The sequence below is a fragment of the Budorcas taxicolor genome, chromosome 7 (genome assembly GCF_023091745.1).
Source record: "Budorcas taxicolor isolate Tak-1 chromosome 7, Takin1.1, whole genome shotgun sequence".
Taxonomy (NCBI): Eukaryota; Metazoa; Chordata; class Mammalia; order Artiodactyla; family Bovidae; genus Budorcas; species Budorcas taxicolor.
The window spans coordinates 73,052,480-73,340,837 of NC_068916.1; the positions used below are offsets into that span (position 1 = coordinate 73,052,480).

The window sequence follows — 288,358 nt, forward strand, 5'->3', positions numbered from 1 at the left end:
AAGGGGATATAAAACATATTGAGAAATAAATGATGTGGGTTCTTTCCAAGTGACCCACTTTAATAAACAGTGATGCTGAAATGCCTAATTCTAGAGATGATAGGTAGTTGATTGATATCTGTGTGCCTGTGTGTGCTCAGTCGTGTCCAGCTCTTTGCAACTCCATGGACTGTAGCCCCCCAGGCACCACTGTTCATGGGATTTTCCAGGCAAGAATACTGGAGTGGGTTGTCATTTCCTTCTTAAGAGGATCTTCCTGACCCTGGGGTCAAACTCATGCCTCCTGTGTCTCCTGCATTGGAAGGCAGATTCTTTACCACTGGGTCCCCTGGGAAGCCACGATTGATAGATAGATAGATATCAATAAAGATACAGATTAATAGCAGTGTGTTATTTACAGCTAGCAAAAGAAAATTTCAAATATATTCATCGACCAAGCAGGCACTGGGGAAGAAAGATTTTACTGTAAAGTGAAGGGCTACCTTCAGAAACAGCTTAATCCCTGTCCAAACAATATCATGTGGTCTTTTCTCTCTTCTTGTTTTTTATCTATCCATTTTCCAGCCAGTTTTGCTTTACTCTTTAGATATACTTTCTTTCAAACTCTGTCCACTAGGTGGCTCCAGTCCAAAGTGACATCCTCAGGACTTCAAGGACAAGGTGTGAGATAAACACTCTTGTATCATCTCAAAAAAAGCCCAGGGCTACCTCATCTATATCACTAGTTCTGGTTTGGGTGTTGCCCACCCCTGAACTTGTCACTTTCCATGAATGAAGGAGGTGAGAGGAAGAGGGTTGCAATGTTTTAAATTGGGTCCAGTCTGAGTCATACAACACCTCCTAAAGCTGGAGGTGAATTTGATATCACCAGAACCAAATCAAATGGATTGTTTTTATGGAAGACTTTACTCTCCAATGGAAAAAAAAATCAACATGCTATCACTTGAAGTTTGTAAGGAAGCCTGGAACATTCCAAAATAGATGCCCATTCACTGCCATTCTTTCATTAGTTCTTACTATGAAAACTCCAGCGCTGTACCGACAATTCCTGTCGAATCTTATTCAGCAATACCTATGTAACGAGAAAGCTCTAAATTGCTTTTTATTGTGCTTTCAAATAATTTGAAACACTTTTTTTGCATATCAACCTTGTAAGGTAAATATTATCATTTTCATATTGCAAGTGAGGAAACTGAAGCTGATTTGGGATTTGTGCTGGACCACAGGACAGGTAAAGATCAGATGTTCAGAACCATGTTTGCCTAATCTAAGTACCTTACAATTTTAGGGACATCAGCCTGCATTCTCTAGACTTAAGTCATGAGACATAAATTTTGCCACTTATAGAAGCAAGACAGGCAATATAAATTCATGAAGTGAGCAAGGTAGATGAACAAAGCCCAAGTATTCATGTCTTCTCCAGAGGGGACAGCTTCTATTAGTGTCAGATAATTGCTGCAGTGCAAACATGTAGGCCATATATGCTAGACCTTCCAAATTTTAAAGCGAGCCTGAGTATCTGAATGTTGCTTAAATCTTAGCATCCAATCTATTAAAGAAAACAGCCGTGTGGGCCACACACATATTTCTTATGGTGTCCATGTATGCTCTGCTTCTCACTGCCCTGGCTCCTACTCAGTGTCAACACTGCAGAATGGAGTGAGTTCACTCCACCTTTTTCAACCTGCTGTTCCTAGAATGAATAAATTCACAGGAGCTTTGGGCTATTCATTAGATAAATGAGCTGCTTACTTTAATCTTGCTTTTCATCATTTCTCCTTGCACTCTGCTTTCTCTGTTGTGTTGTTAATCCACTTCCATACACTGTGAAAATAGAAGAAGAGGCAAATGGTATAGAAAAAAAATCAGAGGGATATCAGAATGAAGGAGAGAGGTAATTTAAGAAATGTTTCAGAGATAGAAAAGTCCTTTGGATAGATGAGAGAAAGGATTGTCAAGATTCTCCAGATTGTTACTAAATGAAGAAATTGAGATCAAGGGGGCTTGTTCTCATCTGCAATTAATGTCAGAGATAGACCTAAAACAACCCAGATGTTGTGACTTCCATCTGTCAGTTACTTATCTCTTGAAAACTTCTAATAGGTTCTTTCTTTCTCTCTCTCTCTCAGACTCTGTGTGTGTGTGTGTGTGTTTTCGTGTTACACAGTGAGGTGACAAAATGATAGGCTCCTTATTTTTATGCATGTTCATATGGGGATCTGTATATGGACATGGAGAATGACGTTGGGCATGAAAAAATAAGTAAAACAATAAAAACAAACAGAATATCCATTTAAAACTTCTTTCAGTAATGAAACTCCTTGTTATTGTAAACTTTCAAATTTCACTTTGAGAAATGATCTAAATTAACCTCCCTGTGCTCACCTAAAAAAAAAAAAAATAGCATGTCTCTGATATTTTTATCAAATGATGTTTCTTGCATTACTTTTCTTTTTAATATTTTTTTGTTGTGGGCTATTTTAAAGTCTTTATTGAATTTATTACAATATTGTTCATGTTTTATTTATTTATTTATTTTGGCTGCAAGACATGTGGTATCTTAACTCCCCAACTAGGGGTCAAACTTGCACCCCCTGCATTGGAAGGCAAAGTCTTAACCACTGGACAGCCAAAGACATCCCAAGTGTGTCTTGCATTATTTTAACTTTAACAGATATGTTCTACTTATCACTTTATTCTAATATCCCTACATTTCCCCACCTATCACTTTCTCCAGTCATGTTACGTTTTTTTCACCTATTCCTTGACCATGCTAAGGTCTTTTTGACTTGCTCTTCCTATTATGATATGTTTTTTCCCCACATTTTCACTTACTTGCCTACTTCTCTCTATTCAGACCCAGTTCGTACATCCACTACTACTCAGTTGAAGTAACCTCCCTCAGGTAGTTACTCTGTCTCATAAGATGATTATGAAACAATTATCTTAGAGATGTGTTTATTCCTTTTGATGTTATGTCTCTTCCACTAGACTATAAGCTCCATTGGAAAAGTCTTTCTCGGCCCATGTCACCACTGCAAGCCAGATCTAGCTGAGTAGCTGACACACTGAAGATGTCACAGTCTCTGAGAGGCCACGTCTTTTCCATATGTGCTCCAGAAAAAGAGAGAGAGAGAGAGAATGAACAAGAATGGTAGATGAGGGTAAAAGCATGAATGAACAAGAATGAACAAGAATGGTAGGTGAGGGTAAAAGCATTGCCTACATTACTGGCTGTAAGCAATTACAAGAACCACGTGGGTCAACTCACTGGAGAATTGGCTGACTCGTTCTGTATCTCAGGCAACACCAGACTAGCCTGATGAAAACAATATGACAAGTGAAAGTGTTAGTCATTCAGTCATGTCTGACTCCTTGGCGACTCCATGGACTGTGGCCCACTAGGCTCCTCTGTCCATGGAATTCTCCAGGCCAGGATACTGGAGTGGGTAGCCATTCCCTTCTCCATGGGACCTTCTTGACCCAAAGATCAAACCTGGGTCTCCTGCATTGCAGGCAGATTCTTGACCGTCTGAGCCACCAAGGAAGGTCATAAAAGAATGTACCCCTGGAAAATCAGGCCAGATTCCTTGGAAGGAGCTAAACTAAGGCTGGCCAGTTTATTCTCTTCAATTATTCTAATCAAATAAGGTCACTATCCTCCCAGCAGATCAGTATGTAGAGAAGCAGAAAGAAGCCAATAGGTACATGAATTGACTTCTTTTCATATGAAAGCAAATACCTAGAGTGAGAGTTCACTACTCCCTAAATACTAATCAATAATATTCTTGGAATGAATTAATTTTATTTAGTTTTCATTATAGATGGCAAAAAGAAGACATTGTAAGGTTAAAAAGGAGTTTTCCTGTTTGTTGCTTTTTTTTAAGGCAGGTGTCCTGTTTTCTAGACCAGTTTTTTTTTTTTTTTTTCATTCAACATCATAAAGTATTTCCAGGTTAGGAGCTACTTGGTGACTTACAGGAACTGATGAATTGTGAACAAAAGAAGACAAACATGCCCCAAAATTTCAACAGAGAAAATGAGACCAGTGTTTATATTCTGGGCGCCCATCAGACTGGGCCCTGAGAGCTGGTTTCCTCTGCTCATCGGCTGCTCATTTTCAGCAAGTCTCCATTACTAAAAGGAGACAAACCATCGGCGGAAACTAATCTATCCTCATTCAATTAAACTGCAAAGCAATTACTTTTTTTTTCCCCCTAAGAAAGTGCAATTAGTCCCCTTTGAAAATTTATTCCAGCTCCAGGAGAAAAGCAGAACCTCGAAAACGTATGTTGAAAGCAAAAAACGTTTTGAAGCAATTCTCGTCACCCTTTCTTATCCATCTGCAGCTTTAGTTTCCATCTTTTGGCCCAGCCGCCATTTGTTTGGTTTTTGGTGCCTTCCTAAGATAATTTTCTGAATGATTGCCTTTTCCAACAGAGACTTTTTCTCACAGTTCTGAGGCATTTGGGTTAAGATCCGAGAATGCATAGAAGCGGCGTGGTAGCCGAGAAGGCAGTCTGCGCGTGGGGGATGCAGCTCTGATTCATGGCTCCTTGCCTTGTGGCTCTGGGCAACCTAGCTTGCCTCTCTGGGTTTCAGCTTCCTTATTTTAATTTTTTTTATTTATTTTTGGATGTCCTGGGTCTTCGTTGCTGAGCAGGCTTTTCTCTAGTTGCAGTGAGGTGAGCAGGGGCTATTCTCTAGTTGCAGTACGTGAGCTTCTCATTGCAGTGGCTTCTCTTGTTGCAGAGCATGGGCTCTCGGGTGCATGGGCTCAGTAGCTGTGGTTTCTGGGCTCTAGAGCACAGGCTCAGTAGATGTGGCACGTGGGCATAGTTGCTCCATGGTGTGTGGGGTCTTCCTACACCAGGGATTGAACCCCGGTCTCCTGCATTGGCAGGTGGATTATTTACCACTGAGCCACCAGGGAAGCCCTCTGTTTTCAATTTGAGGTATTTGGTTTCATATGGGTGTTTTCATAGAACATTTTTAAAAATTCCCATCGAACTCCTAAATGAAAACTCACAATAACTTACAACTTCTCTGTTAAAGTAGAAACGGGAAGTGGTATCAGGGAAGAGCCAAAGCCAAGCCTCTCATTATCCTCATGGTCCCTCTCAGGCCCTTAGGTATATAAGGGACAAGGCACTGAACTAGACAATCTCTAAGTTTCTCTTCACACCTAGTGACTGACTGCTTCTGGCCCAGGAGTGTTGTATGAACACGCCGCTCAAGGTGGCTGTTCTCTTGCTGTCTGTACATCCCCTTCGCAGTCAGTCCCTGCTTCACCTACACCTGCTCACATGACTGTTCTTCCTACATACTTGCCCCTGCCCCAGCTGGCGACTGTTGTAACCTTTAGATTAGAACATTTCCACGTGCTGGCTTATCAAAGAGGAACAGGGGCATGGCCTCCCGCTCATATCCCTGGCCATGGATGAGCCCACCTGACAGCAATTCCCCCATAACTGATAACCTTCCACTCCTCTCTGCAGTGAAAACTGGGAGTGAAGACTGAGGCTGTGTCCTGCCTGCGAGTGTTGCTCCAGGACCTTGCATCAGACATGTAAGTTACTCCATCTTTTGAACCACGGATGTCTCTGTCACTGACTCTGGGCTGTTTCTTGGGTCTTGAGTTTAGCCAAGAATAGGGCTTAGGGCTTGTAGGACTCATGATGCAGCCCAGCAGTTGGCAGAGCACCCAAGAGACCAAGGGGCCTCCAATGAGTGCCAAGATGTCAGAAAGTAAAAATAGGGGATGGAAATTTGTGGGGCCGTCCTCTAACATGTGGGACCTGAAAATGGCAGGCAATAATCCCATGGCAATGATAAGCCGTGGATGAATGTAGCACCTGAAAGTTGCAGGTTTAATCCTGGGGTGGCTGTCCACCAACAGATGGGGCCAGAGGCTATCCCCAAAGCTTCAGGGGAATCTCGGGATAGTCTGCACTAGTCTGTGGGGCTCTGTGGTGGCTGTTCTTGATGAACAGGGGCTACCAAGGGAGTACAGAGAAATATCAGACACCCCTAAGGCTGCTGGGGAGATATTGGCAGCCTTTTCAGTGGTAGGGTAGGGTGGTGGGGCGAAGAGGTGGAGAAGGGGCCACAGCTGTTGTTTTTTGTATTAGGAAAGGCCACAGAGGCTGAGCTGATAGTCCAGGTGAAGTAAGCTAACTTGAATGCTTATTCTGGTTCCTCTAAAAGTGGAGCATGTGAGTGAATAATTTGTATTATTATCTATTACTGTTATTTGTTGAAATTGAATCCACTATTTAGAAATTGAAAAAAAACATCCCTGGATATTGACAAGATGGGGCTCTTTTGACACTATAAAACTGTTTGTCTGTTTTTGCATATGCCCTTAGCTTTTTAGAAGGAACTGGTGTTTCTCTTTTTGCGACTTTGAGTTATAAATGATCCACGTGGGCTCTCTGTCCCAAATGAATTTCGGGTTGATCTGGGAAATATCAGTACTGAATTGATACCTGGTATTGAAGCTACATGGGGCTTCCCTGGTGGCCCAGAGGTAAAGAATCTGCCTGACAAATCAGGAGACCCTGTTTCGATCCCTGGACCGGGAAGATCCCATTGAGAAGGAAGTGGCAACTCACTCTAGTATTCTTGTATGGGAAATTCCATGGACAGAGGAATCTGGCAGGCTACAGTCTATGGGGTCACAAAGAATGGGACAGGACTGAGCTTGAGCATGAAGATGTTTAAGGGTTCCGATTATATTTAATCATAATTCTTGTTATTGTAACCAAGTTGCTTTATTGATTACATTGTAATCAGGTGTTTAACTGTGCTTTTTAGCCTTTTGTCATTTATAGACAGTTGTTATAGCACCCTGAAACTTTTGCAAAGGTGTTTCATCTTTAAGAAGATTCATAGGAAGCGACTTTTGATAAGTACAGGTCTGTGATAAATTTCAGATTATACCACTGAACTGGGTAAAAAATCAGAGAATACTAAGGGAAAACTGGGTGACTTCATGAAAAGTTAAACGGGTTGTTTACTGGGTTAACAGATGGATATGGCTATAATTTTGGGTTTGTCTGGGATATTACTGGTTTTGATCTGTGTTTGCTAGATACAAAGAAATCTTTCCTTTCAAGTTAGCTATGACTTACAACAATTTGGTAAACATACTTGTGGGTAGAATTGAAAGGTTTTTCTTTTGTCTCTGGCTGGTCCCTCCAGAAACTGGAGACTCTTGGGTTCCTAAAAGCCTTATCAGGTGAACGGGAAACACTGTCTCCTGACAAGAGTAAGGTCTGTAGTATGGCCTGCTGTAGTGTGGTCTGTAGTAAGGTCTACAGGTACCAGATAAAGCTAGGTTTGTATTCAAGGATCTGAATGACCCTTGGAAGGTTGTTTAATCTCTCTGTGCAGCTAGTTTCGTCTTCTGCAAAATGAAATAAAAATTTCTCTGTGCTTTTGAATATTAGCACACTTTATTTGAGACATTTTTGTCTCCACAGTGTCTTATAATTCTCTCTGGAAAAATAGATACAAATCTCTCTTATCTCTGTAACTACTACATATGACTACTCCAGAGAATAGATATTACCATTCGCCTTACTGTTGAACTTTAGGGCATAACTTATTTTGTGTGCTGAAAATAATATTGAAATAAATATTCTTCTCTGTGTCTCCTTCCACATGTGCAAATGAATATCTGGGTTGTGAATCTAAAGTAGAATCATACTCAATATTTTCCATTTTAGTAGATAATCCACAATTACTGTTCAAAGTTAATTTGCTAATTTATAATCCCAGCAATCCATTACCGTATTTGCTACAACTCTGCCACTGTTTAAATTCATTATGCTTTTTAAATTTGGGAAGTTTGTAAATTTTATCCTAATTTTCACCTTTTTTTCTAAACTAGTTAGAACCTAAGACATACTAGTTGCTTAATAAACAGTTATTAACTGAACAAATATGTTATTTTGCTTATATCAGGGAAGAATTAATAAAGTATAATATAACTAGTATTTTTTTCTTGCTATATTAAGCAATTACTTAAAGTTAAGACTTTACAATTATGGATAAGGTAGGAGTTAATGTTGATAATACTCAAGTTTAGAAGTCAGGTCTAATATGAGATTTAGTTTCATACTGAGATGAACAATTAATTTGAAGTTGGACAGATCTGAGTTTGAATCTCCATTCTTCCCCTACTAGCCATTTGCCATGGGGATTTTACTTTATCACACTATGCATTAGTTTCTAATTTCTAGAGTAAACTTTGCATATTTTTTGGACTTAGAAAAACATGTGATTCATATACAGTTAAAATAAGGTGGCTAATTTATCCCATTATAGCTACTAGGTATTACTGGGCAGGCATATATATACAACATGCCCATCTGGTGATATAGCCTACAAAGTTTATCTTTTTATTTCTTTCCAAAGCTCTATAAGACAGATATCTATATATCTATTTGTATTTGGCAGAATTTGGACTCAAAATCAGCTTTCTTTTTTGTTGTAAATTATACAAATTAAAAATGGATACATTTCTAAGAATGAAGTAATTGTATTTTCACTCTGTCACTTCTCCAGCAATAATGGAAAAGGCCAGATCTATGACAGCTGCTTAATAACTTTTTGGCAAACTTAGCCTCAAATTCTGACTGCAGGATGAATTGTGGTCTACAGTTTAAATAAGGAAATGAAAAAGTTTAGCATGTGCTTATATATCTATTGTCTGGAAAAAAGACCTAGATAGACTTGTGGGTTGGAGATGGAGCAAAACAATTAGAGTGTGATTTACTTAATTATTTTTAATTCCACAAATAAGACACCAGACATCTGGCATTTGGCAAGGCAGAATTTCATTCACTTAACTTTTGGGAAATGGGAGGGGCTTGATGAACCTTTAAAAAGATGAAGACAATATTCTGCATAAATAAAATAATGCACTCACTAACTCAAACCAGCATCCAACACTGAGTCTCACTAGCCAAAATACTGCAGTCACTTTTCAAGTGGTTTCATCAAAGAGTATTAAATTAAAACAAATAAAAACAAAATCGCCCAAGACAGCCAAACTTGGTTCTAGTGCATGACTGACCTTTCTTGACTCTTCAAGTTTTCCAAATCACATGTACCTGCAGGCCCCTAAGCCTTTTTCGTCATCTCTCTGGACACCTGGGGTGTTTGACCGTGGCTGGCACTGCCTCCTCCTCATCGTGATTTTCTGAATACTAGCCGTGTGTGACTATGCTTGCCCTGGCTGCTATCACTTACCTCTCTGACACCTTCCCCTGCTATATCCATCTCAACTGGGGATGCTGCTTCAGGTTTTTATAAATGTTATGATCCCAAATCACCTTAAATAGTACTATGGTTTATATTTCTCCCTCTTGTAATTCTATGTTGTGCATGAATGCTCAGTTCAGTCGCTCAGTCGTGTCTGACTCTTTGTGACCCCATGAACCACAGCACACCAGGCCTCCCTGTCCATCACCAACTCCCAGAGTTCACCCAAACCCATGTCCATCGAGTCAGTGATGCCATCCAACCATCTCATCCTCTGTCGTCGCCTTCTCCTCCTGCATCTAATCTTTCCCAGCATCAAGATCTTTTCAAATGAGTCAGCTCTCCTCATCAGGTGGCCAAAGTATTGGAGTTTCAGCTTCAACATCCCTCCAATGAACACCCAGGACTAATCTCCTTTAGGATAGACTGGTTGGATCTCCTTGCGGTCGAAGGGACTCTCAAGAGTCTTCTCCAACACCACAGTTCAAAAGCATCAATTCTTCTGTGCTCAGCTTTCTTTATAGTCCAACTGTCACACCCATACATGACTACTGGAAAAACAATAGCCTTGACTAGACAGACCTTTGTTGGCAAGGTAATGTCTCTGCTTTTGAATATGCTATCTAGGTTGGTCATAACTTTCCTTCCAAGGAGCAAGCATCTGTAAATTTCATGGCTGCAGTCATCTTCCGCAGTGATTTTAGAGCCCAGAAAAATAAAGTCAGCCTCTGTTTCCCCATCTATTTGCCATGAAGTGATGGGATCAGATGTCATGATCTTAGTTTTTGGAATGTTGAGCTTCAAGCCAACTTTTTCACTCTCCTATTTAACTCTCATCAAAGTGCTCTTTAGTTCTTCTTCACTTTCTGCCATAAGTGTGGTGTTATCGGCATATCTGAGGTTATTGATATTTCTCCCAGCAATCTTGATTCCAGCTTGGGCTTCCTCCAGCCCAGCGTTTCTCATGATGTACTCTGCATATAAGTTAAATAAGCAGGGTGGCAATATACAGCCTTGACGTACTCCTTTTCCTATTTGGAACCAGTCTGTTGTTCCATGTCCAGTTCTAACTGTTGCTTCCTGACCTGTATACAGGTTTCTTAAGGGGCAGGTCAGGTGGTCTGGTATTCCCATCTCTTTCAGAATTGGGTCTAACTCTGAGCAACCTGACAGACTGTAGCCCGCCAGGCTTCTTTGTCCATGGGATTTTCCACAGAAGAATACTGGAGTGGGTTGCCATTTCCTCCTCCAGTGGATCTTCCTGGTGCAGAGATCGAACCCATATCTCCTGAGTCTCCTGCATTGGCAAAAGGATTCATCAGCACCATACCACCTGGGAACCCTGGCCTTATTTTACTACCTATTATTTTATTACATTCATACTCTGAAATAAAGAAGAGAAATCTTAACGTTAACTATTTATCTAGCTTAGATCACATTGCATCATTTTCTATGTGTGCAGTGTTACTTTGCCTCATCTGTTCATTCCTTTTTATTTTGTGTACCATTCTTTAGGGTATTGCTATCTCAGGACTACTCACTATAATTGCTTGTTCAACTTATTATTTCTAGTCTTTTCTTTCCTTACGATATTCTAAACATCTTGAAATTCCTAAAGTAAGTCCTCAGATGTATTTTGTGAAAAAATTTCCATCCTGCCAAATGTAGGCAACAGTCCTGTTTATCTTCAAGGTCCTTTATTCTCAGGCCTTATTAACGATCATTGTTCCCGTATAAACCCTGAAAGCTAGTCTAGCTGTCCTTTCTTCACTCCCACAGCACTCTTTTTATCCCCACCTTTGCAAATCCTCATGCCCTCATATGGAATTTTAAAAAAAGAAGCAACCCACAAACTATATATTGAGGAATCCAAAGGAAGAAAGTACACAAGGATGTAAAGAACAGATTATCTGGAGGAAATGGACTTATAGGTGATGTTTTATCTTTTTTTCTACATTTCTCTACTATCCACACAGTCTTTAATGAGAAAGCATCAGTTTTATAATTCAGAGAAGCAAAGACATTCATTTTCCTACCTCAGTTTTTATTCACTTCTTCCTTTTCAGTATTATAATTTTTTTAAAAAAAACTATGAACAAACATTTGCTGCACAGAACAAATGAGTGTATCTCCCTGTCAGTCTTACATTTATGCATGGTCGTATGACTTAGCTATTGCCAAGGAAGTATAAGGGAAAGCATTGTATGCCATTTTCAGAAAGCTCTTTAGGTGTTAACTTCAGCTGGGAAAAATGCAGCTGTTTTTTCCCCATGTTCCTTTGTCAAGCAATGAATTTCTAGACTCCCAACCCCCATCTTGGAATGTGAGGTGAGCTTAAATAAACTAGAAGCTGTGTGCTAGAATGTTGAAACAGAGCCATCAGAACCTGGAGTTCTGAATCACAGTGTAGAGTTTTCTTACTTGTCCTGGCTTGTCTTCCTCCAGAGTTCTTTTATGTGTGAGAGAGAAAAAGTCCATCTTGCTAACATGGTTGGTGCTGTAATTTTCTTGTTGCTTGTTGTTTATGCAGATAAACCTAAACTTAAGTCCAGAAGTAGAAAATATACCAAAGTGTTGTTAATAATTTAAAATAATAAATGATCTCATAAATACACTCAAATTATTCCAATAAATTGTTTTTGAAAGAGAAATAACTAATTACATGGTCTTAAGAGTCCTGGGTTCAACTATCAGATCCCTTTTTTATAGTGATATGATTTATTGAACCTTACTGAATTCTCAGCATCATGATCAATAAAATGGGTTGTGCCAGAATACTGGAGTGGGTAGCCTTTCCCTTCTCCAGGGGATCTTCCCAACCCAGGGATGGAACCCAGGTCTCCAGCATTACAGACAGATTCTTTACCAACTGAGCCACCAAGGAAGCCCATAGTGATATGATTTATTGAACCTTACTGAATTCTCAGCATTGTGATCAATAAAATGGGTTGTGCTATCTCCTCAGTGATCTATACTTCCTGGTCTTTTTGTCCTTGGGTATTCTGCTTTTTGAGTTTGAGCTAAAATTATTGCTTCTCTTCTCTTCTAATGACTAGCAGAATGCAGAAGTGATATAATGTATAATTTCTGATACTAGGTTACAGAAGACTATGGTTTCTATCTCTCCCCCTCACCCCTCTTCCTTTCCCTCTCTTTGCTCCTTGGCTCACTTCTGTGGAGAAAACCAACCATCCTGTTGTGAGCTACAGTACAGACAAACCCATTTTGTGTGACTAGGAGTTATGGCTATCAGTTCAACATACAGTAAGAAATTAAAGCCTGAAAATCATGTGAATGACCTTAGAAGTGGATCCTTAGCACCAGCTAAGTTTGCAGCCCTGTCTGACTGCTTGCTTGAAACCTCCTGTGAGAAGTTAAGTCAGAAAAACACAAGCTAAACTACCCCCAGATTTCTGACTTAGAGAAACTGTGAGAAAATGAATCTCTGTTTTCACTCATTAAGTTTTAATATTAGTTATTATTCAGAAAAAATACCTTTATTGTAATATACACAGGTACTTCTTCATAGGTATTTTGTATTTTCATAAAAGGAAATAGTATGCTGGTTGTTTCTTTTATTAAGAATTTAAAGAAAACATCTTAAGAGTTTTCTCTCCCACTTACAGAGAATACTTTTCTGCTTATCCTTAATATCTAGACACAGATAAATAAGATTTCCTAGGTATCCTCCAGTAGGTTATGGTCTAACAGAGTAGGCATAACAAAATCTTGTTTAACTAGGTCATATTGTAGAGCATGGTTTCTCAAACTTAGCACTATTGACATTTTAGACCAAATAAGTGAATAATTCTTTCCTGTGAAGGGCTTTTCTGTGCATTGTAGAATATTTAGCGACATTGCTGGGCAGTCTACCCACTGGATGCCAACAGTACATCCCCCTTGCAAAGGTGTGACAATCACAAATGTCTCTAGATGTGGTCAGATGTTTCCAGAAGGAAAGGACAAAACTGTCCTGGTTAAGAACCACTAATACAGGAAGAGATTTCATGCAATTCCTTATAGTCCCATATATGTGTACAATCTGGGGGTTTCTACTTTCAAACTACCACCTGCCCTCTAGGCATCTCAAGTTCCCCTCCTTATTTTATCATAACTTTTTTTGGCCTCCTTTGTTTGCACTGATGTTTCTAGCAAACTGCATCCTTGACAAAAGGAAGAGCCTCAAAAAAAAAAAGAAAAGAAAAAGAACGACCTTTTTTGCGAGGAGTAATTTGAAAAGGGCATGACAGATGTATATTCTTACTGCTAATGAGGACTGCTGCTGCTAAGTGGCTTCAGTTGTGTTCGACTCTGTGCGACCCCATAGATGGCAGCCCACCAGGCTCCCCCATCACTGGGATTCTCCAGGCAAGAACGCTGGAGTGGATTGCCATTTCCTTCTCCAATGCATGAAAGTGAAAAGTGAAAGTGAAGTCGCTCAGTCATATCCAACTCTTAGTGATCCCATGGACTGCAACCCACCAGGCTCCTCTGTCCATGGGATTTTCCAGGCAAGAGTACTGGAGTGGGGTGCCATTGCCTTCTCCGCTAATGAGGACTAGGAGCTCTTATATGGGCTGTGACCTCCATATGAACATTTGATGGTGCTCACTGATGTCTGTGGGTGTGCCACAGATACTCACTGGCTCCTGGGACAGCCAATCATTCCATGTCCCTGCACAATCTGTGTTATCTTTGTATAGGGTTCCACAAAACTCTTTAACCTTATTGAGTGCCATTTCTATGCTTTAAGGGTGAGACCAGATTTGGTTGTCTTTATTTTATTTCAACTATATTTTTATGGTATAGTCTCCTTTCAAAGCCTAGCCTTTTGAATTCTAAATTAGCAAGCTCATATAAACGAAATTTTATTTTCAAGGTAAAATTCTCTCCAAAAAGTTTCAAGAGTTGGTTTTATTGTTTGTTTTACTCTTTCTTCCTGTGCCTTTGACTCATCACTGTGATCTATTTTAATGTGACAAGCTACGTAAAAAGACTAGGGTGGGGAGAGTTGATAGGGAAACATATCTCTGACAGTTACTATATCAAAATTTTGCTCCACTATAGTGTAACTGTTGGACATAATCTTTCCCTATCAACTCCCACAGCCCCTTTTTACATACCTCCCATGGACAGAGGAGCCTGATGGGCTATAGTCTATGGGGTCACAAAAGAGTCGGACACGACTTAGCAACTTAACAACAACAAAAACAAACTTAAATTATTTCAGTGTATTGTGACAAGTAGAATGGTTATGCTACATGCCCATGAAGCCATGGATCTGGGCTTCTAGAGGCCATTACAGATGGTCTGATTCATAACTGCCTAGAAAATTTGTTAATATATCTTTTTAATATCTACGCATAGAGATAGACAATCCCTCTTGAACTTGGTCCAAGACCTCTGGTCTTTCTCCCATCCTCCTTTGCTCTAGATTCTTCAAGACAAAACCACTTACCCCCTAGCCACCCACCCAAAGAAAGCAGGCAACATTTTCCTGCCCATTGTGTAAAACTAACAAACCAGCTTTGGTGAAGTTGTAATCCTCTTTATGTACAGGCTGCAGGGGAAGGCTCAGAACATAAAGGTCTTACCAGTCTGTGCTAAGTGCTGTGAGAACGTGGAGAAGGATGATTTCCATCTGTCTGTGGATGTGGGGAGGGCCAAGGGCAGGTCAGAAAATTATATACGGATGAAGTCACAATAAGTGAAATCGTGAAAAGTGGTTTCCTGAAGGAGAGAAAATGAATTGCAAAAATGTGATTTTTTTTTTCTTTTCCCTTAACTGTTTGAGTCCATACTTTATTCCCTTTACTCTATTACTTCATACAATTTGTGGTTCTGTGTAGTTGTCTGTACATTGTCTTATATTTTCTTGAGGGTAAAACCAGGTATTACGCATGAATCATAACAGAACTGTTAACTGTGGATACTTAATAAAGACTATTTATTATTATTATTATTTTACTATTGATAAAAAGGTGATAAAAGTCCTGTCATCCCTCTGTCTCCCTTCCCCTCCATGAACCTATCCTATTATGCTAAATTCAGATCTTGCTTGGCTAAATGGAGGCCTTCAAAATCTTCAGCTCCTAGAAGGGAAGTGTGGTAACTAACTCATAAGGCACTTCTTTGCTTCCGTGGAGCTTGGAATAGAAGTCCGGGGGAGGGAAATTCCACAAATGATCACAGAAGTATTATTTGCAGATTAGCTAACATATGGCATGTTTAATTGCAGTTCTAAAACAACAGTGAGATGAAAATTGATGGTTCATTTTTAAAGTTTCAAGTTAGAGAGTCTTTTAATCATCATTTGAAAATGTCAGTGTTTTGGTGGACTACCCAAACTACCTAAAGCATTTTTCATAGTTTAAAGATTGAATTGGAAATTCTAAAATTGTTGAAGGTTTAAGGGAAAAAGGATTGTTAAAAAATGTGTTGGACATTTAGGTTGTCTCCATGGCCTGTAAATAGTGCTGCAGTGAACATTGGTATACATGTGTCCTTTTGAATTATCACTGAGTGATTTCACTTTCACTTTTCACTTTCATGCATTGGAGAAGGAAATGGCAACCCACTCCAGTGTTCTTGCCTGGGGAATCCCAGGGATGAGGGAGCCTGGTGGGCTGCCATCTATAGGGTCGCACAGAAGCAGACACGACTGAAGTGACTTAGCAGCAGCAGCAGGATTTATGTCCAGTAGTGGGATTGCTGGATCATGTGACATTTCAATTGTCAGCTTTTTAAGGAACCTTTCTCCACAGTGGCTGTATCAATTTACAATCCCATCAACAGTCTAGGATACCCACTCCATACCATCTCCAGCATTTATTGTTTGTAGACTTTTGGTGATGGCCATTCTTACTAGTATGAGGTAAAACCTCATCGTAGTTTTGATTTGCATTTCTCTAATAACTGTCAATGTTTAGCATTTTTTCATGTTCCTCTTGGCCATCTGTGTCTTCTTTAGGAGAGAGATCTGAGACTAACACAACATTGTGACTTTACCATGTGAAAAGTGAATACTTTTTTTTATTGGTGTATAATTGCTTTACAATCATCTTCTCCACTTTTCCCTCCTTCACTTTAAGCAAAAACAGCATGAAATTGATAATTTTCCTTTCTATTCATCTTGAACAATGCAAAGAAGAATGGAAATTGAAAAAAAAAAAAGATGAACACTAGAAATTTAGAAAAGTATTATTCAGAATCCACTTTCATATTGTGGTGTTTGAACAGGGAAGAGAAGTCCATGCTGTAAGATAGACCTTACTCCGATTCATTATAATTAAAGTGAGGCTGGCATTTCAGGACTTTATACACAGAGTGAAAAAAAGTTTCACATGATCTCTATGCCTCAGTTCAGTTCAGTTCAGTCACTCAGTCATGTCCAACTCTTTGCGACCCCATGAATTCGTAGCACGCCAGGCCTCCCTGTCCATCACCAACTCCCGGAGTTCACCCAAACTCATGTCCATCGAGTTGGTGATGCCATCCAGCCATCTCATCCTCTGTCGTCCCTTTCTCCTCCTGCCCCCAATCCCTCCCAGCATCAGGGTCTTTTCAAATGAGTCAACTCTTCGCATCAGGTGGCCAAAGTACTGGAGATTCAGCTTTAGCATCATTCCTTCCAATGAACACTCAGGACTGATCTCCTTTAGGATGGACTGGTTGGATCTCTTTGCAGTCCAAGGGACTCTTAGGAGTCTTCCCCAACACCACAGTTCAAAAGCATCAATTCTTCGGCGCTCAGCTTTCTTCACAGTCCAACTCTCATATCTATACATGACCACTGGAAAAACCATAGCCTTGACTAGACAGACCTTAGTCGACAAAGTAATGTCTCTGCTTTTGAATATACTATCTAGGTTGGTCATAACTTTCCTTCCCAGGAGTAGGCGTCTTTTAATTTCATGGCTGTAATCACAATCTGCAGTGATTTTGGAGCCCCCAAAAATAAAGTCTGACACTGTTTCCACTGTTTCCCCATCTATTTCCCATGAAGTGATGGGACCAGATGCCATGATCTTCGTTTTCTGAATGTTGAACTTTAAGCCAACTTTTTCACTCTCCTCTTTCACTTTCATCAAGAGGCTCTTTAGTTCCTCTTCACTTTCTGCCAGAAGTTTGGTGTCATCTGCATATCTGAGGTTATTGATGTTTCTCCTGGCAATCTTGATTCCAGCTTGTGTTTCTTCCAGTCCAGCGTTTCTCATGATGTACTCTGCATAGAAGTTAAATAAGCAGGGTGACAATGTACAGCCTTGATGTTCTCCTTTTCCTACTTGGAACCAGTCTGTTGTTCTATGTCCAGTTCATTGCCCACTTTATTTCTTCATATTACTCTTCTAGTTTTTAAGTCTCTACTTGGAAGTGAATATCATCAATTTTCTGGAAGTTCAAGGACCTCATAGCTGCCAATGCGTTTGCTTATAAGAAGGAAATAACTGCCAAATCCACATACCCAAGACTCTGGCCGGTTCTATACACTGCAAGTCCATTGTTTAGACTGAGTCATAATGAGATCCAATGACAGCCTCTTTTTTATAGTAGTGTAAATTCACATGAAACAAGTTTCCCTCAATATATTTATAGAGATATGCTAATAAAAAGCAAGAGAGTGAGTACTCTTAATCAGTAGTAAACTTTAACCAAAAGAAGTGTGACTATCAAATATCTTCCCTCAGGATAGATTTGCAACCAATCCTTCATAAAATGTAAACAGATACTTTGGCTTAAGGACTTTATCCTTATTTATCAGTATATTTATATTTATAAAAGGGGAAAATATCTATGTCTTGCTGTTACAGCCTGAATGTTGGTGCACCTTCCACATTCGTACATTGAAAGCCTAACCTACAGTGTGGCCACAGTTGGTAATGAGACCTCTAAGAAGGTAGTTAAGGTTAAATGAGGTCATAAGGGTGGAGTCCAGATATGGTAGGATTAGTGTCTTTAATAGAAGAGATACCAGAAACCTCACTTTCTGTCTCCCAGCTCACTTGTAAAGGAAAGGCTACATGAGGACAAAGTGGCCATCTGCAAGCCAGCAAGAGAGTTCTCCCTACTGCTGAACCTAGATCTGGGACTTCCAGCCTCCAGAACCATAGAAAACAGATCCAGGCTATGGTGTTTTATAATGCCAACTCAAGCAGACTAAAAGATGTACCAATACCAAGTAACTTTAGACTACTGACAAAAGTTAAGGTGAGATTGATGACAATGAGAGATACTGTTTTTTTCTGAATAATTATATTTATTTTGCTAATTTATGACTAAATGATCTTACAATATTGTTCCTAGTCTCTTTTTATTGGAAAGTTATTATGGAGGATAAAGAACAGAATATTGCAAAACTACAAGCCAACTGAAATATTTCAATTTTTATCTGTGAAACTGAAAGAATCCTCATGAATTTTCTAACATTTTATGTTACTTACCTATAAATTATCTAAGATTGTTATGTGGTTGACTTGAGGTTGGTTGTATTTTCTGATTGTTATTGTAACCTGTTATTTATTTAAAATATACCTTTTACTGACATTTTTACCACGTAAAAATGTGTCGATATTCATATTTAATTATTCATAATTCATATTTAAGTAAAAGCTGAAAAACTTATCAAGCTACTATCAAAAACATATTCAAGGTTTCTTAGAAGAGCCCTGATGCCCTCCCTGCTTCACTCAAAGCATCCTTCCATTCCTGGAGGTAATCACTGCACTGAGTTCTGTAATTCCTGTTCTGAGTATGTGCCACTCACTCCCATCCCCACTGGCTTTTTATTGGGAGCTTGAGACTCGGTGTCTCTTTGGCACTAATAGAATCCAGGAAGGCTTCCCTGTTGGTTCAGTGGTTAAGAATCTGCCTGCAATGCAGAAGACACTGGTTCTTATCCCTGATCTGGGAAGATCTCATATGCCACAGAACAATGAAGCCCATGCGCTTAGCTGTTGAGCCTGTGCTCCAGAGCCTGGGAGTGGCAACTACTGATTCCACAAGTGGCAGCTACTGACGCCTGCACACTTTAGGGTCTGTGCTCCACAGCAAGAGAAGCCATGGCAAGGAGAAGCCCGCCTTCTCACTGCAACTAGAGAAAAGCCTGCCCAGCAATAAAGACCTAGCACAGCCAAAAATAGATAAATGAATAACGTTATAATAAAGGAAAAATGAATCCAGGATATTCCATTTAGCTCTTTTGAGCTTTTGAGCCTAGTTTTTTAGCTTCTTGTCCTAGAAAGCTTCAACATTTGGCAGATATCTTGCTGCTGCTGCTGCTAAGTCACTTCAGTCGTGTCCGGCTCTTTGTGACCCCATAGACGGCAGCCCACCAGGCTCCCCCGTCCCTGGGATTCTCCAGGCAAGAACACTGGAGTGGGTTGCCATGTCCTTCTCCAATGCATTGAAAGTGAAAAATGAAGTCACTCAGTCGTGTCCGACTCTTAGCAACCCCATGGACTGCAGCCAACCAGGCTCCTCTGTCCCTGGGATTTTCCAGGTAAGAGTGCTGGAGTGGGCTGCCATAGATATCTTGAGACTGAGACAAATTGGGAGTCTGAGGCAGACCTCCATTAGTTCTTTGTCTTCTAAGCAAAGTGAAAATTCCAGAGGTTCCACTCTGCTTTGGTCCTAGATCCTTTGAATCCCATGCAGTCTTCAAATGCAGAAAAGGTCTCCTGGGGAAGCTTAGCCATGAATATCAGACCCTACAGTATTTCCAGTTTGTTATCATAGCCCCATACTCTCACTAAAACTTTCATAGTTTCCAACATCAGCCATCTGCCTGGGATAAACCAGAGCCTCAACCTAATCCCAGAATTAGCAATATCTCCCAAGGGAGAAAAACAACAATAACAGTGAGAGAAACAACTGGCCAGCTGGAAATTATACCCTCACTTCAGAAAGATGCTCCCCTCTCTGAGATGTTATTTGCCCTCACTGTTTCACCGTCTTCTTTGCACTGCTTTGTCCTCTGGTATCTTTAAAAACATAATTTTTATAGTACATTTGGCTTCATCTTGATGATTCAGTAAAAGCTTTGACCTATGACAATTATGTATTCTACTTAGAAGTATAAATCTGTTAGAAATTTATCAGGGCTTTTCTATTAATAGCTTGGCTACTACAGTGAATTTTATCAAACTTAAAAATATCTATTAACATCAGCGGATTTTCTACTTTCATTTCTTAATTAATACACTAATTTTTCTAAAGTTAAATTATCTTCTTCACCCTTTGTGGTGCCTATAACTTTATTATTCATTTTAAGTTGTTGGTTTTAGGTTGCTAAAATTTTTTTAGAGTATTGCTGTATTTATAAACTTGGAATAGATAATATAAATAAATGAACATAGATTAATATAAGTGGTCAAATGCTATTTAAATTATTTCTTTGTGAAGTAATTTATTTTTCTGTAGGAAATCTTTCAAAAGTCATATGCCATACTTCATCATCTTACTATAAAAATGCCAATTATTAATATATTTAGGAATACGTGTGGTCACCCATATTGAAACTCCATTTCATATTTTAAGATGTATGTAATTTTTAATCCAATTTATGAACATGGTTAGAATGTTAGGAAAAGTATTCTGTAATCCACTGTTTTTTAGTCCAGAAAATATTAGGAAGACCATTGGGTATAAAGTAAGTAGTCACATGAAATAACTGTTCAAAATGTGAACTTTGGATTTTGCAGTCACTTTACTGTTCTCAAAAGGACATGATGCATTCTTACCCACTGACATGTGTACTCACACCTACCAGATGGTACCTTGTTCCTAGCTTTTACTCAAGAGAAAGAAAAATTCACTTGGGCTGTCATTGTGCCATCTTCAAAGGGAAGACTCTAATTTTAGTAGTCATCTATCAGTATGGGTGGTCAACTGTCAGTGCCTCAGGGTTCAGTAGGCTTGAGACTTTCCTCAAGGGCTTAAAGGAATTTGTGTAAAAATCCTTTCAGGTCTTTTATTTTGCCCAAAGCTAAAGGGAAGTGTATCTGCTAATTTGTAAATGTAATGCTCTGTTTCTGGGTGCCATTTCTTGTTTCCTGAAATTTGCTTGTGACACTGATCAAGTCAAGAGTTTTCTAAAGAAAGCATCATCTCACAGTCTATCTTTGTTTGCTTTTAATAACATCTTTTGGTTTGTATGTATGTTTCAAATTTTAGAGAGTAGTACATGCTCATTGCAGAAAGCTTAGGAAACAGAAGATAGGGAAATTTATTTAAAAAAATTATTCACCACTCACAGGGAATAATTTTTAGCATCTTGATGCTTTTACTCCCAGATGTATGCGTATGTACAAGTCACATATGCACAGTATATATGCATTCAACTATAGATTAGACCTATGAGCTATTTTTAATTTAGACTGTTACAAGGGAAAATAAACCTGCTTGAACATAATGTATGTATCTTTCAGTGGACCCAAGAACCTTTTTTTGTTGAATTTATAATTTATACTTAGTTGTGCTGGGTATAGAGTATTCCCAGCTATATATATATATACACACACACACATATGTATACATGTATAAAAAGTTAAACCTATGTTTAACATACGTTTAACTTTTTCTTAGAAACTGCCATATAGTTTTCTAAGTGGCAACACTGTTTACTGGCAACTGTAACATGCAGCACGTTGGCAACAATGGTATTGTCAATCTTATTATTCGTCATTTTTCTTGGATGCATATTTGTATTGCATTATGTTCATGATTAATATTTCTCTGATGATTAATATCATTGCTCAATTTTGTTTGCTAATCAGTTGATAACCTTGAGAAGTGCCCATTTGACGCTTTGGCTAATTGAAAAAAGAAATCTTTTTTGTTACTTAGTAGATTTCACTATTTTTTAATTTTTCTTGACTACAAATGGCTTGCCATTTTGCTTTCTTGATTTTTTGGTTCTACTCTGTTGCTGCTGCTGCTGCTGCTGCTAAGTCGCTTCAGTTGTGTCCGATTCTGTGCGACCCCATAGACGGCAGCCCACCAGACTCCCCCATCCCTGGGATTCTCCAGGCGAGAACACTGGAGTGGGTTGCCATTTCCTTCTCCAATGCATGAAAGTGAGAAGTGAAAGGGAAGTCACTCAGTCGTGTCTGACTCTTCGCAACCCCATGGACTGCAGCCTACCAGGCTCCTCTGTCCATGGGATTTTCCAGGCAAGAGTACTGGAGTAGGGTGCCATTGCCTTCTACTCTGTTACACTCTACAAATGAGTAGTATTTCAATGTATGGTTGCACCATAGTTTGACTATCTACTCGCCTACAAAAGACAACATTTTGGGATCTAGTTTTGAAAATTATAAATATATAAACATTCACATGCAGGTTGCATGTTTTCAGATCAGTTGGGTATTTACATGTATGATTATTGAAACACATGGTAAGACTTACATCATCATTCTAAGAAGCTAGCAGACTGTCATCCAAAGTTACTGTACCACTTTGTACTCAAATGAGCAATGAATGAGAGATCACAGCACTCTCTTCATCAACCATTGGTACTGGGTTGGGTTTAGTCATTCTATACGTGTTGTGGTGACTTCATTTAACTGTTATTTCCCTGTTGATGAGTGATATTGAACATCCTTTCAAATATTTATTTACCATCTTTATATCCTCTTTGAGATGTCTGATCAAATGTTTTTCTTCCTGTTTTTAAGCTCTGGATGTTTATGCTCTTATTTTTGAGTTTTTAGACTTCTTAGTGTATTTTGTGTATGAGTTCTTTATTGAATATATTTTGTAAATATTTTGTCATGAGTATGTGACTATTCATCTCATTAACAATCTTCTTTAATAGAGCAGAAAGTTTTAGGTTTATAAGGTCAAACTTATGTTTTTTCTTTCATGAAATTTGCTTTTGGGTTTATACACAAAAACTCATCACCATACCTAGGTTCTTGTAAATTTTTTCATGTTTTCATTCAGAATTTTTAATGTTTTGCATTCCATGTGTGCATGCTCAATCATGTCCAGCTCTTTGCAACTGTAGCCTGCCAGGCTTCTCTGTCCATGGGATTCTCCAGGCAAGAATACTGGAGGGGTTGCCATTTTTTCCTCCAGGGATCTTTCCAACCCAGGGGTAGAACCTGTGTCTCCTGCAACTCCTGCATTGACACATGGATTCTTTACCTCTGAGCCACCTGGGAATCCTATTTTGCATTCCATTTTGAGATAAATTTTAGGGAAGGTATAAGGTTAATCTGGGCTTTAGTTTTGTTGTTGTTGTCGTTTTACATTAACAATTATAGACACCATTTGTTGAAAACAATCCTCTTGCCATTGAATTGTCTTGTGCCTTTATCAAAGGTCAGTTGACAATATTTATATAGATCCGTTGTGAGTAGATTCTGTTCCATTGATCTGTATATCTATCGTTTTGCTTAAGTCTTGAAATAAGAATGTGAGCTCTTCAGTGTTCTTCAATATGATGTGGGTTATTCTAGTTTCTTTGTTTTTCTTATGAAATACAGAATTAATTTCTAACTCCTGAAATTCTGATTGAGATTGTGTTTAGGATTGTGTTTAATCTACAGATTAATTTGGGATAAATTCATACTTTAATAATACTGATGTGTAACCCATGAATAACTTTCCATTTATTTAGATCTTTGATTTCTTTTAAATGTTTTATTATATATAGATTATATATACTGTTTGATTTATACCTTAGTACTGCTTTTTTGTTGTTGCTATTATAAATGGTATTGAATTTTTAATTTTGAAATTGCATTGTTCATTGCTGGCTTGCAGGAAAGCAGCTGACTTTTGTATATGAGACTTGTATCCTTTAATCTTATACTGGCTCATTACTTCCCAGTGGTTTTGTTTTGTTTTTGTAGATTCTTTGTGATTTTCTATACAAATACACTGTCATCTTTGAATAAAGACAGCTTTATTTCTTCTTTTTATGTCTAATATATACTTTTTATGTTTTTGATCTTGTGTTGTATTAGATAAGACTTCTACAATTATGTTGAATTTAAAAGGACATTTTTGCTTTGTTTCTGATTAAGGTAAAAGCATTTAATCTGTCATTAAATGTGTTAGGTATGCCTTCTCTCTGCTTCTGTTTTCTGAAAGAGATGATAGAGAATTAGTATTATTTTTACTCCTTAAATTTTTGCTAAAATTCACCAGTGAAACCATTTGGGTCTGATGTGGGTTTTTTTGGGGGGTGTGTGTTTTAATTTTTGATTCAGTTCTATTATTTACTTTTTAATTCTTTTTTCTATCCTTTTTCAGATTCTTTTCCCACTTAGATTATTACAGATTATTCAGCAGAATTCCCTGTGCTCCACTGTGGGTCCTTGTTGGCTATCTGTTTTAAATATAGCAGTGGCCATTGAGTTGTTGATAATATTGCTTTATTATCTTTTTAATGTTCATGAGGTTGAGGTAAGAGATAGATGTGCCTCTGGGCTGGACAGCTGGTGTTCGTCAAGTGGAGTAAAACTCAAGCTTTGTTCTCACCCAGACACTCCAAGGACAAAGCTAGTGGCAAAAACTGAGCTCTGCCAAAGAGGAAAGTGCTTACTCCTGAGGTCAAGGAAGACTTCCCTGTCCGCACATGCACAGGAAGGCTTCTTGGGGGTCAAAAGAGAGGGGGCTCTACTCTATAATAGGGTGAAGATGCATCCGTAGACCTCTGCAGTAGGATACATCTTAGAAAAGAATTGCTCATGCATCTTAGGGAGGGTCCATTCACCAGTCACATGTGAAAAAGGAAACAAGATAAAGGTAAACAAAGTCCCGGATGGACTATCTTATATAAGCGGTTTTAATCTCTTTTTAACTGCCCTACTCCTCAGTCAGAATGCCCACACTCCTCTCTGGGGGTGTATCTCTGCCTGGCTTCTGCCTCACAGTGCTCCTTCCTCATTAGAGAAGATGTCTGTACCCTTTGTCTCTGGGTGTGTATTTCTGCCTTGCTTCTGCCTTAAATTTTCTCTGTGTGCTCTCCCATATGGGCTGTGTCTCTATTAATAAACTTTGTACCTGTTTTTACCATTTTTGCCTTCTTGAAATGTTCTTGCTTTCCAATGAGGGAAGGAGCTAGGGCCTTTTCTTCTAGCCTCTAGCCCATGGTGGTCTAGTAGCTAGGATTCCTGGTTTTCATCCAGGTTACCCCAGGGTCTGTTCCTGGTCAGGGAGCTAAGATCTTTCTTTACGATTGCTCACTGCTGTGCCTCTGAGATCAGGGTCAGTAATAAGAACTCCGCTTTCATTTCTGATACAGAAAGTATATTTTATTTCTTTTTGTCTTTGTTAGCCTGGCTAGAGATTTATTAATTTCATGAATTAAAGTACTAGCCTTTGGTTTTATTTATTTTCTCTATTGTGTTATTTTTCATTTCATTGATTGTAACATAAATTTTAAATATCCCTTTTCTTCTGCTTGCTTTAAGGTTAAATTATTCTTTTTTCCCCTAATTTTATAATGTAAAAGCTTTAATTATTGACTTCAGATCTTCCATCTTTAATATATGCCTTTAAAGCTATACATTTTCCTCTAAGAATTCTTTTCATTGCACCCTACAAATTTTCATTAGTTATATTTTCATTTTCATTTAATTTAAAATGATTTTTAGATTTTTCTGGGGAGTTTCCTTTGACCCATGTGTTACTTAGTTTGTTGTTTATTTTCCAAATATTTGGGAGTTTTCTAGCCATTAAAAAATAATAATTTCTATTTTAGCTGCAATTTTTGTCTGAGAGCCTACTTTGTATGATTCCTATCATTATTTGTTAATGTGTGCTGTAGAGTCTAGCATCTAATATCTTAGTGAGTATTCCACATGAGCCAGAGAAGAATGTGTATCTTACTGTGTGAACTGTATTATATAGATGGCAATTAGATTGGTTGGTAGTATAGTATTGGATTGGCTTCCCAGGCGGCTCAGTAGTAAAGAGTCTGGCTGCCAAGGAGGAGACTTGGGTTTGATCCCTGGGTTGGGAAGATGCCCTGGAGAAGAAAATGGCAACCACTCCAGTATTCTTGTCTGGGAAATCCCATAGACAGAGGAGCCTGGCAGACTGCAGTGCATGAGGTCACAAAAGGCAGATACAACTTAGCAACTAAACAACAACAATATAGTATTAGGTTGGTTGCTGCTGCTGCTGCTGCTAAGTAGCTTCAGTCGTGTCCGACTCTGTGTGACTCCATAGACGGCAGCCCACCAGGCTCCTCTGTCCCTGAGATTCTCCAGGCAAGAACACTGGAGTGGGTTGCCATGTCCTTCTCCAATGCATGAAAGTGAAGAGTGAAAATGAAGTCGGTCATGTCCGACTCTTAGTGACCCCATGGACTACAGCCTACCAGGGTCCTCCGTCCATGGGATTTTCCCGGCAAGAGTACTGGAGTGGGTCGCCATTGCCTTCTCCATTAGGTTGGTTAGTAGTATAGTATTTGATCCTTACTAATTTTCTGCCTGCTGGATCCATCAGCTACTAACAGAGTAGATGCTGTAGTCCATATCTCTATTAGTGGATTTGTCTTTTTCTTTTTTCATTTTTTTTGCCTCATGTACTTTAACATCTGTTGCTAGGTGCATGCACATTTAAGATTGTTACGTTTTCTTAGAGAATTTACTTCTCTATTATATGCATTGCTCCTCTTGATCTCAGATAATTTTCCTTGTTCTGAAGTCTCCATTGCCTGAAATTAACATACTTTACTCTCTTTGATTCGGAGAAGGCAATGGTACCCCACTCCAGTACTCTTGCCTGGAAAATCCTATGGACAGAGGAGCCTGGTCCTCCATGGGGTCCATAGCGTTCATGGGGTCGCTATGAGTCGGAACGACTGGGCGACTTCACTTTGACTTTTCACTTTCATGCACTGGAGAAGGAAATGGCAACCCACTCCAGTGTTCGTGCCTAGAGAATCCCAGGGACGGGGGAGCCTGGTGGCCGTCTATGGCGTCGCACAGAGTCGGACTCAGGCTGAAGCAACTTAGCAGCAGCCGCAGCTCTCTTTGATTACAATTAGCATGGTTTGTCTTCCTCTCTTTTTACTCTTAACTTAGCTAAATCCTTATGTTAAAAGATGACTTTCTGTAAGACCATGTATAATTGGATCCTTTTTTTACTCAAACATCTCTTGCTTTTAGACCATTTGCATTTAAAGTGATTATTTTCTAATTAACATCTACCATGTTTGAAACTGTTCTCTATTTTTTATAACTTCTTTCCTTTTTAAACACTTTTTGTACCTTCTGTTTTTAATAAAAAAATTTCAGATGGTTCCAATTATCTCCTCTTTTAGCACATCAATTATACTTTAAAATCAATGATCCTTATAATTTACAATATATAATTGAGTAGAAACTGAAAGACCACTACTGTGTACAACATGATAATTGACATAGTTGCACTTAAGTTTACTGTTTTTTTTTCTGTGTTTCCCATAAGTTGTATTCCATTTATATTTTTTGTTACATGTTTTTGGATTAATTTAGTATTTTAAATGTTACATTTTATGTTTTTGTTAGCTTTTTACCAACACTTTCTTTGGTTATTCATTTTATTCTTTTAGTGCTTACTAAATAGATGAAAATATACATCCTATATTTTGTAATATTGATTGAATTAGAAATATTTCATTACCACTTCCCAAAGAATTAAAAAAAGCATTTTATCTTTTATTAACTGCCTCTTATTCTATGTCCTATATATGATTTTAATACATTATAAATTTCACAAGATATTATTTTTCTTTTATTAAATAGCTAATATTCATTTGCATTTACTATCGTGTTTACCTTTCTAGTTTTTTTTCTTCATTTCTTCAAATTCTATGCTTCCATTTGAGATCATTTTCCTTTAACCTGAAGACATCTCTTTCTTTTCAAATTTCTGGAGATTAGCACTGCTGCCAATAAGCTATCCAAACATATCAGTTTTTTTATCTTAAAAAAACCACCTTTTTTTTTTAAACTATATTCTGAGTTGGCAGTACTTTTCTTTTCTTTTAGTCCTATAAAAGATTTACTTTCTACTTTCACAGATTTTGTTAAAAGTTTACCATCAGTCATATTTTTCCTCCCTTTGGTTTATGTATTTTTCACCTGCTGTATTTATTTAAGATGTCTGGTTTTTGGTTATCATATGCTTAGATGTGGTTTCTTAGTATGCTATATAGGATTTGCTGAGCTTCTTGAAGCTGTTAATTGATTTTTTCCATCATATTAGGAAAACTTTTAAACAGTATTTCTTCAAATATCATTTATGCTCTAGTGTTACTTTTTTTCTAAGAAACTCTGATTTTAAGTATGTTTAAAATTTTGACTATGCTTCACATGCTTCTTAGATTCTGGCAATTTATTTAACTTCTCCAAATGCATCTTTTCATATAATTAGTTTCTTAATTCACAAATACTGCCTTCTTTTTTTCTCCCGTCTGCTCTTAAAAACCACTAAAAGAGCTCTTAAGTCCAAATATTAAGTTTTGTAATCCTAGAATGTACATTTGATGTTTTCAAATAAAATGCTGTATTTTGAAATTCTCTATTTTTCTTCATTTGCCCATGTTTTTCTCAGTGGTCTTTAACATATAATTATAGTTATGCTGATGGCTTTATCTACAATCATTATCTTGGTCATCTCTGGTTATGCTGTAGCTGAACCCTTTTCTTTTTTGTTTTCCTGTTACTTTTCCTTTCTCAATAGTTTTATTTAATATGCATTGGGCATCATGAAAGAAATGTGCTCGTTTATACAGACTGTTTTTTGAAGTTTTTTTAATAGTGGTAAAAGTCACATAATATAAAACATACTATTTTAACCATATTTAACTGTACAGTTCAGTTCCATTAAGTACATTCACATTGTTGCGTGACTCTTACCATCATCCATCTCCTGAACTTTTCACTTTCCTAAACTGAAACTGTCCCCATCTGCCCTCCCTACCCTTCTCCTTGGCATCTACCAATGTACTTTCTGACTTTACGAATTTGACTAGTATAGGTACCTCATATAAGGGGAATCAAACAGTATCTGTCTGCACACACCATGTATTGATTAGGTAGCATCACCAACTCAATGGACATGAATTTAAGCAAACTTTGGGAGATAGTGAATGACAGGAAGGCTGGCGTGCAGCAGTCCATGTGGTCACAAGGAGTTGGACGTGACTTAATGACAACAGAACTATATATTGGAATGTATTTTTAAGGTTAACAGATTGTACCTTTTTTCCCTCTGTGCTGTTCACTAGGTCCTCATCGCTTATCTATTTTACACATAGTAGTGTATATATTGGAGAAGACATTGGCACCCCACTCCAGTACTCTTGCCTGGAAAATCCCATGGATAGAGGAGCCTGGTAGGCTGCAGTCCATGGGGTTGCTAAGAGTCGGACATGACTGAGCGACTTCACTTTCACTTTTTACTTTCCTGCATTGGAGAAGGAAATGGCAACCCACTCCAGTGTTCTTGCCTGGAGAATCCCAGGGACAGGGGAGCCTGGTGGGCTGCTGTCTATGGGGTTGTACAGAGTCGGACACAACTGAAGTGACTTAGCAGCAGCAGCAGTGTATATATCAATCCTAAACCCGCAGTTTATCTCCACCTTTCCCACTTAATGCATTTGTTCTTTATGTCTGTGTCTCTATTCCTGCTTTGCAAGTAGGTTAATCTATACTATTTTTTCTAGATCCCACATATATACACTAATATATGATATTTGTCGTTCTCTTTCTGACTTACTTCACTCTGTATGACAGTCTCTAGGTCCATCCACTTCTCTGCAAATGACACGATTTCATCCCTTTTCATGGCTAAGTAATATTCCATTGTATATGGACCACATCTCCTTTGTCCATTCCTCTGTTGATTGACATTTGGGTTACTTCCATGTCCTGGCTGTTGTAGATAGTGCTTCAGTGAACCCTGGAGCACATGTAACAGTTTCACTTCATCTTTTACAATTCGGATTCCTTTTATTTCTTCTCTGATTTGCTGTGGCTAGGACTTACAAAACTATGCTGAATAATACTGGTGAAAGTGTACATATTGTCTTGTTCCTGACCTTTCAGATGTGCTGTGAGTTGTTATATATAGGTTTTATTATGTTGAAATAAGCCTAGGTGGCTCAGTGGTAAAGAATCTACCTGTTAATTCAGGAGACACAGGCGACATGGGTTCGGTCCCTGTGTTAGGAAGATTCCCTAGAGGAAGAAATGGCAACCCATTCCAGTATTCTTTCCTGGAAAATATCATGGGCAGAGGAGCCAGGTGGGCTATAGTCTATGGGGTCACAAAGAGTTGGGCAAAACTGTGACTGAGTACAAAGTTCCTTCTATACCCACGCTTCTGGAGAGGTTTTTTTTTTTTTTTTTTTAATCATAAACAGGTGTTGAATTTTGTCAAAAGCTTTCTCTTCATCTACTTTGATGATAATATGGCTTTTATTCTCCAATTTGTCAATAAGGTGTATCATAATGATTTGTATATACTGAAGAATCCTTGCCTCCTTGGGATAAATCCCACTTGATCATTATGTATGACCCTTTTAATGTGTTGTTGGATTCTATTTGCTAGTATTTGTTGATGATTTTTGTGTCTATGTTCATCAGTGATATTGGTCTGTAATTTTCTTTTTTGTGGTATCTGTGTCTGGTTTTGATATCAAGGTGATGGCAGCCTCAGAGAATGAGCTTTGGAGTGTTCCTTCTTCTGGAATTTTCTGAAAGTGTTTGAGAAGAATTGATGTTAGCTATTCTCTAAATGTTTGATAGCATTTAAAAAGCAGAGACATTACTTTGCCAACAAAGTCCGTCTAGTCAAGGCTATGATTTTTCCATTGGTCATGTATGGATGTGAGAGTTGGACTGTGAAGAAAGCTGAGTGCCGAAGAATTGATGCTTTTGAACTGTGGTGTGGAGAAGACTATTGAGAGTCCCTTTGACTGCGAGGAGATCCAACCAGTCCATCCTAAAGGAGATCAGTCCTGGGTGTTCATTGGAAGGAATGATGCTGAAGCTGAAACTCCAATACTTTGGCCACCTCATGAGAAGAGTTGACTCATTGGAAAAGATTCTGATGCTAGGAGGGATTGGGGGCAGGAGGAGAAGGGGACGACAGAGGATGAGATGGCTGGATGGCATCACCAACTCGATGGACATGAGTTTGAGTAAACTCCGGGAGTTGGTGATGGACAGGGAGGCCTGGCATGCTGTGATTCATGGGGTCGCAAAGAGTCGGACACGACTGAGTGAACTGAACTGAAATGTTTGATAGAATTCACCTGTGAAGCCATTTGGTCCTGGATCTTGGCTCACTGGAATATTTTTAACCATAGTTGCCATTTCATCACTTACAATTGGTCTGTTCATATTTTCTATTTCTTCCTGATTCAGTCTTGGAAGATTGTACTTTTCTAAGAATTTGTCCATTTCTTCCAGGTTATCCATTTTATTGGCATATAGTTGCCTGTAGTAGTCTCTTATGATCCTTTGTATTTCTGCCTTGTCATTTGTAATTTTTCCTTTTGCCTGTCTAATTTCACTGATTTGAGTCCTCTCTCTCTTTTTCTGGCTAAAGATTTCCCAATTTTGTTTATCTTCTCAAAGAACCAGCTCTTAGTTTCATTGACCTCTGCTCTTGCTGTCTTCATTTCTATTTCATTTATTTCTGCTATGATTTATTTCCCTCTACTCACTTTGGGTTTTGTTTGTTCTTCCTCTAATTTCTTTAGGTGCAAGGTTAGGTTGTTTATTTGAGATTTCCCTTGTTTCTTAAGGTAGTATTGTATTGTTATAAACTTCTCTCTTGGAACTGGTTTTGCTGCATCCCTTCGGTTTTGGGTTATCACCTGTTCATTGTCAATTGTTTCTATGTATTTTTTTTACTTATTTGATTTCTTCATTTATCTCTTGGTTATTTAGTAGCATATTGTTTAGCCTACATGTATTTGTGTTTTTTTAAGTTTTTTTCCCTGTAATTGATTTCTAATTTCATAATGTTATGGTCAGAAAAGATGCTTGATATGATTTCAACTTTCTTAAATTTACCCAGACTTGATTTGTGACCCAAGATAGGATCTATCTTGGATAATTTTCCATATGTACTTGAGAGGAGAGTGTATTCTGCTGCTTTTGGATGGAATGCCCTACAAATATCAATTAACTATCTAGTGTGACATGTCATTTAAATCTTGTGTTTCCTTGTTTTCTGTCTGAACGATCTATTAATGTAAGTAGAGTGTTAAAGTGCTCCACTTTTATTGTGTTTCTGACAATTTCCCACTTTATGGCTATTAGAATTTGCCTATATGTTGAGTTGCTCCTATGTTGGGTAGATAAATATTTGTAAGCGCTACATCTTCTTCTTGGATTGATCCCTTATCATTATGTACATCCTTGTCTCTTATAACAATCTTTATTTTAAATTCTGTTTTGTCTGATATGGGAATTGTTACTCTGGCTTTCTTTTGATATCTATTTTCATGGAATATCTTTTTCCACTCCCTTACCTTTCCATCACCTCACAGTCTGTATGTTTCTCTAGGTCTGAAGTGTGTCACTTGTAGACAGCATATATTTGGGTCTTCTTTTTGTATCCATTCAGCCAGTCTGTGTCTTTTGCTTGGAGCATTTCATCTATTTACATTTAAGGTAATTATCAATATATATTACCATTACTATTTTTTAAATTGCTTTAGGTTTGATTTTGTAGGTATTTTTCTTCTCTTGTGTTTATCTCCTAGAGAAGTTCCTTTATATCTGTTGTAAAACTTGTTTGTTGGTAGTGAACTCTCTTGATTTTTGCTTACCTGTACAGCTTTTGATTTCTCTGTTGAGTCTGAATGATATCCTTGCTGGGTAGATTAATCTTGGTTGTAGGTTTTTTTATTTCATCACTTTAAGTATATCCTGCACTCTCTTCAGGACTGCAGAGTTTCTGCTGAAAAATCGACTGATAAACTTATGGTGTTTTCCTTGTATATTATGTGTTGTTTTTCCCTTGTTAATATTTTTGTTTGCATTTAATTTATTTTGGTTTGATTAATATGCATCTCAGTGTATTTCTCATTGGGTTTATCCTGTGTGGGACTGTCTGCACTTCCTGGACTTGAATGGCTTCCCAAGTTAGAGACATTTTCAACTATCGGTTCAGTTCAGTCACTCAGTCATGTCTGACTCTTTGGTACCTCACGGACTGCAGCACGCCAGGCTTCCATGTCCATCACCAACTCCCGGAGCTTGCTCAAACTAATGTCCATTGAGTCAATGATGTCATTCAACCATCTCATCCTCTGTTGTCCCCTTCTCCTCTTCCCTTCAATCTTTCCAGCATCAGGATCTTTTCCAATGAGTTAGTTCTTCACATCAGGTGGCCAAAGTATTGGAGCTTCAGCTTTAGCATCAGTCTTTCTAATGAATATTCAGGGTTGATTTCCTTTAGGATTGATTGGTTTGATGATCTTGCAGTCCAAGAGACTCCAACACCACATTTTCAGCTATAACCTCTTCAACTATTTTCTCAGATTCTTTTTTCTTTCTCTTCATCTTCTAGGACCCCTATAATTAGAATGTTGGTGCATTTAATATTGTCCCAGAAGTCTCCAGAACTGTCCCACTTCTTTTCATTCTCTTTTGTTCATTCTGCTCCTCAGTAGGTATTTCCAACATTTTGTCTTCCAACTAACTTATCTGTTCTTCTGCTTCACTTATTCTGCTATTGATTCCTTCTAGTGTAGTTTTCATTTCAGTTATTGGGTTGTTCATGCTTTTTTGTTCTTTAGTTTTTCTAGGTCCTTATTAAACATTTCTTGTATTTTCTCCATCTGTACCTTCATTCTGTTTCCAAAACTTTGTATTATCTATACTGGCATTATGTGAATTCTTTTCCAAGTACATTACCTGCTTCCTCTTCACTTTTTGGTCTTTGCAGCCCCTCTTTGCTTCCTTCTCTCTCTGGTCACTTTTCCCAAATCCCAGCTGTCTGGACAGTCCTCAATTTCAACTTTATGCTCTATGCCTGACTGACCTCTGCTCTCTGCTTAAAACCTGTTTCCCTGAACCATATTTTAGAACAGGAATTGATAAAAATTTTCATTTTTTTTTTTGGTGTGTGTGGTTTACTGATCCCTGTTTTTCAACATGCTCTCAAGGTAAAAGCTGAAGTATAGATGGAGTCCAACTCCAATGCATCCATTCTGTCAGTAATTTTACCTGTAATAGTGCATCCCTTCTCTCAGTAATTTTACCTGTCATTGAGAACATATAAAACAGCAAACAACTGACTTAAAAAAAATCCTATACAACATTTATAGTCTCTTTTTAACAAACATATGAAAAAATGCTCAACATCACTCATTATCAGAGAAATGCAAATCAAAAGCACAATGAGGTACCATTTCACACCAGTCAGAATGGCTGCGATCCAAAAGTCTACAAACAATAAATGCTGGAGAGGGTGTGGAGAAAAGGGAACCCTCTTATACTGTTGGTGGGAATGCAAACTAGTACAGCCACTATGGAGAACAGTGCAGAGATTCATTAAAAAACTGGAAATAGAACTGCCTTATGATCCAGAAATCCCACTGCTGGGCATACACACCAAGGAAACCAGAATTGAAAGAGATACATGTACCCCAGAGTACATCACAGCACTGTTTATAATAGCCAGGACATGGAAGCAACCTAGATTTCCATCAGCAGACGAATGGATAAGAAAGCTGTGGTACATATACACAATGGAGTATTACTCAGCCATTAAAAAGAATACATTTGAATCAGGTCTAATGAGGTAGATGAAACTGGAGCCTATTACACGGAGTGAAGTAAGCCAGAAAGAAAAGCACCAATACAGTATACTAACGTATATATATGGAATTTAGAAAGATGGTAACGATAACCCTGTATGCGAGATAGCAAAAGAGACACAGATGTATAGAACAGTCTTTTGGACTCTGAGGGAGAGGGTGGGATGATTTGGGAGAATGGCATTGAAACATGTATAATATCATATATGAAATGAATCACCAGTCCAGGTTTGATTCATGATACAGGATGCTCGGGGCTGGTGCACTGGAACGACCCAGAGGGATGGTATGGGGAGGGAGGTGGGCGGGGGGTTCAGGATGGGGAACGCGTGTATACCTGTGGCAGATTCATGTTGATGTATGGCAAAACGAATACAATATTGTAAAGTAATTAGCCTCCAATTAAAATAAATAAATTTATGTTAAAAAAAAATCAGGGCAATGGTCTAATGACAACTACTCCATCTTTGTGAGAATCAATAGTTATCTCTTATTCTTATTTTTACTTCTGAAATTATAAAAAAAGTAAATACCACCTATATTGTAATGCTAAATTTCTTCTGCTAAACATAAAGGCAGATAGGAGGCATAAAGTTTAGAGAGTGAGGGAGTGGGACACTTGGACTGAAGATAAATAAAAAGAAGAGTGGGGAGAATCTTTACTGTTGTGCTTCAAAATTCATAAAATATGTGTATTTATATATATGAGACCATGTTACATTGTCTCTAAGAGTGAACATTCAACTAAATCACAAGTGTTTTTGCTTAAGCTTTTAAATTTGGTTTGAGTCATTCCCCATTTGATTAACATATATCTTAGATGTACTCTGATCAGGGACACATATAAATAATTTGAAGCTTGCTTGAAGTTTGAAATTCTTGGAACTATTCCCCATTTCCTTAACATGCATAATTAAGAGGTACTCATTTGGTTGTGTCTGTTACTATCTGTATTTAAGATACATAAAAAAGATTTCTTCTGAGAGTACAGTTCTTTGGGACTTAAATAATAATGTTACTTGACAAAAAAAGTTACATAAGGCAGTTTTTTTAAAGATAGAACTTATTCTCCTTCAAAAATGTGTTTTCCAAACTCAAAGAAAAGAAAATAAGTGGTATTTTTCCTAAGTAGCAAGCAGGCAAGCAAAAAAAAACTAAAACAAAAACAAAAACCCCACAGCTTAATTAGAGACAGTACTTATGTCTCAAGGTCATATAGACATTCAAATTCTAACTTAATTCAACTCACATCCTTCTCTCCACTCTGAAGTGATGTTTGTGGATGTTAAAAATAAAGCCAAGTCATTTGTATTTACCAGAATTACATTTGTAAAATCACAAACCTACTGCCAGTAAATGTCCTTGATATTCCATTTACCTCCAGTGAGCTCAATCCAATATGAAATAAAGAATACTAAATTTGCACAGAGACATTCCTTGCTGTAACAGCCTGAGGTATATTCATGCTTTGAAATATTTCCAAAATACAGGTGGTTAAATTGCCTCTTAGAAAAATGTGTTTAAAATCTCCCTAAGTATAGTGTCAACTCCTTACGTGTCATATAACTTGATGTTCCCAATCTAAATATAAACTCTGACATCTAGAATTAAAGATTAAAGGACATTGAGGAAGATTTTATTTGACATTTGTTGCCCTTGATGACCTGTGAACAAACTTGCTTGATGCAAAGGAGCCCCACAGATTCCTAATAGAAACCTTGAGAACTACCACTTACTGAGTACTCAATACACTGTCAAACACTTTACGCAGGTTATCTGTAGTAACTATCCCAATACTTTACAAAGTATTTTCCCCATTGTGTAGTAAATAAAAGTGTGACCGCAGATGGTTAAGTAAGTTGTCACAATTGTGAGAGCTAGTCAGTGTCAAAGCCACATTTATGCTATGTCTTCCTGGATCCAGAACTAGAGATACTCAATGCCTTTGCCATTTTGCCTTTGAGCTAATATGAAGTTATGCAAATTTAACTCAAGTTTTTCACTAGACAACTGAATAACAAGTTCAGAGAGAGTAAGGCCACCTCTAATCTACCTCCACCTCTATGGGGTATTCATTTTAATTATTTTGCTCACTCATTTGTTAACTCATTTAACAAATATTTATTAAATGCAGTCCCCCTGAGCAGTAGACTGGCCTGGAGAATTCCATGGACTGTATAGTCCATGGGGTCATAAAGAGTCAGACACGACTGAGTGACTTTTCACTTTCACTTGAGCAGTAGAAATTTAAAACAAATCAGACAAAATCCTGCTTCATGGAAATCACATTCTGGTAAGGAAGAGTGACAGTAAGCATAATAAGAAAAAGAAATAAGAACTTCTAATAGTGATAAATTCTATGAATATTATGAAATATAATAAATAGAAATGGAATGTAACTTAGCATGGTCAGGGTGCCCTTTTCCTGTGGAAGTAACATTGGATTTAATAAAATACACAATTCAGCTGCAACATTTTGAAGCCTGAATTTCATACATGTCAAGCCTTGAGTTTGGTTAATTCAAGTTCAGATTTGCTCTCCATTTCTTTAATATTGCTTCAGAGGAAGAGTCATAGAGCTCCTCAGATGGAGATGCATCCTTCTATTGCTAATATTCTTTTTAATCATAGATATTGCTTTATAGTAAGGACATTTTCTTAAAAGAATAATTGGCTCCTGTGGTAGGATAACTTCGAAAAAAAGGGAGATTATTTTTTCTAATTCTTGTTCCTTACAATTTCAAAAGGCCTTTTTGCCATTGTTAGACTTGTTGTACATGGTTCTAATAGTGAGAGGAGAGTGATCTGCCTTAGTGGAAGGGGCATGACAATCTATAAGTTGGTAATCACTTTCTTTCTTCCTGAAAATGTTAGAAATAGCAGTAATCAACCAGGCTGCTGCTGCTGCTAAGTCACTTCAGACGTGTCCAACTCTGTGTGACCCCATAGACAGCAGCCCACCAGGCTCCCCCATCCCTAGGATTCTCCAGGCAAGAACACTGGAGTGGGTTGCCATTTCCTTCTCCAATGCATGAAAGTGAAAAGTGAAAGTGAAGTCACTCAGTCGTGTCCAACCCTCAGCGACCGCATGGACTGCAGCCTACCAGGCTCCTCCATCCATGGGATTTTCCAGGCAAGAGTAGTGGAGTGGGGTGCCATTGCCTTCTCCAATCAACCAGGCAAATGGGAGAAATGTAGTCAGAATACCCTACAGCTATTTGAGCACTACCCTATAGTTGGTTTTCCTGAATTGAATAACTGTTCACAGCTTGTATGAACCAAACTGGTATGACTTCCCTGGTGGTTCAGATGGTAAAGCATCTGTCTACAATGCAGGAGACCCGGGTTCGATCCCTGGGTTGGGAAGATCTGCTGGAGAAGGAAATGGCAATCCACTGCAGTACTATTGCCTGGAAAATCCCATGGACAGAGGAGCATAGTAGGCTACAGTCCATGGGTCCACAAAGAGTCGGACACGACTGGTTCCTTCCTGTGAACCAAACACTTTCTTGTTTATAACGTAATGGAAAACAATTCAGGCTAAAAAAATTTAAGTGAATTAATGACCACAAAATTCTTAGCACCATGGTAATACACTGTTATGTTTATTGACCACTAACTTGAAAGTGACAGAGGAGAGTGAAAAATTTGGCTTAAAACTCAACATTCAGAAAACTAAGATCATGGCATCTGGTCCCATCATTTCATGGCAAATAGATGGGGAAACAATGGAAACAGTGAGAGACTTTATTTTTGGGGCCTCCAAAATCACTGCAGATGGTGACTGCAGCCATGAAATTAAATGATGTGTACTCCTTGGAAGAAAAGCTATGACCAACATAGACAGCATATTAAAAAGCAGAGACAAAGGTCCATCTAGTCAAGGCTATGATTTTTCCAGTGGTCATGTATGGATGTGAGAGTTGGACTATAAAGAAATCTGAGTGCCGAAGAATTGTTGTTTTTGAACTGTGGTGTTGGAGAAGACTCTTGAGAGTCCCTTTGACTGCAAGGGATCCAACCATTCCATCCTAAAGGAGATCAGTCCTGGGTGTTCATTGGAAGGACTGATGTTGAAGCTGAAACTCCAATACTTTGACCACCTGATGCAAAGAACTGACTCATTTGAAAAGACCGTAATGCTGGGAAAGATTGAGGGCAGGAAGAGAAGGAAACAACAGAGAATAAGATGGTTGGCTGGCATCACAACTCAATGGACATGAGTTTGAGCAGGCTCCAGGAGTTGGTAATGGACAGGGAAACCTGGCATGCAGCAGTCCATGGGGTCACAAAAAGTCGGACCTGACTGAGTAACTGAACTGAACCGTCCTTTACTAGGGTTACCTCTAAGTTAAATTTTCATTCGTAGATTTTCATTCCTGATTAGCATCAAATAAAAACTCTCTATGCCAAGGCTGGTAGAAATTTGCCTTACAAGGGGGAAAAATGTACCACTGACTTTGGGCAGTAAGAATATTCTTTGTTTGGAGGACAAATGAAGGCAAACCAGGTAGCGTGTATTAAACTCAGAAATAGCATTGTAAATTGTAAATTACATATTGCTTTTTACTATGGCCAAATAATGATTAAAATAATATTTATATTCTTATCACCAAAAAAGATATGGCATATTTTTTGGCCTCTATTAATTGAAATGATAGAATCTCTAAAGGTGAAAGTAGAGCCATCTGCTCTCTTTGCTTCCTTTAATTATTTTGTGTTAGCTTTGACAAGGTGTTACTGAAGATTTATTGCAAAGAATTTCACTTCACTAGAGCTTAAGTCTTATTGTATAAGCACAGGCAAATCTGAATTCTCTGTGACTTGTGTGCATGGTTTTGAAATATCTGTGTTTCTGAAACAAAGGTCAAAATGTATAAAGGATACAAGATGTGACAGGCGCCGTATACAAAGAACCTTTGCTGAAGGCAAGATGTGGTAAGCAGAATTCCTGTTTTGTGAATTCCTTTGTACCTTGTCCCAACAATCATCATGTCCTCCTGAATTTTTCTTCCATGGATGTTCAGTCCTCTGTTTCTCTAGCACCCTTTTTTATAAGGTCCATGAGGGATGGCTATTTGAGGAATGGATATTTGTTTTTCCCCACTTGCTGTCTCTTTGTAATGGTGATAAATAGCGCTCCTTTCTTTTCTAAGAATCTTCTGAGAATTGAGTGTGACTTTATTTGCCTACTAAGTAATGTCTGTTAATTTATTCCATTACATGAAATCCCAAGAATTAACTCAGTATTTTATCGTAATTCACATGAAAACGCACCTCTTTGTATCCTCTCCCTCAACTCTCACAACATGTATGAGCACTGGAGTATTTGCAGTGGGGCATAGGCAAGCCAGGGAGCTTGATACATGTGAAATTTAGCAGCTCAGCCAAAATCGTCTGTTTACATCCCTGAACTTTTATTCCCCCACCTCTCAAGAAACAAGAAAATTTTGCACACATTCACAAATGATGTTGGAGAAAAAACACTGCTGTGAATCTCAGTCCTGTAAATATAGTAGGGAATTGAGGCGGTCCCCTGGAGAAGGGAATGGCAACCCGCTCCAGTATTCTTGGGGCTTCCCTAGTGGCTCAGATGGTAAAGAATCTGCCTGCAATGAGGGAGACTTGGATTTGATTCCTGGGTTAGGAAGATCCCCTGGAGAAGCAAATGGCAACCCACTCCAGTATTTTTGTCTAGAGAATTCCACGGACAGGGGAGCCAGGCAGGCTACAGTCCATGGAATCACAAAGAGTTGGACATGGCTGAGCAACTAACAGTTGCACCTGAGGTGTTTATTTAAATATAATTTAAATATTTTTATTATTATGGGAGAGCACCTTTTTTTCTGTGACCTCTGTTTATGAGAAATTTTCTTTTATTTAAATAAAACACTGTCTGTTAACATCCAGCTCCAAGTAGCCTCATACTGTATCTCAAACACTATCAATGGTTATGTAAATTATTGCAACATTTTCTGGATAATTGTAAGCAAATAAATTTAAATATTTTTAAAAGTATACCTCTTTTGACCTAGCTACTCACACCAAGGATCTATTTTATGGAAATAAAGTATAAAATCATATATATATATATATATATATATATATATATATATATATATATGTATATATATTGTTACAATAAGTGTTACAAATAAAGTTACAATAAATACTAAGTTAGCAAAGAGACATTCATTGCTATAACTGCTTCAGGTATATCCATGCAGAAGAAAGCTTTGAAATGTTTCCAAAATATATGTGGAATACAGGAGTATTCTTACCTGGAGTATTCTTGTCATCCCAGTATTCTTGCCTGGAGAATTCCAGCTGTTTCCATAGTAAACACAATCCATGTTTTCTAGTGGTAAAGAATCTGCCTGCCAAGGCAGGAGACATAAGACACGACTTCCATCCTTGGGTTAGGAAGATCCCCTGGAGGAAGGCATGGCATCCCACTCCAGTATTCTTGTCTGGAGACTCCCACGGACAGAGGAGCCTGGTGGGCTATGGTCCAGAGGGACACAGAGTCGGACATGACTGAAAGGGAATTAGCATGCACACACTCATATTTGTACATGCATGCCAGGGATTTAATATATTATATACTTAACCCAGGGATTGAACCTGCATCTCTTAACGTCTCCTCCATTGGTAGATGGGTTCTTCACCACTAGCACCACCTGGGAAGCCCCAAAACATAATGTTTATTCATAATGAATGTACATTTTAAGTGTAAAACTTCCAACCCATATAAAATTGACACTAAAGAAATGTAGTGCTTTCTGCCCAGTGACAGCTGAAAGACTTTGAGTGATGGGAGGTGTGCAAGTGGCTTTTTATACAACCATACTTAAAGATAAATTTTATCTATACTTATTTATCTGTGCTTTTGAATAAACAAATTACAAGTGTGGTTTTACAAAGTTTAAACCATATCATAGTAAGTTAGCTTCATTGTGCTCTCAGCTATTTATATATGAATCTTTTCCGAGGAATGTGTGCTGATGAATGTAAATGTTTTCTAAATGAGAGGATAAGGGCTCTGTGTTTGATCACTGATTAGCAACTGTAAGGTTTATGTACCTAATTACTGTTTAGAGACTGTGAAGTGGTAATCTTAATAACTCTTAAAAATCATGAATAGATAATATCAACTATTAGTGACAGTTTGAGCTGTTGGAATATATTGCTGGTGGGAGGATAAATTGATATAATGAATTTAAAAAATAATTTAGCATTGCCTGATAAAACTGAACATACTTGAGTTGCACCAATTCCATTCCTAAGTATATGCTTCATATTTTCTACCCTTGTATATGTGCACCAGAAGAAATAATCAGGAATGCTTATAAAAGAATAGTTTGTAACCCAAAAGTAATAATCCAAATAACCATAAATATCAACATCAATATTAGAACAGGTAAATAATTTGTAAGATATTAATTCAATAAACTATCCCACATCAGAGACAAAATTACTATATTATAGCTACATTAAACAACATGGATGAATCAAGATTGAACTGATTAAAAATAGTGAAGACTATATAATATCATTAAGATATATTCCAAATGAAACAGGGTATTTTTAGCGATATAAATGTGTGCAGCTAAAGAAAAGCAAAGGAACAATAAAGAAATTCAACACAGTGGCCTCTCTAAGGATGTAAAGGAGATGGGGAAAGGATTGAGTACATAAAGAACTTCAGGAAAAAGATAATAATCTTTTAATTAAACTGAAGGTTGTCCCCATAGGGAATCACCATATCTTTATTCTTTACATTTATTTTATAAGTAATCTTTTGTATATAATTTAAAGATCATTTAATGGGAATAAGATATTTTATATATGTATTTAATATAGGTATTGTTTAGATTAAATAAAAACTAAAACCCCAAACAAAATTTTAAAAGAGATGGAACAAAGTAGTATTACTTTAGATTCCTGACATTAGCCACTATCATTACCTATTTGTCACCTGTGGTGTGATTAAATTGACAACTCAGGCTTTGCATCTTATTTTTAGCATAAGTAAGTAAGTATTAGTTGCTCAGTCTTGCCCGACGCTTTGCAACCCCATGGACTGCAGCCCACCAGGCTCCTCTGTCCATGAGATTTTCCAGGCAAGAATACTGGAGTGGGTTGCCATCTCCTCCTCCAGGGGATCTTCTTAACCCAGGGATCGAACCCGGGTCTCCTGCACTGCAGGCTGATTCTTTACCAACTGGGCTACAAGTTAGCATATACTACATTAAAAAAGAAAACTGATAAGAGCTGTATCATTTTGACTCTCAGAGAAGCCAGTTCTTAGCCAAGTTTTTAGTATGCATTTTATTGGAGGTAGGTGTTCATGTGTGTGTATGTGTTTGTGAGTGTGCGTATGTGTGTGCACAGCAAGACACTAAATCCAGGTCAACACTTCATGCATTTGAGATACCTTTTTTTCTTTTCAGGAACTATGAAGTATGTCTGATTAAATAGAATCAGTTGTAGAAGGATATATCACTATTATCCCATTGTGAATTGTCCATCACAAGGGAAATCAAGCTATAAGATTTCAAAAAAGAGTTGTGAAATTTAGACAGTATTAAAATCAGCTTAGACAGGTTTCATCTTCCTGTGTTACATGTCAGATGCCCAAGGTCCACCTCAGTCCTTCTCCAACACCTCATGTCTAGCCACAGCTGCAGGTTTCACCAGGGCTCAGATCTTTAAACGCCATAACATTAATTCCACCTAATACAAAGTTCTGCAAAATGTTTCCACTAGCAAGTATGTTTGGGAAATACATTGACAAAGGTAATAGGTTTCTTAAGAACATTTTAGAGGATGTTAAATCTCTAAACTGCTTTTTTGATTCTCCTCTAAATGGGAGACATTGCCACATTGTTCCTCAAATTCATTTGATTATAATACTTTTTTTTTCTCTTGGAGTATCATCTCATGGGATTTTGGATTTGTATAATAGACTTTGAAAAATATTGCTAAGATTTATTCTGTTCTATGCTTTACCCTTTCCAAAAAAGAAATAGTATCTGGAGAATTTAGGCTATAGAATTAGACTATTAGAATCTATTATGGGGTGGCAGAATCCTGTTGTAGCTTTCTTTCCCAATGATCGGGACCCTAAAATATTAATCTGGCCTCCAGAGTTATTTTTTTAATGAGTCTTTGAAAAGGTTCACCTTCTCTTTAATCAGGCCAAAGATTTTTCACTTTGAATATAGAAGCATGTCTCACTGAAGTTTCTCTACAAATATCATGTGACCCACATCCTACTTGGTTGTTTTTAGATTCCTAGTCCTCATAAAAGAATAAGACCAAAAAGTGAGAAAAGTCAGGAATGCTCTGAATGAAATGGAATAAAGAAATTATTTAACACTCCATATGGAGTTTTATTTAAGTGTGAATTGGGGAAAAAATAACCTATCACACTATTATTAATGCCTTGTGGATTTTCAAAATTTTCTGAGTAACTTTGAAAAGTCCTTCAAACTTTCCAGTGTCCTTCACAACTTTTTCAAGGTTGTGAATATATAGGATTATTATTTTTGTCTTTATGTGATGATTAGTGATGTGCAAGACACAGCAAATTTAGACAACCTACATAGTCACAGGATATAGTGTGACTTTCTTAAAATGAGAGGGTTGGATTAAGTGTTAGTTGCTCATTCGTGCCCAACTCTTTGCAACCCCATGGACTGCAGCTCACCAGGCTCCTCTGTCCATGAGATTTTCCATGCAATGATACTGGAGTGGGTTGCCATTTTCTTTTCCAGGGCATCTTCCCAACCCAGGATGGAACCCAGGTCTCCTGCATTGCAGGCAGATTCTTTACCGAGTGAGCTACAAGGGAAGCCGAGGGTTGGATTAAACAGGCATTAATTTAACTCTGTTGAATTCTCTCCTGTGATAATGTTCTTTCTACTCACAACTTTCATCCAGTAACATCAGGGAATAATGGTAACGGAATACGACAAAGATCGTATCTCAAGAATAGTCTTGACACTAATCACATTTACCACCTTGATCAATATCTAAATCAACCATGCATCTTCGATTTGAATGTGGTTGTATGTGCAGACTGACCAGGAGGCCACTGCTTGTTCCCATTTGCTTGGGCATGGGGTGAGGGGTATTATAGCCCATTGATCTACAACAGAGGATGGTGGAACTATGCCTACTAGGACACAATATGGCATGCAGAAGCTGGATAGATAAAGGAAACAAATATAAAAATAAGGCAGATGATAGACTGTTTGATTCCATAATTCCTGGTCTGTTGATTGGCTGACGTTTATAATTGTGTCAAATTGGAAAGCTATCACTCAGCATAACCCCTCTGTGTTCCATTCAGCATCAACCCAAGCTTGTGCTGTGAAGCCTTCAGAAAATGAAATTTGGTGGTAATGTTGGCTGCTGGCTAAACTTCAGTTGGCAATTATATTTAATAACGACTCTTGCAACTTCCACATGAGTTGTTTGTACACATGAGCATAGGATAGTCAAGTGTTAAGATCAAAGTGTCTGCCAATGTGTAGAAAAATGTCAGGGAATGATACCTCTCCATTCTTTATCTTGTGCTGCGCACTGCTCTGCAGACTGAGAACTAGAAATCTCTGACATAAAGTATACCTCTTAGAAAGATTAGGGGAGCTTTTGGCACTGCACAATTGTAGGATGGTAAATTCTAATATTTTTCATATGTTAATGTGCTTCTTAAGCCTCTGAAATAATTCTTAGACTATTCTGGTTATTTCCATTATATAAAGCAAGAAGTCATTTTTCAGATTGAGTAAACTGAGGAAGGCTGAAAAACTAGTAATGACAAGTTCAGAATTTCAGTTTAAATGTTTCTGACTCCAGCACTTAATGTTGTAAGCGCTAAGGCATATTGTCCCTAAAGAAACTAGCAGCATCACTTAATGTAGAAGAGGACTTTCCTGAAACTCTGAAATAATATTGTGGTGATCTCCCCTGTACATAGGCTAGTTTGAGACAATGATCATCAGGGACAAATGTATCCATTTATAGATATAAAATTCAGGATGCTGGGATTATTTTCTGTCTGTGAGATCTGAGGACACCCCCTTTCAGAACTCAGTTGGCCTTTTCATATAATAGGAAGGTTAGAGTAGATGATCTTTAAGATGGTTAAAAACTATTCAAAATTCCATTATAGGTTTCCCTTTCTGCTTAAGGATATAATTTTAAACTTTGTCTAATACATGATTATTTCGTAAAATGGGATCTTACAATAAATAAATGAATGAATATCAGATAGTAAAGAATCTGCCTGCAATGCAGAAGACCTGGGTTCAATTCCTGAGTCAGGAAGATCCTCTGGAGAAGGAAATGGCAACCCACTCCAGCATACTTGCCTGGAGAATCCCATGGACAGAGGTACCTGGTGGGCTACAGTTCATGACGTTTCAAAGATACACAACTGAGTGACTAACCCACATAGATAAGTAGGTAGATAAATAACTTGCACTAACATTAACACTTCCCAACCTGAGTATTATAGATCTACTTTTTACATTTTAAAGTCTTATAAGTACTTCCATAAAACTCAATGATACTCCATAATGTACCACATTTTCTTAGTCATATGTCTATGGAAGGGCCTTTCTATTATTTCCAAGTGTTTTATTTTGTTTTGGAGTATAGCTTATCATCAATGTTGAGATAGTTTCAGATAGATAGCAAAAGAACTCAGCCATATATGCATCCATTTCCCCCCAATCCCCTTCCCTTACAGGCTGCATTAAATATTGAGCAGAGTTCTCTGTGCTATACAGCAGGACCTTGTTGGTTATCCATTTTAAATATAACAGTGGGTACATGTCAACCCCAAACTCCTTAAATATCCCTTCCCCCCATTCTTTTTCCCTGGCAACCATAAGTTTGTTCTCTAAGTCTGTCTGTTTCTGTTTTGTAAAAAAGTTCATTTGTATCATTTATTTTTAGATTATCCATGTAAGGGATGCCATATGTTATTTCTCCTCCCTCCGTCTGACTTATTTCACCCAGTATGACACACTCTAAGTCCATCCATGTTGCTGCAACTGGCATTGTTTCATTCTTTTTCATGGCTGAGTAATATTCCATTGTATATAGGCACCGCATCTTCTTTATCCATTCCTCTGTTGATGGACATTTACATTGCTTTCATGTCTTGGCTTTTGTACATAGTGATGCAGTGAACATTGAAGTGTGTGTATCCTTTCAAACCATGCTTTTCTCTGGGTCTATGCCAAGGAGTGGGATTGCAGAATCATATAGTAGCTCTCCTTTTAGTTTTATTTAAGGAACCTGTATACTGTTCTCCATAGTGGCTGTACCAATTTACATTCACATCAGTAGTGCTGGAGGGGTTCCTTCTTTCCACACCCTCTCCAGCATTAATAAATACTGGATTTTTTGATGATAGCCATTTTCACTGGTGTGAGGTGATATCTCATAGTTTTGATTTGCATTTCTCTAGTAATTAGTGGGGCTTCCCAGGTAGCTCAGCTGGTAAAGAATCTTCCTGGGATGCAGGAGACCCCAGTTTGATCCCTGGGTCTGGAAGTTCCCCTCGAGAAGGGATAGGCTACCCACTCTAGCATTCTTGGGCTTTCCTGGTGGCTTAAACAGTAAAGAATCGTCCTGCAATGCAGGAGACCTGAGTTCAACTGCTGGATTGGGGATGATCCCCTGAAGGAGTGCATGGCAACTCACTCCACTAGTCTTGCCTGGAGAATCCCTGTGGACAGAGGATGAAAGGTGAAAGTGAAGTCGCTCAGTCATGTCCAACACTTTGTGACCCCATGGACTGTAGCCTACCAGGCTCCTCTGTCCATGGGATTTTCCAGGCAATAGTACTGGAGTGGATTGCCATTTCCTTCTCCAGGGGATCTTCCCAAACCAGGGATTGAATCCAGGTCTCCTGCATTGTAGACAGACACTTTACCATCTGAGCCACCAGGGAAGCCACATCTTTTCATGTTTGTTGGCCATCTGAATGTATTTGGAGAAATGTCTATTTAGGTCTTCTGCCCATTTATTATTTGGGTTGTTTGTTTTGATTATATTAAGCTTCATGAGCTGTTTGTAGATTTTGGAGACTAATCCCTTGTCAGTCGCATCATTTGCAAATATTTTCTCCCAATCTGTGGGTTTTCTTTTCATTTGTTTTATATGTATCCTTTGCTGTGCAAAGGCTTTTGGGTTTTTTGGCTTTGTCTGTATCATTTTGCTTTTAAAATTAAGGTTAAAAGATATATGCTATATTTAAATTGGACATATTCCTTAGAGTTTCTAGTATTGATAGCTAGAACAGCAAGAGGTGAACATTTCAACTTATTTACAGTTATTTATTGATGATTATCCAAATATTTTTTCATAGTTTGTTACCAGTGATAGTGTTTGCATATTATCAGGCTACTTTGAGTTACAACTAATGGAAACTGCCAATTTCAGTTTATTTAAATAAGAACCATAGTCTTGTGTAACTCTTATTTGGACAGTGAAGACAGTTGTCTCCAGGTCTGTCTCCCCTCCTGCTATCAGATCACCCCTCCTGAGCTCTCCAAGGTAATTACAAGATATTCTCACATGGCACAGTAATATTGAATGCAGGAGTTTGGATCCCCCACCCCCCACCTCTGGCAACAGTTGCCAGAGAAAAATCATATTAAAACAACCATTTTATATCCATTAAATTGATGCAACTTCTCCCCTCAAGATAGATAGAAAATAATGGTAGACATTGGGCTTCCCAGGTGACTCAAGTGGTAAAGAACCTGCCTGCCAATGCAGGAGACGTAAGAGATATGGGTTAAATTCTTGGGTTGGGAAGATCCCCAAAAAACTACTGTCTTTTTTCATGTATTTATTGTCCTTCTGCAACTCCTCATTTGTTAACTGTTATAGCCTGTTCTTGTTATTCTGTTGGAATGAAATTACTTACCAGTTATAGGAGCTCTTTGCAGAATAATATATTAACAACTTTTGAGTCAATTTTTTTAAATTCATAGTCTATAGTTCAACTTTGATTACATTTATAGTTCACTTTTGTCATGAAGATTTCTTTTTCCCCTAACCCTCCTTTATGGATTCTAGATTGTCTTAAGTTTCAAGCTATAAAATATTTTTCTGTGACTATGGGAGTAAAATCTAATGTATTTACTTACTGGCTTTGATATCTTTGATGTAAGATATTATGATAAAGCAGGGGAAAGTTGCCACTAGGCACTTCTTAATTAGAAAAAATGATGCATTAGAAAGCAGGACTTAAGGACTAAATGCAGCCGTCCTTGAGCCCCATATCAATACAAATACACCCTCCACCCTGTTACTAAGTCTTTGTGCAGCTTCTTTAGTTTCTCAATGGTTCTTATTACAACTTGTTAGTTCTTATTTATTAGTGTGTTTTTCTCTTTAATATCTATTTCCCCAACTAGAAAACCAGCTCAGAGAAGGAATGGACCCCTCTTGTTTTATTCACTGGTGTACCCTCCAGACATCTAGAGCATATTGTTTGGCACATGATAGGGTTTCCAAAGTGTTAAGTATTAACACTTTTAATACTTAAGTGTTTGTATTAAATGCCCTAATTAACACAAGGTGAAGTCAGGAGGTATCTCATGAGGAAAAGAACATGAGAATATAGAGACGTCAGCAGTTGAGCAAGTGGAAGAAAGGAGCTGTTACCTTGGAGAGACCATTCCTGAGGTTTGGTTGGTGCCCCGTTCCAGTGATTTGGCAATGTTGGTCAAAAAACCAAGAATTATAAAAACACCTGTGTCCTTTGACTCAACAATCTGTTGTCTAGAAATGATCACAGGAAACTAAGTAGAGAGGCAATCAAAGCTTTACCTACAAAAATGTTCTTACTATGTTATTTATAATGGTGGAGACTGGATAACAAAAAATATTTGGAAATAGCGTAGATGACAATAAAAGGCCTGTTAAAATTGGAATATAAAAAATGATGAAATATTATCTAGTCATCACAATAAGGATTTCAAAAAATATGTGATGACCAATGAAATAGCCAGCATTAAAAGGGAACTGCAAAGATTTTTATTCAATATCTTTTCCAAACATTTTACCTAGAATATGGGTTCCTTCTACAATTAGCAAAAAGTGAATATTATAACAATATAAAGACATATTTCTCAGAAATAATGTTGGCATAGTCAAGATTTTGTAAGGCACAAACCATTCACTAAATCATGCATTTATTATTATAATTATGCTTTTTAATAAAGAATAGTCCCTTTAGGTAGCTACATGTCACATTGGAGTTTGAATTCTCTAAGAATTTTTCATTCATTTGAAGACAGAAGCCCAAAGTCTGAAACAAAATGATAAATGACTAAATACGGTCTCCCCAGGCAGCTGGAGATGACAAGGTTAATATGGTCTAGAGGAAAATGAAAAATCTTTGCAAAGTATGAGTTTTTATGTTAGAAGGGAACATTTTGTTTTTCATTTTTCTTTGCTCATACCAAAAGCCTTATGGTAACCTAGCTGAAATGAACAAATTTGTCTCAAATAGAAATAAAACTTATAATCACTACTTACATTGCTGTAGACCTTCTGTATACAAAGTACTTTTTACGAAGCAACCAAAATAAAATAGTTGGCTGTCAGTTGGGTAATTACCTGGGTAGAACTGAGATTTCAAGGAAGAAGTAAAGGAAAACAATCTGAAGGGAAGAATAGGAGGTTGAGACTGTCACCAACTCAATGGTTCACACCAAGTTCTATCATTAAAATAAACTCTTAGGTGACCAAAACTACCTCACTGGATGCCCTCCAACCCCTAGCACTCTTTTCTTCTGTGTCTCCAGTGTTACAAATGATAAATCGTGTTCTGCTATAATATATTGAGTTAAATATCAGCACTCAAAAAGTAATTGATCTTTTGGTGACTGGATTACATAAACAGGAAATTATCTCATAAACTGCAGATTATTCAATAAAAAGACTGAAAAAAAAATACTTGTAGTGATAATCTTCACCTTTGTCTTAATCTGCAGACTGAAGTTTGTTTGTTTTTTCTCTTGGAGGAAGAGGTCACAGGTAGAGGTGAGATCTGTGTGTGTGGCTCAGCCGCCCAGTCATGTCTAACTCTTTGTGACCCTATGGACTGTAGCCTGAAAGGCTTCTGTCTCTGTGGAAATTTCCAGGCAAGAATACTGTAGTGGGTTGCCATTTCCTCCGCCAGGGGATCTTCCTGACCCAGGGGTCAAACCTGCATCTCTTGAGTCAGCAGGTAGATTCTTTACCACTGTGCCACCTGGGAAGCCCATTTAGGAAATCTGCATTGCCCATCCTGGCTCTGTTACTATTCAGCAGGATAACTTCAGATCAGTCATTAAACCCCTCTGGACCTAATTTGCCCTTTTAGTTCAAAGAGAAGGTCTGGTTGGATAAAGTCACTTTTAACTCTTACAGTGAATAGTTTTTCACTGAGTAATTAATTTACTACTGATTAATGAAAATGTCTGAAGTAAAAAAGGTGTTAAAACTATCTCTTTGCTACTCCGTGGACTGTAGCTTGCCAGGCTCCTCTGTCCATGGAATTCTCCAGGCTGGAATACTGGAGTGGATAGCTGTTCCCTTCTCCAGGGGATCTTCCCAACCCAGGGATTGAACCTAGGTCTCCTACATTGCAGGTGGATTCTTTACCAGGTGAGCTACTAGGGAAACCCAATGAAAGTGTTAATACTCTCTAATTTCACAAACATAGTATCAGTGAGCTACAGTAATTCACAAAGATTTAGTTAATACTCCATTCAATATCAAGTACTCACAGCCAGCCATGTCTAAGTTCTCAGATGGTCACCTTTTGTTTCACCATCTTAAATCATTTTTCCAAGATGTACACATAGTGCCTTTCTCATGAATCTGTGGAGCTTCAGGACAAAAATCATGGCTTAATCACCTGCATAGCTCTAGCATCTGGCACAGTGTCTGATTCTTTAGTTGACAATTTACAGTATTTGTTAAATGAATGAGTTGATAAACCAACTTAAAAGCATACTCGTTTGTCTAGGTTTATGGATAATTCAGTTCAAAATTTTTATTCAAAATAGGATTCAAACAAGTAGGAATAAATTATAAGTAAATAGCTGCTTTACTGATGTGAATTGAGAAGATAATGTCAAAGGAATTTTCTCTCCTGATTATTATCATAATATTATATAATCATGACTGCCATCCATCTCCAGAAGTCATTTCATCTTGTAAAAACTGAAACTCTGTACCTCTTTAACATTAAGATCCCATTCCCATGTCACTGCTGATGGTGGCAACCACTGTATTTCCTGTCTCTAGGATTTTGGATACTTGTAAATATCTTAATGACAGACTTAGACAGTGTGCTGAAAAGCAGAGACATTACTCCATATAGTCAAGGCTATGGTCTTCCCAGTGGTCTTGTACTGTTCTGAGAGTTAGACCGTAAAGAAGGCAGGACGCCAAAGCACTGATGCCTTCAGACTGTGGTGCTGGAGAAGATGCCTGAAAGTCCCCTGGAGAGCAAGGAGATCAAACCAGTCAATCTTAAGGGAGATCACCGCTGAATATTCACTGGAAGGATTACTGCTGTAGCTAAAGCTCCAGTATTTTGGTCATCTGATGTGAACAGACAACTCATTGGAAAAGTCCCTGATGCTGGAAAAGATTGAGGGAAGAAGGGAAAGAGGGCATCAGAGGATGAGATGGCTGGACGGCATCACCAGTGCAATGAACATGAACTTGGGCAAACTCCGGAAGATGGTGAAGGACAGGAAGGCCTGGCAGGCTCCAGTCGATGGGGTTTCAAAGAGTTGGACACAACTGGGTGACTGAACAACAACAATAAGTATCTCATATAAGTGGAATCATGCAGTGTTTGTTTTTTCGTGTGTGACTAGCTTATTTCATTTAACATAAAGTCCTCAAAGTTCATCTGTTCTATGCATATTTAAGAATCTCCTTCTGGCTCAGAGGGTAAAGTATCTGCCTGCAATGCAGGAGACCTGGGTTTGATCCCTGGGTCAGGAAGATCCCCTGGAGAAGGAAATGGCAACCCACTCTTGCCTGGAAAATCCCATGGACGGAGAAGCCTGGGAGACTACAGTCCATGGGATCACAAAGAGTCGGACACGCCTGAGCGGCTTCACTTTCTTTTCTTTCTTTTCTTTTTAAGGCTGAATAATATTCTCTTGTGCATATATATGTACAACACTTTGCTTATCCATTTATCTCTTGATGCACACTGGGCTTGCTTCCACTTTTTAGATACTGTGAATTGACCTCACATTTTGAGCCACAGGTTTGGAGTTAAAGAGAAATACTTAAAAAGAATGACAGACATTCCTTAAAGAATTTGGAGGACATAGGGACCTACACATAATTCAGAATTATAGCAGTCTAAAGGCAAGAGGCTATGGCTGGAGCTTTCTGGTAATAGAGGAAAAGACTGGATATACTGGAAACATTCTGCACTTTCAGAGCTTGGCAAAAAAAATTGCGTGTTTTCCATGAGTCATATGTGACTCCCAGGAAAGAGGGTTGGCTGTATACCATCTTGAAAGATTTCACATAAAGAACTTCTGTTCATTTAAAAAAGACTGGCATCTCCCAGAGATGCAGCAACTGAGATCATCACCTCCACTCAGACATTTTCTATACCAAGAAACTTCTTGGTAGCCCTTAGTGGGTATCTCTTAAGACATCTCAAAAATGCCTCATAAAAGAGAGTAACTGTGTATCTAAGGTTCTGACATCAGATTTTAATGTACCAGTCAAGTGGTATCTCCATTTCACCTCCTCCCCTCGTTAAAAAGCAGCTATAGGGTGCATACCTGTTTATGTCTTTGCACATGTGTATGTACGTGTGTGGGAATGTTTCTGTGTTAGGGAAAAAGTGAGGGGAAAGGTATACCAAGAAAACTCTGACATGTCATTTAGTCTTCCCCTTCCTTTTTCAGATTTCTTATCCTGAAGGAAATCTTTTTGGTATAGCAGAAATGTTTTAAACTGCAGTGTTTAGAGTTCTGAGTTAAGTTGAATTTTACCTGTAAGAACTGGTAAATCCTTCTTCATCTGTTTTCCCTGTCACTGTAGCTATGCCTGGGATTTCGTGTGGAAGAAAGGAGGAATCCGCAGAGACCCGAAATGAATTTTTGTGAGAAAGCCTGTCTATGAACTTATGTCTTAGATAGACAGAGTTTGTTGTTCCAGGAGACTCTGAAGGGGTCTACAAGGCAGTCAGATATATATTTATGAAAAATCAGGGAGCACTGGTAAAGGGCTTATTATACTGTGTTCTAGTGAGAAGGGTAGAAAATTAAGTCACTGAACTATAATCTCCTCAAGGGCAGGAAATACATTTAATCCAGCTAGGTTTAAATGATGCCTAGATTGAGGCTTGTAGCTATTAAATGCTAAAAAATTTTAGTGAGTGTTGTTGAATAATAAAAAAACACATAATAATTATAATGAATATTCAATATGGATCAGAAATTATATACATTGTTTATATATATTTATTTAATCCACACAGCTCTATGAGTTTAGTATTGTTTGCTCAAATGAAAATGAGACAATTGTAAAATGTAAAAAATCTTTATCAGTTGTGACATAGGCATGATGATAAAATAGCTGATAAAATGTAAAACTTAAAATTTCTGATAAAACTGAAATATTACAATGGATTAATTTTTCTTGCTGAAACCTCTGGTTTTTTGACAAAGACAATAGAAATTTTTACATACTTTCTGTAAGTTGAAAGAAGCCATGTTTTCTTTTAAGTATTAACTTGAGGTGCTGAAATTATTTTCCTCAATAAAATATTATATTTTCTATTTTTTTACATTTTTTTTCTTCTGATGTAAACTGTGCCAAATAAATTTTAATGGCTACAATAATTTTATTGATATTTATGTTTTATAATTAAATTTTTAAATAAAGGAAATCAATTCCTTAAGAACTGATTCACCTTTTAACTGAATCCCCCAAAAAGGAAATGAGAATTCTAAGAATGCCATAAATTACCACTATACTCATTTGCTGTCATTTTCATTTGTCCTTTATTTGCTCCTACAGTTTAAAGTCCTCTTTAATTGGGTACGTGAAGGGATTCTGAAGCCAATAGGGGAAACTGATACTATGGTTCCAGGCCTATCTGTCCCACTAGTCCCATCCAGTAATAGTCACATTAAATGACACCCTTGTGACTCAAAGTCTGAAACAAAGTCCCTGGAAGCATCTCATTAGCACTGAGAGACATTAGCCTGGGAAAGTCTTTTACTGTCTCATGATTGCCTAGGCCATCTGAAAAGCATTACACGATAATTCACAGTGTTGATCAAGTTCTTACATCACATGGCATACTGAGTCAATGTTGAGAATGCCTTTGTCTTACAGGCCTTAGCTTTGAGACACACACACAACACACACACACATGAGTGTGTGTGTGTGTTCTGTGTGTGTATATATAAATCTCCTGGGGCTTCTAAAGAATGATCAAATTGGCATTCATATATTTTTGCTGTGAATGTAAACTGACACAATGTTTCCAGAGGATACATTCTAAGACTCAACTTTTAGATTTGAACAAATAGTCAAAGAGTCTATATTATATTGCCACCCTGTTTATTTAACTTATATTCAGAGTATATCATGAGAAATGCTGGGCTGGATGAAGCACAAGCTGGAATCAAGATTGCTGGGAGAAATATCAATAACCTCAGATATGCAGATGACAACACCTTTATGGCAGAAAGCAAAGAAGAACTAAAGAGCCTCTTGATGAAAGTGAAAGAGGAGAGTGAAAACATTGGCTTAAAACTCAACATTCAGAAAAATAAGATCATGGCCTCTGGTCCCATCATTTCATGGGAAATAGACGGGGAAACCGTGACAGACTTTATTTTCTTGGGCTCCAAAATCACTGCAGATGGTGATTGCAGCCATGAAATAAAAAGGTGCTTGCTCCTTGGAAGAAAAGCTATGATCAAACTAGACAGCATATTAAAAAGTAGAGACATTACTTTGCCAACAAAGTCCATCTAGTCAAAGCTATGGTTTTTCTAGTAGTCATGTATGCATGTGAAAGTTGGACTATAAAGAAAGCTGAGTGCTGAATAATCGATGCTTTTTGAACTGTGATGTTGGAGAAGACTTGATAGTCCCTTGGACTGCCAGGGGATCCAACCAGTCCCTCCTGAGTGAAATCAGTCCTGAATATTCATTGGAAGGACTGATGCTGAAGCTGAAATTCCAATACTTTGGCCACCTAATATGAAGAACTAACTCATTGGAAAAGACCCTGATGCTGGGAAAGATTGAAGGCAGGAGGAGAAGGGGACAACAGAGGATGAGATGGTTGGATGCCATCACGCACCTAATGGACATGAGTTTGAGTAAGCTCCAGGAGTTGGTGATGGACAGGGAGGCCTGGTGTGCTGCAGTCCATGGGGTTGCAAAGAGTCAGACACGACTGAGTGACCAAACTGACCTGAGGCCCTCCCCTCTTCTAGATGCTGGGGATAGAGAATTGGATCTTCACAACAAATACAGTGTTGTGAAGAACTGATGTACTTACATGATGTCAGGGGCATTATATGAGGGTGAAGGTGGAAGTGAAGATGCTCTTTGAGGCCCAGCCTTCAGAATTGACACATTTTGTGCATCCCAATGGACAAAGCAAATCCTAAAGTCAGCACAAATTCAAAGCAGGAGAAATAGACTCTGACAGACTCATCTAATATCACCAACAGTAAGGTACTTTAACTCTCCCATTAGATACAATGAGACTAAGGTCAAGATGACTGAGTGAAACTTATTTTTTCAGTTTTTTTTAATGTGCAACAATATGGACATTGACCCTATTGTGTCATGCTATAACTAAAAAAGCTAGCTTATTTGAAGAAGTTGTAGATGTTTCCTCCCACCTCATTCCCAAGGAAGTCTTATTCAAATTATAGGTCATTGAATACTTAGAACTGAAAAGATCCTTATATATCACCTGTATCCCCAATCAGTTGATTGACAAAACAGTAAGATCTACAGAAATGAAGTAATTTCCCTAAAGTCACAAAGGTAATGACAGAACTGAAATTTTTGACTCCAGACTCTCTGATCTTTGTATTACACCATGTTTCCTCTAAAATTTTACTGTAGCTTGTGATTAAGGAAATGAATTAGTAACTATGTTTTATTACCACCAGTCATACCAGTCATACCTTTTGGAAAACTGTGTGCAATCATGCTAAAGAGTTCAGTTGCTTAAACTGCAGACTGTCTGGCTTTAAAATCTGCTCTGCTATAGACTATAGTGGACACTATGGCTTATCTTGGACAAGTAGTTTAGTCTCTCTAAACTTTAAACTTCCCATGTGCAAAAATTTCAAAATAATATGGCTTGCCTTCTGTTTTATCTTTTTTTAAGAATGATCAAATAAAGCCTATCATTCTCAGTACTTTGGCTGTCACAGATCATGCTTATTGATAAGGGTAATATTTATTTTAACAATTTTACCAATGTGAAATTAATACACAGAGAAATGATCAGATCTTGAGTATGCTTTTATGAATTTTACTAGTGTATGAGCCTGGGTGATAACTTTCCTAATCAAGAATATTTCCTTTACCCCAGAAATTTCTCTTGTGATTCAACCATTATAAGCAACCTCTATTCTGATTTTAATCACATGGTTTTCTTTTGCTTGCCTGGAAGATCATATAAATGGCACCATACAATACATACTGTGGTTTGCCTAGCTTCTTTTAATGTAATAGCTTTGAGATTCAAGCATGTTGTCACATGTATGTATATGTGTGCGTATATATATATGTATATTATATATTTATATGTGTATATGTTTATGAAAATGATTTATTCATAAGATTACTCCTCAATCAGGTTTTTTTCCTTTTTTAATATATACCCTTAAATCTGATTATGCATTTTTCTATTAATGATACTCAGATTACTTCAAATATGAATAAATCTACACAATTCTTTGTATAAATACAGAGATTTTTGGAATATGCATACATTTATTTTTCCTTGATAAATATCTAGAAGTAAAATGACTTGTTCATGTGGTAAGTGACTGTTTAACATTGAAATAAAATGTCATAATCCTTTGCAAATACAATTACCATTTTACATTCTTACTAGGCAATATGAGCTTTTGTTGTTCGATGCCCTCAAAAATTTAATATTGTCACTTCTCCTAATTTTAGCCATTATAGTCCACAAGAAAAGATATCATTGTGGTTTCATTTTGAGTTTTCTTAATGAATGCTGTTGATGAGAGCTTTCTCATGTTCTTATTAGATACATACAACTTTTTTCGGTCTGTTCGAGGGCTTTGACCTTTTTTATTAGGTTGCTTGAATTTTCATTATTAAAATGAAGAATTTCTTCATGTATTCTGTATACAAATCCTTTATTATTTATAATGCAAACATTTTCTGCCTGTATGTGACTTGCCTTTTCATTTTTTAGTGGTCTTTGTATGAACAGATATTTTTTATTTTTATTAAGACCAATTTATCAGTCATATTTTATGTTTTCTACTTTATGCCTGCTCTAAGAAATTTTTGTCTATCCCAAAGTTATAAACATATTCTCTTTTCTTCTTAAAATTATTCATTTTAGCTTTGGCATCATAAGAGATAAAATAAAGGGCAAATGTTATTTTCAACATTATGCTATTTAAAAAAATCTAATCATTTGTTTCAGCATCATTATTTTAAATCATTAATCTTCCTCCTTTGAAATGCTTCACCTTTACTGAAAATCAAATGAATATACATAGAACTCTTTGTTCTTTTTTCTAGCTTTTAAAGTCAGAAGCTTACATTATTGTTTCCAACCTTTCCTTTTTCTATGTATTTTATAGTTATAAGCTTTCCTCTAAGGCTTGCTTTAACTCCACAAAACAAGTTTTGATATGTTGTATTTTCATTTTCATTTGTTTTGAAACATTTACAACTTTTCCTGTGGTTTCTTCTTTGATCTACGTATCATTTACAAGTGTTAACTTTCAAAGTTTTTGAAATGTTTCTACATATAGTATTGATTTCTAATGAATTCTATTGTAGTTAGAGAATATGTAGGCTTCCAAAAATTTGATACTTATTGAGGCATATTTTATAAACAGTTGAAAATGATGTACCTTTTTTACTTCACTCTTCAATGGTTGGGTATTGTATTCTATGAATGTCAAGTCAGAGGACTTTTAATATCTCCAACTATGATTGTGAGCTTTATCTATTTCTTCTGTTCTGTCAGTTTTTGCTCCTATTTATTCTGAAGCTCTTTTATTGGGTGTGGAAAATTTTAGAATTCTTATGCCGTCTTGATGAGTTGATCTTTTTGTCATTGTAAAGAACACGTCTTTATCTCTTGTAATCCTGCTTGTGGTTATGTTGGTATTCTGTCACAATTTTGCCATCTGCATTCTGTTTGTCTTTTCCCCCTGTTTGGTATTTTCTACCTTCTTTTGTATTTATGAGGGTTTTTTGTGTGTGTGTGTGTGTTTTATTTTTTAGTATTTTTTGAAAGATTTTTAGCTATAGCTTTTAATATTACTTTTAGTGGTGTGTTAAAGATTACCATATTCACCTCTGTCTTATCAAACTCTGCGTATAGTTGCCATATTACTTCTTGAAATAACCAAGCAATTATACAAGTATAATTTTATTTACCCCAAACTCTGGGATATTTTGTGCAATTGTTGACATGTATTTTATACATATATATGTTTTATAAACTCCAAGATGCACTGTTAAAATTTTTGTATTAAAAAGTCAGGTGCTTTTTAAAAGAACAAATAAATACATTCTATGTACATTATTTATACATATAATGTATATAATACTATATGATGTATATATAGTTTCCTCATATGTTGACCATTTTCAGGGTTCTTCATTTGTCACAGATCTGGGTTCCCATCTGGCATCACTTTCCTCAGCCTGAAGAATTTACCTTAGCATTATTTTTATCTCATCTTTGCTGGTGACAAATTCTCTCAGCCTTCATTTATTTGAAAAGGTCTTTTCCCCCCCCTTACTTTTCTGACAGATCTATCTACTGGATATTTGATTCTATATATAATTTATTTTCAGCACATTAAATGTATCATCCACTGTTTCCTGACCTCAATTGTGTTGATCCGTTTTTGCTTTATTTTAGGTTTCTTTGCCTTGTTGCTCTTTCCCTTCAAAAACAGGTATCTAAACAAAGTTTGTATGTGGATCTGGAGTCTAACCTTTCTGTTGTTATTTTGTTTCTCTGATTTCTCCCTTAATTTGAGCTGCTCTAATAGTTAATTAAGGTTGTTGCCTTCTGCTGATGTTAATCATCCTATATCTCTGAAACTGTTTCCTAGAATGAAACTTTCCATGCTAAAACCAAACAAAGTGGAAAGTGAAAGTGAAGTCTCTCAGTCGTGTTCTACTCTTTGCAACACTGTAGACTGTAGCCTACCAGGCTATTCCGTCTATGGGATTCTTCAGGCAAGAATACTGGAGTGGGTTGCCAAATACTGGAGTGGGTTGCCATTTCCTTCTCCAGGGGATCTTCCCGATTCAGGGATCGAACCTGGGTCTCCCATATTGCAGGCAGACGCTTTAACCTCTGAGCCACCAGGGAAGCCTCCAGCAAATGAGGAAAATTTTATCATCTTTTGAGTGCCCTCAGGGAAACCCTAGACCTCATCCAATCCAGTGTCCTCATTTTATGGTCAAATCTTCATCACTTTTTGCCCATTTTTGGAAACTTTCTAGGACTTTACATAGTTTTTATTTAATGATTTCTCCACAAGTTATAAATGTTATCTGCTTAATGGTGGGCCTACTTCATCATTAGCAACTAGAATCTAAGTAATTTATTTTAATTCTACATGTGATAGGAGATTTGACGTTGACAACCAAATTGATCCAGCTTTAGACTTCATAGTTCACTTCTGGGTATAGTAATGACAATCAGTTCAATTCAGTCACTCAGTCATGTCCGACTCTCTGCAACCCCATGAATTGCAGCACACCAGGCCTCCCTGTCCATCACAACTCCCAGAGTTCACCCAAACTTATGTCCATTGAGTTGGTGATGCCATCTAGCCATCTCATCCTCGGTCGTCCCCTTCTCCTCCTGCCCCCAATCCCTCCCAGCATCAGAGTCTTTTCCAATGAGTCAATTGTTCGCATGAGGTGGCCAAAGTACTGGAGTTTCAGCTTTAGCATCAGTCCTTCCAAAGAACACCCAGGACTGATCTCCTTTAGAATGGACTGGTTGGATCTCCTTGCAGTCCAAGGGACTCTCAAGAGTCTTCTCCAACACCACAGATCAAAAGCATCAATTCTTCGGTGCTCAGCTTTCTTCACAGTCCAACTCTCACATCCATACATGACCACTGGAAAAACCATAGCCTTGACAAGACGGACCTTAGTCGGCAAAGTAATGTCTCTGCTTTTGAATATGCTATCTAGGTTGGTCATAACTTTCGTATCAAGGAGTAAGCATCTTTTAATTTCATGGCTGCAACCACCATCTGCCGTGATTTTGGAGCCCCCAAAATAAAGTCTGACACTGTTTCCACTGTTTCCCCATCTATTTCCCATGAAGCGATGGGACCAGATGCCATGATCTTAGTTTTCTGAATGTTGAGACTTAAGCCAACTTTTTACTCTCCTCTTTCACTTTCATCAAGAGGCTTTTTAGTTCCTCTTCACTTTCTGCCATAAGTTTGGTGTCATTACATATCTGAGGTTATTGATATTTCTCCCGGCAATCTTGATTGCAGCTTGTGCTTCTTCCAGCCCAGCGTTTCTCTGTGACAATAGTAATAGTAATAATAACAACACAATATCAAATTAAAATAATCTTCATTCAGATAAAATTAGTCTACCAAACAATTCTCCAATATATTGACAATGGCTTGTTTCAATAAGAAGATGCAGGTGGTAGTTTTTTCTTTCTACTTTTTAATAATTTCAAAATTTTAGTGTGGGTTGTGGCTCAGTTGGTAAAGAGTCTGCCTGCAATGTGGGAGACCTGGGTTTGATCCCTGGGTCAGGAAGATTCCCCTGGAGAAGGAAATGGCAACCCACTCCAGTATGTTTGCCTGGAAAATCCCATGGATGGAGGAGCCTGGTGGGTGACAGTCCATGGGGTTGCAGAGTCAGACATGACTGAGGGACTTCACTTTCACTTTTCATACAGCAATATGCATATTGTTTGCGGTGAAAATATGGACATATTTATCAAATTATGATTGTTTAAATATGCATCAATTGGAGAAGGAAATGGCAGCCCACTCCAGTGTTCTTGCCTGGAGAATCCCAGGGATGGTGGAGCCTGGTGGGCGGCCGTCTATGGGGTCGCACAGAGTCAGACACGACTGAAGTGACTTAGCAGCAGCAGCAAATATGCATCAAACATAAACTTAAAAATGGACAAGAATAAAAGGTGATTATACTCATAACTAGAAGGTGATTACAAAAAATTATTAGATGAAGTCTCTTACAAATACCAGTGAATATGTATGTGGTTAAATCTTAGAAAATATATTAAGATACTATTTTTTTTTTCAAATAGCAGCCACCAGATAGGAAAGATCCACCAAGGCAAACTGCAACTTGCAAGCCATAAATAGCATAGTTAAAATTGTACCCAGACATTTTAATAGTATAATTTCCTCTATAGATTTCTCTTAATATGCTGGCATGTGTTCCATTATTGAAATAACTTATAATTTACAGGGATCATTATGATACCAGTAAGGAATCAAATCTGAATTACTACTTTGTGAATGTGATAGCATTCATTCTCACTGCTTAGCTATGCTTGTCACTAAATTCAAAGAAAAAAAATAACTTACATTGGAAAACTGGAAATGTTCTGTTTGGTAGAAGACAGAATTGGCACATCCGTTTTTATTTGCAGCTTAATGGTCTGTATATCATTTCAGTTTGGCCTCCTGTGTATTTGAAAAATTAGGATATTTCTTATAATTGTATTCCTGTTTCCTCTGGCAACTGACTGGAACAGAACACTGGCAACGCCATTCAGACGGGGTACAAGCCCTCCAGTGTGCGTGGTTTCCACTACTATCCTGATTCAGAGCTAGCTCTTCCTTTTCTTTTTTCACTTCTCTCACTTGCTTGGTTTTTGTAGGAATGTGAACATGTAAGCTTTGGCCTACAAAAATATGATAGAATGTCTTAACTGAAAATAAATACACAGCTATTAACAATGTAGACTTGTTTTCTAAAATAAGAAAAAAAAAAAGGATAAATATAAGGAGGGCCAAAATTCCTCACAGTGCAGTAAGGAATAAGAAAATTGCAAAGGAAGACATTTTCATTTTTTTCTGTGTCTAATTTAATCACCACCAAAAAAAAAAAAAAAAAAGTTGACTACTACATGTGAATGCTGTTGTTGTTTTAATTGGATTTTGTTCAAATGCCATAAATAACTGTCTAAATTCTGAAGGCATGCAGGTTTCCAGGCCTGTCTGTTAGGCGTCAGAATATGATGCCTCAGTCTAAAGGAAGCCAACAGTTTTTCTCTCTACTGTCGTTAAGTGTATTTTATGTTTGCAGATGAAGTGTGCATCTACTCATCACATGTTGTATTCCTATGCATCCTGGACTCTTTACTCAAGTTCCTTACCTGGAAGACTTTCTTGTAGAAGAGGCACTGGTTTTGGACTGACTCCCTGCTGTGTTCCAGGAAGGGGTCTGATTGATCCTCTTCACTTGGAATTTTTCATGAACATCTTTGCTATGATCTCAGTGTTGCAGGAACCTTGAAACACTCCTCCACTTGCTTCTCCATGATGAGAGAATGGGGTTTCCTCTGCAGTGGATGAACTATGGTGACATAAAAGGATATCTCCCATGTATCAGTATCCATGGTAACATTCTAGACAAGAAAGAAGGATGCTAACATCACTCTTCCACTCCAGAAATTTTCAGAATTATCACCAAGCAAAGCAACAAAAGTCCCCACAGAGTAAATAGAATTCCCTTTATATTGTTAATGTCACCTTGACCTTCCCCTTTATCCACCATCCTTTCAAGAAGCAGGCCCCTATTCTGTGGTCTATAGTCTTTCAGTCAGTTCAGTTCAGTCGCTCAGTCGTGTCCGACTCTTTGTGACCCCATGAATTGCAGCACGCCAGGCCTCCCTGTCCATCACCAGCTCCCCGAGTTCACTCAGACTTGCGTCCATCAAGTCAGTGATGCCATCCAGCCATCTCATCCTCAGTCGTCCCCTTCTTCTCCTGCCCCCAATCCCTCCCAGCATCAAAGTCTTTTCCAGTGAGTCAACTCTTCGCATGAGGTGGCCAAAGTTCTGGAGTTTCAGCTTTAGCATCATTCCTTCCAAAGAAATCCCAGGGTTGATCTCCTTCAGAATGGACTGGTTGGATCTCCTTGCAGTCCAAGGTACCCTCAAGAGTCTTCGCCAACACCACAGTTCAAAAGCATCAATTCTTTGGTGCTCAGCCTTCTTCACAGTCCAACTCTCACATCCATACATGACCACAGGAAAAACCATAGCCTTGACTAGACGGACCTTAGTCAGCAAAGTAATGTCTCTGCTTTTGAATATGCTGTCTAGGTTGGTCATAACTTTTCTTCCAAGGAGTAAGCATCTTTTAATTTCATGGCTGCAATCACCATCTGCAGTGATTTTGGAGCCCCCCAAAATAAAGTCTGACACTGTTTCCCCATCTATTTCCCATGGAGTGATGGGACTGGATGCCATGATCTTCGTTTTCTGAATGTTTAGGCAGCTATTTTCATGCATTTATATTTATATTATTTAATATCCAAGTAGTTTGTATCTTTACACTTTCACTAGGGATGGAGAGCAGAAGGAGGAGGAGTGAATGCTGAGGAGCATAGATTTTTCTTGTTTTGTAATTCTATCAATGTTTTCTCCCTTCATTCAAGTTAAAAATTCACTGAATCTGTTTTCTTAATGGATGGTTTACAGAGAAACAACCACTCCTCCCCCAACACCTGCTCCCCCTTCCCCTACGATGTAACCATGATTTCTAATGTTGCGTGATTTTAAATAAGGATTCTTGGCAGATTTGAAGAGACACCTTCTGTCACTGGTGATATAGTATACAAATTGCTAAAGCATCTTCTCTTGTCCCCAGGAAAGCCTCTCTTTGCATGCATGTGTGTGCACCAAAGAGTTAAACAGTGCTGGCAAGACACCACGCATGTGTTAATTCCTTCTGCAGCAGCACGCATCGCTTCCACTTTGACCTCATAGTTAATCTGCGTGATGGTTAATCACGCAGAGACTCGAGTATTTCTTTTAAACACATACACACACCCCCAACACACATACATACTTGCTGCCCTCTAAAAGAAAAAGCAAAGCAAAACAAACATAAACAAACCTAAAACGATGGACCTGGGAGAATATGTGTGAATGGTGGTGGTGGGTGGGGGGGACATGAATATGTGTAAGAGTGTGCCCGCGTTTCTCATTCTCTTATTTGTCTCCTATGCCTCTCTCCCTGTACCCTCCCCCTGCCTCAATTATATTATTCCCCTAGACTTGAAAGCTGCTCCCTGAGCTGATGCTTTGATGGTATCTGCAAGCGTTTGTGCTGATGTTATTTCTGCCCCCTGAATATTAATTCCCGAAGCTGGTAGCAATACAGCTCCCCAGTGACGGACCTACTAGAGGCAGGTGGGGGGAGCTACCATCAGATCATAAGCATAATAATAATACAAAGGGGAGGGATTCTTCTGCAACCCAGAGGCTAAAGGCAGGGGAGAAAAAAAAAAACAAAAACGATGAGTTTGACAAATATATGGAGCACAGGAAGCTCAGTCTACTCGACTCCTGTATTTTCACAGAAAATGACGGTGTGGATTCTGCTCCTGCTATCGCTCTACCCGGGGTAAGATATGCCCTTTTCGGCGTCGTTTTGTTTCAGAGAGGTGGGGGAAGGGGTGGGGACCGAGGAACTAGGGAGACCACCCAGATTTAAAAGACTCTTCTGGGATTTGGGGCTTTGTTATTTAGAAGAATGTGAATATGTGGGGCAGGAAAAGGAGGGAGAGAAAAGGAAGGTCACTTTCGTTTATTTATTTATTTAATGGGTTTTATTTCTTTCTTTTAGAATGGTAACGCTAACGCCATAAAGACTTTGCGTTTGGGGAGCAGCATTTTGATAGTACTGCAATCTGATGTCTAGGTGGGCTGTGCTGATACATGCTGGTATTTGAGGCCATGTTGGAGGCGTTTGGGTGGGGGTCTGGAAGAGAAAACTACAAATGGGGTCCTGGCGTACACCCGGCAGATGTTTTTGTCTGTGTGTGTGTTGGGGGATGGGTTCTGCTCCTGTGACCAAAGTATCTCTTGTTTTTGCACCTGAGCGTTCTTAAGATCAGTGAGCCAGGTTTTCTATCCAGCCCCATTGACCTGGCAGCAGACTCCCTGGTCGGGTAACATGGTTCAGCACCAGGGACAGCAGTCCTGTCAGGGCCAAAGGAAAAGAAGCTCGTCTAATCCCATAAGACAACTTTATATTTACACAGGACATTGTCATAGTAAAGACAGGATGCCGATGGAGCAAAGGAGCACTACTGATGTATGGGGACCCTGCTTTGATTATCCTTTCCCCCTCCTTGAGATAGGAGGGGCACTGTTGGGCATGGGGTGGAGAATGTAATTAATGTATGGAGGGATAGAGGTCTGGAAAAGAGTTGGCTTTGCTGCAGTGTTGAAAAATATGCTGAGCCAGGTAAATGTGATGCCAAATTGGGAAGTTAGGCATTAATGTCTTAAAGCCTTATTGCACTGAATGGAAAAGATGGGAAAGGATTGTGTTCTGAAGTGTTTTGCACCTAATTTTTTTTTTAAACTTCATTGCATCAAAGATATCAAGGAAATATCCCTTCACATATAGTTCATCATTTATCCACCCACAAAAACAACCCCCCTGACTCAACACACACCATCAGAATTTTCAACCAGATCCAAAGGCAGGTTAGAGGTCTATTGTACTTATATTAGTTGCACTCTTCTTTCCTGTCACTTTGAGACAAAACTCTAAAAATACCACCCCTAACCCTTACTCATAAACAGAAAAGTAGAAAAACTAGCTATAGAAGAAACCAAGCCATTGCCTAAGGTTTTCCTGGGAGTTGACACTGTTATGTAGTAGTTGTAATAAAGGGAGATAAAAGAGATGAAGGTAAAAATATTTTTTTATTTTATTGGAAAGCTAACTTTGCTGATCCTGCATTTTCTGAAGTAGATAATGAGAGGGAAAGATTTCAGTAAAAAGGAGACCCAAGCAAAACAAGGAGTAAAAGTCTCTCTTTGGAGTTTCCAAGTAGACAGAGGGGCCTGCTTAATCTACCAGTACTTTTCATACCTTCCTGCATTACTATAAAAATTGAATGCATTTTCTTTAAGAGTGTCAGATTAAGTAGCTTTCTCAGAAGAGGGCCTTTTACTGAAAATAGTTTATGTGTTATGCATTTTAGTGGCATACTGGAAAAACAATGTTTTTAATACAAAATTATACACATTTTACTATTTAATGTAGTATGTAGCCTTTAATTTGTTTCAGAAATTAGGGAATTTATAGTTACTTGTTGATAGTAGGAACATGAGAATGATGTTTTTCTATTTATGAAACCTGTGGATTAAAATACACTTTCCTTCCCACACACTTAGATTCATTTTAGTAAGCAACTTTATACTTAAATAGATGAGTACATTTTTATGTATTTTATCTCCAAGGGACTTATTTTAACCAAAAACATGCAATTTTATTATTTGTAAGAGTATCAAATTTAAGATATCTTCTTATAGGAACCGTCCTACCTTTTCTCAGTAATGACAGAGAATGGAGTCATTGTAGCTTGGTGCAGAGAATGTGATCAGAGTTTCAGTTTGTTGCAATCCCATAAAAAGGAAAAAAAAAAAAAAGCCATTTGAATGGCTGAATAGAACTGGATGAAAATAGTAGCTTTGATCTCTGAAGCTGATTCTGAAGAAGGACAGCAAGTGACTAGAAAAATGTGAGTTTCTAGGAGAAAGTCAAAAAAGGCTTTTTGGGTAAACAGTGGTAGTAGAATCAGAAATTTGAAGGAATATTAAAAAAAATTAATGACTTTTTATTCACATAACTTCAAAGAATAAATTTCCCTCATTAAAAATGACTAAATTAATTAGATTGTGTCTCTACAAAAGTAAAACAAGGGGGAATATGAATCATTGGCATGAGGATGTTTATTGCTAAAATCTCTTCTGTGGGGGATACTTAATTTCTGAAACCCCAAACTATCTAAACTGTCACATATCTTTTATACAATGCTATCATATGAATCATCTGGGAAACTTTCTAAACTTGTATGATTCTTGAACCAAACAAGCTTGTTGTTTCCTATCTTTCCAAATTTTCCACTTGGCCTTATTAAAAAAGAAAAATCAAAATCACTTCCTCAGCATATTTACTTGCTTAGTTATAGATATAACATTTCCAGTAGTGTCTACCCTGAGACAAACATCTATCTGGGGAAAAAAAAAAAAAAAAAAACGAGAGAGAGAGATTTATCACTCAGTATTTCCCAGGATGCAGCTGCCTGCTACCTTCTAGACAAAACATCTGGACGGTAGGTAGAAATTTAAAAATCAGCTTTTAATTTAGTTACATAAATGCATCTGATACCTTAGACTCAGTTTAGAATAATCTCCTCCAGATAATTGAATTACAAACTATTTAGTGATAGAGGCCTCTGTTCTATACATTTTAAAATTTGCATCATATCAACAAGGATTTCTTTTCAAACTGGAAGAATGTAAGACTGAGTTTAGAGATTTTATCTTTGTTGTGAATATTATTTTGCTAGGACCGTGACTAGAATAACTTCCTAGTAATTCCAAGAGAGACTTTCTACAATTTAAGTACAAATAGGCTTTACCAGGGCTTCCCTGATAGTTCAGTTGGTAAAGAATCCACCTGCAATGCAGGAGACCCTGGTTCGATCCCTGGGTTGGGAGGATCCCCTGGAGAAGGGAATGGCTACCCATTCCAGTATTCTGGCCTGGAGAACACTACTGAGTGACTTTCATAGGCTTTACTGAAATGACATAATTCTTGTTGAAGAGAAGCAGAATTTACCAACCCAAAATATGTCTCTTCAGCATAAGGATTATTTTAGGCTTATTATTTTTAACAAACAGCAGATACAGGTGTGAAGCTTAAAAATGAGTGGAAGTTACCTTTTGTAAGAGGCATTCAAATAACAGAAATCTCCATTTGTATGAGTATCTCCATCCCTGTACCAGAAAGAAGAGTGTGGCTAAATAGCTAGAAACTTACCAATGGTGAAGGCAGAGACTTGAATCTGCCTAACAACTATCCCCTTGTTGACAGTGCTTTACTCAATAAGTGCCCTTAACTGGCTCCCTTGCTCACAACATCTTTGGTCTTTAACCAGACACTGTATGTAAGGAGGTGGCTTGGGCCATTTGAAGGACTTAGCTTTCCTGGGTATCTCCTATGTATACAGAAAGTATACATGTTATTACATTTCTGTTTCCTATTTTTTTTTTTCTTTTCTCTTGTGAATCTTATTAATGCAATGATGTCTCAACCAAGAATCTACAAGTGTAGAAGGAAAATCATTCTCCTCTCCTACATGACTGTCCAAGATCAAAGACCTTGGAAGACTGGGGAAAACTGTAGAGTTAGTGCATTTCAGGAACTGTTTGACCATCACAGGTGTCCAAACAATTTAAGTGCTTAAAGATACAGGATTTCAGTAGTGGTGGGCACATTTCTTATGCAGGCAATTATGAAAGAAAGAATTCATCCTCCTGCTACTGGTTATAAGAAGTCCATGTGGGTTATAAAAGACTTATGTGACTTCTTCAAAGTCAGAAACCAAATAGTTACAATGTAACATCCATCTCAGATTTTCCAATCTACTTCTGTCATGTGTATACATACACTGAACCAGATTTTACATATAAATATTAATATATGGATTTTAATGAACATACACAAAGTTATGCAATCTATTTCAATGTATAAAATATATTTATTTTATATCATGTATATATATATACACACACACACAAACACACAAAATTTTACTAACATTTGTTAAGTAGTTTTTGTCAACCACATTTGACTTGAAAACCAAGATTATAGAGACATTAGGCTTGCTTAAAAGCAACAGATAATTAGAAGTAACAAAATAATGATTAAGTATGTGGATAGAAATAGAGATTTATAATGATAAATGTGTACATTTATATACACTTCACGCCATCCTGGGGTTCGTTCCTGTGTCACTTGGTGGGAGTTTTCCAGGAACCAGGTGTGGCTCTCACTCCAGTTTCCTGCCACCCTCCTCCTCCCCACCCCGGCACCGCTAGTAGCAGTGAGTTGAGGTGAGTTCCACGCATGACCTGCCAACTGCGTTGATGCAACTGGAGCTTTCTCCTTTCTGTGGCTGCCAGCATTCACCACCTACTTATCATCTCATCACTTTGCCCCAGATCCCTTCTCCTGAAGCAGGATTGCAGAAGGCCTCTCACCTCCCTGCCTTGTCTCTTGGGCCATAGCCACTCTGCCCTTGATGCGTCCTTTGCTAAATATGACTTTTCTGTATAAATAAAAGGTGATTTGGCATGTTCTCTCAAAAAATATTTTAGAATTATATGTTCATACATGATAATGGTAACTGGTTACATTTTATATCTGTCACTATTTTCCAAATTTTGTTTTCTGTTTTGTTTTTTTCTTCTGATTTTTTCCATCAGGTTCATTTGCTCAGTACTGCTTACTTATAAGTGTAGTTAACTGATCAATTTTAATTGTTATAATTATCTGATTCTACCATCATACAGTAGAAGCTAGTATGGATATACATTCTATTAGCCCACTAAATAACTTTAAAGATTGAATTTACCTAGTAGTGTGGCTCGAGGTCCTCAGTCTGCATCAGTCACTCCATTTTAAATTTATCTTGTACTTTTGATTGAAAGCTCTAAAAGATAGAAATAATCCAGTATTCAGTTATTTTATTAGTTTAATAACATATTAAATGATATTATCTAATACCTGGGAAAAATGTTTAGAAAGTGTATTTTCTTAATTGTTATGTGTAACTAAAGCATAGTTTAACCTGCAATTCAGTCATTACCCAAAAAGTTAACCTCTCCTTGTCATCCCATTTTCAAAAAAAATCTTTTATCTTCTATTGAGAAAATTTATAGGATGACTTGTTGAATGTTGTCTCATAGTTTTCCTACAAAAATTCTATTTTGAGGCAACCATACTGAATATGAAAGTAGAAAAAAATGCTGCTGCTTCAATATCTGGATATCTTTCTCTTCAGTGTGTAGATATTTAAAGTTAGCAGTTTTAATCCCCTCAATCATACAAGCAACAGCTTGATTAACTTCTTAGGTATGTGAAAACTTAAAGTGCTTTTTTCATTTCTAGAGGAAAACAATTTACACTTTCCAGATATTGGGGCTTTTTTTTTCCTGAGACTGTTGGTGTGCACACTTTTTCTCCTTCTATATCTTTGTAAGTTAGATGAGGAAAATAATATTTTACTTTTCTGACTTAAAAACAAGACATAGAATAGTTCTGAAAATAGTCCAACTCTTCCTGAATTTTGATGGTGGAGTAGGGGTTAAGATTTCCCTAGTCATATATTTCTAGTGTAATACACCACACCATTCACCTATAGTCTTCCTTTTCTCTGTAAAAATAAGAAAAATACTTGGATTGTTTTGAGATGTAAAAGACCTCTCCAGTTTGCTTTACTGGGAAGGTTATTTGCTATTCATTTCTTCTGTATGCTAGAGAATATGTATCTTTTAAAAGGAAACAAACAAACAAACAAAACACTTTTAAGTTACAGATTAGTGATTTAGGGTAAAAATAAAATTTAACTTCAAATCACATTAATCCCTACAGAGTAAAATAAGAGGGCAAATATGGTAATAATTCTATATTATTATGAAATCATTATGTAACTCTCAAGATAAAGTGCTATGTAAATGCTAAATAAGTAGTCCTGATAATTACATTCTCTACTTATTTATAAATAAAACCATATGAATACCAAATAACATAATAGTGGAGAAAACAAAAGGTGCTTTTTAAGCCAAGGTCCTCGAAATAATTGAAACCCTGCCATGAACACAAGTATCGTAGTAGAACCAAAGTCTATGAAGTGAGACAGATAAATAACAAGTTCTATAATTTATTTAGGCACATTTAAATTAAATGGCCAAAACAAACTGAATATAACTTGTCAATATAACCTTGGTAGAAAGAAATAAATGCCCTATTTGTGTTCTTTTGTGCAGGTTAACAGTCCCTTTTTATAAATTGCTTTTGAAAACACATTTGAGATACAGTAAGTAAGGGAAAAACTCAAGATATAAACTATAGAAGTGACTAGTATTTCAGCTAGTTCTATGCTAGTAACTGGGTATATAACTATGGGGTAGCAAAAGCCATAATTCTGTCCTCATGGAGTTTGCAGTCTCTTGGGGTGGCAGGCAATGATCAAAGTTTTACTAAGTTTTACCTTAGGTAAATACTACACAGCAAAGTCATATGGTGCTATTAGAGACTATGACAGTTTTCTAACTGGTGAAAGCATAGGACCGAGAAATTAAGTTAGATCCACAAACTAGCTAAAACTGATCTACAGTCATCTCATTTGTTGGTTTTAATATTTCAACATCCTTTTCTTTGTTACAATAGTTATTGCTGTTTTTTTTTTTTTTTTTTTTTACCTCAGTTGAAGAGGTTTTTTTTTTTTCACTTAAAAATGAGTGGTATTTTTTGGAAGAAAAGTGGTGAAAAATTTGTAATGTTCTAAAAACAATTTCATTTTTTACTATTTAAAAGTTATGTAGTAGACTAGAACTATGTTAAGGATAATTAAATAATGTAGTACATCATACGTGACATTATTTTAACACAAACTAAATTTACCAATCAATGGCCAGTGAAAGGCTTATGCTCTGCTCATCCCCATCCAGTAAATAGGTCTTCAAGTTGCAGATGCATAAAAGTAGATTTATCATCCTACCACTGCCTCCAGCTGAGGCATCTTCCCTGATTCTTTGTCAATCCAATAGTCAGCTACGCCAAATGGGGAAAAGCAGACACATACACACAGCCATCTTAAATATAAACACCTGTTGAGCATCAATTAAATTCAGAGTTGAATACAATATGATAAAAAACAGTGAGAGTTTTGAAGATTTTAAAATCATGTGCAAAATGTACTGTGTATGAACTTTAAGAATATGTACAGAAGGAGACTGTGGGGCATGCAGGATTTCAGTTCGCAGACCAGGAATTGAACTTGGGCCATGGCAGTGAAAGCCGAGAATCCTATCTATTAGGCCACCAGGGAACTCCCTCAGTTACTTTTCAATAATAATAAATTATAAGCTTTGAGCAAGAGAATAGATGCTAGGAATTATGTTAATAAATTATCAATTTTTAAAATCTATTTTACCTATTTTATTCTAGTATCTCCTCCCTTCATCTAAGTCTTAGAATAACCAAATATTTATTTAGTTTCTTTAAATAATCATCATTCTAAAAGCCTGGTGTCCTATACCTACGAATGTACACACAAATCTGCAACTTTGGATAATGCCTTTTTTAATCTTATCAAATATATATTATATAAGAGAAATTGAGTAAATACATATTCTTCTTAAATGATTCCAAATGGAAGAATAAGGCCTTTTAAATTTGAGGTGGTAGTGATTGTTGGTGGTAATAATTTGAGATAGTAATCATATATTTCTTATTCTTAATGGAAAACTATTTTTCAATAATAGTTCTTAGAAGGAAAATTTAAAGTGATGATTTTTAAAGTCAATAGCAATATCTTGATAATTCCAGGTAAAAATTATTTAACCAAATTATCTCCCTTTAACTTTGTTAATAAACACCTGCATTCTTTATTTTAAAATTAGTTCTTAATAATTTTCAGAAAAAACTTCCAAATTTTAAAAAAGGGTACATTTGAAATTGATTATTCTTCATTAACTTCAACAAATATTAAACTACTTAAATTACTTAAATAATTACATTATAAGCTTCATGAGAATTGATGCTTTTGAACTGTGGTGTTGGAGAAGACTCTTGAGGGTACCTTGGACTGCAGGGAGATCCAACCAGTCCATTCTGAAGGAGATCAGCCCTGGGATTTCTTTGGAAGGAATGATGCTAAAGCTGAAACTGCAGTACTTTGGCCACCTCATGCGAAGGGTTGACTCATTGGAAAAGACTCTGATGCTGGGAGGGATTGGGGGCAGGAGAAGGAGGGGACGACCGAGGATGAGATGGCTGGATGGCATCACTGACTCGATGGACGTGAGTCTGAGTGAACTCCGGGAGTTGGTGATGGACTGGGAGGGCTGGCGTGCTGGGATTCATGGGGTCGCAAAGAGTTGGACACGACTGAGCAACTGGACTGAACTGAACTGAACTGAAGCTTCATAAACCCATTATTTCATTAGCCAAATTATAATAAATTAGAAAAATTTAGACACTTTTAGCTTATTTCTACATCAAGGTAGTTTTTATTTTAATTTTTCAGTCAGTTCAGTCGCTCAGTCGTGTCCGACTCTTTGCGACCCCATGAATCGCAGCACACCAGGCCTCCCTGTCCATCACCAACTCCCGGAGTTCACTTAGACTCACATCCAACGAGTCCATGATGCCATCCAGCCATCTCATCCTGGGTCGTCCCCTCCTCCTCCTGCCCCCAATCCCTCCCAGCATCAGAGTCTTTTCCAATGAGTCAACTCTTCGCATGAGGTGGCCAAAGTACTGGCGCTTCAGCTTTAGCATCATTCCTTTCAGAGAAATCCCAGGGTTAATCTCCTTCAGACTGGACTGGTTGGATCTCCTTGCAGTCCAAGGGACTCTCAAGAGTCTCCTCCAACACCACAGTTCAAAAGCATCAGTTCTTCGGCGCTCAGCCTTCTTCACAGTCCAACTCTCACATCCATACATGACCACAGGAAAAACCATAGCCTTGACTAGACAGAACTTAGTTGGCAAAGTAATGTCTCTGCTTTTGAATATACTATCTAGGTTGGTCATAACTTTTCTTCCAAGGAGTAAGTGTCTTTTAATTTCATGGCCGCAGTCACCATCTGCAGCAATTTTGGAGCCCCCAAAAATAAAGTCTGACACTGTTTCCACTGTTTCCCCATCTATTTCCCATGGAGTGATGGGACCAGACGCCATGATCTTCGTTTTCTGAATGTTGAGCTTCAAGCCAACTTTTTCACTCTCCTCTTTCACTTTCCTCAAGAGGCTTTTTAGCTCCTCTTCCCTTTCTGCCATAAGGGTGGTATCATCTGCGTATCTGAGGTTATTGATATTTCTCCTGGCAATCTTGATTCCAGCTTGTGTTTCTTCCAGCCCAGCATTTCTCATGATGTACTCTGCATGTAAGTTAAATAAGCAGGGTGACAATATACAGCCTTGATGTATTCCTTTTCCTATTTGGAACCAGACTGTTGTTCCATGTCCAGTTCTAAGTGTTGCTTCCTAACCTGCATACAGGTTTCTCAAGAGGCAGGTCAGGTGGTCTGGTATTCCCATCTCTCTCAGAATTTTCCACAGTTTATTGTGATCCACACAGTCCAAGGCTTTGGCATAGTCAATAAAGCAGAAATAGATATTTTTCTGGAACTCTCTTGCTTTTTCAATGATCCAGCAGATGTTGGCAATTTGATCTCTGGTTCCTCTGCCTTTTCTAAAACCAGCTTGAATGTCAGGGAGTTCACGGTTCACGTATTGCTGAGGTCTGGCTTGGAGAATTTTGAGCACTACTTTACTAGCATGTGAGATGAGTGCAACTGTGTGGTAGTTTGAGAATTCTTTGGCATTGCCTTTCTTTGGAATTGGAATGAAAACTGACATTTTCCAGTCCTGTGGCCACTGCTGAGTTTTCCAAACTTGCTGGCATATTGGAGTGCAGCACTTTCACAGCATCATCTTTCAGGATTTGAAACAGCTCAACTGGAATTCCATCTCCGCCACTAGCTTTGTTCGTAGTGATGCTTTCTAAGGCCCACTTGACTTCACATTCCAAGACGTCTGGCTCTAGACTTTAATTTTTATAACTTAAATTTTTATTTTATATTGGAATATCATTTATTACCAATGCCACGTTAGTTTCAAGTGTGCAGCAAAATGATTCAGTTATACTTATACAAGTGTCTATACTTTCTCAGGAGATGGCAATGGCGACCCATTCCAGTACTCTTGCCTGGAAAATCCCATGGGCAGAGGAGCCTGGTAGGCTGCAGTCCATGGGGTTGCAAAGAGTCAGACACGACTGAGCAACTTTACTTTCACTTTTCACTTTCATGCATTAGAGAAGCAAATGGCAACCCACTCCAGTGTTCTTGCCTGGAGAATCCCAGGGACGGGGGAGCTTGGTGGGCTGCCGTCTATGTGGTCGCACAGAGTCAGACATGACTGACATGACTAGCAGCAGCAGCATACTTTCTCAATTCCTTTCCCATTTAGGTTATTACAGAATATTTAGCAGAGTTCCTTGTGCTATATACTGTAGGTCCTTGTTGGTTATCTGTTTTAAATACAGCAGTATGTACATGTCAATCCCAAACTCCCTATCTATCACCTCCTTGACCTTTCCCACCCTGGTAACTGTAAATTCATCTTCTACTTCTGGAATCTGTTTCTGGTGTGTAAATAAGTTTGTTAGCATCAGATTCTGCATATAAGGGCTTCCCTGATAGCTCAGTTGGTAAAGAATTCACCTGCAATGCAGGAGACCCCGGTTCAATTCCTGGGTTGGGAAGATCCACTGGAGAAGGGATAGGCTACCCACTCCAGTACTCTTGGGCTTTCCTTGTGGCTTAGCTGGTAAAGAATCTTCCTGCAATGCAGGAGATCTGGGTTCGATCCCTAGGTTGGGAAGATCCCCTGGAGAAGGGAAAGGTTACCCACTCCAGTATTCTGGCCTGGAGAATTCCAAGGACTGTAGAGTCCATGGGGTCACAATGAGTCAGACATGACTCAGTGACTTTCACTTTCACTTTCTTTCTGCATATAAGCAATTTCATATGATATTTATCCTTCTGTGTCTGTTACTTCACTTAGGATGATAATCTCTAGGTCCATCCATGTTTCTGTAAATAGCGTTATTTCATTCTTTATAAAATCTGAGTAATACTCAATTGTATATATGTCCCACATCATCTTTACCCATTCATCTGTCAATGAACATTTTGGTGCTTCCACGTCTTTGCTATTGTAAACAGTGAGGCAGGGAACACTGGGGTGCATGCATCCTTTAAAATAAAGTTTTTCTCCATATACATGTCTAGGAGTGGGATTGCTAGTCATATGGTAGTTTTATTTTTAATTTTTTAAGGAACCTCCATACTGTTTTCCATAGTGGCTGAACCAATTTACATTCCCATCAACAGTGTAGAATGGTTCCCTTTTCTCCACACGCTCCCCAGCATTTATTGTTAGACTTTTTGATGATGGCCATTCTGACTGGTGTGAAGTGGTACCTCATTATAGTTTTGATTTGCATTTCTCTAGTAATTGGCAATGTTGAGCATCTTTTCACATGCCTCTCGGCCATCTGTATGTCTTCTTTGGAGAAATGTCTATTTAGGTTTTCTGCCTATATTTTAATTGGATTGTTTGTTTTTTGATATTGAGCTGCATGAACTGTTTGTAAATTTTGGAGATTAATCCCTTGTCTGTTTCATCCTTTGCAAATATTTTCTCCCATTCCATGGGTTGTCTTTTTGTTTGGCTTATGGTTTCTTTTGCTATGCAAAAGCTTTTGAGTTGAATTAGGTCCCATTTGTTTTGTTTTGTTTTTTCCTTCATTACTCTAGGAGATAGATTGAAAAAGATATTGCTGCAGTTTATGTCAGAGTGTTCTGCCTATGTTTTCCTATAAGAGTTTTATAGTGTCCAGCCTTACATTCAGATCTTTAATCCATGTTGAGTTTATTTTTGTTTATGGTATGATTTGTGAACTAAATTATCTCAGGGAAGTCCCTTAACCCTCTAACCACCATTTGCTTTATACCTGTAAGATATTTAATTGACATTCATATATTGTGATAGGTGATGTTCACCCCTAATAACAGGGAGAGTGAATGGTAACAGAAATACAGTCATGTTTAGATGTTATAAGTTTAAACATCTTTCACTGTATGCCTTCTATTATGAAATGATGCTTAAAATATGGTTGAATTTCTCTGTAACTGATTTATCGAACATGCTGGAATTACATAGCTATGGTCTAGAAACTATCTTTCTTTTTAAACATCATCTGTTGAATCTACCCCTCCCCCATCCAATACCACATCTGGACAATATATATCTAATGTCAAAATTTTCCATTCATTTTAGAGTTTGGAATCTCATTTTCAGGTATTAATTTCATCTAAATTGATCCTTCAATCCCTCACTCACTTTAATTTTTTCTTTTTTATTTTTCTGTTCTCTCATCAGGCCTGACTTAGATTTCTGCAGCCCACCTATTACATCATGTTCTAAAGGCTCCTCCTCTTTTTATTATGCTGCTTTTGGCTTTTTTCAAGATTAGGGTCGAGGTAGGAAGGACGGTTACATTTGCAGAAAGATCTTACTGTACTTTCTGGGTGAAAGAGGCCTACATGCTGAGTCATTCTTTCACGGGGGAGTTGGATGGGTTCTGTGAAGCTAACCCTCTTCCTCCTTCCTCCCTCTGGGAACCTTGAGAATTGCACTATTCCCTGACATGGGTCATGCTGTAGGGACTTGATGTTTCAGGACAGTCCTTCACTCCACTCCAAAAATACATCCACTCTGACTTTCTACTAGCATTTTCTTACTAGAGTTGCATTATAAACTCTAAATAAACAGTCTTTTCAAGATGATTCCACCATGACTCTCTTTCTGGCATCTATTTAGCTCAGGAAGAATGAATGAATGGAAAACAGACTCTGAAAAATTACTTGTTAGCTTCTGAAAGTAATGGTGTTTTTCTGACTCAGATTCACTATAGGGATTGTTCAAACCAGCCTATCTTCTTTAGACTTTTAGAGACCACAGGCCAAATTTTGCTAAGAATTCTCTGTCTACCCTGTGCTGAAACAGCATTAAGAAGTAAATAATGCAAGTTTTCTGTTTTGAGTAGAGACAGCAGTTATCTCTTAGTCTTCGCTAACTGGTAGACATCTATGAGTGAGTTTCTTGACTTTGCTTTTCACTTGCCTTGAGGGAGAGGTGGAACATATGTCACTGTGAGGAGGGAATATGAAACTGCTGCAGCTCTTTCTGCACTTAGGCCAACAACCTTATTCCATAAGAACTGCTTTCTCATTGAATCTTTTAACTTCCATTATATGGTCCCAAACTGGGTAAAAGAAAAAGAATGCAGGACTGGTTTTGGCTTTCTCTAGCAAGTTCTGCCTCTTTTTGGGAATCCATCACATTTGTGTTAAATGAGAGCATAACATTTCTCATTTTTTCTCAGTTCTGTTATGATAACATTTTTTTTAGTATTTAAGAAAGCATATTTAGTATTATGTTCCCTGTTTGATTCATTTCTTCCTGATATCCACTACTTTATTCACCTTCTTCACATCTTTGCTCAAGTATTGCCTTCTCAGTGCCTACACTGACCATTCAGGGCACTATTGCAAATGTCCCTCAAGCCTGTATTCAGAATTCCAGTTCTCTTCTATGTTTCACCTTTCCTTATTATTTACAGTCTTCAGTACTTAGAAAATTTCTGTATATGACACCTACTGATTTATAGTTTTAATTTTTTACTTTCTGTCTCACTCAGCTAGAATCCAGGATGGACGAGAACAGAGATGCTGTTTCGTCATCTGCTATACTCCAGACTGTTAGAGAAGTGCCTTGCTTCTGATAAATGTTCAGTAATTACTGTTTCATGGGGTTGCAAAGAGTCAGACACGACTGAGCGACTGAACTGGAACTGGAAAAGTGAAAGTGAAGTCACTCAGTCGTGTCCGACTCTTTGCAGCCTCTGTGGACTGCAGCCCACCAGGCTCCTCCATCCATGGGATTCTCCAGGCAAGAGTACTGGAGTAGGGTGCCATTTCCTTCTCCAAGGGATCTTCCCGACCCAAGGGTCGAACCCGAGTCTCCCTCATTGGAGGCAGACGCTTTAACCTCTGAGCCACCAGGGAACTGGAATCACTGTTTAATTAAGTAATAATAATGGCATTTCCCTTTCCCTGAAATTTATCTTCTTAAAAAAAATCTTTTCATCTTTTCCATAGCACCTAAGTCCAGCATACATGGCTGGTGACCAAAACAAAAAAGCAAGTCCTACTGTATAGTGCAGTCCGTAAGAGCATAAGCAATGGACCTACACTTCCCTAGTATTCACATTTCTACCCTTGACATTCACTACTTGATGACCATTAGTAAACTTACTTCACTTCACTCATCCTTAGTCTCTTCGTATAAAAACAAAGAAGATAATAATTTCTCTTAAGTTTATTTTGAGTAGTAATTGACATAATACATTGAACATGGCACATAGTAAGCATCTCTTATATGTTGTTGTTATTGTTTTTACTACTACAGGGTCATTATTTATTTCCTGGGATATTCCAAGAGGCACAAGTAGCCTCTCTACCCCTATTAAACTTTGAACTTGGGGAAAGTACAGGAGAGGGGTTTTTTGATAAAAATTCTGTAATTTTCTATTCCCCTGTCTTAATTTGTATAAGATGAGAAAATTGGATAAAGTTCCCTAAGTTTCTGGAATGACAGTATTGTTCATTCATTTTAGATCAATATTATATATAATAAAATGTCTATTATGCATGGACCAAGTCCCAATAGCAATGAAATATGTGCTGAGACATGGGCCTTCTTCCTGTAGACAGTTTCTTTAACTATATGCAAAGAAGAGAGAGCTGATATTTTTCTATTCAAGTTTTTGACTGATTACTCATTTTTTTGTGTGTCCCTTATGGATCTGATAAGAGTGAACTTCACCTCCATCTGTCACCTAGGTTACTGCATCAGCCATCTAATGTACCTTTCTGATGCCAGTTTTGCTGCCTTCTGATTCATTCTCCATACAGCAGAGAAACTTTTTTCCTAACAATTATTTTCCTAAATACAGATGCAATTTAGATTCAATGAACTGTTAAGCATTTAAGTGTAGAGTTAAATTTTCTCAAATGTATGCACCAGGAAAACCACCACCCATGTGTATATAGCCACACACGTATTAGTTTTCAATATAATGAATGTAAAAAAGAATCAAGCTCTCAAGCACTATGTTAAATGCAGAATGAAAATAAATGCAAAGTAGACAAATTTCGTCCTTTTGCCTCCTGCCTTCTTGCTATAAATAGTTATTGCATTCCTAATACTTGTTTGGCACTGTACTAGGGATTGGAGATTAAAATGCAATAACAGACATCTTCATAATCCTCTTAGACATTGCAATCTAGGAACAGGCAGATAGTAAATAAACAGCTTTCAAATTGTGATAAATGTTACATAACTAAAAGGTGTGATGTGATGAAAAAAAAAACAATCTATATTAGAAAACTCAGGAAAGTCCTATCTGAGTAACAGATAAGAAGTTGAGATTGTAAGCATATTAAAAAAAAATTGAGCCATGAAAAGATTGAAGAGAAGCCCTTTCTTATTGTAGGTAACAGCAGGTTCAAGGGCCTTGACTAGAGGAAAAATTTGGTGTGGGTCAGGAAATAAAAAATAGCCCACATGTCTAGAGGACAGTGATCATGGATGAAGAGGTCAGGATATAGGATCCGGGAGGCAGAAGGCTGCTTCGTATGGTACAGTCTTGTGGCCATAGTGAATATTTTAAATTCAGGAAAATACTTCGTATAATAATACCATCAGTTTTGCTCTTATGGAAGAACTGTGCCTCTATGATTTGGGGAATGGTGAGGGTTGCAGTTTGCCTAATAATTTTAAGTCGCTCAGCAATTAACTAAACTGTTTCCCTATAGCTTCCTTAGAATTATATGTAGTGTTGCTCTACATCTTGCTGCAAAATCTTAGCAGGAAAAAAAAAAAAGATTGATTCTGCTATTATATCAATTACTTAAAACATGGTCATTATTTTGGCATCATTATGAATGCCATGAAAATTATGGCACTATCAAATGATTACACTATATTTAACTTGTATGTTTAAACATGTATTTTTTATAAAGATAAATGTTTTGCATCTGAAAAGTGGAAAAGATAGTTTAATTCCAAATTAATAGGTTTTCTGGGGAGCAGTTATTGGCCTGAATGATTTTTAAATTTTAACAGGTTCTCACAGGGAACATTAACAAATGTACATTTATTCCTATCCACAAGATATATTATTGAACTCTATCTACATAAAATAGAACCACAGAAGGTAATACTTCTTAGAGCTTGAAAGATATACAAAAATCTATACATCAAGTAAGAAAAAAGAAAGGCTACCATTTTATTAATAAAAAGTTTCCTTTTCCCCAGGGGATTTTTTAGTGCTTAGGCTCACTTACCTCACACTTTAGGAAATTTCACAAAAGTCTCATGTCAAAGAATATTTTGAAAAATTCAGTGATTTACTTTACAGCATAATAGTTTTATTTTTAAGTTAACATACAGACAGCAAACTGACGTGTATCAGTGTACAGTTGTATGAATTTTAACACACATGTAAATTCTTATAATTCAGTATCCCAAATCAGGCTGCTGAACAGTTCTACCATCAGACAAAAAAGTTTCTCCTATAACCCCTTGTAGCCACATCCTTCCCCCACTCTTAACTCCTGGAAACAACTACTACTTCATCACTGTAGTTTTTCTTTTCAGGAATGTCATATGTGTAGATTCAGCATACTGCCTTTGAGAGTCAGCTCAGTTACTGTGGTGTCAGTAAGCACATGAAAAGAAGTCCCACATTACCTTGAGATAAATGCAAGCTAAGACCACAATGTGGTAACACTACACACCGACCAGAATGGGTAAAACAAAAACAATACTGACAAGACCAGGGGTTGGTAAGTACATGGACCAAGTGGAACTCTCATACGTTACTGGGGAGAATTAAAAACAGGGAACAATTTGGCAGTTTTGTGTAAGATTAAGCATATAGGTAACATTACTGAACCACCTCACTCTGATTTGCATGGGAGAATTGAAAACTTACATTCTAGAATAATGGATTTTATATTTATGTGATAATTTGTTTCAGAAATGCTTACATAAATATGATCATATCCAGTTTTCCAGACAAAATAGTTTTTTCCTTTATTTGACTTGAGAATACATTCTTGATTGAATTGATACATTTCTTAATGGTTATATGATCTGCTTTGATTCTACTTGTGACCATGTACCTGAGGATATTGGAAAGACTGGATAGAAAGATGATAGGGCCAGTGCAGGGAGAAGCATGGATTCTGTGGGAGCTCCTTTTTTAATGTGTGCAACATGTTTGCAATGTCTTGAAAAAGGTAAAAATTCACTACTGAGAAAAGACAGTAAGTTATTCCCTTAAGACATATTCTTTGAAATATGAATTCATTATCCTATAACGACAATGATAAAGCAGTCAACCTATTGCGTGACAAGGATCTAAATTTGTAAAAATATAAGTGACACAAATTGACCTTTTTTCTATCATATAAACTTTTAGTTTCTCTATAAAGCCTGCATGCTGATTTAAAACACCTTTAAGCTTTGGGTGGAGCTGTGATATTTCAAATTCCACTGGGAATTTCTTTTACATTGTTCCAGATTTCTAAGAACAAAAGTAATTTTGGACTTTCTATGTTTACTGCCAGCATGGAACTTTTTAAAACAACATCTACTATATTTTCATAGGCAAAAAAGTAATATTTCTAAGTGCTGAGACTAGTGTTCAGCTCATAGATGCTGTCTGTGAATAATAACAAATGAGTGAATAAATATACAACTTCTGGCGTATTCATAATTCTTAATTATGTAAATTTACTTGATGTAGAGTAGAGATAAAATGGACTATTCATGTAATGAAGGGAGAGGGAAGGGGAGGAAGAAAACTGCTAGCAACAAAACTGAAACCTAAAACTTGATTAACATTTTAAGTGATTGATAACACACTGATTTTTATCTAGGGAGAGCCAAATAATGAAAACTTAAGAATAGTCTTCTAAAAGTGGTCACACCACAGGAACAAAGTTCAAATTTGCATGAATTGAACTTAAAAGATTATAGCACAATTTTAGAAAAGAAAAAAAAAATTTTTCTTTCCCTAAAGAAAAATTCCCAGACTCGTGGTCACTAGGATGTATACATATTGGTAAAATTTCCATATAAAAATGAAAATTCAGTCAGTCCCCTAAACAGATTTGCTCCTAGTTCCAAACATCTGTATATTAACAAAATGAGGATAATATTTCATTTCTTGCTATGACAGAATAACACAAACTATAGCAATATAAATTGTCCATACATCTAAAGTATATTTGAATACATATCTGAATACATGTTGATAATGGATGCATACCCAGGCTTTGTTTTTATAAACTGGTTCTCCAGGACCTGTATACTATTTTGGAACTGTTTGACCTCTTGTTCTGGGACCATGAGAAAATACACATTAGTTCTTCTATCCACCTGTTGCCCCCTTGTAAATAAGAGGACAACTTTGAATGTTCATGTTTATTACCTTCTATTTTGCTACAAGAGGAAGCAAAAGTTTATCAGTTCAGTTCAGTCACTCAGTCGTGGCCGACTCTTTGCAACCCCATGGACTGCAGCACACCAGGCCTCCCTGTCCCTTACCAACTCCCAGAGTTTACTCAAATTCATGTCCATTGAGTTGGTGATGCCATTCAACCATCTCATCCTTTCTCCTTCTCTCTCCTTCAACTTTCACAGCATCAGGATCTTTTCAAATGAGTCAGCTCTTTGCATCAGGTGGCCAAAGTACTGGAGTTTCAGCTTCAACATCAGTCCTTCCAATGAACACCCAGGACTGATCTCCTTTAGGATGGACTGGTTGGACCTCCTTGCAGTGCAAGGGACTCTCAAGAGTATTCTCCAACACCACAGTTCAAAAGCATCAATTCTTTGGTGCTCAGCTTTCTTTTTTTTATATAAATGTATTTATTTTAATTGGAGGCTAATTACATTACAATATTGTATCAGCTTCCTTTATAATCCAATTCTCACATCCATACATGACCACTGGAAAAACCATAGCCTTGACTAGACGGACTTTTGTTGGCAAAGTAATGTCTCTGCTTTTTAATATGCTGTCTAGGTTGGTCATAACTTTTCTTCCAAAGAGTTAACTGTCTTTCTATTTCATGGCTGCAGTCACCATCTGCAGTGATTTTGGAGCCCAAAAAAATAAAGTCTGCCACTGTTTCCACTGTTTCTCTACCTATTTGCTATGGAGTGATGGGACTAGGTGCTGTGATCTTAGTTTTCTGAATGTTGAGCTTCAAGCCAACTTTTTCACTCTCCTCTTTCACTTTCATCAAGAGGCACTTTAGTTCTTCTTCACTTTCTGCCATAAGGGTGGTGTCATCTACATATCTGAGGTTATTGATATTTCTCCTGGCAATCTTGATTCCAGCTTGTGTTTCTTCCAGCCCAGAGTTTCTCGTGATGTACTCTGCATAGAAGTTAAATAAGCAGGGTGACGATATACAGCCTTGATGTACTCCTTTTCCTATTTGGAACCAGTCTGTTGTTCCATGTCCAGTTCTAACTGTTGCTTCCTGACCTGCATACAGGTTTCTCAAGAGGCAGGTCAGGTGGTCTGGTATTCCCATCTCTTTCAGAATTTTCCACAGTTTATTGGGATCCACAGTCAAAGGCTTTGGTATAGTCAATAAAACAGAAATAGATGTTTTGTCAGTTCCCCCAAATGTTTTATATCTAGAGAAAAATATTACTCTTACCATAGAAAGGGAGATGTGGGACTGATTACAGGGGCATGTTGATAGAAATAACCTTCATATCAAATTGGAGGTGCTGGTAGACAGAGATCAGTCACATTCTACCATGTGACAATGTTTCTGTTATTGCCTTGCACTGTGATTTAAGTGTTGCATTTTTTTTCTAGCTGTTCAGGTATTTGTCTCACAAAATAGATGAGATGTGTTTTGATATCAGCATTGTGCTTTGCACATCTTTCCATCTGCAGTGGTACTTTGCACAAAAGATTCTCAAATACAGGCTGATTAACGGAAGGATAGAGAAATCTAAATTCACAAGGCATTATTTCCCAAATCCCACCACCTTCGTGACTCTTGCCACATTTCAGTGACACTAGGCTATGTTTTTACTGACTATTTTTCATAAACCAATGTCTTTTAAATCTACCTTGTGCTTATGCTTAGTCACTAATTCACGTCCTGCTCTTGCAACCCCATGGACTTTAGCCCACCAGGCTCCTCTGTCCATGGAATTCTCCAGGCAAGAACACTGGAGTGGGTTGCCATGCCCTCCTCCAGGGGATCTTCCCAAAGCAGGGATCGAACCCATGTCTCCCGCATTGCAGGTGGATGCTTTACCATATGAGCCACTAGGGAATCCCAAGCCATCAGGGAGCCCTTAAATCTAACTAGTTTATTTAATAAACTTAACAAAAGTAATTAAACCCAGAAAATGAGTTTCATTTTTCATAATAGAAGAAAACCATAAAGTAAATACAGTGAAGCCACAACAATGTTATCAAGTTTTCATTATACATTCTTGTCTACCAGAGGTGTAAAGCTTGCTGGTACTCCTCTTGAGAAAGGAGGTTAGCGAATTGCAGAATGTGGATAAAGACACATTACAGATAAACTGAGACTTATCTTTAATATGATTGGATGAGCTAGTAGAAAACTGAAATGAGGAAAACTCTAATTATAGATTTCAGTATCATTTAACTGTGTATCTATGACACTTAAAATTGCTTTGGGTACTAGCAGCGAGTGTCTCAGACTTTTGGAAACACTAATATAAAGTGATCTTTTTTTTTTTTTTTACTTTATTTTACTTTACAATACTGTATTGGTTTTGCCATACATTGACATGAATCCACCACGGGTGTACATGCGTTAGTGATCTTAATAAGACATAGGATCTTGATTCAAAATGATGCTAATTTGAATTTTCAGTATACCTTGAAACACTGTAGTGACATTTATTTGACTTGCTTGAGAGCAGTTACCAACATGCTGTTTATTCAGAAAAGGAAGTCCAAGTAGCTCTGTCATACGCTTGCAGTAGCTCTTCATCCAGGCTGCACCTTAGAGTTAGTGAATATCATTGCTGCCATCTCATCCTAGTCTAATTAAATTAGTATCTTAAGCGGTAAGCTTTCAGCACTGTTATTTTTTTAAGCCCTCTGGGTAATTTTAACATGCTGCCAGAGTAAGAACAATTGGTCTGTAGCCCACCAGGCTCCTCTGCCCATGGAATTCTCCAGGCAAGAACACTGGAGTGGGTTGCCATGCCCTCCTCCAGGGGATCTTAGTATCAGTCATTCAGTGTAGGCTGGACATTTCACATTCCTGGTGAATGACAGTCATCACATAAATGAAGAAATTCAGAGTATTTCCTTCTTGAACTATTTTTTGAGGGTAAATAATTATATTCCTCTCTGATATTAACTTAATAGTTTGCTATCTTCTGTGGTTAAAACTGGTCTTGGATGTCAGTAGTCGGAAAATAGCAAGGAAGGCAAACTTCCCGTGTGTTTCTAGAGCGAGGGAGAGTGGCCCCCAAAGTTGCACTGGCCTCATTTGTCACCATGTGGTCACAGTCCAATAACAGTGCAAGTAGAGTGTCTAAGCTCTGCCACCGTGTAGAAAAATTTTTACTGCATAAGAGCAACATACTTGGAGTTCCATTTCAGCTAACTGCCTTCTAAAAATTCTGCATTGATGTATAGTGTACAGGATGAGCTTTGTCCAAATAATTCAGGTTTTGAAGATGGCTTCCTATTTGTGGCAAAGTGTACTCAAGCAAGAACGTGAGAATATTGTTTATCCTTCTAGTGTATTTTTCATTTTCGTTATTGTAGTCTTCATCTCTTTAGTTTTTCTTCATGTTTTCTCTTTGTTAAAAACTTGTAAATTCCCACTCTCTGTGTCCATTCTTCTTCTGAATTCTTTGATCATCTTTAGATCATTTTTCTTTACTCTTTTTCCAGTAGAATGCCTATCTCCATTTCACTTAGTTTTTCTGGGGTTTTATCCTGTTCCTTCATCTGTTGCCTCGTTTTGTCTAAGCTGCTGTTTGTATTTTTATGTCTGTGGTAGAATAGTTCAGTTTCTTGACCTTGGAGAGATCCTATGAGTCCCAGCAGAGCAGTCCCCCCTGGTCACCCAAGCTATACACTTTAGGAGTTTCCCCTAAGAAGTCTGCTTGGGTCCTTCTGCTGTGGCATCTGACTATGTGTATGGTCTGGTAGGCTTAGTTGGTCCTGAGTCTGGTTGGTTGCCAGGCCCAGCTTTGTTCAGATGCTGCTGGGCTATTTAGACTTTAGGCAGCCTGTCTGCTGATGGGTTGGGGCCGTGTTCCTGCCCTGTTAGTTGTCTGGCCTGGGGCATCCCAGGACTGGCACCCATAGGCTTCTGGGTAGGGCCAGATCTTGGTACCAATGAGCTGATATGGCAGCTGCTGTGTTTCTGCAATACATCTGATGCCAGCCTCTATGTCCCCAAAGTGAGCCATAGCTCACACCAGGAGACTTTCCAAAACCAGGTTAGGTCTGGCCCATGCTCCTAACAAATTACTGATCTTGCCCTTGGGTTCCAGTGTGCATGAGGTTTTTGTGTGCTCCGTTAGAGTGAACTCTTGTTTTCCTTAGTCCTGTAAAGTGAAGTGAAGTGAAGTGAAGTCACTCAGTCGTGTCCGACTCTTTGAGACCCCATGGACTGTAGCCTACCAGGCTCCTCAGTCCATGGAATTTTCCAGGCAAGAATACTAGAATGGGTTGCCAGCTCCTTCTCCAGGGGCCCTTCCTGACCCAGGGATCAAACCCTGGTCCCCCGCATTGCAGGCAGACGCTTTACCATCTGAGCCACCAGGGAAGCCCTGTGAGGCTCCTGCAATTAAGCCCTGCTGGCCTTCAAAGCCACACGCTCTGTTGGGCTTGTCTTCCATCCACCAGAACACCGGCTTGTGGAACCCGACTTGGGGCTCATAACTCTCACTCCTGTACTCCAGTACAATTATTTTCCACTTTGTGGATTTGACTATATTGTGAGTCCGCCCCTCCTGCCCATCTCACTGTGGTTCTTTCTTTATATCTTCAGGTGGAGAAGATCTTTTCTGGTAGGATCTAGTCTTCTTTTTCTGTCTTTTTTATTTTTAAAATTATGATAGTATAATAATACATTTACACGAGACTTGGAAGATACAGAACAAAGTTACAGATAGTTCCACTATAGTACTTATTTTTTAAATGGATAAGTTAAAATTTGTAGTTGGAGTTTCAATATAAGACCCTCAAAAATTAAGAGAATGAGTATACAGAAAAGTAGAAGGATGTAGTAGACGTGAAAAGCACCCTGATAGTTTCCAGTCTTTTTCAGCTATGGTTGTTCTGCAGAGAGTTAGGGTTCTGCTGTGCTTGGGAGACTACTCAAGTTTTCAGATTTGTTGTACTTCACATAGCAGTAGTTCACTCATTTGTATTGACTAACACTTCGCTATGTAAATATGCCATATTTTATTTGTGCATTCTACTATTTATTTATGTTATATGAATTTCTATCATCAATAATGCAACTATGAACATTCTTATCCATGTCTTGTACCAGGTACATTATGCATTTCTTTTTGGATTAAATCTAGTAATAAACTTTCTGGGCAATAGGATACATATGTGTTCGTCATTAGCAGATCATGCCAAATTGTTTTCCTTTCAGCTGTGCATGAGTCCTAGCTGGTCCATATTCTCTCACTTTAATTTAACAAATAAACAACAGCAGCAACAGCAAATCACAGTGAGGGGGCTAGCCCAAAGAAAATGAACTTCAATAATAAGCCTAGAATATGACCTGACATGGACTTTTTTTTTTCCTGTTTACACCTTCTGTTCCTAGTGAGTGCTATGGTTGTCTTCTCCACATTTTCTGTCCGTATCTTAAATATCCCAATTTTCATTTGGTTTCTGAAGTCCATATGTCGTTGGGGATGATGATTTCATCTTTGATACTAGTGGTAGGATATATAATTACACCAAAATAATGAACATAGTCCCATCCTTTAGCCATAGATTTGGTTTCTTATGTATGAATTCATATGTATTCAGGCTAGTGATTCACAAAATGAGAACTTCTAGGGACTTTTAGAAAACTAAATATCTAGAAGAGTTTATCTCTTTTCATGGATGTAAATAAGGAAGCATAGAGGGAAGTTTTTGTTAGCATCTTCTGATCATACAGGCTTTCCTTGTGGCTCAGCTGGTAAAGAATCCGCCTGCAATGCAGGAAACCTGGGTTCGATCCCTGGGTTGGGAAGATCCCCTGGAGAAGGGAGCAGCTACCCACTCCAGTATTCTGGCCTGGAGAATTTCATGAACTGTATAGTCCATGGGGTCACAAAGAGTTGGACATGACTGAGCAAGTTTCATTTCAGTTCTGATCATACAATTATGCCATCTTTGGGTTGAAGCTGATACCATGGAGGACAGAAGGACAAGAAAGAAAGAATCCAAGTTGTTAAATGCATAGATGAGAAGCTGAATTGAAGCACCAGGAAGCTTATACTACACTAGGTTTAAAATTATATATCCCTCCCAATTTAATCTGAATATTCTGATGCTGTTTGCTATTTAGTCACTAAGTGGTTTACAACTCTTTGTGGCCCCGTGGACTGTAGCCCATCAGGCTCTTCTCTCCATTAAATTTCCCAGACAAGACTACTGGAGTGGGTTGCCATTTCTTTCTCCTAGGGATCTCCCTGGCCCAGGGACTGAGCCTGCATCTCCAGCTTGGCAGATGGATTCTTTACCACTGAGTCACCTGGGAAGCCCAAATATTCTGATACTTGCAATAAAATTCATCTTTGCTAATAAAATCCCTCAGTCATTTATTTGATATAGGTCTTCAACAATTGTTAATAAATAGTTTGCGCTTTGTACATTGGAATATATACATCTTGATAGTTGACTTAGTCAAATAAACGCATTTACCAACAGCTGCTGCTGCTGCTAAGTCGCTTCAGTCCTGTGCGACTCTGTGTGACCCCATAGACAGCAGCCCACCAGGCTCCCCTGTCCCTGGGATTCTCCAGGCAAGAATACTGGAGTGGGTTGCCATTTCCTTCTCCAATGCAGGAAAGTGAAAAGTGAAAGTGAAGTCGCTCAGTTGTGCCTGACTCTTAGCGATCCCATGGACTGCAGCCTACCAGGCTCCTCCATCTGACCTAATTATCAAAAAATTGAGCATGGTATGAGCTAATGGGGCATCACTGTAAGTAGAACAATTCATCAGAATTGATCCTTAGACATACCCCTACTCCTACTCTAGTCTCTGTGCATGTATACATTCATGTACACAGCTATGCCTAGAGCACCCTGTGCATAAGCACAGGTTCTTACGTGTCCTCCCTAGGAGATACAGAATTCCACTGGCCACTAAAGGCCACACATGAAAGAGCAGCTTGTGCCCCAGTTCTCCTTCTCACTAAACCACAGTGTTGCTCAAGAATCCCTCATCCTTCAGGGATATACAGAATGAAGTCTCCTCCTCCTATGATCAGATTCTAAGTCCCCTCTACCCCCTGGGATATATGCTTACCTAGCATAGCTGCTCCTACACTTTATACCTAAGTCCACCATTTGCAGTAGCTAGAGGACGGTCTTTGAAATAAACTTAAGCCTTACCACTGCAGCATGCACTGCTTCCCAAGTCATGAAAGAACCTAGAGAGTAAGTTGATCACATCCATTAAGTTAAATTACGAGCTCTGCTTTTATTCCTCAGTGTGAGAAGATCAAATCATTGGTATCTGCAATGGCAAGTTTATGAAATTTGAATGTTATTAACTTTGTGCTGAAGGTGCCATACTCTTATTGAACTCAGGCATAAACGAATTTATGGTCCTAAGGGAAAATGAGCTTGAGCAACCGTTTGTTTTAGATGATCTTACTTTCTGTTAAGTGTAAAATCGCAGATTCTTTGGCCCCATTTCCTTTCTCAAACCCTTGCAGCATAATGGTTAAACATTTTGGTTTTGGCAAACTAAACGACTATTGGCAAATATCACTGTTTTTCTTCATCTGTAAACTGGAGATATTTATAGGAGTATCAGGGTTTTAAAGGTAAAAGTGGGAGAATATTTATGAAGTCCTTAAAGTTTATGTGTAGGACATGGTGAATACATAACAATAGCCATTGTTGGTATTATTTGTCTTAGGAAAACTAGTCAGAAGAAAATGATTCTTTTCATAAATTTTACTTGTAAATTTCATATGCACTCATGGAATTTGTAGTTTGGAAACAGACAGTATGTGAATCGGTAAATGCACATTGTAACAAATGCTATGAAGCAGCTGAAGGACTGATGAGAAGATATGAAGGATCAGGTGGGCAACAGAGGCAGAGAAAACAGTGAGGAATGACCTCTACTGATGCTGAGAAGGTGGTTTTTATGTTGAAAATTGAAAGCTTATAAGGAATAAGCCATGATCAATAGCACTTTGGGAGGTGGAAAGAAGAGATTTTAGGCAGAGAAAGAAAAAAATATATATATATCCTGTATTTATGATGCCAAATACCAATGGATGTGAATATACCGAAGTGAGAAAACAAATGTTTTTATTGTTTCTCATCCAAATGTGTGCTGTTATACTGCCCTGCTGCTGCTGCTAAGTCGCTTTGGTCATGTCCGACTCTGTGTGACCCCATAGACCGCAGCCCATCAGGCGCCCCCGTCCCTGGGAGTCTCAAGGCAAGAACACTGGAGTGGGTTGCCATTTCCTTCTCCAATGCAGGAAGGTGAAAAGTGAAAGTGAGGTCGCTCAGTTGTGTCCGACTCTTCGCGACCCCATGGACTGCAGCCTTCCAGGCTCCTCCATCCATGGGATTTTCCAGGCAAGAGTATTGGAGTGGGGTGCCATCGCCTTCTCCAAGAAAGTATAATGACTAGATTTTTCTTCCTACAAAACTGAGAGCTTTATTGAATCTGTGAAAATATGAAATACTTGGATTAAAATGTAAAAGTGTATAAACTTCATGATTATCTTCACAGTGTCAAGTATCCAAAATATGTACCAACATTCAGATATTTAAGATCTACTGTCTAATTGAGAGCAACCTCTCATCTCTTCACTATTTATTTTTTTGTCACTTTTTTCTTAAATTGATTTTTCTCATTATAAATATGAACTCATTACACTCAAATCATGCATGTAACTGTAAAGATGAAAATTAAAAGTAGTATTCTAATTTATACCAGAGAATTTCAGTCAGAAAAGCTAAAGTAGAAAGTTGGAAATCTGTGCTTTTTTAAAGGGCCTACCTCAACATACCGCACACACACACATACACACACACACAAATACACAAGGGTAAGCTCCCCTGGTTCACTCTGTGACTGAGATTCTCAACTTTTAATATGCTTGTGAACCATTTGAAGATCCTGTTAAAATAAAGATTCTGATTCAGGAGTCCAGGTTGGCCCAGGGTTCTACATCTCTAGAAATTTCCCAGGAAATTCTCATGCTGTTGGTCCAAGGCTCTTGGTTGGATGGCTTTCTAACAGGTTTTTTTTTTTGTTTTTTTTTTTTAAGTTTTCAAAGATGAAAACTTCACAACTTTTTCTGGCACTGTCTTTTAGGACTTATCACTCAGACTACAAAAAAAAAAATGTTTTTCATTATGGTAAGTTAAGAATAATGTTAATTTCAGTCCTTTTCCTCTGCAAGATTATATTCAGTTTATAAAGGGTACAAGAAGAAATAATCACTTCCATAGGCCATTACATTTAGGTAGGTGCCTTTAGCTAGAAGTTCAAGTTTGTTCTCAGCGCACACAACTGTTAATCAGTTTTCTTGCATCATTATCAATCTATTTCTGCCCAGGCTTTTTCACGGAGTTCACAGTTCCACAGAATGCCTTATCTAATTGTCATTATTACCAGAGCTCCCATCTATAAGTGAGGAGGCCTTAACTCCAGAGAATTCTGGAGAAACAGCCAATTTTCAATGAGAGAGGTTCTTTTTTCTTTTTTTTTTTTTAACAAATCTGGAAACAATCCCAGATTTTTCATCAGCCCCATTAATTTAGACCTCAGCTGGGAACACACTAAAGAATAAAAACTTCATTTATTTATAATGTAGGGGTTCATTATTTTTCTTCCTGGATAACATCTGTTTTTAGTTCTTCTCAGCCCGTATTAGATCAAAGTCTGGAAGCAGTGTCTGAAGATTCAGGTTTTAGTTATGAGGCTGAAACTTTGTATATAAATCTACTTTCAGGGCTATGTGTCAGGTACTGGGCTGAGCACTTAATAAGCATTATCTTGAAAGTGTTAGTCACTCAGTCATATCCAACTCTTTGAGACCCCATGGACTGTAGCCCACCAGGCTCCTCTGTCCATGGGATTCTCTAGGCAAGAATGCTGGAGTGGGTTACCATTTCCTTCTCCAGGGGATCTTCCCAACCCAGGGATTGAACCTGGGTCTCCTGCAATGCAGGCAGATTCTTTACTCTCCGAGCCACCAGGGAAGCAAGCATTATCTTGCACAAAAAAATGTGATAGAATACTAGTATTAACTCTATTTTAAATGTGAGAACTTTGTGAAGCTTAGCAAGATTAAATCATTTGCCCAAGGTCATAAAAGAGTAAGTGACAGGCAAGATATGAAGCCAGAAGTCAAACCTGGTACTTTCTAACTCCTGAGTATATGCTCTTAATTTCTCTACTCCATTTTACCTCTTTGTGGCTAGGTAGGCATCCTAAAGTATAACCAAATCTGTCACTGACACTTTTACCTGAGATAATCTATGTGATTACTGTTTTGGCATCCAACAGATGATGACTCCAAGAGAATTACTAGGTGAAATTCTAGAAAGTAGTGTTCCTTTAAAGAAGTATCCCTTTTCTTTTCACTTCATTTTTTTTTTCCTCCTGGTTTTCTAGAAAATAGTAATACAGGTAACATGGCACCATCATACTTGGATTATTTATTTGCTAGTATGAGTAAGTACTGTGAATAAACATAGCTATTTAACATATATTTCCTTTCCTTTAAGAAACTTTGATAGGGTACATTTTTTCAGAGAGGAAAGAGGGAGGGAGAGAGAGAGGCTTCAGGAGAAAGGAAGCAAGAGATTGAGATTCTTTTGAAAATGCACTTTCCCTGAACAAATTAAACAGATAAAATTTCATAATGATGACATCCAACATCCAGTGGGTCAACTACATTCTTTTCTCATTGAGTTATGAGAGGGATTTGAAATTTTCTTTATCAGATAACTTTTTTTTTCTTCTTTAACTAGTAAGATTCAGGTCATAGGATTAGAACTCTATTACACAGGGTTCATCAGTGCTCTAGAGAAATGATGAATTGAGGCTTAAGAGGAATTTTCCTAGGAGACAACTGCTCTCTGCCTGCACTGAAGTAGTTTTGAGTGCTGGCTGAAGCTTTGTCCAGCCCTTCACACATACCCTCTGTGGGTGATCTATGAAATTAAAATTTTGTTTAAGTTCTTATGCTAACTGAAGTGCAAGATTTAAGACTGGCTATGTTCGGTTTCATGAGAGTGTGTGACTCAGTTTTTATATTTCCTATTGTAAAGCTTTGAAGGGATAAAAAGATTACTTACTAAGTTGATCCATGCCAGTGATTACTTTTAAAACTTCATCTCCCATCCTCATTCTCAAACCAAATTAATCACAAAATCAGCTTTCACTTACCATCTTTAGTCATCTATCTGTCTATACATACAAATATATATCTATATATATATATATCAATTGAGTATAATACATGGTTTGAGAACATGATGTTTATTCAGGGTAATGTGACAGTGATTTGATTTCTGGCAAGATTCATTCTTACCATATCTTTAAGCAAATAAACTGAAGATGCGGATCGGTATGAGAAAGTATTTTGTAATTTTTAATTTCACCATAAACATCAAAAGTAACCAATATTTACTGAGTATTGATGAAAATGGCAAGGTTTGCACTCCCACTAGGTCTGGAAACTATGATCATCTTATGTGTATGTGTGTGCCAGGGGCGGGGGCATGGAGTTTGGGGCAGGGAGGAGACAAACTATAGGAATTTCAATATCCTTCCAAAATCAGCCTTAGCTTTGGGTTTAGTTGTGGTTTTTCTGACAGGTTTTGGCATAGAAAACTGAATCACAGAATATTATGTCACTTTTTGATCATTCAAAATAGATAATTTGATTTCTGTGATTATATAAATAGTACATTAACCATTAGTATGAATTTCCAGCTTAGGAACTTTTACTATAATAAAGAGTGTTTTAAAGTCTACAGCTGTGTCTTTCTTCATAGTACCAGGTTCTTAGCAATCAAGGATCAATGAACCACCCTTGCTTTCAGTGCAAGGGAGGGGAGGAAAGTACACACACACACACCCGGGAGGAAGAAAACGCAGCAAGACTGACGCTCTCCTTAGTAGTTCAATTGAGGAGGAAGAGATTTGTCTGGTGGTTTGTGGGAGTGAATCTAATTATCAGCCTCTGACTTTCATTAATAGGTTGAACAAGTTAACTTCTCAAAGGAGAAAGAAGTCGACATTATGCTGAACCGCCTAGGCTAGATTATGATCATTTAAGCACTGCTTTCAGCAAAATTCTTGTGATTTGTTTCTTAATAAGTGCTTTGTGAAGTTGGGCAGGTGGGCAGGAAGAACATCAACTAAGGACAAGGCAAAGATAACTGGTAAAGCATGTTCTATTTATAGATGGGAGGACAGAGCATCCTGGAAAGCCAGTGAGTACCCCTGAATAGATTTTAATCTGTCTGTGAAGTTTAATTAGCTAGACTAAACCTCAGCTGAGAATTTCCCTGCAGTCCATTGTAACACATTCCCACCGCCCTCCTTTGTTTATCATTTTCCACCAATGGTCTGTGACTAAAAGTCAACTTGGATGGAGTCTATGTGATTCTTGATCAATATTTTTTTTTTTCTTAGCCTCACTAGACAAAAGTCTGATGATGACTATGAAGATTATGCTTCTAACAAAACATGGGTCTTGACTCCCAAAGTTCCAGAGGGTGATGTCACAGTCATCCTAAACAATCTCCTGGAAGGATATGATAATAAGCTTCGACCGGATATAGGAGGTATGTTAAAGCCTCTTGTGATGTGGGTTTTTATACAAACGAAGACACCTACCACATTAGAACGAAGCATCAGCCTATTTCAATAACCAGAAGGATGTAAATGATACTTTTACTAAATGTAAAAATAATCAATAAACTGCATTCAAGTCTGGGAGTAGATGAAGCATCGATAAGTTCAAAATGAGGAAAGATGATTTTCAAGCTAACTTGAGAAATAGCAATGTAAAATTTCCTAAACTGAGAGACTATAGAAAAAAGTGACAGCTTCTTTATGAAGTAACACCAAAAACAAGTGCACACCTACTGTATAGCATAAGGATCTCTACTCAATCTCTAATGACCTAAAGGAGAATAGAACCTAAAACAGAGTAGATGTAGGTATCTGTAGGTATAACTGATGAACTTGGTTGTACAGCAGAAACTAACACAACATTGAAAATCAACTGTACTCTAGTAAAACTTAGTTAAAAAAAAAGAAAGGAAGGGCATACTGATTATCTATAGCTGTGTAACAAGCACAAAATCTCAGAGGTATAGAGTAATTAGCATTTATTTGCCACTTTGCTGGGGGTGGCCTAATCTAAGGTCAGCCAGGTGGAGGCTGTTCATTTAAGAAAGCTTTACTCTCATTCTCCTCCTGGGACCTGCAGACTAGCTAGAAGTATCCTCATGATGATAGCAAAGAGTAAGAGAAAAAAATAGAAGCTCATAAGGCTTAATGCTTGGAATTAGAATTAGCGCACTCACCTTTGTCCATATATTATTAACCAGTGTGAATCAAATGGTCACGCTCAAAGTTCAGAGTCAGAGAAATAGCCTCATTATTGTGAAGGCAAGGATATAGGTGAAGAGTCCAATCCCCCACAGAGAATTAGAGCATGGCACTTCAAGGAAAATGGATAAAGATGAGGGAGGTGTACGTATTGAATTGAAGCCCAGAATGATGTTATGAATCCTTGTTCATTAAATATTAAATGAAAATGGAGCGCATTCATTAGACCATGGATGTAATACTACAAGATTTTCACTATCAGTCCTCTTTGACAAATAGGTGTGTATTGGGTTTCCATATGGTTTTCTCATTTGATGAGTCACGGAATTCATTAAATCATTGAGGAAGATTGATTTTGTGTTGGCTAGAGGTGAATGAGGATAAAGTGGTCATAAAAGGAATCAACAGGGAGCAATATTTCAATAACAATTCATAATACTTGTTGCTTTTTATGTCTACTTCATATTTCTAATGCAGTTTATTCTCTAGGTCACACAATAGTTATTTATTTTCTATATGGGGCATGTCAGGTTACAATGCCCAAATCGATTCAAGAGCTTTAAGAAAAAAATAATAAAAGTCATGATATATGAAGAAGGAAGAAGAAAATCTGTGCAGTATTTTCTTACTTATTCATTTTTATATAGTCTTAAAAAGAAAATCAGTTTCAAAACTGTGCTATGCTTAGTTAATGCCTTAATGTGCTTAAAAGGAGATATTTCTTTGAAAGCAAATAGCTAAATGTAGTGAATTAATCACTAACTCCACATTGGTTGTGAATAAATCACTTCTTATGTAGCAAAATAAATATTTCTAGAATAACAAGGGCTAAAGTGTTAAAACATTATGCTTCTTCATATGCATATATTTCTATGGTTCTCTTTGCAGTGAAACCAACATTAATTCACACAGACATGTATGTGAATAGCATTGGTCCAGTAAATGCTATCAATATGGTAAGTTTCTAATTATTTATTTCATTTACAAACTAGAGAGGTAGTGTGTTATCATGGAAATAACAAGGACTATCCTTACAAAATTGGAAGAGAGAGAACCTTTCATATCTTTTTTCCCTCTTGTAATATAATTATTTTTTAATGATTTGTATTAAAAATTAAATATGATCATGTGTATAAAATTAACTTGTGTAAAATGCTATAATCTTAAAATTCAACACATTGCTTATTTGGTAGGTACTGCTTACTATAAAATAAAATAGAGTGCTTTACTATGTTTTAGAACATTCATGGTGTGGAGATGTCATACTTCAAATCAGAATTGTTTCTCAGAGGAGAAATAGTGCATTAGATTTAACAACAAATGTAACTATATTTTGGTATAAAGCTTTCTATCAAAATCTGAAATAACAAATTAGCTTGGGGCAGAAGAGGGTAGAGTAGAATAGAGTAGAACAGTTTAACATAACATTAGTGATAGGGTAGCTTTAAAACACCATTTACCAAATAAGCAATAAGGACACTCTGCTGAATCAGATACAAAAGAACATTTATTGCCGTCAATGAGGCTGATTAAAAAACCTGTACCACCACCTGCACCCTCCATGCAAATAGGTTTGCTTGTTTAACCGTGAAACAAATGGCAACATGTTTCTCAGACTGTTTAGAATTATGATGAAGATTGTGAACATCTAAGAAGAATCAGTTATACATGTAGTCTATTTTAACACAAAACTTAATAATTTCAGGAATACTGGTACCCGGAACTACTGTCCCAGGATCACAGTTTGTGAAATGATGGTTTAAAGACTTTTAAAATGTGTTTGTGTTGGCCAAAATGTAGGTCAGACGTTCTTGAGTTGCTCTATCTACTGGCAAAACAGGTTCCCCTTCCATTACTTGTGGACTACAAATATAGAATTAAATTGTAAACAAAGTGGTATGACTTACCCCAGTGGAAATGCAGCCAGTTCCACGGAGATACAGGGCAAAAGTGCAAGGATACAATCCAGAACAACAGAAATCAGGCAAAGGAAGGAGATTCTAGTCTGATCCTGACAAGCTGTGTTTCTTAGGCAAATAAACAATCTCCCTGTGGCTTCTGGTGGTTTTTTGTTTTTTGTTTTTTTTTTCTTTTGATGTGTATTCTTCCTCAAAAATGATGATGGGCTAAGGGGACTAGGAAATATGGATGGTTTCCATTCTTCAACTCTCCTATTCTAAGAACATTAGGGTCATGCTCTCAGAACACTAAGGATTTTTTCCATTAATTTTCTCGTGTGTATACAGATTAAAATCAAGCTGTAAAATAATACTAAATAAAATCTAAATATGACAGCCAAATAGATCTTGGGTGTTATGGCTCCAGGTCTAATTCACATCAAACTTTCTTTTCTTTGATTAAAGTCAATTGTGTACATGAGGATAATCATTAGAGTTACTTGTCATCATAGCACTTTTTGAATATGTTTTGTGACATTAGTACAGTAATAAAGATTATCTTTTAATTGGTGCATTTCTTCTTATTTAGAAAAAAAGACAATTGTAATAGTAAAAAAATAAAATTAGTTACCTTACACTGAGTGTTTGCCATCTGTCAGACAGGGCACAAAGTATTTTTTGTATAGGGTGTATTCCCCCTTTTCTATCTTCACACTGCTTAGATCTTCTGGTGTCCTCAATTTATTACAAGGCAACCTAAACTCCAGAGTTCTAGTTTAGAACTCTTTTTGAGTGTTCTGGACTTTGTTTTACTCTGTAGCAGTGGTTTTTTGAAGCTGACTAACTGATTTCCTCAAAAGACAATTGGCAATATCTGGAGATACTTTTGGTTGTCACGACTTGGGGGTGGGATTTTTTGTTGGTGCTATTGGCACTTAGTGGGTAGAAGCTAAGAATGCTAGTAAACATCCTAAAATACACAAAATTGCCCCCACAACAAAGAATTAGCTGGCCAAAAATAACATGAGAAACTCTTCCCCATAAATACCAAATGCAAACAACTGTATTAAGGCTATGAATTTTTGCCAGAATTCATTTACACAGGTCTGTTTGTTCATAATGTATTAACTTGTCTATAAAAGATGGGTGAGTCTCCTTAGCCAAGCTTTTGCTTTCTTTTGGATCATTCAAACCCAAAGGAGCTTTGCTTTGTATTGGCAATGAGATCATAAATGATAAATACAAACAAATGGTCTATAATACAGTCCTACTATATTAAGGATGTTCCATTTCACCTTTTTCTTTAAAATAGGAATATACAATCGATATATTTTTTGCCCAAACATGGTATGACAGACGCCTGAAATTTAACAGCACCATTAAAGTCCTCCGACTGAATAGCAACATGGTGGGGAAAATCTGGATTCCAGACACTTTCTTCAGAAATTCCAAAAAGGCAGATGCACACTGGATAACCACCCCTAATAGGATGCTGAGAATTTGGAATGATGGTCGAGTGCTCTACACTTTAAGGTATTCTTTTGGAAAAGGAAATGAGTAATTGTTGGGAATAAAACAAAGATCAATTATGTTCTCTTAGAACAAAAAGAGCTAAAATGTCAAACCTAAATCAGGATTGGCATGCTTGAGCAAAATAGTATGTGATGCTACAAAATTAGGTTTGTTTGTTTTTTTTCTTTTCTCTTAGCAATGAACTTTTTCAAAGGATACAGTTAAAACATTTTCTGTGACTGATATAGGAACTCTTTTCTCACAGGGATATGAAATTTCCCTTGCCTTTATGAGATCATCTAACCTTTATACCAGTCTTGGCTTTTATGTGTATGTCCTGCTACTTTAAAATATGGACACTAAAAAATAGTCATACTTAGGAGTTGATATGCTTGGAAATGTTTCTGTTTCCAAGAAAACCATTACTAAAGGAGAATTTTTGATGTGGGAATCTGTACATCCTTTACTTTTTAGCTGCACAATGGTATAACTAGAATGAATTCCATCTCGCAACATCCACTCCCCACTACATTGATAGGCTATTTGACTTTTTTTTTTTGCTATTTTTGGAATAGATATTCTTGGGGAAAACTTTAAGAGGAGGTATCATTTATTTTCTGAACTTAAATATTAAGCCAACATTAGACAGGTTTTTGACTTAAGTTAATGCCATCATCTTAGCACTTCATAATTGCATACATTTGAATTTTTTATGTTGAAGTTTCTCATTGGTGAGAGTATATTATGAAGTCAGCATAATAGATAAGTACACATGCCTAAGAATCAGACAAATCTGGCTTTGATGATTAGCTCTGTATCCTCCTGTCCTGTGCTCAGTTGCTTCAGTTGTGTCTGACTCTGTGCGACCCTATGGATTGTAGCCTGCCAGGTACCTTTGTCTATAGGATTCTCCAGGCAAGACTACTGGAGTGGGTTGCCATGCCCCCCTCCAGGGGATCTTCCCAACCCAGGGATCAAAGCCGCATCTTCTACATCTCCTGCACTGAAAGTCGGGTTTGTTACCAATAAGGCCACCTGGGAAGCTCCTGAATCGTATTATTTGTAGGTATTAGGGCAGTTCTCCAGGATTTCTACAGGAGTGGTAACTCTTCAGAATATGTACAGGACTAGAGGCAGCTATCTGGTAGCAGGGGTCTAGCTGCTAGGATTATCCCCAAGTTTTATTTGTATGGTAAGTATGATGTTTTTTCTTAGTTACATTTTTATTTAGAGGAATGAGGTGAGAATTGATGGGGATTATTGGCAAAGGAGGTACCTCTACCGCCATGACATATGCTCCTACCCTAGTAGTGCAACTGAGCACCTTTCATTCATTTTAAATTTCTATAAAATAGACTTAATGATTCTTACCTTACAGAGTGGTAATAAGGACTAAATGGAGTGATATGCAAAGTGTTTAACTGCTGCTAAGTTGCTTCAATCGTGTCCAACTCTGTGAGACCCCATAGGCGGCAGCCTACCAGGCTCCCCTATCCCTGGGATTCTCTAGGCAAGAACACTGGAGTGGGTTGCCATTCCCTTCTCCAATGAGTGAAAGTGAAGTTGCTCAGTTGTGTCCGACCCTCAGCGACTCCATGGACTGCAGCCTACCAGGCTCCTCCGTCCATGGGATTTTCCAGGCAAGAGTACTGGAGTGGGGTGCCATTGCCTTCTCCGGTGTTTAACATAGAACCTAATAAAAAAGTAAGCACCAGCAGACGTTTAAATTATTTGTATATATTTTCAGTAATAAATATGAATAATGTGATTCTTCTAGATCTTTGTGTCCAGGATCTTACAGCTTCAAAATATTTCATGTTAAATGCCCTTCTGATGTATATTTTATGCCATATGTAAATATTCAAGATATAAAATTCAATACTTTAAACTGGATCCATAGCTCCTGTCATCAGAGTTATATCAGTTAGTAGGAAAAACAGCCATAATTGCAAAAGAAATTCATTGCATATGTTTTGATTTCATCATGGGTTTTATTAAATTAGATGTGAGGTAATGATTAGAAGTGGAGAAGGCAATGGCACTCCACTCCAGTACTCTTGCTTGGAAAATCCCATGGACAGAGGAACCTGGTAGGCTGCCGTGCATGAGGTCGCTAAGAGTCGGACACGACTGAGTAACTTCACTTTCACTTTTCACTTTCATGCATTGGAGAAGGAAATGGCAACCCACTCTAGTGTTCTTGCCTGGAGAATCCCAGGGATGGGGGAGCCTGGTGGGCTGCCATCTATGGGGTTGCACAGAGTCGGACACGACTGAAGTGACTTAGCAGTAGCAATGACTGGAATTAGAATCTACTGGAAATCAAATTTTTTCTGCTAAATAAGAGCTCAGTCTAGCTTTTGAAATATTAAGTAAAGTTATGCTATCTGAAGTCCCTTTATCATTCCCATAATATTATAGTTATTTTTCACTTCTATTAACTTAGAGAAACGCTATACAATATTTAATTATGGAAGCCACCTCAAAATTATCACTCATGAGATTCATTCAAGATTTGAATGAGTTTGCTAATCTATATAAAGAGATTATTTCATTCTTGTTGCTTATCTATAATGAGTTACAAATGTGTATATATGTGCATAGATATATATCTGTGTAACTATCTGCAATCTGTATTATCTTCAATTTTAGCAATTCCAGTTTAATTTGAAGAAATGATACTAATAAAATATCAAATTTAATTATAATTTCACTTATGAATAAAGCTTATCTTTTCTTTGGAAGAGCATGTAATTACTGAGTGACAATGATAAAAACTTCCAGCTTTGGAGACACAGTCTTGGGCTCACACCTCACCCATGACACTAGCTTTGTCACTTCGGACAAGTCCACGTACAATAAAGCCATAATAACACTTACTGAATGAGAGAAAAATTCACCTTACCTAGTGCCATGCTGGCAATTAAGGGCTCAATGATGATTAGTTATATCTTAGGACCAGTAATTGCTCTATTATACCATAGAAAAATTACATTCATGCTGAACTTTTAATATAAAAGGTTTATAAGATAAATTTTTTAATGTTAAGATTGATAACTGTAATTATAAGAAGTATAGCTAACAAATATGAAATTTAAAATATCATCAACCTATCACCATCACAATTTAACATTATAGTCATACTTCCCCAAATGTGGTCAAAACGTCTAGGACTCCTTTAAATTTTATCCCTCCTAGAGCTCTGGCCTCTATCGGGAAAGAAAGTCTGTATGTTTAGTAAGCACCTCAGGGCCTCTGAGGGCTTCCCCGTGGCTCAGAGGTTAAAGTGTCTGCCTGCAATGTGGGAGACCCAGGTTCGATCCCTGGGTCGGGAAGAACCCCTGGAGAAGGAAACGGCAACCCACTCCAGTATTCTTGCCTGGAGAATCCCATGGGTGGAGGAGCCTGGTGGGCTACAGTCCACAGGGTCTCAAAGAGTGAGACACGACTGAGCGACTTTACTTTCACTATCTTTCAGGGAATCCATGACAGACATTTTTCTGATACATCTGTGCGTTTAACATCTGACTGCTACTAGATATTCTTCAGCTCTGTAACATCCTATATAATTGCTCTATAGTGTTCCTTTGTAAGGACACTTAATACTCTGTTGTGAAACACAGGTATTTTTAAACTCACATATAGTAATTTAAATCTAGTAGCTTACAAGTACTTACATGCAGAAGGTTCTGCTGTAATTAGCAGATAAGTTCTGAGAATTATCTGCATTCATTTACATGCAAACAGTAAATGAGCTTAAGTTCTAAAAAGAGTTTGTTCTATTAAGTAAGTTAAGTGAATTCACTGAGCAATCCCATGTGTGCAGTTAATTTGCCAAAAAAATATGGGATAATAAGTATTGAATAGTGAAGTTGAGGTCAGTGAGACTTTATTGTTTAGTCTGGGAAAATAAATGGACATTAAATCTTACACAATTTTATCCTGGACTTGGTGAATTTCTTCAGTGAGGATCACTTTGTATTATCAATAAGAATGGGTGAGATACTGTCCAGGAATAAAAATAAATGGTTATTAGAAAGTGTGCTAATACATATTTAAAATTTTTTAAGCTATCTAAAACCTTTGCATCACATCTTTCTACTTAGGCTGACAATTGATGCTGAGTGCCAGTTACAGTTGCACAATTTTCCAATGGATGAACATTCCTGCCCCCTGGAATTCTCCAGTTGTAAGTAATTACTCATTCTATATTCTGTATCCCCTCTCATCAGTAGTCTTTCTCATTGCAACACCATTTCATTGGGAAACTTACAGAGAATGCAAAATTGCATTACGCAGTGTTGTTGACTTTGAAGATTCTGATAATACCTTTCATCATTAAAAAAGGGATCTATTTTATCAGAAATTACAAATAGACTTCATTGGGGCATAAACTTGGAAAAATTGGCAGTGAGCTCCTGAATGCCTATGTTGGGAAGGATTGTAAAGCCTGGCCTTGTCTCAATACAAAGAGGTAATAGTGGATTATATATCACTCCCTCCATGGGCCCAGAAAATATTAGCAGGATATTTGTTAGTTGTTTTCTCCCTATGTGGGCTTCCCTGGTGGCTCAGATAGTAAAGAATCGGCCTTCAGTGCAGGGGACTTCGGTCTGATCCCTGGGTTGGGAAGATCCTCTGGAGAAGGGAATGGCTACCCACTCCAGTAGTCTTGCCTGGAGAATTCCATGGACTAAGGAACCCAGCGGGCTACAGACCATGGAGTTGCAGACAGTTGAGCATGCCTGAGCAAATGAACAGAAACAGCAAAATAACAGAATAGAAAATTACCTCCTCTGTCTGGAGTTCTAGTAATATGTAAAACTAGTTATCTGCCAGTGAGCAAAAGACTGATTTGGGGGTCATGTGAAACTGAAAGTCGCTTGGTCATGTCCAACTCTTTGTGACCCCATGACTGTCCATGGAATTCTCCAGGCCAGAATACTGGAGTAGGTAGCCTATCCCTTCTCCGGGGGATCTTCCTGACCTAGGAATCGAACCAGGGTCTCCTGCATTGCAGGCGGATTCTTTACCAACTGAGCCATCAGGGAAGCCCTATTGGGTTCAGTTAAAATCCCAATCCCATCACTATAGATATGAACAAATTATTAAATCTCTCAATGAGTCCACAACAGGTGCCCATAGAGGTTATAAGACCTGCCTCACCTCAATATTGTTTTGTTCATATAATATATGTAAAATGCCTATGCTACCTCCCACATAATAAGATTCAATCAGAAGCTGTATTATTTTATTTATTATTATTATTATCATGAGATTGTATACCCTATAGCAAGAAGATCCTTGATGATTCTAGTAGGAATTAAGCTTTAGTAACCTTCATAGGTATTTCCTGCCTAAATCAAAAACAAGCCTCATTTTTCCCCACATTTGCCTCACTATTTGTTCTGTATTCATGTTAGATTGCTTATTTCCTCCATATTTCTGAACTCTCAATTGTGTATATTGTGTAGAAGGAAAGACTATGAATTTTAAAAATTTAATATATGTATAATTTATCAGCCAGGGAGTAATGGAGATGCCTAAAAAGAAACTGAATCATAATAACAATACTTTCAAAAAAAGATTGGAAAAGCAATCACCTGTTTTGACAAACATTTCCAGAGGGAAACAAAAAGCAAAACAAAAAAAGCAAAACAGAGGGCACCAAAGGAAAAATTCCTTGTATATTTTATATATATTGAGAAAAGTTCTCATTATAAATCTTATTTCATATGTTTTACTTATCCAAGGATAGACTATTTTTAAGTGAAAACTCCCCTAAGCTTTAGGATGTGGTATTTACTTTCTTTTAATTTCCAACTGAGACTACTCCTCTCCTGAGCTAGGTGAAACTTAAGAAACAATGATTTCTGTGCCATCAGGTTGCTGATTGACAATTGTCTTCTGAGCCCCAAATCAACTTAGTATTACTTATTGCTATCAAAACAATTCAATCACCAACATATTCTCCATAGGAAGTTCCTTAATATTATCATTCTTAAATTCTCAGTTTTCATCACATCCTGCACTACCACCCTCTCAGTAGCAACCTGGGGATCCTGCTTTCTTTCTTTCTTTTAAATTAATAAATATAGTGGGCAAAAAGTTGAACCAAAACCAAAGAATAAAAGAGACAAGGGATTTTATTCCAAGGAGTCAATCACCCTCCATAATCAAAACTTACCTTTCCATAGAATTATTAGAAGACATACAGTGGAAAAGATTTCTAGTTTTGTGGTCTATCTATTTTACTTGAGTTTACCCTACACTTTACTTAATAGTAATGTTTATCCATTCAACAAATACATATTGAAAAGCAATTCCACAAAATAAGTATAATCACCCCCATGTAAGTACACCCATAGGTAAACAAATAATTTGGAATAAAAATTAGAAACTTGTCTAGGGTATTATGGAAAAGGAAAGCAAGGAAAAGTTACTAATGATCACTACATTATCCATGTAACATTTGTTTCATGAATGCTTTCTGTTGTTTTGGCTGAACATGACTGAACCTTAAAGAATCGACATAGGTATCTTCCCCTTGGCATTTCTACTTACTACTTTTAATTATAGTTGTATTTTTTTTTTTATTTTTTTATTTTTTTAATTTTAAAATCTTTAATTCTTACATGTGTTCCCAAACATGAACCCCCCTCCCACCTCCCTTCCCATAACATCTCTGTGGGTCATCCCCATGCACCAGCCCCAAGCATGCTGTATCCTGCGTCAGACATAGACTGGCGATTCAATTCTTACATGATAGTATACATGATAGAATGCCATTCTCCCAAAGAAGCCTCAACAAATTGAGTGTGAGAATAATAGAAATCGTTGAGGTAATTTTTTCCTTCTACTCCAAGGACATGCCCTGTACAGGGATTTGAATCTTTTTTCCTTCTACCCAGGGACTGAACCTGTGGCTCCTGCCACATCTCATGCATAGCAGGCATATTCTTTACCTCTGAGCCATTGGGGACATCCCCAATTATTTTCTGTTTCTACATGACTCAGAATCTCATGCTTTTTAGTCCCTTTCACCATAAACAATATCCTGCATATGTAGTGAGAGGAGAGTGAAAAAGTTGTCTTAAAGCCCAACATTCAGAAAACTAAGATCATGGCATCACTTCATGGCAGATAGATGGGGAAACAGTGGAAACAGAAGCTGACTTTATTATTCTGGGCTCCAAAATCACTGCAGATGGTGATTGCAGCCATGAAATTAAAAGACGCTTATTTCTTGGAAGGAGAGTTATGACCAACATAGACACCATATTAAAAGGCAGAGACATCACTGTGTCAACAAAAGTCCGTCTAGACAAGGCTATGGTTTTTCCAGTGGCCATGTATGGATGTGAGAGTTGGACTATAAAGAAAGCTGAGTGCCAAAGAATTGATGCTTTTGAACTGTGGTGTTGGAGAAGACTCTTGAGAGTCCCTTGGACTGCAAGGAGATCCAACCAGTCCATCCTAAAGGAAATCAGTCATAAATATTCATTGGAAGGACTGATGTTGAAGCTGAAATTCCAATACTTTGGCCACCTGATGCGAAGAGCTAACTCATTTGAAAAGACCCTGATGCTGGGAAAGATTGAAGGCAGGAGGAGAAGGGGATGACAGAGGATAAGATGGTTGGGTGGCATCACTGACTCAATGGACATGAGTTTGAGCTCTGGGAGTTGGTGATGGACAGGGAAGCCTGACATGCTGCAGTCCATAGGGTCACAAAGAGTCAACACAACTGAGCGACTGAACTGAACTGAATGCCTTTAATACAGGATCACCATCCAAGTCACAACTATTTGGTTATTTCCCTCAGTGTATTGTTCATAGAAAGTGGTTGCTATGTATATTCATTTTTAATAATTTTAAATGTTTTCCTATCTCATGGCAGATGGCTATCCACGTGAAGAAATTGTCTATCAGTGGAAGCGTAGTTCTGTTGAAGTGGGTGACACAAGGTCTTGGAGACTTTATCAATTTTCATTTGTTGGACTGAGAAATACCACTGAAGTAGTGAAGACAACTTCTGGTAAGATGCACTTGAAAATAATTTTAAATGACCTTTCCAGAGTTTAAATTCTGGTGTAAATGATTTAGAAGCTTTCAGTACTTGTCTAGAAATGATATTCAGCCAATTAAATGCGTTAATTTACTAGAGACAACTATAATTGGTATTCTAGCACAATACATAAACATAAATGGATTTTATCAGTTTAAAGCAAGTTAGATTCAAATTGGATAAGTAAATCATTTGCTTAATTTCCTTTAGAAAAATCAATGTCTATTATTTAAAAAGAAAATATTTATTAGGCATAGATATAATATTTCTTTTAAGAAATATGTTTCATAATATATTGAAATAGCTGCATTTAAAATATCACATGGAAATGAAGCAACTGACAAAGAACTAGTCTCAAAAATATACAAGCAACTCCTGCAGCTCAATTCCAGAAAAATAAATGACCTAATCAAAAAATGGGCCAAAGAACTAAACAGACATTTCTCCAAAGCAGACATACAATGCCTAACAAACACATGAAAAGATGCTTAACATCACTCATTATCAGAGAAATGCAAATCAAAACCGCAATGTGGTACCATTTCACATCAGTCAGAATGGCTGCTATCCAAAAGTCTACAAGCAATAAATGCTGGAGAGGGCATGGAGAAAAGGGAAGCCTCTTACCCTGTTGGTGGGAATGCAAACTAGTACAGCCACTATGGAGAACAGTGTGGAGATTCCTTAAAAAACTGGAAATAGAACTGCCTTATGCCCCAGCAATCCCACTGCTGGGCATACACACCAAGGAAACCAGAATTGAAAGAGACACGTGTACCCCAACGTTCATCACAATGCTGTTTGTAATAGCCAGGACATGGAAACAACCTAGATGTCCATCAGCAGATGAATGGATAAGAAAGCTGTGGTACATATACACAATGGAGTATTACTCAGCCATTAAAAAGAATACATTTGAATCAGTTGTAATGAGGTGGATGAAACTGGAGCCGATTATACAGAGTGAAGTAAGCCAGAAAGAAAAGCACCAATACAGTATACTAACGCATATATATGGAATTTAGAAAGATGGTAATGATAACCCTGTATGTGAGACAGCAAAAGAGACACAGATGTATAGAACAGTCTTTTGGACTCTGTGGGAGAGGGAGAGGGTGGGATGATTTGGGAGAATGGCTTTGAAACATGTATATTATCATATGTGAAATGAATCACCAGTCCAGGTTCGCTGCAGGATACAGGATGCTTGGGGCTGGTGCACTGGGACGACCCAGAGGGATGGTCTTGGGGGGGAGGTGGGAGGGGGGTTCAGGATGGGGAACACATGTACACCTGTGGTGGATTCATGTCAGTGTTTGGCAAAACCAATACAATATTGTAAAGTAATTAGCCTCCAAGTGAAATAAATAAATTTATATTTAAAAAATATCACATGGGAAAGATTAACTTTTCAAAAATGCAGAAAAGTGACCATAGTATATATGGACTAATTCTCTATTCAGTAGTGAAATGGTTTAAACTGGCTCACTGTGAATAAGGGACTGGGTTTTGGTATCAGACAGGCCTGGGTTCAAATCTCAACTCCATCAGTTACCAACTATAAATTTAAAGAAATTACTGAATTTCTCAGGAGACCAGCCTCCTCAGAGAAACAGTGTGCACAAAAAGATCTGCCTTATAGGCATATTACATGTATGAAAAAAAAAGATAAAATGCTTAGAATAAAACCTGACAGCGAACATTCAATAAGTGGTATTGCCTAATAATATTGATTCGAATTATCAAGTACGTCTGGGGCCTAATGTGGTCAGGGCTTCAGTTTTTTCAAGAAAAACTAAAAATCTATAATCTTATATCAACTATCATAATTTTAACAGTATTAAAAACATGTGGGACAAATCAGACATATTTCTAGACCGTATCTATCTCACAGGTGGGTATAGGTTCATACAAACACTTTGCAATGCTGAGAACAAACTCCATAAAAATTACTCCAGCTACTCCTTTTTAAAGCTATGTGAATTTGGACATGTCCTAATTTCAAATATAAACGTTATGTTCACAACTTACCATCTATTAAGATATATCTTTTTATATTTGTTTCCTTAAATCGCTTTCTGATTATTCATTTACACATACTAACTTTTCTTCCCCTGAAATTCATAGGACATAGTTTTGTGTTGACTAAAAAGCTTTGGTCTACTGTACAGAAAGAAACAAAAACCTAGACAAACATGGAAATTTAAGATTTGACCTTCATAAATACCATCCTTTAAATCAAAGCTATCTGGCCCTAATATTGTTTTTGGCATTTTCAGCTTTCTTAAAAAAAAAATTAAACAAAACTCTTAAACAGCAAATAGAATCCAAAAGAAAATCAAAGAACTGCTCTAGTCTATTTTTTAAAATGTGGCCTTATGTTCTCTTATTCACTGGAAATCCTGACCATCAAGTACTAGAACAGTCCTTATTTTGGTCCCCATTAACAGATTCAGGCTTGTCTTAGAACAGGTCTTCCATCTGTGAAAGAACATATGTAAAAATATTCTCTAAGTCTGTGTACTTCCAGAACAAGAAAAAGGGTGTTAAATTCTGCTGTGTATGCATATCTCTATAGTTATTATAGCACCCTAAAACAGAACCCACAAACTTATGACTAGCAGATTTTTTCTTTAGTCACTTGAGCCCAGAATGGCCTTAAAACCAACTAATGGTCAGGGAAGTGTTGATTTGATATCACAAGGTTTAATATCATCCCCTCCCCAAAGTCTCATACTGAGAATGATGAGTATTTACTGTCTAATAAGAGATACTTCCAAAAGAAAATAATCTGTTTACTTAAAGCATGGCAAGGAAATTTATCAAGATATCACTAAACTACTTTTCTTCCTAGAGAAATCAAAGCAAGCCTGTATTGATATCAGAGTTGATACTGAATAGCATCATTTAGTTGGAGTTGGCCTGCATCTTGGTCTTTTTGTCCACTCTCAGCTCTTGCTGGTTTGTTTTTTTTTTTTTTGTGTGCGGTACCATTTCAATTGCCTCTGAGGTAAAGGACTGAATTGAAACTTAACGCCCATGCTGAGGAGCATCTTGATTCTTGTAATAGTTGATTGTGTAATGATCAAAAGTTTCTGTGTGTTACTTTGTTTTATTTCTGATGCCATTCTTATCTTCAAAGCATTGCTCCATAACTAGTTAATACCTACAAGGAAGTTACATTAACAACTTTCTTGGGAAGTTATCAGAGGATCACAATTATAGAGTTTTTGACTTCTGGTCATTACAAACAATGTGGTTTCTCTTAGATTTACAGCAAATGTGTCTTCTTTCGAGAAAACTGTCAAAACTAGGTAAGAATATTACCTAAAATTTTGCCGAGTTTACTGTATAAATTTCTAACCTTCTCTCATTCAAGTTTACCTTTCATGATTTTGTTATATCTAAGTAATGATTATTCTGTGGGTTCCTTAGTATTTTTTCTTTAAATTGATTCCTTGTTATTAATAAAATGAATTTTTAAAAGGGAAGTTCATATTGGGACCATAATTGGAAAATAAGAAACATTTGACATGAATAGAAATTGATTAATATGATGAAAAATAAAGAAATGCTCTTAAATTTTCAGTGCACATATTTGTGTTTCCCAGACTCTGAATATGTTAGAAAAGAAAGAGAAAAAGGAAAAGATAACTAGCACCTAAGTAAAACACTTCTTTGATTTAAACTGAAGGATAGAAGAAGCAGGAAGGAATTTTCTTACATATAATTCAATGCTGTGTGATAATTCTATATACACCACGTGAATCATCTTTATCACTTATCTGCATTACTCGAGAAAAATATTGTCTTGGTGGTGGATTGATAAGGCTTGAAGAATACCTACAATCCATAATCAATACATCAAAATAGACTCTGGATCCATGGTTTCTCTGCAAACCATCTCTTCCTGATTGTTCTATATCTGGTAACAGCACCATCATTGTCCCAGTGAGCCAGGCGTGAACACTCAAAGTCACATGTCTGCCTCCCACATCTAATGAATCACGAAGGCACTTAGCCCTCTGAAATATCTTGTGTAACTGTCCTCTTTTCCATTGCCACTGCCACTGTCCTAGTTCACGATTTTATCTTTTCTCATCTGGACTGTGTTGGGAGCCTATTAAACTACGTTCCTGCTGTCAGTCTCTTTCCTACAGCCTATCCTTTATACATTAATCATAAAAGCTAGCACTTACTGAGCACTAAGTACATGTACCATAGCAAACATATATATATATATATATATATATATATATATATAAATGACCTACTTTAATTCTTATAACTACAGTCATATTTAGTGTCATTAACACTGAGGGTACCACTGTGGATAAGGAAATAGAATTCTAGGGGTTCGTTTATTACAGGGATCAGAGACGGCAGCTGGGACATGAATTCAGGCGGTTTGCTTTCAGACTCACGCTCTTAGTCACTGCACTATTTTTATTTGCACTGTGGCCCAGTGAGTCTTCCTGAACCACAACTTTCCTCATATCCCAAGAATTCAGGAGATTCAATTAAGCACAAGCTATAACGGGCTTCCCTGGTGGTTCAGTATTAAAAAAATCCTCCTGCCAAGGCAGGAGACACAGGTTCAATCGCTGGATTGGGAAGATCCCTTGGAGAAGGAAATGGCAACCCATGTTTGTATTCTTGCTGGGAAAAGGCCATGGACAGAGGAGCCATCAGGGGTCCATGGGGTCGCAAAAGAGTCAGACATGACTTAGTGACTAAATGACAACAACAATAAAATTTGTTCCTGATATATAAGACCCTGAGATCTTGGGAACTTTCCAGCTTGGTTTTCCATAATTTCCCGGCTGGTAACATAATTACTATGTCTATGTTTTCCTGAATATAAATAGCCAATTCTATATACACATTGAATTTCAATCTCTTCTCTTTTGAATGTCTTGTCAGCTTATCCATACTTTCTTTATGAATTTAAAACATAAATAAATGGTTTATCTTCGATGAAGCCTTTACAGATGGTAATGCCCAAACAACCTGGAGCAGTTTTTAAGAATGTGCACTCTTAAAGCCGGCAGCTCAGGTTTCAACATTGATTTGTATACATTACAGAATATATCAAAGTTTAATATCATCAATGTTACAGGGTTACTCTCAGGAATAAGTAAAATAATCCATTACAAATACTTAAAACTATGCCTAACACATAGAAAGGACTCATTAAATACAGGGCACCATCATCATTACCAAATTCAGAGCATTTTTCAGGCAGCTTATAAAAACATAATTTCTGCCTTGTTTTTTTTTTTTTTTGGACAGTTGTTCCCTCTTTTCTTTTTCTTGTTTTTTTTTTTTTTTTTTTTTTTTTTTTTGGAAGGTTGTTTGCCTTTTTTTGGCTTCCCTGGTAGCTTGGACAGTAAAGCATCTGCCTACAATGCGGGAGACCCGGGTTTGATCCCTGGGTCGGGAAGATCCCCTGGAGAAGGAAATGGCAACCCACTCCAGTATTCATGCCTGGAAAATCCCATGGACTGAGGAGCCTGGTGGGCTACAGTCTACGGGGTCGCAAAGAGTCAGATACGACTGAGCAACTTCTCTTCCCTCTTTTCTGCCCTCTCACTCCAATCAGTCTTCCCAGTGGAAGCCTTCTTATAATCATCTTTGTATCCATGATGCTATTAGCCTGGTGGTTTGCTTAGAATTGTTGATTTGTAGGTAATTATAAAATGGATTGCTTGTGACAATTATATTGATATAGCCATAAAATTTATCTCAAATAAGCAATGCAGAACTCTCTTATTTATTTTTTCCATTACTCATTGTTTACTTTGAAGTTGGAGATCTTGGTCTTTCTAGTCACATTGCCATGGCCAGTTCACCAAATTGTCTATATGATATCAATATGGTATCAAGCAGGGCTTTATTCCTGATGTTAGTGTTTTGAAATGTGGGCTAGAAAAATAGGCAAATGAGTTTCTTAGGGGAACCTACATTCTTGGGATCCCATTGCCATTATTATGAATCAAAAAGAAATATATCATGTTGTTCCTACATTAGAAAAATGTTGAATCTTCTTTCTTCTAGTTTTACTGAGATAAAATTGACATACAGAACTGTATAAGTTTAGGGATTCCCAGGTGGCCCAATGGTAAAGAAACTGCCTTTCAATGCAGGAGACGCAAGAGGCACAGGTTCTATCCCTGGGTTGGGAAGATCCCCTGGAGAGGGAAATAGCAACCCACTCCAGTATTCTTGCCTGGAAAATCCCATTAGGGAACCCTGGGGAGCTATAGTGCATGGAGTCACAAACAGTCGGATATGTCTGAGCAACTGAGCATACACTGTTTAAGGTATCCAGCATAATGGTTTGCTGTAGATAGATTATGAAATGAAATGATTATCTTAATGACTTTAGTGAACATCAATCATTTCATATAGATAATAAATTAAAGAAACAGAAAACAAAATTTTTTCCTTGTGATGAGAACTCATAGGATTTACTCTTTTATAAATATAACATGTTTTTGTGTGCTATAATTACCACATAGCAGTGTTAATTATATTTGTCATGTTGTACATTACATGTCTAGTACTTATTTATCTTATAACTGAAAGTTTGTACCTTTTGGCTACATTAATCCAATTCTTCCTCCTCCCACTTCTAGTAACCACAAATATCTCTTTTTTTGAGTTTGTTTGTTTTTAAAGTATAATTGCCCTACAACACTATGTTAGTTCCTTGTACACAATACAGTGATTTGATATTTGTACACATATCAAAATAATCACCATGTTAAGTCTAGAAAACCATTAAATCTTCTGTATCATCTTTAGAAATGTAAACATCATTGTTTCATAATTTTTGGTATTCCCATCACATTAAATATTACTTACCTCCTTCTTGTCTTTAATCCACCTTTCCTGGCTTTGATTTCCTGTGCAAGTTATGTTTTCTTGATTCTATTAGAAGAAATGCATAAATGCTAAAATTAAACTGAACTGCTAAAAGATGAACTGCTAAATTCACCTTACTTTTCAAGAGTGGTATGCAGACCACAATTTTAGAAAACCAGCTCTGTGGATGAAGTTCATGTTAATTGCTTGATTTCTAAAGTGTATGTAATCCACCCTATAGCTTCAAACCTTGTCCATTATTCTCCCACCATTCCCTTGATTGTCCTGAGGTTTTTTGGATGGGCTATACCTACTTCAGATCTCAATGCTCTATTTTTTCTTCATACTAAGCTCAAGTTTAAACTTCTCTGCTTATATTATTATATACCTACTGGCCAGATAATTCTCCAAATAGGAAAAAAGAAAAATAGCTCCCACTTTCTAGGCTGTATTTTAATCTATATGTCTTTGGCAAACCAAGGAGACACATGTAAAGCTACTCATCACTGAAGTAAACTATTTGGGGAGAAATAAAAAGGGTAATCAAAACATAAAACGTTAATGGTAATTTTTTCATTAAGAAGTTTGGAATGAACAACATAATAAATCTAAATGATGGAAGAGAAATAAACAACTTCAGCACCAGTCTGACAGTCTTCAGTTTTTGAGTCACAGTAAGTTGCGAGCCCATTTTAGTCAATAATAAGCTTTTCAAACTACTTGAAGCAACCTAATGTATTAAATTAAATCAGTATGAAAGACTGCAAAGATTTTTATTTTTAGTCTTCAATTTAGAAAATTAGTTTTGGTTTCAGGAGAGGAAAATGAATGCATTATGTAAAGAAAGCTGGGCCAGGAATGGCCAAGGAGAAGTCATTTGTCCTTTCTGGGATGAAAATTCCTTATTTATAAAGATAATGTATTTGACTAGATGCTTCTTTAAAGTCCTTAGACTAGTTTATACTCTTTGATATAACCAAGATTACACTATAGATGTCTCAGGGTGGGAGCAACTTTCTTTATAGTTGACATTTTCCTAGAATTTTTCGCTTCATCAAGTTTTCAACATTTACAAGGTGAGTCAAATGCAAAAATATACTCCTTTAGACTTTTAACTTAAAAAAGATGACATTCCTATTCCATTTAAAAACATGTTATTAATGATATGACATTGAGTTGGTGATGGACAGGGAAGCCTGGTGTGCTACAGTCCACGGGGTTGGGAAGTCGAACATGACTGAGCAACTGAACTGAAGTAATTAATATACTACATTTAAAAATCCCACTTTAGAATGCAAGTTGGTGTAATTATCATGGAAAACAGTATGAAGGTTCTTAACAGTATGAAGGTTCCTTAAGAAGCTAAAATTAGAGTTACCATATGATCCAGCAGTTCCACTTTAGGGTATATCTGGAGAAAACTCTAATTTGAAAATCTACATGCACCCCAGTGTTCACTGCAGCACTGTTTATGATAGCCAAAACACGGAAGCAAACTGAATGTCCATCAGTAGGTGAATGGAAAAAAAGATGAGGTGCATATATACAATGGAATGTTACTCAGCCATAAAATAGAATGAAATAATGCATTTTGCAGCAACATGCATGGACTAAAGATGATCATGCTAAGTTAGATAAGTTAAAATAGAAAGACATATGCCATATGATATCACTTACATGAGGAACCTAAAATACGATAAAATTAACTTATTTACAAAACAGAAACACTCACAGACATGGAAAACGAACTTCTAGCTGTCAAAGGTAAAATGTGGAGGAGGAATTAATTAGTAGTTTCAGATGAGCAGATACAAACTACCATATATAAAATAGATAAACAACAAGGTCCTACTGTAGAGTATAGGGAACTATATTCAATGTCATGTAATTATCTATAATGGGAAAGAATATGGAAAAGAATCTATATATTTATATATATTATGATATATTAATATATGTATGTATATGGAGAAGGAAATGGCAATGCACTCCGGTATTCTTGCCTAGAGAATCCCAGGGATGGAGGAGCCTGGTAGGCTGCTGTCTAGGGGGTCACACAGAGTCAGATGACTGAAGCAACTTAGCAGCAGCAGCATATATGTATGTACATAACAAAATCACTGTACACGAGAAGCTAGCATAATATTGTAAATCAACTATATGTGTGTTCTAAGTCACTTCATTTGTGTCCAACTCTGTGAGACCCTATGGACTGCAGCTTGCCAGTCTCCTCTGTCCATGGGATTCTCCAGGCAAGAATACTGGAGTGGGTTGCTGTGCCCTCCTCCAGCTGATCTTTCCAACCCAGGGATCAAATCTGCATCTTTGAAGTCTAACCTGCATTGGCAGGTGGGTTCTTTACCACTAGTGCCACATGGGAAGCCCCTACTTCAATTTAAAAATGATTTAACTATTTTAAAAAATCCCACATTGGAATTTTAAATTCTAAGTTTGCTCTGACAGTACCTGCTGAGGATATAGAGGTGGAAACGGGCTGCATAGAGAAGTCATAGGAAATTGAAGAAAATCTAAGAAAAATTGTTTGGTTCCAGGGTGACACACTTCATTTCTTCTTACATTTATTGGCAAGAACCAGCTGTATGTTAAGGTGGAGATCAAATTGGCTGGGAAGTGTCATTCAGTTGTGTGATACGAAGGGACAGTAGGTTTTACAACTTTCTAGCATACATGATATCATTGTTTTTCTCACAACAAGCTTCTCAAAGAGATAATATTTTTCTCAGTTGACAGATGGAACAGCTTAAATCTAGAAGGGCTAGGTAATTTGTTCAAGACTATTCAATAAGAGTTATTTACCCAGATTCCAAACTTTTACTACACTGCCTCTTAAAAGCACAGGAGATAAAGAGATGAATTAATAAGATAAAAATTATTCCTCAGCTTGATAACAGCTTGATAACAATTTTACCATGACAATGCAATAAAGTAATACACATAATATGAGAACTATGCACATGTATTGACGTCAGAATTAATAAAATGTTTTAACTTTTAGGAATGGCAATTATATTTACATAGAGCAAAAACCATAAGTGCGAAACAATTTAGTGACAATATATTTTCCTTTTTCAGAAACACATTTATTGCTTATATTATTCACTTGCTGAATGAACCTATGGGTCACCATGGAAACCTGGCCTTAACTAAGAAACTATTGGATCCAGTGTATTTGTGTAAATGTATTACTTGCAGAAAAATATCATCAGAAAAAAGCATAATAGAAGGATTGCATGACTACTATTTACAGTAATTTTGAGGTCTAATATCTTATTCTGACTATCAAAACCAGTCAGGTCAAGAAAACATTAATTTTTATCCAAGATATGGCATTTCCTAATTCAACTGAAATTCTTTTGCTATGTTTAAAAGACACTTTCATCAATGTGAATGATCTAACTAATGGAGCCCTCCTGTTAAGTTGCTGTCCTCATGTAAATGTAAAAGATGAAATACTTTTTAAAAGATATCAAAATGTGAATGAGGGAGACTGACTACAGACATCATTGAAGGTTCCTTTCATTCTGTTTGATGCAATCAAATAATTCCTTCATCTCATTTTTGCATTTTCAGAAAATAATGCTGCCCAGAATTGCACATACGCAAATCTAGGCATGTCACAGAATGGAAAGGGCGTCAAATAGCATGGAAGAAAAGAATGTTTTTTCTTTTTATATTTAACTTTCTTTTCTTCAAAGGAGGTCATTATGAAGGTCACATAACTTTACATTACATAATAACCCTGAAAAGAATTTGGGGGGTTTACAAGTTGAGGTGACCAGAATTTGTTTACTATTCTCACTTGCCATTCCTGTAATCTATCTCTTTTGGAAAATCAAGGACAGCTGGTTTTATTCATCCATTTCAGAGCAGCAGAAAGAGATCAGAAAAGCCCAAGGACTAGAAAATTGACCCATATATTAAACATGACTCAGTATATTATTTTTTGTTTACTTTTATGTATGGTGTCTCTGCTATTCAAAAACTGACAATATTTCAAATTTAACATATAAACCACATAATCAATGTTTAAATTGATCCATTTCCAAATTAACTACTCCTTGTTATATAACATCTCTTAGGGAGATAAAAGGAAACAATAAAAAATAGCATTTTCTCTAGTTCTTCTCCCATAAACATGCTTCCCTGGTGGCTCAGATAGTAAAGAATCCACCTGCAGTGCAGGAGACCCAGGCGATGGTTTGATTGCCTGGGTTGGGAAGACTCCCTGGAGAAGGGGATGGCTACTGACTCCAGTAGTCTGGCCTGGAGAATTTAATAGACAAAGGAGCCTGGCAGGCTACAGTCCATGGGGTCACAAACAGTTGGACACAACTGAGTGATTTTCACTTTGGGCTTCCCTGACAGCTCAGTTGGTAAAGAATCCGCCTGCAACATGAGAAACCTGGGTTCAATCCCTGGGTTGGGAAGATCCTCTTGAGAAGGGAAAGGCTGCCCTCTTCAGTATGCTGACCTGGAGAATTCCATGGTCTGTATAGTCCATGGGGTTGCAAAGAGTCAGACACAACTGAGCAACTTTCACTTTCATTTTTCTATCAGCTCTATAAGATGGTAACTTTATTTGTGAATACTGAAGTACAGTAAATGACCTTGATAACAAGATGAAAGCTTCAATGTAGATAATTGAGTTTACTTAAATAGGTTCCAAGTATGATTTCTAATCTGCCTTTACTCATATGATTTACAGCATTGTGCATCTTGATCTTTATCATTATATCTTTTGTTCACTACTAAGAGTTGAAGAGCTTTGTAATATAAAAGGTCATGTGTAAATCATGAACTTTACAATACCTCCTTGCTAAAGAGATAATGTAATCCAATCACTAATTGTAACTGCCTAATGATTATGTTTTATTTTTTGATTTCTTGTTACCAGGGTTAGTGACTGAGAATAGAATTAGATTGAAAGAAACATAAAAATTTAGGGCTAAATATGAAAGATTAAGACCAACTGTAATTTGATTTTGGGTAATTACTCCAAAAAGGTAAAATAATTCTTTGTAAATCTAACCTAGAGTACAGATCATTAAACATGGACAGGGTTAAATTTTATTTCCATCAACATTGAACAATTGAGAAATTTTATATGAAAATCAAAACATCTTTACACCCTAAGCATCTAGCTTGTGGTTTGCATTTGAAAATGATTGGGTAGAGTTGAATTCTCACTTCTCCCAGTGGGTGAGGCACACAATCTCTTTTAACAAAATTCCTACCACCCCCTGTTGTATTTTAAGGACTATATGATTTTCTTCTTGAATTACTGTTTCCTTGTTTGCCTATTAATTTTCTTTGGAGGATAGTTGCAAAGTGAATCAGCTATGTGTTTATATATGTCCCCTCTTTTCTTGGATTTCCTTCCCATTTAGGTCACCAGAGAGAATGAGTAGAGTTCCCTGTCCTATACAGCAGGTTCTCTTTATTTATTTATTTTGTGCATGGTATCAATAGTATATACATGTCAGTCTTAATCTCCCATTTCTTCCCGCCCCCTTGTATCCAAACACTTGTTCTCTACCTCTACACTTGTGTCTATTTCTGCTTTGCAAATAAGATAATCTACACCATTTTTCTATATTCCACATATATGTGTTAGTATATGATATTCATTTTTCTGAGTTGCTCCACTTTTTTTGGTAGATCTACAAATTGAAATTAATTTTAATAAAAAATCAACATTGAAGAGTTAAAAGGGACTTATAGAAAGAAATATCATATCTGTAGGTAGTAATTTAGCATGCCTATGCTTAAGTAAAATGTAAACACCAAGATATGTTTTGATTTTTTAAGATTTCCTATTGAATTTAATTTCTTTTTTTTTAATTAATTTATTTTACCAGGAGGATAATTACTTTACAATACTGTGATGACTTTTACCATATAGCAACATGAATCAGCCATAGGTATACATGTGCTCCCCCCCAACACAAACCCCCCTCCCACACCCCTCTCCCTTGCTTCATGTATCAAACTCACACTGGTCATCTATTTTACACATGGTAATGTATATGTTTCAGTTCTATTCTCTCAAATCATCCTACCCTTGCCTTCTCCCACTGAGTCCAAAATTCTTTTCTTTGTGTCTTTTGCTGCTCTGCATATAGGATTGTCAGTACCACCTTTCTAAATTCTATACATATGTGTTAATATACAGTATTTGTCTTTCTCTTTCTGACTTACTTCACTCTGTATAATTGGCTTCAGTTTTATCTACCTCATTAGAACTGACCCAAATGCTTTCCTTTTCATAGCTGAGTCATAATCCATAGTGTATATGTACCACAGCTTCCTTATCCATTTATCTACCAATGGACCTCTAGGTTGCTTCCATGTCCTACCTATTGTAAATAGTGCTGCAATGAACACTGGGGTATAGGTGCCTCTTTCAACTCTGATTTTCTCGGGGTACATGCCCAGCAGTGGGATTGCTCGGTCCTATGGCAGTTCTGTTCTCAATTTTTAAAGGAATCTCCATATTATTCTCCATAGAGGCTATACCAATTTGCATTCCCACCAACAGTGTAAGAGGATTCCCTTTTCTCCACACACTCTCCAGCATTTATTGTTAGTAGACATCTTTTGATTTAGTTGTTATTGTTTTTAATTTTTTAATTGAAGGATAATTGCTTTACAGAATTTTGTTGTTTTCTGCCAAACATCAACATGAATCAGCCATCAGTTCAGTTCAGTTCAGTCACTCAGTCGTGTCCGACTCTTTGCGACCCAATGAATCGCAGCACACCAGGCCTCCCTGTCCATCACCAACTCCCTGAGTTCACTCAGACTCATGACCATCGAGTCAGTGATGCCATCCAGCCATCTCATCCTCTGTCGTCCCCTTCCCCTCCTTCCCCCAATCCCTCCCAGCATCAGAGTCTTTTCCAATGAGTCAACTTCATATATCTCCTTCCTTGTGAACCTCCTCCCATCTCCCTCCCCATCCCACCCTTCCAGGTTGATACAGAGCCCCTGTTTGAGTTCCCTGAGTCATACAGCAAATTTCACTGGCTATCAATTTTACATGTGGTAATGTACGTTTTTACGTTACTCTCTCCATATACCTTACCCTCTTTTTCCCCATCCCTTCCTATGTCTATAAGTCTGTTCTCTATGTCTGTTTCTCCATTGCTGCCCTACAAATAAATTCATTGGTACCATCTTTCTAGATTCCATATATGTGCATTAGTATATGATATTTATCTTTCTCTTTCTGACATACTTCACTCTGTATAATAGGTTCTAGGTTCAACCACCTCATTAGGACTGACTCAAATGCATTCCTTTTCATGAAAGTGAGAAGTGCAAGTGAAAGTTGCTCAGTCGTGTCCAGGAATCCCCCTGGACTATATAGTCCATGGAATTCTCCAGGCTAGAATACTGGAGTGGGTAGCCTTTCCTTTCTCCAGGAGATCTTCCCAACCCAGGGATCAAACCCAGATCTCCTGCATTGTAGGTGGATTCTTTACCAACTGAGCCACAAGGAAAGCCCAAGAATACTGGAGTGGATAACCTATTCCTTCTCCAGGGAATCTTCCTGACCCAGGAATCGAACTGGGGTATCCTTCATTGCAGTCAGATTCTTTACCAACTGAAATATGAAGGAAGCCCTTCCTTTTATGGCTGAGTAATATTCCATTGTATATATGTACCACAGCTTTATCCATTCATCAGTTGATGGGCATCTAAGTTGCTTCCATGTTCCAGCTATTGTAAATAGTGCTCCAGTGAACATAGGGGTACATATGTCTTTTTCAATTTTTGTTTCCTCAGGGTATATGCCTTGTAGTGGGATTGCTGGGTCATATGGTGATTTTATTCCTAGTTTTTTTTAAGGAATCTCTATACCATCTTCCATAGTGGCTGTATCAATTTACATTTCCACCAACAGTGCAAGAGGGTTCCCTTTTCTCCACACCCTCTCGAGCATTTATTGTTTGTAGACTGTTTGGTGATGGCCATTCTGACCAGTACTTTGGCCACCTGACGTGAAGAACTGACTCATTGGAAAAGACCCTGATGCTGGGAAAGATTGAAAGCAGGAGGAGAAGGGGACGACAGAGGCTATCTTTGCCCCATTGTATATTCTTGCCTCCTTTGTCAAAAAAAGAACCCGTACGTGTGTGGGTTTATTTTTGGGCTTTCTATCTTGTTCCATTGGTCTATATTTCTGTTTTTATGCTAGTACCATACTGTCTTGATGGCTGTAGCTTTGTAGTATAATCTGGAGTCACGAAGGTTGATTCCTCCAGCTCCATTATTCTTTCTCAAGCCTGCTTTGTCTATTTGGGTTTTTTTGTGTTTCCATATGAACTGTGAAATTTTTTGTTCTAGTTCTGTGAAAAATGCCATTGGTAATTTGATAGGGATTGCATTGAATCTATAGGCTGCATTTGGTTTCCCAATATTGGTTCTTCCAACCCAGGAACATGGAATATATCTCCATCTGTTTATGTCATCTTTGATTTCTTTATCAATATCTTAAAATTTTCTGTATACAGTCTTTGTCTCCTTAGGTAGGTTTATTCCTAGATGTTTTATTATTTTTGTTGGCAGTGGTGAGTGTGATTGATTCCTTAATTTCTCTTTCTGATTTTTCATTGTAAGTTTATAGGAATTTTTCATTGTAAGTTTTAAGTAAGTGATTAAAACTTATGAGTGTGTAGACGTTTTGATGATGGCCATTCTGACTGGTGTGAGATGATACCTCATCATGGTTTTGATTTGCATTTCTCTAATAATGAGTGATGTTGAACATCTTTTTCTGTATTTGTTAACCACCTGAATGTCATCTTTGCAGAAATGTCTGTTTAGGTTTTTTTTTCCCACTTTTTAATTGGATTGTTCATTTTTCTAGTATTGAGCTGCATGAGCTGCTTGTAAATTTTGGAGATTACTTCTTTGTCAGTTGTTTTGTTTGCTATTATTTTCAAAAAACTTTTAAGTTTAATTAACCTCACTTTTTTTGTTGTTGTTTATTTGTTTTTATTTCCATTACACTGGGAGGTGGGTCATAGAGGATCATGTTGTTATTTATGTCCAAGAGTGTTCTACCCATGTTTTTCTGTTAGAATTGTATAGGTTCTGGTCTTACATTTAAGTCTTTAATCCATTTTAAGTTTGTTTTGTGTATGGTGTTAGAAAGAGGTCTAGTTTCTTTCTTTTACACAGAGTTGACCAGTTTTCCCAGCACCACTTGTTGAAGAGATTGTCTTTCCACCATTGTATATTCTTGCCTCCTTTGTCAAAGATAAGGTGTGTGGATTTATCTCTGGACTTTCTATTTTGTTCCATTGATCTATATTTCTGTGTTTGTGCTGGTACCATACTGTCTTTATGTCTATAGCTTTGTAGTATAGTCTGAAGTCGGGAAGGTTGATTCCTCCAGTTCCATTCTTCTTTCTCAAGATTTCTTTGACTATTCAGAGTCTTTTCTGTTTCCATACAAATTGTGAAATTATTTGTTCTTGTTCTGTAAAAAATACCATTGATAGTTTGATAGGGATTGCATTGAATCTGTAGATTGCTTTGGGTAGTATATTCATCTTCAGTATATTGATTCTTCCAATCAAAGAACATGGTATATTTCTCCTTCTGTTTGTGTCATACTTGATTTCTTTCATCGGTGTTTTATTATTTTCTGTATATAGGCCTTTTGTTTCCTTAAATAAATTTATTCCCAAGTTTTTTTATTATTTTCATTGCAATGGTGAGTGGGATTGTTTCCCTAATTTCTGTTTCTGATTTTTTCATTGTTAGCATATAGGAAGGCTAGGGATTTCTGTGTATTAATTTTAGACCCTGCAAGTTTACTATATTCATTGCTTAGCTCTATTAATTTTCTGGTGGCATCTTTAGGGCTTTCTATGTAAAGTATCATGTCATCCACAAACAGTGACAGTTTTGCTTCTTCTATTACAATATGAATTCCTTTTATTTCTTTTTATTTTCTGATTGCTATGGCTAGGACTTCCAAAACTATGTTGAATAGTAATGTAAGAGTGGCACCCTTGTCTTATTCCTGATTTTAGAGGAAATGCTTTCAATTTTCCACCATTGAGGATGTTTGCTGTGGGTTTGTTATATATGGTTTTTATTATGTTGAGGTATGTTCCTTCTATGCCCACTTTCTGGAGAGTTGTTTTTTTTTTTTTTTTTTTATCATAAATGGGTGTTGAATTTTATCAAAGGCTTTTTCTGCACCTACTGAAATAATCATATAGTTTTTATCTTTCAATTTGTTAATATATCACGTATTGCAAATTTTGAAGAATCTGCTTCACTCTTTACGACAGTCTTTAGGTCCGTATGTCTCTGCAAATGGCACTGTTTAATTCCTTTTTACGATGACTGGGTAATATTGCATTGTATATATGCACCACATCTTCTTTATCCGTTCCTCTGTTGATAAACATTTAGGTTGCTTCCGTGTCCTAGCTATTGCAAATAGTGCTGCAATGAATACTGGGGTGCATATATCTTTTTGAATTATGTTTTCGCTGGGTTTATGTCTAGGAATGGGATTGCTGGGTCATGTGGTAGTTCTATTTTTAGTTCTTTAAGGACTTTTCATACTATTTTCTATAGTGGCTTTGTCAATTTTTATTCCCACCAACAGTTTAAAGGGGTTCTCTTTTCTCCACACCCTCTCCAGCATTTACCATTAGCAGATTTTTTTATGGTGGACATTCTAAATGGTATGAGGTAATACCTCATTGTAGTTTTGATTTATATTTCTCTAATAGTTGGTGATGTTAAGCACCTTTTCATGCTTTGTCGGCCCTCTGTATGTCTTAGAGAAATGTCTGTTTAGGTCTTCTGTTCATTTTTTGATTGGGTTGTTTGGTTTTTTTTTATATTGAGGTACATGAACTGTTTGCATATTTTGGAGATTAATCCCCATCAGTTGCTTTGCTTGCAAATATTTTCTCCCATTTTGAGGGTTGTTTTTTTCATTTTGTTTATGGGTTCCTTTGCTGTGCAAAAGCTTTCAAGTTTAATTAGGTCCCATTTATTTGTTTTTGTTTTTATTTTCGTTACTCTAGGAGGTGAGTCAAAAACGATCTTACTGCAATTCATGTCAAAATATTCTGCTTGTTTTTTTTCTAAGAGTTTATAGTATCCAGTCTTACACTTAGGTCTTTAACACATTTTATTTTATTTTTGTCCATAGTGTTAGGGAATGTTCTAATTTCATTCTTTTATATTCTTGTACAGTTTTTTCACCACCACTTACTGAAGAATCTGTCTGTTCTCCGTATTCTTGTCTCCTATGCCATAGATTTAGGTGACCATAGGTGCCTGGGTTTATCTCTGTGCTTTCAATCATGTTCCTTTGGTCTATATTTCTGTTTTTGTGCCAGTACCATACTATCTTGATTACTGTAGCTTTGTAGTATATAGTCTGAAGTGAGGAAGCCTGATTCATCCTGCTCCATTTTTCTTTCTCGAGATTGCTTTGGCTATTGGGGTCTTTTGTGTTTCCATACAGATTGTACAATTTTTTATTCTAATTCTGTGAAGAATGCCATTGGTAACTTGATAGGGACTGCCTATATGACTGCCTTGGGTCATATAGTCATTTTCACAATATTGATTCTTCCAATCCAAGGACACGTTATCTCTCTCCTTCTGTCTGTGTTGTCTTTGATTTCTCTCATTAATATCTTATCATTTTCTGTGTGCAAGTCTTTTGTCTCCTTTGTTGTTGTTTAGTTGCTCAGTTTTCTCTGACTCTTTCGCAACCCCGTGGTCTGTAGCCTGCCAGACTCCTCTGTCCATGGGATTTTCCAGGTGAAAATACCGGAGTGGTTTGCCATTTCCTACTCCAAGGATCTTCCTGACCTGGGATAGAACCTGTGGCTCCTGCTGAATCTCCTGGACTGCAGTCAGATTCTTTACTACTGAGCCATCAGGAAAGCCCATCTTTTGCCTCCTTAGGTAGATGTTGTTCTAGGTATTTTATTCTTCTCATTGCAATGGTCAGTGGGATTGTTTCCTGAATTCTCTTTCTGGTCTTTTATTGTTAGTGTATAGGAATGCACTTAATTTCTGCATATTCACATTTTATCCTGTAGCTTTATGAAATTTATTGATTAGCTCTACTAGTTTTCTGGTGGCCTGTTTAGGGTTTTCTGGTGGCCTGTTTAGGATTTTCTATACATAGTATCATGTCATCTGCAAACAGTGACAGTTTTGCTTCTTCTTTTCCAATTTGGATACTTTTATTTCTTTTTCTTCTGTGACTTCTGTGGCTAGAACTTCCAAAACTATGTTGAATAGTAGTGGTGAGAGTGGACACCTTTGTCTTGTTCCTAATCTTGGAGGAAATGCTTTCAATTTTTCTCCACGGAGAATGATGTTAGCTGTCGTTTTGTCTTATATGGCCTTTATTATGTTAAGATAGGTTCCCTCTATATCCACTTTCTGGGAAGTTTTTATCATAAATGGATGTTGAATTCTGTCAAAAGCTTTTTCTGCATTTATTGAGATGATTATGTGGTTTTTATTCTTAAATTTGTTAATATGATGAATCATATTGATTGATTTCCATATATTGAAGAATCCTTGTATCCCTGGGGCCTCCCTTGTAGCTTAGTTGGTAAAGAATCTGCCTGCAGTGCAGGAGACCTGGGTTCAATCCCTGGGTTGGGAAGATCCCCTGCAGAAGCAAATGGCAACCTACTCCAGTATCCTTGCCTGGACAATCTCATGGACAGAGGAGCATGGTGGGCTGCAGTCCATGGGGTCACAAAGAGTCAGACACGACTGAGCGAGTAACACTTACTTATTTCCTTACTTATATCCCTGGGATAAATCTCATTTGATCATGGTGTATATTTCTTTCAATGATTCAGTTTGCTAGTATTTTATTGAGGATTTTTGTGTCTAAGTTCATCAGTGATATTGGCCTGTAATTTTCTTTTTTTATTATATCTTTGTCTGGTTTTGGTATCCTGGTGGTATTGTAGAATGAGCTTGGGAGTGTTTCTCCCTCTGCAGTTTTTTTTGGAAAAGTTTGAGAAGGATGAGTGCTAGCTCTTCTCTAAATGTTTGATAGAATTCACTTGTGAAGCCATCTGGTCCTGGAATTTTGTTTGTTGGAAAATTTTTAATCAAAGTTTCAATTTCATTGCTTGTAATTGATCTGTTTTATTTTCTGTTTCTCTTGGCTCAGTATTGGATGGTTGTACTTTTCTAAGAATTTATCCATTTTTTGCAGGTTGTCCATTTTATTGGCACATAGTAGCTTGTATAGCCAGGAGGGATTGAGGGCAGGAGGAAAAGGGGATGACAGAGGATGAGATGGCTGGATGGCATCACCGACTCCATGGACGTGAGTTTGAGTGAACTCCAGGGGATGGTGATGGACAGGGAGGCCTGGCGTGCTGCGATTCATGGGGTCACAAAGAGTCGGACACGACTGAGCGACTGAACTGAACTGAACTGAACTGAGCTTGTATAGTCTCTTATGATCCTTTGTATTTCTGTGGTGTCATTTGTAACTTTTCCTTTTTTATTTCTAATTTTATTGATTTGAGTCCTTTCCCTGTATTTTCTTGATGAATCTGACTAAAGGTTTATCAGTTTTGTTTATCGTCTCAAAGAAATACTTTTTATTTTAATTGATCTTTGCTAACTTTTTCTTCACTTATATTTCATTTATGTCTGCTTTGATCTTTATGATTTCTATCCTTCTCACTTTGGTTTTTTTTTTAGTTCTTTTTTCTCTAGTTGCTTTGGATGTAAGGTTAGGTTATTTATTTGAGATTTTTCTTATTTTTTTGTGTAGGATTGTATTGCTATAAACTTCCTTCTTTGAACTGCTTTTTCTATATCCCATAAGTTTTGGATCATCATTGTTATCTTATCTTGGAAAACTATATGCACCTATATCTCACTCAAAATAGGGGGAAATGAAGGATTATCAGTTTCCAAATGAGAGCACATATGTCTCTATGGAAATGCAGAATATTCATTTGCGTTATAGGAGAGAATTTCTGTCACAAAACAATAAAAAAAACAATAGTAAGTAATGGTGAAGACTGTTAATCAACGGAAGTTTACTGAGGATAGTGAGTTGCACAGAAGTGTCAGAACCTCGCCAACCTAGGTCTCACTTGCTTTTCACATTCTACAAAAAGGCTTATTTATCATAAATATCTGGCATATACAATGCAAATCAATTTTAAGTTAATTCAGTGTATGTCTATGATGAGCTTTCATGGAAGATGGATTTTAAATAAACAGAGTTGCAAAGCACAATATATGGACATCTGTGCCTCTAGTCTACTCTGTACTTCCTTCTTTCTGTCCTTTCAGCTTATATCTAAGCAGCTAGAAGCTTTGTTGCAATTTTCCTGCACATTACTCATTAGCAGTCTTGCATAACCAATTAACACTTTTTATTGCATCCTCTTTGATGAAATGAGATAGCTGGACATAGCAGATACACACAAAAACTTATGATTCCTTTTATGAGTTCCCTTAGTGGTTTTGTTACCATAGTTGAATGACCTTGAGCAAATCATTTTCACTTTTGATGCTCGATCTCTTCATCTCCAAATAAAAAATTTAACTAGATTAAGTGTAAAGTTCCCCTAAAATTTGCTCTTCTGTATTTCCTGATACTTAGCAGTTCTGTCATAATGCAAACGTATGGTGGATATTTAGGTTTTCCTTGTTCCCCTGAGTTCCTAACAGGAATTTTTCATGTTTTCTTACTCTATAAAACTCAGAAATTAATGGATTTATTTTATCTGTCAGGTATTGAGGACTCTGCTAGCAACTGTGGTGCAAGAGGCTCACGGGGTTGCCATAGATATGGTTGGTAAATTAGTTAAGGTGTGAATAAATGAACTTGGCCTGGGAAAAATAGGGCCACTGTGGGTGTGAGGAGTGAGGGTGGAATTTCACTGAATTCAGTGTGAATGAGAAATTGAAAGGGACAAAGATAGGACAGTGGCTCTTACATGGCTTTCAGAGAAGAGAAAAAAGAGACACTGGGTATCCTCATACAGAAAGAACACTTGGAATCGAGAGTGCATAGTATAAGCTTAATTTATCATTTTGTGTTTCATTATATAAATCAGGCTGCTATGAATTGGCAGTCCATTAAAACAGTACTGATACTGCCAACTCTATAATAATGAGAATATAATGTACTAGAATCTGTAAGCCCTTTCTATATACATCATCTCATTCACTTTTCCCAGTAATTTTATAAGGTGATGCTTATTTTCCAGGTGGCATTATGATGTACAACCTGTTTTGTAGAAAAGTATCCAGATAGGTAGAGACTTCCAAAACCATTGAATCTGTTACTAAATAGACACCCATGTTTCCTGAGAGGTCAGTTTTCCAATCTAGTGACGATTGAGCTGTTTCTGAATTTGTGTTTGCAGAAAGACTTGTCCTTGGCTATAGTTTTTGTTGTTGTTGTTGTTTTAATCTAGAGTGTAATTTGTTTTCTCATTATTATTATGGCATCTATCTACAGCTGACTGCATACAAGTAAGGTAGAATCAGATTGTATTAGTTACATTATGCTAGAATATGCTATGGAAGAAAATATTTCTCAAATCTTAGTGATTTAAAATTTATACATACTACTATATATGTATTCTTCTATCGCTCTTTCCCCTGTGCTTTTTCATTCTGTGGCATGCCATTCTCAGGGGGCCAAAGGGTGAAATGATAGAAGACTAAAATGATTCTTAAAATTTCTGCTTGATAGGCATAAGTCATTTGTTCTATTTGCCAAAACAAGTCACATGAGCTAGTCTGATGTCTATAAGGTGGAATACATACTTCTCTTACACAAAGGGCCACCTGAAGGCTTCTATAGCAATGGATTTGGGAGGAAAAGATAGCAAATAAAACTACAAAACTGTAACCAAACTTACCAATATAATCTTCATGCTATTTATGTCCCACCTAGTGAGTACCTGCAGCTCAAAATCACATGTCAGGATAAGCCACACCACAGCAAGGGGAAGGAATAACTTACTCCCGAAGAAAATAGAGCCCAGGCTTAAAAATGTCCCTTATCCTGAGAATTCTCCTCTTGAAAAGGGAATTTTTGTCAAGCCCACTTCACTTTGCCAGTGACCTAGAGTCATGGCTTCCTGTTCATGTGAAATTGGCTTCAGAAGGAGCAGGTAAAAATACACAATATTAATGTGAAAATTATTGTAGGGTGATGGGAACTGTCAAGTTTTATATATCTGGACAAGATATCTCTTGCTATACTGCTGGGACAGTGTTATTAATTATAATAGAGAACAAGTCTATAAATAGTGGTCCATGCTAAATTCAATTTTACAGATATTAGGTAGGGGTAACTTCTAAGAAACAATTAAGTAGAATCACCCTCTTGTCAGGAAGAGTAAATAATTGAACATGATTTAATAATGAATGGCCACAAAATGATGAAAAGCTCAAGCTTTCTTGATTACTGTTACTTTTTGCAAAGAAAAATATCCTTAATATTTTAACAGTGCTATATAAAAAAGAGTATAAACAGAGCAGTTTCAATGAGCTATAATTTAACTATTTCCTCTCTAAAACAGTCTTAAAATTAATTCTGTTCCTCTGTTTTAGAGATGAAATAAAATAAATGAAATACATAAAATACAGTGCTATCAATAATTTAAAACATTTCCACATGGCTAGTTATTAGTAGAACTATAATTTATCAATGGGCATCTATGTCCCCAAGCTACTATATCCTGGCCACTACCTAAGACTAAGCTAATATAAAAATAAATTTTCATTTCATTGGATGATACTGAATTAGCGAGTAGTAGGATATGTTTTCTTTAGTTCTAAAAATCTTCCACTACTCATCTACACAGAAATAAATAGAGTTGATAATGATATGATGATGTGTACATTAAAACCAGCTTTCATTGAACATTTCACATATGAGAAGCACACATCTTACTGTTAGTTCCCTGATGATATAGCTGGTCAGAGGCAGAGCCAGGATTTTAACTTGTGCTCTGACAGAGGGCCACAGTATTTTTGTTGGGTCTCATTTGTAGGAAGCAGTGATTTCATTTTCATTAAGGAAGAAGGCTATTTACATAAACAGGTGTGTGTGTGTGTATTATGTGTATATGTGTGTAACGTAATAAAGAATACATGTTTTCAATGTACCTTATGTCACTTGCATGTTGCAACAACCTGTTTTGTTATTCAAATTGATGGCAATATTCAAAGTGCTGGTAAGTTACTCTATGCTGGTAGGTCCAATATTCTTCTTACAAAGATAAGAAGAGGTATTAATAGAAGTATCTTGAACAAGACTAGGCAAATGTTTCCTAGTACCAAAAACACTATGACAGAAAGGAAAACTCTGGATACAATTATGTCAATACTATATTAGTAAAACATCATTCTTAGTAAAATCTGAAGGGAAAAGAAAAATTCTCCGTTAGGGGTAAGAAGATTTGGCCTTAAGTCCTAACAGGCCTTATCTGGGCAAATCATGTAACCTCTTGAACCTTACTCTGGTTATCTGTGAAATGGAAGAATTATGATTGTCCCGTCAGAGTTGCTATGAGACTTAACTGAGGTAACCATCTGAAAATGCAGAGGGAATTGTGAATAGCTTTGGCAATAAATGACAATGTGATCATAATATAATTGTACTTTCTCCTCTTTCTCATTCCTTTCTCTAATTTTTGTAATGAAAAAGTTTCTGCATGAAAATTCCAGGCATATTTAATGAATATGAGAAAATAAAAGTGATTTATAATATATTGAAAATTTGTAGAAGGTAGTCAAGGCAATGGCAACCCACTCCAGTACTCTTGCCTGGAAAATCCCATGGATGGAGGAGCGTCGTAGGCTACAGTCCACGAGGTCGCAAAGAGTCAGACACAACTGAACGACTTCACTTCATTTCACTTCAGTGATTGATTCAGTTATCCACTCCTGCTTGTTTTGTAAACTTCCAGTGAGACCACAGAAAAGGAAGAAAGCTGAATTGTGTCCAAAAAAGGGCAGAAGTGTGAGTGGGAGTGCTCTTTTAATAGGTGTTCTGAAGAGTGGCTTTGAAAGAATAGTGCTTGAGGATTTGCAAAGGTATGATTAAATTGACTTGTTGACTGACCTGGACTAATTTGAAATGTCTAACACACACACATTTGCCAGATGCATCAGAGGAGTTGATTATTTTTCATTTCACATTACTAACAATACTCTGTGCTGTGGTTACATAATAAAGACAAAACCATGCACGTCACAGACACCCTGGACTTGCCCAATCAAGTTACCTTATTCTCTAGATTAAAAAAAAAAAAATGAAGTCCAGAGTAGTGAAACGGCTTGCCTAAGTTCTCCCAGCTAGTTTCATAAGAAATGAAGCATCTCACAAGTGGTTTCCAGATCTCATCTAAGCCTCTCTGTTAAGTTCTATAACTCAGAGTTTACTTTGGCAGCTCCTCTCTCTTGCATCAGATAATGAAATAGAAGAAAATAGAAGAAAAATAAAAATTAAGAGAGAAAGAATGAGTTAGAAGGTGACCTATGGCTACTTTCTGTGTTTTCTGGAAGATGTTAGCAGTCGTTACTTTCTGAGGAGTAAGGTACTTGAGGCTCAGCATTTTTGATGGTGTTTGTAACTATGCAGTATTAGTTGAAATATCTTGGAGTGATGAAAGAAAGCTAGAGAGTCTTAAAACCTAGATTCTATTTCCAGGCCTGTCTCTAACGTGTTCCATTATATCCTTGATCAAAACCGTTTGCATGTCAGTTTCTTTTCTGTCAGATATACATGGCATTAACTGGAGTCCTTTTTCAGAGAAGTATGGAGAGAATCAAATGTGAAATGAGATAATGAATGTGAACATGCTTTACAACCAAGTGAGGCATGCAGCGCATGGAAAGCATCGCCAACGTGGCTTTAATAACTATCCAGGAGGACCCTTTAGATCTGAAGTTCTAAAGTCATGCCTCAGAGTTCAGATATATACACACACCCTTCTACCAGGAAGGAAACTGAGACATGAGAAAAATGAATCATTCCTGCCAGTTCCAGAAGGTGCAAGACGGGGAATGTGACTCAATTTCCTGCTTCTCACTCCTGGGTTCCTGTGATCAGGTTTTGTCACCAAACCTAATAAGGACGACAAGCTAATAATAATCAGGAATATTATTAAAGACACATAAAAGTTTCTTTGTTTTTTTCTTTTTTGCTACTCTTGAGGGGGAACGGCTATTAAAAGATCAAGGCAAACAGTGGAAATGAAAGGATGAAAGGAAAAATATTCAGAGGAAGACAGAGAAAGAAGGAATTTGGGTGACCCTCAGGATTCACCCTGGGAATTTGGATGACCCCTGGCTTTCACAGGAAGCCAATAAGAGCCCTGAAGCTCTGACAGGGTTAAAAGTCCATGGGGATTTGAGGGAAAGCAGAGCAAGGAACATTCAGCCATCTAACTTTCCTGGGACTTGAAAGTTCAGCTTTGAGATGAGGAATGTAGGATGGAAAACATTTGAAATGAAAATTCACGTAGAAATTTGGAAACAGATTTTCAGTGGATTATCGTTTCATTTCAAAATATTCAGTGCAGTCTCTTGCATCTACACGGTGATGCAAGGAAAGTTACCACACTCTGCATTAGTGCTAGTTTCTGTTCTATTTGGGATTGAGAGAAACAGATGTTCATCTCTTGAGAACTGATGGGTTCCTTGAACACCTCTACCAAGATAATTGCTGTAGTTTGTGTTTTGCAACATCACAGTTATCCAGCATTGTAATAATTAATCATGTGATTTATTGAAAGCATACTATGTGCAACAAAGTGCCTATGGCAATTTCTATAAAGTATCTCTTTCAAGTATCCCCATAAGTATCGCAAAGCAGATATGATGAGTCCCCTACTTTCAAAGAAGAAACTTTTTTTTTTCCTGTTATTCAAGGAAATTAGTCTGAGCCTTCACAGTCAATAAGATAAGCAGGGGATTTGAAATTACATCAAACAGGCCACAAATTCCAGGTTCTTAAACATCCTGCTCTGTAAGATTCTTTCCAAAGATGCCTTTGATGAGGGATGAGTGTGAAGAGGAAGAAGAAAAAGAGTTCTGGATGTAAAATTTATTTAAAAACCACTGTAAGCTGAGACCAGCATGCCTAGGAGGCACTTGTCAATACACTACTAGGTTATGTTGAAGGCAGGTTCAAGGATGGTGTCCTGTTACCCTGTGTTAACTGATGAAAAGATAAATTGTAAAGGTCACCTGTCAGGCACCTGAATGTGCTGCTTATTTCTAAGGCTTATATAGCACTGAATTGTGGTTTCTATACTTTTTTCTTTTAACTGACTCAGGACTTTCATTGCTTTAATGAAAATATACCTTAATTTTAGGGAAAAGTTTTTTTTTTTTCTTTAATCCCCAAAAGGTTTCCTTTTTTTTTTGCCATGGAGATTACTGACTCCTAGTGGCAAAGTTATTTATTCCTTTGGTCTATGCAGATAATATTAATATAGCCATTTTACAAATTAAAAATTGAAATCTCAGGATAAATAACTTGCCCAAGGTCACATGGCCAGTGAGTTGAATAGCCAGAATTCAGGCTCAGTCCAGACTGCAAAACTGCCCATATTCATCTATGCAACACCACCAAACTCCCAGGAGTGGCTCCAAGCTCTGGTTAGGTCCTTTCTTTGGGGTTAGCTAAATCAGCTAACCAAATAACTAAGCTCCTTGATTATTTATTGAGGGCCTCCTATGTTCTAAGAATCATTCATAGGGCTCAAGATGAGCAATTAGACATGGTCCTTGCCCTTGAGCAGCTCTCAGTCCAATGGGGTGACAATGAGTTGGGTCTAATCAAATTTTAAATAGTTCTTACATGAATGTCTACATAACAAGCCTGGTGGAGTATCACACACAAAAATCTGTTACTATACCAGAACACATTAGTGCACATATGCTTCAATAGCATGTCATCCTCACTCTTATTTTTTCTGAATTAAAAAGCCATTACCTAAAAAATATCTCAAATCTTAAAATACCTTAATATGTGTTTGGAATAGAATTTCAAAGTATTGGTACAGTCATTATCCAGTTTAAGTGCTACTGAAGTTTATAATTGTGACTGCTCCTGGGGCTTACTTTAGTGAATTGCTAACCTCCACCCATCCCTTTCTGTCAGTCGGGATGCTCACCCCCAAGCCTGATGCCTCCCAGTTGGAGGTGGTAGGAGAGAGGTGTCTGCAGAGACCAACTACCATCCCAACCCTCTGAGAACTGGGCTTTGCTTGGGAAGCCCTTAGGAAAACGTCAGCCAGTGTGGCATTTCTATAGCTCTGCCTGCTTAATGTTGAGTGAGAGGCTGTTTGGTTTCTACTTGCCTTCCCCCATCTTTTACATTCATTTTTGGCCCATGGAAATACCATCATGAGCTTTGCTTGCAGACAGATTTAATGTGTCTGTAGCTCTAGATATGATAGTCACTTGATGTTGCTTCCAACCTTTGAGTCTATCCTCAGTTCCTCAGGAGTCTTTTCTGTGGCCTAGGAGAATATAATAGATAATGGTCAAGGACAGTATTGAGATCTCTTTGAGATCTTTTGTCCTAGTGTTGCAATTTCATGTTTAAACATGAAATTATACCCACTAGACTTCTCTGTACAAAGGAGATATTAGGAAGCTATAGTAAGCACTTCATCACCGTAGTTTTTAATTGACTCAGTGGTAAAGAATCCCCCTGCCAATGTGGGAGACACAGGCTTGATCCCTGGGTTGGAAAGATCCCCTGGAGAAGGAAATGGCAATCCTCTCCAGTATTCTTGCCAGGGAAATCCCATGGACAGAAGAGCCTGGTGGGCTACAGTCCATGGGGTCACAAAGAATCGAACATAACTTAGAGCAAAACAGCAAAAATAAATTATATAATTATATTATACAATTACTGATTATATAATAATTAAATGAAATTTCAGAGGCTTTGCAACTACAAGGCACTATATAACTCTAGTGGATCATTTGTATAGCATGGAAGGAAGCCAGCCAGCTTAGATGAATAATTTCCATTAAAACATGGCACTGAAGTCCAGCATTGCTTTCACTAACCAAGGTGTTTTTCAGTTAGTTACTTTTTTATTCACTTAGTACTTCTTGGCATATATTAATATGATAAATAAAACCTGAACAAAGAGTATTCATGATTCAAAGTTACATGAGATATGTCTTACTTTCAAGAAGCCTAAAGCCTAGTTATTTTAGTTATTTATTCAATAATTATAATGCTCTAGAAGCTGTCTTTACTCTCCTCATTTAATGCACTCAAGCTAGTCTATACAGCTACTCTTCCATACCACTGTTGAAAGTATTAACTGATGTCTTTAGCAAATTGAACACTTGAGGGTGTGATTTATTCTACTATGTGTGCATATAATTCTGTCAAATTTAATATCTACCCAGAATCAGTTGGGTTTCTGCCCAAATCATTTTCTGAATGTTGAACTACTATTTTAATGATATATTCAATATTATATGAAGTCATAGATTTAGGTATGGACTAATTAAGACTGATTAAAAAAATGACAAATATTAAACAACTTTTACACTTGATAGATCTTAAATGAAAGAAGTTAGATGTGTGGTCTACAAATTTAGGGTCAATTTATGTATGAAAGGTAACATTTTGATATTATAGTTGCATTATTTAATTACTGATTATACAATAATTAAATTGCAAATGTCTTTGTAATTACAAAGCAGTATATAATTCTTTTGGATCATTTGTATTGCATTGTACAGGAAGGAAGACAGCCAGCTTAAAGGAATAATTTCCATTAAAACATAGTACTGAAATCCAACATTGCTTTCAGTAACCAAAGTAGCTAATTGAAGAAAGCCTTGGTTAGTGAAAGCAATGTTGGACTTCAGTACCATGTTCTAATGGAAACTTCTCAGCTAAGCTGTGCTCAGGTTTTCTCTGGTCGTGGTGGGTGTGGGGGTTGCTATTCTCTAGCTGCAACGCTCAGACTTCTTGCTCTGGTGGCTGCCCTTACTGTAGAGCTCTAGGATGCACAGGCCCAGTAGTCGTGGTGCACAGGATTGGCTGCTTCTCTGTGTGTGGAATCTTCCTAGAACAGGGATCGAATCCTGCAGGTAGATTCTTAGCCACTGGACCACCAGGGAAGTGCAATTAAAACACATTTTACAACATGGTATAAATCATATGTGTTAAAACATGATAAAAATCACTTCTGATTAACTGATCTACCACAAGCCCTTTCTATGTGATGAAAGGGTATCTCCTTTATAAGACTGAGGACAGACAAACTGCCATAAAGTTCAACTTCATTATCCTTGGCAGCTCCTACAGGACCTGACACAGAGTAGATGCTTCATAAATGTCTGTTGTAGAATTGAAGGATGATAGCTAGCAAAAACAATATGGAGATAGAAATATTTGAACTAATCCTTGAAAATAGGAAAAATCTTTACAGAAATGTGGAAAGAGCAGTTGTTGTTTTTCAGTCACTAAGTCGGGTCCTACTCTTTGTGACCTCATGGACTGCAGCACGCCAGGCTTCCCTGTCCTTCACTATCTCCCAGAGTTTGCTCAAACTCATGTCCATTGAATCGGTGATGCCATCCAAGCATCTCATCCTCTGTCATCCTATTCTGCCCCCATTTAATCTTTCCCAGCATCAGGGTCTTGGATTCAGCATCAGCCCTTCTAAAGAATATTCAGGGTTGATTTCTTTTAGAATTGACTGGTTTGATCTCCTTGCTGTCCAAGGGACTATTAAGAGTCTTTTCCAGCACCACATTTCAAAAGCATCAGTTCTTTGGTGCTTAGCCTTCTTTATGGTCCAACCCTCACATCTGTACATGACTACTGGAAAAACCATAGCTTTGACTATATGGACCTTTGTTGGCAAAGTCATGTCTGATTTTTCATATGCTGTCTTTGTTGGTCTTAGCTTTTCTTCCAATAAATAAGTGTCTTTTAATTTCATGGCTGCAGTCGCTGTCCACAGTGATTTTAGAGCCCAAGAAAATAAAGTCTATCACTGTTTCCATTTTTTCCCCATCTATTTGCCATAAAGTGATGCGACTGGATGCCATGATCTTCGGTTTTTGAATGTTGAGTTTTAAGCCAGCTTTTTCACTCTCCTCTTTCACTTTCATCAAGAAGCTCTTTAGTTCTTCTTTGCTTTCTGCCATTAGGGTGGTATCATCTGTATATCTGAGGTTGTTGATATTTCTCCCAGAAATCTTGATTTAAGCTTGTGCTTCATCCAGCCCAGCATTTCACATGATGTAATCTGTGTATAAGTTAAATAAGCAGGGTGTCAATATACATTCCCAATGTACTCTTTCCAGGTTTGAACCAGTCCATTGTTCCATGTTTGGTTCTAACTATTGCTTCTTGACCTGCGTACAGGTTTCTCAGGAGGGAGGTAAGGTGGTCTGGTATTCCCATCTCTTTAAGAATTTTCCAGTTTGTTGTGATCCACACAGTCAAATGCTTTAGCATAGTCAATGAAGCAGAAGTAGATGTTTTTCTGCAATTCTCATCCTTTTTCTATGATTCAGTGGATGTTAGCAATTTGATCTCTGGTTCCTCTGCCTGTTCTAAATCCAGCTTGAACATCTGGAAGCTCTCAGTTCACATACTATTGAAGCCTAGTTTGAAAGATTTTGAGCATTACTTTGCTAGCATGTGAAATAAGCACAATTGTCTGGTAGTTTGAACATTCTTTGGCATTGCCCTTCTTTGGGATTGAAATGAAAACTGACCTTTTCTAGTCTTGTGGCCACTGGTGAGTTTTCAAAATTTGCTGATATTAAGTGCAGCACTTTAACAGCTTCATCTTTTAGGATTTGAAATATCTCAACTGGCATTCCATCACCTCCCCTAGCTTTCTTCATAGTAATGCTTCCTATGGCCCACTTGACTTAACACTCCAGGATATCTGGCAAAGGTGCTTGATCACATCATTGTGGTTATCTGGGTCATTAGGAGCTTTTTTGTACAATTCTTCTGTCTATTTTTTCTACCTCTTCTTAATCTCCTCTGTTTCTATTAGCTCAGAGTAGAAAGAGCATCAGTGTGTCCTCTTGAGAGTAAGGGATCATGTAATGTAATTTAAGATGCGTAGGCATATCTCAGATAAATGATTTACCATTCTGGGCTTGTACTTCTCACAATTGTTGGTCTTCAACAGAGAAGTGAAAATATGACATCAGGAAAATTAATGCCTGTTTTTGCTAAAAAGATCTTAGTTTGGCACTTGAATGTCTATGCATGTAAAATGGGCTTCTGTGGTGACTCAGATGGTAAAGAATCTGCCTATAATGTGGGAGACCCAGGTTCAATCCCTGAGTTGGGAAGACCCCTGAAAAGGAAATGGCAACCCACTCCAATATTTTTGCCTATAAAATGTGGAAGAGCTAGATATCAAAGTGTCAGAGGAAGCATACATACATGCAGGGATAAATAAACGCTCTCACTAACATTGCAATGCCTTTGTTTTCAAGGCAAAAATCAGATTAAAATCATTAAAATTATATAAAGAAGCACAATACAATTTGTGGGATTGAGTGAGATGAATTTAATATTAAATTAAACATTAATCATTAATCAAATTGTTATTAATTAATAATTTTAATAATTTCCATATTTTACTAGTCTAGAACTTAAAATATTTTGCTGACTATAGGTACATACAGAGACACACAAAGAAACACACTGATGCATTTGCTTCTTTATAGTCTGACAAACTATCTACTTATATAACTGAAATAATTTTGAATTGTTCAGAGTTAAATGGAAGTCTTACTGGTTAAAATTAAGGAGAATGTTGAATATTTAAGTGCCATTCATAGGTCCTTTGCTCTAGTAACTATGAGAGTTAGGCCTGCTCAAGATTATGCATGTAAGAACAAAATCAAACCAAAACTAAAGTAACTGCCCTGTTCTTCTATAAAATGCAGTTATTATTGTTTCTTAACACAGGATTATCATGAGATGCTTAGGAACACACTGTAGGAAATGGGCCTTACCCCATGACTGACATAGCAAATGATAAAGTGGTATCTGTTTCTCCACTAGCATCCCACTACTGATATATCCCCCTTCTTGAAACAGTCATTTCCTCTATGGATAAATCACATACAACCTTCAAACCCAGGTCTAGTGATACTGTGACCAGTTTGTGGCCAATGTACTTACCAGAACTTACCATTGTTTACAAACTTGCTAAAATAAGCCCCTGGAATATATGTGCATGTCTGTGTGTGGCGGGGTGGGGGTGAGGGGGAGGAGGGCGGGGGGGGTGGGGAGGAGGGCGGGGGGGGGGGGGTGTTATTTCTCCTTTCCTTCATACACGCAATGTAGCAGACCATATTCTGTTCTATACTTTGACTTTTTTTACCTGATCCATCTTAGAAATTCATAACAGCTCATAGAGTTTGTCCTGAAGCATGGTACTCCACTGTGTGGCTAGTTTATTTAACCAGTCTGTATTAACAAATGTGCATTGTTTTCAACCTTTTGTTGTTACAAATACATGACTAATAAACATGTTGTGTATGTGTATATAATTTAGTGTTGTAGAGGTGTATCTTCAGTCCTACTTAGTGGAAGAATATGTAAGTATGTATGTATTTAATTTAATGAGGTATTGCCAAATTCCCCACAAAAAGGCTTGTGGAGCTTTGTACTTCCCACCATCAATGACGACAGCATATGTTTCTGTACAGCCTTGAACAGGGTGTTTTGTCAAGCATTTCACTGTTGCTGGTTTAATAAACATAAAACATGTTTGAAGAAAAAATAAGCCCCTGGACTTGTCTGCATCACGTGATTATCATGAGCTGCTCTGGAACAATTATAAACTACAACAGCACTTAAAGATAATGACTGTATCAATGCTTTCAAATTATATTCCAAAAACAGTTATTTAAGAAACATGTTTCTTTCCTCTTCAAATGGACTGTAAATACACTGAAAACACATGTATCAAAGACTCCTCTTGAGGCACAATTGAGAGTGGCTCTGTGGTAGAAGCTTAGGACATTCTTGGGGAAATGTCTAAAGCCTAGTTGGTCCCTGGGTCTTCTCGAGGAAACACAGTCAACATCTTTTCAAGTTATGGAAATATCCTTATATTCCTTTTGTCTCAATGTAGTCCAAGAAAAAATTATTTTTAGAATCAAAATATGTGACAGGATTATTTAAGTCACCAATAGCAGATTCAGTAGCTCAGAAAATGTCTATCAAGATCTGGCTTCTCTCCATGTCATCCACCTTCTATCCATGCTGTTGGCTTCATCTCCAGACTCCACACAGAACCACTGTGGAGACCCAAATTCTCACTTGGTTACACTAAATTGCTGCACCGAGAACAGACCTCAGCTCCTCACACGGCGCTGTCAAAGACAGACTCCTTGGCGTTCCTAGCATTTCTCTGCTGTTGGCTTTAAATTTGGTCAGGTTCACATTCCTAAACCAACTGCTCTAGGTGCGGGAATAGGGTCCTTACAATAATCTCCATCCTAGGATCTGGAGTGTGGTGTGTACCATCCAAATTCAATGGCTGAGAAAGGAGCAGAGTAAATTTCCCAAAGGAAATTAGGAAAATTGGTAAAAGAAAAAGGGAAAGAGAGACTAGTGAGTAAGTGACCTGTAAAGATCCATAACATTGGTGCTCTTTTGCTTAAGCCTAGAGGATATTAGAATGAAATCCCAGTAATAATGGAAAAAATAGGAAACATCAATTTAAAAATGTTAACATCAAATTGACCATTTCTTATGTTGTATTAAACTTAGAATTTAAGAGCAATCTACGGTGTCAGACTTTCAGCAGAATATATTTTCTTGTATTCCTCTGACAATATGTTGTTGGTAGAAATGGCCCAGGATAGGAAACAGTGTTTTTTTTTTTAACAGAAAAATTATTATACAGCTTTATTAATTGTTTACTTTGGTCACTTTATAGGTTAGGAACAGAAACTAAAATCAATAATGTAGACACAAAATGAGAAAGCTGGGTAAGAGCAGGTTATGAGTGCTGTATCAGTCCTTTGAGATGATGCTATCATAGCAATCACAGGCCGTGTCTAACTCCATAGGGGATGAATGAGTGGTTTTCTACCATGGTCCAGAGAGAAAAGGGAATGGGAATACTTGTGAACTGCACAAAGAACTCTACAAAAGTATAACATACATTTAATAAACATTTAACAGTTAGTTAATAAAAGAGATTTTAAACTTGTATTCATATTACCACTGAAGCACACTTTTCCTTCTTAATTTAGTTGTGATGGGAGGACTTTGGAGCAAAGCAATAATACCAGGCAATAACAACAAAAATATTATTGTTAAAGCCAGATCCGCTATGTCCTCAATCTGACTCTGCTACTCACTAGCCTGTCCTTGAGCAAATCAGCAAATCACTTTAACCCCCTGGGCTTCAGTTTCCTCATCTTTACAATAAGACATGTAAGATATTTTACATAGAAATGTTGTGAAAACAACAATAATAAGAAACCATATAGAAAACACTATATACAATGCTAGGCAAATATTAAAGATTCAATAAGCTGTAGTTTTTACAGTCCATAGTATCTCATCCACAATATTTGATTTCAAGTTACAGTATTTATTTGAAAATTAAAATTTTCCCCATTGTCATAAAAATAACATGACTTGATCTTAACTCGTTTGACAGAAAGAACTGACCTAAAAAGACAGAAAACTTGTCATAGACTTCATCTCATTTAAAGTATGAGCATCCATACATTTTTCTGAAGAAGCATAAATATGTTTGATTATGGCTCCAGACCCTCCAGGCCCTTCTGAATTATTCCATAACTGTGTCATATACATACTTACTTTTGCAAAATGTTTTTAGAAAATTGCTTTACAACATATCTATCCCCAAAGATGTGTAGAATAAGGAATTAAGTATTTACTTAAATCTCTGCAATTTATCCAAATGATTGTATTGCCTCTCATGTTGGTCATTGAAATGAGTTAGAGATGACTGATCTTTTTCCACATTTTAGTAATGAAAGGGGTTTGAAATAAAAAGAGGAAATGGCAACTCACTCCAGTAATCTTGCCTAGAAAATCTTGTGGATGGAGGAGCCTGGTGGGCTGCTGTCTGCAGGGTCGCGCAGAGTTGGACACAACTGACGTGACTTAGCATGCATGAATGCATTAGAGAAGGATATGGCAACCCACTCCAGTATTCTTGCCTGGAGAATCCCAGGGACAGAGGAGCCTGGTGGGCTGCCATCTATGGGGTTGCACAGAGTTGGACACGACTGAAGCAACTTAGCAGCAGAATTGTAAACGGGGCATGGAAGCAATCTAAATGTTCATTGACAGATGAGTGGATAGAGAGAATGTGATTGATAAATACCATGGAATATTACTCAGCCACAGAAAGGAATGAAATTCGGCCATTTGTGGTGATGAGAATGAACCTAGAGCCTGTTACAGAGTGAAGTAAGTCAGAGAGAGAAAAACATCGTATGTTAATGTGTGTGTATATATATGAGAAAATTGGTACTGATGAAACTATTGCAGGGTAGAAATAGAGATGCAGATGTAGAAAATGGACTTGTGGACACAGGAACGAGAGAGTGAGATGAGCTAAGAGAGTCGGATTGACATATATATGCACTATGTTGTGTAAGATGGCTAGTGAGAACATGCTACACAGCACAGGGAACTCAGCTCAATGATCTGTGATGAGTAGAGGGGTGGGATGGGCGAGGGAAGCTCCAGAGGGAGGGGACATATGTATATGTAGGGCTGATTCATGTTGTAAAGCAGAAACTAACACAACATCATAAAGCAATTACACTGATTTTTTTTCCAAAGATAGGATTGGAAGCACACAGTGGTTGCGTTATTGCAAACCTCTGTTGATCACTCCTTTATCCCTTTGATTTTTTTTTAGAGTATGAATTCTCACAATATATTATGGGTGTTTCAGCATCACTCCTGCTACTTTATCAAGGTATAGATTTCTGGACCTCCCCCACCTCATACACACCCCGTATTTGAACAATTAGAATCTCCAGAGTTGTGACCTTAGAGACAGCATTTTTAACAAGATCCCAAAGTGATTCTAAGGGGGAATAAAGTTTGAGAAGTGCTGCCTCAGATCCTAAGCATAAACTGGCCTTATTTCCTCTTGCATAAGTGATTCCACCTCACCCCAACAAATTTCTTCCCATAGTACATTGTGTAATGCATTCTGCATCCCTGCTTCCAGGGGTATCATTTGAAGTCCCTTATAATGTATTTGATATGTTTTTTAGTCCCCTGGCATATTTTGTTGTACCTTTCTTACTGCCAGTGGTTGCCACCTGGGCTTTCTAAGGTCCTGGAACAGCTCCTGGAAAAGGAGAGTACATTAACTTTCTTCAAAAGATTAATCCAGAGAGGGCAAAGAATACTAAGGAACTCTTGTTCTCCTTTTAGAAATGGCAGGGGTGTAACAAAAAGAATTGTTTGTTTCTTAGTGCAACAACTGGTCAAATATATTAAGAGTTGTTTGGTAATGTAGGTATCTCTTTGGCCAGACAGTATGGTGGAGACTCACATATTTCAAAAGGAAGCACCTGAACAGACATTAATTTGTACCTTAGAATCATTAACCTCCAACAGGCTTCAGCTCTTTAAATAAGATGGGAGAAGTATGGCCTCAGAAATTGGAAAAAAATTGAGTATTAAACTATAAACTACTAGTTGACCAGTTTATGAGTCACTCGTGCTATTTATTTTAAATGAACATATTTTTCATCTATAAAATGAAGAAAATATGTACCTCAGAGTTTATTTGGAATAAATAATAGAGAGGGCAGAGTAGAGTGCATGGGCATTCAGTATTTCATATAATAGATTTATCTTCAGTGCATTCTAGAATTGAATTATTCTTAGCAAAATAACTTCAGAGAGACAGGAAAGTCAAGATATGCTTGTGAGCATCCTCATGTACAGCACAAGCAAGTTACTAGCCCCAAGAAAATGAAGCTGTAGCTGAACAATTTTTGAGTAACCTCTGTGGGTGTCAGTGACAACATGAACGGCAAAGCAAAAATAAATACAGGCTAAGAGATATAAATCCGTTTACCAAGCTGGCTATTTGTAAACTCCACTGAGATCAACAATGTGGATTGCAAAATATAGAGGAGTATGAGCTAAGAAGTATAAAATAAGAATCTTTTAAAAGAAATTCCAAAGATAATTCTTAAAGTTGGTTGGCTGTGACTTTGTCTTAACATTCTTCCATGAGCATGTTGCAGGATATATTTTGAATTCTTCAACCAGAAGCCCCAATCTGTTCAGTCAGTTCAGTTCAGTCACTCAGTTGTGTCCAACTCTTTGCGACCCAATGCATTGCAGCATGCCAGGCTTCCCTGTCCATCACCAACTCCTGGAGCTTACTCAAACTCATGTCCATCGAGTTGGTGATGCCATCCAAACATCTCATCCTCTGTCATCCCCTTCTCCTCACACCGTCAATCTTTCCCAGCATGAGGATCTTTTCCAATGAGTCAGTTCTTTGCCTCAGGTGGCCAAAGTATGGGAGTTTCAGCTTCAGCATCAGTCCTTCCAATGAATATTCAGGACTGATTTTCTTTAGGATGGACTGGTTGGATCTCCTTGCAGTCCAAGGGACTCTCAACACTCTTCTCCACCACCATTGTTCAAAAGAATCAATTCTTCGGCGCTCAGCTTTCTTTATAATCCAACTCTCACATCCATACATGACTACTGGAAAAACCATAGCTTTGACTAGACGGACTTTGCTGGCAAAGTAGTCTCTGCTTTTCAATATGAGTCTAGGTTGGTCATAGCTTTTCTTCCAAGGAGCAAGCGTCTTTTAATTTCATGGCTGCAGTCGCCATCTGCAGTAGTTTTGGAGCCCAAGAAAAAAAGTCTCTCATTTTCCATTGTTTCCCCATATGCCTTGAAGTGATGGTACCAGATGCCAAGATCTTAGTTTTCTGAATGTTTATTTTTAAGCCAAATTTTTCACTCTCCTCTTTCAATTTCATCAAGAGGTTCTTTAGTTCTTCTTCACTTTCTCCCATAAGGGTGGTGTCATCTACCTATCTGAGGTTATTGATATTTCTCCTGGCAATCTTGATTCCAGCTTGTGCTTCATCCAGCCTGGCATTTTCCATGATGTAATCTGCACATAAGGTAAATAAGCAGAGTGACAATATACAGCCCTGACGTACTCCTGTCCTGATTTGGAACCAGTCTGTTGTTCCATGTCTAGTTCTAATTGTTGCTTCTTGACCTGCATACAGATTTCTCAGGAAACAAGTCAGGCAGTCTGGTATTCCCATCTCTTTCAGAATTTTCCACAGTTTGTTGTGATTCACACAGTCAAAGGCTTGGCATCGTCAATAAAGCAGAATTAGATCTGTTCAGTAGAGATGGGCAAGTTGAGACTTAAAAACACCAGGCAGCACTTCCAATATTGGGTTTAATAGGCCAGAGTTTGATTAAAAAACAACAGACCTTGATGGCTATGATATCCAGTCTTCCACTCACTATAGGGATTTTATCATTGATGAAAGTTTCCTCATAAATGTAAAGACTTAAAATATTTTATGAATCTGTTCTTGGCTTCTCCATCCACAGTTCATCCTGTGTTACTGTTGTTCATTTGCTAAGTTGTGTCTGCCTCTTTTCAAATCCACGGACTGTGGCAGGCCGTGTTCTTCTTTCCTCCACTATCTCCGGAGTTTGCTCAAATTTATGTCCATGGAGTCCGTGACACCATCCAACCATTTCATCCTCTGCTGCCCCTTCTCCTTTTGCCTTCAGGCTTTCCCAGCATTAGGGTCTTTTTCAATGAGTCAACTTTTCGTATTAGTTAGCCGAAGTATTGGAGCTTCAGCTTCAGCATCAGTCCTTCCAATGAATATTCAGGGTTGATTTCCTGTAGGATTGACAGATTTGCTCTCCTCCATGTCCAAGGGACTCTCAAGAGTCTTTTCCAGGACTAAAATTCAAAAGCATCAATTCTTCAGTACTCAGCTTTCTTTATGGCCCAACACTGTCATCCATACATGACTACTGGAAAAGTCATAGCTTTGACTAGATGGACCTTTGTCAGCAAAGTGATGTCTCTGCTTTTTAATATGCTGCCTAGGTTGGTCATAGCTTTTCTTCCAAGAAGCAACCATCTTTTAATTTCATGGCTGCAGTCACCATCTATGGTGATTTTGGAGCCCGGGAAAATAAAACCTGTCACTATTTTCCTTTTTTCTCCATCTATTTTTCTCCATCTCTGTCTCCATTTTTTCTCATCCTAAAGTGGTTGGACCGGATGCTATGATCTTAGTTTTCTGAATACTGAGTTTCAAGCCAACTTTTTCACTCTCCTCTTTCACCCTTATCCAGAGGCTCTTTGATTCCTCTTTACTTTCTGTCCTCAGAGGAGGGTATCATCTGCATATCTGAGGCTGTTGCTATTTCTCCTGGAAATCTTGATTCCAGCTTGAGTTTATCCAGCGTGGCATTTCACAGATGTACTCTGCATATAAGTCAAATAAGCAGGGTGATGATACATAGCCTTGTCTTACTCTTTTCTCAGTTTTGAATTAGTCGGTTGTTCCATGTCTGCTTCTATCTGCTGTTACTTGACCAGCATACAGGTTTCTCAGGTCAGGTGGTCTGGTATTCCCATCTCTTAAAGAATTTCCCACAGTTTGTTGTGATCCACACAGTCAAAGGCTTTAGTGTAGCTGATGAAGCATATATAGATGTTTTTCTGGGACTCCTTTTTTTCCTCCATGATGCAACAAATGTTGGCAATTTGATCTCTGATTCCTCTGTATACTTTAAATCATATTTACACTAGTGGTATTAGAAGCTCCAGAAACGAATCTAAGAAACCATTATTGAAAATTTATTGTGGGGTCTAGGAAATTCCATGAAATGAATGTCAGTTAATGAGATGTCATTTTATGACCTCTTCATTAGGAATCAGAGTCAAATAATTAAATAGATCTAGATACCACTCACAGGCTAAAACTTTGCAGCAGTATTTTACTTTAGTGAACATTTTTATTGAAAATAACAGAGAAAATTGCAAAAACAGTGTTTTCACCTCAATGAATTTATTTTTCAGCTCCATCAGTCAGTTCAGTTCAGTCTCTCAGTCATGTTCGACTCTTTTCGACCGCATGAACCACAGCACACCAGGCCTCCCTGTCCATCACCAACTCCCAGAGTTCACCCAACTCATGTGCATCGAGTCTGTGATGCCATCCAGCCATCTCATCCTCTGTTGCCTTCTCCTCCTGCCCCCAGTCCCTCCAAACATCAGGGTCTTTTCAAATGAGTCAACTCTTCATGTGAAGTGCCCAAAGTATTGGAGCCTCAGCCTCAGCATCAGTCCTTCCAATGAACATGCAGGACTGGTCTCCTTTAGGATGGACTGGTTGGATCTCCTTGCAGTCCAAGGGACTCTCAAGAGTCTTCTCCAACACCATAGTTCAAAAGCATCAATTCTTCAGTGCTCAAGTTTCTTCACAGTCCAACACTCACATCCATACATGACCACTGGAAAAACCATAGCCTTGACTAGATGGACCTTTGTTGGCAAAGTAATGTCACTGCTTTGAATATGCTATCTAGGTTGGTCATAACTTTTCTTCCAAGGAGTAAGCGTCTTTTAATTTCATGGCCGCAGTCACCATCTGCAGTGATTTTGGAGCCCCAAAAAATAAAGTCTGACACTGTTTCTACTCTTTCCCCATCTATTTCCCATGAAGTGATGGGACCGGATGCCATGATCTTCATTTTCTGAATGTTGAGCTTTAAGCCAACTTTTTCTCTCTCCTCTTTCACTTTCATCAATAGGCTTTTGAGTTCCTCTTCACTTTCTGCCATAAGGGTGGTGTCATCTGCATATCTGAGGTTACTGATATTTCTCCTGGCAATCTTGATTCCAGCTTGTGCTCCTTCCCGTGCAGCGTTTCTCATGGTGTACTCTGCATAGAAGTTAAATAAGCAGGGTGACAATATACAGCCTTGTAGGACCTTGTTAATCTATTTATATATATGGTGGTTTCTCTCTGCTAATCCCAAATTCCTAATTAACCCTCCTCTCCATTTGCCTTTGGTAGCCATAAGTTTATTTTTTTATGTCCATGAGTCTATTTTGGTTGTGTAAGTAAATGTATTTATATCATATTGTGGATTCCCTAACACTTTAGATTCCACATATAAAGGATATCATATAATATTTGTCTTTGTCTGTCTGACTTATTTTACTTAGTATTATATTCCCTAGGTCCATCCATGTTGCTGCAAATGGCTTATTTCATTCTTGTTATGGCTTAGTAATATTCCACTATATATTGGATATGTGATACATATGTACATATAGATGTATGTATACATACATACGGGCAGATGCAGGAGACGAGTTCGATCCCTGGGGTCAGGGAAGATTCCCCTGGAGGAGAGCATGGCAACTCCAGTATTCTTGCCTGAAGAATCCCATGGACAGAGGAGTTTGTTGGGCTACAGTCCATAGGTTTGCAAAGAGTTGGACATGACTGAAGTGACTGAGCAGCATACATATATATGTACATATGTGTGTGTGTATGAGATATTTATATATATAACATTTTCTTTAGTCACTCATTTGTTGATGGACATTTAGGTTACTTCCATGTCTTAGCTATTGTAAATTGTGCTGCTATGAACATTGGGTGCATATCTTTCTGAATTAGTGTTTTCTCCAGATAGATATACCCATATCTGGCATTGCTAAGTCATATGGCAACTCTATTGTTAGTTTTTAAAGGACCCTCCATACCATTCTCTATAGTGGTTGCACCAACTTACATTCCCACTAACAGTGTACAAGGGTTCCCTTTTCTCTGCAGTCTTTCCAGAATTTATTATTTGTAGGCTTTTTAATGATGTCTATTCTGATCCATGTGATACCTCATTATAGTTTAGATTTGCATTTCTCTAATACTTAGTGATGGTGAGCATCTTTTCGTGTGTTTATTGGCCATCTGTATGTCTTTTCCAGAGAAATGTCTGTTTAGGTCTTTTGCCCATTTTTCAATTGGGTTGTTTGTTTTTTTGTTACTGAGTAGTATGAGCTGGTTGTATATTTTGGAAATTAAGCTTTTGTCGGTTACCTCATTTGCAAGTGCTTTCTCCTAGTCCATAAGTTGTCTTTTTGTTTTGTTCGTGGTTTTCTTTACTGTGCAAAAGCTTATAAGCTGATTAGATCCTATTTATTTATTTTTGCTTTTATTTATATGCTTTGGGAGACTGATGTAAGAGAACATTTCTGTGATTTATGCCAGAGGATGTTTAGCCTATGTTCTTTTCTAGGAGTTTTATGGTGTCATGTTTTATATTTAAGTCGTTGAGCTATTTTGGGTTTATTTTTGTGCATACTGTGAAGATGTGTTCTACATTGATTTATACGTGGATGTCCAGCTTTCTCAACACCACTTGCTGAAGAGACTGTCATTTCTCCATTGTATATTCTTGCCTCCTTTGTCAAAGATTAATTGACAGTAGAGGGTGAGTTTATTTCTGGGCTATCTATTCTGTTCCATTGAATCCGTATTTCTGTTTTTGTGCCAGTACCACACTGTTTTGATTACTATATCAACTCAAAGAATTTTTAACAAAAGGGATGCACTCATGTTGTCACTAATCAGATTAAAAATACAGAGTTTTATTATTAACACCACAGAAGACTCCCTAATAAATCTTCAATACCCACTTATCACTACCCCATCACTATTCTGATTTTTATTTTCTTAATGAAGTTTTAGTCTTAACATTTTCATAAATAGGATTATATAGTATGTATAACTTTTCATTTGGTATCTTAGATTTCTCTTAGCATGCATCTATATTTTGAGCAGCAATAGTTCATTTTTTTTCACTGAAATATGCAATTTCATGAATATATTCTGTTCTACTCATGATGAATTTTTTTGGGTTTTAGTACTATAAATAATGTTGCTATAAACATTCATGCACACGTCTTTTTGGTGCATTTATACATTTTTTCCATGTGTGTATATATATATATATATATATATTTATCCATAAGTGAAATTTCTATATTATGATGTATGTAATAGTTTTTGTAGAAACTGCAAGTTTCTCAAGGTGACTATATCAATTTACACTCTCACTACAAGTTTCAGATACTCTACTAGGCAATACTTAGATTTTCAGTGTCTTTTTAAAAATTTAATTTAAAAAATGTTATCCATTCTTATGGTTCAATAGGTGCATTCCATTGTAGTTTTACCTTACATCTCCCTGATGACTAGTGAAGTTGAACAATTTTTCATGTGCTTATCGATCATTTGCCTATCCTTCCTTGTGAAGTGCTTGCTCAAGAATTTGTCCATTGGTTTTATTTATTTTTTTTGGAAGGGGGGTTGCTGTGCTGTGTCTTAGTTGTAACATGCGGGATACTTGAGCTGCATGTGGGATATGTAGGGCTTCCCAGGTAGCTCACTGGTAAAGAATCCACCTGCCAATGCAGGAGACTAGTGAGACGTGGATTTGATCCCTGGGTTGGGAAGATCCCTTGGAGTTGGAAATAGCAACCCATTCCAGTATTCTTGCTTGGAGAATGCCATGGACAGAGTTGCCTGGTGGGTTGTTGTCCATGGGGTCATAAAGAGGCAGACATGGCTGGGCATGCGTGCACATGCACTCAGGATCTTTAGTTACAGCATGCAAACTCTTATTTACAGTATGTGGAATATAGTTCCCTGACCTGGGATTGAACCTGGGCCCTCAGGAACACAGAGTCTTAGACAGGACCACCAGGGACATCCCTGTTCATCATTTTTATCTTCTTTTTCTTATTGGTTTTTAGGATTTCTTTATGTACTCTGGATATGTCTTTTGACAAGTAAATACATATCTTCTTCTATCCTCTGACTTTCATTCTCACTTATAATGTCTTTTAGTGAACAAAATGTCTTAAGTTTAAAGCAATACAGTTTTTTTAGCAGTAGTTTTTTTTTTTTTACTTTGTTTAAGAAATATCTGCCTATCTCAATGTCATGAAGAAATTTTCCTATGCTATATTTTAGAATTCACATTTTACAGTTAGACCTTTAATATTTGTGACCATGTTCTATCTAGAATCATTTTTTGTGTAAGGAGTCGTGTCTGACTCTTCGCGACCCCATGGACTGCAGCCTACCAGGCTCCTCTGTCCAAAGGAGTAATGTAGCAATCAAGAAATAAGTTTTACCAAATGGATATTCAACAGGTCAATCTGTAATTTTTGAATACAGTCTTTTCCACAATGCATTTCAGTGGCAACTTAGTAACACACTGACTGCATGTGTGCCTGAGAGGAAATCTCGTCTAATTTTCTCTTTGCCAATGTCACATTGTCTCAATTACTCTAATTTAGAAATATCTTGATATTTAGCCTTATCATTCCTCAGCTTTATTCTTTCTCTTGGCGATCATTGGTTCTTTTGATTTTTATATAAATCTCAAAACGATCTTACCAGTTTTAAAAGTAGTATATGAAATTATGATTGATACTATATTGAACTATAAATTAGATTATGGATAACTAATATCTTTACAATATTGAGCCTTCCATGAACAGGGTATATATTGTCTCCCTTTAATTAGAACTTTAGTGTTATCTCATTCATACTCTCTAGTTCGTGGCTGCTCTCATATGTGTGTTTACATTCATTTGTTCGTGTGTACGTCCTACACATTTTTCATTAGACATCACAATAGACAAAGCATCATAAGGCAAGTGAAAGGAGGAGGAGGTGGGGGGCGTAGAGGCGGAGAAGGAAGAAGGAGGAGGGGTGCAGGAGGAGGAAGGACAAGCAGAAAAAAAACAAAAGGAAGAACAAGGACAGCACAGTAAAAGAAGAACAAGAATGAGAAGAGAAACAAGAAATAAGAAAACGCAGTCTTGCTCATGAACTAAAACTGTAATCAAAGTGTTGACAGATCTACTCCAATGTTACCTAAAAAGGATAGTATTTCATGACCAAGGACAGTTTTATTCCAGGGATGCAGGGCTGGCTTAATATATATATATATATAAATTCAAACAATATCTGTCAAAGTCATCACCCTCAGAGAATAAAAAGGGAAAACCATGCAATCATCTATGTGGATGTAGAAACTTCATTTGGAAAACTTACTTTTCATGAATGATTAAAGGCTATTAGGAAAATGGGAATAGAAATGGTATATAAAGCACAAACCTATATCAAACATTATACATTGTAAAATATTGAAAGATTTTCCACTGGAATAAAAATTTAACAATGCCACTAAATCAAATGTCAATAGAAAATTATTTCTATATACTAAAAACAATAATTAGAAAATCAACTGAAAGCATAGATTGTAGGAGATTTCTGGAGATTACGAGTGAAATGACATAAACATACAAGACATACAAAAGACAGACAGGACACCACTCTGGCCAGAGGAACAACTGGGCAAACTAATTGCCGTTTATTATTATAAAGCCCTCCTTAGGCAGAATTCCAGACTGTAAGAATAAGCCTTTTCAGTACACTGCAGGTGCATACATGTTATCGTATAGCAAAGGGGAGTGAAATCTCTGTCTACTGAAGAGTCTGCCCAAAGCTCTCATCTCCTTCCTATCTCAAGAAGGGAATGCTCCCTCATCTGCAAGGGACCATTAAACTCAAGGCTGTGTCCAGACTCTTTGGCAGAACACCTTATATGCAAGGACGCTCAGCCTGAGCAGAGAGACCCGTTTGCAGGCACATCTATGCTACCCTATTAACCCTTCAATAGATTACTAGTATAGGTTATTTTCTAAAGCCCATCTTCTAGGTCTGTCCTGGAATTCTGACTTTTACTACAATTGCATTATAAAACTATTGACTCAAAAAGTACTGCAATTTTCTTCTCTAACATTTTGAGAGTGCTTCTGGATGCCTCCTTTGTTCCCTATGCCTTCAAGTAATATATTTTCATTTCCTTTTTAAAACATTTTATCCAGCTTTTATAGTTTTATCTCATCAGGAAGTTTGGTGAAATACAAGCTTCTCCTTTATAACTTGAAGTAGAAGTCAGTATGATTACTTTTCTTAACTCTAATTATTATTATCATGCATTAAAATTTTATTTTTGGATTTTCTCTTTAATTACAGTTAAGACAAAATTAGCTATGAATAAAATTTTTATAAAAATCATTTCCTTTAAGCCCTAACTTTATTTTTCATGTATTGCCCATATAATTTTTCCTGACATTCATGAGAGCAGGAAAACTGCCTGTATTAGTCTCTGTTTTACACCCTGGCATAGAATCTGAAATATTTTCTCAAAAAATTTTACTGAGAGAAATCATCTTATTTCATTGATTCTAAGGTGCATATTTATTTAACATTTTAATCTGTCTAAAGTTAAGGCATTTTAAAATCAATATTATCTCACAATACTTGTCAGGCAAGTCTATTCTGGCACAATGAAGACAGTACTAATATTAAAACACCTTAGAACATATTGAACATGATATTCATTATATATTTGAAAACAAAGTGCTTAGTGCTTTTAGTTTAGAGATGACTAATTAAATATTTGGATATTCTACAAAGCCTTAGCAACCATCTTTGGGGAAAGATAGGGCATAGATACAATAGCTGAAAATTATCTTTCTAATATTACTTCCTTTCTAAATTCTGCTACCTCTAGCGTTAAGCACATATTGAATACCAAGGATATGTTTATTTGAAATTATTGATGGCTGGGATGTAGTCATGCTTATTGAAATCTTTCAAAATTTTCTATGTATAGATGAAACTTCCCTTTATCCACTGGGTAACTATTTTGTATGATTATGGGATTTTCATGAAATACTTGTCTATATTTAACAATGTTTTCCTTGGAATTTAATGGGCATTAATGAATAAAAAAATGATTATGCATTTTCAAAACAAATATGAAACATCTGATTTAGCTCAATGCCTTGGGAATCATATTGCAGATGAAAATGTATATATGCATGTACATGTCTTTGCACACATATATATTTATAAAGACTAATGTATGCTATCATTTATTGGCTATTTATTATGTGTTAGGAGATAAGCTAAGTGTCTTACTGCATTATACATTTTATTATTACATGACTATGAAGAATTATTATTATTCTAAAGTTGAGAAACAGAGAGGTTAAGAACCTTGGCTGAGGTCACCTAGAATGTGGCAAATCCAAGAGAATTCCTTAGGACCTGTGTGACTCTAAGGAATATACTGTGTTAATGCTTTTATCTGTGTGTGAAACATTTGAAATAATTCCAGTGATACAGGAATGTCTTTAAACAACAGTCATCATAAAATCCAGGTGAAAAGTACATCCTCTTATTATGTCCACATGAGCAAAATAGAATAGTAAGCAGCAAGTTAAGATTAGGATTAACTGGAGTTAAAGCAATGTCCAGTATAGGCACAGAGATGCTTGATAAACAAAAGAAGGCCCCCTGGGAAACAGAGTGCTTGAGGTCATTGTGAAGAGAGGTTTTGATAGGCTGAAGAGAGATTTTGATAGGCTGAAGAGAGAGAAGCAATTAGGCAAGGGTGATAGCACAGATAAACGCTCAGAAATAGGAAGGACCAAGTTTACCCAAGCACTTGTGAATGTTGAGTGTTCAAGGAATCCAGTCAGTTCAGTTCAGTCACTCAGTCCTGTCCGACTCTTTGCGACCCCATGAATCGCGGCACACCAGGCCTCCCCGTCCATCACCAACACCCGGGGTTCACTCAAACTCATGTGCATCAAGTCGGTGATACCATCCAGCCATCTCATCCTCTGTTGTCCCCTTCTCCTCCTGCCCCCAATCCTTCTCAGCATCAGGGTCTTTTCCAATGAGTCAACTCTTCACGTGAGGTGGCCAAAGCATTGGAGTTTTAGCCTCAGCATCAGTCCTTCCAATGAACACCCAGGACTGATCTCCTTTAGGATGGACTGGTTAGATCTCCTTGCAGTCCAAGGGACTCTCAAGAGTCTTCTCCAACACCACAGTTCAAAAGCATCAATTCTTCGGCGCTCAGCTTTCTTCACAGTCCAACTCTCACATTCATACATGACCACTGGAAAAACCATAGCCTTGACTAAATGGACCTTTGTTGGCAAAGTAATGTCTCTCCTTTTGAATATGCTATCTAGGTTGGTCATAACTTTCCTTCCAAGGAGTAAGCGTCTTTTAATTTCATGGCTGCAGTCACCATCTGCAGTGATTTTGGAGCCCCCCAAAATAAAGTCTGACACCGTTTCCATTGTTTCCCCATCCATTTCCCATGAAGTGATGGGACCAAATGCCATGATCTTGGTTTTCTGAATGTTGAGCTTGAAGCCAACTTTTTCACTCTCCTCTTTCACTTTCATCAAGAGGCTTTTTAGTTCCTCTTCACTTTCTGCCATAAGGGTGGTGTCATCTGCATCTCTGAGGTTATTGATATTTCTCCTGGCAATCTTGATTCCAGCTTGTGCTTCATCCAGCCCAGCATTTCTCATGATGTCCTCTGCATATAAGTTAAATAAGCAGGGTGACAATATACAGCCTTGACATACTTCTTTCCCTATTTGGAACCAGTCTGTTGTTCCACGTCCAGTTCTAACTGTTGCTTCCTACTGTTGCATATAGGTTTCTCAAGAGGCAGGTCAGGTGATCTGGTATTCCCATCTCTTCCAGAATTGTTTTTGTCTCTCGTGTTCAAAAACAACTGGAAAATTAAACACGAGTAAGTAGAAAGTGAGCAAAGCTTCATCTTTGTTACCAGTAATGCTGATAGTGAAAAATCTCATATATACCTGTGACAGAGTGAATGTTATAATACTAAACCACAGAACTAGAATTATCCACCCAGAAGAATTAAGAGTAAGCAGAGTAGAATGCATGTGCCCTGTAGGCCTCTCACTCCCAAGAATGAGGATGAACAGAAAGAATTGGATGATGAATGTCCAGTTTATCCTTCTAAAGCTCCTTATACTCATCACAGTAACTCAATCTTCCCTGGGGTAGGCTGAAAGGATGTAGAGAGGCTAATCGTTACCCTAATAGAGTTCCTTCACAAGGAGGGAGACATCAGGAGTGGCAGTGAAACATTCTCTACCTTGACCAACTTGAAAAGCTATACCTAAAATCCCCCAGATTTTCTTTCCTTTTTTTTTTTCTTTTTGGCTGTTCTGGGCCTTCCTTGAGGCATGTGAACTCTGTTGTGGCATGCTGGCTTTCTCTAGTTGTGATGCACAAGCTTCTCTTGTGGGGCAAGGGCTTCTCATTGTGGGGTGTGGGCTTCTCATTGCAGAGCCTAGGCTCTAGAGTGCAAAGGCTCAGTATGTGCAGCACGTGGGCTCTCTGATTTTGATACGTGCTGCTCTGCTCTTAGTTCCTGGACCAGGGATTCCTGTGTCTCCTGCACTGGAAGTCAGCTTCTTAATTACTGGACCACCAGGGAAGTTCCTTGGCTATTTTTCTTCATTTCCTACCTTACATAAAGGTAGAGATTCACTCCTTCATTACTAGCTCCTCTTAAATATTCCCAGTGGCAATTAAATAGAACTGCAAAAAGCTCAAAGGATCTCCTAAGTGACCTAAAAAGAGTATTTTCTAAACATAAGAACAGTCTTAAAAGAAATAAGGTCCCTTCTAATCCTTTAGGATTAGAAGGACATTTGTGTATATTTTCACCAAACCATATGAAAACTGACGTTAAGACAAGGTTTCTCACCATGGGTCGTGCTATCTTTTCAGCTATCCCTCATCTGTGTTCAGTATTTCATATAGTTGAATCTGAAAAAGGTAAGATTTTGGATAAACATGCTGAATTCTGAGATGGATTCTTTACCATCTTAGCCACCAGGGAAGCCCAAAGGCTCATCTGGTAAAGAATCTGCTGGCAATGAGGGAGACCTGGGTTCGATCCCTGGGTTGGGAAGATCCCCTGGAGAAGGAAATGACTAAGCCACTCCAGTATTCTTTCCTGGAGAATTCCATGGACAGGGGAGCCTGGCAGGCTACAGTCCTGGGGTTACAAAGTTAGACATGACTGAGCGAATTTCACTTCACTTCGTTCCAAGATGTCAGAAACTTTCATCTGGTAAAGGAACAACTAAGGGAATCTATTGTCTGTATTTTTTTCTTAATTCCAAGAATTTATGTTTATTTGCTAAAGGTTGAATCTTCAGCTAACTTTATTTGATACTGGGGTCCTTTTTAATACTCTAGATATTTGCTGTTATCTTGTCTCCTCATGTATCCTTTTTTAATGTGTCTGTTTTTACAAATCATTTGAAATTTTGTTATGAAGTTATAAAATAATAATGTCTAAATTTGAGTGACTAAGCCATTTCCCAGTGACATGATGGGTGATGCGGACACCAACAAGGCCTCAGTGCAAATGTATATAGCAGCTATACTTAAGGACTGGTATGTAAGGTTTCGGAGAAGGCAATGGCAACCCACTCCAGTACTCTTGCCTGGAAAATCCCATGGATGGAGGAGCCTGGTAGGCTGCAGTCCATGGGGTCGCTAGGAGTCGCACACGACTGAGCAATTTCACTTTCAGTTTTCACTTTTATGCACTGGAGAAGGAAATGGCAACCCACTCCAGTGCTCTTGCCTGGAGAATCCCAGGGACAGGGGAGCCTAGTGGGCTGCCGTCTATAGGGTCGCACAGAGTCGGACACGACTGAAGTGACTTAGCCGCAGCATGTAAGGTTTATCGGGGTTCTGTACATGTTTTTTGGAGCCTTAGGATTCCCAGATTTCTAGCCACCACTTGGCATTTACTGTAAAGTCGCCAAGGCTATAGGATTCCTGGGTTGTCTAAGGAACAGCAAGAGGTCATTTTGTCTGGGATTATGCATCAAGCACAAGGAAATTTGGGTCTAACAAAGGTGGTGGGTTTGCCAGATGAGTCTGATGAATGGCAGTAAAGCTGAGTGAGTGTAAAAGAGTTACTGTAATGATCAAAGAATTGACACAGGTAAAGACAGAGAGGACATTGATGGGGTGAGGTAGAGGAAAAATGTTATAGAAACAATGGATTAAGGCTCCTTGTTAGGCCAAAAGGTTGTAGAGACTAGACTCCCAGAGGGAGTTAATTAGAAACAAATAAGATGTGAGTCACGTAGCCAGGTTCATAAAATGGAGAGTATGGTCAAGCTGCAGGCATTACTTTTTAAAAAAGTGGTGTTGAGTATGCCACACAAGTGTGTGAAAGGAGTAGTGCTGAGATCAACATCGCCGCATCATCAGACTAGAGAAATCCAAGCAACTCACAGGACGGAGTTTTGTAGAGAATTTATATCAGGGCTGTCACAGAGGGTGGCAGTGAGCTAGGATTGAAAGTCTCCAAGTAATTAGGGGAAGCAAATCTGGGCATATTAAGATTAGACATGGTAGATTCAAGCTATCTGGTATTGATGTGGTTGCTGAGGATATGGCTGGGGAGGAGTTGTTTGCAACTCAGTCTTCCCCATCAATGAGGAACAGCATTCTGGAGAAGCAGATGTTTCCAGTGTGCAAGCCAACCTCCCAGCTGAGTTGGTCCCTGATGAGTGAAAAGGCCTGAAGAGTCATGGTCTTAGACTAGTGCATTGATTCACTCTTACCTCTGATGGGGAGGATGGGATTATTAGTGAGTGTGAGACTCCACTTGACCACTTTAAATAAAGCTGAAGCTTTGGGGGAAGGCAGATATTATCCTAGCATGGGGTTTCACTACTCTGCCTGATGATATTGGTAGAAGGTCTGCAGCATGCTCCACCTTGCACTCAGGACTAATTCTGCTTCCTTAGTAGGGCATACGTGAAACTGAATATCTACTTCTCCAGCCGTTCCTTCTCTACCGACTCCTTCACTTAATCCCAACACTCTACAACAGTCGCAATAACTGTTTGTAGTTTCCTAAATTTGTCAGTCTCTTGCTGGCATATTTAGGGCCTCGGGGAGTCTGCATTTGCTGCTTCCTCTTTGGAATGTTCTTCTTGGACTTTTTTGGCTGTGCTGGGTCTTTGCAGCTGTGCGAGGGCTTTCTCTAGTTGCGGCGAGCTGCGGCTACTCTCTTCAGTGGTGCGCTTCTCTTGTTGCCGAGCATGGACTCCGCCACGTGGCCTCAGTAGTTGTGGCACATGGATTTAGTTGCCCTGTGGGATCTTCCTGGACCAGGGATTGAACCCATATCCCCTGCATTGGCAGGCAGATTCTTAACCACTGGGACACCCGGGAAGTCCACTTTTTGTGTTTTTCACTTGACAGCTGCTTTTTGCCCTTCATTATTCAGTTGAGATTGAGATGAAGCAACCTCTGAGCACCTTTGCAACTCTCGTCCGTTATTTGCCTCTTTCGTGGCATTTATAACAAGCTACAAATTGCCTGTTTACCTGGAGTAGATAAGCAGCACTCTGTACTGGGACATTCTTGTGTACTCTTGCATCATCAGTTCTTACTCCCGGAAGAGGCTTATAAGAGGTGATCAATAAACAGTGGTTGCTATAAATCTATTCAATTCCCAGTAGTAATCTTCCTGAATATTTTTATATTCACTATTCTAAAATTCCAGATGTAATTCCCAGATATCATTCCCCTTTAAAATCTACATTATTAGAATTCATTAGTAACACTTTTAAATGATAAAAGAAAAAAATCTTGTATATATACAGAAGTAATGGAGATTAAGGGACCAAGATAGCTTGGAGCACCTAGATTCATGTTAGGAATTGTTTTTAGCAAGTCATCAAATCACATACTGACAAAACTTGAATACGAATGTCATTTCTTTGGGCATGAAAGTCATCTCTTCACTAATGCCTGTACTTGAGTTATTTGGGGTAAATGGCTCCCCCCCGCAAATTAAAACTATGCTAAAAATTCAGGTTATTATAGCTTCATAGTACGATGTTTGGGTCTATCTATCCCCTTTATCTAATCACCTGTATGACTCGCTTTAAAGTTTATGGCTAAACCTAGGCTTTTTGTAAGATTTTAGAATTAGGAATATTCTTGCTCATCATGTAATCCAGCTGCTGGAAGCTCACCTCCAGACGCGAGGAGTACTGAGGGGTGGCCTGGCCTGAAAGCCCTGTATGAAGCTGGGCAGTGGGTGAAGAGCTCATCCTTGTTCACACAGGACAGAGTGGCAAGAGGAAGGACTCGAGAAACAGGAAACATATGATAAACTGTGCAAGCCAAAACGTTTGTTTGGGTTTCCCAAAAAATGGCACAGAAAAACCTGAACAAACTTTTTGACCAACCCACTTGGGTATCACACTTTTGTTTAGAGCTCTGTGGTCCAGCTTCCTGATTGCCTTTCCTTTCATGGGGATTAGCAAATGTATCTACATGCAAGCCAAGTCTCTCTTCTGCTTAGCTCTCCTGAATTTTCTTCCTTGGCTGAGAGACAGTGAGGAGCTATATTGATTACAGCTCAGAGTTTCATCTGGGTCATTCAACCTACATTCAGCAAGTGGTGTTCTTTTACTCGTAGAGGCAGAGAGATTCTGTCATCTCTCCCTGGAGGACAGTTGACTAAGTGTAGTGAGACTGTTTGTTGGCATCCCTTCCCTTGTATGGCTTTGTTTTACATAACGGGATGCCACAGTTGTTCAAGGAAGAATGCTTAAAACTGCCCTGGCTTCTCTTCTCGTGACATAGAGGAAGGAAGCATCAGCACTTGTAAAATACTTTTGCTCCAAGCCCAGCTCTCAGCAGGCAGGTAATCAATTTTCCCCAAAGTGAACCTGCTCTCTCTCCTCTCTTTGCCTTCTTCCCCACTATCACAGGTGGTAACCTATGACAGACGAGGGACTGTGACCTCCAGTTCTCTAGAAAGGGGTTGGGGAGTCATGGGTCTCTCTTACTTTCCTCAGTTCTGAGATGAAAATATTGAACAAGTTGAGGTCTAAAGCTGCATATTTCTATGGCTTAGTTATTGTGCTATTATTTCAGTGTCATATACCCCAAAATCAGTGCAATGCTTTCACTGGAAAGTCAGTCTGAGAAAATTTCTGAGACTCAAGCTACTGAAATTTTATCTTTTAGATCTGACATTTTGTACACCTGGATGTATAATTTTGAGTCTCTGAGTTCCAGCTATGGCTAAATGAGATGGTGCTTACGATTCCTTCCAATTTTAAATAATCTAAACTATATACTATTTTTTTTCTTTTAATACAATTTTACTTCAGTTCAGTTAAGTTCAGTCACTCAGTCATGTCTGACTCTTTGCGACCCCATGAATCGCAGCACTCCAGGCCTCCCTGCCCATCACCATCTCCCAGAGTTCACTCAGACTCACGTCCATCGAGTCCATGATGCCATCCAGCCATCTCATGCTCAGTCTTCCCCTTCTCCTCCTGCCCCCAATCTCTCCCAGCATCAGAGTCTTTTCCAATGAGTCAACTCTTCGCATGAGGTGGCCAAAGTACTGGAGTTTCAGCTTTAGCATCATTCCTTTCAAAGAAATCCCAGGGCTGATCTCCTTCAGAATGGACTGGTTGGATCTCCTTGCAGTCCGAGGGACCCTCAAGAGTCTTCTCCAACATCACAGTTCAAACGCATCAATTTTTCGGCGCTCAGCCTTCTTCACGGTCCAACTCTCACATCCATACATGACCACTGGAAAAACCATAGCCTTGACTAGATGGACCTTAGTTGGCAAAGTAATGTCTCTGCTTTTGAATATACTATCTAGGTTGGTCATCACTTTTCTTCCAAGGAGTAAGCGTCTTTTAATTTCATGGCTGCAGTCACCATCTGCAGTGATTTGGGAGCCCCAAAAAATAAATCTGACACTGTTTCTACTGTTTCCCCATCTATTTCCCATGAAGTGATGGGACCAGATGCCACAATTTTACTTAAAGCAATAGTAGTTTAAAGGAATGATTTTAGAACTAGGGATGAAGGAAGTCTATTTATATTCTATTATTTATTTATCAGTGTCTTAATAAGATCAATGATCAGACTATATAGGAGAACTATGAGGAAATAATGGAGAATGTTTATGTTACCACAAGTTTTTGATATTTCTACAGAAGCTTAACTACACATAAGCCTGGTGACTCTGACATTGGGGTAGATAATAAATTGTCCACTAGAACTGACACATAGCAAAGAAAAAAAAAAAAGAGGAATTTTCTTTTTTTGTGGAATATGAGTCCTAAAATGTCACCAGGAGTATCTTACTTAAATTTAACAAGGTTAAAGATGCTAGTATTTACCTTAAGGCAGCTATTTTTAATTCTATAATGTCCTATAGTTGCAAACTAGTTTACAAATGTTTCCCATTACTACATCCAAGTCACAAAAAAACCCCAATATGTGTTACAGAATTTACTGGGGCAAATGAGTTATACATTAATGTTAATAAAACTACAAAGTACACATCCTATAAAAACTGCTTGAAAGGAATAAGTGAGGAATTTCCTCCCTTCAAGGAAGGCTGTAGATGGGAAGAAAAGGATTTCCATCTTCTCACTATTTAAACACCAGATTCTAGTTGCTCACTAGCTCAGTCGTGTCTGACTTTGCAACCCCATGGATTGTAGCCCTCCAGGCTCCTCTGTCCATGGGATTTTCCAGGCAAGCATACTGGAGTGGGTCGCCATTTCCTTCTCCAGGGGATCTTCCCAGTCTTCCTGAATCAAACCTCCATCCCTTTCATCTCCTGCAGGCGATTCTTTACCACTGAGCCACCTGGGATTCCAAGTGGGCTACAGTTTCATTAATACCAACACCAAGCCCTCCTTGGGAAATCTCTCCTGATCAGCTGCCTAGGAGTTTTTAACTTCAATGTTGAAAGAACAATAGTGCTAAGCAACGAATGTAACACTCTAAAATTAAGGATCATTCTTATGCTTCTTTGCAAATCATAAAAGCAATCACAGCAGGGATTGGTTGACTCTAAGTTTATTCAGAAACTGAAACAAAGGAAAGGAGAGAGAAAAATCTAACTATATCTTTAATGCATAAGACTATAGTTCAGTTTTACAACTCATAGTTTAGTTATTTAAATGACACATGAAACAGTTCTGGGGGGCAAATTGGGGGACCTAGCTCCTGGTGCAGGTGTCAACCTTGACCTTCAGGAAGAAGCTGCACTTCTCAAAGCCCCATTTTCTCTTTGGTAAAATGAAGAGACTGGTCTGATCTTTAAACTCTTTCAGCTCTGACACTGTAGGATCAAATCCCAATTCTAACTCAGCAATGAAAGCACTGAAAACTGTACGTAAGGAGGCCAGTTTCAGTTTCGGTGAGCAGAACATTACACCATTGTTCTTGATGTTGATTAGACACAGAATACCATCTGCGAAAATAAAGCAAGTGCCAACTCAAAAAAAACACCCACATGGATTTGGAGGGCTTTTGATAATCTTCTATATCACTCCTGCCATAGCAGAAATCAGATAGAAAGCAAATACCACATACCATAATTCACATGATCCATCTTTCAGAGCAGTTGCTCCCAGAGGCCTATTTTTCTCAAAAACAAAATCCTCCTTCTCCCTGTGGACGGAGAATGCTGGGCCTCAGCCCCCTAATCTAGACTGCCCTGTATAGAATGAAAAAGACACAACATTCCACATGGACAACACATCAATGCTGGAATTCATTCTCTGGCATATAAATTGAAACCAAGACAGCCCTGAGGCCTGAATCCTAAATATAATTGAAAGTGGATATAGTTGCTGACTTTTTTCAAACTTTCATATTATTTTCCTCAATTACACAATCAAGTCCACAACAGGGGTGTTCTGGTGGACAGGCAGAGGCGATCATGCTGCCTATGGAGGAGAGGCAGGGCGGAGGTGGACCCTTGCCTTGAAAGATTCTGCAGAGACTCATGCCCAGAGCTCAAAGCCTGCTGCCCTCCAGCGAAGGGGAGCTTCTCTGACCTGGCTGCCCTGTGGCCTTATGCTTTTGTCTATAACAGAGGCTTGTTAGGGGAATGAAGTGAAGTTGCTTTCAATTTTATGACAGATGGAGAAAAACAGAAATACTTATGGTAAATATAAATCCAAATGAAAAGCTCTATAGACAGTTAAATTCTCAAGGTCATAAGATTCTCTGAATTATGCAAAGACATTTTAAAAAGGAAAGTCGTGTCTGACTCTTTGTGACCCTATGGACTGTAGCCTGCCGGGCTCCTCTGTCCATGGGATTCTCCAGGGAAGAATACTGAAGTGGATTGCTATTTCCTTCTCCAGGGGATTTTTTCCGACCCAGGGTTTGAACCCAGGTCTTCCATATTGCAGGCAGACTCTTTACCGTCGGAGTCACCAGAGAAGCTTTAGGGGAAAGAAGAGAATGGTTTATTCTGCTCTCTTGTCTTTCATCCCAGGTGGCCACTACAGTGCAAAAGGAGCGGTGCTGTCAGGGGTAGAGCTGTAGAATCTTTAGGTTTAAAGCTAGAGTAAGAAGGAACGAGGTTGCTGCTGCTGCTGCTAGGCTCTCAATTTTATGACAGATGGAGAAAAACAGAAATACTTACAGTCAATATAAATCAAAATGAAAAGCTCTATATACAGTTAAATTCTCAAGGTCATAAGATTCTCTGAGTTATGTAAAGACATTTTAAAAGGAAAAAAAATGGTAATAACTTTCAGGAACATGTGTCAAGCACTTACTGTATCTCAGTCTCTATCACAAACTCTATAGGAATCATTCTGCTTAATCCTCATCATGACTCTGTGATTTAAGAGTGACTATCATCAATGGCACCCCACTCCAGTACTCTTGCCTGGAAAACCCCATGGACAGAGGAGCCTGGTGGGCTGCAGTCCATGGGGTCACGAAGAGTCGGACATGACTGAGCGACTTCACTTTCACTTTTCACTTTCATGCATCGGAGAAGGAAATGGCAACCCACTCCAGTGTTCTTGCCTGGAGAATCCCAGGGACGGGGGAACCTGGTGGGCTGCTGTCTATGAGATCGCACAGAGTCGGACATGATTGAAGTGACTTAGCAGCATCATCTCTATGTTTCCATGTGCGAAAACAGACCAGAGACCTTAAATAACATGCTCAAGGTTATGGAGCAAATGAATGTCCACCTAAGAGATAGCTAGTATTTTTTCTTCTTTCTTTTTTTTTTTTCATGAAATGTCTCATTCTTTCACTTTTAAAATAAATTTTAAAATTCTGATTGGTGAAATCTGGACATACATTTCAAATACACAGATTTAAATAACATCACTAATAATACACTTTAAATATTAAGATAATATTTAACATTTGGTATAGAATTTCCACAAGATCTATTATCTAGTTGAATTAGTCATATTTTGTAAAGAAAAAAGAGGAAAAAGCGAGTTATCCAAGATCACACAACTAGATTGTAGCCAGAGAGAAATTAGTACACAAGTCACCTCATTTTGAATCTAGTGCCTTTCCACCCAAAAGATAAAGCCATGATTAAGAGATATTCAGTTCTTTTATAATCAACTCCATGTAATGGATATAATTTATGATATATTAGATTGTTTTTATTTTAGTAATGACTTTAAAGAAAGCTGAGCACCAAAGAATTGATGCTTTTGAACTGTGGTGTTGGAGAAGACTCTTGACAGTCCCTTGGACTGCAAGGAGATCCAACCAGTCCATCCTAAAGGAGATCAGTCCTGAATATTCGTTGGATGGACTGAGTTGAAACTGAAACTCCAGTACTTTGGCCACCTGATGCGAAGAACTGACTCACTTGAAAAGACTCTGATCCTGGGAAAGATTGAAGGTGGGAGGAGAAGGGGATGACAGAGGATGAGATGGTTGGATGGCATCACTGACTCAATGGACCTGAGTTTGAGTGAACTCCAGTAGTTGGTGATGGACAAGGGAGGCCTGGCGCGCTGCGGTCCATGGGGTCGCAAAGAGTCAGACACGATTGAGTGACTGAACTGAACTGAATGATTTTTGACAGACATTTAACAACTACCTTGAAGATCACAAAATGTAAAACTTCCTGGTTGAGAGAATTCCAGTAGGAAGGAACAACAAAAAAAAGAAAACAGAACCTTTAAAATGCAGTGCTTGGGCATAGAGCAAAGAGCAAGTGAAGTCAAATTCTTAAGCCTACAATTGTGCAGAGTATCCCCAGGAGTGATTTGACATCTTGGGGAACATTTTGTGATCTGACCTTTTGCAATCACTGCCTGCAGTTGCCTGAATTCAGATGTTCTTTTTCCAACTGCTTTAAAAGTCATTTTAGAAAGCTTGGTATTCTGGTAACATTAGGTTTCTCAGCCTCTGTGGAGTCGTTTTTTTAAGCAAATGTCAATGCCTGGGTTAGACTCATCAGGTATGGCTTCAAAGGCAAAGTTAGGCTAGGCCCATTGAAAGAGGGAAAACAATGAAAAAATACAGAATTTTTGCTAGCTTCTTTCTCCAGAAGAGTTTTCTGGGTTCTGATGTATAAAAAAGTGAATGTGAAAGTTACTCAGTCCTGTCCAACTCTTTGGGACACCATGGACTGTAGCCTACCAGGCTCCTCTGTCCATGGCATTTCCCTGGCAAGAATACTGGAGTGAGTTGCCATGTCCTCCTTGAGGGGATCTTCCCAACCCAGGGATTGAACCCAGCTCTCCTGCATTGTAGGTGGATTTTTTTTTTTTTTTTTTTTTTTTTTTTTTTACCATCTGAGCCACCAGGGAAGCCTTTGAATACTAAAGTGGGTAGCCTATACCTTCTCCAGCAGACCTTTCTGACCCAGGAATCGAACCGAGGTCTAACCTGGCCTTTGTATCTACAATGAGCAGCTGAGCCCCCTAATTATCAATATTTTCCTTTGTTTCTTAGAAACTATTTGGGAGATGCATTCATAAATTTAGCAGAGTTTAAATATCATCTTCATTGCTGGTAGTATTGGTTTAGAGGATGAATTTGTAATCACAGTTGGGATTCTTACTATATTTCATCCAAATCTAATCTTTGGTATTAACCAACTCAAAGGAGAGTAGCATGTGTAAGACCAGCATACTTGCTTAACTGATTGGCTCCAACTACATCCCTATAGTAGGAACTAAGATAAAGCCCTAGATTAACCTCTAAAAATCAGCCTATGTTTTAACTCAGGATACCTAAGCAAATGGAGAGCAGGCAAAAGTGATTATTAGAAGGAAATACAAATTAGGAAATATTGTAACTGTCCCAATTTCATCAATCAGAGTACATAGAATGAAAAAATTGGGAAGAAGTCAAAGGGGAATCTTTCCCTTCCAGTACTTCTGAAAGGGTGGAAATTCCTATTTAACAGGTCAGGAAAAAGTGAGAGAAGACAGGAACTGATTGATTATGGCTAAAGACTTCAATTTCCAGGGACTTAATTCTGAACCATGCCTTTTCCTACTGGAAAATATTCTTTCCAAAGATCACAAATAGGATTTCTACTGTTTTCCTAAGAAGTATCATCTCATCATTTCTATGCCAGAAGGGTAAAATATAACATATTGGCGCCCTTTCTGTGGCTCTGAGATTATAAATATGATAACTCAAATTGTTGCTGTCCAGTTGGTAAGTAGTATCTGACTCTGCCATCCCATGGATTGTAGCACACCAAGTTTCCCTGTCCTTTACCAGAGCTTGCTCAAACTCATGTCCATTGAGTCAGTGATGCCATCCAACCATCTCATCCTCTGTCATCCCCTTCTCCTCCTGCCCTCAACCTTTCTCAGCATCAGAGTCTTTTCTATTGAGTGGTTGGCTCTTTGTATCAGGTAGTCAAAGTATTGGAGCTTCAGCATTAGTTCTTCCAATGAATATTCAAGGTTGATTTCCTTTAGGATTGACTGACTTTGCATAAAGTCCTTCCTCAGCTAGCATGTACCTAAGGTTGACTGGAAGTAAATGACTGCATCTTTCTCAGGATTTGTCAGATTTCCACTGATACCTCCATTAAGCCAGTCTAAGTTTCATATCAAAGTTGACAGACAGATACGACTCCTGTATGGTGTGTGTTCATTGTTGGTATCTCTCTTCTGAGCTATTAAAAATATTCTGATCAGTAACATAAAGCCAGAAGAACTGGAATAGAAATTCATGGTGAAAATTTTTCCCTGAAATGAGACTTCTCAAAAAGATGCATTATGAGATCTGGTGGTATCACAATGATACTCTGCATAAGAAGTAACCACACATAAATGGGCATTTTGTTACCTTTGTCTCTCAAGCAACGTTACTGTATAATTTATCTGTACTTCAGAGTCCAAGTTGAACAGAAAAGAATATACAATTTTTGTGACACAAATTTTGTGAACTGTATTAAAATGATGGCATCAGCAGTTTTGGTGAATATGTTAAAGGTCACATAAGCAAGAACAAGGTTGACTGCTTTACTATCATTCCTCACAGTTACAGGTAGCCTTTTAAAAAAAGCTACAAAAAAAGAAAACCACTGAACAGGAAGTTTTCTACCAATGTCATAGAGGCTATTTGGTAAGACAACTGTCCTTAGGAAGCTGCACTTCTATCTCATCTATATATTGTCTCCGGAAGTTTACAAAACACTTTTCCCATCATTAAAAAAAATATGGGTTTTCACTGGAGCCTTGGTGATAGGTGTGATTATCTCTATTTTACTGGGAGAATTTGAACAATTCACCCAGATCCCTGTATCTGGTAATGACATCTCTAGTACTTGAATTCTGGGACTGGATCCTGTATATTTTCTGCTACAGTAAACGAGTCTGCCCTTATGTGAAACATGTTTTAGTATCTAGTCAGATGTTTGTAGGAGTTAGATTTAATTATGCTGGGACACTGCATTTCCTTTGGATGGGTCAAAGTAGCAAGTGCATTTACTTGTGTCTTCAGCTTTAGAATTCTGAGCCAGATTTTTATTTACATAAATCCCAAGGTGGATTCACTTGCTGCATTGTTGGGATTTGATGATGGGCTCAAAATTATAAAAGCCACACTAAGCTAAGAATCAGTGGTGGCCTTTTCAGAGGGTTAGGAAGAGAAGCTATTACAGTAAATCCCCTACATACAAACCTTCAAGTTGTGAACTTTTGAAGATGCGAACGTCCAGCTGGTTCCAGCAAAGAGCCAGAACCTGTGCCATCAATGCCAGGCATGACATTGCAGCTTGCCCTCTGTCTATTTCACTGGGCACCAGCTGTTGTACTGTACATTTCAAGGCACTGTACCGCAAGATTAAAAATGTTTTATTTTTGTTTATTTAATGTATTATTTCTGAGAAGTGTTATAAACCTATTACAGTGTAGTACTATACAGTTGACTGTGTTAGGTGGATATCCAGGCTAACTTTTTCAGACTTAGGAACAAACTGGACTTACGAACACGCTTTCAGGACAGAACTTGTTCATATGCAGGGGACTTACTGTACACTAATAAAAAGTGCTCTATTAAAAGAGAACAAAGAACTGAGATCCTAGCAAATACCTAGATCCCATATGAATTTAGAGAAAACCACTACTGATTTCGGATGGGTGCAGTAGTAGGCAGCAGTTTGCAGCAAGCAGCAGAGCGCGGTAGCTGGACGCAGTGTCTCAGCTTCTCAGCCTGGGAGTCCTAACCGCTGGGCCACAGGGACCAGCAGTTAGGGCTAAGGTCCCTAGCCTCGCCTGCCTAGGCAAGAACAAATTCAGGCAAGGAGGCAGAGGGTAAAGAGTAAAGTAAAAAGGTTATTGAAAAGAAAATATGTGTAGAAAGGCCCACGGCAGGCAAGCTCAGAGAGAGAGTCCCACCTTTGGGAAGTTTAGATACTTTATAAAGGGGCAGTTTTCTGTGTCTTTGTCTTCCCTCAGGCCAGTCATCGTGCTTTGTCCCCCCTTGGTTAATTTGTCTCAGGGCCCTCCCCTGGGGTGTGCGTGAACACAGTTATTGTTCAGTCACTCAGTGTATCCTACTCTTTGCGACCCCATGGGCTGAAGCACGCCAGGCCTCCCTGTCCAACACCGACTCCTGGAGCTTGCTCAAACTCATGTCCATTGAGTCAGTGATGCCATCCAACCATCTTCTCCTCTGTCCTTCCCTTCTCCTCCTGTTTTCAATCTTTCCCAGCATCAGGGTCTTTTGCAGTGAGTTAGCTCTTGACATCAGGTGGCCAAAGTATTGGAGCTTCAGCCTCAGCATCAGTCCCTCCAATGAATATTCAGTACTGATTTCCTTTTGGATTGACTGGTTAGATCTCCTTGCAGTCCAAGAGACTCTCAAGACTCTTCTCCAACATCACAGTTCAAGAGCATCAGTTCTTCAGTGCCCAGCCTTCTTTATTGTCCACTCTCACATCCATGCATGAGCACAGGAAAAACCATAGCTTTGACTATATGGACCTTTGTCAGCAAAGTAATGTTTCTGGTTTTTAATATGCTGTCCAGTTTGTCATAGCTTTACTTCCAAGGAGCAAGCATCTTTTAATTTCATGGCGGCAGTCACCAACTGCAGTGATTTTGGAGCCCAAGAAAATAAAGTCTGTCACTGTTTCCATTGTTTCCCCATCTATTTGCCATGAATTGATGGGATTGAATGCCATGATCTTCATTTTTTGAATGCTGAATTTTAAGCCAGCTTTTCACTCCCTTTTTTCACCTTTATCAAGAAGTTCTTTAGTTACTCTTTGCTTTCTGCATTAAGGGTGATGTTATCTGCATGTCTGAGGTTATTGATATTTCTCCTGGCAATCTTGACTCCAGCTTATGCTTTATCCATCCTGGAATTTCACAAACTCTGCATGTAAGCTGAATAAGCAGCATGACAATATACAGCCTTGATGTACTCCTTTCCCAATTTTGAGGCAGTCCATTGTTCCATATCCTGTTCTAACCAGTGCTTCTTGACTTGCATATAAGTTTTGCAGAAGGCAAGTAAGGTGGTCTAGTATTCCCATCTCTATAAGAATTTTCCCGTTTGTGATCCACACAGTCAAAGGCTTTACCATAGTCAATGAAGCAGATTTTTTTTTTTTTTTGGAATTCTGTTGCTTTTTCTTTGATTCAGCGAATGTTGGCAATTTGATCTCTGGTTCTCTGCCTTTTCTAAATCCAGCTTGAACAAGTGGAAGTTCTCAGTTCACATACTGTTGAAGCCTAGCTTGGAGAATTTTGAGCATTACTTTGCTAGCATGAGTTCATTTGTGTAATAGTTTGAAAGTTCTTTGTCATTGCCCTTTTTGGGGATTGGAATGAAAAGTGACCTTTTCCAGTTCTGTGGCCACTGCTGAGTTTTCTAAATTTGCTGGCACATTGAGTGCAGCATTTTCACAGCATCATCTTTTGAATTTGAAATAGCTCAGTTGAAAGTCAGCATGCACACTGATGGATCTCAAAGTGAATGCTTCTGGGTGGAGCAAGACTCACTTTGACCTGGAATTATCCCGATTTTTGACTCCAAGGAGACTTTTTGTGTGTGTGTAGTGTCTCACTTATCCTTTACTCAGACAGGGTTTTGCCTCTTTGTCCTTGCCATGATTATTTCCTTGAGGTGTTTACAAGAGACAAAGACTGGCTATTTACCCTGTTTCTGTTATTACTTCCCTTTTGGAGAGGGGAGGCTGATGATAAATTCCTCAGCAGAGACCAGCTATCTCTTGCCTCAGGAAATGCAGAGAGGAGACTGGCCAAATGTGAATTTCCAACCTGGAGCCTGTCTATCGGCTATCTCACTACCTGGAGGCTTTGCAAATATTGAGCTTCCTTTCATCTAGAGCTGTTCTCCAGAAGGAAAGTTCTAGAATGGTTGTTGTGTTAGTCTGGAATTCTAGACAAATGAGTTTCCACTCTCTTAAAAGTAACAGGTCTATTATATAAGGTTTAAAAGCAAATGAAAGGAATTTTTCTTGTTGAGGTTGGGCCTCCTAGTCATCCATACCAGCTTTCTATATTAACCCTATTCAGTAATTGTTCCACTTCCTGTTTTGCTTTATCCCACTTTCTGTTTTGCATTATCTCCATGATCTTCGCCACTGGCTCAAAATGGGCAGGCTGTTTACCCCAAAGAGTATTGGTTTGGGAGGCAGGAGTCTTGGGTCTGCAACTCTGTCTTTTTCAGTGGATCTCAATTGTTTAACCTATGAGAGGATAGAGTTGATTGACATGAATGCTAGGATCCTTTCTAATTTTTATTCTTTTCTGAATGTTTAGTAGCATTTCTTCTCTGTTTATATGTGCCAGAATGGTGTTAATATTTTCCATAGATTAACCTGGGCTTCTCTGATAGCTCAGTTGGTAAAGAATCCACCTGCAATGAAGGATACCCTGGTTTGATTCCTGGGTCGGGAAGATCTGCTGGAGAAGGGATAGGCTACTCACTCCAGTATTCTTGGGCTTCCCTTGAGGCTCAGCTGGTAAAGAATCCACCTGCAGTGTGGGAGTCCTGGGTTGGGAAGATCCTTTGGAAAAGGGAAAGGCTACCCACTCCAGTATTCTGGCATGGAGAATTCCATGGACTGTATTTCTTCTATGCTTATATGTGCCAGAATTTTGTTAATTATTTTCCATAGATTAAACTACTTTGTAATCATAACTGACATTAATAGACCTTTTATTGTGTACCAGGAACTTATCAAGCACACTATATACGTTAATTCTTTTTATGTTCATGATTCCCTGTGAGGTATATTCTCTTATCATTTCTACACTTGTCTAAAATTACACAACCTGTGAGTGACTGGACTAGAACCTTTGAACGCAGCCTAACACCAGTTCTTGCAGTGGACACTTCTGACATCCCCTCTTTCACCTCACCTTCTCTGAGCTGGTGTGCCCCATTCTCCAGGTGCTACAAAGTCTGGATGCTAACAGTGTATCACTGTCCCCTTGTCTGGAGAATGTCCTTGAGCAACGTAGGGCCATCTGAACTTGGAGATTCAGACCACCCCACCTCAGCCTGTGGGAGACAAGCGACTGCCGCTCTGGTCTCAAGTGGCACTAACTCTGCTTGTGCACTTTGTTCCAGAACCTCCTGGAAGCTCTCCTCCTTGGGCTGAAGCAAATCCATGCTTAGCAGGTCCCCCTGCCCTTGTGTGCTTTCCACATTTTCCAATAGCTGAGCCCCAAACGTCACCCCTGCAGGGATTCTGGACTTCTCCTTGCCATCTGGCATGAAGCATCTCCTGTTCTTCCTGACAACCCTGTTCCCATTCCTCAGTGGAGAAGTCAGAGGAAGTCTTGAAAAGATTGATTTAGCCTGGAAAATAATTACCAATTACACTTTTTATTTTTCATTGTATTTTCCCCAGTTGCTATGTTGTTCTTTTTCATCACCATGTGAGCTTGAACAAGCAACAGATTAAATAATAACGGTCAAGTTTTGAAATGAAAACACACCTATTAGACTTAATGTGGAGGACAGTGATGGCTGTTTCAGCAGCCAAGCCTCTTTGTCTTTTTCTCTCCCTAATTGCATCTAGTTGAAAAACTCAAATCACCAATCGATTCTCTAATAAGCTTTATGCAGCCACTCTGATGTGGCTGATTTTCCTTCATTTCTTCTTGGCAAGCAGTCAGGGCTGCTAACAGCTCTCTGTGACCTTATATCTGCATCTCTGGAGATTAAGTTCACCAGGGTATCCAGTAAGAAATATCTCCAGAAGCAATAGTTTCTAAAGCAAAATTTAGTATTTTAAAACCCTACCCTGATTTCTGCCCTGGTCTTAATGCTTTGGGTATATAGTTCACCCATGATATTTTTCATGGCCATATGAGCTAAAACATTTATACATTAGACAAATAACTGTTGGATTCCTTCTGTGTGTACCAGCACTGTACTAGATACTGAGGGTAAAACAGTGAGATAAATAGCTACAGTTACTTCATGGAGTTCATGGACTAATTATAATCTAGAGTGTAATCCAATATTCACACCAATCACATACTTCCTAGCAAGATCAGCACTATGAGAGTCATATGGTGCTGTGAGATCTTACTGAGAACATCTGATCTACTAAGGGCTTCTCAGATGAAGGGATGCATTAATTTACATCTGAAGAAAGACTGTCGTTAAGTAGAGATGGAGATATTAGACGCTGAGCTTAAGGAACCAGCATGTGATAAGACTCTAAGGTAAGAGGTGTGTGTGTGGGCTCAGTAGCTCAGCTGTGTCTGACCCTTTGTGACTCCATGGACCGCAGCCCGCCAGGCTCCTCTGTCCATGGGGTTTTCCAGGCAAGAATACTGCAGCCAGTTGCCATTTCCTGCCCCAGGGGATCTTCCTGAGCCAGGCATCAAACCGTGTCTCTTGTGTTTCTGTCTCCTGCATTGGCAGGTGGATTCTTTACCACTGCGCCACCTTGTGAGTGGTAGCAGGGAGCATCTAAGGGAACTGTAAGAACTCGGGCTGGAGTATAAAGAAAAACTATTTAAGATGAAGCTGGAGAGTAGTCAGGGAAATGCCATAAGAACTCCCACAGGACAAGTTAAAAACTTTTAATTTAGCTTTTAACATCAATGGGCAATAATGAAAGGGTTTGGAGATATACATGAATCATACCATTGGAGACGTGGAGAGTGTTTCAGAAATTGAAGACATCATGGGCAAATGAGGACAACAGAACCCCTTGGAAGTGCAGAAGGTAAATCAGGCTGGGTGGGCATAAAATGGAGAGATTATGAATGGTGGGAGATACAACTTGGATGGTTCATTGTGGATCAGGGGAAAGGAGACTAGAATCCTATGTTGAGTAGTATGGATTTTATTCCGAAAAACTTGGAAGGGAATGGCATGAGCATAAATGCCTTCCAGAAAGATTAGCTTAAACCAGCACTATCTAATTGAGCTTTCTATCATTTAGTAACTTTTATATCTGTGCTATTATATTACTCACTGAAGGTGTCAGTCTCTCAGTGGTGTCCGACTCTTTGTGACTATAGCCTGCCAGGCTCCTCTATCCATGGGATTCTCCAGGAAAGAATACTGGAGTGGGTTGCCATTCCCTTCTCCAGGGGATCTTCCTGACCCAGAGATTGAACCCGGGTCTCTTGCATTACAGGCAGATTCTTTACCATCTGAGCTACCAGGGAAGCCCACAGTACTTGCTAGCTCTAAATAAATATTAAAACCCTTGAAATATTGCCTTGGTCAACTGAAGGAATTGATTTTTAATTTTAAATTTACTTAAGATTGCTACCACTTAGCACAGGTCTAGTCACAGTATGGGTATGTGTGTGCAGTCTGTGCTGGTGCTGGAGGTGGTTGGAAGGTTGGAATGAGTAAAAAGGATTAAAGAGATAAGCTAGGAATCTGGGTGAAGAAGGGAATGGCAGCCCACTCCAGTGTTCTTGCCTGGAGAATCCCAGGGATGCAGGAGCCTGTTGGGCTGCCATCTATGGGGTCGCAAACAGTCGGACAGGACTGAAGCGACTTAGCAGCAGTAGGAATCTGGGAGATATAAGATGTCAGGAAGAATAAAGACAGGAAAATCATAGCAGTGTGAAATGAAACTATTTATTTTGTTTAGGGCCTTGGGAACATGAAGGGAATGATGAGGGAGAGAAACCTAGATTAAATTCAAATTACAGATAGCCTTACAGGCCATACTAAGGAGTTTGGACTCTCTGTGAAGAGAGTGGATCTCTTTAAGGTTTGTGAAGATTAACATTATTAAGCAGAACTTTTAGAAATATGCTTGCTAGAAACTTCATCTAATCAAGGTGTATAAGATAAACTAACAGCTATGTTTTATATAGTCCTTGGGCCATGGAGTAGGGCTTCCCAGGTGGTGCAGTGGTAAAGAATCCACCTGCCAATGCAGGAGACACCGCAACCGAGCAACTAAGCATGCATGCGTGCCGTGGAGTAATGATGCTATATTCATATGTCGTTCTTAGCCGGAGGACTCCCTGATGGCAAGGATTACAGCTTAGTTGTTTTGCCTGCTCTTGACCTCCAAGGACCTAGTTGCTGGAAAAGTGTTGAATGTAATTTCAGAAGAATTGCAGGCCTAAGCCATGCCTGGGAATGGTGGGCCAGTGATGGATGCAGAATACTTAGGGGTGTCATGCATAGAAGTAGGGAGAAGGCAACGGCAACCCATTCTAGTACTCTTGCCTGGAAAATCCCATGGACGGAGGAGCCTGGTAGGCTGAGGTCCATGGGGTTGCTAAGAGTCGGACATGACTGAAGCGACTTAGCAGCAGCAGCATAGAAGTAAGCAGCATGATTAAATCTGAAAATTTTTTCTCTTCCACTATGCTCTATTCCACTAGGCACATAAACTCAGGGATTAGGATTCTGCCCAAGGACTGAGTATTCTATTCATACTTCTGGGCACAGAGCAAACCTTGAAAAAAAAATTGGTGCCAATCAAAAGTCAATATTTTAAAGCCGTTTTTTTCTATAGTGCTAATTCCAAATATAGAGAAGTAAAATAATTTTATATGCTTCCAGGTTACCTTTAAGTTTACATCAGTGTATACCCCTAGCAAGATGTATAGCTCTGCTCTTCATCCACATTTTGTGGTATAGGAAATTATTTTTTCCCAATATTATAGGCTAAAAGTGAAATACTATTATTTTACTTTGCATTTCACTAATGACTATTGAAGTTGAGAATCTTTCTTTGTATTTAGTATCTATGAATTGTTCATTCATTTTTTCAACCCAGTTAAAAATGTGAGTCTCTGTCTCAATAATTAATGAGAATTACTTACATATCAGTGATATTAGGCTTTGATTTATTTATATAGGTAATATTTTATTCAAATGCAGTATTTTGCCTTTCAAAATTATTTAAAGAAGTATAATACAGTTCTAAACATGGTATACTTTTTTTCTCCTTCATGCTTTCTATATTTTATGTTGTGCTTTGACAAAGTGTCTTCCACTCAGATCATGAAGGTGTTCTCTTACATTTCTTTCTTGGGTAGTATTTATATTCATGCTTAAATCTGAATCTTCAATACATCTCAAATATATTGTTGTGTGTTAGGTGAGGTATAGGTCTAATTTCAGAAAACCCTTTTCCCCAAATGAATTTACAGCCAGTGAACTCTCCTACCTTCCTGTGGTCAAAACCAGCCCTGCGGAACCAGGCCTCAGATTCAAGTGTGTATCAAGGAGTGATAAAGGAAAATGCACTGCATTGTCTCAATACCTCTCTCTCTGAGTTGTAGTAAGAGATGAAATAATCTTGTTCTCATTCAATCCATTTAATTTAGAATCCGTCTGTGAGGTTTCATAGATCTTAGTTTCCATGTTACCTAATTTAGTGCTATTTGCATAAAAGTGATTAAAAATATTTATTGAAAAATAAAGAGACTAGAGAAAGGAAACTAGAGTATATCAACACAAATTATGCTTTCAAAATTAATCCAGTAGAGTAATATATACTCTATTCAACTATATTTAAGTGGAGTAAGAATCATGGGAGAGGAACCAGGTAAAATCTTAGTTTTTTCACCATCATGACAAAATTTTAGGAATTTTAAAGAAAATATATGCAAACTATTCAGCTCAGTGTCTGAACATAGTAGGCCCTCATTACTTGTAATTAGAAAACCATTATTTTTATTATTTGGGGCATTCGGGAGGGGCAGATGTCTTATCATGCAATCAAGTTTTGACAAGGAGATAGTTTCATGTATAAGACCCTAAACACTCCAATGAATTTGAATTTTAAAGCTTTCAAATTATTAATATGACAGACAGCTAAAAAAAGTAATTATTGAAGTCCATTATTCACTGACATTGCTCTCTTCCTAAAACTAGACATAAGAATCTTACAAAAAATAATGGACATTAATGGGTGTTATTTAAATGATATGTCTTCTCAGTCATAGCCTGTTTCAATTACATTCTATTACATTAACAAGGACAAAAACAGGGAACCAAACTAAATTTTTTTAAGATGCTATGGCTTTAAGTATCATGTTAGAATAAATCAATAGAATAAGTTAGAAGTGGCTGAAATAACCACCTTTGACTTGGTGGGTATTTAAACCTTTTGGACTTGGGGAAATCACTGATGCGGCACTTTCAGGGGATTCGATTTTATAGGCTTCTCAGCCTGAGAGTTTTAAAAAACACAAAAAGTGATGTGGCCTTAGAGATAAGACAGATGTCAGGCTTTCACTGTGAAGCTGCTTGGCTTTTAAATGGCCTGTTCCCAAGTTTGAATCCATAATCTAGGGATAGAAAAGCTTCAGATTTGTTGGCAAAGATGAAAGATGCTCAGAAGCTATTACCTTAAAATAGGAATTGATAGTTAAATAGGCTAGGGAAGTCAAGATTCTGACCTAAAGGGAAGTGGAAAATTGAATTGAGATAATTATCTGTTAACTTGAGGCAAAATTAAAGTTCACCTTTAAAAGAGTCAGACCATTAATGGCAATGTGTAGATTCTCATTTACTTGCATGATAAAGAGTAAAAAAGATGTTACTAAAATTGTCTAGATTTATTTAAGATATTATAATTTGCATACAGAGAATTCTCAAGGACTTGAAAAATTAGGAAGAAAAAGTGCCCCCAAATATGATTATTTAAAAAGAAACCCTTTCTTTCTTTGTGTTTCTTAGGTAGAATAAGAAACTTACATTTGCCTCTGATATTGTGGTCAAAGAAACATGAAAGAAAAAGACAGAAACTAATAGGGATCATCTGCAATTAAATATCTTTATAATAAACAGAGGCAGGCTGTAATTGAAGAATATTCTAGATTAGAACAAAAGCAGAGACCAAACAAATATATGAAATGCTATGACTTTAAATAGCCTCAGTTCAGTTCAGTTGCTCAGTCGTGTCCGACTCTTTGCGACCCCATGAATCGCAGCACACCAAGCCTCCCTGTCCATCACCAACTCCCGGAGTTCACTCAAACTCACGTCCATTGAGTCAGTGTTGCCATCCAGCCATCTCATCCTCTGTCATCCCCTTCTCCTCCTGACCCCAATCCCTCCCAGCATCAGAGTCTTTTCCAATGAGTCAACTCTTCACATGAGGTGGCCAAAGTACTGGAGCTTCAGCTTTAGCACCATTCCTTCCAAAGAAATCCCAGGGCTGATCTCCTTCAGAATGGACTGGTTGGATCTCCTTGCAGTCCAAGGGACCTTCAAGAGTCTTCTCCAACACCACAGTTCAAACGCATCAATTCTTCGGCACTCTGCCTTCTTCACAGTCCAACTCTCACATCCATACATGACCACAGGAAAAAACCATAGCCAAATCCAAATAAATCAACACAGAGAAGCATCATCTCAGGGAACTAACACAAATCTATTTATGATCAGTAAGAAAATTCTTACCTTTAACTTTTCAAAGATAATTGCTAAATAATGGCAAATTACTGCTCTCAGAAAGGGAACTGTACGTTCTAATGGGAGCTTAATTCTGTAATTAGTATCTGGGTCACGATGACTACCTTAACCAGGCCTGACTCAGACAAGTGACAGTCTCTCCGTCCACCGAAGGGCAGTGTTAGGAAGTAATCATAGCCCCACTTAGGAAATACCGCAGGGTTAACAGAGAATCTTGACTCCCTCGAGGAGTACCCAGTGAAGGGTCTTCTGTCTCAGCAGCTTAGAAGAATGTGGAGTGAAGATGGAGAGAGGGAAGGAAGGAGTGGACTAAGCAGTAATAATTCATCCAGCTAAGTCAGTCTTCTTTAAAGTGCCTTATCTTCAAATCAGATTTAAATCATCTAAGTAAGTAGAGAAATACAGACATGAAGTCAAGTAATTAAAAAAAAAATGTGATCTGGATTTCACTGTCCATTTATTTTAGGACAGATTATAAGGAAGGAAAAAACAACATTTGAAAAGTAGTCTCATGTGCCCCCTCACATTAAGAGAGCAGATACACATTAAGAAATCACCCGAAAGAAGAAAATATGAGCAATATGCTGAAAGGTATTTCCTTTCATCTAGTAGTCACATTGCTTCTTAAAGGATCAGAATTCAGTACAGGTTGGGTATTTTTTATAACTTTTTATTTTGTATTGGGATATAGCCGATGATCTGCTCTCTTGAAAGTGGTGTTCTCTTATATCAGTCTGAGCTATAAGGTACAATATGGTATATACTATATGAGTACTTTATAGTTGCTACTGTAAAGTGAAACAATGCATGTATCATGATCTTAACAAATTACAGAGACTTGGGACTGTGTCACATTACATTGTTCTCATGCATAGCGGTATAGTTATTCTTGGATTCCTTAATTACTCTACTCTCTGGAATATTTATATAAATTCCTTTATCACCAAAATGTTCCAAAATACAACTTCCTGATTTTTGGTTTCTTTCTCTATAGTTAAATATATAAATACATTGTTCATTTAATCATTTACTCACAAATGTTACTGAGTGCCTGTTTGGAATACAGTGGGATGCTACGTGTAGTGACAGGGGCAGGGAAGGGCTGGGGTAAGCACAGTCTGTGGACTCATGCAGAATCAAGTTAACAATGAGACGGATGTTGCAAAAACAACCACAGGGATGAACAAGAAATTACAAACTGAAGCAACTGTTATAAAGGAAAACCACTTGATTCAATGGAAACATGAGAAATTGTCTCAGCACGGGAATTTGGTTATAAACTGAGTAAATAGTTATCTATTAGTGTCAAGCACAATGGTAATTCTCTGATTTGTATGGAGAAAGGTCCTGAGAAAAAGAAGAAATTGTAACAAATCTTAGATTTCATTGAAGGCAAGAGAGGCACAGGGTAGAAACAAAGATTCCCCTACCTCTGCACCAAATATAAAACCTTACATTGTGTGCATTAAGTCAGCAGAGATGGCAAAGTAAACAATCACCCGAAAGAAGAAAATATGAGCAATATGCTCAAAGGTATTTCCTTTCATCTAGTAGTCACGTTGCTTCCTAAAGGATCAGAATTCAGTACAGGTTGGGTGTTTTTTATAACTTTTTTTTTTGTATTGGGGTGTAGCCGATTAACAATGTTGTGATAGTTTCAGGTGAACAGGGAAGGGACTCAGTCATACATATACATGTATCTGTTCTTCCCCAAAGCCCCCTGCCTTCCAGGCTGCCACCTAAGATTGAGCAAAGTTCCAGTGCTTTACAGCAGGACCGTATTGGTTATCCCTTTTAAATATAGCAGTGAATACAGGCTGGATTTTGCTTTTTGTTGTTTTTTGTTCTTAATGCAGGTGGATTAAAATTTTCCAGTGCACATGAGAGTGATATACATGCTTGTTTTGAAACACTTTCCAGTTTTGTTAAGGGTTTTCATGGTCCATCTTGGCTCTGTTCCAGGGGATTATGTGGTCATGACTGTCTATTTTGACCTGAGCAGAAGAATGGGCTACTTCACCATCCAGACCTACATCCCCTGCACACTCATTGTTGTCCTATCCTGGGTGTCTTTCTGGATCAATAAGGATGCTGTCCCAGCCAGAACTTCTTTAGGTGAGAGACAATTTCTTGTGTTGTACTGTCCCAAGGTAAGTACTGAACAACACTAATCTTTATTTCCCCTTCTAAGTTGATTTGCTTTTAATTCAGTTAGTAATTACATAGAAATGCCATTTATTTTAAACTAGCATATTGAAACAGTGTTTAAAGCTTCTTAGTTCTGTTTGGCTAAATTCTCTCCTTGCTTTGAAAGCGTTAGTTGCTCAGTGGTGTCCAACTCTTTGTGACCCCATGGACTGTAACCTGCCAGGCTCCTCTGTTCATGGGTTTCTCCAGGCAAGAATACTGGAAGAAGTGAAGTGAAGTCGCTCAGTTGTGTCCGACTTTTTGCGACCCCATAGACTGTAGCCTACCAGGCTCCTCAGTCCGTGGGATTTTCTAGGCAAGAGTACTGGAGTGGGGTGCTATTTCCTTCTGCAGGGGATCTTCCCAACCCAGGGATCAAACCCGGGTCTCCCGCATTGTAGGTAGACACTTTACTGTCTGAGCCACCAAGGAAGCCAAGGGATCTTCCCAACTAGACCTGGATTAATCTTTTAAATAAAGTAACTGGGATAAAATTTTTTTAAAAACTTTTCAGGAAATTTTTTGTTTGTTTGTTTTGATCTCTGGGCAGTTGTATACCCATTAGAGTTGGTCATAGTTATCCTTTCCCAATACTGTGTTCAGTGATGCCAGTTTGGTAGCTTGAAATCAACCCAGGTGCAAATATTAACACCATGGAAACAGATAAACACAAAAAATCAGGGGCACCTTTTCCCTAGGGAATCAGCTGTTACACATGTACTTGCACACCACTGGCTACTGATTAATTCCAACATGCATGATTCTGATGCCATTTGAAGACACACATATACATAACTGGCTCAGTACAGAAGAGCTGTTGAAAAGATTATTTTGAGAAAATATGATTACCTATGAAGGATTATTTGGAGTTTGCTTAATCTCTTGTCTGGTGATACCTGTCTTGGAGTTTCACATCATTTTCCTCACATAAGGAAGAGGAATCAAAGATTATTACAAAGCCACAGACACACAGGAAACACTGGAGGCTAGGTCCATGAATAGAATTCTCACACTACATAATATTTCCTAAAGACTTAACTAAAACGATTGAAAAATGAATTATAAGGCTGCTATCCTCTTTCATCATCTGTGTGACAACTAGAACCACAATTCCTATCCACTCTTTGGCTAGAGGCAGTATCATGTAATAGTTAAGAGTTTGGATTTTGAAGTCCAACAAATGGATTTCAACCTTCATACACGGTATGGCCTTCGTTACATCCTTTAGTCTCTACAAACCACATTTTACTACAAACCACATTCACATGTGAAATATCATTTCCTGTACCTAACTGTTGGGGTTTGTATTAGGTTAAATCAGGTACTCCATGCAAAGAGCACAAAACATAGTAGGGCCTCAGAAATACTAGCAATTATAGTCATTTTCTAACAAAGTGATCTGTACCAGGTTATTAAAACCGAGAGCAGCAATGATTACTGGGAAAAAAAGACATCATTTGCATATTTATTCTTCTCCAAACCAAATTTAGTCTCCCATCTGTTTCAAAATAAGGTTATTTTGATTTTTTCTGTTATAGGCGGTACTTTATGTTACAGGCTGTATTTAACAATTATAATATCTTGTCTAATGGTACATGCTAAGACAAACCCAAAATACGTTGCTACTTTTCAGGATGATTACTTGTCATCGTGAGTAGAATGTACCACATTACTCGCTTTCTGTGTCTGTCACATCAGGGTATCAATCAATGTCTTCCTCACTCCCAGTACAGTGCCTGGTCCACGGCAGGTCCCTCTGTGATTACTCAAGTAATATGTGCACTTATGAGTGGAGGGAACAAGCACACTGATGCATTGCCATCCACCCATCCCAAAAATATCTTAAGGGAAAGATTTCAAATCAATCTCTTCCCTTGAAGTCTAGACTCCTGCTGGTTAAAAAGCCCTCTTAAGGCTTATAGTACTAGCTCATTTCTACCACTTGATCAATGCGTGCATACCGGCAAGAGACTGCAGTGGGAGACGGAAGGAAGGAGAGTAGGCTGAGGAAGGAGGGACAGAACAAATAGCGGGTAGGCGCGCCTCTTGCTCACAGATCATTTACCGTAAGCCAGTCATCCTCAGGGTGGTCCTCATGCTTTCCTACTTTTTATAATAACTGCATGACGAAGTTGTAATGAAAACAAAGGTTAGTATCACATATTTAGAGCTGAGGAAGCAGAGGTGCCATAAGGTTAAATGGCACTCACAAGGCCACTGCCAGCAGATAGCAGATGTGTGCCTTGGCTGAGGAGACCTAGAGTGGCTCTGGGTGTGAGGCCCTGTTGAAGGGCCCCCTGTGGGAGAAGGTGGGGCGGTGAGCTGAGCCAATTTCTCAAATTTAGCTTTGCAGCCTCAGGTCTCTAGATCACTGCTTCTTAAGTTCAACTGTGTATTTAAATCAATAGAGGGCCTTCAAAAGTACAGCTGCCTTTGTCCAACCCCAGGATATGCTTATTTAGTTTCTTGAGAGCACACAGTGGGGTGGGGGGTGGGGTAGTGGAATTTCGGATGAAAAAAAAAAATCCTCAGGTGAGTCTAGGCGTAATCAGGTTTAGGTTTAGGAACACGGACTTAGACCATTGGGTCCAATTACCTTTTCCAATGTTTACAATCAACAGTTGAACCAGTTGACAATAAATGCCTGTGAACTTAAAGGTTTATTGCCACAAAACACAGAGCCACATTGTTCGAGGAGCGAGATAAATATATCCACGTGGCTAAGAGAGTGACTGCTTTCTAAGTGCAGATCACAACATTCGAGGTCATTTTGAAGGTTGTAACACGTGAGTATAGTTTAGTACACAGGTGGTAGCTGGTGAGGTTTAATCATGGTATAAGGATGATGGATTAAACATGCCTAAAGAGCTTACCTCATGCCAAGACTGAAGGAACTGAAAAAAGCTTATGGATATTTTTCATCCATCTCAAGTGAGAGAAGTCTAGTTTCTTTGCTTAGCAAAACTGGACTGAAAAACCACATGGAACAAGTGAAACAGATTAAGCTATCTTGCTGTTGGTTGGTAAATCAGTTAGAATCACTACTTGTCTGTTCTTCACTGTTCTCTGTGGCTCCAAGCAGACCTGAAATTATCGTGAAGGAACTTTTCAAGATTCTTCTTTTACATGCCTGTGATAAACTTCCATGTAGCCTAATAATATCAGACATACCAAATTTTCTTAAGGGAACATATCCATGATATCTGCTATGGATACTGACATTTTCACTTCTCATAGGTCATTTTTGCTTTGAGGCCGGAATGAAGTGAAAAAAGTGCCAATTAATTTTTGAAATTATCCCACAAAAATATCAGCTGTGATTAGGTATAATCAAGAACTTCTGCGTGAATTAATACATAGACAACCTAAGTAAAGCTTTTTTACTTTGAGAAGCAGATCTTTCTTCTCTAAAGTAAATGAGAAGACTATTTTCATATTTATTGAGACTATATTTATATTTATTGAGACTTTACTAGGAATTGTCACCCTATGTTCATGATTTAATTTAATCTTCATGAGCGCCTTATGCAGTCACTACCATCCCTAGTTTGTACTTGCGAAGCTACACCACTCTTATGTTTCCATCATGGCAACACGGAGGATTCACAGATCCACGTCACATCCCAGATTAGGGATTTCAGATGGCTAAATCCCTAATAGCTCCTAAGAATGTGGTACTTCATCCTGCATGGTATGGACCTATTTATGGAGAGGAAATACAACAATGTGGTTTAGAACATTGCACTTAAAGTCAGACTTGCTGGGCTTGTAGGTTATCTCTCTTACTGGTTTATTCTTTCTGTGCTCAGTTTTTCATGTTTTTTTATTTTTTTATTTTTTCCACTTGCCAAAAGAAGGATAGCAGTGCTTATTACCTCATTTTGAGGGTTTTCTGGGATTATTATACATATGCTTGACATCAGTTCAGTTCAGTCGCTCAGTCATGTCCGACTCTGTGACCGCATGAATCGCAGCACGCCAGGCCTCCCTGTCCATCACCAACTCCAGGAGTTCACTCAGACTTGCATCCATCGAGTCAGTGATACCATCCAGCCATCTCATCCTCTGTCATCCCCTTCTCCTCCTGACCCCAATCCCTCCCAGCATCAGAGTCTTTTCCAATGAGTCAACTCTTTGCATGAGGTGGCCAAAGTACTGGAGTTTCAGCTTTAGCATCATTCCCTCCAAAGAAATCCCAGGGCTGAACTCCTTCAGAATGGACTGGTTGGATCTGCTTGCAGTCCAAGGGACTCTCAAGAGTCTTCTCCAGCACCACAGTTCAAAAGCACCAATACTTCAGTTGCTCAGCTTTCTTCACAGTCCAAATCTCCCATCCATACATGACCACAGGAAAAACCATAGCCTTGACTAGACGGACCTTTGTTGGCAAAGTAATGTCTCTGCTTTTGAATATGCTATCTAGGTTGGTCATAACTTTTCTTCCAAGGAGTAGGCGTCTTTTAATTTCATGGCTGCAGTCACCATCTGCAGTGATTTTGGAGCCCCCCAAAATGGCATAGTACTTGGTCAAATGAAGAGATTCTTAAATGTTAGCTACTGTTATGTACAACTAAAATGATCCTCCCAAATCATCAATATGGATTCCTATTTTCATATGTAGGCTGAGTCTCTTTGATATTTCACATATACACTATTTTTCAATCATTTTATTTATTCAACAGATATTGAGTCCTAGCTCTATACTCACTATGGGGTTACAGTGGACATCAAGATTCATGTTTTGTCTGTTGTCACAAAGTATGTAGACTAGACAGAGATATGTATTACTCCATAATCACTAATGATGGAACACGAGAGAGGCCTCAGTCTTTATGACTACAGTTTCCTTGTGGAGGGCCTCTATTAAAGGCTACCTCTTTCTGTGAAGTTCTTTTAACTAACACTGATCTTTCCCTTCTCTAGAATTTCATAACATACAAACCGGATACTAAGCTAAGTGTTCTTAGAAATATACCCAAACCCTTCAAAAATGGCTCTGAAAAAAACCCTGAGCAATTAGGAAGAGAAAGGTCAATGTCCTTCTTGGCTTAACCTTTCTTCAAGAGTGGCCGGCTCCCCTTAACCATCTTTGGAGCATTCTGTACCCATGTTGTAAAGAGAGAAGAAAATCCTATTTCTCTTTTCCTGTATGGTGATACTGTTCCTAATCTCTGTAGCTTCCTTCCCCTGCTCCTCAAGTTTCTCGTGTCTGATTCCTTCTGAGTTTCCCAGCACTGCTCTTTGAGGCAGGGACATTGACTCTCTCCTAGAGGTATCTTGGTCTTAGTAATAGTGAGAATTAGCACACAGCATTAGACAACAGAAACTTCCCCTCTCCCCTGCCTCCAACAAAAATGTTAAGTCACAAGGCTATAGATGGTAAGGGCTTGGGAAGACCATTTTTGGAGTACAGAAAAATTGCATCCAGTCATAAGAAATGTTGAATTAAAATCATAGCATGATAAGAAATGGATGGATCTTCAAAAAGATAGTCAAACAGATGCAGAAACTGAAACCTAGAATACCGAAGTGAATTGAGTGACTATAAAACTAGAGCTGAGATGGCTGGATGGCATCATTGACTTGATGGACGTGAGTTTGAGTGAACTCCAGGAGTTGGTGATGGACAGGGAGGCCTGGAGTGATGTGATTCATGGGGTCGCAAAGAGTCGGACATGACTGAGTGACTGAACTGAACTGAACTAGAGCTAGAACCTATTCAAATACTGAATCCATGTTGCCGTTGTTATAAATAACACACCTGTAAATACATACAGGTTGTCTTAACCTTGTTGTTAAACAATTATTGGGGAGAACTAGTTTTCTTGGGTACTGTTGTAGAATGGGAAAAAGAAGTGTTTTGAAACTGGACATTTAACTTCTGTGCTCAAATCTTTCTGCTACTTTACTATCTGACACAGAGCTTGCCCTTTTGGCTTCCTTTTCCTCAACTATAAAATCAAAATGAAAATATTTGCTGTAAAGATTCAAAGGGAGAATGCACATGGAATACTTACCATAGTGCCTGGCACGAGGACATTTTCAGTAAATATTAGTTATCACTTCTGAGATGCCTATTTTCATCATATAATAGTCGCTAAAGAATTTATATATCAGAACATGTCAGTCACATACAAAGTACCTCCTCTATTTAATACCTTTAAAGGGCTTCTCCTTACACTCTGAATAAAATGCAAACTCCTGGGCAGGCTTTGCATAACTTAACTAGGTAACTTCTATTTACCCAGCATCACTGTGACTTGGCCGCCCATCCCAGGTATTCTAAAAATTCAAAAACAGATAAGGTTTCCCTTCCTTAGAACCTCCCTTTAATTAATTTAGTCAGTTCAGTCCAGTCACTCAGTTGTATCCAACTCTTTGCTACTTTAGTGTTGATAGCCAGAAGGTTGGTTTCTTCTAATTTTTTAAGCTTCACCTTAAATATCGCCTCCTCAAACAGGCCTTCCACCTAAGTTCTCACTGCCCCTGTCCTTCTGCACGGTGCGTACCATAATCTGTCATTATTCTTCTCTCTGCTTTCTTGATTCATGGTGGTGTCTCTCACTGAAATACATATGGGCATACATAAGGGACATATGGGCAGAGACCTTGTCTATTTTATTTCTCAGCACAAAGTCAGCACATTAGCACATTTCTCAGCACATACGGTAGATGACACAAGGTAGGCAGGCGATACATATCTGTGAACAGTGTGAATGAATTCCAGTCAAGCCTCCTTTCCCAGAACTGAGGCCACTCCTCAGAAGTCACAAAACACGTTTAGACTCACCAGTGAGACAGTTATCCAATGTGCTGATGTGGTCACGGGGTCTGTTTCATCCTGCCTTCCTCCAGGAATCACCACTGTCCTGACAATGACTACCCTCAGCACCATTGCCCGGAAGTCTCTCCCCAAGGTCTCCTACGTCACAGCGATGGATCTCTTTGTATCTGTTTGCTTCATCTTCGTCTTCTCTGCTTTGGTGGAGTATGGCACTCTGCATTATTTTGTCAGCAACCGGAAACCAAGCAAGGACAAAGACAAAAAGAAGAAAAACCCTGTATGTATCATTTCTCACTGGGCCCTTTGACATTTTTATGCAGAAAGATCACCTGGTTTTGTTTTGGTTTGGCCTTGCTTGGCCTATCTGTGGGCTATCCACACTTTGGGCCCCAAGGTGAAGATAGCATGTGTGAGTTTGGCCAGGCTCCCAGGATCCATTATGGTCATCAGTTAATCGGGAGAGACTTCATTCACTGAGGCAGGCTGTAGCTCTCTTCATTTCACTGGAAGAATAACCATGACTGGAAACTGCATTCATCTTTTAGTAGCTGTCATTTTAGGTTTCACTGATTTTCAGCTGTCTGACTCTTTAATATTTTAAAATTACTGATGTTTCAAGTCCTTCATCCACTGCTTTCCAATAGGAAGCCATGAGGTTCTTAAAGTTTCAGGGATCACCATACTTTTGCAAATCATTTAGAGTGTGTGTGTGTGTGTGTGTGTGTGTGTGTGTGTATACATTGCCAGAGGACTTTTGTTGGTTTTATACTCAAAATATATATTTTTAGCCTCCCTGTGTTATCATGTTCTCATATATAAATGAGTATTATTTTATATATATTTTATGAGGCTGCTGTGAGAAATAAATGTAATGGATATAAAAGACATTAAATACTACCTGGCATTTAAATGGATGATGATGGCTGATGTTGATGATTTATATAGTTACCAACCTGGATTGAGTTCAGTGATTTGGAAACAGGTAAGATGACTTCACCTTGCCACCAAACTTTAAACAGAGTTGAAGAAGCACATTTATAAAAGCCTAATGTAACTGTTTTGTATTATGGATGCTGAAAAGAGCATGTAGCTACCCATTTGCCCACTTAAATCCAGTGTTTGGTTTACAGGAGGCTCGATGAAAGTGAAGGTCCGTTTCTTTCCAAAAATGGGGCAAAAGAACTCACCCACCCTCCTGAATTTATAGCCTTTCCTGGTGAGGGCCATGACAGTGGCTAGCTTTCTGACCCATGGACTTTGGGGGGCTGAATTATAACCACTGATTCTAGCTGATTCTAGCCTGAATCCTGATGCATCTTCAGAAAACCAGGTGAAATTTGACAAATGGCACACATTTATTTGACTGTAAAACATTATAACAGGTAAAGAAAGATGCATCATTATTCTTGATGATTACTGTAAAAGAAAGGCTTATCTTCAATTTCCCAATCACTACACTTTATGCAGCCCCTTCTTTTTCTGTATGGCCTCTCTTTACCTTTGCATCTTTTCTATCCTTAGTTGTTTATTTTCCTTGTTGTGTTGTTTTTTATTTTTCCCCCTTTCTTCACTTGCCATTTCATTTTCCCCCCAAAAGATGATTCTATCGCCATGCAGCATTATTACCTGCCAGTAGTAACAAGGGAGTGAGGACTGACAGTGGAGAAAGCGCTTTGGCCCTTTCTATTGCAGAGTGGATTTTGTTGCAGAGATAGAAACACTTGGATTCCTTAGATCAGGGTCCTGGTCCTGAGGATGGCAGAAAGAGAAAAGGTGACAGAGGAGAAAGGGAATTGAAGAAACTGCAAAAATGAAATTACCCAAGAACTCTATGCTCATTTCCCTTTTAAGCTAATTCAATGATTTATCAGAACTAGCTAGAGTCCAATTGTGACTGAGAAGCTAAAATTTCACTTTCCCATTTAATATGTTCTTGGGTTCATTATGTCAACACTCTCCTAGTTAAGGCCTCCTTAATGATAATCAGAAAATGAAATCAGCGTTTCTATACAGAGAAAATAGGCAACAAATCTTCCTTACAAGTGGGCAGCACTGAATTTTGCAGTTAGATCATTGTAGATTAATTTATCAAAGATTTCACTAGGAATCACCAAAATTTCATTTTCCAAATTAGGCATATACTTTATTCTAAGCTCAGAACTGTCCTTCTGTGTTTATAATTTCAGTTCATTTCACTTGCTATGTTTTCAAAATGTATTTTTAATTTATCTTATTTTGTCTCTCTTTTTTTTTCCTTTTTCCCCTTCTTTTAATTAAAAAAATGCGATTCTCTTTTCTGTCTACAAACCCAAAGCTTCTTCGGATGTTTTCCTTCAAGGTATAATTTTTTGGAATGGAAATTCACTGCATGCAACTGCTGGATCTAACTATTAATGCTTACATGGTGTTTTATTTATTTTTTATGAATAGACATTTAAGCATTCTACTAGAGATAACACATTTAAGATGGAGAAAGTTCTTTAGAGTTTTAGAGTTGATTCAGCAACCCTACATTAATTCAGAGGTTTTGACCTAATATGGGACTAAAAATCTCTAAGCTCTCTGAGATGTCATTAGCGAAGTGGGCCTCATTAAACATCAAAGCCAAGACTTACCCTCTCTTTGCAGATAAAAATGGAATCTAGTTTCACTGGTTGTACCTACCAAGTTCCATTTATGTCCTAAAATTTAACTCTGTAAGTCCTAATTCAAAAAGGGATTGTTTTTCAATAAGTACATATAAAAATCTCCATTGGCCTGAACTCTCCCTCTAGGCTCTATAAAAATGATACTGTCTTTGAAATGCTTTAAATTAAAACACGCATCCCTTCCTTCCAGGGTTATCCAGGGGCCTTTTGGCTCTATGATACAATATTCTGTGAGATTTCTATTCTCAGCTAAACTTTCTGATAGCTGATTCAGAGACAATAGAGTTTGTATACATATCATTCCTAAAACTAACTTACTGAATTAACATTAAATAAATTGAATTTTTTAGCAATTTTATAATTGGTGCAGCAGCAAAGATTAGATTAACATTTAATTAATTGGTACTAGTTTCTTCTCAAATCTTCAAGAGAGTTTGACAGCTAGTAACATTTTAAAAAGTTCACTCACATGTAGTATAATTTAATATTGCTGACATTCTGAAGCTTCTAAAGGGTGACATTAGGCAAAGTACTATATTACTTTAAAGTATAAGCCCTACCATTGTGGTATAAACTCAGGAAGCTCTGTATTTATATATAGCTTAACATTTTCTGTTAAAAGCATTTAACACATTTGCTCAGTGTAATGGGGTTTACTATTTGCCTATATAGATAAGCATGTACACAAAATTTGATTTCACAATCAACTCATTTTTATTTCTCTATCCTACTCACATGCAACACCATTAAATGCCTTCATGTAACCAACCTCACATGTAATACTTAACCAGAATAAGATTCCATGTAGTTGTTTGATTTAAATCTTCAAACTTTGAGTTCTTTTGGTGTTCAATCTTCTTGCTATAGCTTATTAGCTTGGTGGTATTATTTTCAGCTGCACTGCTTAAGCTCAAAATTTGAAATCTGCAACTGCTATCCTTCTAAGTTCAATTTCACCATTGTAGATCATGATGTCATAGCAATTCCCTGAGTACTCATTTTCAGATTCATCATTCGCACACTGGGGACATTGTGGAGACATGGTCTGCGATTTATCAGGTAAAACTAACTCTGATCCCTCTCCTTCCCTACTCCATCTCAGGCCCCTACAATTGACATCCGCCCACGATCAGCAACCATTCAAATGAACAATGCCACACACCTTCAAGAGAGAGATGAAGAATACGGGTATGAGTGTCTGGATGGCAAGGACTGTGCCAGTTTTTTCTGCTGTTTTGAAGACTGCCGAACAGGGGCTTGGAGACACGGGAGGATACATATCCGTATTGCCAAGATGGACTCCTATGCGCGGATCTTCTTCCCCACTGCTTTCTGCTTGTTCAATCTGGTTTACTGGGTCTCCTACCTTTACCTGTGAAGAGGTATGGGTGTTACTGATGTGAGTCTTACTCACTAAATCCCTTGAAGAGAAGATGTCCTTTCTGAGTCTACTTACATAATCCCCTGTGTAGTTTACCATGCTTTGAATTTGTTTCTGTGTTCCAGCCTGGTAAATTGTATTCATGTCATATTGTTTGCACCCAACTCTCCTATGGTAAGTGTAATTTGAAGTATAATGTTTGCTGTGTCTCAAAACCTGCAAGGCAAAGTGAAATTAGAGCAAGAACATTGAAACAAAACAAGCTTTTCTTTCAGCTACAATTGCAATTGTGAAAGCCATTATTATTTACAATGGTGTTATCCTTCCTGAATTCAAAATACAATTAGATGCAAAAGACCCAAAAGTGTACCCTCTGTTCTGGGATCAAGTTGTGGTAAATTTGATTCCCAAAGGATATCTCCCTAATTTGAGAAAAATCACAACCTGCTTTAAATATAGGAACCTAGACTAGAAATCTATTATATCTCCATTCCAAGATATGAAGGAAACTTCCTCCACATCACATGTACAATGATGTAAATATTTCAGTAACATAGAATGCTTCAAGTTTAATGCATGCATCTCTAGAGCTGAAACAAGTGGACTGAAGTTAACATCATATTGTCTTTTATTCTGTGTCTTTGGGCTCTAAATGAATCATGAATGTAATTATATGGATTTGGGTTTGGAACAGGAGAGACGAATCTTCTCCCTCACGCATGAAGATTCAAACATCTTGTTTTTTTTCTTTTTTTTCCTTGTAAGACGTATTACAACACTAAGTAAAATATAGACTGGATAACTGACATTTGCCACCTCGAAATATGCCCAATTTCATAGAGTATAAAGCAAATAAATGTATGTGCTTGCTACTACTTTTTCTTCTTTTTAGGATAATAGGTCATCACAGAACTTACGCTCAAGATCTGCTTCTAGTGACTGTGAGTGCCTTGTGGGCAGAATCCTTGTCATCTCTCCTTTGGGTCCTCAGCACCACGTAGAGTGCTCAGCACATAGCTGGTGCCTGTGAATGTGGTTTGAAGTGAACTGGCTTTGGATGCCTCTGGTAAACCTTCCTGAACTGGTCTGGAACCAGTGATTCATCTTTTCACACAGGCATTGTCCAGTGCTATTTGATCTTATAGAAGTAAACAGAAGGATCCAAAGAACTTTGACTATTTTTGTTCATTATTACACATTTACTTTAGGCAAAGACCATATTCCTTTTAGAACAATATTTATGTCCTATATTTCTGTACAGAAGTGAGTCTACCAGGGCATAGTTAGAATCTGTGTAGTATGGTTCCAGGTCTGGGGGTGAGTCAGTCCTGACCCCCCACTTTTTCACCCAGGACATAGACAGGCACAACAGGAGTCATACCTGACCGGTGTTCAAATGTAGTATCCTTTGTTCTGTGGAAAGCAAAATGTACTGAAGTTTACATTTACAAAATTAAAGAAACCTGAAAGACTCACAAGGAGGTCAAGCCTATGAGTGTGTCCTCATTTGACCATACTGTACTCACACGGAGTGGCTATCCCCGGCTTCAAACTTGATGAGTTGAGCTCCATTTTCATGTACTCAACCTGAATTCCTATTTTTCTAAAATAGCGTCCTTCATCAGTTCTGCCTTTTGGCAATCATTTATTTAAGTCAGAATTCAATCATAGCTACAGATAATCTACCAAGAGTAGAAAAGAAGAGAAAGTGTCATTGTTAATAGAAAACCATGTAAAGTCATCATCAGGTCATCTGGATGAATCTTGAAATACATATAGCTGCCAAATTTACAAACCTTTACTGTATCAGTGCTGTAGTATATAACCTCAACCAGGTGTAAATAGAATTATTTTCTTGTTTTGAATTGTTAACATATTAAATGTTGACTTTTTGGGAGAGTTGTTGGCAAATTTTCAATGACAAGAAACATGTTATTATTGTCAACTTGAAATGTATTCCATTAATGGGGACATTCAAGAAAAAAAGCTAGCTTTCCAATGTGTGCATAGTATTGGCAACATAAATATATATTATATATAATCTGATTCTTAATTATCAGCTGCTCCCGGTCTATGTATATGAAAACCTTTTCACAAAGGGAACTGCCTAATATGTGGACTTTTACAATAAAAATGCTGCATTCTAAGCCATGGCATCAGGTCAGTCATTGGTTGACTTGTCTTAAAAGAGACAAACTTCACTTTCTGTTTGTCTCTTCTCTGATCCCTCTTCTCTGTCTCACTCCCCAACACTGCCGTCCCTTTATGTTCATTTTAGTTGTGAGCAGTGTGATCATGTTATGCATGATACTCACTTCAAAGAAATTAAGAGATGCTTTTTGGAGTGTGGAGTAGAGACATAAAGAAATGGCATGAAGGAGTAGCTCAGGACTTCTGTGCCTAAAGCTTTGGTGAGGCTAACAGGAGGGACACTGGTGTAAGCCATCACTGGGATCCCAGCTCTGCCAGAGACCAGCTGTTTCACAACCGTCAGGTCAGCCTTTATAAGCCTCCATTTACCAGCTATGAATTAGGTGTAATCAGGCCCCTCGTGGGTAACACCAGTGCTCTGCTGCTGGGCTCCTCCCACTCCCATCAAATCAGCTAACAGCGTCTGGCACCGTTCCAGTCTGCCTTAACTGAGGCCCTGTAGCGTGATGTTTCATTTTGAAAGAGTAACTGAACTGCAGACCGTTCTTTATACTACAGGCTGACAATCTAAGTCTTTATAGAAAAATGTCACATATTAGATTATTTTCAAAGCCAAAGAACCTGTCTCTGTAACCACCCCCTCAAATTAAAAATATAGGGAGCCATGCTCCAGAGACAATATCACATTTTTGTTTTAAGTCCTCTGAATTCCTCAGAACAGTTAGCATAATCCTTCATAAACCGAGCTACCCTAACCTTCCTCTTGCTATCATTCTCTTGGCCCCTGATGTCTTCCTGCATCCAATTTAAACATCTATTTCTCACCTTCCAGACACATAAAAAAATAAGTTTTCATTTTGGTCTTGTTTCCTGTCTAACTCAATGCCTTTATTTTTAGCTTCCATCCCCCTTTTAAAGTCTCAGTATTATTCTGACTAGTAGCAATGCTTTTTGTCTCTAACGAAGGTCAAATTACATTTAGCCAAATGATGTGGTCATTGGGGATTATGTCAAAAACTGCTAACTTTATGCCTTGTCACTATGGATTTTTGTTTAACATGTAGAAGAAAGAAAGAATGACCTATACCGATAGCTCTACTATATAATTTTAATGCTCACTGAGTTGCCAAAGGTCACACAGCCAGTTAATGGCAAACATGGGACAGCCACCAAGCATTACTCTTTCTACTGACCCTCATAGTGTTTTAGGATTTGGAAGTCAAATCTGGAATATATTATCTTCCTCTTCATGCTTTAAGATCTGTCAAATTTGAAGATGCCTTCTTTTTTGATCTTGACTTCATTTTAATTGCAATGAGACAAATTTTAAAATATATAGCAACAGAGTTAAGTTGATGGATTTTACATTTATTTCCTTCTATTTCTAGTCACTTTCCAGTGTTATTCACTGCTTTCAGAATTCTGCTTGAAAGAAGGGATCTCAAAGAATCTGAAAAGCTCTAGACTCAGAGTTGCCCTTTTTTTCCTCTGGGCATGGAAGAAGAGAAAACCAGAGTTTCTTATATCTTGTCTCTACCAGCTCATTCTTTCCACTGTATCAGAAAAGTGGTAGGAGTACTCTATTAATACTTGGTCTGAGGTTAGATACCAATTACAAAATCTAGCTGTGATTTTATTTTTCTCTATTTGGGATTTTTTTTTTTTAAGTTTTCCCTTATTATTGTTTTTGAGACAAAATGGAAAAGCAGACACTCTTACTCCAGATTACACAGGTTCAAATCCTGGACCTGTCAAGACTTAATATTCAACGTTTCTCTACCTCAGTTTCTTTTACAAGGAGTGACTGAAGTAATACTAAGGAGGTATTGGATTTTTTAGTAGTTTTCTTTAGCACAGATATGAAATATCATAAAGACCATGAGGCTCATAGTCTACTTGGCTTAAGAATAATGATTGTCATTTATGAAGTTAATTACTACACTTTTCTGCTTTGTGGGAATGTGGTATTATTATCATCCCATATTTGGTAAATTCACGTACATAAAGAAAATTATAGAGCTAAGTGTTAACAGAGGACTACTCTCAAGTGGAACAGTATATTATTTAAATCACTATATGTGATATGTACAAAGAGATAAACATTGATAGCTTTTGAAAATTAAACATGATTTCCCTTAAAATATTTAAATCCCTCAAAAAATTGTTAAATAAACATGTGTAACATAAATAAATATGTAGTTCTCTTAATATAGTATTTTTGGGATATAAATCAAATACATTGTTTTGTAGCTGTTTCAAAAATCCTTAGTGAAATGAAAATGAGGATTCATTAATCACTACTGAGTGCTCTGCCCATTAAAAAAAAAAAGAAAAATGTCACTGGACCAAGAATAGAGATTTTAAGTCACATCTGAAGATCTTCCAATTTTAGTTCCTTCTCCTGACATGTCTTAATTCTATCACTCCTCTGCTGTTTATTATGGTATGATATTATTGATTACCATCTACTATTTAGACTCTCCTAAACTCTGCAAAAAAAGTTATGACCAACCTAGATAGAATATTCAAAAGCAGAGACATTACTTTGCCGACTAAGGTCTGTCTAGTCAAGGCTATGGTTTTTCCAGTGGTCATGTATGGATGTGAGAGTTGGACTGTGAAGAAAGCTGAGCGCCAAAGAATTGATGCTTTTCAACTGTGGTGTTGGAGAAGACTCTTGAGAGTCCCTTGGACTGCAAGGAGATCCAACCAGTCCATTCTGAAGGAGATCAGTCCTGGGATTTCTTTGGAAGGAATGATGCTAAAGCTGAAGCTCCAGTACTTTGGCCACCTCATGCAGAGTTGACTCATTGGAAAAGACTCTGATGCTGGGAGGGGTTGGGGGCAGGAGGAGAAGGGGACAACAGAGGATGAGATGGCTGGATGGCATCACGGACTCGATGGATGTGACTCTGAGTGAACTCTGGGATTTGGTGATGGACAGGGAGGCCTGGCGTGCTGCGATTCATGGGGTCGCAAAGAGTTGGACACGACTGAGCAACTGAACTGAACTGAACTGAAACTCTGCCATATCTCCATATAGATATCTTGACACATCTGTCCTATTCCCTCCTTGAGTAGTTTCTAAAATAGTGCCATATTCCTAGAATACCTTTTTCAGCTCAACATACTGAAGAGTCACTAATTAAAGATTCTACCTGGTTCAAGTCTTTCCAGTCTGACTAAAGTATAATAGGCTATTTTTTTTTCATCCCAATAGTCTAATCCTAATATTTATCTCAGCTAAGCACTTAAATTCATCTAATCCTCTTAGTAAACACATTTTAAATGAACAATTCTGTGACAAGAATATATATATAAATAATTCACTAACCATTTGCATCTTAAATCAGGTTGTTTATCTTCCATCTATCTCCCTGCTATGCAAATTTGCCTCATAGGTTTTTCTTTCTGTTATATATAATTTTTATGGGTCTGAAAATAAGTGCCCCATCAAAGAAGTTTTGATTAAGCATCTACTGCAATTCAATATAAAGCTTTCAATAAATGCATATTGCAAGCCTCACACAGGTCACTGTGATGTAGGATGAGATACATTTCAGGGCATGGTCTGCATCAAAATGTCCATAATATGATACAGGAGTCAGATAAGAATACAAGTAAATATAATGAAGCTGGGCAAAATAGTTGTAGATAGAAGAAACTGTTCTAATTGAGAGTGAAATAGAGATTTCCTCTGTAATACAAAGCATTCCACCATGTGTGAGGAGGACCCATTACTGCTTTAAAGCTTTCTTTCTGGCTACTAAGGAAAGCCTTGTAGAAAATTTGAAAAATATGAAAATGCACAAAGAAAAGAAATGTTATCCTTTATCCACTAGCAAGAGTTAACCTCTAAAAGCATCATTTATCTTTTTCTCCTTTTTCAGTTTTCTTTATGTATTTAAACAGACAGATAAATGATAGATAAATACAATAGGTAAATTGAGGCATAGGTAAAAATACACAATAGATATGTTTTGTAGCCTGATTTTTCATATAATTAGGCATGAATTAACAAACATTTTCTGGCATTCTACTATTATCATACATCTATAATTTATTTAGCCAGTCCCTATTCTGTTTATTTTTGTTGTTATAAATAATTCTACAATCAGTATCTACATATATCTCAGATACTATATATATTTCCCAGAATTTTCATAGAACAAATACCAACAATTGGCTTTGCTGAATATAAAGGCATAAGCATTCAACAGAGTCCTAGCAGATGCCAGAAGGTATACTCAGATAAGTAAAGAAAAATGAATGGAGGGGCTATTTGCAAGGTTATTTGCAAGGTAAAGATCCACCAATAAAAGGATGCGGTAGTACCATGGGTCAATCAGGAGTGGAAAGTCATTCAGTTCTGTTCAGTCGCTCAGTCATGTACGACTCTTTGTGACCCCACGGACTGCAGCATGCTAGGCTTCCCTGTCCATCACCAACTCCCGGAGCCTGCTCAAACTCATGTCCATCATTACCATCTCAATTAGTGTCCTATTGCTCCTGTATCCGATAACCACAAACTTAGGGACTTAACGACAGCACAAATTCATCATCACCTCTGAACGGTGGAAGTCTCGCTGGCTAAAACAGAAGTGTCTTCTAAGCTGAGTTTTTGCTGGATACTCTAAGGGAGAACATGCTCTTTGCTTTTCAAGTTTCTAGAGGTTTCCTGCACTTCTTGGCTAGTGGGCCATCTTCCATCTTCAAAGATAGCAATCACATCAGTACAACCTGTTTCCTTCCTCAAATGTCCTGTTCTAGCTCTGAACTCTGACCTGCAAGAACCGCTGAGATAACATTGTCACTTGGTGTTAGTGGCTCAGTCATGTCTGACTCTTTGTGACCCCATAGACTGTAGCCTACCAGGCTCCTCTGTCCTTGGAATTATCCAGACAAGAATACTGGAGTGGATTGCCATTTCCTTCTCCAGGGGATCTTCCCAACCCAGGGATCGAACCCAGGTCTCCCTCATTGCAGGCAGATGCTTTACTGTTTGAGCCACCAGGGAAGCCCAAATAACAGCACCCAACAATTCTGGAAAATTTAAATCTATTCATTTCCAAATCCTTAACTTAATCCCATCTACAAACCAACTCCCCCCACCCCCAACCCACCGCCCCTGCCACTCTGCCTTTTTTTAACCGAATAAGATACATTCATTCACAGATTCTGAGGATTAGAACATGAGCATCTTCAGGGACAATTATTCTGCCTATCGTACCTCTCTAGTCCTAAAAAGAGGAAGGAGCCATAATGAGACCCAGAACATGCTGCAGAACAAGCCAACAGGAGCTGTGACTTTGGACAAATGATACAGCCATTGCCAATAGTGCTCAGGCAGAGAGGGAGGGTGAAGATAATTACCCAGAATTCTCTCTTCTCCTTCACAAAGCAGCCCATTATTTGAGCAGTTGGTCAAACCAAATAGGTAGTGGAAGACAAGGAAACCCACCCAGACAGTGTGGGCAACAGCGGTTAGCCTCATTGGGGCATACTAGTAGTCAGAGGGTAGAAAGTCAATCTAGAGGAATGGATGGAAATTATCCAGAAAAATCGCTCTCCAAAGTAGCACAGAATAGCAAGTCTCTTTGTTTTGTATACTAGTTATCATAATTCTCTGATGATAAAGGTGATATTTATGTCATTTCAATGGTTTCTATTGCATGAAAAAAGTAACTGTTAAAAGGAATCACAAGATTCCTTTTAATCACAGGAATTCTAGAGACCCATATTTTTTATACCATGTATTCTATTCAGCACAAATAACTTTCCAACTGACTTTACAACCATCAACCAAATGCCTTCAGAAAACTGCTTTCTGGGAGTTAATGTGGGTTAATAGCCATGGCCCTATGGCGAGCCCCATGGCAAGGATGCCAAGTCAGGCAGTGATTTGCAGTCCAAAGCAGCCTGGAGATGTTTTACAGAGAGTGGACCTTCTGATCCAGTATTTCTCATTTGCTATTGCTCAGTTTTAAAATGGCAAGGCTTCTGAGTCAGTGTGAACCCAAGGATACAATTCTGAGTTCAGGGCTAAAAATAGCAAAACCAGAGTCTTATTTATATAAACAGAATGACTAGAGGACAATGAAAACTTAATTGATATGACTTAACTGAAAGTGATTACAGTTGAACCATTTGGAGACCAGATGAATTCAACAGGCTCTTTGAGCCTAGTGTCCAGCCATGTATAAAACTATGACTGCCTCACTGAGCGAAGTCCTCACTCCTTTGAAAGTCATGGGAGGAAGTAGGTCCTCGTTAGGAAAAGATTTTAACCCTCCTGAACAGAAGATTGGGCAAGTCTACATGGTACTTCAATTTAGTTCCCTTCCTCTTCTAAACATCTACTGACTCTGTCTTCCCTTTCACTCTTTGATTTTTTTTTCCCCCAAAAGACTTGATCCCTTGGGAAAGTAATGAAGATGTGATTCAATTCAGTAAATACATTAAGCACCCACCATATGCCAAACATTGAACTATGCTTTGGAGCTATCATGGCATAGGGTTTGTCTGTATAAAGTTTACAGTATCACGCCAAAAAGTATTAAATTTGAAATTCAGTAGGTAAGAATTATTAATGCATAACTAATGATTCTGATTACAAAATTCTTATCCCTTCTCAGATCCAATATATGAGAAGTTTCCATGGGGCACAATAGAAAGGATCTTGATAGAAAATGAAATCAATTTTATTCCATCTATTTTTTTAACAAGTAAATAAGCATTGTAACCTTAGGGGGTGGAAAATCGGCTCAAACTTTTCTAATGAGAGATATGGGCCACATGGAACTCCCAAGTTTACCTTTTATATCACATATAAACTACGCATGACATTTCACATAAACATCACAAGTACCAGTACTTCCTTTGAAAAAGAATGAAGAGGATGGATATAGTTCATTATCAGCAGACCTGTTATTATGTTTATTTATATTTATACTAGTTAACTTTACAAAATGCAATTCTTACACTGGTCACAAGTTTTACTATACAATGCCATGTAGAACAAAATTAAAATAATATTTTAGCAGTTGGAAAATATTCCACAAAATGTATGAACAGAATAATCCAATTGTGAAATTAAATGCAAATCCATATCCATTCTTTGTTTCTTAGCTTGAGATTATGAACTCTGACTAGATGAGGAACCCCTTAATGCTATTTACCTTAATTTGTGTTATATACATTTGCCAACCAAGATTTAGGCACATAAAAATGGTCTGTTATGTGACCTGAAATACCAGTTTTCTCCATTCACAGCCATAACACCTTTTCGCCTTACCTCCCTTGACTGAGTCACATGACCCTTGAGCTGCACAGAGATCTCAGTCACTTTGAAGGTCAGCTTTCAGAGAGAGCTTTCCAAGGAAAATCAAGACTTCTGCCACCCATCCCAAAATGAAGCATAAAAGTCACATATGTTCAAAGGAAATCAGGACATGCAGCTTTTCTGGGAGCCTAACACTGGGTACTTCAAAGTAAAGTTCTGAGTAGACTACCTGGTGTATTTTAAATCAGAAAATCACAAAAATAACTTCCAAGTTTGTTAGTTAGCTAGACAGATAGATTGATATAGACAACAGACAAGTTATAAGAAAAAATGATAAAAATATTTATGATGTTTAGAGCATTGGAGATCATTGCTTTTTAAAGAAAATCCTCATCTGAGTTTTCTAAAATCCTCAGTTATTCACATGAATTAATCTTATAATCAGAAAAGGGATATGTTTTTAAATTTTAAAACTGCTGTGATAAAATCTAGATTTTAAAAATACATTTTATGTAGTCAGCTTGGAAAAGAACTTTCTTAGAGAACAAGAGACTCTTCTGGTAAAGCAGACTGCAGTGGTACATACATATTCATACACACAAAACCACACATACAGGAGAAAGAGTTTCTTTAAATGTTCAGTGTTCTGAAAACCAGAAATAGAGCACATTCACTTTCTGCTATAGCTCACACACATTCCCTTTGTCCTCTTCTCCAGGCCCTTCCTGTGTCAGATGGCATTTCAAGAAGCTATTTGAAGACAGCCCTTCCTACACTCACACCTCCACTTTCATTCTTCTCTTTCTGAAAAATACAGAAAGTGCTCAAGGGAAGAACCAGGGTAATAGCTCTGGAGATCAGAGTTCTCCTTTCATTTCCATCATTAGGGGAGCTCATGTGGCAACAGTCAGTCAGTGTTCCACCATCCCACAGTGTGGCATTAAATGTTTCTATGGTGACAGGGCCCCAAAAGTGGGTTATGGTAGCCCTCCTCCAATTAGTCACAGCTACTCTGCTGTGAGGCTGATGGAATAATGTTACAACATTCCTTTTCCCTAATGTGGACTGCTTAAGAATGATTAAACAGTGTGCTCTGCCCTCCACAGTACCCACACAGAGATAGTGAAGTGACATGTTTCGAGGACACAGTGGAAGGTGCATATTGAATTTTTTTTTTAATATGATAGACCCTCACAACTTACAAGGACCTTGAAGTTCATCTACTTCATGCCGTGAGGATTTTATTTAATTTTTCACTCTTTCAAAATATTTGTTAAGCACTTACTAAGTGCTAGAGGCCTTTCATGGATCACAGCCTTGTCCTGGCAAAGGGGCTTGTGTAACTTAATGAAGCAATGAGCCATGCCAAGCAGGGCCACCCCAAATACTCTCCAAAATAGTGGAGAGTAATGACAAAATGTCAGAGAGAAGAGCGAATGGCAAACCACTCCAGTATTCTTGCCATGAGAACCCCATGAACATGAACAGTATGAAAAGGCAAAAATATATGACATTGGAAGATGAGTCCCCTATCAGGGGATGTCCAATATGCTACTGGGGAAGAGCAGAGGACAATTACTAATGGCTCCAGAAAGAATGAAGATGCTGAGCCAAAGCGAAAACGATGCTCAGTTGCTCAGTTGCTGATGTGTCTGGTGGTGAAAATAATGCCCAGTGTTGTAAAGAACAATATTGCATAGGAACCTAGAATGTTAGGTGCATGAATCAAGGCAAATTGGAGGTGGTCAATCAGATGGCAAGAGTGAACATTTACATTTTAGGAATCAGTGAACTAAAATGGACTGGAATAGGTGAATTTAATTCAGATGACCAATATATCTACTATTGTGGGCTAGAATTCCTTAGAAGAAATGGAGGAGCTCTCACAGTCAACAAACAAATCCAAAATTCAGTACTTGGGTGTAATTTCAAAAATGACAGAATGATCTCTGTTTGTTTCCAAGGCAAACCATTCAGTATCAGTAATCCAAGTTTATGCCCCAACCACTAATGCCGAAGAAGCTGAGATTAAATGGTTCTATGATGATATACAAGACCTTCTAGAACTAACACCAAAAACAGGTGTCCTTTAAATCATAGGGGACTGGGATGCAAAAGTAGGAAGTCAGGAGATACTTGGAGTAATAGACTGGTTTGGCCTTGGAGTACAAATGAAGCAGGGCAAAGACTAACAGCTTTGCCAAGAGAACACACTGGTCATAGCAAACATCCTCTTCCAACAAGAGATGGCACATGGACATCACCAGATAGTCAATATTGAAATCAGACTGATTATATTCTTTGCAGCCAAAGGTGGAGAAACTCTATACAGTCAGCAAAAACAAGACACGGAGCTGACTGTGGCTGGCACAGATCATCAGTTTCTCATAGCAAGATTCAAACTTAAAGTAAAGAAAGTAGGGAAACTACTAGTTCATTCAGGTTTGACCTAAATCAAATCCCTTATGATTATAAAGTAGAGGTGATGAACAGATTCAAGGGATTAGATCTGGTAGAAAAAAGAACTATGGAGAGAGGTTTATAACATTGTACAGAAGGAAGTGACCAAGGATATGCTCAAAATCCTTCAAGCTAGGCTTCAACGGTACATGAACCAAGAACTTCCAGATGTACCAGCTGAGTTTAGAAAAGACAAAAGAACCAGAGATCCAGAGATCCGCTGGATCAGAGAAAAAGCAATAGAATTCCAGAAAAAAAATCTACTTCTGCTTCATTAACTAAGCTAAAGCCTTTGTGTGTATCACAACAAACTAGAAAATTATTAAAGAGATGGGAATACCAGACCACCTCCTGTCTCCTGAGAAACCTGTATGCAAGTCAGGAAGCAACTGGACATGGAACAGCAGACTGGTTCAAAATTGGGAACAGAATATGACAAGGCTGCATATTGTCAACCTGCTTACTTAACTTCTATGCAGATACATCATGCAAAATGCCTGGCTGGATGAATCCCAAACTGGAATCAAGATTGCTTGGAGAAATATCAATGACCTCAGATCTGCAGGTGATACCACTCTAACAATAGAAAGTGAAGACGAACTAAAGAATCTCTTGATGAGGGTGAAAGAGAATGAAAAAGCTGGTTTGAAACTCAACATTAAAAAAACTAATATCATGGCATCTGGTCCCATCACTTCATGCCAGATAGAAGGGGAAAAAGTGGAAGCAGTGACAGACTTTATTTTCTCGGGCTCCAAAATCACTGCAGATGGTGACTGCAGCCACAAAATTAAAAGACAGTTGCTCCTTAGAAAGAAAACTATGATAAACCTAGAAAGCATATTAAAAAGCAGAGACATCACTTTGCCGACATCACTCTGCATTGTCTCAACTATGATTTTCCCAGTAGTCGTGTACGGATGTGAGAGTTGGACCATAAAGCCAGATTCTTTGGCTGAGCACCAAAGAACTGATGTTTTTGAACTGTGTTGTTGGAGAAGGCTCTTGAGAGTTCCGTGGATATCAAGGAGATCAAACCAGTCAATACAAATATTCATTGGAAGGACTGAGGCTGAAGCTGAAGCTCCAGTACTTTGGTCACCTGATGCAAAGAACCAACTCACTGGTAAAGGTCCTGATGCTGTGAAAGATTGAAGGCAAAAAGAGAAGAGAGCAGCAGATGGTTGGATGGCATCACCAACTCAATGGACATGAATTTGAGCATATTCTTGGAGGCAGTGAAGTACAGGGAAGCCTGGCATGCTGCAGTCCATAGGGTTGCAAAGAATCAGACACAACTTAGTGACTGAACACACACAAGTGCTAGAGATCATGTTCCATGCTGAGGACAGAATAATAAAGTCACAGAAATGGGCTTCTTTTTTAGAAAATAAAGTATTCCATCATTTAATAATTAATTGAGTACTTGCTGTGTATGAGACACTGTGAGGCATTAAGTCTAGAACAGTAAACCTTTAGCAAGGTAGAGATCTATACATATTGTATACTTGCCCAGCCTTCAACTGCCAGCTCCTAAATCTCTTCGCCTGGGTGCATTTGGGTTGGTTATTGGAGTTAATTTTGTTTTTTACATGGTAGGTTACAAGCATTAGGAAATTAATGTCCTCTCTTCCAATTCCCTGACCTCTTCTCAGTTACCTTCAAAAGTTAACTGAGGGGAGCTGGTGGCAGGGTGATTAACTACGCTGTTTTATCTGGGATGAAGGGATTACCCTGTTCTAAAAGTGTAACTTTTAGCATAACCAAGATAGTATGTGAATATGCCAACTCTGTCCTAGCCTGGGATAACTGTAAGGCAGATTTTAAACTGGCTCCCAGAATGCCTCAACATTTTAATATCCACTTATCCAGAGTGGTAAACCACTTGAACTCTTCACTGTCTACTTAGCTTCCCTGTTTCACCTGCAAGATGAAAGGTTTCCCAAGATCACCTGCAAAATTATCTACACTTGAATAATCCCGCTGTAAGGCTATTCTTCTAAAGAAAACAAGGCTTAAATAAAGTCATGATGCCCATTCTTGAAGGAAGATAAAGTGTAGTCACAAAGTCAGACAAGAAAATGGGCAATGACACTGTAGTGTGATGAATTCTATTATCAGGAAAATGACTCTGCACTCTGGAAGAACATAGGGGTATCTTGGTTAGAGAGAGAGAAGGCTTGTAAGAGAAACTCCATCTAGACAGAATCATGAAAAATGGGTTACAGTTAACTCACTGAATGGAGGAGGAAGGATAAAAATTTTTGTCAGGAGAAAAAAAATTTTTTTTTAAATCTTAGAATGGAAAAGAAAGTGCACACTGCTTAGAGATTTACAAATAGGGTCCAATGATTGGAGCTTAAAATGAAGTAAGTAGTTGGACAGAGAAGAAGATATCGATTTAAAGAGATACTAGGTCACTCACGAATGACGTTTCATCCCCTGGTAAGGAGAGTGGACATTATCCTGAGGGCAGCAGAATGGCATTGACAGGCTTGAAGTAAGCAAGGAAATGACATGATTGGATCTGACTTCACAAAATCACTCAGACTGCATTGTGAAAAATGGATTGGAGGGGTCATGACCTGAAGCAGGGACACCAGCTAGGAAGCTGCTACACCAGTTCAGGGGAGGGTTAATAGTGTTTTGAACCATGCGGATAAGTAGAATGTGCTGTATTTTCAAGGTATTAAGGAAGGAGAAGTTAGAAAATTTGTGATTTACTAGATATAGTTTGTAAGACAAAAATTCTTGCTTGAATAAATGGAAGGAGATTGGAAAATCATTGCAATAGTAAAATAAATGAAAGATTTCAGTTTAGGATCTGTTGGATTTGAGTTTTTATGGAGAAACCCTTGCATATTTATCATTAGAAGCATATTAAAAATGAATAATGGTAAGGAATGGGAAATCAAACACATCTGGATTCTAGCTGTATGCACTGAGTAATTTATTAAACATCTTCAAGATTCAGTTTATTCATCTTAAAATGGGGATACTTTACAGTGAAATAAATCAAGAAATGGAAATTTCAGAGAGTTTGGTCCATGGTTCTTTCTCAATTATTTTGATCTTTGCATTTAATAGTAGTATTACTATCCAAGCAGTGATAATATAGTGGATGCTTGGATCTGAGATATTTAGATTGGAGACAAGAAGGGGAAAATGAGATAAAAGTATAGTCTAAATTATTAGAATATAAAACAGTACATGAAGATCAGGGAATGGATATGATAACTGAAGGAAAGTGTTTAAAATAAAAAAAGAGTGACCCTGAGTTAAAATAAAAGAAAATTCTTACAAGAAAGCCCAGTAGGACACAGCAAAAAAAGTGTAGTGTCTCAGCAACCTCAATCCCTCTGAAGTTCAGTGTGATGGAAGGAGAGGTTCATGAACAGATCAGATTCTGCACAAAGGTTAACTCAACCTAGGACTGAGAAGTTTCCATTGAATTTAGTAGCCAAGAAGAAAACAGTGGTTTTATCTACAATAATTTCATCTGAGTGGAGGTGGCAGAAGTCAGATTGGAGTTGTCTGAAGCACAAATGCAAGGTGAAAAAAATAGAGACGGCAATTGTAGGCAACTTCTTTGAGATACTGGGATGTGGAGGGAAGGAGAGAGATAAGAAAATAGCTCTAGGCAGCCTAAAAAAGGTGAAGGCAAAGTTTTATCTTTTAAAGATGGGACAGAATTTCACAGGTTTAAATATTGTTGGGAAGGAGCCAAAGAAAAGAAAAGGTTGAAGACTAAGAAAATAAGTTCTATCAGTGATGACCCAGACTCTTAAGGAGACTGAATGTAGTGGGACCTGATACACAGGTGAAGGAAAACGCCATTCACTTCATGACTGAAGAAAGAACAGCAAAAGATTGGTACTGAGGTGTGTGTGTCATTTGTCAAAAAGATATACCTGATTTTCATAGGATCCAGGAAGGAGATGGAAGGCGATAAATATTGATTAAGATGGTGAAGGGTCACAGGATAAACATAAGTCACGCAAATTCACAAACACAAATCCAGATACAAAGAATCCGAATCTGTGTATCTGACCTAAAGATTATACTTTTAAACAACATCCTAAATAACTTTTATGAAATAGAAACATTTCCTGATTCATGAAAAAGCATTTGGGAAGTGACTTAGTTGGCACTAAAAAGAACAGGTGAGAGAAAGAGATGAAACAAGACTATGGAGGTCAGAGGAAAGCGATACTGAAAATAGCAATGTCCAGCTGACTGGTGTTGACTGAAGGTCAAAGGTCTTGAGAACTGATAAAGACTCAAGTTATGTTGTTGGATGAGTGATCCATATAGATACTGAAGAAACGGAGATTTTTTTAGGACTTAGAGCAAGAAGCAAGGCTGTAAGTCAGATATTTAATTCTCCAGTAAATGGTGAGGAGCAATAGGAAGATCTGTAAATGTCACCAGTGAAGTAAGCAGTGACATAGCTGGAAGTCATACTTCTCAAATGATTTTATTATTTAACTTAATGTTTATATAGATTAGAAAGGTGTAAATGCCTGGACTAGTTTCTCAAAACCGAGAATCACTGTGCTCTCATAAAGCAAATGTGTTGGTACAGAAGAATAAATAGAACCAGAGAAACAAAGCAAATTTTTCTACATGAAATTCGTCTGATTTCTGCTATAATTTGTTCTCCCTTACGTCACCTCTATATTTTACAGACAAAGAAAGGGAGACCCATAGACTTAAGTAACTCGACAAAAGTTAAAAAGTTAGTCAATGGTAAATTACATCTAAGACACAACTATCAAATGTGCTTGCTGAAATAACTCACTGATTTATATGAATCTTCTAGAGTCTTGTCTAGTTGTAACGGATAGAGAGCAATGTAGTCAAATCTGTCAGGGCTAGTTGACTGGATGGGGTTAGTTACTATGGCCTGCAGCAGAGTTAACCAGTATTGAGAAGGCAGATTTACTGTCTAATCACTTAACCTGAGCACTTGGGAGCATCTAGCTCTAAGAAGTTAAACTGTTTTCACTCTGAATTAGTTTCCCAGTTGACAATGAAGGAAATTAATTCTCTCACAATCCACAAAGCCAGAAGGTCAAAATCAAGTTGTCAACAAATCTATGCTCCCTCCAAAGGCTCTAGGGTAGAATTCTTTCTTGTCTCTTTTGGTTTCTGGTGGCTGCAGGATTTTCTTGATTTTGTGCCTGCATAACCCCAATCTCTGCTTCTGTCTTCACAGGGCTTTCTCTTCTGTATGTGTCTTTCTCTCTATATATATGTGTTTTGATTTCTCCTGGATAATTAAATATATATATATATATATATATATATAGTCTATTCAGCATGCTATAACAAAATAATGTAGACTAGATGTCTTATAAAAACAAAAACTTCTTTCTCATTGTGTTGGGAGCCTGTGAAATCCAGATTTGATTCCTGGTGAGAGCCCACTTCCTGATTCAAAGACGTCCATCTTTTCACTTTGTCCTCACATGGTGGGAGGAGACAAGGGAGCTCTTCGGGGCTCCTTTCATAAGGGCACTAATCCAGTCCAGCAGGCTCCAGTCTTAGGACCTGGTCATCTCCCAAATGTCCCAGCTCTGAAGACCACTGCACTGGAGAGTGGTTTTCAATGTACAGATTTTGAGGGTACATAGACTTCAGTCTATGGCAGTCCGTCACGCGTCTCTCAGCTAGAATTCTACCACTGGTGAATTATAACACAGAAAGCTCCATTTCTTGCTCTACAAGCAGCTTTGAGGCATCTAAATTATTCACAGTCTCCCAAAGGGCTCTGCGAGTCATTAGATGATTATTATATAATGTTGCTAGTTCACAAACAAGGAAATGATATACCAGGGGTATAGAAGTTAATAAACAGCCAAGAATATTAAGAGTTAGATCTCAGGGATTCTTTAAATTCTCTAAACTTGTGTGTATTTTTTTTCCTACTTAAATCAAAAAAGAACCTTCAGTGTACATAATTTGACAGAAATGTTGGTGGTCATGTTCATCCTGTCCTACCTACTAACATTTCTCTCCAAAAGTAGCTGCATCAATTTAGACTCTCACCAGAAAAAATGGGAGAGAATAATGTTTTCATACTCCTGCTGATACATAGTACCTTACAACTTTAAATATTTTTTCTAAGCTATTAGGTGTGAAATTGTGCTGCTTTGTTTTAAATTGCATTTCTTTTATATTCACGAGTTTCCAAATCTTTCCTTATCTTTGTGATCACGCAAATCTCTTTTGTAAATCAGCTATTCATATACATCATATGTTTTCTTCATATATCTCCTTTCTTTATTCTTCTTTTTGATCTTATTCATAGTAGGCTTTGTTTTTGTGTGGTCTGCATAGCTAGCCTTTGTTATAAATGTGTAGATGTTGTAAATATCTTCTCTCAGTTTGTCCACTGTTTTTTAGACTTTCTGTTGTGGCATATGGAAGTTTTCAATTCACTGTAATGTATTTTGTAATGTATACAAGTTTATGTATTTTTTCTTCAGCAAGTTTTCCCTAAACAGTGAATGAAAACTATATTTGTATACTTAATTGTAACAGTTCTATAATTTTAATTATTTTTATTAATTATTCCTATTGGAATTTATTTTTATATGATTTAAAGGATTTAGTTTATATACTGAACTGCTTAATTCTAAAAAATTATTCGTGAACCAATTACTTCCCACATTAAAGTACATGCTACCCTGTTTACAATATCCAAGACACAGAAAACCTAAATGCCCATTGACAGAGGAATGGATAAAGATGTGGTACATACATACAATGGAACATTATTCAGCCATTAAAAAGAATGAACAATGCCATTTGTAGCAACATGGATGGACCTAGAGATGCTCACACCAAGTAAGACAGGGAAAGAGAAATATCATATGATATCTTTTACATGTGGAATCTAAAAAGAAATGATACAAATGAACTTATGCACAAACCAGAAACAGATTCACAGACTTAACTTATGGTTACCAGGGGTGAAGGATGGGGGAAGGGATAATTAGGGAGTTTAAGATCGACATGAACACACTGCTGTGTTTAAAATGGATAACCAACAAAGACCTACTGTATAGCACAGGGAACTCTGCTCAATGTTATGTGGCAGCCTGGATGGGAGGGGAGTTTAGGGTAGAATAGATACATGTATGTATGGCCTAGCTCCTTTGTTGTCCACATGAAACTATCAAAACATTGTTAATCAGCTTTACTCCAATATAAAATTAAAAGTTAAAAAATGTATACTCTTCTTCAGCCACACAATATCAATATACATTTATTTTCAGAATCTGTATCTGGTCTATTTACTTACTGGTCTACCAGAGCATAACATAATGTCCACACAAATTTATAAAGGATATGGTAATATATAATATATGCCTTGCTGAAGTTAGGTTAATATAAACTTGAAGCAGCCATTAAGAAGAGATTGATTATTATAAGCAACATACACCCATGTAATATGTTACTATGCAGCAGCTAAAATAAAGATGTGGATCTAAGCTCACTGACATTAAAAACATCCATAATACACTGGTAAGTGGAAAAAGCACACTGTAAAATGATATCTATTTATAGATAGATATAAAAGTTGCAAAGTTGGATTTTGCACTTATAGTCCATATGTAAAGAAGGCATACTACTCCTATATGTACAGATACACTGCATCATAAATAAATATTTTTCAAATATGTAAGAGTTTACACTAAATTCCTGAGAATGCTGATCTCAGCACAGTATGTCATGTTTAGGGTATGAAGAGGAAATAAAGGAAGGACATTCAGGACAGAAGAAGAGAAGCAAAAGGGAGGGCAGGTGGGTAGGTGGAAGGAGGAGGAACAACTGGAAGGGGAATGCTATTTTACTCTTTCTACCTGTATGTATGCTTTTAAATCTAGACAACGTACATGGTTTACTTTTAGTATCACAAAAAAGGAGCCATGGATGTGTACATATCAGTTTCCATAATGATACCCACATCCAGAGCTACATAGTTAATCGGGTATTACCAAGTAAAAACAAAACATATGCTTTTTCCTCTCGCAAGTTACAGAATATGTGCAAACGCATTAGCGGTATTAATTTGGAGAATTGTACTGAAAGGTATGTGGGATGTTGTATAAGCTGGAGCCGTTAGAATATCCTATTTGATGGCTGACATCTAAGTAGAAACCTGAACTGAGCAGTGGTAGGAGTGTCACCTGGAAGCCAAGGGGTCTTGCCTAAGACTACGTCCCTCTGCAGTAAGACTTTCAGACAATGCACTAAATTCCTATTTCCCTTCATAATAACTTTTCAAAAGAGATGCTATTATCCCCATTTTAGGAAACATACAAGATAATCTGGCTATCCCTCAGAGACAGGAGGGACCCCCACCCCAAATTTGGTTTGGGTGTAGAGAGTGATAACACACATGCACCTACAGGTGCAAATTAAGTGTTGCAATTCATGGGAAATCACTCTTTCATTTCCTCATTTATTGAAGTGTGTTGTTGGCTGATACACTGTGAAAGGCTGCTAGTCAGTCCATTCTTATCGTTTTCCCCCATCAGTTTTTGGGCCCATAACAAGGCACACACTTGTGCCCCACTTCTCAAAAAATATTTACAGATTTACCTATCTACGTAGAAAATTCAGGGATGACCATCTCCCTGAAACAACCTTTTTAAAGAATGACCTTGAACAAGACACCTGTCTACTCTGAGGCTCATTCTCCTCTTCTGCAAGGTAGAGCTGATAATGCCTCATAGAGTAGATGCAAAGATATATGAAATACTGTATAAAAGCAAATAGAAAGCTTGAGCCTTAATCACATTCAAGAAATTAGAGATACTAATATTATTACTATGAAAATATTTTTTTGCTCAGCACCAATGAAAGCTGATTATTCAGTAATGTCCTCCTCTGACCTTTAGTTTTTTAAGGCTAGCTATGACTAAAAGATTCAGTTTATATATCATTATTACTGTAACATTTAAAATTGCATTTTAATGTGGTTTGTAAACTCCAACAAAACCAACTGAATGAATGTGATCTATTCCTTTGGGAAAATAAAGTTCTAAGAGAAAATCAGAAAGTTCAGGAGTCAGTTCTCTGTGAGAACTACATCTTTTCTACTAGTTTCCACTGGCTTCCTGCCTACCCACTCACTGCCCCTCAACAAATAAAACTGTTTGTTTCTACAATATGTCTTCTCATACCATCCACAGAGAACTGGAAAACTAGAATACTTTTTGTAGATTTTATTGCTCCCCAGAAATTGAGCTAAAAGAAGGTGAGAATGTATCACAGTTGGCAAAAGAGAAATGTTTAGCGATAAATTATCTATCTGAGCATGTACACTGGACACACAAAATTTCATGCAAGTGTCAAACTGAATGCAAACACGATTAGAATAAAGCTGCTCTGTGTCAGGGCCTTACTTAAAAAAAAGTGACAAGTTCTGACAGAATTTCTGTCTGGTGTGAATGAAAAGACGGAGCAAGCAGCATTGAGACAATTTCTGAAATAGCTTTTTGTGAACGAAACATTAAAAATCCGAAACGGTTCTGCACTATACCGTCTGCAGACATACTCTGGAAACAAAAAGCACTATACTTTTCCAAAAGCCACACTTCTAACAGACTCCGATGGTGTGGTCTTTCTCCTGTCATCTCTCACTTCTAACTGGACTTGGGTCTTTGATTAGCTGTGGGTAAAACACTGCAGGTTTTCAAAACTACAAGAGAAAGCCAGGCTTAAAGGGCCACTGCAATCTGATATCCAAGGACTGGTCATTCTCTCCACTAATTCATTTCCCAAGAGAGCACCTCACCTTCCCAGAGGCAGTCATGTGCCTTCCCAGAAAAGAGGAAGTTTCAGTGCAATTACAGTATCTCTTGTTCCAGGGTCTATTGAGAACTAACAGTATGACTTGAATATGCCCTCTGCTTTATCCTTGAGTCATTTTACTTTATATAAAGTAGGAATAACACTTTCAACAATGATTAGATCCATATACATGTTAGGAACTATGACAGACATGGAAAATGTAGAAGATGGACTCTCTGCCTCTAAAGGCTTCAAAGTCCAGTGACTATTAACAGAGCAATCAGAGATGATTTAAAACAATATTTAAACCATAAAGCACTATGTCAATGCAAGGATTCACCAGAATATTTTATTCTACACCTATTCATACACATGCACATTAAAGATACGAGGAGAGAAAAACACACGGAGGGACAGAGTTAGAAAAAACTTGTAATTACTACCATGTTTTGTGTGCTTATATGTAATATTTGATTTTGTACTTGTGTTTTTCAAGAGGAACATGTATCACTTGCTTAATAAATGAATAAAGGCTATTTCATCTGTATTTAGAAAAAAATAGATATTCACACAAGGATACAATTTTTTCATTTCCTTCTGATGCCTATGTTCCTGAATAACACAAATATGAGCGCTCTCCTTTCTTGCAGACTATTTTCCTATAAAGTGAGGGTAAAGGAAATGAGAGAGGGATGTGATACAAATTTTCTCATGATGGCTTTGAAAATTCTAGTGATCAGGTAAAGGAAAATCAGACCTGATGATCAATGCTGAATGGAGGCTGGTAGTTGTTTTGTTCAGTCTGATCCTAAGTGCTTATAACCTTGCACACTATATAACAAGTGCTCAGAACAGCCTTTGCTGCAGCAAGGTAAGGATGAGCTCCTGGGCTCAAGTTTTAGCAATAACACATGAGTCATGAGACTTTTTTTTTAAAAAAGTCTTAGCTTTCAAGGAAATAGAAAGACAAGCCATGGACTGAGAAAAAAATACTGACAAAAGACACATCGTAAAAACAAAAGACACTGATAACTCAAATATGCAAAGAACCCTTAAAACTCAACAAGAAAATAAACAACCAATTTTAATATGGGACAAAGACCTTAACAGACACCTCACCAAAGAACATGCACAGATGCCAAATAAGCACATGAAGATACTCCACCTCATACGTCACCAGGGAAAAACAAATTAAAACAGCAATATGATACCAGCTGGTACCCACTAGAATGGCCAAATCTAGAACCCTGACAACACCAAACACTGGCTAGGAAGTAGAGCAATGGGAACTCTCATTCATCACAGGTGGAAATGCAAAATGGTACAGCCAGTTTGTAAGAGAGTATGGTACTTTCTTACAAAAATAAACATACTCTTACTATATGATCCTTTTCTTTGGTATTACCCACAGGAGTTGAAAACTTAGGTCCACAGAAAAACCTGCATATGGATGTTAATAGTAGTTTCATCTGTAATGACCAAAGCTTGGAAGTAACCAAGATGTCCTTCAGTAGATTAATGGATAACGGATAAACAAACTATGGTACAGACAGATATTGAAATATTATTCAGTGCTAAAAAGAAACAAGTTTTCAAGCCAGGAAAAGACATGGAGGAACCTTAAATGTATATTCTTTCCAAGTAAAATAAGTCACTGAAAAATGCTACATACTGCATCATTCCAACTAAATAATATTCTGGAAAACACAAAACTATGGAGTTAGTAAAAAGATCAGTGGGGATTATGGGGAGGATAAATAGGCAGAGTATAGAGGATTTTGAAGTAAGTGAAACTACTTAGTGTAATACTGTAATAATGGATCCATGTCTTGACACATTAGCCAAAACTCATAGAATGTAGAATACCAAGAGTGAACCCTAAACTGTGGTGTTTGGGTGATAATGGTAAGCCAATGCAGGTTTTTCAGCTGTAATAAATGTACCACTCTGGTGGTGGTATTGATAAAAGGCGTGGCTCTGCATGTGTGGGAGGAAAAAAGATATGGGACCTCTCTGTACCTTCCTCTCAACTTGGTTGTGAATCTAAAACTGCTCTGAAATGTCTTTAAAATGTCTCAGTTAATAAAAAGCTAGTTTTGAAGATTCAAAACTTTTACAGACATACTTTGCAGAAAAAGTCCTTGAATTGAATATGAACTAGTGTCCATGTCTGTTCCTTTCATAAAATACCTTCCCAGTCATTTGTGTGTGCTGAGTTGCTTCAGTCATGTCCAAGTCTTTGCAACCCTATGGACTGTACCCTGCCAGGCTCCTCTGTCCATGGGATTCTCCAGGCAAGAATACTGCAGTGGGTTGCCATGCCCTCCTCCAGGGGATCTTCTCGATCCAGGGATCAAACCCATGTCTCTTGTGTCTCCTACATTAGCAGGTGGGTTCTTTACCACTAGCGCCACCTGGGAAGCCCAGTCAACTGGGGATCAGTTCCATTCAGTCGCTCAGTCATGTCCGACTCATTGCGACCCCGTGAACCACAGCATGCCAGGCCTCCCTGTCCATCACCAACTCCCGGAGTCCACAAGCAAAAGCAAAAGACCTAAATAATCATTTAATTGTATCAAGATATATTGTGTCGGCTATCTATTGCTGTTAACCAATTTTCACCCAAATTAGTATTTTAAAATACATTTTTAAAATCTCATGGCTTGATTAGTTTTGGGCAAGCCTTCAGTCCTCATAGGCTGTTTTCCAGAGCAAGCAACATGGCAGCTTGCTTCCCCACTAAAAATGACCCAAGAGAAAGAGCCAGAAGTACCAGTGCTTCTGTAGCTTATTGCAAGATACCATTAATTCAGCTTCATTCTATTTCTTAGACATAAATACTAAGTCAAGGCCATTTCAAAGGAAGAGTATCAAAGAATTAGATGACACATTTTTGGCTCAATTCTGGAGGCGAGGAGGAGTCAGGATCATAGTTTTGGCTCGGGTATCAACAAACCGTCCCTTCTCCCCTCCCTCTGCCAGGGCCACAATCAGTTATATTCTGACTCAGTTAGTGTTGAAAAATATGACCCAACTGCTAAGTATGCCTCTATGAAGGTCCTGGTGAATACTGAGATCAATTTAAGAGTCCACAAAGACCAGTCTTCATTTTCTTGGGTGGGTGGTTTCACTAATACTTATGGCAACTCACAAATATGACGACATTGTTTTCCAGGCCTTCATTTGTTCATTTTTGTCTCTCCCAACTGTTTTTTTTTTTTTTTTTAATGCCCCAGAGGAAATTAATGTTGTACCTAGGAGGAGACAGAAACCAGGAGACATCTTTCAAGGCTAAATACTTGTGAAAGCTTTAGCTCCTATTCTCACTACCAGAAGGTAAACTAGATTATTGAAAGAAGAAAATAAATATCTTTTGTTTGCAATATATTATTCTCATTCTCCTTCTCTCTCCTCTTTCCCCTCCCCTCTTCCCTCTTTCTCTCAATATGTGAAAACATTCACAGTAGAAACTATTATTTTAATCAAGTCTCCTTACAAAATTCACACATCAATTGACCAAGCAAGAATTCTGCTTTCTTGGAGTTAAAAAAGTCTAGCTTAGAATCATGCTATTACTATTCCCATCTTATGATTGCGAAGCACTTCACAGTTTATAAATAACTTCACATATGTGATTTTATTTCAGCTTTCTGAAAAACCTTTGGGAGAGGTAAAATAAGTATTAACCCTTCCATTGCATATATAAATGGGGACACACAGGTGTTTGGTCTAAACTCAAGTTATGTAACTGCTACCTTAAATGTATTTTAGAGTAGGTTAGTGCTGAAAGGGGATGGAGGGTGAACAGAGAGAGAATGGGAGACGAGAGATGAGGAGCAATTATTACTCACAGCAGGCCCCTGATGGAGTCCACCCCAGAAACCAGGCCTTGGAGGTCACAGAACTGAATCTCAAAGTGAACACAATACTCTTATTTCAAACAAGAAGAAAAAACTATTAGTAAGATTTTTTGGCTTGGTGAGTCATAGCACTATGGAAAAATCTGAGCCTTAAAACTTGCATTACTTCCTGGAATTTCTCCTCTATTTGCTGGAAAAATAGTCCTTGACTACAGACAAAAGTAATACCACATAAAAACAAATTAGTTAGAAACACTTTATCTAAATCCATCGATGAATTTATCACAGTGATTCTCAAACTTGAAAAGGCATCAGAATCAGCTGAAGGGTTCCTTAAAACACTAGAGTGATGGCAGGAGGTGGCCTGCACCAGATGGTCTGGTTCAAGGGCCGTGGGGTGGAGCCCTGCACCGTCCATTTTCTGGGCTGTGCTGACGCTGCTTCTCTCTGTAAAGTTTCCTCTCTCTTACCACACATTCCGCTCTATAATGGAAAGCAAGAAGGGACAGAGGAAGACACCATGCCTCTCGGGGCACGGAAAAATCTCCCTCATTATTTTGTCACCAGGTCTGAAATCTACCACATCAGTAACTACTTTAGTCTTAAAAGCCCTAAAGAGGCACAAAGTTGAAAGACCGGACGATATATTAGACTTGTTAACGTTAATTACCCTGAAGATAGACATGAATTAAGCAAACATGCTAGTAAACAAAGATAGGCCCTTGAGATAATAGAATACAGGAGGGATTCAGTTCAGTGGGGCTGTGGGAGTACCAGGCATAGGCAATGGCCATCAGGAAAGGCAGGCCAGGAAGGACACCTCCAAATCCGTGGCATGGAAGGATACAGGAGGAGAGTCACAGGAGTGGAGGAGGAATGCAGAGAATGAAAGGACCAGTGTAGACCCCGCATTTGAGATGGTCCCATCTGAGGGCGACCAGGCACTTTTTAATGTAGCTTTGTTTAATCCTTGGCTTACCACTTTACTGGACATACTAATTCCATTTAAAATAAATGCTTACTGGTCAATGCCCGTTTTGTTGGTGCTTTCATGTGGACCAATTTCTCTATTCATAGAATTCTCCAGGCAAGAATACTAGAGGGGGTTGCTATTCCCTTCTCTAGGAGATCTTTCCAACCCAGGGATCAAACCTGGGCCTCCTGCATTGGAAGCAGATTCTTTACCATTTGAGCCACCAGAGAAACTCCAGTCTCAGATAAGGATGTTAAGGTATCAATCGGCTGTTGCTCAGTCTCTCAGTCTCCACCAACATCCAGTTACAAATCAATAACTGTCACTCAACAAGGAAAGGAAGGCACGTGCTGTATCCAGAAGCCCAGAAGGCATTGTAGCCTTAGTGGGAACAACTGTTTGCCATAAGCTCCAACCCACATAATTGTTAGTCATGGCTCATTCGTGTGTGTACAGTTTGGTGGATAGATTCTAGGGTCTGGTGTTGGCTACCGCCTCTTTCAAAAGTGGCTGTCATTTCAGTGTTCTTATGTAACTGGCCGAGTAATGTCTCCATATGAAGTATAAACTAACTCCAATACCCAAATAGGCCTATTAGATGCTGGGTCTTCCTTTCGTTTGCTAGAATTTTAAAGGCCAACAATTCTTTAACTGGTTCAGGGATGGGCCTCTGAGTGTTAGTCCATATGTTTCCTAAAATCTTTGTTTGACTTACCAGCCTCTCTAATTTGCCAGTCCTCAGTTCAGTTCTGTTCAGTCACTCGGTGGTGTCCACTCTGCAACCCTGTGGACCACAGCACGCCAGGTTTTCCTGTCCATTATAAACTCCCAGAGCTTGCTCAAACTCATGCCCATTGAGAGATGAGAAACTGCCCTGTGAAAGCTTCTCTCAAGATAGGGAAGTGAATGAGAAATTGCTTTGCATCAGCTCCTCACAACACTGCTTATCTCTCCCTGTTGCTGAAGACACACAGGGCATTCTGATAAGGCTTGTGTCTCTTGTGGTTGAGCCTTATCCACGTGGCCTGTGCTGTACAAGGTCATCAGGGCACTGGCATAAATCATATTAAGGACAAGGGAAACCCAAGTATTAGGAAGTTTTCTCAGCAGAAAATATTTTGCTCCTTTGTTACTTCTGCTATTCTGAATAACATGTAATTTATTATATAACTCCTTTGATTTCTTGACTAGACATTATGCTCCTTCCCTTACATTAGATTTTTTATATAAATTCCAAGATCTTTTCTATATCATTACTGTTTATCAAATCCTCGCCTAAATATTTCTCATAAAAGACCATATTTATTTCTTCCTAGTGAAGCTGTTCACACCACCCTAATGGTAGAAAATGAAGAAGAACTAAAGAGCTTCATGATGAAAGTGAAAGAGGAGAGTGACAAAGTTGGCTTAAAGTTCAACATTCAGAAAACTAAGATCATGGCATCCAGTCTCAACACTTCGTGGCAAACAGATGGGGAAACAGTGGAAACAGTGGCAGACTTTATTTTGGGGGGCTCCAAAATCACTGCAGATGGTGACTGCAGCCACGAAATTAAAAAACGCTTGCTCCTTGGAAGGAAAGTTATGACCAACCTAGACAGCATATTAAAAAACAGAGACATTACTTTGCCAACAAAGGTCTGTCTAGTCAAAGCTATGGTTTTGCCAGTAGTCACGTATGGATGTGAGTTAAGCTGAGCACTGAAGAATTGATGCATTTGAACTGTGGTGTTGGAGAAGACTCTTGAGAGTCCCTTGGACAGCAAGAAGATCCAACCAGTCCATCCTAAAGGAGATCAGTCCTGAGTGTTCATTGGAAGGACTGATGTTGAAGTTGAAACTCCAATACTTTGGCCACTTGATGCAAAGAGCTGACTCATTAGAAAAGACCCTGATGCTGGGAAAGATGGAAGGCAGGAGGAGAAGGGGACAATAGAGGATGAGATGGCTGGATGGCATCACTGACTCAATGGACATGAGTTTGGGTGGACTCTGGGAGTTGGCGATGGACAGGGAGGTCTGGCGTGCTGCAATTCATGGGGTCACAAGAGTAGGACACGACTGAGCGACTGAACTGAACTGAACTGAACTGAATGAAGCTGTTACCCTCTTTTGACAGCAGGAGAGGGCTCGCTCATAACCAGGAGGTAGGCTTATACTGTAACACCGTTTAGCACATTCTCCCCTCAATTTCAAGTTGATTTTTATCCATATATGTCTGATCATACAGACTTTCTAAAATTTAAATTTTAAAGTTAAAAATTTCCAGTAGATTTTGGTACTCATAAAATTCAGAAACTGATCATGGGGCTTGCCTCATAGCTAAGTCAGTAAATAATATGCTTGCAATGCAGGAGACCCAGGTTTGATCCCTGGATCGGGAAGATCTTCTGGAGAAGGAATGGAAACCCACTCCAGTATTCTTGCCTGGAGAATTCCATGGACAGTGGAGACTGGTGGCTACAGTCCATGGGGTCGCAAGAGTCGTGCATGACTTAGTGACTAAATCAACACCACTTCATTCCCAGCTCCCACCATTCCCCGGTCATTCACTACACACTTCACCTTCTATGTCTTCTTTCAGTTGCTCGAAAATGCAAAGTCCATTTCAGGCTCAAAGCCTTTGCCCTTGCCTTTTTCTCTACATGGAATCATTCCAGTAGAGTAAAAAGCCTCAGATCTCTGTGAAACTGATATTCTTTTAATCATTCAGGTCTCCGAACAAATATCACTGCCGATTATCTTGTTCATTCAGTGTTAACCAGATTCACTAGAAATAAGTTGATTCAGAATAGGAAAGAGCCCAATTCCACATTGGCAGTCAGATTATATTTAATAGGTTTTCCAAGAAGAGAGTAGAATGTTAAGCTGTAGAAACAACAAAGGTTGCTACAATGGCTAATCAAGAAATTCATGTCATATTGGGGAAGGTTTCAGTAGGTGTTAAAGAGTGAGCATGTATTGCAGTAGAGGAAGAAAGTATACACAAAAAACGTAGTTAGAAGTAAATAAGCTCTGTGGGAATAAAGGATATCACAAGAGGTAAGAACATACAGGTTGAGAAATACAGTAACTGAATAAGTACCTTGAATGTTGGGCTAAATGCATGAGATAATTTGATATGCTAGGTTCTTTTAAGACAGTGTGTCACTGACTACTACCGAGAAGAGGAATGATTTCATGAAAATCGTTCCAAAGAACATTTTGCCTGCTCTTTGCAGAATGACATAACAGTTATACTAATTAGAGAAAATATATGACAGAAGTAGTAAATATATACGTATCAATGAACCTACATACAGCTCAGTAAGTTTTAATTTAGCTCTTCTAAAATGCAGCATGCAGTGGGTGGGTCCCTTAGTGAGCGTACTTTATAGTAATAAGAGTTTTCAAATCAAGAACTTCTATTTCCAAGAACCTACTACATGGCATGTTAGTCACTGAGTCATGTATAACTCTGCGAACCCATGAACTGTCGTCTGCCAGGCTCCTATGTCCATGCACTTTTCCAGACAAGAATACTGAAGTGGATAGCCATTCCATTCTCCAAGGAATCTTTCCAACCCATGGACTGAACCTAGGTCTCCCACATTATAGGCAGATTCTTTACCATCTGAGCCACTAGGGAAGCCCCACTGTATGGCATAGGGAACTGTATTCAAAATACTGTAATAACCTATACTGGAAAAGAATCTGACAAAGAATACATGTATATATATATATATATATATATATATATATATATATATACATATACATATGATAAAAAATGAAAGTGTTAGTCTCTCAGTCATGTTCCATTCTTTGTGACCCCAAGGATCGTAGCTTCCCAGGTTCCTCTGTCAGTGGGATTCTACAGGCAAGAATATTGTGCGTGTGTATATATATGTATGTGCGTGTGTGTGCATGTACACATAACTGAATCATTTTACTATAAACCTAAAACTAACACAACATTGTAAACCAACAACTTTTCAATTTTAAAAAATATATAAAAATAAAGGATTTCTGTCTCTATGTATCTTCTTAGAATATGCTAGCAAATTTGGAAAACCCAGCAGTGGCCACAGGACTGGAAAAGGTCAGTTTTCACTCCAATCCCAAAGAAAGGCAATGCCAAAGAATGCTCAAGCTACCGCACAATTGCACTCATCTCACATGCTAGTAAAGTAATGCTAAAATTCTCCAAGCCGGTCTTCAGCAATATGTGAACCATGAACTTCCAGATGTTCAAGCTGATTTTAGAAAAGGCAGAGGAACCAGAGATCAAATTGCCAACATCCGCTGGATCATCGAAAAAGCAAGAGAGTTCCAGAAGAACATCTATTTTTGCTTTATTGACTACGCCAAAGCCTTTGACTGTGTGGATTACAATAAACTGGAAAATTCTGAGAGAGATGGGAATACCAGACCATCTGACCTGCCTCTTGAGAGACCTATATGTAGGTCAGGGAGCAACAGTTAGAACTGGACATGGAACAACAGACTGGTTTGAAATAGGAAAAGGAGTACATCAGGGCTGTATATTGTCACCCTGCTTATTTAACTTATATGCAGAGTACATCATGAGAAACGCTGGGCTAGAAGAAGCACAAGCTGGAATCAAGATGGCCGGGAGAAATATCAATAACCTTAGATATGCAGATGACACCACCCTTACGGCAGAAAGTGAAGAGGAACTAAAAAGCTTCTTGATGGAAGTGAAAGAGGAGAGTGAAAAAGTTGGCTTAAAGCTCAACATTCAGAAAACGAAGATCATGGCATCTGGTCCCATCACTTCATGGGAAATAGATAGGGAAACAGTGGAAACAGTGTCAGACTTTATTTTTTGGTCTCCAAAATCACTGCAGATGGTGACTGCAGCCATGAAATTAAAAGATGCTTGCTCCTTGAAAGGAAAGTTATGACCAACCTAGACAGCATATTAAAAAGCAGAGACAGTACTTTGCCAACAAAGGTCCATCTAGTCGAGGCTATGGTTTTTCCAGTGGTCATGTATGGATGTGAGAGTTGGACTGTGAAGAAAGCTGAGAGTTGGAAGAATTGATGCTTTTGAACTGCGGTGTTGGAGAAGACTCTTGAGAGTCCCTTGGACTGCAAGGAGATCCAACCAGTCCATTCTAAAGGAGATCAGCCCTGGGATTTCTTTGGAAGGAATGATGCTAAAGCTGAAACTCCAATACTTTGGCTTCCTCATGCGAAGAGTTGACTCATTGGAAAAGACTCTGATGCTGGGAGGGATTGGGGTCAGGAGGAGAAGGGGACAACAGAGGATGAGATGGCTGGATGGCATCACTGAGTTTATGGACATGAGTTTGAGTGAACTCCAGGAGTTGGTGATGGACAGGGAGGCCTGGTGTGCTGCAATTCATGGGGTTGCAAACAGTCAGACATGACTGAGTGACTGAACTGAACTGATGGGGTTCTTGGAAAGTTACTTAAAATTTCAGTAGAGACTTCTGGGGAAATTAGGAATCATTTTAATTAAGTTTTATGCATCTTTATAAGTATGAAAAGAACATTCAGTATGTAGTCAAAAGATCTATTTGTAACCTCAGTTTTCTCATTTACTATTCCATTAACATTGAATAAATTACATTACAATTTTTTTATCCATATAAACTAATAGGGGCAATGTGAGGTAACTCATTATAAGTTTCTCAAAATCCCATGAGGTAATCTTCAAATGTCTGCTATAAAGAATAGGTGAAGCAGGACAAAGGAAAATGCAATGTCTTAAATTTACATAACAACAGTTCATGTGTACCTATACCGTACCAGCACTTGACTGAATGATGAGATAAAGTAAGGATCAAAATATGTCCAGCCTTGAAGAAAATTATGGTCTAATATTTAAAATATTTTATGCAGTCCAGCCTATGTATCATCTTCTTCATCACTATAAAAGCATTATTCATGTTGATGTTGTTTACAGCTATTTTATGATTCATAGAATGAGGTGCATACACATCAAGCAAAAGCTGGTGTAAAACTAATTAAAGGAGGAAGCTGCTAGACTGGGGTGGCTCTAATACTTCGGCAGACTACTCAGCAAACCAAAACCTAAGGCAGAGTCAATGCACTTGAATCCAAGAAAATGAAAGAACAACCATTCACAAAATCACAGCTACCTAGGCTTTCCTGAATAAGGCAACTGCTTCAGCTGCGACTGTAACTGTGCTGTGTTCCGTAATGTCTGACTCTTTGTGACCCTGTGAACTGTAGCCCGCCAGGCTTCTCAGTCCATGCCATTTCCCAGGCAAGGATACTGGAGTGGGTTGCTATTTCTTCCTCAGAGTGGGTTGCCAGTTCTTCTTCCAGGGGATCTTTCTGATCAGGGATCGAACCTGCGACTCTTGCATCTCCTGCATTGGCAGGTGGATTCTTTACTACTCTGCCACCTGGGAAGCTTCAGTGACAGCCAATCAACAGTTTCCTTGCTTTGCTTCTTCATCCTCTCTATAAAAACCTCTCCCCCGGCTCCTATCAGGTGGTATGCTCCTAACTACTTTCTGTTTGGCACTGGTGGATTCTGATTGATGTTGGTTCAAATAAACTCTTGCAAATTTTAATGTGACTCAGTTGATCTTTTAACAATGGTAACACAGACTGGAAGTGTACTTCTAGGAAATCATATACTTTCTTTTTATTCTAGATTAACTGTTCTATTATATATGCAACATATTTGACATGAGTAGGGCATATATTTATGATATGGCTCTATTTTGAACTATTCCACCCTTCAAATGATGATATAAAAGCAGAAGTCAAGTCAACAAAAAGACATAGTGATTATCAAACAATTTTCTTTGCATTGTGTAGTTATCCTTCTTTTTTAATGAAGAAGGAAAACAGAATAAGCAAATATTCTGAACTTGAAAAAGGTTCACACCATGCTATATGCCTTCTTACATTTTAAAACAATTATTATTATGATAATAAAAAACCTATTATGTCTTACTATGTGTTAGGTACTCCACTTTGCATCATATATACACTTCACTATTGGGTACACAGAACAAACTTTTGAGGTCCAAACTTTGCAATAAATATATCTTTCTTGCTTAGTTCATTCTCCATTCTTACACATTACCATTTGCCACATAAATAGATGGGCCTTAGTAATATACTTACTTACATGAGTAAGTAATCCTATATAAGATAGCAATCCTATCTCTTTGGCCACAACTGAGCAGAGTGCAACAGATTTAACCTTTAATCTACATTTAACCCTTTAAAGCACCACTGCAACATTCTCAGTAAACACCAGAATTGCAGGGGTTTCAGCAGGGTTGCTACAGTACACTCAGAGAAGACTTGGAGGGCCACCTTTGAGGGTTAATCTCAGCTTTCCTACCCTCTTCCCAGCCTGTAGGAAGGCTGAGATTTGATGATAGTCTGTTGCACCTCAAGGGCTTCCCAGATAGCTCAGTGGTAAGAATCTGCCTGCCAATGAAGGAGGCGCAGGAGACCTGGGTTCAATCCCTGGGTCAGAAAGATCCCCAGGAGGGAGGAATGGCAAGCCATTCCAGTATTCTTGCCTGTGAAATCCCATGGACAGAGGAGCCTGTAGGGCTACAGTCCATGGGGTCGCAGAGAGCCAGACACAATTTGAGCGCACACAATTTCTGTCTATTGCACCTCAGGGGGCTGGTCTCAGCTTTTCAACCCTGTTCTGCTTCAGTAAGCCGCTGTCTTGCACACAGAAAAGCACCTCTGGTGCGGGCCGTGGGGTGGATCTCCCTTGACTATCTTTTCCTGCCTCAGCCTAAAGAGGTAGCTTGTAGGAAGTGGAAGGATGAAAGCAGTTCAGTAGCTGCAGCCCCTCAGTATTCTATCAAACCAGCCCACAAATGGCAATTAAATGTTTATTAAATTCTCCACACGCCTCTCTCTGGAAGATTTCTTATGCTCCTCTCTCTCTACCAGAAATCAAAGCAAATGCAGGCTTTCCCCTCTTTAAAGGGATTAAACATTTTTTGAACTTGAATTCATATACTTTTTTGGTATTGTTGGTCTGAATAGTCAATTCTTAGATTTTTTTTTTCTCCTTTTCATGATGATTTTGCAGCATTTTTAGTTTCATTGCTGTAATTGTTAGCATGAGGAAAATAGTCTCTTAGAACATTTTAATATCCAAATGGAAAGTAAATATTTACTATTAAGGCTTATATATTAATTATTATTTTTGTGCTTCCTGAGGTATATTTCCTGGGGTTTCCTAGGTGGAGCAAGTGGTAAAGAATCCACCTACCATTGCAGGAAACACAAGAGACTTGGGTTTGATCCCTGGGTCAGGAAGATTCCCTGGAACAGAAAGGGGCAACCACTGCAGTATTCTTGCCTGGAAAATCCCATGGACACAGAGGAGCCTGGCAGGTTAGAGTCCACGGGGTCGCAAAAAGTCAGACACTGTTGAGCAACTGAGGCATATTTCTAATAAAGATTAGTTGATTTTAAAGAGGGTTATGGCATTTCTTGATATAAGCTCTCATTTTTAAATAGTTCATAAGCTGTTTAATACATTTCTAAGCTATCCATATCTTCTTCTAATTTTCTCTTCTATAAATTTCTACAAGCAATCCATATAGACAAAACTGTTGTCTACTTGTATGCAGGATAGACAGTTTTATTTTATATAAGTAGGGGGGCACCAGTTTCAACTGCTGGTCTCATGATTTCCAAGCTATATTTCCAAGAGGCTTTTGGCAAGGGTTGATAAAATATACTATTAATTATAGACCATGCCCAATTTTTCTGAACTAGGAGAAAAAAATCAGAAAAATCTCAAAATCCATTAAGTATATTTTTCTTAAAAGGTCTCTTTTTCAGTCAAAATAATTTCCAGGAATTCAAGAAAGAAAAATCTAAGGTGTTATCAAGTATGTTCACTGAATGAAGTAATGTTCTATAAGTCATTCACTTCTAACATTTATGATTTATTTCTGGAACTCTCACCAAAATGTCATTTCTTTATGCTTTATTATGATAGGATATTCCATTAATTATGTCAACTAAAAAGGAGATATAAAACTATCCAATATAAAAAAGGAATAAACCATAAATTTTTGCAATAAAAACATTCCTTTCAGAAAGTATAAGCAATAAGCAATGAGATCAGTTTTACATATAAGCTTGTATTTTAAAAGCTAGTAATGTCCCTTACTAGTACCTGTTGTGTCATAAGAAAATTATAGAGAAAGCAAGATATCAGTTCATTATTTATATGTTTATACTTCAAAACAGATTATATATATATATATGTAGCTTTGTGCATGGGAAGATAATAATACACTATGATATGCTGTGAGGGAAGAATGCCTACTGCTTTTCAAATCAGAGCAATGTTTTGAAGACCCTGAGGTTCAAAAATCTTACATTTCCCTTACAGTGCCTTTCTGAGAGAATTAATCTGTTGGGGTTGTAAATGCCTCTGTGGGGGAAAAAACTCTACAATGATAGTAACAATTATAATTTAGTGAGGGTTTGCAAGTGTCAGGTACTATACTATAGGCATTAATAAACAAATTGATTTAGTCTTTGCAACAACACAGTAAGGTGAGTTTTGGTGTTCCCATTTTATGGATAAAGACAGAAAGTTAAAGTGACTTGGCCAGCTTTATAGTTAAAAAGTGCCAGACCCAAGATTAAAATCTAGCAACACTGATTTCTTTTTTTTTAATTATTATTTTTTAATTTATTTAATTGGAGGCTAATTACTTTACAATATTGTATTGGTTTTGCCATACATCAACATGAATCTGCCACGGGTGTACACGTGTTTCCCATACTGAACCCCCCTCCCAGCTCCCTCCTCATACCATCCCTCTGGGTCATCCCAGTTCACCAGCCCCGAGCATCCTGTATCACGCATCGAACCTGGACTGGTGATTCACTTAACATATGATAATATACATGTTTCAATGCCATTCTCCCAAGTCATCCCACCCTCACCTTCTCCCACAGAGTCCAAAAGACTGTTCTATACATCTGTGTCTCTTTTGCTGTCTCACATACAGGGTTATCACTACCATCTTTCTAAATTCCATATGTATGCATTAGTATACTTTATTGGTGTTTTTCTTTCTGGCTTACTTCACTCTGTATAACAGGCTCCAGTTTCATCTACCTCATTAGACCTGATTCAAATGTTTTCTTTTTAATGGCTGAGTAATACTCCATTGTGTATATGTACCACAGCTTTCTTATCCATTCGTCTGCTGATGGACATCTAGGTTGCTTCCATGTCCTGGCTATTATAAATAGTGCTGTGATGAACACTGGGGTACACGTGTCTCTTTCAATTCTGGTTTCCTTAGTGTGTAAGCCCAGCAGTGGGATTGCTGGGTCATATGGCAGTTCTATTTCCAGTTTTTTAAGGAATCGCCACACTGTTCTCCATAGTGGCTGTACTAGTTTGCATTCCCACCAACAGTGTAAGAGGGTTCCCTTTCTTCCACACCCTCTCCAGCATTTATTGCTTGTAGACTTTTCTAGCACCACTGATTTCTTTTTTCCTGTACTATCAGAGAATATAATCAAAGCCCTAGCCTGTATCACAGGCATTAGTATAAGAAATGCTGCCTGAATCTGCATCCATACTGTAAAAGAAATATAGCAGGTACAAATGAACATAATTGATCAATAAGTATACATGAGTTGTTTAACTTGCCATTTTGCACTAGAAAGGAAAACTGAATTCTAAAGGAAATTTGCTAATTGCTCTTCCCATGGTTCTAATGCTAGGCAAGGTTAACCAAACAAGGCATTAAGTATATGAAAATCTGTGCATCGTAAATATAATATAGAATGCTTCACCAGCAAGTATTTTATGAATAAAAACCCATGAAATTATTATCTTTCTCAGTCATCTAAAAAGCAACTCTAATCAATAGCTTATTTTAATTGTGAGATCTCAAATTATAAGTGCAAATGGATCTTCCCCTTCTCCTACAGATATGCCAAAGAATACATTTTAATTCATAAATACTCAAATTTTAAAGATATTAAAATTTGGCCATGAAAGTATAAATAATGAGGAACCCTTTGCTTCCTGGACTTTGAACATAAAATACTATTTTTCTTGCCCTATGGAAATTACATTCCCGGAAATCATCAGATTCTTCTTATCACTTTAATACTTTTTTCTAGAGACTCAAATGGCACAGTGTGGTCTTTCTTTTCCCAATATTATGATGATAAATGACAAACCACAAAGCTAGATGCACCAAATTCTGAAAACGATTTCACAGTTCATAGAAGAGTGATAAATGAAACTTTCTAAAAGGTTAGCCGATACCTCATCAACTCAGCTATAGATAACTCATTATGGATAAATGCCAGATACAATCATGCTCAGGACTGTTTTGTTTGTTTAATTTAAAGCTCCCTAAGCAGAAGAAAAGTGTCCTGAGCTGTGACTGACACATAGCTATAGATATCAGACTGTTTTTCTCTTTAGGGGGACAGATGGTTTAGCAAAAAAAAAAAACCTGGGGAATTTCTATAATATCTAAATGTGTGAGCTAGAGAGAAAATGATTTCTCTCTTCATCCTCAACACATATACAAGTAGTTAGTTTGCAAATGCTATTGCTTTCTTAGAAATCTTTTAAATGGATAACAGTCTAGGACTCTTTCTGGAGTGCTGAGAAAGGAAACACCAGCAACTGGAAATAACCCAAGTTGGGTCATAAAATTCAAGGAGATATGCCATAAAACTTGTTGATTCATATATCATTATTGGGGGGTGGAGGGGAGTAGATTACATTCTTTCTTACCCACATATTCTGGATCCATGATTCTCAAAGCATAGTAAGGCAAAGAGCAGCATCAGCATCTGCTCATAACTTGTTAGAAATGCAAATTACCAGGCTCCACTGAAAATTCAATGAGTCAGAAACTCTGTGGGTGGGACAATCTGGGTTTTAACAAGGACCACTGTTCAGTCTAGCTAATGATATCCAAGTGTTGCCTAAAACCAACAACTTTGGGAACCCATGGTAACTTGTTAAATCAACAGATTTGAGGCTCTATCTCATGCCTATGGATTTAGAATCTACATTTTAATAGGATCCTCAAGTGATTCACTTGTATATACGTGTGGAAGAAAGCATTGTTCTACAAGCCTGGCAAATGTAGGAGGTAAATTTCACTATTTCTGCCTATATAAAAAAGTAGTATCAGTCTTTAACATTCAGGTTAGAGGATGGAAAAAATTCTTTCTCAAGATAATTCTTTATCAAGCACTATTCATCCAACTATTCATCCATTCAATAAACATTACTTGAGCACCTACCAGAAAATTTGGAAAACTCAGCAATGGCCACAGGACTGGAAAATGTCAGTTTTCATTCCAATCCCAAAGAAAGGCAATGCAAAAGAATGCTCAAGCTTCCGCACAATTGCACTCATCTCAGTGCTAGTAAAGTAATGCTCAAAATTCTCCAAACCAGGCTTCAGCAATACATGAACCGTGAACTCCCTGATGTTCAAGCTGGTTTTAGAAAAGGCAGAGGAATCAGAGATCAAATTGCCAACATCCACTGGATCTTGGAAAAAACAAGAGAGTTCCAGTAAAACATCTATTTCTGTTTTGTTGACTATGCCAAAGCCTTTGACTGTGTGGATCACAATAAACTGTGGAAAATTCTGAGAGAGATGAGAATACCAGACCATCTGACCTGCCTCTTAAGAAATCTGTATTCAGGTCAGGAAGCAACAGTTAGAACTAGACATGGAACAACAGACTGGTTTCAAATAGGAAAAAGAGTACGTCAGGGCTGTATATTGTCACCCTGCTTATTTAACTTATATGCAGAATACATAATGAGAAACGCTGGACTGGAAGAAACACAAGCTGGAATCAAGATTGCCGGGAGAAATATCAATAACCTCAGATATGCAGATGACACCACCATTATGGCAGAAAGGGAAGAGGAACTAAAAAGCTTGATGAAAGTGAAAGAGGAGAGTGAAAAAGTTGGCTTCAAGCTCAACATTCAGAAAACCAAGATAATGGCATCCAGTCCCATCACTTCATCGGAAATAGATGGGGAAACAGTGGAAACAGTGTCAGACTTTATATTTTTGGGCTCCAAAATCATTGCAGATGGTGATTGCAGCCATGAAATTAAAAGACGCTTACTCCTTGGAAGAAAAGTTATGACCAACCTAGATAGTATATTCAAAAGCAGAGACATTACTTTGCTGACTAAGGTCCATCTAGTCAAGGCTATGGTTTTTCCTGTGGTCATGTATGGATGTGAGAGTTGGACTGTGAAGACGGCTGAGCGCCGAAGAATTGATGCTTTTGAACTGTGGTGTTGGAGAAGACTCTTGAGAGTCCCTTGGACTGCAAGGAGATCCAACCAGTCCATTCTGAAGGAGATCAGTCCTGGGATTTCTTTGGAAGGAATGATGCTAAAGCTGAAACTCCAGTACTTTGGCCACCTCATGCGAAGAGTTGACTCATTGGAAAAGACTCTGATGCTGGGAAGGATTGGGGGCAGGAGGAGAAGGGGACAACAGAGGATGAGATGGCTGGATGGCATCACTGACTTGATGGACGTGAGTCTGAGTGAACTCTGGGAGTTGGTGATGGACAGGGAGGCCTGGCGTGCTGCGATTCGTGGGGTTGCAAAGCGTCGGACATGACTGAGTGACTGAACTGAACTGAACTGAGCACATACCAAGTTCTGGGCAGTAGTAAACACTGATTTTATGAGCTGTGCACAAGAGGGAATGTACTTACGGTATACAAAGTAATCAGAATTAAAACAAGAGTTGAAACCCATTTGTTATCTTTGCTGTAAAGGAGACTAAGAAGGAAATCCTGAGGAGAAAATTGTTATTTAAACAGTCATTGTTATAGTTAAACTGTTTAATGTCTATTGGTATAGGTATTTATTTTTTTACATCTATGGCAAAATGTTCCACAAGACTAATCTTACTTCCTATGGATCAGAATTACAGTTCTAGCGTCTGATTTGTGTCATGAGTAATATTCGAGATACAGAGAAAACAAAAGCTAATGTTGCATATATGTTGAGATGATCCAGCAGAGGAAGTCTGTTGACTAACACCTTACTCCAGGGTAGGGGGATGAGTTTTGTGACTCATGCTTCTATGGCTCTTCAACAAAACTCTACAAATGAAATTTCAATTTAAAGATAAGACAATGTAAATATTTGGCATTATATAAGTGTTGAAGGAAGTGATTCATGATAAAAATTATTCACAGTAAAAGATGACTGTAAGCAACTAAAATAGACAAATTCTTAGACAGTTAGAATTTCCCAAGACTAAGCCAGGAAGAAATAGAAAATATGAATAAATGAAGTAAAAATATTGAAATAGATTCTGTGGTTTAAAAACTCCCAACAAACATAAGTCAGGACCAGATGACTCCACAGGTGAATTCTACCAAACATTTAGAGAAAAGTTAACATCTATCCTTCTCAAACTATTCCAAAAATTACCAGAGGAAGGAATACCTCCAAACTGATTCTGTGAGGCCACCATCACTCTGATACCAAAAGCAAAGGAACAAGGAAAAAGGAAAATCACAGGCCAATGTCACTGATGAACACAGGTGCAAAAATCCTCATCAAAACACTAGCAAACCAAATCCAACAATATATTAAAAGGAAAGGATCTAGTGGGATTTATCCTGGGGATACAAGAATTTTTCTATATCCACCAATCAATCAGTGTGATATACCACATTAACAAATTAAGGAATAAAAACCATATGGCCATCTCAATAGATTTATAAAAACCTTCTAACAAAATTCTGTACCAGTTTATGATAAAAACTCTTCAGAAGGCAGGCATAGAGGGAACACATCTCAACATAATGAAGTCCATATATGACAAATTCATAGCTGACATTATACTCAACAGTGAAAACCTGAAAGCATTTCCTCTAAGATCAGGAACAAGACAAGGATGTCCACTCTCATCACTTTTATTCAACATAATTTTGGAAGCCCCAGCTTCCAAGAGAAAAGAAGAAGAAATAAAAAGGATCTAAGCTGCAAAAGAAGTAAACTAGTCACTGTCTGCAGATGATATGATAATATACCAAGAAAACCCTTAAGACACTACCAGAAAACTACCACAACTCATCAGTGAATTTGGTAAAGTTGCAGGATACAAAATTAATACATAGAAATTTGTTGCTTTTCTATGTGCTAACAATGAAAGATCAGAAAGTGAAATTGAGGAAACAATTCCATTTATCATCACATTAAAAAGAAATTAAAAAAAAACAAAAACACCTAGGAATAAACTTACCTAAGGAGGCAACAGACTTGTACTCTGAAAATTTTAAGACTGATGAAAGAAACTTCACGTGAGACAAACGGATGGAAGGATACAGTATGTTCTTGGGTGAGAAGAATCAATATTGTCAAAATGATTATACCACCCAAGGCAATCTACAGACTCAACGCAATCCCTGTCAAATTACCAATGACATTTTTCACAGAATTAGAATGAAAATCTTTACAATTTATATGGAACCACAGAAGGACCCATTTGAGTCAATTCTCATGAGACAGATGAACCTAGAGCCTACTATACAGAGTAAAGTAAGTCATCAAGATAAAAACAAATTTTGAACATGAATACATATATACAGAATCTACAAACATGAACCTATTTGCAGGGCAGTGATGGAGACACAGCCATAGAGATCAGACTTGTGGACACGGTGAGGGAAGGTGCTGCTGCTGCTGCTGCTGCTGCTGCTAAGTCGCTTCAGTCGTGTCCGACTCCATGAGACCCCATAGATGGCAGCCCACCAGGCTCCCCCGTCCCTGGGATTCTCCAGGCAAGAACACTGGAGTGGGTTGCCATTTCCTTCTCCAATGCATGAAAGTGAAAAGTGAAAGTGAAGTCGCTCAGTCATGTCTGACTCTTTGCGACCCCATAAATTGCAGCACACCAGGCCTCCCTGTTAATCACCAATTCCCAGAGTTCACTTAAACTCACGTCCATCAAGTTGGTGATGCCATCCAGCCATCTCATCCTCTGTTACCACATGTAAAAAATATAGCCAATGGGAATTTGCTGTACAACATCAGGGAGCTCAAACCTGGTGTTCTGTGACAACCTGCAGGGATGGGATGTGGTGGGAAGTGGGAGGGAGATTTACAAGGGAGGGTACATATCTACACATATGGCTGAATCAAGCTGATGTATAGCAGGAACAAATACAACATTGTAAAACAATTATCCTCCAATTAAAAATAAATACATTGTAATAAAAAAAATACTCACTGAACTACTGAAAAAAAAAAAAAATCCAGAATAGTCAAAGCAATCTTGAGAAAGAAAAATGGAGCTGAAGGAATCAAGTTCCCTGACTTCACACTATACTACAAAGATACAGTAATCAATACAGTATGGGAGAAAAGACGGCAGAGGGGTAGGGAGACATGGAGCACATCTCTCTCCATGGATACATAAGGAATACACCTTCAGACACAGAAGTACGTGCAGAACCACCAGCTGAGAGCAGACAGGAGTTCCTGACCAGTGGAAAAGAATATACAGAACCATGCAAAACTTGGTAGGACAAAGGAACTAGGGGAAAAAACAGGAGTGTTAGTAGAACTGCCCTCGAGGTGTGGGGAAACTGAAGCAGGTGTCCGATACCCACCTTGGGGCAAGTGTCTGAGTAATATGAGAAACATTTAAGGCTGAGAATGAAACAGCTGATCCGCGGCAGCCTAAATGGAAAGAGAATCAGGCAGTCCTTGGCACAGCCACACATACCCCGACAGGGACGCAGGTCCCCTGGAAGGAGCAGTGGCTGGGATCTGGAGTTTAGAGACTGTGGAGCAATCCCAGGATGAAGGCTCCTGTTGGCTGCAGAGAGGCGCATCGAGAGGATGTGAAGGAGGTGATTGTGGTAGGAAATACCTGTGGAGGAAAGCTGGGAAGCCAAGGAAGCAAGGCAGTACTGCTGAGTCACACGTAGGTGGTGGAGCCATCACCACAGCCTCTCTCGCCCCACACGCCAGCATGGCAGCTGAACAATAGAGAGGCTGGCCCATCAAACGCCTGATGCAATGAACTACAGAGTAGGATCCCACCCAGGGTGCCCCTTTAGGCACCTGATGCACCAATCTACAAAGTAGGACCCCGGCCAGGGGTGTCACTCTATGTGCCTGACCTACCGAACAATAAAGGACCCCAGGCAAGGGAGCCCTGTAAGTACCTGAATGGGCAGAGCTACAGACAAAGACTGGCAAGGAGGCCTTTTGATGGCCAGCTACAAGAGGTTCCAAAAAAAGACTCTGATAGGGCCATAACTCCTATGGCAGGTGCAGTACATGTTCCTGCATACTTGGCACCACCAGGCTATCCACAAGTCAAGCAGCTGTGCCAGTTTCACCCTCAACCCTCATGGGGCAGAGCCGCCACAGGCAAAAAAAGTCTTGCATCTATGCAGCACAGGGTCGCTTCGGTCATGTCCAACTCTTTGCGACCCTGTAGACTGTGGCCTGCTGGGCTTCTTTGTCAGGGGGTTTCTCCAGGCAAGAATACTGGAATGTATTGGCCAATACCGGTTGCCATGCCCTTCTAGAGCACTGTATTTCCTGCTTCGCTAGCTGCCAACTCCCCTGAGTACCTGGTGCTGCCAGAATCTCTGCAACCCAAGCAGCTGCACCACCTCCACACCTGGCCCTCACAGGGGCAAACCCAAATCCTCCAGGGCAGCCTCAGGAGCAAACCCTGGTGGACGACCCACATGCAGAGGTGGCAATAAAACCACAATTGAAACACAGGGGCAGTGTGGCTAAGGAAGAAGACTCAAAAGCTTCCTACTAGCTGTACAAGCGGCAGATTAAATTCACACAATCAACTAGGGAGACTCAGTGTCTATGGAATATACAAAAGGACATTGAGAGCTCCCACAAAAGAAAACACACTAGTTCTGATAGCTGTGGACACTGGAGGCAAGAAAACACAGGAGTAGGACCAGAATAAAATCTGAGCTGCCCCCACAGCAGGTCCAGCAAACAGCACAGTGTTGGAGGGCATCCTAGGGAGGTGAGGTGGACTGTGACTTCTAGTGAGGGAAAGGATTCTGGCAGCAGTGACTCAAGAAGAACATATATTATTCTTATGTTTTGACTTGTTCTGTAGATTGTTTTGGATTTTTTTTTCTTTTCTTTTTTTCCCCTCTTTTTCTGCCTCAATTGTAGTTGTCAATTTTATTGGCACTATGAAATCCAATTAAGCTTTTTTTTCTTTTCTCAGTCACATTTTTTATTGTTTTCTCAGTCACGGTTTAATCTGCCTGTATGTTGGGCTCTTGCAGTTCTGTGGAGTTTTCCTGTTTTTGGTTTTTCTCTTTTTTTAATTTTAATTTTTTAAACCTATTATTACTATTTTCTACATTCATTCCTTTGTTTAGTTTTCCTACTGTTCTTTTCCCCTTACAGTTAATCTTTAATGTATATAAATCTTTATCTACTTCTACTCAACTTTGCATACCTATTCTTTTTTTTTCCTTTCCATTCCTCTCAACAAATCTGTTAGTTTTAATTTCATTGCCTCATTCCCTACTTGGCACCTTGCTTTAGTTTTGTTTTCCAGTTTGTGCTTTAATTAGTTTTGTTCTTAACTGTTAGATATAATTTCTGGTTTACTTTGTTCACTGGGTCAATCTATGATACTTTACTTCTGTTGGACTGTTTTGATTTTGCTTATGGGTGTATATGTATATGTGTATATTCAGTTACACTTTTTACTGTTGTTATAAACCTCTGCCTCTACATTGGGCTTTTGCAGTTCTGTGGAATATTCCTTTTGGGATTTTCCTTTTTCTTTTTTTCCTGTTTTTTCTTTTCTCCATTTTATAATTTTAATTTTTAAACATATTATATTTTTCTACATTTAATCCTTTGCTTGATTTTCCTACTGTTCTTTACTCCTTGCAGTTAATCTTTAATGTTTATAGATCTTTTTCATCTACCTATATTTAACTTTGCATATCTATTCTTTCTTTCTTTTCTTCCTCTCCTCTTCTCTCAACATATTTGTTAGTTTTGTTTTCACTGCTTTATTCCACACTTGGCACCTTTCTTTAGTTTTTTTTTTTTTTTTTTTTTCCAGTTTGTGCTTTAGTTAATTTTATTCTTAACTGGTACATATAATTTTTTCTTTCCTTTGTTTGCCAGGTCAGTCTACTGTATTTTATTTTTGTTGGACTGTTTTGACTTTGCTTATGGGTGTATAGGTATATCTGTATATTCGTTTGCCTGACTTTGTAAATGTTATTTGCCTGGGGTTCACCTTTGGTTTCTCGTTTTCAGGCATTTGTTTTACTCTCACTTAATGCCATAACAAGCCATGTGTGGAATCTTCGTTCCTGACCAGAGATCAAGCCTTGAGCCTTTGGCATGGAAGCACTGACTCCAAGACCCTAGACTACCAGAGAACTAACCCTAGGGAGTATCAAGTAGAACTCACACAAAGGAAACCACTTGAATACAAGACCTGGCATCACCCAATCACCAGTAGCACCCTGTGCAGGATGCCTAGTCTGAACAACAAACAAAACAAAAATACAAACTTAATCACTAGCAGACAGAATTACTGCCTCATTGAGCCTTGCCTATCAGAGGAAAAACCAACAAAAAACTCAGCACAAATCTCACTTTATACAAAGCTTACACAAACCACTGAACCAAACTTACAAGGGCAGAAACTAAAAAGAAGAAAGAATTCAACCTTGAAGCCCAGGAAAAGGAGACCTCAAACACAATAAGTAAAAAAAAAAACAGAAAAGAAAAAAAGAAACGGCAGAGAAATACTACAGAAATGAAGGAACAAACCAGAAACACAGAAGTCCAAATAAATGAAGAGGAAATAGGCAAACTAACTGGAAAAGAATTCATAATAATGATAGTAAAATGATCAAAAACCTTGAAAACAAAATGCAGAAAATCCAGGAATCAATTAACAAAGACCTAGAAGAATTAAAGAATAAACATACAGAGACAAACAACACAATTACTGAAATTAAAAAATACTCTAAAAGGAAATAATAACAGAATATCTGAAGCAGAAGAACAAATCAGTGGTTTGGAAGTGATTTGGAAGAAAAGTGGTGGAAATAACTTCTGAAGAGCAGAATAAAGTAAAAAGAAGGAAAGGAACTGAGGACAATCTCAGAGTCCTCTGGGCCAATCAAACGCACCACATTCGAATTATAGGGGTCCCAGAAGGAGAGAAAAAGGAAGGGTATGAGAAATTTTTTGAAGAGATTATAGTTGAAAATTTCCCCAATGTGGAAAATGAAATAGTCAATCAAGTCCAAAAGGCACAAAGAATCCAATACAGGATAAACCCAAGGAGAAACATGCCAAGACACATACTAATCAAACTGATGAAGACTAAACACAAAGAAAGAATATTAAAAGCAGCAAGAGAGAAGCAAGTAACATACAAGGGAAACCCCATACGTTTAACAGCTGATCTTTCAGCAGAAACTGCATGCCAGAAGGGAATGCCAGGATACATTTAAAGTACTGAAAAGGAAAAATCTACAACCAAGATCACTGTACCCAACAAGGATCCCATTCAAAACTGATGGAGAAATCAAAAGGTTTACAGACAAGCAAAAGTTAATTCAGTACCACCAAACCAGCTTTACACAAATGTTAAAGGGACTTATTTAGTCAAGAAATACAAGAGAAGAAAATAAACCTCAAAGAATTAATAAAATGGCAGTGGAACACATATATCAATAATTACTTTACATGTAAATGGATTAATGCTCCACCCAAAAGACATAGATTGGCTGAATGGATACAAAAACAAGACCCATATATATGCTGTCTACAAGAAACCCACTTCAGTCCTAAAGACACATACAGACTGAAAGTGAGAGGATAGAAAAATATACTCCATGCAAATAGGAAGCAAAAGAAAGCTGGGGTAGCAATCCTCATATCAGACAAAATAGACCTTAAAATAAAGAACATTACAAGAGATAAGGAAGGATACTACATAATGATCAAGGGATCAATCCAACAGGAAGACATAATAATTGTAAATATCTATGCACCCAACATAGGAGCACCTCAATACGTAAGAAAAACACTAACAGACATAAAAGGAAAAATTGGCAGTGACACAATAATAGTAGGGGACTTTAATACCCCACTCACACCAATGGACAGATCATCAAAACAGAAAATTAATAAGGAAACATCAGTCTTAAATGATACATTAGATGAGATTAATTGATAACTCATTGATATCTTTAGGACATTCTATCCAAATGCAGAAGTATACACCTTCTTCTCAAGTGCACATGGAACATTCTCCAGAATAGACCACATCTTGAGTCGGAAATCAAAGCTCAGTAAATTTAAGAAAATTGAAATTGTACCAAGCATATTCTCTGACCACAATGCTATGAGACTAGATATCAATTACAAGAAAAAAAGTGTAAGAAACACAAACACATGGAGATTAAATAATGCATTTCCAAATAACCAACAGATTACTGAAGATATCTAAAGGGAAATAAAAAAAATTTCTAGAAACAAATGACAGTGAAAGCACAACTCAAAACCTATGGGATGCAGCGAAAGCAGATCTAAGAGGGAAGTTTACAACAATACAATCCTACCTCAAGAAACAAGAAAAACATTGAATAGAATGTTTTTCTATTGAATAAACCTAACTTTACCCCTACAACAACTGGAAATAGAAGAACAAAAAACCCCCAAAATTAGTAGAAGGAAAGAAATCATAAGGATCGAAGCAGAAATAAATGAAAAGGAAATGAAAGAAATAGTAAAGATTAATAAGACTGAAAGCTGGTTCTTTGAGAAGATAAACATAATTGACAACCCTTTAGCCAGACTCATCAAGAAAAAAAGAGAGAAGAATCAAACTAACAAAAGTAGAAATGAAAAAGGAAAGGTTACAGCAGATAATGAAGAAATATAAAGGACTATAAGAGACTATTATGAACGACTACATGGCAATAAAATGGCAAACCTGGAAGAAATGGACAGATTCTTAGAAAAGTTCAATCTTCCAAGACTGAGCCAGGAAGAAATAGAAATTATGAGCAACCCAATTACAAGCACTGAAATTGAAGCTCTGATAAAAAATATCCACAAATACTAAAGTCCAGGACCAGATGGCCTCAGAGGACAATTCTATCAAACATTTAGAGAAGAGCTAATGCCTATCCTTTTAAAACTATTCAAAAAATTTGCAGAGGAAGGAACACTTCCAACTTATTCTATGAGGTCACCCTGATATCAGAACCAGACAAAGACAACACAAAAAAAGAAAACTACAGTCCAATATCAGTGATGAACATAGATGCAAATATCAACAAAATTTTAGCAAACAAAATTCAGCAACACATCAAAAAGCTCATATACCATGATCAACTTGGTTTTATTCCAGGGATGCAGGGATTCTTCAATGTAGGCAAACCAATCGATGTGATATACCATATTAACAAATTGAAAGATAAAAACCATATGATAGTCTCAATAGATGCATAAAAAGCCTTTGACAAAATTCAGCACCTATTTATGATTAAAACTCTTCAAAAAATGAGCATAGAAGGAACCTATCTCAACATAGTAAAAGCCATATACAAGAAGCCTACAGCAAACATTATTTTCAATGGTGAAAAACTGAAAGCATTCCCCTTAAGATCAGGAACAACACAAGAGTGTCCACTTTCACCACTATTATTCAACATAGTTCTGGAAGTCCTAGCTACAGCAATCAGAAAAGGAAAAGAAATAAAAGAGTCCAGATTGGAAAAGAAGAAGTAAAGTTCTCACTGTTTGTAGATGACATGATATTGTACATAGCAAACACTAAAGACAGTATCAAATTACTAAAGCTAATCAGTGAATTTAGCAAAGTTGCATGATACAAAATCAATACACAGAAATCACTAGCATTTCTATATACTAAAAATGAAAAATCAGAAAAAAAAATTAAGTAATCAATCCCATTCACCATTGCAACAAAAAGAATTAAATGTCTAGGAATAAAACTCATCTACCATTCTGAAGATCAGCCTCTTCAATAAATGGTGCTGGGAGAACTGGACAGCCACATGTAAAAGAATGAAATTAGAACACTTCCTAACACCATACACAAAGATAAGCTCAAAATGTATTAAAGACCTAATGTAAGACCAGAAACTATAAAACTCTTACAGGAAAACATAGGCAGGACAATTGATGATATAAATCAAAGCAAGATCTTCTATGACCCACCTCCTAGAGTAATGGAAATAAAAACTAAAGTAAACAAGTGGGACCTGATTAAACTTAAAAGCTTTTGCATAGCAAAGGAAACTATGAACAAGGTGATAAGACAGCCCTCAGAATGAGAGAAAATAATAGCAAATGAAACAACTGACAAAGAATTAATTTCCTAAATATACAACCATCTCATACAACTCAGTATCAGACAAACAACCCAATCAAAAAGTGGGGAAAAGACCTAAACAGACAGTTCTCCAAAGAAGACGTACAGATGGCTAACAACCACATGAAAAGATGCTTAGTGTTGCTCATTATTGCTGCTGCTGCTAAGTCATTTCAGTCGTGTCCGACTCTGTGTGACCCCATAGACGGCAGCCCACCAGGCTCCCCTGTCCCTGGGATTCTCCAGGCAAGAACACTGGAGTGGGGTGCCATCGCCTTCTCCGTTGCTCATTATTAGAGAAATGCAAATCAAAACTACAATGAGATATCACCTCACACCAGTCAGAATGGCCCTCATCAAAATGTCTACAAACAATAAATGCTGGAGACGGTGTGGAAAAAATGGAATGCTCTTACACTGTTGGTGGGAATGTGAATTAATACAGACACTATGGAAGATGGCATGGCGATTCCTTTAAAAACCAGGTATAAAACCACCATAGGACCCAGCAATCCCACTCCTAGGCATATACACTGAGGAAACCAAAATTGAAAAAGACATATCTATCACATTGCTCACTGCAGCACTATTTACAATAGCTAGATCATGCAAGCAGCCTAGATGTCCATCAACAGATGAATGGATAAAGAAGTAGTGGTACAGATACACAATGGAATATTACTCAGCCATAAAAAGGGAACGTATTTGAGTCAGTTCTAATGAGGTGGATGAATTTAAAGCCTATTATACAGAGTGAAGTAAGACAGAAAGTGAAAGATAAATATTGTATACTAATGCATACATACGGAATCTAGAAAAATGCTACAGAAGAATTTATTTACAGGGCAGCAATGGAGAAACAGACATAGAGAATAGACTTATCAACATGGGGAGAGGGGAGGAGAGGGTGAGATGTATGGAAAGAGTAACATGGAAACATACATTGCCATATGTAAATTAAATAGCAAATGGAAATTTGCTTTATGGCTCAGGAAACTCAAACAGGGGCTCTATATCAACCTAGAGGAGTGGGATGGGGAGGCAGATGGGAGGGAGGTTCACAAGGGAGGGGATATATGTATACCTATGGCTGATTCACGGAGAAGGCAATGGCACCCCACTCCAGTGCTCCTGCCTGGAAAATCCCATGGACGGAGGAACCTGGTAGGCTGCAGTCCATGGGGTCGCTGAGTGTCGGACACGACTGAGTGACTTCCCGTTCACTTTTCACTTTCATGCACTGGAGAAGGAAATGGCAACCCACTCCAGTGTTCTTGCCTGGAGAATCCCAGGGATGGGGGAGCCTGGTGGGGTCGCACAGAGTCGGACACGACTGAAGTGACTTAGCAGCAGCATGGCTGATTCATGTTGAGGTGTGACAGAAAACAACAAAATTCTGTAAAGCAATTATCCTTCAATTTAAAAAAGTAAATTAATTAAAAACAAAAAATAGTATGGTGCTGGCACCAAAAAAGGACACATAGTTCAATGGAAGAGGATAGAAAGCCTAGAAATAAACCCATGCAGCTATGATCAATTAATCTACAGGAAAGAAGGCTAGAATATCCAATGAGGAAAAGGCGGTCTGTTCAATAAGTGGTTTTGGATAAACCAGACAGTTACACAGAAAGAATAAAATTAGAACGTTTTTCAACACCATATACAATTTAAAACTCAAGATGGATTAAGGTTCTAAATGTAAGACCAGATAATATAAAACCCCAAGAGGGAAACAGGCATAATATACTTTGACATAAATTGCAGCAGTATCTTTGTGAATCCATTTCTAGAATAATGAAAACAAATTACAAAAATAAACAAATGGAACCTATTAATAATCAAACTTACAAGCCTTTGCACAGTAAAGGAAATCACAAAACAAAAAGCAATCTATAAGATGAGATTAAAATATTTGCAAATGATGCCACTTATAAAGAATGACAAGGATTTAAGTCCAAAAATATGAGTAGCACATACAGCTCATTTAAAAAACAAACAACCCAATCAAAAAATGGGTGGGTGATCTAAATATTTCTCCAAAGAAGACATAGAGAAGACCAACAAACATAGGAAAAGGGGCTCAACATCACGAATTTATTAGCGAAATGCAAGTCCAAACTACAATACAGTATTACCTCACAGCAGTCAGAATAGCCATTATAAAAAATCTACAAGCAATACACTTGGTAAATAGTGCAGAGCAAAGGGAACCCTCTTATACTGTTGGTGAGAATGTAAATTGATAGAGTCACTATGGAGAACAGCATGGAGCTTCTGTAAAAAACTAAAAATAGACCTACCATATGATCCTGAAAGCTCACTCGTAGGCATATATTTGGAGAAAACTATAATTCAAAAGATACATGCAATCCAGTGTTCATTGCAGCACTATTTCTAATAGCCAAGACATGGAAGCAACTTAAATGTTCATTGACAGAGGAATGGATAAAGCAGTGGTACATATATACAATGGATTACTACTCGGCCATAAAAAAGAATGAAATAATGCATTTGCAGCAACATGAATGGACCTAGACATTATCATAATAAGTGAAGTAGCCCAGTCAGGGAAGGATAAATATTATATGATATCACTTATAAATGGAACAACCACCACAAAAAATGCAATACAAATGATCTTATTTTCAAAACAGAAAGAGACATACAAAGAAAACAAATTTATGGTTACCAAAGGTGAAAGGGGCAAGGGGGGATGAATTAGGTCTTAATTAATATTTATACACTACTACTAATATAATTAATAGTTAAAATATATAAATTAGATAACTAACAAGGACCTCCTGTATAGCACAGGGATCTATACTCACTAGTTTATAAGAAACAATAAGGGAAAAGAAACTGAAGGAGAGATATATACATGTAATATATGTATGTATATATATGCATAATTGAACTGAATTACTGTGCTGCACTATTGTTGTGCTGTGCTGTACACCTAAAACTAGCATGATATTATAAATCAACTATACTTCAACTTTTTTTAAGCATTAGATATTTAACTAGTATTTAGTGAAAATGAATAAAGATTTTAAAAATAAAATGTATGCATAGTGAATCTATTTAATGAAGATATTTAAGAATTTGATAACACTGAAAAGAAACACTGAATAACATTTAAGAACTCAAACTCTGGGGTCAGACTACAACATAAATTCTAACTCTGTCACTTTACTTCTTTAGGAATGAACCTGTTTCTGTTCAAAGCAGAGATGATATTTACCTAAAGAATTATTGGAGGATTAAATTTGTTAATACAAATAAATGCTCAGAACAGTGACCAAAATATTGTAGACACTGTGTGTTAGTGATGATTAGTTGCAGTACTGATGATACATATGAACATTTTTAAAATTGTACACTAACAAAGCTTGAAAGAAACTGAAGCCAAGCCTATTAAGGTTTGACAGAGAGAGATGCATAGAGTAATCTAGAGAGTAAATATTACAGCATAAAAGTATGACAATGAACTTTGATGGGCATGGTTTTCAGTCTGATCTGCCATTTATGAGTGTCATTATCATGTATAACTACTTAATTTGCCTAAATATGAACTGTCTTATCACACATTTAGAGTAGAAGCTATGTTATATGGTTGTCTAAAAATAAATGATGTAATATAAAAAAGATAAATAAAATATTCAAGATGGTTAAGAGTAGGGGTTAAATAATCATTATTTTTATTTTTAATACCTGTGATCTGAGGTTATTAATATTTCTCCCGGCAATCTTGATTCCAGCTTGTGCTTCTTCCAGCCCAGCATTTCTAATGATGTACACTTCACAGAAGTTAAATAAGCAGGGTGACAATATACAGCCTTGACATACTCCTTTTCCTGTTTGGAACCAGTCTGTTGTTCCATGTCCAGTTCTAACTGTTGCTTCCTGACCTGCATATAGGTTTCTCAAGAGGCAGGTCAGGTGGTCTGATAATCCCATCTCTTTCAGAATTTTCCACAGTTTATTGTGATCCACACAGTCAAAAGCTTTGGCATAGTCAATAAAGCAGAAATAGATGTTTTTCTGGAACTCTCTTGCTTTTCAATGATCGAGCAGATGTTGGCAATTTGATCTCTGATTCCTCTGCCTTTCCTAAAACCTGCTTGAACACCTGAAAGTTCATGGTTCACGTACTTCTGAAGCCCGGCTTGCAGAATTTTGAGCATTACTTTACTAGCATGTGAGATGAGTGCAATTGTGCGGTAGTTTGAGCATTATTTGGCATTGTCTTTCTTTGGGATTGGAATGAAAACTGACCTTTTCCAGTCCTGTGGTCACTGCTGAGTTTTCCAAATTTGCTGGCATATTGAGTGCAACACTTTCACAGCATCATCTTTCAGGATTTGAAATAGCTCAACTGGAATTCCATCACCTCCACTAGCTTTGTTCGTAGTGATGCTTTCAAAGGCCGACTTGACTTCACATTCCAGGACGTCTGGCTCTAGGTGAGTGATCACACCATCATGATTATCTGGGTTGTGAATCAAGATTGCCGGGAGAAATATCAATAACCTCAGATATGCAGATGACACCACCCTTAGGGCAGAAAGGAAAGAGGAACTCAAAAGCCTCTTGATGAAAGTGAAAGAGGAGAGTGAAAAAGTTGGCTTCAAGCTCAACATTCAGAAAACCAAGATCATGGCATCTGGTCCCATCACTTCATGGCAAATAGATGAGGAAACAGTGGAAACAGTGGCAGACTTTATTTTGAGGGGCTCCAAATCACTGCAGATGGTGATTGCAGCCATGAAATTAAAAAACACTTACTCTTTGGAAGGAAAGGTATGACCAACCTAGATAGTATATTCAAAAGCAGAGACATTACTTTGCCCACAAAGGTCCATCTAGTCAAGGCTATGGTTTTTCCTGTGGTCATGTATGGATGTGAGAGTTGGACTGTAAAGAAAGTTGAGGGCCAAAGAATTGATGCTTTTGAACTGTGGTGTTGGAGAAGACTCTTGAGAGTCCCTTGGACTGCAAGGAAATCCAACCAAGTCCATTCTAAAGGAGATCATCCATGGGTGTTCTTTGGAAAGAATGATGCTGAAGCTGAAACTCCAGTACTTTGGCCACCTCATGGAAGAGTTGACTCATTGGAAAAGACTCTGATGGTCAGAGGGATTGGGGGCAGGAGGAGCAGGGGACGACAGAGGATGAGATGGCTGGATGGCATCACTGACTCGATGGACCTGAGTCTGAGTGAACTCTGGGAGTTGGTGATGGACAGGGAGGCCGGGTGTGCTGCAATTCATGGGGTTGCAAAGAGTCTGACATGACTGAGTGACTGAACTAAACTGAACTGAATACCTGTAATCAAGCTGAATTCTCATCAGAGAACCAAACACCAGGAGATAGTAAGGCAGTGAGAGATAATTTGCTGTTTTTTTTTCATTATTTTTTGTTTTTAAAGCACTGAGCCCTGACCTTTTTATTCCATCAAAGGGTTGAATAGAAGAAAATATGTCCTTTGGATAAAACCTGTGATGTGTGTGTACTCAGCTACTCAGCTGTGTCTGACTCTTAATTCAAACAGTCCCATGGACTGTAGCCCACCAGGCTCCTCTGTCCATGGGATTCCCTAGGCAAGAATACTGAAATGGGTTGACATTTTTTTTAGGAGATATTCCCAACCCAGGGATCAAACCTGCATCTCCTGTGTCTCCTGTGCCATAGTTCAAAAGCATCAACTCCTTGGCACTCAGCCATCTTAATGGTCCAACTCTCATATCCATACTCGACTGCTGGAAAAACCATAGCTTTGACTAGATGAACCTTTGTCCACAAAGTAATGTCTCTGCTTTTAAATACACTGTCTAGGTCTATCATCAGAGAAGGCAATGGCACCCCACTCCAGAACTCTTGCCTGGAAAATCCCATGGACGAAGGAGCCTGGTAGGCTACAGTCCATGGGGTCACTAGGAGTCGGACACAACTGAGCAACTTCACTTTCACTTTTCACTTTCATGCACTGGAGAAGGAAATGGCAACCCACTCCAGTGTTCTTGCCTGGAGAATCCCAGGGATGGGGGAGCCTGGTGGGCTGCTGTCTATAGGGTCGCACAGAGTCGGACACAACTGAAGCGACTTAGCAGCAGCAGCAGCAGCAGCAGGTCTGCCATAGCTATTCTTAAAAGTAGCAAGCATCTTTTAATTTCATGGCTGCAGTCACCATTCACAGTGATTTTGGAGTCCAAAAAATAAAATCTGTCACTTTTTCCCCATCTATTTGCAATGAAGTAATGAAAGTGGATGCCATGATCTTGGTTTTTTGAATGACGAGTTTTAAGCCAGTGTTTTCACTCTTCTCTTTCACCTTTATCAAGAGACTCTTTAGTTCTTCCTGGCTTTCTGCCATTTGGGTGGTATCATTTGCATATCTGAGGTTGTTGATATTTCTCCCAGCAATTTGAATTCCAGTTTGTGCTTCATCCAGCCTGGCATTTCACATGATGTACTCAACATATAAGTTAAGTAAGCAGGGAGATGATATACAGCCTTAACATACTCCTTTCCCAATTTTGAACCAGTTTGCTGTCCCATGTCTGGTTCTGATTGCTGCTTCTTTTCCTGCATACAAGTTTCTCACGAGACAGGTAAGACAGCTTGGCATCCCCATCTCCTTAAGAATTTTCCACAGTTTGTTGTGATCACACTCTTAAAGGCTTTAGTGTATTCAATGCAGCAGATGATTTTTCGAATTTTCTCGCTTTTTCTATGACCCAATGGATGTTGACAATTTGATCTCTGGTTCCTCTGCCTTTTCTAAATCCAGCTTGTGGTCCTGGAAGTTCTCAGTTCACATACTACTGAAGCCTTGCTTGAAGGATTTTGAGCATAATGTTGCTAGCATGTGAAATGAGAGCAATTGTATTATAGTTTGAATATTCTTTGCACTGCCTTGCTTTGAGATTGAAATAAAAACTGACCTTTTCCAGTCCTGTGGTCACTGCTGAGTTTTGCACTTAAATCTTGTACAGTAGCAGAGTTAAGAGGTATCTAAACATTCATGGATGTTTTCTCCTTAGAAGAAAAGCTATGACCAACCTAGACAGCATTTTAAAATGCAGAGACATTATTTTGCTGACAAAGGTCTGTCTAGTCAAAGTTATGGCTTTTTCAGTAGTCATGTATGAATGTGAGAGTAGTCAGGACTGTAAAGAAGGCTGAGCACTGAAGAATAGATGCTTTTGAACTGTGGTGTTGGAGAAGACTCTTGAGTGTCCCTTAGACTGCAAGATCAAACAAGTCAATCATAAAGAAAATTAGTCCTGAATATTCATTGGAGGGACTGATGCTAAAGCTGAAGCTCCAATATTTTGGCTACCTGATGTGATGAACTGACTCATTGGGAAAGACTATGATGCTGAGAAAGTTTGAAGGCAGGAAGAAAAGGGGGCGATAGGGGATTAGATTGTTGGATGGTATCACCGACTCAATGGACATGAGTTTGAGCAAGCTCCAGGAGTTGGTGATGGACAGGGAAGCCTGGTATGATGCAATCCATCGGGTCACAAAGAATTAGACCTGACTGAGCAACTGAACTGAACTGAAACATTCATGGAAGAATTATTTCAATGTCTTATTCTGTTCCTATTTAACCTAGTGAATTGTATGATGACAACTTGTTATTATTCTGGTGTTTCAAATTTTCTTCTATAAACCCTATTTATTTACTCATTCTGCTTACATGTTTTTATTCATTGCATTCATATATTTATGTATTTTAAGCAATTCTTAGGTACATTAGAACTTAAGAAAAAATGTCAAGGTCCAAATTACCATAAGTAATTTCTTAAATAAATTATCCAAATTGCAAAATATTATTTTTAAAAACAGATGCTCTTTAGTTTTCTCCTTAAGTGAACTAAATAATGGAGAGGGATTTTACAAGTGCATGCCAGAATAAGCTATTGAACTATTGAAAAAATAAATTAAAAAAAAGAAAAAAAGAAAAAAAATTCATTAGGATTAAATACATATACAATATTGTGTAAAGATTTTAAAATAAAATATGTCCCTAATGAAATATTGGTGTAGGAAAGATCTAGGTGTCCTGATACACTTTCTGGAACAGTGACAAAAAAATTATCACTTATTTGAAAAAAAAATTAATCGTTAAATTTTCCTTGTTGCTTCAACAACACCTTAATGAACTCTTTTCATTATGCTAACCTTGAGTCCTCAACATATAGGCATTATGGGGAATCAAAGATCATAGAGAAGTGGGCTGTTCTACAATCCTCATTGCGTCTTCTTAAATCTAGGGGACAGGTTTGTGGTTGTAAGTACAATGCTAGGTAAACTCAATCCGACTTTACTAAGTTCATAGCTCTATTCCAGAGTACAATAGTTGCTGCTTATCTGTGGTTTCAGTTATCTACAGTAAACCATGGTTCAGAAATATTAAATGGAAGATTCCAGATATAAACAATTCATCAGTTTTAAATTACATACCATTTTGAGTAACATGATGAAATCTCAAGCCCTCCTACTCCATCCTGCCTTGGACAGGAATCATCCTTTTCCTTCTCCAAAGTATCCTACTCATTCAGTTCAGTTCAGTTCAGTCGCTCAGTCGTGTCCGACTCTCTGCGACCCCATGAATCACAGCACGACAGACCTCCCTGTCCATCACCAACTCCCGGAGTTCACTCAGACTCACGTCCATCGAGTCAGTGATGCCATCCAGCCATCTCATCCTCTGACATCCCCTTCTCCTCCTGCCCCTAATCCCTCCCAGCATCAGAGTCATTTCCAATGAGTCAACTCTTCACATGAGGTGACCAAAGTACTGGAGTTTCAGCTTCAGCATCATTCCTTCCAAAGAAATCCCAGGGCTGATCTCCTTCAGAATGGACTGGTTGGATCTCCTTGCAGTCCAAGGGACTCTCAAGAGTCTTCTCCAATATCACAGTTCAAAAGCATCAATTCTTCGCCTCTCAGCCTTCTTCACAGTCCAACTCTCACATCCATACATGACCACAGGAAAAACCATAGCCCTGACTAGATGGACCTTAGTCGGCAAAGTAATGTCCCTGCTTTTGAATATGCTCTCTAGGTTGGTCATAACTTTTCTTCCAAGGAGTAAGGGTCTTTTAATTTCATGGCTGCAGTCACCATCTTCAATGATTTTGGATCAACCAAAAATAAAGTCTGACACTGTTTCCACTGTTTCCCCATCTATTTGCCATGAAGTGATGGGACTGGATGCCATGATCTTCGTTTTCTGAATGTTGAGCTTTAAGCCAGCTTTTTCACTCTCCTCTTTCACTTTCATCAAGAGGCTCTTTAGTTCTTCACTTTCTGCCATAAGGGTGGTGTCATCTGCATATCTGAGGTTATTGATATTTCTCCCGGCAATCTTGATTCCAGCTTGTGTTTCTTCCAGTCCAGTGTTTCTCATGATGTACTCTGCATATAAGTTAAATAAGCAGGGTGACAATATACACTAGTCACTTAGAAACCATCTTGGTTATCAGCTGTACTGTCATAGTATCACAATGCTTCTATTCAAATAACCCTTATTTTACTTAATAATGGCCACAAAGTAAAAGAGTACTGATGCTGGCAATCTGGATATTTTGTTACTGTGACTAATTTATGAATCAAATTTTATAATATGTACAAGAAAAAAACATAGTGGACATACATATAGCATTTGGTATTATCTCTGGTTTCATGCATTCACTGGGAGTCTTTGAACATATACTCCATAGACAAGAGGGGACTGTTGTACTGAGTGACTGCTATGTGTCAGTACTGGGGTATATGTAATGTTGCACAAATGAACAAAACACGGTCCTTGTTTTCAAGAGTGTCATATTTTATACACACACACACACATATATATGTATACACATATGGATAGAGGTAGCAATTACATAGGCACCTTAAATATTTTAAAATACATGCTGTAATTTAATATAAATATTTATATTTATAAATATATAATGTATAAATAAAAATTATTAAAGAAACAGAAAAGTGGCACAGATCCCAATATTGCACCATCTGGCATGGCTTTTCAAAGGTGAAGATATTTTAAAAATTCCAAAGAAGGAAGAGAAAGAAATTCAATTGTGAAGGTTGGTGTTTGTGGTATGTGGATGGTATAAAAAGACTTAAAGTGGGGTAGTCAATTCCTTTTTATTTAAAAGGGAGATAATTTTGGAAAATCATGCAAAAATTAAATAAGAGGAACAGGATGAAAATATCTAATGGAGAAAACAATCCAGAAGTCTAGGAGACCCTTGTTTTACTGGCTGTGACTTGTCAAATAGAAGAAACCTCTTGGAATTAGTTTCTGAATTATTATCAAGAAGCAACAGTTAGAACTGGACATGGAAATAATGGACTGGTTCCAAATTGGGAAAGAAGTATAGCAAGGCTGTATATTGTCACCCTGCTTATTTAATTTATATGCAGAATACATCATGAGAAATGCTGGACTAGATGAAACACAAGCTGGAATCAAGATTGCCGGGAGAAATATCAATAGCCTCAGATACGCAGATGGCATCACCCTTATGGCAGAAAGTGAAGAACTAAAGAGCCTCTTGATGAAAGTGAAAGAGAAGAGTGAAAAAGTTGGCTTAAAACTCAACATTCAGAAAACTAAGATAATCGCATCTGGTTGTATCACTTCATGGCAAATAGATGGGGAAACAGTGAGAGACTTTATTTTTTAGGCTCCAAAAATCACTGCAGATGGTGATTGCAGCCATGAAATTAAAAGACACTTGCTCCTTGGAAGGAAAGTTATGACCAAACTAGACAGCATATTAAAAAGCAGAGACATTACTTTGCCAACTAGTCCATCTACTTTGTCCATTTAGTCAAAGCTATTCATGGGAAATAGATAGGGAAACAGTGGAAACAGTGTAACATTTTATTTTGGGGGGCTCCAAAATCACTGCAGATGGTGACTGCAGCCATGAAATTAAAAGACGCTTACTCCTTGGAAGAAAAGTTATGACCAACCTAGATAGCATATTCAAAAGCAGAGACGTTACTTTGCCAACTAAGGTCCATCTAGTCAAGGCTATGGTTTTTCCATTGCTCATGTATGAATGTGAGAGTTGGACTGTGAAGAAAGCTGAGCACCGAAGAATTGATGCTTTTGAACTGTGGTGTTGGAGAAGACTTGAGAGTCCCTTGGACTTCAAGGAGATCCAACCAATCCATTCTGAAGGAGATCAGCCCTGGGATTTCTTTGGAAGGAATGATGCTGAAGCTGAAACTTCAGTACTTTGGCCACCTCATGCGAAGAGTTGACACATTGGAAAAGACTCTGATACTGGGAGGGATTGGGGGCAGGAGGAGAAGGGGACTACTACAGAGGATGAGATGGCTAGATGGCATCACTGACTCGATGGACGTGAATCTGAGTGAACTCTGGGAGTTGGTGATAGACAGGGAGGCCTGGCGTGCTGCGATTCATGGGGTCGCAAAGAGTCAAACACGACCGAACGACTGAACTGAATTGAACTGATGGTTTTTCCAGTAGTCATGTATGGATGTGAGAGTTGGACTATAAAGAAAGTTGAGTGCTGAAGAATTGATGCTTTTGTACTGTGGTGTTGTAAAAGACTCTTCAGAATCCCTTGGACTGCAAGGAGATTCAACCAGTCCATCCTTAAGGAAATCAGTCCTGATATTCAATCTAAGGACTGATGCCGAAGCTGAAACTCCAGTACTTTGGCCACCTGTTGTGAAGAACTGACTCATTGAAAAGACCCTGATGCTGGGAAAGGTTGAAGGTAGGAGGAAGAGGGGACGACAGACAATGAGATGGTTGGATGGCATCACTGACTCAATGGACATGAGTTCGAGTGAACTCCGGGAGTTGGTAATGGACAGGGAGGGCTGGAGTGCTGCAGTCCATGGGGTTGCAGAGTCACACACAACTGAGCGAGTGAACAGAACTGATCCAATCATCAGGAGCTCCTAGTGCTACTTTGTTCTGAGATCTGATCAAGTGCACATTAGTCAGGGCACCAGCTGGAAACAGATGGCATATTCAAATTGGATAAGTCAAGGGAGTTCAATAAAGGGCTATTAACAGAGATGTGACCCAGTCAACACCAAGGTTGTTTGTACCCCTGAAGTGGTGAGTGGACAGAGCACTTTTATAAAGAAATCTTCAGAGTGTCATGTGGAGATGGCCACCTGAAGAGATTGAACCTTCCATTACAGGATGTAGTTAGGCCAAAGAGAAACCACAGAGTTGGGACAATAAATGGCCCCAATGCCCTCTATCCATTTTTCCATTTGTCAACCCAATGGAAGCAAACAAGAAATCCATAAAGGTTAGCCTTTGGGAGGCAGAGAGAACGCTATATAATAAGAAGGCCAATCTGGAGGATGCAAGAAAGCTAATCAGCATCATGCAATTCATGAATCAAAAGGGGAAAAAATTACTAGGCATCCACTTAATCATTTTCCAATCTTTAAAACAGCATTGCTTATAAAATTCTTTAACAAAACCATCTTATATAGGAATTTCAGTTATTACAGAATTCTGTGTGTGTGTGTGTGTTGAAAGGGGTTCCATTATGCCATTATAAATCTGAGTCTATATTGTAGCCATCTTAGCTGATCTATACATCACCACCAGAGGTATAATGGGGTGAACTGAGTCTATTTTACTTCCCTTTTCTGTAGAACTATCATGTTAGAGCAACAATACCATAGACCTCACCAAACAATATTGTTAGCCATCAGGCAATGTTTAATTGCCCTATAAACCTGATCTAACACAGCTAGAATTACTGCTAGATATTATGTGTTTACAATCTTTGTTTGAGGACTAAAGCCAGGTAGTTTTCAAGGGAGACATTCAATGGCTGAAGAACGAAAGATGCCAAGAAAAATACTAGTACTAGAGCCAGGAATAATTTTCTATTGGGTAATTCTGAGATTCTAAATTTGATTTTCATCCATCGGTTCCTAGTCCAGTTTCAAGGTATATATTGCCAGTCCCACATTAAACAGTCAGTGATATATTTCAATAAACAAGCCAGATGCTCTCCCTTTGGTTCTAGGCAATATTAACTAGATGAATTCACTTTGAAGGGATATTCCAGCTACTGTAAGAGAAGGTGGCCAATATTTCCCATTGCCCATAATGAGGATTTAGTCCCTGCCCAGACCATAAGCTGATCTCAGTGTACTCTCCCCAATGTATTCATATTTACTTTGCATTTGTTGTATGTCATCTATTGTTATTATTTAAGAGGTTCATATTCTTTTCATCTTGCAATCTTACGTCTTTACTACATTTTCTCTTCTCTCTGCACTGATAAAGTGAGTAAAGGTTATCCCAGGGCAGAAATGCTCTACTGAAAAGCCACTTCAATCTTTAGGAGATTTAAACAAGATCAGGTCTCATTTAGCTATGAACCCCCATTAGAACACATTTGATTATTCTATTTATTTGTGTTTATTGCAACGATTTAGAAAATATTCAATGAATGAATAAGTGAAAACACTCAAGGAAGAAAAATTATGGACAACATTTTGAAACAGGGAGATATATGCTATCATTTGGCTTTTTATCCCTTTACATTTTAGCTCTTTTCAGGAATATAGTTATATTGCCACTATAAACATATAAACCAAAGGTTTGTTGTTAGTTTATTGTCCCCTCTGAAATAGTTCCATCTGAAATATTAACTTTCTGGTTTTGAATTTCCTTGGTAGTATTAATGAAAGTCTGCTGCCCGTCTCAAGAGCTAAATGTTCCACAGGACCTGAGGTGCCAAAGCTCACTTAAACGTTTATGTGAACCCTTCCATGGTATTATTCTGGAATGAATAACTCTAACTCTGTCTTTGTGAAATAGTACTTCTGGATGGTGGTGGTTGCTGCTGATGTGTCTGTGTGCTTTCCACAGATTTTCTGATGGACGGGGAGGGGTGAGGAATGGGTCCTATCGTAAGACCAAATCCCATGTGTAGATAACTCAGGATGATATAAAAAAGTAGAAATTTATTTGAAAAATGGAACAAATTACAAAAGTACTCAGTATATAATAATAGTGCCATAATTATAATTATTATCAACAGCACCCTGAGTTGTGGTATAATAATATAAATAAAATGTCTATCTCCCACAAGGGGAATGAAGTAGAAAAGTAGGTAAAAGTATTAGGAGGGTACTCATGAGAAGGCCCCCCCCCCATAAAAATTTTCATTGTATGTTTTGCCTTGGACCTTGACAAACGACTGTTAGCAATGGGTGTACTCCCACTGTCAGTTTCTACTTCTGCTTGCACTGACCTTGAAGCGGTGCATATTGTCACAGAAAAACAGACTGCAACAGTCATGATTTCCCTGTACCAGGGACATCTTTGGATGTAAGCTTCAAAATCCCTCCACAACTGACTACAGGCAGAGCCCAAAAAAAGGTTTATTAAGGAGGTTACCTGAGAGACTAGACTAATAGGTTATATTTTTAACCACTTATTAAAAATACAGATCATATGTGTTCACTTTGTATTAATACTTCTGTCTTTTGCTTTCAGCCACAGCAGTCTCACTTGTCCACTGTCAGCTCTTTTCTCTGTAACCAATAATCTCCTCTTCAAGCAACTCAGCAACAGCCCCAAATGACATGCCTTTGAAGTCAAAGTCTTCTAACCACTTACCTTTTTTTAAAAGGCAGTTTAGTGACTACCATCACTATTACCTGAACAAACCCTGACAGGGCCTTTGTTCTCACTACAAGCAGCTTAATAAATTATTTGTCCCTTAAAAGCAGGTTGTTCCATGGGAAGACAGGAGAAGGGAATCCTGTCATTAAGAAAAGGGGAGTCTGTATTCCAGATTTTATCTAAACAAAGCAATTTATTATAGAGAAAAGGGATACTAAAAACCTCCAAAAGTATTTTAATTCTTTAACTTTCCAAAATGTATTCTTAGCTATACTGATTTTCCTTGATCAAGGAGGTAAATTAGTCTATAGAAGTACATTTAATACATGGTTAAGCCTGACAGTGAGAAAGCAAGCCATAGTCTTCTAGACTACCTTCTTGACACAAGTTATAATACTAATTCGGGCTGACAATTTGTTCTTCTGTTTGTTTTCTCTTTAAATAAAGTCTACCATGAAAATAGAACCATCATTCATTCATAGGGGCTTTAAAAAAAGTCTAGTATTCTAGAGAAAATACTACTACTATTTCCTTTTAGCTTTTAATTTGTAAATATATTTTAATTGCCTATGAAGAACTCAGTTTACCCATCACTGAGATAAATGAATTGGAATCTCTTTTCATTAAGAGCAAAAGAGAGAGGAAGGAAAAAGAGGACAGGAACTATAAACTTCTGTGCAAGTAGTGGGACAAACTCAATATGTAAATATAAATGTATGTATATTTTAAATTTACAGTATACATATATTTCAAAGAAGAAAACTAAGGTAAGAAAGAATGTGAAAGGAAAGAAATGGATCACTTACATAAAGGAGTTCCCAAGCATTATGGATTAAGTTCAAAGGCAGGCCACAAACATAACCCTCCTGAGTTAATGGAAGTCAGTTAACAGTTAAATCACATCAATCTAATGATATCTACAACTAAGAAATAAGAGAATGCAAAAGCCCATGTGGAATAGAGAAGTAGGATACAGTTTTATGGAGGTAAATGTACCTGATGTGAAACTTAAACAGCTGCAGTTTGATCTCAATGAGTGAAGAATGGGGTTACTCCAAAGATTGTGATGATGACAAGGAGCTAGATGAACAAAGAGGACACCCAATCTAATTAAAGGAGTTGAACAATTCTGCCAGTGATTTCAGAGTCTGAAACCTGTTGTCATCATTTACCAGAGAGTTTAACACTGCTGACTGTAATTAACTCTAGCAGATGCTAAGTTACATTATTCAAAGCTATAATCTTCAAGCTTATAGGAAAACTTATACAGAAGATTCCCAGGATCCCTTTTAAAACTAATAAGATGAATTACATAAAATGAAGTTAATTTTTCCAGCACCACTTGCTAAAGAGATTGTCTTTTCTCCATTGTATATTCTTGCCTGCTTTGTCAAAGATAAGGTGTTCACAGATGCGTGGATTTATCTCTGGGCTTTCTATTTTGTTCCACTGATCTATATTTCTGTCTTTGTGCCAGTACCATACTGTCTGGATGACTGTAGCTTTGTAGTATAGTCTGAAGTTAGGCAGATTGATTCTTCCAGTTCCATTCTTCGTTCTCAAGATTGCTTTGGCTATTCGAGGTTTTTTGTATTTCCATACAAATTGTGAAATTATTTGTTCTAGTTCTGTGAAAAATACCGTTGGTAGCTTGATAGGGATTGCATTGAATCTATAGATTGCTTTGGGTAGTATACTCATTTTATTGATTCTTCTGACCCAAGAACATGGTATATTTCTCCATCTATTTGTGTCATCTTTGATTTCTTTCATCAGTGTTTTATAGTTTTCTATATATAGGTCTTTTATTTCTTTACGGAGATTTATTCCTAAGTATTTTACTCTTTTTGTTGCAATGGTGAATGGAATTGTTTCCTTGATTTCTCTTTCTGTTTTCTCATTGTTAGTGTACAGGAATGCAAGGAATTTCTGTGTATTAATTTTATATCCTGCAACTTTACTCTATTTATAGATTAGCTCTAGTAATTTTCTGGTGGAGTCTTTAGGGTTTTCTATGTAGAGGATCATGTTATCTGCAAACAGGAGAGTTGTACTTCTTTTCCAATCTGTATTCCTTTCATTTCTTATTCTTCTCACTGATTCTCTCTTATTCTTCTCACTTAAACTTTCAAAACTATGTTGAATAGTAGTGGTGAGAGTGAGCACCCTTGTCTTTTTCCTGATTTTAGGGGAAATGCTTTCAACTTTTCGCCACTGAGAATAATGTTTACTGTAGGTTTATCATATATGGCTTTATTATGTTGAGGTATGTTCCTTCTATGCCTGCTTTCTGGAGGGTTCTTATTATAAATGGATGTTGAATTTTGTCAAAAGTTTCTCTGCATCTATTTAGATAATCATATGATTTTTATCTTTCAATTTGTTAACATGGTGTATGACATTGATTGATTTGCAAATATTGAAGAATCCTTGCATCCCTGGGATAAAGCCCACTTGGTCATGACGTATGATCTTTTTAATATGTTGTTGGATTCTGTTTGCTAAAATTTTGTTGAGGATTTTTGCATCTATGTTCATCAGTGAAATTGACCTATAGTTTTCTTTTTTTATGGCATCTTTGCCTGGTTTTGGTAGTAGGGTGATGGTGGCCTCATAGAATGAGTTTGTGAATTAACCTTCTTCTGCAATTTTCTGGAAGAGTTTGAATAGGATAGGTGTTAGCTCTTCTCTAATTTTTTGGTATAATTCACCTGTGAAGCCATCTGGTCCTGGGCTTTTGTTTGTTGGAAGATTTTTGATTACAGTTTTGATTTATGATTGCAGTTTCTGTGCTTGTGATGGGTCTGTTAAGATTTTCTATTTCTTTCTGATTTAATTTTGGAAGATTTTACTTTTCTAAGAATTTGTCCATTTCTTCCAAGTTGTTCATTTTGTTGTCATATAGTTGCTCATAGTAGTCTCTTATGATCCTTTCTATTTCTGCACTGTCTGTTGTGATTTATCCATTTTCATTTCTAATTTTGTGGATTTCTTTCTTCTCCCTTTGTTTCTTGATGAATCTGGCTAATGGTTTATCTATTTCGTTTATCTCCTCAAACAACTAGCTCTAAGTTTTGTTAATTTTTGCTATAGTCTCCTTTGTTTCTTTTTCAATTATTTCTGCCCTAATTTTTATGATTTCTTTCCTTCTACTAACCCTGAGTTTCTTCATTTCTTCTTTTTCTAGTTGCTTTAAGTGTTATTTATTAGGTTAGGTTATTTATTTGATTCTCTTGTTTCTTGAGTTAAGCTTGAATTGGTATGAAGCTTCCCTTTAGCACTGCTTTTACTGAGTCCCGTAGGTTTTGAGTTGTCATGTTTTCATTTGTTTCTATGCATATTTTGATTAAAACTGGTCAACCACCTGTAAAAGAATGAAACTTGAGCACTAACACCACACACAAAAATAAACTCAAAATGTGTTAAAGATCTAAATGTAAATCTAAAACTCCTAGAGAGAAACAGGCAAAACACTCTCGGACATAAATCACAGCAGAATCCTCTATGACCCACCTCCCAGAGTAATGGAAATAAAAGCAAAAATAAACAAATGGGACCTAATTAAACTTAAAAGCTTTTGCACAACGAAGGAAGGTGAAAAGCAAGGTGAAAAAACAGCCTTCAGAATGGGAGAAAACAATAGCAAATGAAGCAACTGACAAAGAATTAATCTCAAAAATATATAAGCTCATGTAGTTCCATACCAGAAAAATAAATGACCCAATCAAAAAATAGGCCAAAGAACTAAACAGACATTTCTCCAAAGAAGACATACACATGGCTAACAAACACATGAAAGGATGCTCAACATCACTCATTATCAGAGAAATGCAAATCAAAACTACAGTGAGGTATCATTTCAGGCTTGTCAGAATGGCCGCTATCAAAAAGTCTACAAACTATAAATGCTGGAGAGGGTGCGGAGAAAAGGGAACCCTTTTACACTGTTTGTGGGAATGCAAACTAGTACAGACACTATGGAGAACAGTGTGGATATTTCTTTAAAAAACTGGAAATAGAACTGCCATATAACCCAGCAATCCCACTAGGAAACCAGAATTTAAAGAGACACACGTGTACCCCAGTGTTCATCGTACCACTGTTTACAAAAGCTAGGACATAGAAGCAACCTAGATGTCCTTCGGCAGATGAATGGATAAGAAAGCTGTGGTACATATACACAATGGAATATTCAGATCAGATCAGATCAGTCACTCAGTCGTGTCTGACTCTTTGTGACCCAATGAATTGCAGCACGCCAGGCCTCCCTGTCCATGACCATCTCCCAGAGTTCACTCAAACTCACGTCCATCAAATTGGTGATGCCATCCAGCCATCTCATCCTCTGTTGTCCCCTTTTCCTCCTGCCCCCAATCCCTCCCAGCATTACTCAGCTATTAAAAAGAACACATTTGAATCAGTTTTAATGAGGTGGATGAAACTGGAGCCTTTTATATAGAGTGAAGCAAGTCAGAAAGAAAAACACCAACACAGTATATTAACACATATATATGGAATTTAGAAAGATGGCAATAATGACCCTATATGTAAGACAGCAAAAGAGACACAAATATAAAGAACAGGCTTTTGGACTCTGTGGGAGAAGGGGAGGGGAGGATGATTTGAGAGAATAGCACTGAAACATGTATATTATCATATGTGAAACAGATCACCAGTCCAAGTTCAATGCATGAAACAGGGCACTCCAAGAGGGTGCACTGGGACAACCCTGAGGGTTTGGATGGGGAGGGAAGTAGGAGGGGGTGTCCAGGATGGGGCACACATGTGCACCCATGGTCAGGTCATGTCAATGCATGGCAAAACCCACCACACTATTGTAAAGTAATTAGCTTTCAATTAAAATAATTAATTTTAAAAAATGAAGTAGAATTATTTTCTATTTGCATTTTTTTTCAGTATATTCTGTTTGGTAAATTTGGTTTGTCATAGTGTTAAATAAAACCCTGCTTAAAAATTTTTTTTTTTTTTTGCCCTCCTAAACTCTTGGTAGAAATGTAAATTCGTAGAGTCACAATGTAGAACAGTATGGAGGTTTTTTTTAAAGACTAAAAATAGAGCTACCATATGACCCTGTGGTTCCACTCCTGGGCATATATCTGGAGAAAAACATGATACAAAAAACATATATACACTACAACGTTCGAGGTAGCACTGTTTACGATAGCTAATATATGGAAGCAACCTATATGTCCATCAACAGAGGAAAGGATAAAGAAGATGTGGTACACATAAACAATGGGCTATTACTCAGCCATTAAGAATAATGAAATGATGCTATTTGCAAAAACATGGATGGACCTAGAAACTGTCATAGTAAGTAAAGTAAGTCAGAGAGGGAGAAATACCTTATGACATAACTTATATGAAGAATCTAAAAAGAAATGATACAAATGAACTTATTTACAAAACAGAAACAGATTCAAGACTTAGAGAATGAACTTATGATTGCAGGGGGAAGGATGGGGGGGTGGGGATAGTTAGGGAGTTTGGGATTGACATGTACACACTGCTATATTTAAAATGGATAACCCACAAAGACCTACCGTATAGCACAGGGAATTCTGCTCAATGTTATGTGGTGGGCTGGGTGGGAGGGAAATCCGGGGGAGAATGGATACAAATACATGTATGGCCAAGTCCCTTTGCTGTCCATCTAAAACTATCACAATATTGTTAATCAGCAATATCCCAATACAAAATAAAAAGTTTAAACATTTTTATTTTGTTTTTTTGGCAAGCATAGCCTGGTAGTAAATTAAAGATACATACCTTTGCTGACAGGGCTTGCAATTATTATCTCACCACCTTTCTCTTCTTTTTCCTGCCCTCTCTTCCACACAAAAAAGCAATTCTCTTCAAAGCCCAGAAGCCTTGAAGTGATTGCTTTCTCAAGAGTCTGAAATTAGTATATCTCTCCCTATTTATTTAGTTCTTTGAACATAAGAAGTGATTTCTTTATACAACCAAAGAAGATTGGAATCTCAAACTTTGTAGCCATTCATGGTGTTGCCATGAATGCAAAACATTTGGAAAAGTTGCCTGGCTGTTTTGCAACCTCTTACAAGTATCCCAGTTAAACGGTATATAGTTGAAAACTTCTTTTTCATAGCAATCCTTTGATTTAAATAAATGCTCAGAGGGCTTTTCTTTACAATACTCTTGTCGCTAGTGATCTTTCCATAGCGCTCCCAGAGCTGGGTCAATACAGCACTTTCAATGCCTCTCACCATTCAAAGGAGACCCTCCCATGGCAAGACCCTTAAGAGTTTCAGCAAGGCTGAGAAGGCTGTATTGTTTAAAACCTATAATTAAATACTCTTTTAAAAAGGTTGGTGATTAATTCTTAACGTTGGAAGTGAAATTGATAGCAGTTTAACTCAGTAAGGATAGTGTCCTTAAGATCCCAAGAGAATAGTCCCTTATTAATTGCATGTTAGCAGTGAAGGGGGCCACACTCAATCTTTCTGCTTTTGGGGGGTTGTAACTTAGGGGAACATATAATCAAGGATGAATATTCAAATAGGGAATAGAATTTTACTTTATTATTCTGGAACAGTACTGACTCACTACATGAAGGGCTTCTGAATACTGGAGAAGGTGGCATAAGCTTGAAGTCAAAATAGGTCTTTCTCCTCCATTCCCTTCTTGAACTGAAAACGGTATTCAGAGAATATTCAGTTTTACAACATTAACTTTGAATACCTGACTTTATTGAACATCATTAGCTATTTTATACTCTCACTTACCCAACCTTAAATTTGTAAATGTATTTTTCAGGCTGTGTATGTATGTATGTGTATTTCCAACATAAAGGATTTATAACAGATACAGATTTTTAATTTGTCCTTAGGATTTCTGAAAACACACACACAGTGTTTTCTATAATCTGTCTATCATGTATCTCCACAGGTAAGTTGACAACTTAAACCAACACAGACTTTTTGAGTCACAATTCTTTTTCTTAAAACTCTTAACATTATTGCATTGCCTTCTAGTCTTTCATGCTATAGAAGAAAATTCCCAGACAGCCTTTTTCTTTCCTGTGTGGGTAACTTTTCCCCCCTTGATTTCTAAAGGTTATATTTTCTTTGTTCTTGAATTTTCAATAAAATTGAAATAACATACCTAGGTATGAATTTTTAAACTTTGTGAATTTTATTGATCTGTATGTCCAAACTGTCCACTCAGAAAAATTTGAAGTATGCCATATCATTTCATTGACTATTTCTTCTCCTGTGTCCATTCTTTAAAACATGACCCACCCTCCCCCAAAATTAAGTCATCTTCATACATAGAAACTGCAACTTGCATATATTACTGTCTTTCAACTATTATATAAGTTTATTTTTATCCTGTGGATCTTGGTGACTATCTCAATTTTGTCTTCCATACATATTGGATTTTTCTCTGTCTTTATTTTCAATTTAGTAATTGTGTTATTCATCAGACGTACTTTTCTATCTTTAGATTTTTCACACTTCACATCTGCTTGCTTTAATTTCATAGATTAGACAGCTTTTATAACCCCCTCTTGATGTTACATAAAATCTTTTTCAGATATAAAGTTTTATTGCTCTGATTATATAGGGTATTTCTTTGTGGGGGGCTGTTATACACTATATGTTTGCACAGGTTCCCTACTTTTCTGCTGTAGGAGAATCTAACAGGAAGTTCCACTCACTAACAGTGAACTTATTGTGAACAGTAGCTATTAGAGCCTATATGGAACACGTTTTCTGCTTCTTGCAACATGTATTTTGAGATAAACCACTGCCATCTCATTCGTTCACTCATGTCGTAAAGATTGCATTCCTACTAGAGCTCCAACATGGGCAATGAACATACAATGGACAACAAAGTAGGCTGCCTTATTGGCCACCTGCCCTATTAAAGAAAAAAGAAAAGAGAGAGAGAAACTCTGAAGGGCCAAAACATCTCAAAGAAAAAATTGCACCATTACTATTAACACTGAAAGTTCTCTCCCTGCCAGACTGTAATATTCTTTAAAAAAGACAAAGCAGAGGGAACAAGACGTCAGGCACTCATTTTTCCCAAAATACGAGTATAGTTTTACTTCCTGCCATTATTTTCATTGTTATGGTCACCTTTTATCATTGTTTTCTAAAGTCTGATGCTTGTCAGGGTCTTCCCTGGAGGAAAAAAAAAAAAAACATATTGAAAGATAGAAATGGGAAAGAGACAGAGGAAATTCATCTACTTTACTAATTATGGTACTATGTCTACGAGGTACCTTGTGGAAGAGAGACTTTCTCTGTCCTCTTAAAACTGCTAGAACAACAAGCTACCTTCTGTGCTACCTGTATTTCTAGGAAGTCATCTTACTGTTTAGCTGCTAAACAAAAAGCCAGCAGTTGAAAACTTGGCATTTTAGTAATTTCTGAAAGAATAATTAAAGTAATATAGCTTCATCTCACCTCTAATGTAGTGAAATTAAAAGATGCTTGCTCCTTGGAAGAAAAGCTATGACAAACCTAGACAGGATATTAAAAAGCGGAGACATTACTTTGCCGACAAAGGTCCATCTATTCAAAGCTATGGTTTTTCCAGCAACCATGTATGAATGTGAGAGTTGGACTATAAAGAAAGCTGAGCACCAAAGAATTGATGCTTTTGAACAGTGGTGTTGGAGAAGACTCTTGAGAGTCCCTTGGATTTCACAGAGATCAAACCAGTCAATCATAAATGAAATGATTCCTGAATATTCATTAGAAAGACTGATGCTGAAGCTGAAGCTCCAATTCTTTGTCCACCTGATGCAAAGAACTGACTCATTGGAAAAGACTCTGATGCTGGGAGGGATTGGGGGCAGGAGGAGAAGGGGATGACAGAGGATGAGATGGCAGGATGGCATCACCGACTTGGTGGACATGAGTTTGAGTGAACTCCAGGAGTTGGTGATAGACAGGGAGGCCTGGTGTGCTGCAATTCATGGGGTCGCAAAGAGTCGGACACGACTGTGACTGAACTGAACTGAACTGAACTGAACCTCCACCTGTTACCAGAACTAAGAAGTTCCTATGATGTGGCCTGGAATGTGTCTAAATATAAAAATGAGTAGTGTCATACTTGTGGAAAGGAAAAGTCAGCATGGGAACAAGCTCAGTGAACACTTCTGGGTGATTCTGAGAAAATGTCACTGTTTCCTATTCAGAAAGTAACCTAGTGAGATGAAAATTTCACACTGAGGAATTCAGACAATGTAACAGACAAATACCTCCCCCTTCTTTTAAGTCATGAAGGATGAAATAGAGAGGGAATAAGTCTGTTTTGTGGAAGTAGAAGAAAGCAAATTTGACAACACTGGCTGGAACTAAGCCATCACAGAACACAAAATCTTGGAGCTGGAAGGGGCTTCAAATTTCATCCATTTCAACCTTGCAATATCCCTAATATATGATGGTTCAGCTTCTGCTTGAATCTCTGATGAGAATACATTTATTAAGCCCTAAGTAGGTTTATTACAAAACAGGGTAGTGTTCATTCTTAGAAATTCATCAGCTCATAAATTGCATCCATGGTTCTTAATTACCTCTCAAGAGTCTCACTGAATAAATATAAACTTTTTTTTTAACTCATTAAGAACCTCAACTATCTACAGAGTTACATCATATCATCTTGAGTTTTTCCTTCTTCAAACTAAATAAATATCCGTTACTATATCAACTTTTACTCATGACACAATGTTCTAATTCCTTTACATTTAAGTCATTTGTCTTTTTGCCTTTTAGTTTGTTAACACTAAAGTCCTATCCTACCTGTGTCCTTGATAAGGATTGGAAAATGAGGCTATCACCAAAGAAACACAATGGACAAGATTTTCAAGTAGTTGCTAATTTCAACATGATCTTATTTACCCCATGAAATTATAAGCCACAAAGGTTACTCTAATTACAGAAAATAATAATTTATTTAGTCATTTGTTTTAGCATTTCACCCAGAAAGTAAAAATACCTTGTATTTCATTCCTTCCTCTTTCATCCACTTCTTACACTTTTATCTTCTCTCTTAAAGGACTTCTTCTGTCACATGCAGTTACCTTGAGAGGATAGTTGGGGAGCATCATCCCCCAGCAACAGTAAGAACCTATAGCATTACTTTTCACACTTATACTTTGTCTCATTTTCTCCCTGTCTTCTTTCAGTGTTACAGTCAATGCTTAACCCTTTTATACTGAAGAACAGGAATCATTCTTACATTCAGGAATGAAATAAATTATTCATTCAGCCAAGAAATACGATTAGGTATCTACTATACACAATGCATTGCATTGGGCACTAAAAATCAATGGAGACACCTGCTTAGAGACTTCAACTCTGGATTTTTAATGGACAAAAATAGCTAGTGTTTACTGTACATTTCGCATATGTAAAAACTATGTTAAGTAACCACTTTCATGCCTTATAAATTCACCCTCATATAACTTCATGAATAATGTTATTTTAATTCTACAGATGAATAATCTGATGCTTAAAGCAGTTAGAAGTATGTCAATCTACCACAGTTCATCGGTGGAGTATTTATAAACTAAATCTAAGATCGTCCAATGTCAAACAAGGTCCAACATTTCCCCACCAGAATATAATAATATGTTACATTATTTAGGATATAATTTCAGCAGTCATTGTTACAACTCCCTCTTAATCTGCTCAGGCTTATATTTTCTTCAATTATTTAAGTCTATTTAAGGTATTTACGAAAGTTCAGTTCAGTTCAGTTGCTCAAACGTGTCCGACTCTTTGCGACCCCGTGAATCACAGCACGCCAGGCGTCCCTGTCTATCACCAACTCGTGGAGTTCACTCAGACTCACGTCCATTGAGTTGGTGATGCCATCCAGCCATCTCATCCTCTGTCATCCCTTTCTCCTCCTGCCCCCAATTCCTCCCAGCATCTGGGTCTTTTCCAATGAGTCAACTCTTCCCATGAGGTGGCAGAAGTACTGGAGTTTCACCTTCAGCATCAGTCCTTCCAATGAACACCCAGGGCTGATCTTCTTCAGAATGGACTGGGTGGATTTCCTTGCAGTCCGAGGGACTCTCAAGAGTCTTCTCCAACACAGTTGGAAAAGCATCAATTCTTCGGCGCTCAGCCTTCTTCACAATCCAACTCTCACATCCATACATGACTACTGGAAAAACCATAGCCTTGGCTAGATGGACCTTTGTTGGCAAAGTAATATCTCTGCTTTTCAAAATGCTATCTAGTTTGGTTATAACTCTCCTTCCAAGAAGTAAGTGTCTTTTAAGTTCATGGCTGCAATAACCATCTGCAATGATTCTGGAGCCCCAGAAAGTAAAGTCTGACACTGTTTTCACTGTTTCTTCATCTATTTCCCATGAAGTGATGGGACCAGATGCCATGATTTTCGTTTTCTGAATGTTGAGCTTTAAGCCAACTTTTTCACTCTCCTCTTTCACTTTCATCAAGAGGCTTTTTGGTTCCTCTTCACTTTCTGCCATAAGGTTGGTGTCATCTGCATATCTGAGGTTATTGATATTTCTCCCGTCAATCTTGATTCCAGCTTGTGCTTCCTCCAGCCCAGCATTTCTCATCATGTACTCTGCATAGAAGTTAAATAAGCAGGGTGACAATATACAGCCTTGATGTTCTCCTTTTCCTATTTGGAATCAGTCTGTTGTTCCATGTCCAGGTCTAACTGTTGCTTCCTGACCTGTATACAGATTTCTCAAGAGGCAGGTCAGGTGGTCTGGTATTCCCATCTCTCTCAGAATTTCCCACAGTTTATTGTGATGCACACAGTCAAAGGCTTTGGCATAGTCAATAAAGCAGAAATAGATGTTTTTCTGGAATTCTCTTGCTTTTTCCATGATCCAGCGGATGTTGGCAATTTGATCTCTGATTCCTTTACCTCTTCTAAAACCAGCTTGAACATCTGGATGTTCACGGTTCACGTATTGCTTAAGCCTGGTTTGGAGAATTTTGAGCATTACTTTACTAGTGTGTGAGATGAATGCAATTGGGCAATAGTTTGAGCATTCTTTGGCATTGCCTTTCTGTGGGATTGGAATGAAAACTGACCTTTTCCAGTCCTGTGGCCACTGCTGAGTTTTCCAAATTTGTTGGCATATTGAGTGCAGCACTTTCACAGCATCATCCTTCAGCATTTGAAAGAGCTCAACTGGTATTCCATCACCTCCACTAGCTTTGTTCATAGTGATGCTTCCTAAGTCCCACTTGACTACATTCCAGGATGTCTGGCTCTAGGTGAGTGATCACATCATCATGATTATCTAGGTCATGAAGCTCTTTTTTGTATAGTTCTTCTGTGTATTCTTGCCACCTCTTCTTAATATCTTCTGCTTCTGTTACATCCATACCATTTCTGTCCTTTATCGAGCCCATCTTTGCATGAAATGTTCCCTTGGTACCTCTAATTTTCTTGAAGAGATCTCTAGTATTTCCCATTCTGTTGTTTTCCTCTATTTCTCTGTATTGATTGCTGAGGAAGGCTTTCTTATCTCTCCTTGCTATTCTTTGGAACTCTGCATTCAGATGCTTATATCTTTCCTTTTCTCCTTTGCTTTTTGCGTCTTCTTTTCACAGCTATTTGTAAGGCTTCCCCAGACAGCCTTTTTGCTTTTTTGCATTTCTTTTCACTGGGGATGGTCTTGATCCCTGTCTACTCTACAATGTCACAAACCTCCATCCATAGTTCATCAGGCACTCTATCAGATCTAGTCCCTTAAATCTATTTCTCACTTCCACTGTATCATCATAAGGGATTTGATTTAGGTCATAGCTGAATGGTCTGGTGGTTTCCCCCACTTTCTTCAATTTAAGTCTGAATTTGGCAATAAGCAGTTCATGATCTGAGTCACAGTCAGCTCCCAGTCTTGTTTTTGTTGACTGTATAGAGCTTCTCCATCTTTGGCTGCAAAGAATATAATTGGTGTTGACCGATTTCAGTGTTGACCATCTGGTGATGTCCATGTGAAGAGTCTTCTGTTGTGTTGTTGGAAGAGGGTGTTTGCTATGACCAGTGTGTTCTCTTGGCAAAACTCTATTAGTCTTTGCCCTGCTTTATTCCATATTCCAAGGCCAAATTTGCCTGTTATCCCAGGTGTTTCTTGACTTCCTACTTTTGCATTCCAGTCCCCTATAATGAAAAGGACATCTTTTTTGGGTGTTAGTTCTAAAAGGTCTTGTAGGTCTTCATAGAACCATCCAACTTCAGCTTCTTCAGCATTACTGGTTGGGGCATAGGCTTGGATTACTGCAATAATTAATGGTTTACCTTGGAAATTAACAGAGATCATTCTGTCGTTTTTGAGATTGCATCTAAGTCCTGCATTTTGGACTCTTTTGTTGACCATGATGGCTACTCCATTTCTTCTAAGGGATTCCTGCCCAGAGTAGTAGATATAATGGTCATCTGAGTTAAATTCACCCCTTCCAGTCCATCTTAGTTCACTGATTACTAGAATGTCAACGTTCACCCTTGCCATCTCCTTTTTGACCACTTCCAGTTTGCCTTGATTCATGGACCTGACATTCCAGGTTCCTATGCAATATTGCTCTTTACAGCATCGGACCTTACTTCTATCACCAGTCACATCCACAGCTGGATATTGTTTTTGCTTTGGCTCCATCCCTTCATTCTTTCTGGAGTTATTTTTCCATTGATCTCCAGTAGCATATTGGGCACTTAATGACCTGGGGAGTTCCTCTTTCAGTATCCTATCATTTTGCCTTTTCATACTGTTTATGGGGTTCTCAAGGCAAGAATACTGAAGTGGTTTGCCATTCCCTTCTCCAGTGTACCACATTATGTCATTTAAGGAAAAGTACATCTTATTTTCGAGAAATGTAGTTTATTCTGCCCTGGGGTAGCTGTTGAGTTCTTTGCCCATTTAACCAGCCAAGGACAGAGAGATCCGTCAGAGTTCCATACAGTCAGACACCACTGCTTTGAAGTTGTTTAGAACACATTTGGAATTTCATTGAACAAATAATACACCACTTCATAAAGCATTAATGATCATCATAGATACTAATAGCACAATTGAATGGAATACCACAGCAATTTAAATGATTCCATAAAAAACAGAAACAAAAGCCACTGTTTTCCATATCTAAAGCTAATATGCTAGAGGAATTGATTTGATAATTGTTGCCTTAACTGCTGAAGTATTCGGGTGTTGTGCATAAGACAATGCAAGGCAGTGCATTCTTTTTTTAGAGTGGATCCTCTAAACACCAGGTAATTTTGGAAACTGTTCAAATGATTGGGAGGAAGTAACTCAGGGGCACGAAAGAAACTGCTGTAGCCTTGGAAGGAAGCTGTAAGGGCTCACATCCAGCAAGCCATTTAGAAAGAAACTATTGTGGGAATAGACTTCTTCTGCAAGAATGAAAAATCTTCACTATCTAGTACTAGAAAATACTCCTGAGTTGAGCCTGAAGAAAATTCACGCCTCTATCAAGCTGGCCATCACCTAGGCATAAGTTCTATGGGATATGTCCTTGCTATTTATCTAATTTTAGTTTCATTTTTGTTTTTTATCGTACTAGTGCTGAAAGATATGTTTTCAAAAGAGTGTCAAAGCAAATAGATATAAAATAAACACAAGTCAAATCTTATTATTTAACTCTTGAAGGAGAGAATGAGTAAGATGTTACTTTAGATTCTGAAATGAAAATCTGATGGAAGGTAACTGTATTGGCCCATCATGGACACTGAAATAAATAAGGTTAGTCAATGCAGAACAGGCACAACTGGACAACCTGCACAGGTCAAAAACCAACTGAATCTCCACTGGACACAAGTTACATTGTTATAGACAAGAGTCTGTGCATAACTATGAGCTTTCTACAACTTGTGCTGTGCTTAGTCACTCAGTTGTGTCAGACTCTTTGCGACCCTGTGGACTGTAGTCCATCAGGATCCTCTAGGCAAGAATACTTGAGTGGGTTGCCATGCCCTCCTCCAGGAGATCTTCCCAACCCAGGGATCAAACCCAGGTCTCCCACATTGCAGGTGGAGTCCTTACCATCTGAGCCACCAGGGAAGCCCTTTCTACAACTTACAAACCTAGCTCAAATATAATGAAAAGCAGAGATAATCTGGAGAGGAACAGGACACGCAACAAGACAGTCAATAATCTTCTGCTCATTTACAATCTTTCATAGCTTTTCCCTCTACTAGAATCTCATTTTACATGAAGTTTAGTTTTATGGAAATGTTCTGATGTACATGTGAAATTTTAAAAACTAATATAAGTTTGAGCATGTAAATGATAATATGCAAACTACATTAAAGATGCTATTTATAAAAGGCATTAACCAATGCAGAAAACAATTTAAAATATCTTAAAATATATATATATATATATATATATATACACACACACATATATTTGGATGTATATATATACATATAAGTTTGAATTCTTCAGAAACATTTCAATTTCTTAGCAAGAAAATGTTAATGAATCAGGTGTCTCCTAAGTGATACTAGAAAAGATGCATCTAAGCATAGATCTGTGTGTCAAACGTGTATTTATTGAATACAACCACAACAAATTTATTGAGTGTACATAAAACACTTCAAAGCAGAAACAGAAATAAGTTTATTTGACATTATTTTCAGCCTGTCAGAGCAGATGCTATAAAAAGCAGAAAGACATTTTAGATTAGTCTTTCATATTTCAAAGGATCCCCTGTTATATAGTAATATCCAAAAAGTTCTGTAAAGGCTATTTCCAGACCACTTGCTACTCCAAAAATGCAAGATTCTCTCTCTTCCTAAATCCCTGTTACTCCTTGAGCCACAGATTCATTTAATATACTTGTCTCTGGCCAAAGAGGTTTCCTAATCACATGCAAATTATTGGAGCATATATATGTCAGGCAAGTATGTAATTTCCTCAGTTCTGTCTCATTGCAGCAAAAACTTGAAGCAAAGGATGGACCAGTGTTATAGCTCCATGTTACAGCTCAGTTTTATTTGGTTAGCAAAGGAAAATACATCCTGGAGGTGTGAGGGTGGGCCGACCCACAAGACACAAAGAGAAGAAAAGCCCCAGGCTCAATTTTGGCTTCTCTTTTTTATATGTTTTTTCTCCTCCCCCTGAGCTTCCCCTATGTAAATTGGGCTAGCCAGGAGGGCTGTTTGTTTTACCTGAGTTCCTCACTCTGGTCCTCGGAACTTCCTTTGTTCTAATTTCACAGGCTTTTCCCTTCTTTGTCTTTTAGCCACTGCCATTCTGGACTCCTTTTTCCTCTTCTACCAACCATGTATATATATATATATATAGCACACCCACCTTAGTAGAAAGCGGCCTTGGGAAGCTTGCCAACAGCATTAAGTGTCTGATAGAATATGATGCATCTTCTGTTCTCCATTAAAAAGTTAAGGACACCTAACCTTGAACCCTTTCTTCCTCATATTCTGGAAGGTTTCCAGAGTGCCAGCACTGTCCTTTAATTCTGCCTTATGTTTTTCCTATTGATATAGCTAATAAGCATTTTTTAAAAAGTACATTTAAACGGCAAACAAACTCCTGTGAGGGAACAAGCTAGGGGACATACAAGAATATACATTTTCAACTTTTCAAAATGCAAACATTTTCTCCAAATACAGATATATGTAAGTGCATTTTAGATAAATAATATATTCATTCACTTAACAAATATTTTCTGAGCATCAATTGGTTGGTATAGACATGATCTCTCCTTTCAAGGTACCTCTAGTCAAAGGACAGAGGTAGCTTTATTTGTTGCTAACTTTGGAATTACCTATTATGTTAAAATACAAGGTTCTGTGTGTTTTAGGTAAAGAGAGGCCAAGAGATCAGGAGACATTACCATTAAAAAGAGAATCTGTTACTCTCACAGCTCCCAAGAAAATGAAGAAAATAATGATGTCACATAAGGGCTGCACTAGGATAGCATTGGGGTTGGTCAGGAGGAGAGGAAGACGGGGAAATATGAACTGGAGTCTTCATAGTGGCTTCTATGGGAAGCAATGAGAGAGGTGGAATAAGGACACTTAGGCTTGGCTGGTTTGAATGATTCCAGTGGTCTCTGGGTCTATAATGGCTGTCCCTAGTTGTCTGGTACCTGGCCCTGGGGTGATTAGGGGAAGTGGATAGTGGTGCAGAAATGTGAGAGTCCCAGGAATGAGGCAGTTGAGAATGTGGGCTCTGGATTGGTTGGTGCACATTTGAAAAGCCTGCTCTTGAAGGAGTGGTTTACTAGGTGAATGAATTGGTTAACTCTGGGAGGACAGTACCTCCAGGGTCATCAAGGCTTCTGATGTCAAAGTATCAGAAGATAGAAAATAAAAGGTATAGCTTATACACATACCTAATTTTTTTTTCATCAATATGAAATTTTTTTTTTCAACAATATGAAAATTTGATGGCAACATAAGCAGTGAGCTGGCAAAGAAAGGAAGAGATGAGAAGGAAGAAAACAAGAAATGATACCATTATCGATGACATTTTTTAAAAAAGGTCAGAAACTTTTGGGACCTCCCTGGTGGCCCAGTGGCTAAGACTCCGTGCTCCTAATGCTGAGGACCAGGGTTCGGTTCCTGGTCAGGGAACTAGATCCCACATGCTGCAACTAAGACCTGGCTCAGCCAAATAAAGACATATTTAAAAAAATAAAAAATAAAAAATAAAAAAAAAAATAAAAAAGGTCAGAAACTTTTGTGATTCTTTCCAGTTTCTTATAACAGGAATAAGATGAACAAGCAGAACAAATTGTGATTCGAGAAAAAAAAAATAATAATAACAGCAACTAATCAGGGTTTGTTTATCATGAGCCATGCACTAGGCTTAGTGCTTCACATGCAGTTATTTTATTTGATGCTTCCAGTAGCACTAATGGTTTTTAGAAAATGAGGCTTGCAGAGTTTCAGTAATTTTCCTGAGTTTACATAGCAAGTTAGTAGAAGAGCTGAGATTTACACTGAGATCTGATGGTCCCCAGAGTTAGAACTGTTCATTATTATACACACATAGACACACACTTATTTATACATGCACTTATGTGTGTATCCACTGGTAGCTCAGTTGGTAAAGAACCTACCTGCAGTGAAGGAGACATGGGTTCAATCCCTGGTTTGGGAAGATCCCCTGGAGAAGGAAATGGCAACCCACTCCAGTATTCTTGCCTGGAAAATTCCATGGACAGAGAAGCCTGGTGGGCTATAGTCCATGGGGTCACAAGAGTTGCAAACAACTAAATGACTAAACCACCACACAGGTTTTATTGGAGGGAAGAGCAAGAGCTTTTAAATACATCATACATACCACATACACTAAGACTTCAATTTTCTAGAATGATTTAGAAAAGGAGTATGGGAACTAGATATAAGAGTACTGAAGAGGTAACTATAAATGTCTTTCTTTCAGTTGAAAATCTTCATGAATCATACAGTGTTATCATCATAATAAACTTCTTCTAAGTAATCTAACATTCCAGTTCAGTCGCTCAGTCATGTCCGACTCTTTGCGACCCCGTGAATCGCAGCACGCCAGGCCTCCCTGTCCATCACCAACTCCTGGAGTTCACTCAGACTCGCGTCCATCGAGTGAGTGATGCCATCCAGCTATCTCATCCTCTGTTGTCCCTTTCTCCTCCTGCCCCAAATCCGTCCCAGCATCAGAGTCTTTTCCAATGATTCAACTCTTCGCATGAGGTGGCCAAAGTATTGGAGTTTCAGCTTTAGCATCATTCCTTCCAAAGAAATCCCAGGGCTGATCTCCTTCAGAATGGATTGGTTGGATCTGCTTGCAGTCCAAGGGACTCTCAAGAGTCTTCTCCAACACCACAGTTCAAAAGCATCAATTCTTCAGCGCTCAGCCTTCTTCACAGTCCAACTCTCACATCCATACATGACTACTGGAAAAACCATAGCTTTGACTAGATGGACCTTTGTTGGCAAAGTAGTGTCTCTGCTTTTAAATATGATATCTAGGTTGGTCATAACTTTTCTTCCAAGGAGTAAGCATCTTTTAATTTCATGGCTGCAATCACCATCTGCAGTGATTCTGGAGCCCCAAAAAATAAAGTCTGACACTGTTTCCACTGTTTCCCCATCTAGTTCCCATGAAGTGATGGGACCAGATGCCATGATCTTCGTTTTCTGAATGTTGAGCTTTAAGCCAACTTTTTCACTCTCCTCTTTCACTTTCATCAAGAGGCTTTTTAGTTCTTCTTCACTTTCTGCCATAAGGGTGGTGTCATCTGCATATCTGAGGTTATTGATATTTCTCCCAGCAATCTTGATTCCAGCTTATGTTTCTTCCAGTCCAGCGTTTCTCATGATGTATTCTGCATATAAGTTAAATAAGCAGGGTGACAATATACAGCCTTGATATACTCCTTTTCCTTTTTGGAACCAGTCTGTTGCTCCATGTCCAGTTCTAACTGTTGCCTCCTGACCTGCATACAGATTTCTCAAGAGGCAGGTCAGGTGGTCTGGTATTCCCATCTCTCTCAGAATTTCCCACAGTTTATTGTGATGTACACAGTCAAAGGCTTTCGCATAGTCAATAAAGCAGTAATAGATGTTTTTCTGGAACTCTCTTGCTTTTTCCATGATCCAGCGGATGTTGGCAATTTGATCTCTGATTCCTTTACCTCTTCTAAAACCAGCTTGAACATCTGGATGTTCACGATTCACGTATTGCTTAAGCCTGGTTTGGAGAATTTTGAGCATTACTTTACTAGTGTGTGAGATGAATGCAATTGTGCAGTAGTTTGAGCATTCTTTGGCATTGCCTTTCTTTGGAACTGGAATGAAAACTGACCTTTTCCAACCCTGTGGCCACTGCTGAGTTTTCCAAATTTGCTGGCATATTGAGTGCAGCACTTTCACAGCATCATCTTTCAGCATTTGAAAGAGCTCCACTGGAATTCCATCACCTGTACTAGCTTTGTTCGTAGTGATGCTTTCTAAGGCCCACTTGGCTTCACATTCCAAGATGTCTCGCTCTAGATTAGTGATCACATCATCATGATTATCTGTGTCGTGAAGATCTTTTTTGTACAGTTCTTCTGTGTATTCTTGCCACCTCTTCTTAATATCTTCTGCTTCTGCTAGGTCCATACCATTTCTTTCCTTTATCGAGCCCATCTTTGCATGAAATGTTCCCTTGGTATCTCTAATTTTCTTAAAGAGATCTCTAGTTTTTCCCATTCTGTTGTTTTCCTTTATTTCTTTGCATTGATCACTGAAGAAGGCTTTCTTCTGACAGAATGTGGTCCACTGGAGAAGGGAATGGCAAGCCACTTCAGTATTCTTGCCTTGAGAATCCCATAAACAGTATGAAAAGGCAAAATGATAGGATACTGAAAGAGGAACTCCCCAGGTCATTAAGTGCCCAATATGCTACTGAGAACAATGGAGAAATAACTCCAGAAAGAATGAAGGGATGGAGCCAAAGCAAAAACAATACCCAGCTGTGGATGTGACTGGTGATAGAAGCAAGGTCCAATGCTGTAAAGAGCAATAATGCATAGGAACCTGGAATGTCAGGTCCATGTTCAAGGCAAATTGGAAGTGGTCAAACAAGAAATGGCAAGGGTGAACGTTGACATTCTAGGAATCAGCGAACTAAGATGGACTGGAATGGGTGAATTTAACTCAGATGACCATTATATCTACTACTGTGGGCAGGAATCCCTCAGAAGAAATGGAATAGCCATCATGGTCAACAAAAGAATCTGAAATGCAGGACTTGGATGCAATCTCAAAAACGACAGAATGATCTCTGTTCGTCTCCAAGGCAAACCATTCAATATCACAGTTATCCAATTCTATGCCCCAACCAGTGATGTTGAAGAAACTGAAGTTGAACGGTTTTATGAAGACCTACAAGACCTTTTAGAACTAACACCCAAAAAAGATGTCCTTTTCATTATAGGGGACTGGAATGCAAAAGTAGGAAGTGAAGAAACACCGGGGGTAACAGGCAAATTTGGCCTTGGAATGTGGAATGAAGCAGGGCAAAGACTAATAGAGTTTTGCCAAGAAAATGCACTGGTCATAGCAAACACCCTCTTCCAACAATACAAGGGAAGACTCTACACATGGACATCACCAGATAGTCAACACTGAAATCAGATTGATTATATTCTTTGCAGCCAAAGATGCAGAAGCTCTATACAGTCAACAAAAACAAGACCAGGAGCTGACTGTGGCTCAGATCATGAACTCCTTATTACCAGATTCAGACTCAAATTGAAGAAAATATGGAAAACCGCCAGACCATTGAGGTATGACCTAAATCAAATCCCTTATGATGATACAGTGGAAGTGAGAAACAGATTTAAGGGCCTAGATCTGATAGATAGAGTGCCTGATGAACTATGGAATGAGGTTTGTGACACTGTACAGGAGACAGGGATCAAGACCATCCCCATGGAAAAGAAATGCAAAAAAGCAAAATGGCTGTCTGGGGAGGCCTTACAAATAGCTGTGAAAAGAAGAGAGGCAAAAAGCAAAGGAGAAAAGGAAAGATATAAGCATCTGAATGCAGAGTTCCAAAGAATAGCAAGAAGAGATAAGAAAGCCTTCTTCAGTGATCAATGCAAAGAAATAGAGGAAAACAACAGAATGGTGTTAGGATTACTCTTTGATAATTCAATACCTGGGAAGGCCTTAGTATCATCATTATGAAGATGATTTGGAAATGAATTATCCTAAAGAAACAGCTGAGAACTTATATGAACTGACTTTCCCTATTTTGACAGTTGTAGTTGTTGCTTTGGCTGTGATTTTCTCACCTCTTACTCCTAAAAATGTAGTGAGAGGAAAAAAGAAAATATATATATATATATAATGTATACATACACATGTATAAACCATATACATGTGTGTTTCTATAAAAACCATATATAGAGAGATAGATGAGGCTCAGAGTGGATAGCCTCATCTATTGATTATTTTGATTTAAAGTTGCTAAAGAAGCAGCTGATGCAAGAAGGATGTTCTGAGTCTCCTCCTTTGTCTCCCTTAAAAGTGGGAAATAAATCTCTCAGATGAAAGGTATGCCTCCTGCATCTGGAGGTAAAAGGACTCCCTTATCATCATCAGAGAGAGGAGCCAACCAAGACTGGATAAACAAGCCTTGTTACTTCTTTAATTTACTACCCCAAGACCAAACTCTACCTAGGATTCTTCACTAATTAAGCAAACAAAGTCTAAGTTTCTTCGTTCTGTGAATTCCTCACAAACTGACTGTCTCGTGGTCTAAAAGTATGAAAGCTGCCTGCTTTGGTCACTTCTCAAGTTCTATTTCTGCAAAGTTGTTGCTGAGCCATGAAAGACGCTGGGATTCTTGGCCTTCAGAGGAGAAGAATTCAATCCAGGGCCAGAGACAAGGCTTGCTCGCTCAGAGCTTTTGTGTAATAAAGTTTCATTAAAGTATAAAAGAGATAGAGAAAGCTTCTGACATAGACATCAGAAGGGGGCAGAAAGAGTACCCCTCCCCTCCCCCCCCCGCCCCCCCTGCCTCCCCCCCTCCCGCCCGGCTAGTATTCAGCTGGATGTTATATAACTACTAGCAGCCTGCTAATTAGAGAAAGGAAATGTCTCAAAACTCAGAGAATGGCACCAGGTGAGTCATCCCGGGCCATAAATCAATTGACATAAATCTTGAAGAAAGGCAGAGATCCATACAAATATATAGTTTCATTAACATAGATTAGGAGAACAATGCATGAGTATAACATACTGGTTTGTCAAGTCGGTTCTGAGCCTAAATCTGAGCCTTTAGGCAGAACCGACTTGAAGATAGAGTCTAGGGTAAATGTATAGTACATTAACAAAGCTTAAGACAAACATTTCCATAAGAAAAATGCATTGGTTAGCTCAAGGTTTGAGAAAAGTTAAGTTCAGGTGGAACCAGGTATCATTATGGCAACACAGAATTTAAGAGAAAACTCTTTTTAAATTTGTATAGAGAAGGGGAAAAAAAGGTAACACTAGTTTGTTTCCTCCTGCCGCTTAAGAGAGAGAGAACACATGTCTGACACTTGCAGCCTATTTCCTCTGTTTGGAGACCCCTGGCCTTCCTGCCTGTTACCCTCTCATTTCTAAGAGACCTCCATGCATATGAATTAAAATTTGTTTCTTTTTCTTTTGTTAATTTCTCTTGTGTCAATTTTTATTATTAGTTCAGCCATAAGAACTAAAGAAAAGCAGAGAGGGAAATTTCCCCCTTCCTGAAAATGTGTATCAAATATATAATATACAAAATAAATATGTAAAAACCTGATCTATATCAAATATATTATAGATAATTTGATGTATATATTAAGGGCTTGATAAAATGGATTTACTAGTTATTAAATACTCATCTATTTATCATTAGGTGAAAACTGATTAGGAGAAAAAGAGCTAATACTTCTGAGATTAAAGAGAATAAAGAGACAAAGCTTTTAATATGTATGTATTCCAAGATCATATACTGCAATGGATAGTGTACTGGCTCTGGGCTCAACTGATCTGGGTCTGCCTTCAGGCTACAACTTTATAGCTCTGTGAATACATTCTAACCTGTGAAAGGGTGAAAATTCCTACTTTATGAGATGGTTATAAGGGTGAAATAAAATAATCCATGTAAAACTCCTTAGAGTTTGTCTGGCAGTTCAGTGGTAAAGAATTTGCCTACAATGCAGAAGGCATGGGTTTGATTCCTGGGTTGGGAAGATCCCCTAGAGAAGGAAATGGCAACCCACTCCAGTATTCTTGCCTGAGAAATCCCATGGACAGAGGAGCCTGGCAAGCTACAGTCCATGTGGCCACAAAGAGCTGGACACAACTTAGCAACTAAAGAACAACTAGAACAAAACTCATGGTACAGTGTTTCAGATCAGTTGCTAAGTCGTGTTTGACTCTGTGATCCCATGGACTGCAGCACGCCAGGCTTCCCTGTCCATCATCAGCTCCTGGAGATTGCTTAAACTCATGTCTGTTGAGTCGGTGATGCCATCAAACCATCGCACCCTCTGTTGTCTCCTTCTCTTCCTTCCTTTGATCTTTCCCAGCATCAGAGTCTTTTCAAATGAGTCAGTTCTTTGCCTCAGGTGGCCAAAGTTTTGGAGCTTCACCTTCAGCATCAGTCCTTCCAATGAATATTCAGGGCTGATTTCCTTTAGGATTGACTGGTTGGATCTCCTCACAGTCCAAGGGACTCTCAAGAGTCTTCTCCAACACCACAGTTCAAAAGCATCAATTCTTCCACGCTCAGCTTTCTTTATAGTCCAACTCTCACATTCGAACATGACTACTGGGAAAACCATAGCTTTGACTAGATGGACCTTTTTTGGTAAAGTAATGTCTCTGCTTTTTAATATGCTATCTAGGTTGGTCATAGCTTTTCTTCCAAGGAGCAAGTGCCTTTTAATTTCATGGTTGCAGTCACCATCTGCAGTGATTTTGGAACCCAAGAAAATAAAGTCTGTCACTGTTTTCATTGTTTCCCCATCTATTTGCCATGAAGTGATGGGACTGGATGTTATGATCTTAGTTTCCTGAATGTTGAGTTTTAAGCCAGCTTTTTCACTCTCCTCTTTCACTTTCATCAAGAGGCAATGTCTTTAGTGCAGTGTTTAGTTCATATTAACTCAGCATTCAATAAATCCTAGTTATTACTGCCAGCGGAGGATGATGTGGTCTCCCAAAACTGAACATCAAATTTGCCTTTAGTATCCTTTCCTGGCCTGTTCTCATTTGAATTTTTGCACTTCTGATGAAACCTTTAGGAAATGATTCACTCACATACAAGTTCCTGGCAATGCTGGAACCTGTCTCACTCCATTAATTTCAAGAGGGAAAGTGACTTCGCGCTGAAGAGAAACAGAGTGTAAAGTGCAACCTTCAAGCCTCAGGCTTAAGAGGCACTGTGGTTCTGAGACAGAGAGTGCTGAGGCAGAATGTGGCAGGCAGTGGCTTAATTAGCTCTGGTAGAAAACGAGATGCTAATCGGCCTCCTCCTGCCAACCCCAGGGACTGACATTCTCCACTTCTTATCAGATGGTCCCTTGAGTCTAATTTCTTTGGAGGAAGAGTTGCTGCTTATAACTTGCTCATACCAACAGGAATGTTACTGCTCAGAATTCGAGTTTGGTGCAGAGTTGGCTCAGTTCCCAGTTGTGAAGGGAGCAGAGTCTTCTACTGCCTGTATGTCAGCTGTTCAGCTCTATCCCTTCCACTGTATTCTTTTGCCTCCAAGCGGATCCTGTCCTGGAAGCTTCTTGATTAATTACTAACTCCCAGTTAAGGAAAGTTATGACAAACCTTGACAGCATATTAAAAAGCATAAACATTACTTTGGCAACAAATGGCCATCTAGTCAAGACTATGGTTTTTCCAAGAGTCATGTATGGATGTGAGAGTTGGACTATAAAGAAAGCTGAGTGCTGAAGAATTGATGCTTTTGAACTATGGTATTGGAGAAAACTCTTGAGAGTCCCTTGGACTGCAAGGAGATCCAACCAGTCCATCCTAAAGGAGATCAGTCCTGGGTGTTCATTGGAAGGACTGAGGTTGAAGCTGAAACTCTAATACTTTGGCCACCTGATGCAAAGAGCTGACTCATTTGAAAAGACCCTAATCCTGGGAAAGATTGAGGGCAGGAGGAGAAGGGGATGACAGAGAATGAGATGGTTGGATGGCATCACCAACTCAATGGACATGAGTTTGAGTAGGCTCTGGGAGTTGGTGATGGACAGGGAGGCCTGGTGTGCTGCAGTTCATGGGGTCACAAAGAGTCGGACACAAATGAGCGACTGAACTGGAATTGCAACTAGTTAGAGATCACTTTACAGTAATAAACATAGGGATAAGCCCAGGTTTTTCAAATTGTAATAGCAAAATCTAGCACAAGATGTGATGATTGCTAGGATTATGAGTTTTCTAATCACTCAGCCATTTTAGGCCGCAAAAAAATATATGGTAATCTTTATATGCCCACCATCCTTTCCCCACAAGTATCACCCTTTTGAAGCTGCACATCTATACTGCCTGGAAAGAATTACTTATATAATAAGTTCCCCTGATCTCAGGTCATTCGTGTTAGAAAGAGGAAGAGTTTATGACATATTAAGAGGGTAATATTTTAAAATATATTACTGTTTCTCTTTCACATTTCCATGTGCTTGACAATTTTCCTGGGGAATCCAAAGCATCCAAGATGATGTTAGGCAATTAACTTGTTATAGCAATATTTGCAATAATGAAAGAATAAATAGTTAATATCTTCCTTCTGACATTAAGAAGAACAGATGAAATTCTGGGCCTTTTGTTTCTTAGGGACATGATTCTATCACATACCATAGTCATCTTAAAAAAAAATGATGATCTTCATAAACAACTAAAGATATAAAGGCATCACTGGTTATGATGACCACTGCAGGATGGATTTTGAATAACAATATAAGAGTTCTTGGAATTGGGAGTCAAACAGAATAAATAAGAATTCACAATTTTGATAACATTTCAACATTCTTAAGAGCTGGAAAAAATTATCCTAGGATTCAAATTATTTGCTCACATTTGTATTATCTGTTATATTATTTGTTCAAGAAACTGGGGTAGGGGAAATGTTACATATTGTTGATGACTGTACTGCACAATTATTCTGGCCATTGCTTAATCTGAATTCAGGCCTAGTTTCAAAACTGATCTGTCTTGTTTAAAATACTGCATATAAGTCATTGACCCAAAGAGAATATATCAGCTGTACAAACATGATTGTCTTTTAGTCTGCTTTGTGCCCAGAAGTAGAAGGTGGATGCTGAAGACAAAGTATAGATGTGTTACAGATAATCAATAAGAAACCACATGTCCTTTGCATGTTTGTTTAGTACAAAGACACTGCTATACTACAGCCAATCTGTAGTAATGAGATTTTCTTTTTAAATTTATTTATTTATTTAGTTTGGAAGTGAGATACAGATTAGCTGAAAGGGTGGCCTTGTATCAGTACAGTTCAGTTCAGTCACTCAGTCACGTCTGATTCTTTGAGACCCCATGGACTGCAGCACACCAGGCTTCTCTGTCCATTACCAATACCTGAAGCTTGCTCAAACTCATGTCCATTGAGTCAGTGATGCCATCCAATCATCTCTTTCTCTGTCATCCCCTTCTCCTCTCCCGGCTTTCAATTTTTCCCAGCATCAGGGTCTTTTCCAATGAGTCAGTTATTTGCATCAGATGGTCAGAGTATTGGAGCTTCAGTTTCAGCATCAGTCCTTCCAATGAATATTCAGGACTGACTTCCTTTATGATTGACTGGCTTGATATCCTTGCAAGCCAAAGGACTCTCAAGAGCCTTCTCCAACACCACAGTTCAAAAGCATCAATTCTTTGGTGCTCAGCTATCTTTGCAACTCTCACATCCATACATGACTACTGGAAAAACCAGAGTTTTGACTAGACAAACCTTTGTTGGCAAAGTAACATATCTGCTTTTTAATATGCTATTTAGGTTGGTCATAGTTTTTCTTCCAAGGAGCAAGCGTCTTTTAACTGCATGGCTGCAGTCCCTATCTGCAGTGGTTCTGGAGCCCCCAAAATAAAGTCTCTCACTGTTTTCATTGTTTCCCCATCTATTTGCCATGAAGTGATGGGACCAGGGCCATGATCTTAGTTTTCTGAATGTTGAGTTTTAAGCCAACATTTTTATACTCTTCTTTCACTTTCATCAAAAGGCTCTTTAGTTCTTCTTTGCTTTCTGCCATAAGGATGGTGTCATCTGTGTATATGAGGTTATTGATATTTCTCCTGGCAGTCTTGATTAGAGTTTGTGGTTCATCCAGCCTGCCATTTTGCATGATGTACTCTGCATAGACGTTAAATAAGCAGGGTGACAATATA

General features: G+C 38.0%; 1 protein-coding gene across 1 annotated transcript; it reads left to right on the forward strand.

The window, feature by feature from the left end:
- Window positions 1–65,878: 65,878 nt before the first annotated feature.
- On the forward strand, window positions 65,879–195,813 carry GABRG2 (gamma-aminobutyric acid type A receptor subunit gamma2). Its single transcript, XM_052643029.1, has 10 exons — window positions 65,879–65,985; window positions 97,269–97,420; window positions 99,081–99,148; window positions 101,403–101,623; window positions 105,709–105,791; window positions 109,503–109,640; window positions 184,779–184,931; window positions 191,859–192,064; window positions 194,102–194,125; window positions 195,538–195,813. Exons 1-10 carry the CDS (start codon window positions 65,879–65,881, stop codon window positions 195,811–195,813), a joined length of 1,428 nt encoding a protein of 475 aa, XP_052498989.1.
- The last annotated feature ends 92,545 nt before the right edge of the window (window positions 195,814–288,358 follow it).

Bases quoted from the DNA above. Each gene is read 5' to 3' on its own strand.
- GABRG2 (XM_052643029.1), top strand. From the start codon at position 65,879: ATGAGTTTGACAAATATATGGAGCACAGGAAGCTCAGTCTACTCGACT. The intron at 109,641-184,778 runs GTAAGATGCACT...GCTCTGTTCCAG, and splicing joins AGTAGTGAAGACAACTTCTG to GGGATTATGTGGTCATGACT. The intron at 194,126-195,537 runs GTATAATTTTTT...ACTCCATCTCAG, and splicing joins TTCGGATGTTTTCCTTCAAG to GCCCCTACAATTGACATCCG.